The sequence below is a fragment of the Bolinopsis microptera genome, chromosome 12 (assembly GCF_026151205.1).
Source record: "Bolinopsis microptera isolate Bmic1 chromosome 12, MBARI_Bmic_1.0, whole genome shotgun sequence".
Taxonomy (NCBI): domain Eukaryota; kingdom Metazoa; phylum Ctenophora; class Tentaculata; order Lobata; family Bolinopsidae; genus Bolinopsis; species Bolinopsis microptera.
In genome coordinates, this window is record NC_087083.1 from 6437518 (window position 1) to 6725875 (window position 288358).

Below are 288358 nucleotides of genomic sequence, written 5' to 3' on the forward strand. Positions count from 1 at the left end.
TTATCGTGCTCAATTGTGTCAAATTGCTTTACTTAGATCAATAAATTATTTCCAAGTAATGATTTTTTGTTTCTGTCATCGCCATCTAGTATTTTATGACTGAATAGTTTACGGCATGAGATGTAGGATTGTTGAGTGTTGTTTTCTAAAACCAAAAATGTCGATCATAATCAGTTCATAGCATGAAGGTAATTATATACCTATTATAGATTATTTTTTCAAGTATTTTTCAAATATCGGTAATGTAGAAACAGGTCGATAGTTCTCAAGGCAAGTGAGTCTCCTTTTTATAAATTGTGTAATAGAGCCCTTTTAAAGCTTGTTTGGAACGACCCCATTGTCCAAGAACCAATTAAAGGAATCTAGAGATATGACCAGACAGATAATTTACTCTCTTTTTTAGACTTAAACAGAGATATCCACTTGCCTTCCATTTTCAAGGCTACCAAGGATTTTACTTCTTATCTCTTCCTCGTCACAGGGGTGAGAAAAAAAAGAGTTCACTATTCTTTCTCTGCCCTTGAGGTATTGTTTAAACTTCGTCATAATAAATTGGCCATCAGTTACGGACGAGATGGTCAGGAAGTTGAACTTTTGTATTAAGATTACGAGCAATAGACGAGAAGTAGAGTTAAAATCGTTAGCAATCTCACGCGTTTCAGTTACAATTCGACCATCAATTAGAATGATGCCTTTATATCTTTTTTAGATTTACCCCTAGTTCGTTTAATCAACTTCCCAGGTTTTTTTTTAATATTTTCCTTTAGCAAGTTTCAAATTTTTTTTCCTAGTGGGCTTTTTCGCAGATTTTATAGCTTGGTTTTAGGTAGAAAGATACGCCTTATACTTAAGAGATAGAAAGTTTCATCACCTAATGGGTTTGATTTTGGTACACGGAAGCCTTGAAACTAGAAGCTTCTGAAGTAAGAGATTTTGTCGGTATCAATATTGACTGCTGAACAAAGACAAGACATAAAATCAAAAGATAAAAGTGTTGTGGATAGATGGACCTCATGGACCGGCTGGGACGGTAAAGACAGTTATTATGTGCGGGAAGTTTAGAGATAAGCGTTATCTGATAAGAAGAACAAGATCGTGGTTATACATTTGCTGGGTGTGAGGTAATAATGCTACTAGTATGGAATCAAGAATGCACTGGGTTTCGCAGGGGTTACAGCTGTGAGACGATCACGGATTGATTATGAGACCCCCCATAAACACATAAGGTGGAGGTAAATGGAGGAAGTTTAATAAATGTAGTTGTAGAAGTGAGGAAACCAAAGTTGTTATCATCAAGATGGAACGACTGATAGGTTTACCTCAAAATTTAGGAATCTGTAGCAATCTCAACGGAAAGTAGTGCATTTATAGACGATATGCAGTTTTGGAACTATTTCATCACACTACGTTGTGATGCAAGAGTTTAATGTTACTTCTAAAATAAAGTTAGTCCGATGAAAGTCCACGTGTGGGTTAGCCTGTGACTATGATACAGGGTCACTGTATAAGATTTATCGCAGCTTTTGATCCGCGACTATTTAGGACACTGATACTGGTATTGTTGTCAGATGAGACAGCGAGTTTCTTTGTCTCAAAACTTGAGGAACACATTCGGAATATCCATCTGTTTTAGATGTGGTAGGGATTTGTTCTACTGGCAAAATGGCACTGCAAAAGTTTATCCCAATAACAGGAGTGTGGACATTTCATACATGGACCATTAACTACGATACATTTTATGGAAGAGACTAGGTTACGATTACTGTTCTATATTGTTTAAAAACGTTTTGATAAATGAATTTTAAGCTGTTATTGAAGACAAATGATATAGGCTTATTACTGATATAGGAAAACTACACTTCCGACGCTAATGTTATTTGTAAAGACTGCTGTAGACACAATGAGAATGAAGGTTACGCCACTGATAAAATAATAACGTGCAAGTGTCAAGATAGCCAATCAAGTGATTGGCCTGCTGTTTATTGCAGATGTTTATATTGGAGTGAAATGAGCTTCATGATCTGATGCTTCTTTATACGCAATATCACGAGCACGGGTTAAGTGGCTCTCTATTTGATAATTACACCGCCGTTATATTCGTTTGAAAGGATAGTTCCGATGATGCAGGTTAAACACATTAAACGTAACTGATTAGAGAAATTAGCGCATATAGCTCGCGTGATAAAACATTATTAAGATCAGTTTTATAGTAGATATGTTTAAAACGTACTTATAATGTTACTGGGGTTTTACCGATATTATATTGATGATATTGTATTGTTTAAAATGGACTGCAATAATAACTTTTCATATATAACCATAGTTGAGGTTCATACAATGTTCATGGAGTCTAGTAGAAGCGAATTACATACTGTTTCTACAAGACAGGGCTTGTAAAGCAATGTAGGAATAGAAATATTTGTAAGCAGTTTGTTTTAACATGCCTATTCTTGCTCTTCGTTGAGAATCAGAGCAAGCTAATATGCAGTGCAGTCAGGTTCGAACGGACTGACAAATTTAAATATGTCCATCATTTACTCAATAAATATTTTTAAAGTGCTGTTAATGCTTAGTAGTATTGTCTTGAATAAAATATATTGATCATGTATTATTATAGATCATGCGATTTTCAACTATTCTGAATAACATGCATCTTTAGTCCAATTTTGTAATAATTCATAAAATGTTTGAGATAATGGTTCATTAATTCTACATCTAACTGTTCTTTCTATCTGTATGTTTTCAACCCCACTCTCCTCCTACCTTCACTTCCTCCTACCTCCTCTCTCTTACCTCACTCTTCCCCCTCCTCACTCTCCTTCTACCTCACTCTCCTCCTACCTCATCTCTTCCTACTCACTCTCCTCCCACCTCAATCTCCTTTCTACCTCACTCTCTCCTACCTCACTCTGCTCTTACTCATCTCCTCTACCTCACTTCCTCCTACCTCACTCTTCTCTATCTCTTCTCTCCTACCTCACTCTCCTCCCTACCTCACTTCTTCTACTCCACTCTCCTCTACTTCACTCTTCCTCCTACCCACTTTCCTCTTACCTACTCTCTTCTACTCACTCTCCTCCTATCACTCTCCTCCTTCCTCACTCTCTTTACCTCACCTCTCCTTATCCTCACTCTCCTTCCTAACTACGATCTTCCTATTCACTTCCTCCTTCCTCAGGAGGTGCATGCATACCTCTGTGGTATACTTTCTATCCTTGAAAGGAACCACTCGTCTCTTTCATGAAGTAAGCAAGCCAATGACCAGGGATGGAAACAGCTGCTATCCAGCTTACCACGAAAGAAAGAAAGACCCACTGTTGTTTGTAGGACCTCCGTATATTGGTGTATCAGGGGGAGTGTTTGGTAATAGCCGCCATCAACATGGGTCCTACAAACCCCGCCATCTGGACCAAAAACTATTGATATCGAGCTCTTTAGAGCAGAGTTATCAGGATATAGTCGTAATTTAGGGTTACAAGCCGCGTACAAATACGTTCGAGGATGCAATCTCACAAAATGCAAAATACTCACACCACCCGTGGTCGAGTTACTGTATGACATTCGATGGCAATTATAATCTGACATCCCCATGGGAGATAACGGTTAGAATCTCTACACTCAACCAGGACTGATCTTATCTAGTTTTCTGATACAACACTGAGAATACATTAGTGAAACAGCGATCAAAATGAATAGTGCTGTGTTCAATGATGCGATGAATGAGGAGAGGTGATGCTCCCAGGACTTTATTCGGTTAGGAATGGTATAAACAATGAGGGTATTGTACAGATTAAAGCGTACCCAAAGTGTGGATACAGGGAAGGTAGTAGGTCGAGACGGATATCCCTGATTTTAGTGTGTAAGGTGCTGGTCTGATGCAGTTTGTTCAGCTTTGGAGTCGTTTGATTTTATCGAGTATTCCTTGTCATCGTCTGTCAAGGTACTGGTGGTATTTTGGGAGTTGTAACTGGCAGTAAATCTATTTTCATCTGAAAATGTAAACTTAACTGTTAATAAGGACTTGACAATTATCTTAAAATTAACCTGCATCAGTTTTCAGTATTTGTTTAACAAATACGGTTTAAGATTAGCACTAACCAAGACTTTTCAAGAGATTCTTGCACGAAAGAAGGTGAAGACACGAGCCCTAACATGTATAAGCGCTCATAAAGTAGAATAATATCGCCAGTGAAACTTTCGATTTCAGAGCAGCTAAATCTCCCTCCTGGTGCCGCTGCCAACTTTGCTATAACTCTTGAAAACCATTTAATTAGGTTAATTAGTTAATTAGGTTAATTAGAGTTCAATTAGATTAGATTAGAGTTAATTGGATAATTAGGGTTAAATTAGGTTAATTAGGTTATTTATTGTTAATGGTGTTAATTAGGTTAAGGTACAGTTGCAAGTAACTCATGTGAAAAAACGATCATAGGAGTGAATTGTAACTAATTATCATCAGCATACAAGTTTCTTTAAGTGTGTTTTCTAATTCTAAGTTAATAGTCAGGACTCAGAGGGATATGATGAAATCCATGGCTAGTTTTTATGCTTAAATCATATCCTTATTTGCAATAAATTATTAATCATGCAATATTGATTTCTCATGGTTCTACCGGTCGCAGGAATTATTGTTTTTGTTTTCATCGCCAACACTGAATTTTGGCATAGGTAGTTGAAGTTGAATGCAACTTAACCCCAGCTAAAAAAACCATTTTTCAACCTGCGATAGTAAATGGCTAAATTTCTCAAAAATTATGTAGTTTATAATGATATTCAAGTTCATGAATCAAGCTCGGGTCAATGGTCACCGGATAGGGGGGGAAGGAACCTACAAGTTAAATTAACTTGAAACGTAATTGAGTATCATATTATGTACACACCGCAAGATTACCTACTGAGATATTATGAGTACTAACGAAACATCGGCAATGGCAGGAAAGCATCGCCACAATAATCCCGGAAGCAAAGCCACAATCTTGTAAGTTCTAAAAAAAACCTGAAAGAAATTTATGGGATAAAACTCTTGATTTATTTTTGAAAGGAATTTTATATTTATAACAAAGGATGTTGAAGGTGAAATATTTCATGTTTTACATCTTATCTAATGATTACAGTAGTTTTACGAAGAATTCAAGCTCATATTTAGTGTTTCCCTTCGTGTACCCAAATGCGACATATTTTTAACAAATAAATGTGTCTACCAATACCGGTAAAACGTTTTTGCAATGTAAGCTGTGACGGCTTGAACAGCGTACCCATAGAAGTAGGGCCAATAACGAAGGCTTGCGTACTCTCCGACCAGCTAGAAACCGTTCCCTCATCGTCAGGATCAATAACGCTCTTCTTTACTAGACCTTTCATCATTGCGATCGAATACCAACTGTTGGACAGTTTACTTCATGTATTTACACAGTCCTACTCGAGACAAAGTATTTAAGCTGTGTTTTTAATCGGATATAGATAAAATTAATTTATCAAGATGTGGATACTGCGGCGGGGAGGCGATATAAATAATACGACTGCTAATTTCTTATCGGAGTTTATATGAACGGACATTCGTTGGTATTTAAAATGTCTGTATAGTGTTTTCCTTGCAATCATTTCGATATAATAGCACCAGATGAATGCTATATATGATAAGTACCGTCTCTCTTACTCTGCACCATTTCTGTATCTCGGCAAAACATGGTCTTAATCGTTTAGTCAATCTAAGTCTTGTTGATTTTGTGGTGCAGCTGGGAAACTGGGGAAGGTAAGAAGGAAAAGTTTACAAATGAACAATAACACCTCTAACAGGAACCAGGACTAACTTGATTTGAGATGAACCAACCATAATACCATAATGTTATTATTTAGTCAGGTACCTGAAAAAGTACCATTTTCACCTATCTGAATCGATAAATCATCAATTTAGAATTTGTTAATATATTACCACCAAAAATGATATTATGTTGGCTCTTTTTGGTTTGGCTGAGTGCACAAGTTATCAAATTGAACTTAAAAACGTGTTAGATTACAGATTACAATAAAAGGGGAGAGATAACAGATATAAACGGTTGTAACACGTTAGACATGAAATGAACTGTCTGAATGGCCCTTATTTCCGGTCTCGGACTTTCGATTCATAGTTATACTATACATAGTCACGATGATGTGGTACATATGGTTGTGACGATGCTTGTCGTCTAATTTGAAAAGTTTGCATATAAGTTTGTGAAACTGAATGTTCGCATTTTCGCTGAGTTCTTCAAAATTAAATTTCTTCCTTTGTTCTTAAATTAATACAATGCGGAGCATTCATTTTCGTGTATATATATATTTAGCGATCCCGATTTAACTTATAAGAACAAACTTGGATACGTTTCGGAATTACTTCATATGTTCAGGATGACTTAAATATTCTCAAAATTGTATGGGGGTGAAATTGTGTCTGCAGCTTTCTGTAATCTTGTATGCTCACTTACATTCAATTTTGTAATAAGTTTTGAATCTCTACTCAAAAGCTCGCATTTACTTTTCCTGTTAAACTTTCCATGACCGAAAATTTACAATTTTTACTGAATTTCACACCCGCTTAACCAATTGTAAGTCAATATTTTAGATGGCATTGACCGATTGAGTGCTGGAACGTTTGATTATCGGTCGAAAAAGCCCACAGCAGAATCGTAAGAAAACAAAAAGTTGAATTTTCAAATAGAAAGTCTGTCCATTTTCAAATTAAAAAGTTTGTCCATTTTCAATATGAAATTTTTCTTGAAACAAAATTTGACAGATTGATGAATTTTTGCCCACAAACAATTAGTCAGTTATATTGTTGATGGTATGAAACCAAATTGGGGTACTGGAAGTCAAAATCCCGAATAAAATTGTTAATATCATATATTCAAAATCTCTTGTCCCATTTTCAGTTTTTGAAGATGACATTTCCAGGACCGAAATTTACTGTTTTTTACTGACTTTCACCTTGCACAATTAGTAGTCAACTATAGATGGCATTGACACGATTGAGGTGCTGGAAGATGGATATGGTCGGAGGAAAGCCACAGCAGAAAGCTTAAGAAAACGAAAAGCTGTATTTTCAAACGTCGGTCCCATTTTCAAATATGAAATTTTCTTGGAAAACACAAATTTGACAGATTAGATGACATTTTTGCCCACGACAATTAGTCAGTTAATTGATGATGAAAATGGAAACAAATTGGGGTTACTGGAAGTCAATATCCCGAATAAAATTGTAAAATCATATATTCCAAATCTCTGTCCCTTTTCAGTTTTGACGATGAAATTTCCAGGACCGAAATTTTTCTGTTTTTTACTGCATTTCTCTCTGCAACCAATTAGGAAGTAAACTATAGATGGCCTAGACCACGATTGAAGTGCTGGAGATTGATATCGGTCGGAGAAGCCCACAGCAGAAAGCTTAAGAAACGAAAAGTGGTATTTTCAAAAAGTCTGTCCATTTTTCATATTTGAAATTGTCTGACCCTAATTGACAGATTAGATGGACATTTTTGGCCCACAAGACCTATTAGTCGGTTAATTGTGATGGTATGAAACCAATTGGGTACTGAAGTTCAAAATCCGAATAAAATTGTTAAGATCATATATTCCAAATCTCTGTCCATTTTCGTTTTTGAAGTTGAAAATTTCCAGGACCGAAATTTTACAGTTCTTACTGAATTTCCACTGCATCCAATTGTAAGTAAACTATAGATGACATATGACACGTTGAGGTGCTGGAAGATAGATATCGTCGGAGGAAGCCCACAGCAGGAGCTTAAGAAACGAAAAGTGTATTTTTCAAAAAGTCTGTCCCATTTCAAATATGAAATTGTTGAACACAAATTCTGACAGATTAGATGACATTTTTGCCCACAAACCAATTAGTCAGTTAAATGATGATTGATGGTATGAACCAAATTGGGGTATGGGAAGTCAAAATCCCGAATAAAATTGATAAAATCATATATTCCCAATCTCTGTCCCATTTTTTCAGTTTTGAAGATGAAATTTCTGGACGACATTTTTACAGTTTTTACTTGAATTTCTCACTGCAACCAATTTAAGTTTATTTTGTAGGACCACTATTAGATGGCATATGGACACGATTGAGGTGCTGGAAGATTGGAACGGTTCGAGGAAGCCCACAGCAGAACGCTTAAGAACGAAAAGCTGTATTTTCAAAAGTCTGTCCCATTATTCAAATATGAAATTTTCTGAACACAAATTTGACAGATTAGATGACATTTTTGCCCACAAACAAGTAGTCAGTTAATTGATGTTGGTATGAAACCAATTGGGGTACTGGAAGTCAAAATCCCGAATAAAATTGTAAAATCATATGTTCCAAAATCCTGTCCCATTTTCAGTTTTTGAAGAAGGATGAAATTCCCAGGACCGAATTTTTACAGTTTTACTGAATTTCTCACCTGCAACCATTAGTAAGTAAACTATAGATGGCTTATGAAACGATTGAGGTGCTGGAAGATTGATATGGTCGGAGAAGCCCACAGCCGAAAGCTTAAGAAACGAAAAAGCTGTATTTTCAACGTCTGTCCCATTTTTCAAATATGAAATTGTGCTGAACACAAATTTGGACAGATAGATGACATGTTTGCCCACAAAACACTTTAGTCAGTTAATTGATGATTGGAATGAAAACAAATTTGGGGTAACTGGAAGTAAAATCCCGAATAAAATTGTAAATCATATATTCAAATCTCTGTCCCACTTTCAGTTTTTGAAGATGAAATTTCCAGGACCGAAATTTTACAGTTTTTACTGAATTTCTCACCTGCAACCAATTAGTAAGTAAAATATAGATGGCATCTGACACGATTGAAGTGCTGGAAGATTGATGTTATGCGGTCGGAGTAAAGGCCACAGCAGAAGCTCGAAAAACGAAAAGCTGTATTTCAAAAGGTCTGTACCCAATTTCAAATATGAAATTGGTCTGAACACAATTTGACAGATTTGATGAACATTTTTGCCCACAAACCAATTATCGGTTAATTGTTGAGGTATGAACCAAATTTGGGTACTGGAAGTCAACATCCCGAATAAAATTGTAAAATCATATATTCCAAATTCTCTGTCCCATTTTCAGATTTTGAAGATGAAATTTCAGGACGAAATTCTAAAGTTCTTACTGAATTTCTCACCTGCAACCAATTAGTAAGTAAACTAAAGATGACTTATGACACGATAGAGGACTGGGAGATTGATTCGTCGGAGGAGAAGCCCACAGCAGAAGTTTAAGATAAACGAAAAGCTGTATTTTCCAAAGGTCTGTCCCCTTTTCTAAACTAAATTTTTCGACACACAAATTTGACAGATAAGATTGGAATTTTTTGCCCACAAAACCAATTAGTCAGTTAATTGAATGATGGTATGAAACAAAATTCGGGTAACTGGAAGTCAAAATCCGATAATATTGTTAAAATATATATTCCAAATCTCTGTACCCATTTTCAGTTTTTGGAAGATGAAATTTCCAGGACCAAATTTTACAGTTTTTACTGAATTTTCTCAACCGTAAACCAATTAGTAAGTCTACTATAGCTGGCATATGACACGATTGAGGGCTGGAAGATGATATCGGTCGGAGGAAGCCCCACATGCAGAAAGCTTAAGAAACGAAATGCTGTATTTTCAAAAGTCCTGTCCATTTTAACAGAGGCACATATTAGGTGCGGTAAAAAATCGAAAATTTCTGCGGTACCGCACCCGGACTATAAAGGTAAAATGTGCGGTAAGTTGCGGTAAATTTTACCATTATGCGGCAAATGTGCGAGCGTTTTTTCGAAATTTGTGCGGAATTTGGGGTTTTCTTATGCATTACATAAGAACTTTGGAATTTCTAAACGTATTAAAACCGCCGCGCTTTATCAAAAATAGGTCTGTTTAAGTTTTACTGAGGGTGTAGTTCTTTCTAAGACCATGATTGATCCTCATATTGAGATTTTTCAGTTATCTGAGAACAGTGACTTAGTTTAATCAGATGAATTGTGGTGAAGTTTACGGAATGATAACTGATAAACTATAATCAAAGTATGGGAACGAGAGGGTTTCATTACGGCCTGGGCACGGTTCCCGAAAGGGCCTGGTCACGGTCCCGAAATGGCCGGGTAACGGTACCGAAAGGGCCTGGGTCACGGTCCCAATAGGGCTGGGTAACGGTCCCCGAAAGGGCCTGGGTCACGGTCCCGAAAGGCCCTGGGTCACGGTCCCAAAGGGGCTGTGTCACGTGGTAACTGGGTCACGTGCCAGCATTGAGTTCAAAAGGGCCTGGGTCACGGTCCCGAAAGGGCTGGGTCAGGGTCCGATATGGGCCTGTGTCACGTGGTAACTGGGTCAGTGGCCTAGGTATGAGTTCCAAAAAGGGCTGGGGCACGGTCCCGAAAGGGGCCTGAATCACGGTCTAAAAGGGCTCGGGTCAGGGTCCCGGATGGGCCTGAGTCACGGTCCTAAAGGGGCCGGGTTCAGGGTCGGAAAGGGCTGAGTCCACGGTCCTAAAAGGGCCCGGATATAACTTATTTTGGTTTTTACACTCGAAAAATCTTACGCGAAACATTTCAAAATTATGCGAAATTCGCGGAAAATGCTAGATTATGCGGAAATATGCAGAAAATTACAAAATGTGCGGACATGTGCCGGAAAAACAATAAATTATGCAGGACCTGTGCGGGAAAACGGTAAATTGTGCGATCCGCACCCATGCACCTATTATGTGCTCTGGTTTCAAAAGAAATTTTCTGAACACAAATTTGACAGAATTAGATGAATTTTTGCCACAAAACCAATTAGTCAGTTATTTGATGTGGTATGAACAAATTGGGGTACTGAAGTCAAAATCCCGAAATAAAATTGTAAAATCATATATTCACAAATCTCTGTCCCACTTTCAGTTTTTGAAGAAGAACTTTCAGGACCGACATTTTACAGTTTTTACGAATTTTTCACTGCAACAATTAGTAAGTACATACTATAGATGGCATATGACCGATTGAGGATGCTGGAAGATTGATTATCGTTCGGAGGAAGCCCACAGCAGGAATAGAAAGCTTAAGAAAACGAAAAGGCTGTATTTTCAAAAAGTCTATGTCCCATTTTCAAATATGAAATTGTTGAACACAAATTTGACAGTTTAGATGACATTTTTGCCCACAAGCCAATTAGTCAGTTAATTGATGATGGTATGAAAACCCAATTTGGGTACTGGAAGTAAAAATCCCGAATAAAATTGTAAAATAATATATTCCAAATCGCTGTCCCATTTTCAGTTTTTGAAGATGAAATTTCCAGGCCCGAAATATTTACAGTTCTTACTGAATTTCTCACTGAAACAATAAGAAAGTAACTTTGGATGACATATGAACGAATGAGGTGGCTGGAAGATTGATATCGGTCGGAGGAGCCCACAGCAGAAAGCTTAAGAAAACGAAAGCTGTATTATCAAAAGTCTGTCCCATTTTCAAATATGAATTTTTGTACATACATTTGGAAAGTTAGATGACATTTTTGCCACAAACATTTAGTCCAGTTAATTGATGATGTATGAAACCAAATTGGGGTACAGGAAGTCAAAATCCTCGAATTAATAATGTAAAATCATTTATTCAAATCTCTGTTTTCCCATTTTCAGTTTATGAAAATGAAATTGCAGGACCGAAATTTTACAGTTTTTACTGAATTTCTCAACCGCAACCAATTAGTAAGTCAAACTATAGATGGCATTGACACGATTGAGTTGTCTGGAAGATTTGATCTCGGTCGGAGGAAGCCCCAGCGAAAGCTTAGGAAACGAAAAGCTGTATTTTCAAAAGTCTGTCCCATTTTCAAATAGAATTTTCTGACACAAATTGACTGATTAGATGGACATTATTGCCCACAAAACCAATTAGTCAGTTAATTGATGATGGTATGAAACCAAATTTGGGTACTGGAAGTCAAATCCGAATAAAATTGTATAATCATAGATTTTCCAAATCTCTGTCCCATTTTTCAGTTTTTGAAGATGAAATTTCCAGGACCGAAATTTTACAGTTCTTACTTTTTTTTTTTTTTTTTTTTTTTTTTTTTTTCTGAATTTTCACCTGCAACATTAGTCAAGTAAAACTATAGATGGAATATGACACGATTGAGGTGCTGGAAGTTGATATCGGTCGGGGACGCCCAGCAGAAAGCTTTAGAAAAACGGATAAGCTGTATTTTCAAAAGTCTGTCCATTTTCCAAATATGGAAATTTTCTGAACATAAATTTTGACAGATTAGATGACATTTTTGCCCCCCAACCAATTAGTCAGTTAACTGTTGAATGGTATGAACCAAATTGGGGTACCAGGAAGTCAAATCCGATTAAAATTGTAAAATCATTTATTCAAAATCTCTGTCCCATTTTCAGTTTTTGAGATGAAATTTCCAGGACCGAAATTTTACAGTTTTTTTGGAATTTCTCAACCGCAACATTTTAGTAAGTACTATAGATGGCATATGCCACGATTGAGGTGCTGGAGATGAATATCTGTCGGAGGAAGCCACAGCAGAACGCTTAAGAAACCGAAAAGCTGTTGTATTTTCAAAAGTCTGTCCCATTTTCAAATATGAAATTTGTCTGAACACAAATTTGACAGATTAGATGACATTTCTGCCCACAAACCAATAGTCCAGTTAAATGTTGATGGTATGAAACCAAAATTGGGGTACTGGGGGAAAGGTCAAAATCCCGAATAAATTGTAAAACATCATATATTCCAAATCTCTGTCCCATTTTCAGTTTTTGAAGATGAAATTTCCAGGACGAAATTTTACAGTTCTTACTGAATTTCTCACTGCAACCAATTAGTAAGTAACTATAGATTGAAGTATGACACGATTAGAAGGTGCTGAAGATTGATATCGGTTCGGAGGAAGCCCACTGCAGTAGGCTTAAGAAATCGGAAAAGGCTGTATTTTCAAAGTCAGTCCCATTTTCAAATATGGAAATTTTCTGAACACAAATTTGACAGATTAGATGACATTTTTGCCCACAACCATTAGTCAGTTAAGTGATGTGGTATGAAACCCAATTTTGGAATGGAAGTCTAAATTCCGAATAAATTGTAAAATCATATATTCCAAATCTCTGTCCCATTTTCAGTTTTTTGAAGATGAAATTTCAGGACCGAAATTTTTTACAGTTCTTACTGAATTTCTCACTGCAACCAATAAGAATGTAAAACTATAGATGACATATGACACATTGTGGTGCTGGAAGTTTGATATCGGTCGGAGAAGCCCCACAGCGAAAGCTTAAGAAATACGAAATGCTGTATTTCAAAAGTCTGTCCATTTTCAAATATGAATTTTCTGAACTGAAATTTGGACAGATTAGATGACATTTTTGCCCTCAAACCAATTTAGTCAGTTAATTGATGATGGTATGTGATACAAATTGGGGTACAGGAAGTCAACATCCGAATAAATGGTAAAATCATATATTCCAAATCTCTGTCCCAATTTTCCAGTTTTTGAAGATGAAATTTCCAGGACAGAAATTTTACAGTTTTTACTGAATTTCTCAACCGCACACCAATTAGTAAGTCAACTATAGATGGCATATGACCCGATTGAGGGTGCTGGAGGTTGATTATCGGTCGGACGGAAGCCACAGCAGAAAGCTTAAGAAAAACGAAAGGCTGTATTTTAAAAAGTCTGTCCCATTTTCAAATATGAAATTTTATGACACAAATTTGACAGATTAGATGACATTTTTTGCCCACAAACCAATTAGTCAGATAATTGATGATGGTATGAAACCACCTTTTGGTACTGGAAGTCAAAATCCCGAATAAAATTGTAAAAATCATATATCCAATCCTCTGTCCCAATTTCAGTTTTTGAAGATTGAAATTTCCAGGACCGACATTTTACAGTTCTTTACTGAAGTTCGCCCCTGCAAAACCAATTAGTAAGTAACTATAGATGACATATGACACGATTGAGGTGCTGGAAGATTGAATCGGACGGAGGAGCCCACGCAGAAAGCTTAAGAAAACGACAAGCTGTTATTTTTCAAAAGTCTGTCCCATTTTCTAATATGAAATTTTTTGAACAACCAACTTGACAGATTAGATGACATTTTTGCCAAAACAATTAGTGTTATTGGTGATGGTATGAAACCAAATTGGCGTACTGGAATTCAAAATCCCGAATACAATTGTAAAATCATATATTCAAATCTCTGTCCCATTTAGTTGTTGAAGATGAAATTTCCAGGACGAAATTACAGTTTATACTGAATTCTCAACTGCAACATTTAGTAAGTCAACTATAGATGGCATATGACACGATTGAGGTGCTGGGAAGAGATTGTATCGGTCGGAGGAAGCCACAGCAGAAAGCTATATGCAAAACGAAATGCTGTGTATTTTCATAAGCTCTGTTTCCATTTTCAAATATGAAATTTTCTGAACACAAATTTGACAGATTTAGATGACAATTTTTGCTCAACCAATTTAGTCAGTTAATTGATGATGGTTGAACCAATTGAGGGTACTGGAAGTCAAAATCCCGAATAAAATTGTTTAAAATCATATATTCCAAATCTCTGTTCCCATTTTCAGTTTTTGAAGATGAAATTTCCAAGGACGAAATTTTACCAGTTTTTACTGATTTCTCAAACCGCAAACATTAGTAAGTCAACTTTAGATGGCATATGACACGATTGAGGTGCTGGAGATTGATATCGGTCGGAGAGCCCACCAGCAGGAAGCTTAAGAAAACGAAAAGGCTGTATTTTCAAAAGTCTGTACATTTTCAATTGAAAATTTTCTGAACCAAATTTGACAGATAGATGACTATTTTTGCCCACAAACCAATTAGTCAGTTAATTGATGATGGTATGAAACCAAATGGGGTACTGGAAGTCAAAATCCCGAATAAAATTGTAAAATCTTATATTCCAAATCTCTGTCCCATTTTCAGTTTTTGAAGATGAAATTTCAGGGACCGAAATTTTACAGTTCTTATGAATTTCTCACCTGCAAACCAATTAGTAAGTAAACTATAGCTGACATTGACACGATTGAGGTGCTGGAAGATTGATATCGGTCGGAGGAAGCCCCAGCAGAAAGCTTAAGAAAACGGAAAAGCGTCTTTTTCAAAAGTCTGTCCCATTTTCAAATATGAATTTTCTGAACACAATTTGACAGATTTAGATGACATTTTGCCCACTAAACCAATAGTCAGTTAATTGATGATGGTATGAAAACCAATTTGGGTACTGGAGTCAAAATCCCGAATAAAATTGTAAATCATATATTCAAATCTCTGTCCATTTTCAGTTTTTGAAGATGAAATTTCCAGGACCGAAATTTTACAGTTCTTACTTGAATTTCTCACCTGCAACAATAGAAGTAAACATAGAGAAGACATCTGACACGATTGAGGTGCTGGAAGATTGTATCGGTCGGAGGAAGCCCACAGCAGAAAGTAAGAAAACGAAAAGCTGTTATTTTCAAAAGTCTGTCCCCATTTTTCATATATGATATTTTCTGGAACATAAATTTGACTGTAGATTAGATGACATTTTTGCCCACAAAACAATTAGTCAGTTTATATTGATGATGTATAAAACCAAATTGGGGTACAGGAAGTCAAAACTCCCGATAAATTGTAAAATCTTTAATTCCAAATCTCGTCCCATTTTCAGTTTTTGAGGATGATAATTCCAGGCCGAAATTTTACAGTTTTTACTGAATTTCTCAACCGCAACAATTAGGTAAGTAAACTATAGATGGCTATGACACGATTGGAGGTGCTGGAAGGTTGATATCGGGCGGAGGAAGCCACAGCAGAAAGCTTAGAAACCGAAAAGCAGTATTTCAAAAGTCTGTTCCCAATTTTCAAATATGAAATTTTTGAACACAAATTTGACGATTAGATGGACATTTTGCCACAAAACCAATTAGTCAGTTAATTGATGAGTGTATGAAACCAAATTTTGGTATGGAAAGTCAAAATCCGAATAAAATTGTTAAAATCATATAATCCTAATCTCTGTCCATTTTCAGTTTTTGAAGATGAAATTTCCAGGACCGAAATTTTACAGTTCTTACTGAAGTTTCTCCCTGCAACCAATTAGTAAGTAAAAAATCTGTTGACATATGAGACACGATGAGGTGCTGGAGTTGATATCGTTCGGAGGGAAGCCCACAGCAGAAGCTTAAGAAAACGAAAAAGCTGTTATTTTCAAAAGTCTTGTCCATTTTCAATTATGAAATTTTTGACACAAATTTGACAGATTCGATGACACTTTTTGCCACAACCAATTTAGTCAGTTAATTGATGATTGTTGAAACCAAATTGGGGTACTGGAAGTCCAAATCCCGAATAAAATGTAAAATCTATATTCCAAAATCTCTGTCCATTTTCAGTTTTTGAAGATGAAATTTACAGGACCGAATTTTACAGTTTTTACTGAATTTCCAAAACTGCAAACAATTAGTAAGTCAACTATCGATGGCATATGCACACGATTGAGGTGCTGGAAGATTGATATCGTTCGGAGGAAGCCCACAGCAGAAAGAAAGCTTAAGAAAACGAATGTGTATTTTCAACAGTCTGTCATTATTCAAATATTGAAATTTTTGAACACCAAATTGACAGATTAGATGACATTTTTTGCCCACAAACCAATTAGTCAGTTAATTGATGATGGTATGAACCAAATTGGGGTACTGGACGTCAAAATCCCGATAAATTGTAAATCATATATTCCAAATCTCAGTCCCATTTTCGTTTTTGAAGATGAAAATTTCCAGGACCGACATTTTACAGTTTTACTGAATTTTCTCAACCGCAACCAATTAGTAAGTCAAACTATAGAAGGCCTATGACACGATTGAGGTGCTGGAAGATTGATATCGGAAGGAGGGAGCCCACAGCAGAAAGCCTTAAGAAAAACGAAATGCTGTATTTTCAAAAGTCTGTCCATTTATCAAATATGAAAATTTTTCTTGACAACAAAATTGACAGAATTAGATGACATTTTTGCCCACAAACCAATTAGTCAGTTATTTGATGATGGTATGAAAACCAATTGGGGTACTGGAAAGTCAAAATCCTAAATAATATTGTAAAATCATATATTCCAAATCTCAGTCCCATTTTCGTTCTGAAGATGAATTTCCAGGACCGAAATTTTTACTGTTCTTACTGGAATTTTCTCACCTGCACCCAATTAGTAAGTAAATATAGATGTACATATGACACGATTGAGGTGCTGGAAGATTGCTCTCGGTCGAGGAAGCCACAGGTGGCAGCTTAAGGAATAACGATAGCTGTATTTTTCCAAAAGTCTGTTCCCATTTTAAATATGAATTTTCTGAACAAAATTTGACAGATTAGATGACCTTTTTGCCCACAAACAATTAGTCAGTTAATTGATGTGGTATGAAACCAAATTGGGTACTGGAAGTCAAAATCCCGAATAAAATTGTAAAATCATATATTCCAAAATCTCTTTCCCATTTCAGTTTTTGACGATGAAATTTCCAGGACCGAAATTTTACAGTTTTTACTGAATTTTCTCAACTGCAACCAATTTAGTAATGTAACTATAGAGGCATATGACACGATTGAGGTGCTGGAAGATTGATTCTGTCGGAGGAAGCCCACAGCAGAAGCTTAGAAAACGACAAGCTTGTATTTTCAAACAGGTCTGGCATATTCAAATATGAAATTTTTCTGAACACCAATTTGACAGATTAGATGACATTCTTTGCCCACAAAACCAAATAGTCAGTTAATTGATGATGGTATGAAAACCAAATTGGGGTACTGGAGTCAAAATCCCGAATAAATTTGTATAACATATCTTCCAAATCTCAGTCCCATTTTTCAGTTTTTGAAGATGTAATTTCCAGGACCGACCATTTACAGTTTTTATGAATTTTTCTCAACCGCAACCAATTAGTAAGTTCAACTAAATGGCATATGACTACGATGAGGTGCTGGAAGATTGATATCGGTCGGAGGAAGCCCACAGCAGAAAGTTAAGAAAAACGAAATGCTGTATTTTCCAAAGTCTGTCCCCATATTCAAATATGAATTTTCTGACACAAAATTTGGACAGATTCGATGACATTTTTGCCCACAAAACCCAATTAGTCAGTTAAATTGCTGATGGTATGGAAACAAATTGGGGTACTGGAAGTCAAACTCTAAATAAAATTGTATAAAATCATTTATTCCAAATCTCAGTCCCATTCGTCAGTTTTTGACGATGAAATTTCCAGGACCGGACATTTTACAGTTTTTACTGAAATTTCTCACCTGCAACCAATTAGGTAAGTAAACTATAGATGGCATTATGACTCGATTGTGGTGCTTTCGAGGTGCTGGAAGATTGATATCGGTCGGAGGAAAGCCCACAGCAGTAGCTTAATGAACGAAAAGCTGTATTTTCAAATCGTCTGTCCATTTTCAAATGAAATTTTCTGAACACAAATTTGACAGATTAGATGACATTTTTTGCCACAAACCAATTCGTCCGTTAATTTATGATGGTATGAAAAACAAATGGGGTACTGGAAGTCAAAATCCCGAATTAAAAAATTTGTATAAATCATTATATTCCAATCTCTTCCCATTTCAGTTTGTGAGATGAATTTCCAGGACCGAAATTAAATTTTACAGTTTTTACTGAATTTCTCACCCGACAACCAAAATATTAAGTCAACAATAGATTGGCATATGACACGATTGAGGTGCGGAAGTTTGATATCGGTCGAACGGAAGCCACTGCTGAAAGCTTAGAAACGAAAAGCTGTATTTTTCAAAAGTCTGTCCCATTTTCAAAATAGAAATTTTTTCTGAAACTCAATTTGACAGTTTGATGACATTTTTGCCTCAAACAATTGTCAGTTATTGGATGATGGTATGAAACCAAATTGGGGGTACTGGAAGTCAAAATCCTAATATAATTGTAAAATTCATAATTCCAAAATCTCTGGTCCCATTTTCAGTTTTGACGAAGGAAATTTCAGGACCGAAATTTTACAGTTTTTACTGAAATTTCTACACCCGCAACCAATTAGTAAGTCAACTATAGTTGGCATATTATGACCCCCGATTGAGGTGCTGGAAGTGTGATATCGGTCGAGAAGCACTGCAGAAAGCTTAAGGAAAACGAAAAGCTTGTATTTTCAAAAGGTCTGTACCATTTTCTAATATGAAATTTTCTGAACACAATATGGATGATTAGATGACATTTTTTGGCACAAAACCAATTAGTCAGTTAATTGATGATGGTATGAAACAAATTGGGGGTACTGGAAGTCAAATCCAGAATAAAATTGTAAAATAATATATTCCAAATCTCTGTCCCATTTTCAGTTTTTGAAGATGAAAATTTCCAGGACCGAAATTTTACAGTTTTTACTGAATTTCTCACCGCAACCACCTAGCTAAGTCAATATAGATTGGCATAAGACACGATTGAGGTGCTGGAAGTTTGATTCGGTCGAAGGGAAGCCCACAGCAGAAAGCTTAAGAAAACGAAAAGCTGTATTTTCAACGTCTGTCCCAATTTTCAATATGAAATTTACTGAAACTCAAAATTTGACTGTTTAGATGACATTTTTTGCCCACAACAAATTAGTCAGTAATTGTATGGTATGAAACCAAATTGGGGTACACTGAAGTCAACATCCTAAATAAAATTGTAAAATCAATATTCAAATCTCTGTCCCATTTTCAGTTTTTGATAGATGGAAATTTCCAGGGACCGAAATTTTACAGTTTTTACTGAATTTCTCACCGCAACCAATTAGTAAGTCAAACTATAGATGGCATAGTATGATCACGATTGAGGTGCTGGAAGTTTGATATCGGTTCGGATGAAGCCACAGCAGAAAAGAGCTTAAGAAAAACGAAAAGCTGTATTTTCAAAGTCTGTCCCATTTTAAATATGAAATTTCTGAACACAAATTTGGACAGATAGATGCATTTTTGGCAAAAACCAATTGTCAGTTCATTTATGGATGGTATGAACCAAATTGGGGTACTGGAAGTCAAAATCCCGATAAAATTGTAAAATCATTATATTTCCAAAACCTCTGTCCATTTTCAGTTTTTGAAGATGAAATTCCGGACGAAATTTTACCAGTTTTTACTGAAATTCTCACCGCCAACCAACTGTAAGTCAACTATAGATGGCATATGACACGATTGAGGTGCTGGAAGTTTGATATCGGTCGAAGAAGCCCACAGCTGAAGCTTAAGAAAAAAAAAAGCTGTATTTCAAAGTCTGTCCATTTCAAATATGACATTTTTCTGAACTCAAAATTTGACAGATTAGATGACCATTTTTGCCACAAACCAAATTAGTAAGTTAATTGAGGATGGTATGAAACCAAACTGGGGTACTGGGGGAGGGGAAGACAAAAATCCTAAATAAAATTGTAAACATATATTCCAAATCTCTGTCATTTGCATTTTTGAAGATGAATTTCCAGACCGAAATTTTACAGTTTTTACTGAATTTTCACCCGCAACCAATTAGTAAGTCAAACTATAGATGCATATTATGACACGATTGAGGTGCTGGAAGTTTGTATCGGTCGAGGAAGCCCACAGCAGAAAGTTAAGAAAACGAAAAGCTGAATTTTCCCAAGTCTGTTCCATTTTCAAATATGAAAATTTTACTGACCAAATTGACCAGATTAGATGACATTTTGGCCACAAAACCATAGTCAGTTATTTATGATGGTATGAACCAAATCTGGGGTACTGGAAGTCAAAAAATCTAAATAAAAATTGTAAAATCCTATATCAAATCTCTGTCCATTTTCAGTTTTTGAAGATGGAAATTTCCAGGACCGTCTGAGAGTACGCGCGCGCTACAGTTTTACACCGCGCTCAATTTACCAGATGATGTAGCATGTGACTCTCTGTTACTGAGGTGTAAGTCAATATAGTGCATATTATGACACGTCTTGCTCGGTGCACGGGAAGTCTCAGGTGTATGTGTCTGTGTGTGAGCGCTCCAGCCCCACTACCCTCCCGCCCGCGAATCGCATCGCTCAGACAACGTAAAATGTGTATTTCCATAAGTCTGTCCACCAACTTTTCCTATTCTACTATTCGAGACTCTTTTTTCTGCAACACAAATTGAAGATTAGATGACATTTTTGGCCACAAACAATTAGTCAGTTATGTTGATGGTATGAAACAAAAGTGGGGTACTGGAGTCAAAATCCGAAATTTTTTTTATTTTAAAAAAAAAAAAAAATAAATTGTAAATCATATATTCCCAAACCTCTTGTCCCTTTATCAGTTTTGAAGATGAAATTTCCAGGACCCGAAAATTTTACAGTTTTTACTGAATTTCTCACCGCAAACCAACTTAGTTAAGTCAACTATAGTTGGCATAGACACGATTGAGGTTGCTTGAAGGTTGATATCGGTCGAAGGAAGCCCACAGCAGAAAGCTTAGAAACAAAAAGCTGTATTTTCAAATTCTGTCCCATTTTCAAATATTGAAATTTTCTAACTAAATTGACAGATTGATGACATTTGCCACAACCAATTAGGTCAGTTAATTGATGATGGTATGAAACCAAATTGGGGTACGGAAGTCCAAAATCCTAAATAAAATTGTAAAATCTTATATTCAATCTCTGTCCATTTTCAGTTTTGAAAGATTGTGAAATTTCCAGGACCGAAATTTTACTGTTTTACTGAAGTTTCTCACCCGCAACCAATAGTATGTCAATTTTAGATGGCATTTTTAATTTTTAGTATGACACGATTGCGGTGCTGGAGTTTGATATCGGTCGGAGGAAGCACAAAGCAGAAAGAAAGCTAGAAAAACGAAAGCTGTATTTTCAAAAAGTCGTCCACTTTTTCATTATGAAATTTTCTGAAACAAATTTGACGATTAGATGACATTTTTGGCCACATCCAAATAGTCAGTGAATTGATGATGTATGAACCAAATTGGGGTACTGGAAGTTCAAATCCCGAATTAAATTGTAAAATTCATTTATTCCGAACCTTGTCCATTTTCAGTTTTTGAAGACTAAATTTCCAGGGGAAACCGAAATTTTACATTTTTGACTGAATTTTCTCACCCGCAACCAATTTGTAAGTCAACTATAGGATGGATATTTGACACGATTGAGGTGCAGGAAGTTTGATATCGGTCGGAAGAAGCCACAGCAGAAAGTTTAAGAAACGAAAGCTGTATTTTAAAGTCTTCTGTCCCTTTTTCAATATGAAATTTTCTGAACACAAATTTGACCGATTAGATGACCATTTTTGGCACAACCAATTAGTCAGTTAGATTGATGATGGTATGAAACCAAATTGGGGTACTGGAAGTCAATATCCCGAATAAAATTGTAAAATCAATATATTCCATATCTCTGTCCCATTTTCAGTTTTTGGAAGATGAAATTTCCAGGACCGAATTTTACAGTTTTTACTGAATTTCTTCACCCGCAACAACTAGTAATAAAATATAGTTGGCATATGACACGATTGAGGTGCTGGAAGTTTGATATCGGTCGAAGGAAGCCAAAGCAGAAAGTTAAGAAAACGAAAAGCTGTATTTGCAAAAGTCGTCCCATTTTCAAATATGAAATTTTCTGAAACTCAATTTGACAATTAGTGGAACATTTTTGCCACAAAACCAAATATTCAGTTAAATGATGTGGTATGAAACAAATTGGGGTTCTGGAAGTCAAAATCTAAATAAAATTGTAAAAATCATATTTCCAAATCTCTGTCCATTTTCAGTTTTTTCTGATGATGAAATTTCCAGGACGAAATTTTAAGTTTTTTACTGAATTCTCACCCGCAACCAATTGAGATAAGTCAACTATGATGGCATATTATGACACGATTGAGGTGCTGGAGTTGATATCGGTCGGAAAGAAGCCCACAGCAGAAAGCTTAAGAAAACGAAAAGCTGTATTTTCAAAAGGGTCTGTCCCATTTTCATATATTCGAAATTTTCTGAAAACAAATTTGACAGATTAGATGAATTTTGGCCACAAACCAAGTAGTCAGTTTTAATTTGTGATGGTATGAAACCAAATTGGGCGGTATGGAAGTCAAAATCCGAATAAAATTGTAAAATCATATATTCCAAACCTCTGTCCCATTTTCAGGTTTTTTGATGATGAAAATTTTCGGGACCGAAATTTTACAGTTTTTATGAATTTCCTCACCCGCAAACAACTAGTAAGTCAACCTATAGATGGCATTATGACCGATTGTAGGGGCTGGAAGTTGATATCAGTCGAAGGATGCCCACAGCAGAAAGAAAGCTTAAGAAAACAAATGCTGATTTTCAAAAGTTCTGTCCCATTTTCAAATATGAATTTTCTGAACTCAAATTTGGGGACAGATTAGAATGACATTTTGCCCACAAACCAATTAGTCAGTTAATTGATGATGGTATGGAAACCCAAATTGGGGTACTGGAAGTCAAAATACGAATAAATTGTTAAATAAAATCATATATTTCCTACCTCTGTTCCCATTTTCAGTTTTTGAAGATGGAATTTAGGACCGTAATTTTACAGTTTTTACTGAATTTCTCAACCCGGCAACCAATTAGTAAGTAACTATAGATTGGGCATAAGATGACACGATTGAGGTGCTGGAAGTTTGATATCGGTCGGAGAAGCCAACAGCAGAAAGCTTAAGAAAACGAAAAAGCTGTCTTTTCAAAATTTCTGTCCCATTTTCAAATATGAAAATTTTTGACACAAATTTGACAGATTAGATGACATTTTTGGCCAAAACCAATTAGTCGTTAATTGGAGATGGTATGAAAAACAAATTGGTGGTACTGGAAGTCAAAAATCCCGATAAAATTGTAAAATCATATATTCCAAATCTCTGTTCCATTTTCAGTTTTTGAGATGAATTTCCAGGACCGAAATTTTACAGTTTTACTGAATTTCTCACCCGACCCAACTAGTAAGTCACTATAGATGGCATATGACACGATTGAGTGCTGGATGTTTGATATCGGTCGAAGGATGCCCACAGCCAGAAGCTTAAGAAAACGAAAAGCTGTTGTATTTTCAAAAGTCTGTCCCATTTTCAAATATGAAATTTTCTGAACTTCAAATTTGGACCAGATTAGATGACCATTTTTGCCACAACCAAATTAAGTAATCAGTTAATTGATGATGTCTGAAAACCAAATTGGGGTACTGGAAGAATCCCGAATAAATTGTAAAATCATATATTCCAAATCTCTGTCCCATTTTCAGTTTTTAAAGATGAAATTTCAGGACCGAAATTTTACAGTTTTTACTGAATTTCTCACCTGCAACTAATTAGTAAGTCAACTATAGATGGCATATGACACGATTGAGGTGCTGGAAGATTGATATCGGTCGGAGGAAGCCCACAGCAGAAAGCTTAAGAAAACGAAAAGCTGTATTTTCAAAAGTCTGTCCCATTTTCAAATATGAAATTTTCTGAACACAAATTTGACAGATTAGATGACATTTTTGCCCACAAACCAATAAGTCAGTTAATTGATGATGGTATGAAACCAAATTGGGGTACTGGAAGTCAAAATCCCGAATAAAATTGTAAAATCATATATTCCAAATCTCTGTCCCATTTTCAGTTTTTGAAGTTGAAATTTGCCGCAATTACGTTGTAAGGTTGGCTGTTTTATTCCGTCGTATATACCAAAATCTTGTTAGTACCTTAGCAACAGTAGTCAACACATCTTTCGCAGAGGGGATTTTCCCTAAAGCTTTGAAAACGGCAAAAGTTACACCTATACACAAAGGGGGTTATAAACTTGATGTAGCGAATTATAGACTTATCTCACTCTTGGGCTTGTTATGTGTTATGAAAAACTTATGCTTCATAAACTTAACAACAGTGCATTATTAGGAATTTCTTCAAGTGCCTGCATTTTGAGATTAGCTCGGTCCTGCTGTTGATGGACTTCGGGTTTTTGATGATGATGAGCTTTTCTGTCAGGCACAAGTTGCACGTTTTCACAATTTTTTATCTCGTTAACAAAATTGATTGGGTAATCAATGGTTATCCAATCACTAATCATGTGACAGCTTGTTACAACACCGTAATTGGGCTCTCTCAACGATTCCCATAATGCGGGAAAATGTAATTTGAATGGCCAAACACAATCCAATACAATTTAGCTCCATCCAATTATTCAATTCCTCGAATGAGCGATAATAGCAAGTCATATCAGAAAAAAAAACTCAATCAGGAACTCATTGACTGAGCTATAAAGGCCTGACTTTTGGCCCCAATGGCGACAAAGAATGTTTAGGCTGGAAAATCTCAAGCTTGTTATGGCAGGCACAAATAAACAGGATTTAACTGTACTATGTGATTGGAGAAACCAGTAACATCGGACATCCATGTCCATTGTCCAGAGCACACGTGCTGTATATACTTGATATTTTGATAAATTTATATGAGGTCCTGTTTATACTAGCACTGTTCTTTTTTATACTAAAGATATATTATGAGGTTTAAGAATCATTAAAACCACAAATGATTTTGGTTTGAAATTATAAGGGGATTGAAATCAAAATACAATTGACCTATGTAGAACATGAAATAAATAGCACGTCTCGCTTACTATCTAGGCTAAATGTACTGATCGCACTACGCACACAATTCTTTTGTTTTCACTCAATCAAAAACGATGCAACAAGTTGGAAATAAACTTAACATTTTGAAATAAAAGAAGAGTTTAACGATGCCAAAGTCCGTCGTAAGCTGAGCGAAAAGAGAATAGTAATAAATAATTTAGGTATGGATTTGTGAGCATTAAACTAGCTAGAGCTATACGTCAATCATTTTAGGATCTAATAGATAATATTATAATCAATAGATTTGCTATGGAACTTAACGAATTATGCTTTTACGAATTAGCTAAAGTCGTTAAACAAAGAGTTTATCGTTTATTGAACAGCGCATTCAAAAACGTAGAAGTATATCAATGAAAAAATATGAAGTTGCACCAAATATAAAAAATTATAATAACTCGACGTTATCGAAAAACTTTAGAACATAGAAGATAGAAGATGAATATTGAAAATATGTCATTATATAGCATTTGAAAAACATGCAACAAATAAGTTAGTTTAAAGTTATTTCATGCCACAAAATCACACGACAGGATCATGTAACTTTGACTAATTATTAATTAAATTCCTAACATTAAGAATTTAGTCCCTACAGCTACAATTTTAACTTTCTCTTTACAATTTCGTTGTCCCGATCGATACTTAATGTTAAAGATTCGAATTAAAATTGAAGTATCATTTTAAAGATTTATCTGTTTGTTTGTGACTTTGTTAATCAAACCAAGTCACCACAATCATTTTTCAGTTGATTAGCAAGTTTAAAAGTTCCCTAGATAAAAAGATGTTCGTGGCCAGCACGATTCGCCTAAACTTAATGAAGTCCAGTCGCTGGATTTCCGGAACACGAAGGTTGTGCAGTCAAGTGGAGTGGAGTAGAGTGCTGAGCGTTGCAGTGATGAAATGATGACGTCACGTTTCACCGTCCGACACGGCCTCTTGAATCTCGCTGGGCACCAGGAGTAATTCACAACATTTCACCTTGTGCTCCGTGCTGTTGTCTATGGGGTTATGTCGCATCCTGAAATTAAAACACTCGTCAGAGAAGAGATAATTTTAATTGTGAGTTCTGTAAAACAAGGGGATATGGATCATAGAGATCAGTCGATAACCATACACTTAATTCATATCAACGAGTTCAATACGCTGTGAGTAACACGAAATGAAGGAACATCTTCAAACTACTACTAAATTTCTTGTTGTACACCCGTTTATGTGAAATGTTCAATTTGGTTTTGTCTCCTGTAGAAATCGGGTAAATGTCAAGTAGGTCAAACAATTAAAGTCACAGCTAAGTGGTTTGCAATAAAACTACTTTACTACTTTGAGTACATAAAATAATAAAATAACTGTAAGCATATAGATATCATACCAGTCAGTTTGAAGTCTGTACAATCTGTCCAAAGTAAGCTTATTTATTTGTGTTCGGCCGTCAGTAAAAAATGATCGGGTCAAGAATCAAGAATGTCACCTGATTTGAAAACAGTTGGACTTCTTTGACAGGCGTGTAGTCAAAAGTCGAAGTTCCGGCTAAATGAACTGCAGTAATTGTCACTGGCAGGCTTAAACAACAAGTCACCTGCCAACTGAACAGTTCACATGGTTCATAACCAGCGCGCGGGCTTTTTAAACGGCGCGCGCATTGATTTGCGCATGAAAAGACGTAACAGTATTACCGCGTATTCCAGCGAGTTGCTTAATCAAACCTACAGTTGCAGATCTGTAAGTTAGTCAGTAAAAGTTGGGAACGCTCCAAGAATATACCAATAATTCGGTCAATCTCAATTATCAATCAGTCGTACAAAAACCACAAAGGCAGTAAATAGGTAGCCTAACTAGTTCCTTCAAAGTTCTGTCGGTAAAATTATCATACAGCTCCAAGAAAAGCAATTCTAATCTGATTATAAAGTGACAAAACTTGACAAAAACAATAAGATTTAATCGCATTAATTTTGCCCTTAATTCTTAACCCTGTCACAGTCTTTTTTCTCGTTGATCTTATCGATAAGAGCTTCAATGATCCCGTCACTTTGATCGAGAGCAATCAGCTCGCAACATCTTATTCGATACTCCAATTTACCGTCAAGGAAGTCAAGTCTGTATCTGTAGGTTTGGTAATTGTTACTTTTGTAACAGTTATTGTACGTCAATTTCTGTACAGCGGGGTGAAGCGGAAAGTGCTTATCTCGACTTCTAGCACGTTCATTTTCTCTATAGCGAGACAGCGAATAAAAAGAAAAATATTGCAGGAATTCACTGTAATCATGTAATACGTTTTAACTTTAGGTATTCTACGGTAATTACATTTCTTTAGCTTTGAAAATATTTCACATAACTACAGCCACTAGCCGATGTTTGCAATTCAATACTAAATGAACTGTGTGCTACAAAACGCAATGATCTCGAGACACGGAAATGATTGTGATTTTAATTACAAATGCTCAAATGACTCCAAAAATACATAAACAAGGCCACTACTTCACTTTACTTAACTTAACTTTAATACACGTTTTTATAAAGCAATGAAAAAACCTGCATATTTCTGCTCCCCTTTTATTAGTATCCAGGTAAAATTTATCGAGTATAATATTTTGAATTTTGTGCCCCGGGATAGCTTAATCAGTCGTGTCTAAGTAGCCCCACTTAAACCGTTATTCAAAGATAGTCTGATAGTGATGTCTGATAAGAGTATGAATTACTGAATTGCATTTTAGAGACAATGGTTTAATCGGGAAGAATTATCTCTGATTTCAGTCGAGTCTAGGACTAATCCTGTTACAAAATACTAAATACTCTAAATTCTGTTCAAGTATTATCTGACACAATTCCAAGTAGTTTCCTTGTGAAATGTTCCCTGAATTGTAGCTAAATCTCGATAAATGTCATCTTATATTATAGCAGTGGAGTAAAAAAGGTCATCACAGCTACAGGGCTGCGTCATCGTTATTTAGAGGTTAAGAGGGGTCCGATAGGATTCTAATTACGAAGATTAAAACTCGCAGGTTGCACAGAAATCGCGAAATATCTTGTCCGCATGTCACACGATTCTTTATAGTCTGTAAGCCATGACTCGCGATTAATTAAAATATAAAATTGGCAGTGAATAGTGATGGAAGAAAACAATCAATTTAGCCTGATCATTAACGCAAAATCTGTGAAATTTTTGTGTCATCACAATAATTTTTATATTTGGCTTCAGTGGTGACTGGTGGCAGAAAACCTGCTAATATGAATCATCGTGAAAAGACTTGAAAAGTAGCAGTTCACACGGAGTTTTAAACAACAATTCGTGTTAAACATTTGTGCATGGTACTTAAAGTAGCTGTGAATAAAATGGATTTCCTTGAGCCGTGATTCTATGAAGCAGAGCTGAGAAATATTTAAAACCAGCAGTTCCGAAACGGCCGGACCCAGAACGCTGCGTTCATGCTAAAACATCTCGAGTTGATTACTCTAGTGGCAGTTTTAAAGTCTGGAATTTACGAACACCCGAGCTGGATGGCCAGGACATTAGTCGTGGTACATTTATATCGACACACACTTAACCTTCTCCCAGCTACCGGAATTTCTAACCTCCCGAAACTCCTGTAACTCGTGCTGCAGTGAGGCTACAGCTTCTAATCATTGGCACTGGTATGCTACTTGATTGCAACGCTGGAAATCCCGTATAGAAACATACCAGAATCAATATGATCAATCCCAGGAGTGCTATATATAGACGCAGAAATTATTAAGCAGTCAAGTGTCTAGTGTCTACGCTATAATATCGACATTATAATGCTGCAGTTGTCATTGCAATTCGTCCGGGTATGGTAAAATCATTTTAACAGATCCTGATAACCGAAGATGCGTCACTGATATCATCAGCAAACCATCACATACGCTATATTTCAATATCAGGTGTCCTTAGTCTTACTACGTGTCATACTTGTATCCTTGAGATTAGGTTTAAAATAATGCTTATTCAATAGAATAAGGCAACATAAATCACCACAGCGCGAGCGGTTACAGCGATGTTGAACATCTGACTCTACCACAGTGGAGGTGGTGGATCATGAGATTTGCATATTTGGTGCGTCACTGCTGGAACCTGCACTGATTGGTCAATCACTAAAATGTGTAAAATAAATTTGCCCAGGTATTGGATAGTACTTCATTCCACCTTCAGCTTACAAATTCTGGGAAATTTCTGTCCTCAAACATTCAGGTATTTTCCGAATATTTTGGGGACTAGAACACCGGCCCTACACAGCAATGTGGAGTATTTCGCCAAAAGAGAAGGCATGCGACACATCAGGCCCTACAAAACTTTTACAGATACCTTCCGACATCTATACATCAATATATCCAGCTATTGATCTCCATCAAAAGGGCCAATTGATATCGAATTGATCATTCAATATAAAGGGTGGTGACGAAGAGTTAGTACTTAATATGCTTAAATAGATGAGGACGATGAAAGTTGCACGTGCACACAGTTCAATACTCCAAATCACGTGACACTAGCTGCCAAAGCCACGTGACAGTGACCCAGGAACAGGAAGTGTGTATCTAAGCCGCGAGAGAAGATCAAAGAGTTGGATACACGTGAGGCGTGGAAGAATGGGGCCACGACGACTACTTTTAACTGCCCCAGAATGAAATGCACTTAAAGTGGGGGTCAACGGAAACGTCAAACCATGTTTCAGGTTTCAGTAAACTTCTGTATCGTCCTGTTTCAGCGTTGTAGCAACTTATCCGGGCCGAGCGAGACGACGCGAGGAGATGAGGTTGATAAATTTGTCACTCGATAACTTGTCGTAATCTGTTCCCATTATCAGTAATTTGTCCATATTACATAATTACAACTACTCAGTACTCCCTTTTCACACCACACCCTATTTTTCATCCAACTCTTAGAACTCCTATCTCCACCATACCATAGTTCAGTTTAAGTGGACCAATTAAAAATGAAGACCCTTAAAATATTAAGTCGATAAAAATCTAGCCCTAGATTTTAGATATTTAATGTGTTTAATAGCACGGACCATCTGATGCAAATTATTTCCAAATTACGGGCGATTATCTTAAGTGTTTGGATATTAACTTCAGGAAGGATAAATATTGGAAAGTAAATGTTTTATGCAAAGTGTCAGGTAGGCAAATAATGTGATCTTTATTTGTAGGTCTATCACATTCTTTATATCACTTTCTTTATATAGCACAATCAAGACACCAATATTGGTTAACGTATAAAAAGCAAAATCTTCTACCAATAGTTTGAAAAACTCGACCTCAACCCAACAGAGATAAAATCGATTCTTGATCAGTTAAGAATATCTAAATATTGATTTAAGTGTTTATAGATCAGTCGAGTTATTCAAACTTTGTTTAACAATAACACATTGCAACAAACGAGACGTGTAGGTCCACACAATAGTATACAGCGACACCGCGGTGAACTTACGTCACAAAAATTAATAAGTTATGAAACGAGATCTTTACAAATCCCTGTTTACCATAATATTTGTATATAAGTATTCTTTAACATCCTTTATATTTATAACGTGTACAGTTAAAAATAAAAATTCTTTCTCTTGCGACCCAAAAATCATGTTTCCTAAATTACTGTTTAATTCCGACATTATCCCTGAAAACCATTAACTTCAACAATTAAATTAAATATTGAAGGAGGAATTAAGATCGAATCTTAAACATAAACAAGGCCATCTCCAATATATACGAAAGATACATCATCAAGCAGGGGTGTACACACAACACCCCTTTACAAGTCAAACTCTCAAACAATCTATCTGGCCGAAAACATCTTCTAAATCTAAGCTTTTTGGCTCTAGAACAATCAAGAAATAACGTAAAAATAAAAATGCAAAAATGTAATGTAGCAAAGTTTATATATGAATAACCTAAGTAAAAATCATCAGACCCAAGTAGGCCAGCATGTCGAATAGCTGATTTCAAAATAAGATGGAACGTTTTGTACCGACTTCAGCTCTTTAAATCATCAAAAGTACTATAAATCTTAATCTTTTCCATCGCTATACGCTAACAATACCACATAATACCATGAAGATTACACGCTCACAGCGCATTGCACGTGCAAAAATACTTTTAATGATAAACAGATCGTGCCAATGATGGCATCTTTACAAAATATTTCATGTGGTATTGCTGGAGCCTTGATCGATCTATAATATATAGACCTTTTGAAATAGCATAGAATTTTACTTATTAAGTTATTTAGTTTATAATATATTATTATGAAGTTGTAAATTTAGGTTCCAAATTCTTAACATCTTTGCAAATTGCTGTGTTTTTTTTACAAAAGGAATGATTTTTTGAGGTTTTAATCTACTGCTAGTTTGACTCAAACAAGTTAAGAAAATCTTAGTTCATCATTAAATTCATTACAAATAAAATAATGAAATTAACCAAGGAACCGAGCTTAGCAGATTGCAAAGATGTCGATTATAGTACCAAACATATCATATTCTAATATAATATTATATTCAAGTTATCATATATTAACGATGAGGCAGAGCATGCGCTGCAATACCGTCCAAACTCAACTCATTAAATTAACTACATTAGTTAACCATTTGGTTATTTTCGGAGTTCACTTGACTATGATAGTGTAAAATAATCCATTTATAAGGGTCGTTGAAACGCTACACTTCAGCATTTTTGATATTGAATAACTTTACGAGCTCTGATAAATCCTCATAAAGCCGAGGAATTATTTTATTAATATATTAAAATTCAGTGCATTTCTAAATTTTTCAGTTCATTGAGGTCACATGTTCAGAAGTTAACATTTGTTTGTCATTAATTAGTGATAGCGTTTCAACGTCCGGGAAGAATGTGCAGAATTTTCTGGGAAATTGTTAGGAATTTCATAACAAGGGGCGAATCAAGCAAAATAAATTCAAAACACGTAAAAATAGGTGTCCAATGTAGGTAATAATTAATATGTGTCAGTTCCACAATGGAACGAATTACAAAACTTCAATTCATGCAAGGTCCGTAATCTGTTTGGCACTGTTTGAGGGACGATATTATAATTGCAGAACGAACGTATTACTAATATAGTTTTTGAACTGTTTCATTCTTGTTTGAACGATTCGTCGTTATGATGCCCATAGCGGCAAAGCAAACTTCGCTATTTTGTCCGAAACTAAATAAGTATTTATATACTCAGACTTAGTAACAACATGAAACGTGCATACTATGGCGAGGAAGTTGTGCGCGCACACGTGCGCTTTCCTCCCCTCTTAAAATCTTTTCATCAGACTAATAAATATATAATTCATCGCTGCTTGCAGCCATGAAAGGAGCGTCTTGGAGTTCATTACAATATGTACAGTGTCATCTGACTTTCGCTTTCGTGATGACGTCACGTGATAGTGATGACGTCACGTGGTTTGACGCAGCTGATGACGTCATGTGAGCTGTCATGTGAGGACTATCTCCCTTTCAAGGTTCACGTAAGTGAGCTTCAGATGTGGATGTTAGAATTAGCTCGCAGCAGTGCACTTTGTACTCAAGTAGGGCGGTATTTCCCACCTGCCTGCGGTGTCTGAGGAATACTTCCATTAAAACTGTGTGAAACACTTCTTGTTACAGTTACAGTTACAGTTACAGTTACAGTTACAGTTACAGTTACAGTTACAGTTACAGTTACAGTTACAGTTACAGTTACAGTTACAGTTACAGTTACAGTTACAGTTACAGTTACAGTTACAGTTTGAACTACAGTTACAGTTGACTAAGTTACAGTTACAGTTACAGTTACAGTTACAGTTACAGTTACAGTTACAGTTACAGTTACAGTTACAGTTACAGTTACAGTTACAGTTACAGTTGCAGTTACAGTTACAATAATTAGGGGTACAACAAGTATTGAATAATATTCAATACTTTTGTTGTACGTACCCCTAAATATATTCAATGAATATGGGATAGAACTGGACAAAAAAAGGCTTAACAACTTAATGATAACAACTTAACGATAACAACTTAATGATAACAATAACAATGACATTAATATTTAATTAAGCCTTTAATCACTCCCTAAGAGTGTTGGCATAACAATAACATTGTCAAAACGGTATAAACGTGCAGATAATATTATTACATTATGCAAATAACATTGCAGGGCAGCTTTATAGTTGATATTGAAATGTTGATAGTATGAGGTGTTTATTTTTGACATGATCATCATAGCAGCAGACATTACGGCACGTGAAATCAAATCTAATTTTGCAAAAATGAAAATTTGGGTGTTATTGACCACAGCTCTATCTGTTAAAGACCGGGTGCACTATTTCATCTTTTAAAATCTTTTAAAAGATTTTAAAAGATTTTTCGGGAAATAAATCTCTAATTTCAATGTTATGCACTTCGGCAGATCTGATGACAAAAGAGTAATTGTAAATTATGGAGGTAAATCCAAAACTAGGTCCACAAACGCCAGTCCGAAACATACATTACTGCAGGAGAGACCTGATTAAGTACTGAAGGAGGCGGGAAAAAATCGCACAATTACTGTGACATATGATTACTTGACCGGTAGGGTGTTTACTAGGGTGAAATTGCAATTCTATTCGATCAACCGGCAAACTTAGGTCCGTCAACCGGTCAGTATTTCGGAGGACAGTAAGTATTGCGGAGGAGGGACGTTGGAAGAAAATTCTTGATTGAACGGGGGACAAACAAGATACGATTTCGGACTTTGGTGCCGGGCAGTTGACACATGAATGAGGGTCATTACGTTTTACAGTCGGAGGAATGTTGGATTCAGACCTGAATTCTCATTCATGAAGACGGGAAATTTGATGCACGTTCGTGAGATTTTTTTTGCGGGAAAATAATGATGTCGGAACAATGGCTTATAGTTGAATTTACTGAGTTGCATAGCGTGGTGTTAATACTCTAACGTGATTGGCGGATGTAGGACAGTATTGGAGCTGTGATTTGTGGATGATAATCACGTGGGTGTCACGTGACCCGAGTGAGCGTGACGCAGGGCTCCTCACAACACGGGAGAAGAAACAACTACCAGTAATTACAGCTCTGTCACTAACATGCAGCCGCGCAGGCACTTCACCACCATGTCGCTCCTTCTTAGGAATTTAGTTCAAATTGCATATTCATCAAGTTCGTGAGTGTGGTGGTGAAAATACCGCATCCTTACCTCAACATTCTCTGAACCTCGTGCCAGTGGAATTATGCACCAGACTGGGATAGTCTAGAGCCAATGAGTGCTGCTGATTTTGATCACGTGACAATGAGAGCCAATGGGAGCCGCTGATTTTGATCACGTGACAATGAGAGCCAATGAGTGCTGCTGATTTTGATCACGTGACTTGATATTTTGCCGCGTGGGCTGAGAGCACTAAGGACCAATGGGGCACGTGGTGAAGTAGGAATTGAATGAGATTAATTTTGTTAATTAGATTATCATTCTGATGCAGTTGTTTCCAGCAGATTACAATGGTCACAATGCTCCACGACATGCTTCACAGCGCTGTTATTATTATTATATTATAATCAGGTATTAAAAAAACAATCTAATAACACAACATTGTCTAGACGGTCAGGTATTATTTGGATATTGGCTGACACAAGAAGAACAATATGAAAAAAGCTGCAGTACGCCACACGGCTCTGAAGGTTAGTGTGATCTCGTGGCGTCTCGAGAACGCATGGTATGCCGTGATATAAAATACGTCGGTCACCAGCCAAGATGGACATTTGAATACTGTGGTAAAATTTCGAAGTGACAGGCACTTTATGTACGAAAGATCTTGTGATTAATTTAGGGAGACTAAACACTATTCCCACTACCGAAACTTGGCCGAAAATTAAAGATCTGCAGCATATTTTTAGAAAAAAACGTACGAAGTTTCTTTACAGTCGTATTTTTAGCAGTTGTATTTTTAGAAATCGATTGAAATTTAAACTATAAGGTATTTAATTTAAACGGCATCGGTTTAGAGTTCCTTCAGTTCAAATAAATCACGAGGCTCGAATTTATAGAGTCAAACCAGAGTTTATAATGTATGAGTGGAGCGGACTGTTGTCTTTCTGGGGCCAGACTCACAATAGCCTGATCTCTGGTATGCAATATTGGGAATATTCATTACTCATTTTGTTTTATATCTGGGTGGGATCTTCATTCTTCAATGACAATGGAATGTAGGCTATGCCAATTAGCGAAAGTTTAGGGGCTGCATTTTTGAGCTCTTTTTTATCTTTAACCCACAGGCTGTAAGGTATGCTAGTTTTTGAAGCCCTTGCTTTTCCACAGAAATCCCTGCTACATAATTCGGAGAGGCTGTCGAGCTCTGGGCCCATGTTAAGGCTCTGGGCCCATGTTGAAGCTCTGGGCTTGAAAGGAGGCTGTATAAGTTCAGAACACAATAAGTTTTACGATCGACATTTAAACAATAAACGAATATATTTCAGTGCTAGGGCTGAAAGAGGTGAAGGTAAAACTGAAATTTACATGAAGTTACAGGTTTCTAAATGAATATCTGGTTATTAGCTCAGACTGAAACAATAAGGACAATGTTTACATCGATAACCATATAGGTTAATAGTAATACAGAATAAACAATGAGATACTTTAACTTAAAAGACATTTTAAGGGCATAAGTGTAATTCCTAGTGAGACAAAATAAAGACATTGACATTTAACATTTAAAGTAAACAGTTTACAGTTTCACACAGTTAAAACGGAAGATTCTTTTTTCAGACCCGCAAACAGAGTCTCAAAATTGAGGCTGAGTATGCCCTTGAGAGTAACGCGTGTGCCATCACGTGACGTCATCATTGCGTCATCACTATCAGCTTGGTCATGTGACTGCATCACACATAAGCTAGGTTATCAGTTTAACACATAAGTAACCCCTGAACCCAGAATATATCAAGAGAAGAAGGCTTTTAGAGGCAAAGAAATTTCATCTAAAAAGATAGAGGTCCCCAACATGAGACCGCTGCTCCTCTCATCCCAACCAATATCCAAATAATAGAGATACTATCAAGATAGTATCCAAGTTCCACAGACGAATAACTCAGAAGAACACACGTTAGTTTACAAGACGATCTTAAGATCATTTGAAATAGTTTATTTAAACATGCAGTTCATGCAGCAATATGACATCATAATTTACTTTAAATACCAGTATTTACAACTTAACAGGTTACAGCATATCTTAACGCCACACATTTATTATTTTTACATAATATCTTAACCAATGTAAGTATCGTTTATTCTCGCGGGAAGTAATCTAAACTTACTCTTACCAGTCAGACGTTTATTGTTTAGCGTTTGGGAAGTAATGGGTCTTGGGACCTAGATCCGTAATCGAGTAAAGACTAAGAAGAGGGTTTACGCTCATTATAAAATAGTCAAGTCACGGGTTAAGCGTTCATTGTAAGGAATATCTCCAACTGGGCGAAACTACACCGACTAACAGATGACAGATGCCCTAAGTATTCTTGTGGGAGGATTGGAATTCCTGGAATGCCGACCCTTACTAATTGCAGCAAGCTTGCCAGTGTTATCCTTCCGGCAAGCTTCACACGGATACTGAACTGTTGGTGAACTGTAGACTGTTCACGATCGTATGTTGTCCTGAACTTTGATTGGTCAATTGCAGGTCAGGTGTTTAGTCTCTGTATTCTCATTGGTCAGCTTGAATTTGTCTAGCCATAGGTCGTGTAAAACAGTGTTTGTATTAGTAAAATACAGTGTAAACAATGTTGTGTGTAAAATAGCCGCTGTATGGTTTAAAATAGCCGCTGTATGGTTTAATACCGTCAAGTTGGATTGGGGGGGGGGGGGGGGGGGGCGGTGATAAATCCAATTTACCACACCAGGGATATGCTTAGTTTCCTCCGGAAAGTTTGACACCTTACAAAAATAGTACCCATCCTCAGAAAAAATGAAGAATAGCCAAGGGTTATCTTCAGATCGCTCAAGTCACTGTTCGTCTACAACTATTTGGCAACAATGTATCTGATTTTTTGTTAACTCAATTATCTTTACTATCGCAAGTATACCGGGGGGGGGGGGGGGGGGGAGGGGGGGTGACCCCATCACTGCAACGATATGTCAAACAATGTTCTCTTAACTTGGCCAGCCAATTGTCTTATTTCACAGACTGTCAAACTCATTCCGTGTCTGTAAATACACACAACAAGTAGGTTCTGTCAAACAAATACCATCAGTTCTACATTGAGAATGAGCTGTTGTAACAAAAGTTCATTCGCCACGAAAAACACCGAAAAATCACACAGACAACTCGACGGACAAATTCAGTTTTACACCAGACCAACGAATTGACGGACCTAGAATGGTCTGGGCTCGGACTAATACGAGAGTTGCCCCCTAAGCTACTAGACCACAAATATCGTACAAAGTCTACAAGTTTAGACAGACTAAAGTGCTTCACGTACGATGGTACACGCCCTGTACTCTACAAATTGCCCACAATACTGTTAGACACGTGTGATGGATTGGAGAAGTCACGCACTTTTACGGTTATCGATGTCTGTTTGGTGCTTGAAACTGATGTTCAATTTGGGCACGTCTAGTTTTATAAACAGTAGTGGTTGAAAGTACGGTTAGATCTCTATTGTCTAAGTGCTGAATATCATGCAAATCAGTGTTATAATGCTTCGCGAAGATCGGATCAAAGGTGGGGCGGCGGTATTATCACAAAACATACAATCTACACGTGCAAAATGAGTGAAACAATATAGCACGTGCAAAGCAGCTGGAATTTAGGGAAAGTACTTACTTCCAGCCGACAGTTGACATGGCATGAGAAGGACACATAATTTCCACTGTTTCTAGTTCGTCTCTCTGCTTTATCCATCCTGAAAAATAAAGTTTTATCGTTTGATGAAGTGATTGATTGATTAAATTTTAATAAATTTACTAAGAGAGCTATAGGAAGATATTGAAAAAGGTCTCTATAGTAGGAGTTATCATACGGGTTCTTCTATTTTCACTTTCTTCTAGATCCTGATTTCTAAGGATTCTTTTAATTGAGTTTGACTATCGTAGAGTTGGAAAGGTGCGACAAATTAAACGGTATTCCAGAATCCCTAAAATCTCGACAGAACCCACTAGGGTTTAACCTCGCATATTATTACAGACCAAAATGTGTCAGCCTAATTAATCGACATTCCACTAATTAATTGATAATGATCCAAGTACGTGCGGACATGTTTTGTTTGCATAACCTTGTGGACAAATAGCAGCGTTATGTAAGGCTGTTTCCCTTTTAAGCACAGGTCACCTGTTTTAATACTTAGGATAACAACAACTCGAGGATGGTCTTTATTGATTTCATGTTACTAATGACAAAATGTTATTAATGACACCATTTAACAGACAAAATTGTTTTATATTGAATCAGGAGACCAACGTAAACCTATCTACCAGTCGCACTGAAATTATATGATAACAGTCGGAAGCTTTTAAAGTACCTAGCAGTTTCACTCCTCCATTTAACTTACATACCAGCTGAACAGATACCTAAATTATAATTCGTAAACTCTATAAAATCTCTAAATAAGCGGGACGCTCACCTTTTGTTGGGTACCAGTTGCAGTTAAGGTGTTGGATGAGCATGCCAGAGTAGCCGGGCTCGCCTTTCTCTCCGTTAGCGCCCTTAACACCGGGGGATCCAGGTGGTCCTGGATTTCCATCGTTACCTGTTAATCCCTGTGATAACGCGGGTTAGTTTCTGAGTTACCTTATGTTACTACCTTATGTTACTATATTATATAAACTATAAAGCGTATATATACGCTTTATTATATATGAGTATATATATATATAATATATATATACTTTGGGTGAAATAAGTGGGGTGGGGGGACTTTGGGTGGAATAAGTGGGATGGGGGGGGGGGTGACTTTGGCTGGAATAGGTGGGGTGGGGGAACTTTGGGTGAAATAAGTGGGGAGGGGACTTTGGCTGGAAATAGTGGGGTGGGTGGGGGGACTTCTTGGGGTCACCAGGTATGGCTATAATTTCACTTAAATCATCTATAATCCAACAAATTCGATCAGATGGCTGGTATATTCGTTGACCTGTTATTAAATATTGATTATATTGATACTTATATTGATACTTCTGACTGATCTGCTACTTTTATCTGCTTTGAAAGGGAGGGGGAACGGTCGGGTGAGGTCTTGATCAGAACAGATATCAAAATACACATATTGGGGGTTCGCCACTTGGTTTTAGGCGGGATGAAAATTACCACTAATTACATCGGTAATTAAGAAGTAGCATGTCAGTGGTCATGAAGTAACAGCGTTAACATTCTTAGCTGATTTTTATTGCACTCGTACTGGTCAGTGACTCAATAATTCCTCCTTTTGATGCCACCACTTGATGGATTTAGCGGATCAAGAGCATTGATCTGGCCTCATATTGATGACTCTTCCTTACAGGATATTTTAATTCTTATCGATATTGTATTATCGTTTAGTGAAGGTACTTAGTGCAACAGATCAATAGATAGACATTATATTAGGGGCCCGCTTCTCTCTACAACAGGCAGGATATCCTTTGTCATTAGAATACCAAGGGGATTTCACTGAGGACCTGTGGTAAGAAGTTGATCGAAAAGACGTGATTTGCTTGAGTTTGGTTAGACTTAGTTACTTACCAATGGTCCAATAGGTCCAGTGGGTCCTTCTAATCCAGGCATTCCTTCCCTACCAGGAGGTCCTTGGAATCCTGAAAAGTAGCAAAATCGTTCAATAATCTAATGATCTTGCAAAGATTAGACGCCTTGACTTAACATCCACTCACTTGATGGACAACATTAAAAATCAGTTAAATAAAAAAGTAAAATAATTACCTCTGGGACCCCTGTCCCCTTTAGGGCCTCTCAAAAGGTTTGGCTCGCCAGTAGGTGAAGGAGTGGAACTTGGGAAGTCTGTGGTTGACCACACGTCCGGAGCTTGGCCCGAGTCTCCCTTAATCTTAACAGCACTGTACTCGATCCCACGACTCTCTAGAGCCTGAACATTGATAAATTATTATTTAGATGATTAGTTAAATAAATAATTCATAAATGGACATTCTTTTGCTCATGATTCTGATTGTGAAGAATACAGATATGATATGATTGCCTAAGGCAAGTGATACTGCGAAATATTGATAGGTATTACACAGGCCCTGAATGTCGCAGTATAATCTATGGGTTGTATTCCCTTGATTACACAGGCCCTGAATGTCGCAGTATAATCTATGGGCTGTATTCCCTTGATTGCACTTGATTGTAATTTTTTTAAATATGCAATGATTTGTCGGGTTTTTGCAAAACTTCCTTTTTTGGAAAACTTCCTTTCTTATATCTCTTAGATAATCAATAATTCTGTCCGATGGGGATATCTTTGAAGTGTTCTATTCAACTCAACAGGAAAACTAGTTGACAAAAGTGCAAAACTCTTGAAAATAATGGAGACACATTGACGCACTGTCATGACTATTAACTTCTATATTTGGAATGAAATAAACACCGTGTTATTTGATAATGCAGAATTGCAAACAGCCTCACTCTCATTCACTTGGTCAAGTTTTTAACTTATATAAGGTGCGATATTGGGTTTTCTCTTCTCTACCGACAAAGATGTATTAACCCATTAGGGACGACGAGTTTTAAAGTTTGCTGATTTTGATGCCGTTTAACACACTAGGTCACTTTACAGCAAAAATGAGATATCCAAAAAAGCTAATCTGTATCTCGTTTACTTTATAAGATACAGCTATGGTCGCATACGACCCTCTCGTCCGGGTCGCAAACGACCCATCACGGTTTTTCGGCTTTAACTTCTGAAACAAAAACGTTAGGATAGAATAAAAACTGTAGCATAAGTTAAAAACAAATGATCAATACTGTGTGACTCTAACTTTTTAGAAATAAAGAATTTGGGTCATTAACGACCCACTCGGCTCACTTGCTTATTACTGCATATGTCCATGTAACTTCTTGAATTCAGCCTAAAACATGACATCATAAGTGCAAACTTGCCTCTCAGCAAGTGATAATCATCATAAACTGCGAAAAATCGGTTAAATTGGTCATTAGCGACCCACTAGGATCACAAAATTGATTAATTAAATATAATGTTGTGAAACTTTTACAAATATTAGTATAAAAACATGTTATATCTTGGTCATTACTCCTGTACGTTGATTTAACTTCTTAAATCGATCAACTGGGTCAATAACGACCCACTCGGAAGTTGAACCACGACATTAATTATCAGTATCATGCCGTTCCACCATCAAGAAAGACACTCGTAGGTCTTAATTCCACGCAAACCACGGGTGGATGACCACTAGCCCTCATGAGATCTGGAGTCTCAAGGTGATCTGCAGATCACGTCACCCAATCACTGACGAATAATGAGCAGAATTGGATTGATAGGTAGGTGAGTTTATTAGCTGTTAGTACACGACCGTAATGTCGTGAGATAACAAACAACGTGCCTATCTTTTCCCGATTCCTAAAAAGTCCAAGAAGAACTATACAACTGCTGGATTCAGATTTCTGATGGCTGCATCTACTCATTTCGCAGCCTCCTTTCTTTACTTCTTAGGGGCCGTTCACATATTACGTAATCACTTATTGGACAATTTTTACCCCCCGGCCCACCCCACTACATAGCTATTATGTCAAAATTACACTAGCGTAATCATTTGGAAATCCCTCTCAGCCGATTACGTAATACTTGGTTTCGTTTTGAAAGCTGCCTCGTTGTTGCGGGGTTGTAACCCAAAACGGAGTAGTTGTCTGAGAGATTGCAGGTTGCAGCACCGCCAGCCAGATGGGGGGGGGGGGGGTGCTTTTTCCTTGTCCTTCTTCACAGAGCTGGTGATGTAGCCATCTGAATGCAGCAGTTGTTTAGTTATTCTCGTACTTTCTAGGAATGTCAAACAGATTGGCATGTTGGATTAGAATATGCAATTTGACCGCTCTTCTTTCAGTGTTTACCCAAGGTTACAGAAATATCTCGTATACTTCGTTCACGGTATTTTTCTTGAGTGACATGATCTGATCACCGTGGGAGCCTGGGTCTCAAGCGGTTGTAGCAGGTCGTTTACCAAGATTCGAAATTGACAAAAAAAGTAACAGAATCTAATAAGCAACAACAACAGTATGGCCATTACCTAGCAAGTTAGGAACGAGGGCTGATCTCCTTTTCTTTTGCGACACGGCCACGGTCTTTTCGGTGCAGATTTCCACAAGCCCACGCACCATAGTCAGGACGCAACTCCAGCATATGCAGTCGTGTTATTCTCGCAGCTTTTTGATGAGTGATGACTGCCCTTCAGTTGGCCCTGGATCTCAGGAGGGCTAGTTGTCAGCCACCGTGATTTGTGTGGAATTAAGACCTACGAGTGTCTTTCTTGATGGTGGAACAGCATGATAATTAATGACGTGGTTCAACTTCCGAGTGTGTCGTTATTGACCCAGTTGATCGATTTAAGAAGTTAAATCAACGTACAGGAGTAATGACCAAGATATAGCATGTTTTTATACTAATATTTGTAAAAGTTTCACAACATTGTATTTAATTTATCAATTTTGTGGTCCTAGTGGGTCGCTAATGACCCATTTAACCGTTTTTTTGCAGTTTATGATGATTATCACTTGCTGAGAGGCGAGTTTGCACTTATGATGTCATGTTTTAGGCTGAATTCAAGAAGTTACATGGACATATGCAGTAATAAGCAAGTGAGCCGAGTGGGTCGTTAATGACCCAAATTCTTTATTTCTAAAAAGTTAGAGTCACACAGTATTGATCATTTGTTTTTAACTTATGCTACAGTTTTTATTCTATCCTAACGTTTTTGTTTCAGAAGTTAAAGCCGAAAAACCGTGATGGGTCGTTTGCGACCCGGACGATAGGGTCGTATGCGACCGCAGTTAGTAAACAGCGTCTAGCTCTGTTTGTGAACATTTGATTATCACGGGCTTTTCATTTGTCTCAAGGAAATCGTTGCCCGCAACTATTTTGTTCTCAAAAAAATAAGCCTACATAAAGTTTAAATGTCCCAATCAAGGCAAGAAGTTAAGTGAAATATTTTCCAATTATGACGACTAATTAGTCTAATTATTTAATTGTTAGTGATTAATTGGGTCTCGACTGGAAAGTCAACTATGTAGCCCAATCAATTTTGAGCATATGTGCGAGAGATTCATGGCGTTTAGTATTTTGGTTTGTCCTCTATAGCCTCTAGAAAAGGTGAGTCGTAAACGACCCTATCGTCCCTAATGGGTTAAACATAACGCATTACGAGGGTCAGACTTTAAGGAATTTCCGCATGCTTGGGATGCTCGGTAACTTAAACATTAACGTTTTATTATATTCAATTTATTGAGGGCAAACTTTGTGAATTATTTATAATCTGCTATATAGTTACATTACGGTATAAATAGATCGCGGCCTCATGTCGGTATGCATCTGAAACCAGTGAGTACCATTAAGGTTTACAACTTGCGTAGTGGGAGCCGAGAGATTAGATTAGGTAAATCCAGAGCTCGGGATCTTTAGCTTGTTCCACGGTATTTTACTGGGAATTCGATTGTGATCCGATTATAATCAGAACGAAACTGAATATAATTTCAAATTTTTGAAATTTTTGTGGTGCTAATTGAGATGATATCAATTTACGATTTACGATAGTTAAGGTCGATTCCTGGACAATATCCATTGTCCTCAGCTCTCAAGCAATAGAGTTTAAACAGCTCTTGTGCCTACCAAATGGCGGGAACAGTCCGTTTAAACCGCCATGACATGTGACAGAATGGTGTTGCCATATATAGTATACACTATACAGTATACAGTTATTTATATTCTGTGAGTAACAACCTGAACTCAATTATCCCTCGCCACATGATCTCATTAACAAGTAGTAGCCACTAAAGTCACTAGTGACCTGAGAGGTTTATTTCACGTCTACTTCCTTCTTCAAATCAAATATCCGGTCACTTAGTGAGTTAGTGACATTAGGCATTGATAGCTTATAAGTTTTGCTGAGAACTTGGTGATACCAGTAACTGTGGGGGAACTTTTTTTACCGGGATAGAAATATTACAAATACTAGCAGGAACCCGTGTTTCTCTAAAGTGGTGTCAAGAGACATTAAGACATAACACAATGTTATTTATTTAATTTGTGATTTTTACACCACCTGGGGGTCCATTTTTCGGGACCTAAATTATTTATTCCTTGGCTTATTTTTTATTTTTTTATACTAACCAAAAGGCCATAAAAGCATTCGACCCAGCCAAAAATGTTTCAAAAGTATATCTCTCACAGTTTCCAACTTTTGTTAAAGTTGAAGTCGTAGTGTCAATAAAATGATAACAGATATATATATATACAGACTACAGAGTCGATATATTTTAATGTTGCCATGGGGTGGCTAGTCCCCATACATTGCATCGTGGTCCAGTAGTTTTATTTAAATTAATACCGGTCTAGAACAAACCCAACTGTGTTCTTTGCTGAATATATTTTCTGGGATTCATCATTCGTTGTTTCACTTGGGTGAGTGCGAGGAAAACGGAAATCTAAACTCAATTTTGTACAATGTACGTGCGGTAGAACTAGCAATTATTTTCGACTAGTATATTCTAGAAGAACCTGCCTGAACTTGCATTTAATACGTTTATTAATTAAAATATTGGACATTAATAAACGAATTTTGTGGTTAAAGGAAATTTACCAAACGGATAATTATTGTCACTGGGAAAACTTAGTAATTCAAGTACAAGTCATCGTGCTACTCTCCACCCGGAAATCGAAATGAAAGTATCCTCAAAAATATATGAGCTTTGTTTACCAACCCGATTTTACCGAATTTCCGCAAATTATTTTATCGGGAGAGCTTTAAGAAAGACCACAGACATCGGTGACAAGTTATTATAATCCCCTAAAATCGATTTACAGGTATTAATCCAACCCACAACCCACGCAATGGTAGTCCAGTAAATTTTTCCAACTGAGTCCGGTAAATTTTTCCCAATTGAGTCCGGGGCCGAATTTAGTGCCTTTAGAGCATATTGTATTGGGAACCTTTCCTGAGGTAAGCGAAATGCGCTGATAATCGAGTTTAAGATTGTAGAATAGGAATCCGAAACTGGTAATTCAGGTCCCATATGCAATAGAAAATGACAAAGGTAGGAATAGCGTTGAGCTCATCTACTGCTGTTATGATATTGATAGGCTGTTAATTATTATGCGAAAGTTCCATTCCAAGATTTTAACTTCCTCAAACACTGAGATAAGAAGCCAATAATAGCATACGAATATGAAGATTAGTTCGAAATTGGGTGATTTAATTCATTTCAAAATTCTCACTACTTTAAATCCTTTGCCAAAGTTACCATGAAAAAAGAACGTTGCTAAGCGTCCGAATTTACCAACTGTTAAATTACTGTTTTAACTTTCCGTCTGTTAACAGATTAGAGAACTTAGAAAATTACAGGATATTTTGGTCTAATTCAACAGTTAAAAAGACCCCCATTGGTGAATTTGGCGACGGCACGATTTCCCGAAATCTTTAATGCGCGTTACATAAAGCATTTTCTTAAAATAAAGGCTCGACAATTGAACAACTCAGTAGTTAACAAGATATCTGCCACAAGTCCCCTCATCTGGTACAAAACTTTCTGGCTTCAATATTAGATTAATTTGGAATATATTGGGGCACTGAGGGCAAAACTTAATGGTCCACGCCCACATCGTGCGGTCAATACGGTATATTACTTGAGGGATAATCTAATTAAACCTATTTAAGGTATTGTAAGTGTACCTTAGTTGTTAGGTAAACAATTAATATGTAAAGCATGCTAAGGACTGGACAGCCAATAAAATGTTCTCCGTATGTCCGCTAGAAAGTAGAAGTGGTTCACGAGAAATTTGTCTACGTCCAAAATTTGTTCAAAATTTGCCTAAAATTTGTCTAGCAACAGCACCTACCTGTATAATATAGCTATACAGTTCTCCGTATTTTGGCAAATGATTTCGTAAATTTAATCATTCGGGTAATTATTAGTGCATTGAGAATAGTGTCGGTCTTGCCGGTCAGCGAGACTGTAGGATTAGGATTAGGATGACAAGCTATAGGTTTGGCAGGGATTCAAGTTGATTAGAGGAGTAACGACTGGATAGTTTCATCACTCGGAATGACTGATAATCACGCCCCGAAGCCATTATAGTCAAGCTCGCGGAAGATGGAGTTCTTATTCAATACTTTTTTATAACTGTAGGGTGTAGTATGTGACAGCCGTAAGACAAACTCTCTTAATTGGGATCCTCTGTATTTTCGACAATATCTATCTCTAAGTGATCATTCCAGTAGTCTCGAAGTCTGGAGGAGGCATTCCAGAGGCGGCAATTGGAATTAAAGAACAACACTATGTTCGGTCATAGAGACGGAATTTGCCTTTCCTTTCATTCTTCTTTCAGACGTCATATCATTGCCAAAGTGAGCTTATTTTGTACTGCAACATACTGATAAAGTAAACCGGGACTAAAGATAAACTCCAAGCCGATGAGAGGATAAGTACATCAGCTTCACAGAATAAAGCAAAATTAAATAAAACAATTCACAGTCGTCTATCAAGAGATACTTTGTATCTGATACTTGATTTGATATCCATTAGACTGAGGACGTCTGTGGTCAGAGTGATGGATATCCCTACTGTAGGGGTACTGGGTAGTGGCGTTTATGGGTACAGCCAATTAAGGAATCTCATTATCACAAATGAACGAGGTACATAATATGATCCCCTTTTGAGCTTGTTTTACAAGATGTAGCCTCTCTCAGTGCTACACGCACAATGGCACACGTGGCGGACATGCTTGAGTTAAAATCTCTCACGCTCACCTCCAACCAGTATCTCGTACTGCTACACAAATAACCAACCTCCATATTAATTCTCTTGTGGTTGAGGAATCCAGTGTGACATCCAGGGCCGGTCTGATCTTCTTGCACGCGAATTGCCGTGAAGTGACTCCGGAAGGAAAATATATCTTATTTTGACGCCCTTATTCCAGGACAATTTGGCAGCATTCGTTTGCTTGAGAGGTGACATAAACATCTAAAGATACAAAATACATGTTCCAAAGATACTAAATGACAGAAATTTTATATTCTTATAATTGCAGGTCTTAAAACTTCCCACTTTTGATCTTATACTTTTTTCTTCTGAGGAGGTCATTAACTCGAGATCAGCAGGAAGACTCAGAGTTCCTGTCTTTTTAAAAGCTGGCTTTTTTTTTAACGCAATCGTTGTGAACAAGACGTAATAAATTCTTGTTTTAAAAGGAAAAATAATATTTTCACGTTAAAAAAAACCATAACTTAATTATAATCATGAAAAAGCACAACTTATGATCGGATGTAGGATCTTTCACGTTGGTTCACTGATACTAACGCGACATTTTTTCGATGAAATTTAATAGAAACTTTGGCTTCGAATGAGAAGAATTCTTTATAAGTGAGTAGGTACAAGGTACGAACCTGAAACCATCCTTTTAAATTTGTAGATGGACTGTCTGATTATTTCAGCAAAATGAGGGTCTACTTGACAGTCGGCTGTTTAATATGGACACTGTTGTCTAATTAAAGTACCATTAACGGTGGCTGGTTCTGTCAAGCAAGGCTTTACAGACCTATTAAATTTAAAACAACAGCGTGACAGCTAATTAGTGACAGCTAATAATTGCACACTATTAACTGTCATGTGCTCTAAATGACAGATAAATTGAGCTTGTGACAGATGGGCGGTGATTATGGATTTTAGACTGCAGTCAGGGGTAGAAAATTTATGCAGAATATGGTGGGGAAAATAAATAAATGATGTTCGTTAAAAGCTCATGATACTTTCTCATGGTGCAAATTAAAACATTTCACTAGAACGGAGGAAAAGCTGCACACACGGCGTTACACACACGATGATGACACATCCTGTCGTCTGATTGGTTGTTTAAATCACGTGACCAAGCTAGCAGCTCGCTGATTGGTCAAGAGGAGGAGATATGTAGTATCCGGGGACTGGGTATACGGAGTGTAATTTGTAAACAAGCACGATTGAGTGGTCGTGGGAAGTAAACTACTTACTCCTTCAGAAACCAATTTGATAAGATCCTGATGAGGGACCGTGTAAGATATGGGATTTGTGTAGGATCTGTGCAACTAAGATATGGGATTTGTGTAGGATCTGTGCAACTAAGATATGGGATTTGTGTAGGATCTGTGCAACTAAGATCTTCAGATACCGTGTAAGATATGGAATTTGTGTAGGATCTGTGCAACTAAGATCTTCAGATAAGTTAGGTAATGCTCCTGAAGGATACAAACTGCTCCTGGTATGTGCTCCTAAAAACATATCTCCAGGCAAGTTGATATGCTGATATTATGCGTCCAAATGCCTAAAAATATCAGTACGTTTTGTATGCTATTGTCTGGGTATCCCAAACTGATTAGCACCATTTGTGAAAGATCTGAGTACACATCGGACACATTCTACATGCAATAATAACGATCTCTCCATTATGAAGAATTATGTTCACACATAACAAGAATGATAAGTGATCAGTAATACATTATATCCCTCGGTATCTACACCTTTTGGCCGAATGATCCATCTAAAAGTTAGTCGAAGGGTCGACTACTGCAAACAGCATCGCCGCCTCCGAACTATCCTCTCTCTCCAAACTAAACCCTCTCAGCTGCAAGAACTCTTTGTTCCGGTACATGAAATTCAGATATCCGATCATTCCCGCAGGTCATTGCTCATTTTCCATTTTTACATGCTACCAAAGTGTGTGATGTATCATAGGTAATGTAATCTGGTTATTGCATTATCAGTCCCTGCATCCGCGTGTCACAGTTGTCACAAATTATGTGACTGTCCCCTTGTGTCACACTACAAATTTGTAACTCCACGTATCTTACAAATTCAACCGATAGGACCAATATTTCTGCAGCATAACTGGACTCAGTTTCAAATTCCGTTTATAATTCAAACTTTTCATGCTTCATGAAGGCCTAAAAACGCAAAACGGCAGCAAAAGTTCTCATTGCACCGATCGGTAGAGCAAGTGACATAAAAGTATTTATGTTGTTGAAAAACATGGGGCTACAAGGAAGGCAGGGTGAGGCTGCTTATTGTAGCCCAGAATACGGCCCGCCTTTCCGAGTACGTATCAACACTTCAGGTTTAGGGCATGTCATGAGTCCTCGTACTAAGTATCTGTTCTATACTTGATTCAAAAATATTGGTGATAACTTGTTGTCATTCTGTTTAATAGGACGATATATTCAATAAATTAGCGATGTCACATTCATGACATTTTTCATGTTTCTGATCATGATACTTACATCTGTCATCATTTTTATGTTGATAAAATTCGAATTTGTACTGAAATAGACCTGATTACTTGAATAAAGATCAAGGAATTTCCGGATATGTATCCAAAACTGCCAATCAGTAACATTTACCGAGTATTGACTAATGCTCGGCTTAACGGAAAATCATTCCAAGCGGATAATGGCCTCGCCAGAATAGTGCAGGTTTTAGAGCTCGAGGTGGGTTGACCAAAGTCATAAGGTTTCGATAATCGAGATATTTAAAAAGGGGAAGAGTTATTAATTTTACGAAGTTTTTCTAGAAAGGAAAAAACTTCGTAAAAACTGCAAAAAATATTGCAGGTGTAATTTTTAATCAACCCATCAAGACTAAGGGTAATTCTATTGTATTTCCGTTTTTTCATCGCGATTCACCCATGAGAATTTTCCAACTTGATAAATTATTATATATTTTATGAATTTATGGACTGAAATTTGGAGCAATGACTTTTTCTCTTATCATAAACTGTGACAAGGACCCAGAAAATATTTTAATGAACGTTAAAAAATCACATGCCATCAGGAACCCTCACATTCAGGATTTCAAGAAGATACGGAGAAGTTAAGGAGAAAACTGGCGAAGAATCCTGCTGGGTGTAGACAACGAGTCTGTGATTACGTCACAAACCCACGAGTCACACAGGCTACAAACTAACAAACCCATGATTCTTAAAAGGAAACCCATTTCAACCATGACGACATTTCTGCTTGTTGTCGGGTATGAATTATTGTGCAAACTTGTTAACTCTTCTCAGTTCACCAGAGTGTAAACTCTTCTCAGTTCACCAGAGTGTAAACTCTTCTCAGTTCACCAGAGTGTAAACTCTTCCCAGTTCACCAGAGTGTAAAGTATTTTGAGTTATCTTGGATGCATTAGAAAAGGATGGATCTTCATTCTCCTTGCACTGTTAACTGTGCCCTCATTTTAACACTTGTAAAATACCGAAAAACACCAGGTCATATAGTGTTACAAACCCTGCTAAGTACAACTATATCAATATGGAATATGGAAATGTCTTTCCCTCTAATTCTGGAAGCCTTGATTAAGAGCTCCCAAATAGTTCCGACTTTTCTTAAGTCGCCGTACGGGATTAGCCTATCAAGCAGCTGATCAAACTGATCATCATCGATAAATAAAGGGTCGCAGTGGGCGAATGATATGTGGAAGTTTCCACCTCAATTAAAGTGGCCCAGCTGTGTTTTACTAATAAATATAATTTATAAATCCGGTGTTACTGGGGAGGACTAATACTCCAGTAGCAGGGAGGTGTTGAGTGTGCACTTCGATGTACAGAGTTTTTTGCTATTGAATCGGGTTAAATAGGTCATTGGTAACTCAAATCACCGAGGGGGGAATTTTGTGTCGCTAGCCCCAACCCTGTGGAGCCACGCCCATATTTCATATCAGGTGCGTATATGGGAAATATGTATCTCAGCTTCTGAAGGTCTTAGAGACTCAAATTTGAGTTTAAAATGACCGCAATGCACATGTTTATATTAGTACTATGAAGGTCATGAAAGCCCAAAATGCTTATTTTTGGAAAAAATTCAGAAAAACCGATTTTCACTTGAGCGTGAGTAAAAAAATCTACTCTAGAAATTTAGTGAAAATCGAGTAAGCAGTTCAGTGTCTACAAGATTTCTAAACACAGGGTCCTCTGTTAGGTCATTCTGAATTAGAATTGATAAAGTAAGCAAATTCTATAAGTAGTTTCAACCCTGTGGAGCCACGCCCATATTTCATATCAGGTGCGTATATGGGAAATATGTATCTCAGCTTCTGAAGGTCTTAGAGACTCAAACTTGAGTTTAAAATGACCGCAATGACCATGTTTATATTAGTACTATGAAGGTCATGAAAGCCCAAAATGCTTATTTTTGGAAAAAATTCAGAAAAACTGATTTTCACAAGCAAAAAATCTACTCTAGAAGTTAAGTGAAATCGAGTGTAAAGTTCAGTGTCTACAACGTTTCTAAACATAGGATCCTTTGTAAGATCATTCTGAATCAGAATTGATTAGGTATGCAAATTCTATTAGTAGTTTTAACCCTAGGGTGCAAAACTCCTAAATTACCCCCAGGCGCAAATATATGACTTTTCTATCTCGGCTTCTGAACGTTGTAGGGGCCTCTCTTTGAGCTCAAACTAACTACAATGGCCACATTTATATACCGACTATAAAGCACAAAGCAACTTAGGGTCTATACAGCTTAGTTTTTAGAAATTCATTAAAAACTTTTTTAACCTCCATGCATCATCCCTAGTCTCTACCCAGCTACCACCAGTGCGTTATGATTTTAGATCTTTCTAGCAACCTCTGATATGAATGCTACCTCTTCCTCTATCCAGCTACTATACCACCAATTCCAGCTGTTTTCACCTACTTCGGCTACTATCTCTTTAGCTACCACCAAGGTTCCTCCAACTTCTGCTATTTCTAGCAATCTTAGCTTAGGTTAGTGGACTACTTCTTGCCCTATCTAGCAACCATCAGAAAAATGTCCTCTTCCTTAATGAGCTGGAAATTGTTGGATGCAGCGGAGGTAGCACTCATATCAGAGGTTATAAGATCTAAAATTATAACGTATGGTGGTAGCTGGGTAGAGTTGACCTGGAGTTAGCAGAAGGCAGCTAGAAGTAGATTCTGCTACATGAGGTTGGATTCAAGTTGATTAGCCATAAAAGCCGAGCAGTACTGGAGAGAGCCCCAGAGAGGGAGCTGAAGGCAGCCTTCTGAAACTGAGTATTTTCGCAGTTATACCAAAATTAAAGTTAGGTGGTATGTGCTGCTCCATAAATGTTATCCTAATGTGTTTATGTTGAACGTTTTACTGTGCTGCAAATATCTTTTTAGCCCGAGATATCATTATTAAGTACATGTTTGATCATATTACTATTTTATGATGCATGAAGGTTAAAACAGTTTTTAATGAATTTCTATAAACTAAGCTATATAGACCCTATGTTGCTTTATAGTCGGTATATAAATGTGGCCATTGTAGTTAGTTTGAGCTCAAAGAGAGGCCCCTACAACGTTCAGAAGCCGAGATAGAAAAGTCATATATTTGCGCCTGGGGGTAATTTAGGAGTTTTGCACCCTAGGGTTAAAACTACTAATAGAATTTGCATACCTTATCAATTCTGATTCAGAATGATCTTACAAAGGATCCTATGTTTAGAAACGTTGTAGACACTGAACTTTACACTCGATTTCACTTAACTTCTAGAGTAGATTTTTTGCTTGTGAAAATCAGTTTTTCTGAATTTTTTCCAAAAATAAGCATTTTGGGCTTTCATGACCTTCATAGTACTAATATAAACATGTGTATTACGGTCATTTTAAACTCAAATTTGAGTCTCTGAGACCTTCAGAAGCTGAGATACATATTTCCCATATACGCACCTGATATGAAATATGGGCGTGGCTCCACAGGGTTGAAACTACTTATAGAATTTGCTTACTTTATCAATTCTAATTCAGAATGACCTAACAGAGGACCCTGTGTTTAGAAATCTTGTAGACACTGAACTGCTTACTCGATTTTCACTAAATTTCTAGAGTAGATTTGTTTACTCACGCTCAAGTGAAAATCGGTTTTTCTGAATTTTTTCCAAAAATAAGCATTTTGGGCTTTCATGACCTTCATAGTACTAATATAAACATGGTCATTGCGGTCATTTTAAACTCAAGTTTGAGTCTCTAAGACCTTCAGAAGCTGAGATACATATTTCCCATATACGCACCTGATATGAAATATGGGCGTGGCTCCACAGGGTTGAAACTACTTATAGAATTTGCTTACTTTATCAATTCTAATTCAGAATGACCTAACAGAGGACCCTGTGTTTAGAAATCTTGTAGACACTGAACTGCTTACTCGATTTTCACTAAATTTCTAGAGTAGATTTTTTTACTCACGCTCAAGTGAAAATCGGTTTTTCTGAATTTTTTCCAAAAATAAGCATTTTGGGCTTTCATGACCTTCATAGTACTAATATAAACATGTGCATTGCGGTCATTTTAAACTCAAATTTGAGTCTCTAAGACCTTCAGAAGCTGAGATACATATTTCCCATATACGCACCTGATATGAAATATGGGCGTGGCTCCACAGGGTTGGGGCTAGCGACACAAAATTCCCCCCTCGGTGATTTGAGTTACCAATGACCTATTTAACCCGATTCAATAGCAAAAAACTCTGTACATCGAAGTGCACACTCAACACCTCCCTGCTACTGGAGTATAATAACCACATCACATTTCAATATAATCTCGGAAGTCGCCAAGCGCTTTAGTTGCGCTGTTATACTTGTAATTTAATAGAAATGTAATTGAATAAGAATGTAATTGAATAAAAAGAACGTCGAATTCTGTATTAATATACATGATGAATATTCGACATTTAATACTTGTTCTGGTGCACACGATGCAATGATCGAATGTTAGCTGTAAATTCAATACAATTAACGGACCTGACTGAAACCCAGACAAGTTAATCCAGTTCCAGGATTAAGTGCACTATCTCCCCACTTTCTACTATTGTCTCGGTATATTCTTATTACCACTAATACCATTATTACTTCTTGTTAAAGAAGCTTCCGTCGTGTCCTGTATAGTACCAGTAACAGTGCCAGTACATGATTGTGTACATCATTAATATTAACGGTCCTAGAGGCTACAACTCGGCGCCTTACATACAGTAATAATTGGGAAACTAGTCACATAATTCATTATGAGTTTTCATAATGGAAAACTTGTCCCATGATTTAAACGATTTCTCGTTATTTTCTGGGAAATTTGTTACAAAATTCAACATAAGTTCTCAAAATTGTCTAGGTGGCTTTACGGCTGGTAGAGATGAGAGGTGGCAAGCTTTCCTAGACTTCCTGGGACATCGCCCGTTGTTATATTGGAATTTGGCGACGTGAATCTTATCTGAAGGCCGCAAAATTGCTTCTATTGACTACATATATTATTGACTACCCTCCCTGGTATGTTTAATGCAGATATCAAACACGTACCTGAGAGGTACGGGGGAGGAGGGGTGTATTTCACGGTGAGTAGTTGCGTAAAGTGCAGGATTTGTAACTTTAATTTCATTACGTCGAGTTACCCTTATTAAAAGCTAATCATTATGTCCGATCAGCATTATAATTGAATAATTGCTTAGATGATCCGTCAAAAATAAACCCCGGATCGAAAACTGCGGTTATTACGATTCTTATCAGGAATTTCGACTTTTGTCTTAGATAAACACTGTACCAGGAGTATGAGCCTAATTTTCTACTTATACAGGACATCTATCACACTATTTGATATATCTATAGGTGTAGTAAATTCTTTTATTACGGCATTATGAACGAAATGTTTGTTTAATTTGAATTCCGCGATGGCCAAGCGGTCGAAACAGGAAATCTAAATGCAATGATAAGTAAATAATACGTAGCCTTTATCGGGTTATTTGCAGTAAATGCAATGACAAGTATCCACTATAGTGTTACTTTCATTTAGGTTGATGTAAATACTTTATTTGATACTTTATTTATTGATACCTCTGAAATTACGTGACGTTTTAATAGGATAAGTTGATAGTCCGAGAACTATCAAAAACTTTGATTTATTGTGAATACCCACTTAAAAACACATAATTTTACTTAACCGTAAGTGCTCACTTTTAATGATAAATAGACCTTATTGGTCCAGTAGATTTGAATTATTTTCAGACAGTCCAATACAATACAAGTGCAATTACAGTACAGACTAAAGTATACACTATACAACAAGTAGGGAGAGAAGGAGGTGCTGCAAGTAATTGTTATTTCCCATACAGTTAATTGGCTAATTAGCTTTATTAATTGGTATTAAGTACCTCATTTCCGCAGGGTATGGGAAGACTTTGTAGAGTAAGTTTGGGAGGTACACTTCAGGGATTATTGTAGACTAATAAATAGTCTAGAGATTATTTTAAAATATTTAATTGATATAGGTTGGTTTAATAGTTATAAACAATTATTTGCGATTTAAGAAATTAAAGGCTACAATAATTTACTGGTTACTGTTATTGTGTGAGTTAGGGCACCCCCAGTTAGAGTGCGAAGTCATGGTGTTTCTACTAACCAGAAATGTTAAAACTAAATTCGTTATGAGATGGCTAGAAAAAGATATTTTGATGCAGTTTTATTCCGAAAATGAAACATAATTGCAACAACATCTCTGCAGTTAGAGTTGTGCAGATCGAGTATTGTGTGTCAGAATGCAAAGTGAATCAATGCAATTTGTAAAGTGAATTGTAGTAGGTATCGCCCGTATCGGTAAAGGAAATAAAAGATGTGGGTTTTAAAATTTAATGTAGGTTAACTTTAATGGATAATGAATTCTTAAGAGTCTGTGATAACTCGTGTGTGTGACACCAAGCAGTTTAAAAAATCAAACCATTTAACTTAATGTGAAATTATAATACTAAACCAAGTAGACAGAGAAAAACTAACGAACAAAATAAAAATAGGATGAATTAAAACTAAATACCTGTATGAAGGGCTCAACACGTCCTTGTAACTCCTCTACTTGGAAAGATAAATTGTTGAACTTCTCACACGTCAAACAATCTGAAAATGGGACAGATTAAACACAAGTAAGGACACAATTAATTTTCAGATATAAGATCATAGATTGCAAAATTTTATGGATTCTTTGATCACAAGGCGCCCAGCGAAGTGCCGCAAAGAGGTCAATATTTGGGCCTTGCGGGAACAAAGAGACTATTTCATTAATTATTGTATCAACAATTAAAGGCGACACAAACGCTACAAGGACAATATTTAACTTAATTTGAAAAACGAACCAATAATTGGCATATCAATTAACATATGACATCGTGTGCCAGATTTTTTAGGTTACACATCACGAAACACAACACGATACAGAAACATTGAAGGGGTTACAGGGTTTTAGTTTATAGAAACAGTATGGAAATATCTTGAAACAGTCAGTGAGTGTTTTCAACAGATCTGCAATAAAAACAGAGGGTTACCGTCCTGTTGCAGACACACCAACCCTTGTTAAATGAGTTTTAAACAAATCCACAAAAGTCCAGTATCTGACCTGCCTGAGCGCTGACTCTACCGGGCTGGAACACAAACAACCACACACAAAGAGCGACCCCGCAGAGAACCAAGGTAGAGAGAAGAACGCTCAGAAATACTTTTGTACCCTTGTTAGCGAAACATGCTAACATAGCAGTCAGATGGAGGAGGGATGGTTAGAGAGTTTCTTATGGACAGAGCGATAGAGGAGGAGAGAGGAGTCCTTTTACATTTCTAGAGGTGGAATGTTACAGTTTTCTAGTTGGTTACAGTATTCTAGTTGGTCGCGTTATTGTTATTTTCCGTTTAAAATTGCTGGAATATTGATTATGTGTATACCCACACCACATCAATTAATAATATACATGTAAATAATGGTATTTCTGATAATATTATGGTATCAATATTTATAGAGATCCATTTTCATGAGTTATTCTCAAAAACTGAAAATCGTAGGCAAATGTGTTTCAGCTTTTGCAGAAAATTGCAAATCTAACAGCGCCCAAAATAGCTCATGGTTACAAGAAAGCGGAGTAACAAATACGATTAACTTTTTAACATCTGGTCAACACTCAACAACGAGAGGCAAACAAAAAGACCAGCTAGAAAATAATTTGAGTTAAACCAATTTGCCCAGGCCGAGCCCAAAAGAAAGTAGGCATTGGTGGGCATCCAGACCATTGAAATAATAGAACCAGCCACCTGCTAGCTGATGGGCGCGGAACCGTAAAATTCTGTCGAACCTAATTATTTTGACGTCCTTAATTTAAATTGGCGAGACTTCATACCGAAACAGTAACTGAAATGGAAAGGGCGCCGCCAAACCATCGGATCACTCCCAAAACAAACTACATCATTTGTCACGTGACACAGAACAATCAGCACCAGGTTCATCACTGAGTAGACAATTCCTCTGAAACACTGCTCTGAAATCATACGATGCTGGAGGGGAGGCACCTTAAAATGTGCGTCATCTCCCACCAGAAGGCAAGCCCATATTTTGTTTAAATATTCCGAAAAACCATGTGATTATCAAGAACAGGCGAATATCTCATTTCATGTAAGCGACAGTTTTGGTTTGGACGTGATGTTTTCAAAATATCGAGATATTTAGAATTATTAATGACCTAATGCTAGTTTTGTTCCCAAATTCAACAATATAACTTGTGATGAATGGTTAGACATAATGAAAGAGTGCCAGAATAAAATTATGTGTATATACAGTCACAAGACGCTGAATGTTAAAATCACAAGACGCTGAATGTTAAAATCACAAGGCCCTGAATCAGTAACACTGCCACTACAATATATTCTTCAGTACATTTACAGTAATGGGACACAGCAGTTTTAAGACTGATAAGTGTATTTTTGTTTGATAAGTAGTGCTAGTCACTGCTTATCAGCTTTACTAACGAATGTTCATAATTACTTACATGCTACGAATTTTGACTTATCAAATTTTGCCTGCAAATTTTTACTTTGAGTTAATAAATTATGATGATTATATATGAATTTTACTTGATAGAGTGCTTATCTTAAAGTTAAATGTTTTTACAGGCTCTAATGATGTAGTTTTACGAAAATTTCAAGCCTTACGTTGTGTGTTTCCCTTCGTGTCCAAAAGCATTACATTCTTCAGTAACGACTAATAAAGTGAGGGGAATTTAAACATAAGCACGCTCAGGCATTAGAGGAATGATGTTATTTTTAAACGGAACCAAAAAGTGAATAAATTTCGGGACTAGCTAATCCTAGACCAACTTAAAACCGGCCCAATTAATTACATAGTACGCCAGCTCCGGATCTTTCAACACACAGTTATAAGATTTTACAATCCAAATACCAACAAAAGTTCTCAAACTTTTCGTTTTGTGCGGACATAAACTGGTCGGGGGATTGAAGGTTCACTTTGTAACATCCAGACAGGAAATGAGACGAACTCGGTGTACAATTGATGATAGTTATTTAAATAAAAACCAGGTATCAGTAAGCATAAGCCAGTATCAGCCTTAAACGAAAAGAAACGGCCCTCCAACGCAGAAAGAATCAGTTTTTACCGCCTCGGACAGGGGACATACAAAAAATTGCAAACAAATAGCTACCGTCCAATCTCAATAAGATGCGGTTTAAGTAAAATCACTCAAGTCCTTCAAAGATGTCTGTTCTTTTTAGCCCTGAAATCAGCTAACTTTAAATAAATTCTATTATGTTTCTATCCCGCCCGTCCACAGGTCCATGATCTAAAAGTTTAAAACTATCATTAGTCTGAAAAAGAAATTACAGACGCAACCAGCAAAATCCACAATATTCCAAACTCCGCTAGCTATACCCTCACAACAATATTACCAAGCCTGCTGTCTTCCAATAAAGTGGAGACTAGACTCGGCCACTAAAGAACCAAGGAAGCGTAACTAAGATCGGTTAACTGGATGATACTACGAGTCTGTTTAAACACAGACAGCTAGTGTTACAGTGTACTGATATATAGTAGCTAAAGTTGGGGTTGGAGCTAATGTTTCCTGGAGAAGGTTAACGAGTGAGAGAAGTAGTCCTGATAGTTACGTATTAGTGACGTATTGGTGACGTATTGGAGGAGGGTGGTTGGTAACAGGTCGTCTCTAGGGGCCAGGTGTCGGGCGCTACCAATACTTACTAAATTAATTTGTTATTAGTAGAACTGGAAGTAGAAATGTCAATATCGAGTTCCATGAACGCAGATAAACCTGCAATCTTGCAATCTTAACATAAGCGTCAACAACCAATACTAGCCTTTAGAATGAAAACAGAAATTAAACCCGGTACCTACTGCCTATGACGATTGCTCATTTACCAACCAACTTATCACTCGTGAACCTTCCATTATTTTCAATGACGTCATTAACGGATGTGATGATGATGTAACTTCAAACCATTTGTCCACTTCTGATGACAGCATTAAAAAATCCTGTTAACAACCCCCAAATTACATGTAAAAGTGTGACATGTACTGTCTGTTAGCGCTACTTGTGACAATAAGTGATTAAACTTCACACTTTCGTGGTAATGATAGAAGGATCAGAGGATCAAAGGGGTTTCGTTATCGAAACGGACTAATCTTACACAGACTCGTGCATTCCGGGTGGCACTGTCAGGTAAATAGCTAAATTTAATTTAAATTATGATCTAAACAACCATGTGTTCTATTTTTGTAAAAGTTCGTACGTCATTAAATTGTTTGAAATTAGGACGATCTGCAACGATAATCCCTTAATCGCTTGCAGATAAGAGCTGTCGATGTTAACAGAAGATTAACCGCTCAAATAAGTATAACGTCTCATAAAAATGATAATATACTACTAGTATTACTAGGATACTACGAGAATAAGCACAGGTCCAACGAGAGAAAGAGACATATTAGTAGTAGTAGTAGCGACATATTAGCTGCTCTTAATCAACAGTTATTAAATCAGAATTAAGATTATTAATAGATAACATCCCATTCACGTATGTGGGCCTGTCGGAGGAATCGCATCTTCGGAATCCGACGTGTGACCCTGCAATTAACAAGAATTTTGTTATTTGCGAGGGAGCAAATCATCCTGAAATGGATGAGATAATGTCAGATGAAGGCTCGCTATTAGTATTACTGGGACACGGTTTAAAGCCCTGGTCTTAAATTATTTCTTCAGAGCTCTATCACAGGACACAGTACCACATGACATTATCACGTGACATGATCCTCAACTATTTGTCAAGGAGTGACAAAGTATAAATTCTACTCATGACGAATAGTATCAGCCGCACTATAAACAGCATCATTTACGACTCACATTCTGTGTTCAAGTGTTGTTATCAGGGGTTACTATAGTGACTATAAATAGTTTGTAGGTGCAGGAGGACACACCATTACACCATATAACATTTTACCGGGGAGGTGAAGTCTGTTTGGTTGTACATTAATTTACTATCAAAAGTGGATATGGCAGTAGAATCCGGTACCGTAACTTATTTCATCAGCTTATTATAATAATTGAGATCATTTAACGATTGATATGCACCAGCTAAGTGTTTTGATTTATTATTCCTGGCCAAACTAATATAAGGTGTGAAAATAAACGTAATCTACAAACCATCCTACCCGGACCTCAAATAATAACCGTTGGGATCAGTTGGCTGAATTCCACAACACCACAATGACAAACTCCGTTCAGGGTAAGATCACACGATAACCGTCCTATCTGTTCAGCACCCGATAATGCAGGAATTCCCTTGATTATGTGGAGCAGAAAACCCTCCACGAGACATGTTATCAGGCCATGAAGGGGTGACGTAATATACAGAATTGGGGCACATTGCGACGTCGAGTTGTTGAATCGTGGATTGTTCCCTTTTGCAACTCAATAAATTGAAATAGGATTTAAAGCCTAATCGAGGCTCAATATAGTTAAGGATCTAGTAAACGCTTTAGTTTGAAAATAGATTTAACCTAGATTTTGTTAACTTCCCTAACTGTTCACAATAAATCAAATCTTAGGATTACAGCGCGAAAAATTAGTGAACCACATGACCACCACTATGGTTGAGGTAATTGTTTGAGGAATTCCACAATCGAATTCCGATCACAATGGAATGGCAGTTAACAAAAGAAAGTTCGAGAACTCGGGACAAGTGGATGGTAAAGATGATAGCTGGAAAAACTCAACTTCTCGGGCAATATCAATACTTCAGTCAATTAACAGTTGATGAGTAGGAGGTTAATTACTAATTATCTCAATTAACGTCGAAAATAATGCTCCAGAATGAGATCACTTTGAACCCCAGAGGACAGCTTCATAGAGATCCAACAATTTAGAGCCGCACTATATGGCACTATAGCACGTGATTGAACCTAAAGTACAAAAAGCTATTGTTGTGGTGAATTACACACGGTGATTAACAAGTTAACGGTCTGAGCGCGCAATTAACGGTCTTTTTAACCAGGTTAACCGTTAAATACAACCTGTCATCCGGTTAAAATTATACACAACCTGATTAACCGTTTTACTCTTCCAGATCAATCCAGATCTAGGATGAGCAAACAGCGGGGAGACGGGAAGACGTGAAGGACACTGGAACCACTATTTACAGGACGCTTGCCTTATTGATAGTCACGTAACATTAGCCAGTAACTAACGAGGATTATTTTGGAAAATACCGTCCACTTTTGTTTATCCAATTATCACAGTCTAGTGTTCAGGTATGGTGGGATGTTGCAACAAATTGACGGGTTTTCTCTGTGAGTGTACGTGTATTATACGGGTTTTGTAAGAGAGACTCAGGAGCTGTAAGCTCAGTGAAGCAGTGAATAAAATATTCCGGCCTCCTGTTAGGCTCACATTGGAGCAAAGTATTTCTGATTATTTTGTAAAAACATGACGTCACAAGTTGCTGTAGAAGCTTTTTTTCAGCTGACGTAGGGCCAAATGGAGGTGCAAAGTGAGCATACCACAAACAATCAAACAGTGACGTTGTCAAACCAATCAGTCTAATCATAATAATCCCAGTCCCCAAACCCAGACGCATCTCAGTAATTTGTAACACATAGCAACCGCTAAAAAGTAACGTAAAATACAAATCAGGCGGAGGGGAAATAAATTGGAAGCCGTTGGAGGTCCTCAAAGAAAGTGATTAACTAGCAATAAACAGGTCTAATAGAAGAATAATGTCACTTACAAATATGAGTTTAAGTGTTTATATCTTTATATGAGGCTTAATCTTTGAGCAGATTACAATATCGTGCAAATATAGAGTGTTAGCCAAGTGCAATAATATTAACAGATTAATTTTAACACACAATCAAAATGTTGTTAAAGACATTTTACACTAGCCTGCGTGTAGACAACCTCTATCTTGTTATCGTACAGTACAAAGTTATAACGGCTCTTAGACCTTAAATTAATATTCTGATAGTTATTATCATTTAATGTACAGCAGTTTGGGTTTATAAACAGAGAAACTACAAAAGTAGTGACGTGAGAGTCTTTATCATTACACGTGAGAGTCTTTAGCAATATGAAAATATGTGCCAAAATAAAACATTGTTGATGTAAAAGGAGTAATGTTTATAAAGGAGTAATGTTTCATCAAAGGTTTCGAGCTGCAAAATAATGTCACCAGAGAAAGGTTGATCTCAAATTAAAATCGAATGTTCACAATTTGAAACGGAGCCTATAATTAAATATACTGTGCAAATACCAGAATCTCTTCACAACACCTGTGCTGAATTGTAAGGTAAGAAACCAAAGTCAAGTGTGATAGACAGTATCCGATACCAGTGGCAGTCGGGAAACCGTTTAATTAACTTAGGCAGATTTTAAGAAAGATTCTATCAAAATTAAGGACCATTCCAATGAACAAGGAAACTGGCGTACTAGTGCGTAAGCCGGTGAAGTCTTAAGGAAACCCTCAAAAGTTAAGGTGCTGCCTACTTGAAACCCTCAAAAGTTAAGGTGCTGCCCGTGTAAAGATGAACAATGAACATTGTTTCTCAGAATCCTTTTTATATAACACCGTGTGGCAGTTGGCAATCAGCCAGACTACCTGTGATGAAGAAACAAAAGTTCATCGTAAGGCACTCTATTTAATTTTAAAAACTGTACAATTGAATTTTCTTGGCACCATAACAGACAGAAACGGTTTGAGCTAGAAACACAGCCGTTTGAACGTGTAAGTGGTTATAATATTTTTGGAACTTATAGAGCTGTACCAATAACCACATGGTTGCCGTGACAACTATAGCGCATGATATGAGCCAGGCATAGTGCAGAAGAGTTAACATGTAAAAGTGAATATAATTAGTCAGCTGTAAAAACGTTAAAATTTGTCATGTGCATGTGACAAAATCCTAAAATTGTCAACATAGTACTTAAATATTCATTATTCAGCCATTATGTAAAAATATTAGCTATAGAGGAATAAGTGCTAAAGTAAAAGTTTCTGTATTGCAATATTTAATATTGGATGAAATCCATTGAAACTTTTTCGATTAAAAACTTTCAAAAAGAAGTATCTTGGGCTGTATCATAATTTCACACGCGACGCAGGCAACCTCAGATGTGGTACAATTTCATTTTCATGAATAATATTATACATAATTATTTTACATTCGATTCCAGTACAAACATAAACCACGTCGAGCCGAAATTGAAATTACAACAAAAAATAAACTACCGCAAACTTACAAATTCCAGGTAAATTTGAAGGCATTTTGTGACCTTAAAAGATTTCTCAACTGCGTCTGAACTACAAAGAAGAATTAACTCTCTAAGGGCTGGAACGTCTAGGAATGTCTAGCCGAGGAAAGGTGAAAATATCAGAATCCTTGAAACTACCCATACGACAGACGTACCAGGAGCTAGCTAAAAAGCTGATGAGAAGACTCGTTACATGTCTTTTTCACCTTCATGTAGACTGTAGAGCACACAGCTGACACTCTGACACCCGTGTACTGCTTCACGGGTGGTTAGATTATTATTTGGTATCAGGTATCTCACAGGTATCAAATATGTGTTCAAGTTAAAATAATTTGCTGATTCAAATTAATATATTACACGAAATGTCGGCGTTAACCACTAGAGCCAGTCACAATCGGCCAGCTATCAGCTAGCTAAGCGACTAAATCGGCTAAAATATTGACTATCGAAATCGCGCATTTGCCGGAAAACTGAGTTACCATTGTACCCTAGATTTGGCAAATCTCTGTTAAATATGAGTTTCAAACAAGTAAAGTTGTCGCACAATTATGTATATGCAAATGTATGCAAAAACAATTTAGTATTTTTTGATTGTGCATGATATAGTAAAATATCAAATCATGTAGCGATATTGTTGAATTTTTTAAATTTAGTCCACCTTAAAGAGTTCGTCTGACTTCTGCAGTCAGTCAAACTCATTGGCTCACTCGCAGCTCTACAATGGCATCATCACGGTTGTGACTTGTGAGCAGTTACAAGTGTTGCAATATGTTCAGAGACCGATTACTGAGCACGTGTCAGAACAGCTTGAGAATGACAAGCTGTGCGAATACTAGAATATTCTTGCGTTTTTAATGAGGTCTTGAACGAAACTACGAAATAAAAACAGTTTGTATACCCCGCCCATATCTAAAGTACCCCGCCACTCGATATATCCCATTAAAATTAACCCCGTAAAATTGAATTTTTCGTTCCATAGAAAAATTTTCCTCTCAAGATTATGTAAATCGGAGCTGATAACTATTCTTACATGCCCCAAGCTGTGCCATTTACCATCTACCGTGCAAAATTAATGGACTTAACCCTCAACCTATTTGAGCACGGAGCATGTTCCTAGACGGGGATTGTTCTAGATAATTGTGTTTTGCCGACAAGATCAGGTCTGATGAGAGACTTGAGTGAAAATGTAGCTAATTCAGTGTGTGTTGTAATGCTTCGAGGAGTTTATATTGCACGCCAGCAGTCGGTGTTACCGGGGTTAATCTAATAGCGTTATTATTGGAATATTAGAGATAAATTCAAACAGGAGTATTGTAAAATGTTCAAGTGCCAGTGGTTTATTTATTTGATCTATCTAATGTCACACATACAAGAGATTGAAGAATGGTATTGTTCATTTCATTGATTTCTTGAGTAGAGATGAAAGATTACCACTCAGCAATCTTCAATTTCACAGAAAGCTTGCTGCCATTGAGCGTTGAAAATTTTGATCTGTGCAATCTAATCGAATAAAAATTGAATGAAAAAATCAAATTGAACGTTGTAAAAATTTTAAACATCGACAAAGTATCGATTTAATAATTAGAATTAAAAAGATGTTGATGCTTAGGTAGCCTTTTTAAATTGAAATAATGTTTGAATAGTAACAATGATTAGTAACCATGATTACAACTTTCCATGTAGTCAATCTGAGTAGACTTTTTTACTTGCCGATAGTTTAAATATAGTCACGTTTGAAGTTTGATGCTCAAATTTGGTCAAATTTAGTCATGCATGATACACATTGACATCATTAGTAACGAGATCAAACGAAAGATATACTTGTTTTGCACGAGATGATATCATCTGTGGTAACTGGTAGACAATGAGGCTAATTTCAACGAAAATAAAAGCTAAAGATGAACTGTAAGTTGAAACAACAAAATAACAAGTACTCCAAGATCATTTTTATGCTGACTACAAAATACATAGCACATGTACGAAATCTCGACCGTTAAACTCGTACCCCTCACTCATCTGATAAACGGAAGAACAAAGTGTATTTCTAACTTAGGCAATAGACAGAAAATATGTTCTGTTATGAACACATAATGATAATATGTACCCCGAATCAAATCTTAGCTCTAAGAGAGGGAAGTATACTGATAAAAGTTTGCAACGAAATTAACTTAAAATGATGTCATTTACTCACGTGACTACCGTTCTGAGTTCTGAGTGAGTGGTTTGTGCCAGCTGGATTGTCATTGGTTTAATGCACTAAACTCTGATAACAAGACGGTCGTACGATGTTTTTGAAGATAGCACGCAAACACACCCAGTATCGATTTCAAAACTCCCGGACTTTAGCCAAACAGTGATAATAACGGATGAAATAAGTCAATCACGCCACCACATATGGGTCACGTGTTGAATTTGAAGGCTCGTCTGTTTTCTTGGAAAGAGAGGTATGGCCACGCGAGCTAATTGCCTATACTGACAGCTCAATATTCCACATTCTGGTTGATTACTGACTTTGAGTCAGTTACAAATACCGACACCGCGTTTCCACGTGACAAAGTAAAATTGCACGCTTCGATCAGGGGACTTATCTTAGCAAGGGTATTGATAAGACATGATAACGCTAAATGGCGATTCCAACATCTTTCATCATTAGTATTACACCATGTTTTCTTCATCAGCCGGAATAACATGAACTAAGTTAAAACATAGGCCCGATGTGAGATACATGACACTAAAACCAGCTATCAAATTTCACAAACACACGTGTTTTCAAGCATGATTAGAGGCAAGTATTTATAAATTCGATTTAAAAGTTGACAAGGCTGCGGTGCTGATAAGAGATAAGATTTGCTGGCCTTGTCAAAAATACACATGACACTTCGAGTTCATCAGACCGAAGCAAGGTTGATGATAATTTAACCGTTTTAACGACTTTTTAACGATTTTTTAACGACTTTTAACGACTTTTTAACGACTTTTTAACCGACATCAGGTGAAAAGCCAACGCCTATGTTTAACTTAAACATGTTAACACTTTTAAAACTTGAGACCTGCAGTAACATGACCAATGCCACATTTGATTGATATGCGATGTGTCACTAATCATGTGTCACTAATTATGTGTCACTAATCATGTGTCACTAATCATGTGTCGCTAATCAGAGAGTCGATTTAATCTTGACACCAAAATGACCATTTAATCAGCAACCATTAAGTTGCACAAAGTCCACCGCAACTGAGATATCATGATACAGCACACTAAAAATGCAACAGCTCTCCATCGACATTTTGATATTAAACACGCACGTGCAATATTCTAGATTACAAACCGACATCACAAGAGGCTCAGTGAGCTAAGATTATAATTTGATCACGTGATGGCCTGATGGGCTGCTCTGTCTCTAGAGCTCTAGAGAGTAGAGGAGGTTTGTATAATGAGGGACATGTTTCATTGCCCCCCCCCCCCCCCCCCCCCTCCTCCTCATTTATACCCAGCTCTAAACATGAAACAGGTCTTATGTCGAGGAAATAGTTTGGAGCATGATAAGTTGATAAGTTGATAAGTTGTACTCTCGACTCGATACTGCCTTACTATCGTGATGAGGGAATGTGTGAAGTATTCAGAAAACTGCTTTGAAGTCTTTTGTGCAGTGACACTGATCATGTGCCGTTAGTATCATGTCTGAGATAAGAATAGAAGGATCTAGAAAGATATAGTGCTAAAAATAATCAAATACCTACAAAATTAAACACCATTAATAACGATCAGATCAATAAACGTTACTTAGACACCTCGGGTGGTGTGTGTTATAAACGGCCAGCTATACGGTACGAGAACCATAATGTGTACCAAGCACTCAGTGTATAGATGTACACTGCGAGTAATGTCGGAGGAGTATCAAAGAAGCTGCCTGTAACGATTATTGATTAATAGGGTTCAATCAAGCGAGACACTCTCACTATGCTCCACTGAGCTCCATGATCACGTGCTCAAGACTTGATTAGCAGCAAATTACGGGGGTTTAAGCTAAGTAGATCAACATGCACTGATAGTATCAGTCTAAGCTCTGATACTATTCATAATGGAGAGTAACACCATTGTTCGGGTAGTTGTGACGAGGAATGGTTTAGATTTTAGAAAATTTAAGGCGAAAACTACCGATTACTTCTCACAATGAGCCTGTTAACGAGACAACCTGCTAACCTGCTAACCTGCTAACCTGCTAACCTGCTAACCTGCTAACCTGCTAACCTGCTAACCTGCTAACCTGCTAACCTGCTAACCTGCTGACCTGCTAACCTGCTAACCTGCTAACTTGCTGACTTGCTAACCTGCTAACTTGCTAACCTGCTAACCTGCTAACCTGCTGACTTGCTAACCTGATAACTTGCTAACCTGCTAACCTGCTAACCTGCTAACCTGCTAACCTGCTAACCTGCTAACGATAGCGAGGAGATACTGGAAAGGGGACTGGAAGGGAGAAGTGAGATTTTTCCACACTTTAAGGCAAGAAATTTCGAAAAAAGTAAAAGCAAGTAAACTAAACCTCACATAGTGTACAGTATAGCACCCTCCACAAACTGCTGTCTGTCAGGTTACTATCCAAAGAAGGTTTGGTATTCATAGCTTATCACAGGCTACAAACAAGAACCGAAGCACGAGAAATCGAGTTCCGTGAAAATATCAAGAGGTGGGGGATAACTTTACTTCCTAGATTATATAACCTCTTTCAAGTATTTAGACCCAATGTGATTTGAGATGATAGCCCGCATTTACAGCCTATAATCTTATAGATTTACCAAGACCAATTAACGTGGCGCCTCTCGATTGATATGTCTGTTTTTGTGTACGTAAAGAATGAGAGAGCAAGCTCCGATCGGTAACCGTAAAAATCGCAAAAAATATGAACTACTTCACGTATCACAAAAGCAAGTAGAAAGTCTCACGGCTCTTGTCAATGTATCCAATTGTCAATGTATCCAAATTCTAACACGCGGGTAGGTTTGCTAGAATTTTCCACTTTAAGCACGTGAGAACTCGATAATTCGAATATAATTTATACGCCGTCTATAGTCCTCTACTTCTACTTTACAAACTACATTTTCATATTCCTATTTCTTTCATGATTTACAGCTATTACATAATATGCGCTTAGTTTATGCGCAGACTTAACGGTTCAATTCTCTTGTTCAACAACTAAAGGGACCGAGGAGGATCTGGGATAATGACACATTATGCCATTCTTTAGATTTATCAGATAACCAATAACCACTATCTCTATAACCAATAACCACTATCGCTATAACCAATATAACCACTATCTCTATAACATATTATAACCACTATCTCCATAACAAACAACCACTATCTCTATAACCAATAACCACTATCTCTATAACCAATAACCACTATCTCCATAACCAATAACCACTATCTTACTATATATAAAGCGAGACGATATATATATATATATATCTGTGCCATTTTACTGACACCACGGCATCGACTTTAACGCAACTTTCTGCAAAAACCGTAAAAGATATACAACTGAAACTTTTTTGGCTGGGTCAAATGCTTTAATATCCTCCAAATCAGCATGAAAAAATTAAAAATTGGCCGAGGAATAATGATTTTAGAGCCGAAAATTTGGACCCCCAAGTGGTGTCAAAAACGCCAATTAAATAGGTAATAATTATTTCAGTATCTTGAGTCTTGACACCGTTTAGGGTTATATTTCACGGGTTCCTGCTAGTCTCCATAACCAATAACCACTATCTACATTCTCCATAACCAATAACTACTATCTCTCTAACTTATAATCTATAACCAGTAACCAAGGTTGTATTACCTTGCAATATTATAATTAACCTCCCTGAAAATTGGTCTCGTTGTCGCGACAAAAGCTATTAATCACCAGACACCAATTCAAGTAGGGCGAAATGCCGATAATTAATTTCGTCACTAGAAATTCGGTGCTTCAGTGGCATTTGTAACGAGTGAAAAAGATGTTGTGGGAATTGTTTTGCATTCCATACAATTTAAGAAAAGATGAACGAGTAATGTGAAAATTGTTCGCACGATTAACACCCCACGTTTTTAGCATTTTATACAATTTTTAAATTTTTTCCCTGAGAACATTAAAAAATTTGTCCATTGTATCTTTTCAGCGGATATTTCAGGTATACGGCAAGCAAGGCGCGCCCCTGGTAAATTATGTGCACTTTATGTACAAGCAAGGCGCGCCCCTGGTAAATTATGTGCACTTTATGTACAAGTACGACCAACGCCTCTTATAGTTATGCTACAGAGACAAAACATTATAAAAAGCCTTCATGCGATCTGAATAATAATCCCGCATAAAATGCTTATCACAATATGTACGTGGATACTGTCCAACTTGGCTCCTGAATACTTGACTCCTGAAGTCTTGAATTTTTTGCCGTTGCTAAATGTTCATCCTTAATGAACGAAGCAATAAAGCCGGAAAAACAGTTCCATACCCCAACTATATTATATAAACAGAGATTTGGAGAGAAAACACGATAATTGGTTATATCAATATACGATGACAGATTAATCATATCGTTTGAGAAAGCAGTTTAGAATAAACTAGAAAAAAGTCCTTGGTTTATGAAAGAATGTTTTCCGTTTATACAGCGTTACAGGCGATAACTTCATAGAATTCTAGTAGCTATCTGCTATATTTAAAAATTTGAAAAACAAGATATTTTGACGATAAAGAGCTTTGATAACGCCGGTTCAGGCACAAATACTACTCCTACTACAACTACTGCACGAGTGTAAGACATTAATGCAGATTATTTCTAAGATCGATGACAGCGTAAAACGGTCCAATTACCCAAAGCACATTGACAACAGGTGTGTTAAACGAAAGGTACTGCCGATGGCAGGAAAACAACAATTGTACACTTAAATTGTTAAGTATTATCACCATGTATCTTTTATTGAAGTTCAATTTGAACAGTCTTCACTCCCATAGTTAATCAACATTACCAAGTATATCCTAATTCACGGTCTACACTGTGACGGATTAGGTTCTGAAAATTTCAGATATAAGTCTCGGAGCCATTTCCGCAGACTCTTGTCGGAAACTGTCTGTAGATCGTGTACATACCTATGTGTTTATTCTCCAAAAAAAATTGAAAAAACTTCATCAAACCCTCGTGACGATTCAGTATGCAGTAAAATATTTTGTTTTTTGGCTCCAGTCCAAAGCAGAATGATCAGGTCAGGGCAAAAAGCTACTTAAATCAAAGACCTGCATCATCGCAACCAAAAGCAGTTTACAGCGCCAATCCCCAAAAAATTATACCCTATTCGGTATAACCAAGTTTACGAAGGAGTATTTGCACATGATTCATGGTTATCAGGTTCATTAGCTCAAACAATCAGGTTAAACAAGATTTATCGTGTTAAAGGGTTTTAGAGGCAAGCAATTTTAGGGTATTTTGAAAAATGCCTAATCAAACAAAAAATCTTCTAGATAAATCGATAAATCGAGGGGTGTGTACCCAGTACTAATGTACAGAATGTATAGAAATATTATATATATACTACATTAAGTGCTAACTCTTGGCATCCAGCCAAGAAGTATAAAGAGAGACTACGAAATATCTCTTTTTAGTACAGTTCACAGACCTTACCTTCTCCATGCTAGAGGTAAAAACACGTGATTATAAAAGGCACACGTGACATATTCACGTGCAAAACGATGAAACAAAAAGTGGGCTCTCTTTCTCGGCAATTCACAGTACAGCTCAAGCCCCTGTATTTATACATTTACGGGTTTAATAATATATCTGAATACAGTCTCTCTTCCGCATAAGGAGGAATCTAAAACGGACGTTCTGATTGGTGGGAAAAATCACGTGTTCGAGCGAGATGATCCCTGATTGGCTGAACTAAAGCACATGGTGACATTTTAACCTTTTGAATGGTTGTTTAGGTTACCAAACGAACGTGTTTTCTTTTTGACAGGCACCGTTTACTATGTGCACTGATATATATGGTGTACATGCACTGTACTTGAAGTACCCAACAATATGCCTGGTTACATATTTATTATTTATAATACATATTTTGTTGAGTACGTCAGGGCTCCCGGACGATAATCCGATTAGCGGAATGACAGGTACTATAAACCGTCTAAACTTTGACAAAGGGGAATGTAGAGACAAACAATGCGACTACAGATGAAAAACACCTTTCAGAATATTAATACTATTTGTACTTAGAGTGAGGACAATAGTAATATTATGTGTACTTAGAGTGAGGACAATTTATAGTAATATTATGTGTACTTAGAGTGAGAACAATAATTATATTATGTGTACTTAGAGTGAGGACAATAGTAATATTATGTGTACTTAGAGTGAGTTCAAGAAGTTAGTCAGAAACAAGATAAACTGGCGTGTAAGTCTACAGAATACCAACTAAAATAGTTCACAGTTCAGCACCCTAATACCACCCCTAATTCGCTCAATAAGATGGAGTATTTTATGGGTAAACTAGACCTGCATAAGCCAGGGGAACGGCCCATAGCAGGGTAACCAGGATGGCCCAGCACCCAAAAACCTGATTAACTAGCACGGATAGGTGTACGAATGTGTTTGTCTACTTGGGAGGGTTAAAAAGTTGATTATTTTGCACACTGGATTTTCAATTTAATTAATTCCTCCTAACATTATCCAGTTCTTCTTCTAAGTTGCTTTCTTTTAGCAATTTCTGTTCATATAATATGACAATGAAATTTGTGACATTTCTTGGTCGTCAAGACGCATCTACGCATGTTTATTTTCAAAAGTAACGTTCATGTTGTCTCTTCCTGATAAGCCGCTGGTCAGGGGATATACTCCTCCAAATATGAACTCTCTGCTGTGTTGGCGCAACGAGCGAGACTTTACTTCGCTATGGGGTGGTCACTGGTCAGAAGAATATGTGATGGCCCAATTAAGTCTTGATGAAACTCAACATAGGTAGCTATGTCACATGAGTCAAAATCAAATAAAGCGATCTGACTACTATAATTTGCTTCATTCAATGTTCCAAATTCTTCGATTATCGACGTTAACATAACATTACATCATTTTGTCCCATTATGCTGCCTATATAGGCTTTTTCCGATTGAATTCTAATATACAAGCGAATTTATCGTTTTTAAAAAGGCATCTGATTAATAGCTGACGTATAAGTTTCTAGCTTTAACTTGAAAACCACAGATCATTATAGTGATTATAGGAAATTAGCAATATTACAAATTTACCAATTCATCCAATAGGTATAATAATTTTACTCGACCACTGGAATCTTTGAAATTTTATCTACTTGAATTCCGCATTCCAAAGTAGGGCTGTATCGAAAAGCTAATTGAATACAAGCCACAACTGCATTATAAATCCAACATCATGGACACTTGCTTGCTGTTTTTCAACAGCTATTACTGGATGGCGATGAAATTTCAATTAGTTTCCCCAAGGCCCAAACAGTTGAAAAAAAAGCAAATACTAGTTCTAAAAGTTAGGCAGGAATTCAGATAATTATGCTAGCGAAGTACTTTCGAAATTTTTACAAAGAAAAACTTGACTGGACGAATTGAAGACCAAGCAAAAAAGTGCAATACAATGGAATTTGAGCTGTTACTATGTTACTGAATAAAGGATAAAACGATACCTACCTTTTGACACTATAACATGATTTAAATTGGGCGAGTAATATAATGAGCGTTATGAAATGTGAGCTGGTATTATTGCAATATTAGATTACAATCAATATCAGACTACCATGAAAGGTTTCAATGAGCAGTTTGACAGATTGTACAATTTTAGCGGTACGATGGAAAAACTGTTTGATGTCAGAGACAAATTCAGTTGCAATTTGTATGTTTGACATGTCGAACTGTCGATAGACGATTATATAGTCCCCCAATCAGTCGATTGTATCCAACATTGTTTGCACAGCAATACTCAATTCATCTTAATTCTCAATATTGTCGTTATCTTCAAATTGCTATACTTACAGTGATTTCATTTCCTGTATTTGGATTTCGGTGCAATATAATAATCCAGACAAAGCATTTAATTTTGCTTAAGCTATTTACGTACCCATTGATGCTTGTTAACTTTGCTGGTTTCACTTATTTAAGTAATCTGGTTCTAGTCTACTTTTAATTGTAAACAATTATATTTTTACTCACCCTATCTACCCGTAGTAGCCACAAACACTAACAAAGAGACTGTTCACTGTAACGTATAGGCAGTATAATGGGCAGTATAAGGTTAAGTCACCCAGCTGAAGAATTACCAACAGATGCATTATATTTGCATGCATAGTTGCAACCTTGGATTCCTTGGGCTTGGATTCCTTGGACCTGGATTCTTCGGCTACTTAAACTTAAACATGGCATGAAATAAGGCTGTGGCTAGAATCCCACCCCCATTAATGACCAACTTGATAATACAACTAGTCACATTATCCAACCATTTACTCCGCAGAACATATATTTTCTGTTAATAAAGACAGAATCTCATTACCTTCAGCAATTCATTACTTATCTAAGACTGTTAAGTATGCATAAATACGTGATATTATACAGTGCAACACTTATTGATGCCTGTTCGGCACCCTAAACAAGTGTTCCGTAGCCATGTAACAAGTGTTCCGTAGCCATGTAACAAGTGTTCCGTAGCCATGTAACAAGTGTTCCGTAGCCATGTAACAATTGTTCCGTAGCCATGTAACAATTGTTCCGTAGCCATGTAACAAGTGTTCCGTAGCCATGTAACAAGTGTTCCGTAGCCATGTAAGTTGTAACAAGTGTTCCGTAGCCATGTAACAAGTGTTCCGTAGCCAGGCCATGTGCCACCCCGTCTGGCGATGATATCTCTACAACGTGTTGACGGTTATAACGACATTAGGACCATGGTACGTTGTTGAAATATGGTATCATTCAAATAGACACAATGTAACATATAGTAGTATCTATTGGGGCACCATATCCAGGAGATGTTTAAGTAATATCAGCTTAGAGCTTGTCATCGACATGTCAGGAGACGAAAATGTTAAATTCGTGACTCGTGCACTAAGTAAAGATTGAGAGTGAAAAGATTCTTGTTGGATTTTAGATAATATTATCTTGCCAGATGTTCGGGAAACGGCGGGGAAAAGTTAAGGGGGGGGGGGGGGGGTTCACCCTGATTTTTTTGTGAAACTTAGTTTCGAGATAGCAGTTGACCAACAAACTAGGACCGGTGACCGAAATTTTGAGGGGGTCCCGGACCCCAACCGCCAAACGGTGCCTGCGGGGCAGCCACGCCCATATTTGATCCAAATTAGGCCCAATTTAGCCAAATACCCTGAACATGCCCAAAACCCAGATTTTAGGTGCTCTACTTGTAGCTAGTGGTCCCCTGAACTCGTATATGAATTTTCATCAAGATTGGACAAAAAATGACTGAGTTATGAGCCAAAAACCATATGACCATATTTGGGCATACGCACAAAATTTGATCGATTTTGGCCCATAAATTGGTCAAATATCAATATTTTTGAATGAAACCAACTTTATATGGAAGATAAGCCTATACTACAGATTCTCTATGATTATCAACTCAATATCTACCTAACTGTGGATTCTGTGTTCAAATAGTTGCAAAAAATGAACAAAATCGCCCATATCTCAGTTCGCGATATTTGCAAAACTGACTTTGCTCAAAACAATAGAACTCAATAGGGTTTCAATATTTTTTCATGAAATTTTCAGAATCGACGTAGAATCGCCTCATGACCTTAAGTTTTGTATTAGAATTTTGAGTTAGGCCTTTAAAAGTCAGTTTTGCAAATATCGCGAACTGAGATATGGGCGATTTTGTTCATTTTTTGCAACTATTTGAACACAGAATCCACAGTTAGGTAGATATTGAGCTGATAATCATAGAGAATCTGTAGTATAGGCTTATCTTCCATATAAAGTTGGTTTCATTCAAAAATATTGATATTTGACCAATTTATGGGCCAAAATCGATCAAATTTGGTGCGTATGCCCAAATATGGTCATATGGTTTTTGGCTCATAACTCAGTCATTTTTTGTCCAATCTTGATGAAAATTCATATACGAGTTCAGGGGACCACTAGCTACAAGTAGAGCACCTCAAATCTGGGTTTTGGGCATGTTCAGGGTATTTGGCTAAATTGGGCCTAATTTGGATCAAATATGGGCGTGGCTGCCCCGCAGGCACCGTTTGGCGGTTGGGGTCCGGGACCCCCTCAAAATTTCAGTCACCGGTCCTAGTTTGTTGGTCAACTGCTATCTCGAAACCAAGTTTCACAAAAAATTCAGGGTGAACCCCCAGCCTTAAGAAAAGACTTTTCGTAATCATAATAATATGTCAAAGAACACAATATGATAATATAACACAACAGAACACAAGCTGAAAATCATATCAAGCAGATCAGTAAAGTTCCGTTCGTGTAAAAGAAGAGACACAGCACGACTACTTGGTATGTAGAGTGTACACAGGGACACACTGTGTAGTCAAGGTCACGTGGTCGCTTAACCACTCAAGTTATGTGTGTCAAAGTGTTGGTCTGCGCCTGACAATTGGTGACTTAAATCCTGTTTAGTCTTCCAACATTAGGGTGATCCAATATTATGCTCCATATAACTTGTATAGCAGTATACTGGACGAATGAATAGTTGAATGCTGGAGTCACAAAAACGAATGAACTTGATAGGACTTTCACATTTTACATTACAGCTAGGGCTTGACAACACTTCCGGTATTTCGCACCTGATATCTGATTAATAGATATCATACCAATGATCATAACGCAGCGAAACTGGACGGAATCACAACATTGAAGGATAAAACATGGGGATAAAAAAGATCCATGAGCAATCAAATATTAACAAAACTCAGGAACTATTAATTTGTAGACGAAACAAGAAACCGTCTATTAGCCGGGATATGGAGGGGAGCAGAAAAGCAATTACGGTAGTCCACCGCTTGTATAAACAGGCTTCGAGAATTGCTAATCCCTTCATCGTTTGTCATGATAATATCAATATTCTAACATATTAGGGAATATTCGTGTACACTCTAAACACATTCAGACAACTTCATAGTTCATGTTTGAAGATCATTGATATGAACATAATATTCCTACCGGATATTTGGCTAGAATGTTTTGGGTTTCAGGTTCAAAGTATTGCTGATGCCTGATATTCTTCTGAAAGCTGGATTCTGATTCATTTCATACGGCTTCAACGAATGATAGAAGAACGAAGTCCGAATAGTTAGTCGGAGAATTTATTCACCTTAGTTCTGATTAAATGGACATAATCTGTGATCTGAAGGTCTGATTAAAGTTTCACCGAGCACCTTTTTGTACAGCCATGTGAATCTTTGAATTAAATTATTTTAAATCGTATCCGAATTCTAGGAAGCTGTTCATATCAATATCATGGGGAAATTCCATAATCCATCGTACCTACGCAAGGCTGCATCGCAAAAATTCGGGTGCTTGATTTGAATCAATTGGTAAGTGGTACGACATTCCATATCATCTCCGCCCGCAATTTGAAGTGATGCTCAAAATACGTTTTTACTTTATTTGTCCGCGTTAGTGACTTAAGCGATTAGTCTTTGAGTACGAAAGTTGGAGAAATAAAAGAAAAACACCGCACTAAAGTTAATAAAGGTAATGTGAAAAATGTGACAAATGGAAACGGTCAGCCAAGTTTTTCGTTTAAAAAGGGCCATTGCACAGAAAAGCAACGAGTAGCCATTACAAAGACGGAAAACTCATACGAAGAGTTGCAAACGGTCCATGTCAAGCACGAACGGAGTTTTTGATGTAAAACAAAATTGCTTCCTATCTGCTTCAAAATGTCTTTGCACTTGGTTAAATTATGTAGCCAATTTATCAGATTAGTTGCGGTTAGGAACATTGAAGGACCGAAACTTATTACTCCAAGATGTCTGGAAGATCAGTTGCGGAATCCTAAGATCAGCCATGTGACTGTTTGATGATCTAAATACAGAAAATTTGTTATCGATTAAATTGTCAGCAACGACCATTCGATTCCTTGATTCTTTTTATTTTTCAGTACTGTAATGCGGTTGTCGGCTTATTAGTGATGAAATAAAATGTTAAAACGATTTCGAAACATTGTTTTTTTGCCGATTAGAAGCAAAATCTTGACAATGTAACAACACAGAAAAACGATGGTCCATCGTTAAGAACCACCGATTTTTAACTACTGCTGCTGGAGTGTAAAACTATAATCGTAAAATGATTATATGCTTGATCTAAAAATGTAAAAGCCAAGCTGGCGTCAACGATCGGAGAAGCAAACTTGTTGCTAGGCAAAAATTAAATCAAATAACCTTTAGAGATGAACTTCTATTCAATATTATAAGACTAATCATTAACAAAGATAGAAATATTAAAATATCATCGCATCTACGACAAATGTAATAAAGAATTAATTTTATTCGGATTATAAAAAGGTATAGGAGTTTTCACACGGGTCTCCCGGAGCAACGAAAGAACTTGAAACAATTTCAAACGAGCTTAGTTTAATCTTGGTTTAATAATGGGAGAGCGTTTCAACCTTCCGAGACGACAATCCTGTAACTTTCTCATTAGTTTAACGATAAAACTAAAAAATACAGAAATTTAGCCCGTTTAGCATCGCAATCATAGAAAAACCGGGAATGAGTCCGGGGTCATCAAACCGTAAATGTTTAGTAGACAAACATCACTGCATAGTAAACTGTTTTAAACAGAACAAAAAGCTCTTAACAAATCGACAGACAGGCTGGAATCCAGGAGTAATGGGCAGTTGATGAGAAGAGTGGGATAGCAGCTCTGAGAAGCTATTAGTTGAACCCTGCCAGTTATAAGAATCGGTGAATGTCACGTGACGGATGATAGATATCGAGAAGTCATAGTCCAGTATTTATATTCTCATGGGTAAAACTGGCGACTGGAAACGATACCAGTGATCTTGGGCATTTATGTTCATTGCCGCCGCATTAAGGAATTATCCAATTTTCGACGGACGTAGGACACATCATAATTCAAAAACATTTATCCCCGTTTGAACTAACAATAACTGTGTAATGAACTAGTAATTTGACAGCAATTTCCGAGATGGATTACGATGGAGTAATAATAATGGTGCACCATTAACACCGGGATAATTATTTTACTTCTGTTAGTATAGTTTTATTCTTATCCGTTTGTAGCAGAAGTTTCTGATCAAATGCTTAATTGACAATTTACTGATAAATTGTTTGTTCTGCAGATCTTGATCCTTCCAGACTCCAGTTATTATCAACTTCAGGATAAGGACTAGTAAATTCCCTGGAATTACCGAGAAAGGACCAGTAAATTCCCTGGAATTACCGAGAAATGCACAATTAACTTCTCATGAGATACCCAGGAATGAACATGCAACCGCAGACAATCACAGAACGGCTTAAAACGCTCCACATCTGTTAGTGTTAAGCAATGTATATTGCAATTGTTTGTTCAACGTTCAGTAGAATAATAGTGTAGAGCTTGTTGTTACAAGCTTACAAGATCAGATTCTGCCGTGTTCCAACAAGTTCATTTAGTGACCACCACCGGGCCACTTTATGTAGAAGTTAGTCACAAGCAAGTGGTCGGAAAGTAACACATTTTACACGGTTAACTAGCTGATAAAGTTCCCACGGGCACACTGTAATTCCCAGGAAAATATGCAAACATTCCCGCCTAAATAACAAGAACTTCTTAAAGTCAGCCCTCTTTATACTCTTTTAGTCAGGACTCTTTGAACACATTTTCTACCCACATTTTCTAATAAACCAAAAGTTCTAAACCGATTTTCTATACAGATTTCCTTACCAGATATTAGGTTGCCGTAAGTGTGGCTCCTATCATCATACACTGTCTCTAATTGCTAGTCTGATGATAGGTAGCCTCATCACCGCCACCAAACTCTTTACTCAACCTTCTCAGTTTCAAAAGGTCGTCATACCTACCACACGGTCACAACCTTTCAACACATATTTCAACACATATTTCTCCTAGATCATATCAGCTAGGTTGTCCTATGTTTTATTACTATTATTATTTACATACTTTTATTAAGTTATTAGTAGGTAGAGGCTACCTACTAACTGGCTTACACTACCTACTATATATTTACAGAGGGTCTGGATAATACTTCTTTATAAACATTTCCAATGAAAAATTGTGTTAGTTTAGATGAATAACACAGCGTGATTAATTGAACTGACAATAGTAACAAAAATACAGTTCCCAAGTCTATTGCTACTACTCGTATACTATATATATATTATAGTAGTACTATATAAATATAGTATATAATATAGCTGTATTGATAGTATGAAAACAACTTTGCACAATGACAATTCGGTTATTGATACTCCCACACTGACAAAGAATGACACAAATTGAAGAGGACAAATCATTAAAATCGTGAAAAAAGTTACTGGTTCAAAAACAGGATTGTAAGATTTACAGTCTTAAACCAAATAATCTTGATGAATGGCCACGACTAAGATCGGTGAATGCGTTAGGAGCCGATTAGCCGACACAAACAAAATTCAAAGGAAGGACACTCCATAAACTGTAAAGGGGTTCTGGAATGAACAGGGATTATAATTTAATCTAAATTTTTCTTCAGGGCCACTTTAATCATTTGCAAGAGATTTGGTTAGTATTGGAAGCCTTATCTTACATGTTATCAGTGTGAAGCGGTGCGGAACTTAATTATGGTTGAGGGGTAAATCTGCGAGGTAATTAGACCCGACATGCAGATGAGGTGTTTTTCTGGAAAGGTGAGAGGAGGGAATCACGCATGGAGATAAGAAAGTATGTACGCGTGCCGATGTGTCACAGAACAGCACAGGAAACCTTTAAACCTTATTAAATATAAACATTCATTACGACATATTATTATGGTTCAATTGGGTGTTTAAAAATCAGGTGAGAGACTCTTTTGCTAGAATTACTAACTGCAAAAACCTTTGATGATATCACTTCATGAATAGTAATTGACATGGTGAATTTACCGGTTTTAATTCTCCGTACGTGATTATAGTTTTCTCTGATGATAAGAAGGTCGGACATTTTTACATTGTTAGCATACACGGCGTGTTCAAATGTAAGTAAATTGAGTCATCTTTAGTCAAATAAGACAACACGAAATGTTGAATTTGGTAATTCGTTTAGTCGCCATAAATGAATGCTTTGGCGAAACGATCTGTGGGCACATATAAAATGCGATATATCGATTGTCGACCAAGGAAAAAATGCAGGTAAAAACCGGACAGTGAAAATATTCAGTTTGCTCGTTGACACCTGTAGTATCCTGCTTATCGATGAAATTTTCCAAGACAAATTGAAGCTAACGGTCAAACGTTCCGGACTGGCAAATGAAACTTGATGATTAGTGCTTGTGTTCATTAACTATTATGAATAAAACAAAAATGGCCTGATTGACTTATCTAAATCATTTGATCGCTCAATTACTCCTCAAAATTTAACCGCTCTTGGAACAAGATGAAAATCAACATTCGATTTGTCTTCCTGATCTCTCTCTACCTTGCTTCAAGATTAATTACAGGTTACAATCCGTGATTAGAATCATTGATCTAAAATAATCACCATAAATCACAACCAATTAGCGCTAATCACATAACCAATTAGCGCTAATCACAAGAATCCCAACGCCTTCTTACCTAATAAGATATTAGTAATTAAACTTTAAGTAAAAATATCTTAGAGAGCCAACACTTCAGAGGGGCGATAAGCTAAATATATTTAAAGCTAGCTGCTTGATAGATTTGCGTTGAACCCACCTTTCACCCAAAGCATTATAGATACTCGCGCCCCATTAAATATAGACGTCAGCGCCCTCCTTTTTTGTCGGCCACGGAGCGGACCATGCTTGGCAAGAAGTCTCGCTAATAGTTCATTTTAATGCCCCATTACGACTCTAATTAGAGGACGAGTGGGGTAAGTGGGGACTATTATCGTAGGGCTCGTCTCCCTGCAACACCACCAGCCGCGATTGAGTGGTTTTGGTCACGTGATCGTGTTCTTGGCTTGTGATTGGTCTGATATTTTGTTTTTGTTGTGGTGGAGAGGAACCGTCAAAATCCGGGTGGAATGGTTTTAATAATTCAAATATCGAGCATCAGGTATGAATAACCGAGAATTTTAACGTACATAAGTGAATGCTGCAGACGTATGGCATACAAATTGGTGGGTATAATTTCATATTATTTCACCAGTCTCAGTCATTTTAACTCTACAGAGCTACAGCACCTGCAGGAATTTATAGTTACAACTTTATTAGGACGAGTGCAAACGGTATAATAGACACAATTTCAAATTACTTTCTGAATCCCACTAAGTCCCACAAAAGGGAGCAAAATGGAGTTTAATTATACAGTCTATAAAATGTAAAGTCTATGCAAAATCTTCAACGACAATTCATGACAATTCAGTATAGTGGCTGGTCACATCACAGTCTACCCTAATGGTTTCATGACAAATGTATATGTTCTTATTTGCAGATGCCACTGAAAAGTTCTTCCGCCTGATAATTGTCATACTGTGACACCGTGTCACATACTTCTTAGAAATTCAAAAAGTTTGTGGTCCAGGGTGCGGTGTGTAACTTAAATAGTTTTATTTAAATTTAAGATAATTCTCACAGTTTTCTCAGCCTACAGTAATTAAAACTTAAGTAATGCTGTCTTTGTGCAGTGATTTCAGCTTGTGTAGATATTTAAAAAATAATTAAAGGAGAAAAAGTATCGTTTAGTACGTCAGCAAAACCTGCTTCCCTTTTCTTATGATCATTAAAATACAAAAACATTTTACCGGAAAAAATAACATGAAAGTTTATTTAAAATCATTTAACGAACATCAATCTTCATATTTATAACATGTATGTGCTAGAGAAGCATTCAAAACAGAAACTTCTCAAAAATTATGATCGTTTATACAAGTACAACATGTAGAGAGGGCTTCAAATAAGATAACAGTTACTATAGTTACTACAGTTACTATAGTTACTACAGTTACTATAGTTACTATAGTTACTATAGTTACTATAGTTACTATAGTTACTATAGTTACTATAGGTACTATAGTTACTATATGTACTTTAGTTCAGACTTCAGTACGTTTCAACATTTCATAAAAAATCGATTTTACTACAGATGAGTAGAACTTCGTGATAACATACCATTTACATTCCCGATACATATTTTCAATAATTCCATTATATAATATGCCAAAAACTGAACTTTTTATCATTCCACGTGGATTGGTGAAGCATTCCTACGATATCCTATAATCCCAGAGCGTCTAGCACACGTTGAAATGACTTCAACACATTGGAATGTTACAGTGTCTCACGTCTGCGAAGTTACATGTTCTAAGGAATTTGACGCAGTAAACCCGAGGTTAGAAAAGTGTTGAAATTACAGACAGAATGTCGACACTCGTACAGGTATTTTACGTGGGCTAACTATAAGTATATGACTATACTACTATCTGTATTATAGTATGTGACTACTATGCTATCTGTACGTCAATATTATGTTAATATGCAAGCCATTGAATAACTGATTTACGTTTAAACTATTATTTAGAGACTTGGTGATTATATATCAATGAGGGAGGAATGTGTTTATCTCAAATACTAAATTATTAGCAACGTGGGGTTTAACCGCAAATATGGGTTGGAAATATGTGAAAGGTAATTGTAATGGGCCAGTTGGTAAGCTAGCTAGGCACACTTGGGGCATTTTTCTTTAATGTTAACTTAAAGTTCGTGATGTGTCTACTTATTAATTTGATACAATATGTGGGATAATATTTAACACGATTTGAAATGTCAAGTGAGAATTAACCGACAAAATGGCTGCTTCAAAGTGGTATGCGGTGGCAAGAATATGACTGATTCACTGAGGTAAACCAGTAAAACAGGTATTAGCGTTACGGCTGGGTATTCTTTAGTTAGACGACATTATCTTCTGCCCACTTTTTGAGGGTGTGAAGCTCGACATTGATTTTCGCCATTTTTGAGGAAGAGAAGCTATTACAACGACAGGCAGATTCTTAATAAGATCAGACCACCGTAAAATTAGGCATAGAAAAACTGGTGTGGTTAACAAATTATCCTTTTGTGAAAAGCAAAGATTATGAAAACTGCCTCCATTTATTAGGCACAAGAGAGGCAGCACATGTAACACTATGTTTGCCATCATGTAACAGAACCCCGGCTAGCAGCCGTCTGTTCAACAAACAGTGATACGGCCCGGTCCCAAGGGAGATGAATCCTGGTGTTTTTGAGGCAGCGGCACGACGTGGATAGGCTTCTCTCGGCAAATCTTATAAACTAGGTCAAGTGCAGCTGTCGGGCTTCTTTTTCTGGATTGTAGAACGAATAACGGTGATCAGGTAGACATTTTTGTGGGCAGATTGAATTTGAGGAATTTGGGGTAAATTATTGCTTGACGTAGTAGGTGTGATAAGAATAGATTAGATATGTACGGCATTTCCCTTTGACTCGATCAACAAGATAAACAAGATTACTGACATGATGAGCCCTTCATTTTTTCTGACCCAGAATTTTCAGACTCGTACCGTAACGTTACTTTTTTATTCTGCCTTTTTTTTAAAGCAGATCGCCAATAACAAAAGAACGATAATACCATCATTTCTGCATTTAGATTTCGTGGAGACACCCTATCAACTACCATTATCTTCACCTGTAAACTCATCAGACGAACCTGACGGATCACCTGACGGATCACCTGACGGATCACCTGACGGATCACCTGACCGCAGATAAAGTGGCAAACTGCCACAACCACTCGGCCATCTGTCAGAACATCCCCTCTGCTCTAATCAAGTCATCATCACATTTATCCCTGCACACACCTGACGTTATGACACAATATTAAAAGGGACGATAATAGCGCAATATTTTCTGTGATGCAATGAGTCCGCGAGAAGGAGCAATGAAGGAGAAGGAGAAGGAGCAATGAAGGGAGCAAGGTAGCGAGATCCAGTCTCAAGACTCAGGATCGCCGGAATATGGTTGCTTTTTATCGGGACCTATTGGGAGATGCTGGAGGAGAGTCGCCAATACGGTGGGGTGGTGATAAAGTTACATATGATTTCAAGCTGTGGTTATATTATCCTAGTAATACTGGCTCTTCTGGGACTAACTTGCTGGCTTTAATAATATATATTTATAAAGATTATATTTATATTTGTATTAATACAAGAATTAAAGGCCTAACTAATATATATAGATCCGAATATTAAATTACAATCAAACGCAATAACTGATATTAAAGTTCGTGATCATAAGACGTAAGTAATATAAAAAAGAAAAAGTCTAGACTTTCACAACTGATTATAATATAGACACAATTCTGTGTTCGTGAGTCGAAAGATTAATTAGAATCTAAATGGAATCAAGATAACGGTTACAGATAAGAACAATATACAGTGGCTTGGGGGCAATTGTACACTAATTATAGAGCCAGGAATAATATCCAGTAATCAGATCAATCTACTTTAAAACCTAATTAACATTTGGCTGCCTGCCAACTGTGCAGTACGCCTAATGCATATACTCTAGATAATTAAGTCCAACGACAATAACTATCTGTAACAGCGTACAAAGCTTTTGGTACATGACTATATGGTGCGGGGTGCCCAAAGAGAAAGGTGCCCCTAACTTGGCGACTACCCAACACTCACGGTACGATCAATGGTTCGGGCAAGCACGAAGTTAAAGAACAGGGGCGAATATTGAATCACTAGCCCATCACTAGCAATATCTAAATATCTAGCTATATCTAGCTATATTAAATCACTAGCTATATCTCTATATCTAAATGATAATAGTGGGAGGGCCAGGGATTAAGTTTGAAGATGGAGACTAGCAATCAGTGGTGGTTGAAGACATGGCCTGCAAACATACAGAAGTATTTTTTAAAACCTTTTGAAGGAAAAGATAAGAGGGAAAATCAGGATCATGGACAGAGAAAATAGCAAATCTAATTTTCATTTGGGTGCAGTAGTCGGTATGTCCAGTAGTTCACCGACCACTGTGAAATCAGAGTACAAAACCCAACAAACAGAGAACGAAGCAGACAGTAAAATGAGTAGCACCGAGCCGTGATAAAATTAGATGCACCCAAATAATCAGAGGAGAAATCAACAAATTAATGTACTGTAGTAGTGATAATACGATTACATTGTTGAGGAGTAATGGTTTCCTATTCGACTCTGCTTCATCATAGCTCACCTTAGCTTTTGTAAGATGATATATCGAACAGCGTTGTTCACAACAGCTATGGACGGTCATGTTGGGCAATATATTACAACAATAAAATGTGTCCACTGCAGCGATCGATAACATTCGTAAATTACATTTGTGAACATTGGCAAATGTACATGTTATTAATATTTATGTTACGCTCTACAGAACATGGTGAAATCTTCAAAATGAACCACTATTTGGACGAGGAAGCGAAAAACCTTTAATTTAGTTAGCAGACTTTCAGTCGGTACACGCTGTCACGTGGTTAAGTTCTATAGGCCACGGGTTTAGAGGTCACGTGCCTACAGAAGGTGCCTCCCCAGACATAGCTAGTTAGAGCAATGACTTTCTATCACCAAAGTGACGTTAGCAAAATATTCAAATTTCGGGCGTTCTAGGAACCGAAGAATGTTCTATTTGGCTACAATGTGACCTGGTACCGGCTAACTATACAAATTATTTTAAACTCTGATCAAATTTTCTAATTGCGAAGAAAAATGCTATAATATGTGCTTGTTTTTTGGAAAATGTCATAATCAAGCATTTCCGTCTGCTCGGGGTTCACAAAAGACTTTTAAAAACCATAATTCCCTGATTCAAATAACCCGCACAATTTGTAAATAAATAATCATTCTTCTTTGTAGTGGCACACGTCCTATAACGCGTATAACACCCTCCCCCCCCCCCCCCCCCCCCCCTCCAGCTCCCCCATGTATAAGTATAGTATATATAGTATAATTAAAGTTATCAAACAATATTATATATTTGTCATATTTTTATGGTTTTTAGACAAATTGGTCGGCTTCGACTCGGCAAAAAATCTCGAACAATCATATTATTCGGATAGCTCAAAGCGATCAAATTAAAATACCCTCGGTTCTCAACAAAAAATGAACCTCAGGTTACAGGACACAAAAAAGTTAGGAGGAAGTTTGGTTGTAATGCCCTTGAAACTATTTTCTAATACCTTCGCATGACCGGTTTGAGTAGGAGTGACTTTTACAGTTGGGACCACTTCTAATAAATACTCATGTCCATCAAAATATCCATTATTTAGAGCTCTTTGTACAATTACCTTCAGTTACCAGGTCCATTATCTGTTTTCAAATTAAATTAATATTGTCCCCCAAAAAAATTCGTTCCCATCGATTCTAGCGCTAAATTAAACCTTAATTAGCGCTAAACTTTACAATAGGCTAATGGTCCGATTAAATTTGTGAAGTTGTGCGGCCCTGCAAACAAACATATGGCCATATCATGCTCTCATATCATGCTCTCATATGAGATCTGTCGATTAACCAGCGGTCGGGGCTAACGAGTGCAAACAATTGTCACCGGAATATCCCGTAATGGAAAGAACGCGGGTTTAAGGAGACAAAACGCTAGGGTGAGTCTGGGAGGCAATCATTAGCTGCCAGTCCAGGCGTGGAGTGGGATGAGGTGATCTAGACTGGCAGACAGGCTGTTAGATCGGGTTGGAATGAGGCTGACAGATCACCTGGCTGCGCATGGACCCCAATAAAAGGAGGAGAGAGTGGGCGGTAGCCCCGTAGCCTGCAGGAGAAGGAGGGGGAGGAGAAGGAGGAGAAGGAGGAGGGACAGTTAATAACAAGTCCAACGGTAAGTTGGATCATACCGCAAGGTAGTGGTGCAACCTAGTGCAGACGGCATTGGTAACATTTACTAAACAGGATATCCGTAATCCTGGATCCTTTATATTTTCACTTTTAGCATCAAAACCACAGGCTTAGAAGGTCTGGTTGATATAATATACGATTTTCTACAGGTTTACATTTAACAATTTACATTCAATTAAAAACACATTTATGACAGGTCTGAAAATTTATCCAACCACGTTTCAAATGACACGCACAGAAACAGACAGACACACAAACGGTCAATCGCACAGAAACAGACATACATTTAAAACAGACAGACAGACAAACAGACAAACAGAATGAGAAACAGACAAACAGACAGACAATCGCACAGACAGACAGACAATCAAAACCACTTACTTATACAAGTGTGACCATCGTCAGACAGGTCCATGCCTGTAGGGCAGCTGCAATAGTAGGAGCCTTGAGTGTTGTGGCAATCGTGCGAACACATCCCTTGTAAACACTCGTTCACGTCTGAAAAAGGGAGACGTTTTAGAATCTTATATAAATATCTGTCATAAACACTTCTTACAAGCATTTCTTCTTAAGATGTAATCTATAAAAATCACGTTAAACGTAACATAATTGCCGATTCGATTAAAACTCTGCACTTGTCTTAGCTGTCACAAAGTAAATGTCACGGTGACAGGTTCCTGATTGCTTCAGATTTACTGGTTAACAATCATAACCGGGTTATGTAATTTGAGTACATTGGAAGAGGGAAAAAAGAGGACAAAAAGTTAAAACGAAGAAAAGACGGATTCGCAGTATTATAAATTAAATTATCTGACGATTTGGCGTCCAAACGCGATTCGGCATAACGTTGTGATTAAAAAAGTTAGAGTATCAAGAGCATCAAATACAAGATCATCAAAGGTATGGGGTAAAACGCGCCCAAAAACTGTACGAGGTGAGTTAAAAACGCATGACTGGATGAATAAATACTCCAAGCGGTGCCGTCATGAGTCAAATAAGTTTGTCAAGCAGTTCGTGTTGTTTAAACTTTAAATTTAGCATTTGAAGCAGCGACATCTTGCAATGCACCCTAATTTAGTACCCTCCTTTCCAGGTCCCTCCAATGCACCCAGATCAGATTAATCGAACATAAAGTGATTTATGTGGTTGCTGGTTTTAAAGGAGAAACCTTTAACTTGGTGTTGTGAAGGTTTGGCTGGAAACAAGGCTCACATTAAAAAGGAACAAAAACACGTACATAAAACGACAAAACACACATAAAACGACAAAACACACACATAAAACGACAAAACACACACAAAACGACAAAACTTTACAAACCATCCTGAGAGGTTATCACCTCACAAAATTGCAATTTTATCGTAACCAAATAAAAAAACTGTCATTCTGAAATCAAAAATTCATGCAACAAACTCGTTAAGACTAACCGTAATTTATATAACTATTAAAATTCTGATAAATAGGTTGGAAGGCATCGTGATTTTCAAGCGTCTTGCCTCTGCCTCGTCGTCCGGCCCTTCCTCCCAGAGGATATCCTTGAACACAACAAAAAAGCGACGACAAAAACAGGAAGGAAGACGTCAGTTGAACTAGGGAACCAGTTATGTGGAACAGTGATGACGTCACACGAAGAAGTGATGACGTCACTTGGTCTAGAGCGTCGTCACGTATAGATATACTCATATGGTCTTTGATATCATAACCTAAAATTTCTAACTGGGGAAATATTCGGAGTGAGACGGAGTACAACACCGAAAAGCAGACGTTGAAAATTGTTACTCAATCCAAATCGTCGTCGAAGATTAATGTTTAGATTGGTGGACTGAAGTAAACTATTTAGATTTGTCATGAGTGAGATAATACGAACGGAATGGCAGGAAGCAAGGGCTAATAGTAACTCCTGGAGCTGAGTCTTAGTTACAATCGTAACTCTCACCTCGGTCAACTCTTTTAAAAACGGCCTCACTAGGTATGCTGTCATGAAGTACGGCGCCAAGAACTCAGGATTGAAATTGATGGATTATAGTCGGATTGAAGTTGATGGATTATAGTCGTAAAAATTAGCGTGATATTCACTGATACTTTAAACATGACATGTCTCTAAGAGTAAGCTCTGTGAAAGTAAAAACTAATTAATAACGTCCACTAGGGTCGTCCGGCTGCCATAAAATGTAGCACAAAAATAAATAACAATAAATTCGGAGCTGACAAAGACAAAGTACAAACTGTAGGACTGTAGACAGGGCCAGGGGAGGTCAAAAGTTGTGGTTAGCATGCAGAACACACCCTACTAGCCCGCAAAAGAAGCTGATCGCGGCACCACAGACAGCCTTCTGCAGGTGTGTCAAATGGATATCCTTGTGACTTGTGCAGTTGTGCCCTAATATATACGTAACAAATAAGGAGATAGGAGAACCAAGTGTTGCGATATGAGAGAATCTCCCAGCGGTCAAGGACAGGTCAGGTTTTAACGACAGGAGAAGAATAAAAGAAAGTCACATTGGCGCATATTTCCTTCCCCTGACAGGAGGCGTCATTCTTTACAATAATAAACACTCTATAATCCACCTCTCCTATGGGCTTCAGGATATATTTTACAGTAATTTTATAATTTTCTAGCCGAATTATCTTCTAGGAGGGGGTGAAAATTTGGGGAATACTTGGTCAAAAAACGATTTGCCCTATTGTAGGGCGGGTTTTTTGACAAATTTTAACAATCAGAAAGAAAAGTGAACAAATCGTGTATCGTCCCTTTATATAGCAACTAAATATCCCTTTTTATGCATTCTTTGAATCAGATGATCATTCGCAAAATCGACACGGAAGCACTGATTTTATGCCGTTTGCCGTGAATAAAAGTTTAAGCTGTCATATTAGATCTTTATAACTTTATCTAGAAATGTCCTAACAGCGGAGTTTTACTGGTAGAGTAAATGTGGGGACTGGGAAGCTGGGAGAGAGCCAATGAAACGAGGGTCCTGCGCAGTTCGATCCAATCAGAACCGAGTAGATAATAAGTAGCCCTTGTGGCGTTACTTAAGCACTGCTTTTCCTACTGTGTTCGAAAAGTCGTATCATTAGAGGGGCGTTTAAAAGACAGATCCTCAGACTTGCAATTTTCCAGGTAAGCGTTTGGTCGAGCACGTTTTTACATTTTTTACTAACTAAACTTTTGAAACTGATACCAATCATTTGACCAAGGTTTTAAACCATGATATAGATGGAATGCTATTTTAGGGGCAATTTTCTAACACATCGCCAAAGAACACCGAATAACCCACGTATACAACGGAAAATTTACTGACTGTCCTCGCTGCAAAATGTTTCGTGAACTTAATATAGTTTAACACAACAAAAAAACCGGAAAGAGAAGTGTTTACTACCATTGAACAAAACGTGATCTGGGTTTTACAGTTGTAAAACAAATCAAGACCGCCAAGTTCCGGCGACCATTCACAGTCCAGGCTTAATTACACGTGCAAAAATGCAACCAATGAGAAACGAAAGATGCCGAGGTATATTATATCGACCGAATAAGAGATGAGGATGTTAGGCCGTATCGAGATAAATAGGAAAGATCTTCATTGTAATTCTTGCTTGGATTCCTTGAACGGACTCAAATTATTGATAAATTAATTTATACTTGAAATATTGTTGTAATGATACAGGTTTTTATAACATGAAGTTTACGGCTGAAATCATGTACACAGCAACATATACTCGACAGTTAATGACAAAACTGCATGTTATTTTAGAAATCGACGAAAGTCGCGTGGAAAGTTCCCGAAACGGCATAATGTAAGCTAAATGATCCCGTTACGCCGAATTAGGAGGTGAACTAATTTTAACATCATTGAAAGATGTGTTCTCGGCGTTTAACCCCCCCTCACAAAGGTGATTACTCCGGTCAATAATTTTCCTGTTGTAAAGTCACTTTTCGGCGTCTACCAATTGGATGTAAATAGCATAATGGGGTCAACAATTTTCATAATATCACTTCATCTAGTCTACACTGTCTAGTGCGGAATTTGTACACCTCTAATTATGAAGAAACGTGATGATTGCAAAGTTTTGACTTGAGGAAACTATAAAAAGAACTGATGAGCTAAAAAGATCACTTGATGCGAAACGATTTCAATATTCAATAGGGATGATATCCGCGTTGCGATACGAAAATATCTTGACAGGAAAATATATTGACAGGAACATATATAACAAAACTGAGATCATAAAGCTTTGAAGGACACGGCAGAATTGACCACGCCACTAGGTAAAAACAAATAATTTCAAGATCCGGTCTGCAAAAATAAATCTTTGATATCAGATATGAATTATGAAAGACTTGCCCAAGAGTTACGATTGAAGCAACGTGCTTACCACCTCATTCTATAGAGCTAACTTAATATTCATCCTGTATTTTATACTTCACGGCTACGCAAGCTCACACAAAACTCCCGCACGAGGAATTAGGCGCCGATAAACACATTTTTAAGTACGAAACAATTACCATAACCTAATTTATAACAAAAAGTAGGCTGCCGTTTGCCAAGGAATTGGCGTGAACTTCTCGACTGAGCACCTCAACTTAACGCACCATTAAAAATCAACAATAGATTAAGTTAATAACTTAAATCCTTGTCCTCAAGAGGAACGAAATGAAACTCAGATACGTAAGCATGGCAATATAGTCCGCTTATATCTCGTTAACTAGACCGGACAGCGCCCTTTGATCTTGACTTTTTTGCGATACCAGTCCCGGTACAAAACGGATTAATTAAACTAAATAAATAAACGAAAACAAACAACATATGCCAACGATCACCAATGATAAACTCATGTCATCATCAAAACAAAAACGTAATTATATGCTACTGACATGCCGGCTGGTGTATGGTGAGTCCGTTACATGGCCGAAAAGAATGCTCCCCGGCCTCCTCCTCCCGCCATTAACTTTAACGACATTAATGGATGGTTCACCTGAGCTTCACTTAATTGCGTTACCGGAACAATAGGTGCTCATTGTTTCGGGGAGGTCATTAAAACGCGTCACAGTAAACAGTAACGTCGGCAACAACATTAGCATCTCCCAAGACCAGGGGGATACCTTGACCACACAATAGCATATTAAAGATCAGGGTATATAATAGCATTAATTCCCGATTATATCGCTTGGTATAAGCGGAGTATTTTGATCGCGACACAAGGGCACGACCGGGACCGCTTGAGCTAGACGCAACGGGTCGTCACTAGTGTAGGCAAACATCCGCGGTCGCTTAATTGGACCGGGGCAACACTCAACGAAAACTTAAATTGCGACGGAATATTTGTTTGGATTAGTGGGAACGGCGTTTGTCGGTATTTAAACAGCACTGAAATAGTACTCAAAGAAAACTAAAGATGTTAGCGTTAAGAAGTTATCGATTTTGAGCACATAGTTTTATCGGGGTGTGTGATTCAGGGATCGTTAGCTCGGACAGACATGTGAGCGAGACGGGTTGTTGTTTTGACACGTGACCCTATTTCTGACCAATCACAACACACCGTTATCAGTCACCCTAGACAGTCCGTGTTGTCATCATTTTGTTCCTGGTGTTAGTCGGAACTTACGAAATGTCTAACATCACGTGCCCGTCAAAAACGAGGCCCTACAGTAAAAAAACTCAACGAAAAGTTAATCAAATCCGTCTAATTTGTGATAGGACCGGGCAGGCATAATTACACCACGCCTACGCATGACGACCTACTGATAAGGGTTCATGATAGAGAGGGAGGGAGATCTGCCGAACACAAAACAGCGAACGGAGTGATAACGATAAACGCACCAAACTGAATTATCACAAAATAGTGATCATATTTAAAACATAGAAACGAAATATATGCTATTCCAGAATTTCTAAATTTAGTCTTACAAAATAACATAATGACACGGATTCCCTATAATTATGCTGCTGTGTTATTGTTACCTTCGTCACAGAGTGTTCCCATCCAGCCTTGCTTGCACAAACATTCCGTGGGAGACAAGCAGGTAGCCGTCAATCTTGAGCACGGACAATTCGCTGAAATAATATGTTGGGTTACTATGGAAACCACAAAGCGTCACCATAAAAACTATTGGGTATCTCCATGGAAAACACCACGGAACCCACCATGTGGCCATGATAAGGTAGGTTGAGGTTAGTGGCTGTTTATGGTGTCTATCACGGGAACGATATCCATACATCATGTCATATCGTGATGTATCGCCTAGCGCATTGGGCAACAAAGAGACCGAATGCAGTGTCCCAGACCGTCCTTGACAGCCCACCTCACCCTTCACCTAAACTAAGATTTTTACCATTTAATCAGGATTATTTTCGTGGCGGGCACGTGCTATCCAAGCACTATATGCGTGCTATCAGTACATTCTTAGTCTGGAATGTTTCGGCCAGGGTATTACTATTGATTTAAAGCAGTCTAGAACCCATTTTCCTTCATTGGTCCTTACAGTTGAAACAAATTAGCAGGGGGTTGGAATAAATCACGGTCAATTTGTCCTGAGGTCGAGGTAGGATACTGCCGTGTATTTTGCGGCCAAACTTTCCCACATCTGTAACAAGTCAGAGTCTAATGCTTGGATCATGACTATAGTCAGCTTATCTGATGATGGTATGTGATCAGGAAAAAGGAGGCAGATGGCAGCAGACTGTTTTAACATTTCTCATTTTAACATTTCTCATTTCAAGCTAGATTGCGGAATTCGATCTGTTCAACGAATGCATAATCTGATACCGTCAACTAACTTTGGCATGATTCCACCAGGGCATATCCAATCGATTGACGTTTTTGCTCCATAGATCCATAAATACAAATTACAATGCCCTTAGAAATGCGATCAATCTTGTTTTCAGTATAGCATTCCTTTTCTTCCACATTCTGCAAAATCATCGCACCTGTTACCACTCCATCTAAATATATTAGCGACCCTACAATTTCACCCAGTCAATGCGATCAAATTATGTTTGAATATATGATAATGGCCCAATATAACCTCGTTATCAACATTATAGTAACACCAGGGCACTCTAGTAAGTTGAGATTGTGTGATTGGGGCAGGGTTATTGAAGAGCGTCAAGTCGGCACTTAGACTAATTAACACTGCCTCGCCCTACTTAGCACTGCCTCTTCTAGTACGTGTAGCTAGCTAACTAACGATATTATCTGTTTTTTGTGACGTCATCAAAACTCGGTTGTCAGTAAAAATCTTAAATAAGATCTGGTGAAGAACACCGGTTATGTGCTTTTGGGGCCATTTTCTAGAATATGTGCCGGTTTTTTCATGAAAAAAGGGCACTTTACAATTGTCCGACTTTTAGCGACCGGAATAAAACTCTCATTAGTCAAATCTCTCCTTGGACAAATCTCTTCAAGAACGCCAAACCAATTTCACTTACCGGACAAAATTGAATAACTTGACTCCGTGTTCCAAATCAGGTCAAAAATTCATCATGGAATGGATTAATCGTTGAAACCAACCAAGAGCTAAATTGATTTTTTAAATCTATCTCAGCTTACCATTGTTCCCCCAATTCATGATTTGATTACCTTGGCCGACTAATTTAAAAAAATGGACGAGTAGATAAATATAATAACATATCAGTCATTGGTTAAAATACTTATTCGACATTCCTGAGTATTTCCACACTGTTTCTTTATTCTTCTAGAGTTTCGACGTTGTTGATTTCATACTCTCTCGAATTTTCTGTACACCAATGACAGATTCGAGCAATAAACTCACCCAAAATAACGCGACGTCATAGCGAGAGGTGATTTTAACATAGTTTTCCTGGTATAGTAATTGGTTGCAACCGTTCTTTAACCAAAATAGAAATGACACAAATTAAGCTAGCAAGTATTATTACATCAAATACTAATCGAGTCCAAATGTTACCTAGTGGCCTAACCAATAAACGATTGATTGCTTCTTAAATCCGCTACTTTCACAGGCGGGAAAACGTCATTTTCACGGACTAGTGGGTGGCACAAAGGTTGCAATTTTGTATCTTCTAATCTCATCATCATTCATCAGATCGAATTTATAGAACTTGTCAAATATGTCCGGCACCTGTCCAGTGTCCCGGAGACGTCATTACGAAGAACAGAGCTGGAACTCCGCCAGAACAATGCTGGAACCCCGCCAGAACAATGTATCCTTACTCACATCGATCAAATTGTTGCTTGATAACAGCAGGTTATAACCCTAATGACAGACTATACCAATTGAACGACCAGCCCTATTTCAACAAGCAATCAATCATCTTTGATTGCGTGTTGTGATGCTCGCGGTATATTCTCGTCTCATATTGACCCACAAAGAGAAATGCCGGGTGTTGACGAGCTGAGGATAGATTTGAACACAAATTTCAAATCAAGATCACGAACATCCGGTTCGTGGGCATTAAGCTTAAAATAAGTTATATTTAAGTATCTTGTGGGTTCAAATAAATGACATCGAGCCATGCGACTATGCGAGGTTGGCCTAAATAAACTTCCATCCTTCTTCCAACCTTTCAAAGGGGCTCAAATCAATTAAAGCGGTTTTAAATTATCACTCTACGATCCCTAAGCATGGGAAATGTTTGTTTTACTCCTAGTGATAACAGGGCGTTCTAAGCAAAGTGCAATCTATCAATAACCAGATGATACCCATGATAAGTCGTGATCTAAGCTCGATCGAGTAATTTCCGGATTTTTTTTCATCCTCCAGCTCCCCTAATTAGTTTTATTCGACCTTTATTCGTCCGAATTTTTCCATGGAAAAATAAACAACATTAATACCATTGCGTAACAATCACCACGGACCAAAATTTAACGAAGTAATGCATTATGCAGGAGGCATTAATATTGGTTTTGAGAATGTACTGACTTCTGCCTCATATTTCAAAAGCAAACTGGCATTATTCCAGACGTTCAGTCCTGCCACTCGGGACCTGGCACTACCACTTGCGGAGGGACTACTCTTATAATTTTCAGGTCCCCATAATGGGTCCGGGACTCTATGGCGTAAGACTCTACGGCGGCGCCGTAAAAACAGGACTCTACGGCGCGAAAAATTTTCATGATCTGGAATCTCTCCGTGGATCAAGAGCTCTGAGATTAACCCTAATTTATTCCGTATTTTTAAATCGGTACTTTCTCCTTTTTGCGCGGAAATGCAAGAATAAAATCAGATTGTTACGTTCTTAAAAGAAAATTTAGGAAATATTGTCCAAGCAAAATTGGTTGTCGGATAACTTGAAAGTTTAATCTAAACCAATTGTCTGAATCAATAGTCTAGTAAACGTCCACAAAAATAATTTCGGTTATTCTCTTCAGAAAACAAATTTTGTGCCGGAGTTTGTGTTGAAATACAAAAGTAGAATCATATTGTTTATTTCTGAAATTGAGAAATATGTGGGACATTGACCAACGTACTTACTTAACTTTACGTTGTTTAGCTGCAAGGCAGCAGAGTCATCTATGAAAACCACCCTTTTTCTTTTACTTCGGACAACCATGGCCGGCACCAGCACTTACATGAACCCGAAGGATTGATAACTAAGGCCAGCGACGGTTAAGGTATTATACCACACTTTCTTCGCCCGTGGTTCCGCTGTATTGATCATGTACAGCTCCTCATTTAACCCTTACACACGATTTCTCGAGCATTCGGCTGAGTAGACCGGGGGGCTACATAGGTTCATCGGAACCCTTAGCAGAACGGCAACGCCGCTCACCCCATGGCTAGTGTCACAGGCGAGGATCGAACCCGCAACCTCGTGATTGAGCAGCATATCACGAGTAAGGCAGGTCGACTAACGAACTGCGCCACTAAGCCACAATTTTGTGCCGGAGTTTGTGTTGATATACAAAAGAAGAATCATATTGTTTATTTCTGAAATTAAGAAATAATATGTGGTACCGTATATTGACCAACGTACATATTATTTTAGGTTGAATTAAAACTTGAAAGTATAAACTGTAATCTAGGTATGCTAGAGGTATTAGGTAAATGATATTATTGTAATATTTCATGACCGTCAGACAAAAACGATCGTCTGAATAATATTTAAGTATACATCTATATTACATTTTAAACTTGACGAAATCCCCCGGCAACGTGGGAAAAAACCGACCAAAAACCGACCCTCTGGCGTGGCCAATTTCAGCTCGCAAATGGAGTTGAAACCTTGCCATTTTTAGCAAGGTTGTAAAAAAAGGATAGGAGTAGGATGTAGCATTCTTAGGATTTTGATTAAAGCTTTAAATTTTCTATAATTAACTTCGAAAGTGAGGTAAAATAAACGTTAGAATAACTAGCAGGAACCCGTCTAACCCTAATAATATAAAGTGGTGTCAAACCTCAAGAGACTAAAATAATTATAACCTATTTAATTCGCGTTTTTGACACCACAACGGCGTCGTTGCTTAGCAACATCAAGAGATTGCACGTGCGCGAGCAAGAACAGATTAGCAATGCGCGTTGTCATGCCTTATAATTATGATACGTAATGACTCTAGCTCAAATTTAGGCTCACGCTATGAATATTCATACCTTTGGTTGTGATCGATATTTTTGATGCGGTAAAAAGTATCGTTTAGGGAATCCAAATACTATAACAAGGTTGTCGTCGTTGCCAGATAAAAGCCATACTTTCTACAGTATAACAGAGCTAGACGATGAAAAGAAATTAAAACATTACTGATTTTTTAAATTTCCTCGAACAAAGCTTTTGACTAGCGGGTTTATATTATGTTATATTCTAAACGTCAAAATATCCAGGAAAATAATTGCAGCTTTTTGAAGCGGGATTTACGGCCATAGGCATAGCTCAGCTCATTGTTCTCTAAACACGAAATAATATGTTTCTCCTTTTCATTATGTTTTTTATTATTTTTTTGTTCAAGTGTTTAAAATATCCCGAAATCTTTCGTTATTGTCATGTCAGTTAACTAAAGTATGTTTTTAAAGTTTCTGATCTTTTCTAACTTCAACATAATATATTTTTCTTTCTATACTACGACATTTATTTTCAGTGGTTACTTTACTTACTTTACTTTACGTTGTTTAGCTGCAAGGCAGCAAGGTCATCTATGAAAACCACCCTTTTTCTTTTACTTCGGACAACCATGGCCGGCACCAGCACTTACAGGAAACCGAAAGATTGATAACTAAGGCCAGCGACGGTTAAGGTATTATACCACACTTTCTTCGCCCGTGGTTCCGCTGTATTGATCATGTACAGCTCCTCATTTAACCCTTACACACGATTTCTCGAGCATTCGGCTGAGTAGACCGGGGGGCTACATAGGTTCATCGGAACCCTTAGCAGAACGGCAACGCCGCTCACCCCATGGCTAGTGTCACAGGCGAGGATCGAACCCGCAACCTCGTGATTGAGCAGCATATCACGAGTAAGGCAGGTCGACTAACGAACTGCGCCACTAGCCACTAATATTAATATTAACTAATAGTTGCAGGGAGGGTTTACTCCAGTAGCAGGGAGGGTTTACTCCCCCATCATTTACAAAACTTCTACCGTATTTGATAAGCAAATAACTACGTGTCTATTATGGCTTTTGCCACATCGGTAAAACTTTACTCCCGTGCTACAAAGTTTTTAAACTTCGTATTAAAATTACCGTATAATGCTGATACTTGACTTACTTTCTTTTTGCTTGCGATTGGAGCGCGCCTCAACAATAGATGCAGACTCAAGTTCACACGGATAGATCACAATATTTGAGACCGTGTTAAATGATAAGAGTATGAGAATGATACTCCCACATAGTAATCCTGCGCTGTAATATAGCATGTACAGGATTATAGTCTAGGATTATGATAAATACCTACATAAATACCTGTCGCAAAATGACAGTGCTACAAATTCACAGCAGATTTGGTTTTAAACATTCAAAAGAGCATGTGCAGAAGCTTAAAATATTTTGACATGATACGATCGGTATTATTTATACGTCAGCAAGTTTGAATCTAATCAAAGTACAGCAATCAAACATACACTTTGCCGTATTTAATGTGGATTCTCACCTGTAGGGCAACCGAGTGTCCCATCTACTGGGTTCCATCCGTCACAGCAGTGATAAATTGTGATCTCTTTAGGTCTCCTTATCTTCTTTTTTATCGTCTTATACCGTTTCCTGTCAGTTTAGGTGGGTTTAGATGAAAGTTTTAAATTTCATGTGGCGAAAGTTTTGGTTTGTAACTCTGCATTCTTGTATCCAAACTTTCTTGTTCTACGACAAAGAAACTGAGCAGTTACCTATCTACTTGTATTTCAAATTTCCGTAAATACTGTAACTGAGAGCCTGACTCCGTGACTTTTAAAAATAAAATAATGTTGCACATTTGACTAATCGTTTTAAACCCAAAATATGACAGTCAAACCTTAACTGCATTCAACCCAAAAATGTGACCACAACCATCATAGTCATCAAATACCGTCACTTTCGGGGGGAATGTGGTCGATATAAAATGATTATTAATCATAAAGTAAAGTAACATAATATTATCAACGATGAATTATAGAGAACGTACACATTATCAAAGCAATCATCTCGCCCAGGAACTGGACATTTGACGGGAACCCTTTCATTGTACGATATTGTTCTGTCCCTGAACACAGTCTCCAGAGGACCCAGCTTCGTCAGGAAACAAACATTATCCCTGAGTAATGTCACAAATATTAGTGAACCCTTATTATCCTTCTTGTTTATCTAAAATTTATATCAAGGATTTCCATTTGTAGGTACTTTGCTATGGAAGCTGCACAAAATACTACAGGGGGCCGGGGGGGGGGGAGGGGGGGGCGAAAGTCGGTGTACGAACGTTGGGTCTTATAACATAGCCACGTTTTATAGTTGAGACCTGTAACTTTGCAGATGGTATACTGTAACTACTCATCCGAGGATTCCGTCGCAAAAATTTGATTGTTAGCGAAACAGATTTAAAATGACAAACTTAATGCATTACATCCAACTCGATCCAATAATTAAAATTTCTAAAACCGATAAATAACTGAAATAAATGTTCATTCGGGAAATTGAACATAGTTATTATTTTATTTGATATATTCCTCTAATGAGTGATAATAAGAATCCATAGTCATACCAGTCACTGAAGCTGAGTGACTGAGAAACAAGCCCCAACCTATGTGTACTGACTCCCCCCCCCCCCCCCCCCCCCCCCAGTCCCCCTGTACATACCATAAACTGACAAGTTTGTTTAAACTGACAATACTCAGTGTAAGTATCAACGTATTTAAAATAAGATCCTTAGATTTGGTAAGATTTGTGACTGACAAATTTGGATGACAGAGCTTTGCAGTAGACATGCGAACAATAATCAATAATATTTTAAAGTTAATAATAAATAATTACCCTCCAGCATGTTCATCTGACAGCTCTATTATATCTTGTGATGGTTCTTGTCTTGAGCCATCGGATCTGTGCAGTAGGGACAGACACCACGGTATGATTAGTGTTGATAGCAGCATAGCCTGACAGTTTTGAGTATTGTCAGAAACAAAATAGATATTATTGTGATTAGTAGGAAAGTACGAATTGAAAATTTAAAATACTTTTAGTTGTAGAGGATATAGAAATTAAAATGTAGCTACACCATAGAAATGTAACTCCCTACCTAACTTTCTGTCCTCAGCGTCTTGTCTATCGATTGTTCAGCCAAATTTCAGTCATCTATGAGTCACATAACTTAGTTTAAATCATAAATAAATCAAGTTTAAGAAATTCGTAAAGTTTAAATTTAGAGGGAGTAGGCATGGTGATGTGCTTCATCACCATTTTCGTCACTATGCGGATTTTTGGAATTAAAATAACGAAAAACTTTGCCATTTGCATTTTTTCACACACCATGACAAAAACCCAAAATCTGTGAAATAGATAGCAATAGTTGATGACGTCTAGCCAGAGCCCCCAGTTGTATAATCGCACTAATCATCAATATAATGGCAGTTTAGTCCAACGAAATTAGGTACTTTACCATAGCCCACCCATGAAAAATTGTACAAGTTGTTTCTGAATGAGTAACTACTGGCCGAAAATGCATCTTATTAGTATTAGAATTATAAATAAAATAAGAATAAAATGTACACAGCAATACAATAAAGACCGGATCAAGACCGGATCTGCTAATTCTAAACTTTCCCGATCCATAATCAGTCAAACCACTAGTTACTTTAAAAGCTTCTATGACGTCCCCATGTATTCGCTGGTCTGCCAGCGTTGTCAAATTAAGTCTACGGCTGTTAGGAAGAGTACCCACAGCATAAATCGGACAGGTAAACTGCCGCTGGATGCTCTCAAGCTCCAAAACAGTCCCCCAACTTCCATGAACCGCAGGTGGATTCCACAATTGGACACAATACTCAAGATGAGGTCTTAATAAAGCTTTATAAATAGCAATCATAACAACTTTTTCTCCAATAACTAAATTCCTTACAATCCAACAAATCATATGATTTGCCTTAGAGATACATGCTTTGATCATATCTGTTCATTCCAAAGCAGGGAGCTATGGGTAATAACCCCAAAAATCTTTTTCCTGTACAGATACTTCAAGTTCTACACCATTTACCTTAGAATTAAGATGCACTACTTTGCATTTGGCAGGATTAAATTTTAAAAGCCAAATACTTTCCAAAACTTAGATAATTCTTCAATATCTTCAGCAACACTATCTTGGTTAGCTGCATTATCAATCAATTTAAGATCATTAGCAAATAATTTAATCTTATTTCAACAAGGTCAGGCAAATCATTAACATACAGAATGAATAGGAGAGGGTCTAGAACCGACCCCTGAGGAAGTAAAACAAAGTATTTTTTTAAAAAAGGGAAACAAAGTATTTTATTTATTAGCAGTGCAATCAATTCATATGACATAATTATAAGAATATAATAGTATGTCACACCTATTTAACTGTTACGTTCGAGTAGTCGTGCCATGGCTAAATCTAACTAGGACCAGTGGTGTCGATTAACATTTAATAGGTGAGTCTAAGTGACACAAATGGAAAATTTTAAGAAAAGACGGATCAAAACACAGATCCAAGGACAAGGAGACCCCACTGCAGGACCATACACACCAGATAAAACATGTTTAACCTCAGACCATTGTCCTTCTACACAAACCCTCATGGTCCTGTCTGTCAGAAAATTTGTAATAAAATCTAAAACTTTTCCTTTGACACCAAAGCCTTCCAATTTAGACAAAAGTCTAAAGTGGGGACTGCGTCGTAAGACTTACTAAAATCAAGTATAAAAGATCAACCGGGGCACCTGCATCTAAAATGTCAAGAATATCATCAAATGTCTCTAAACGATTAAATAAACACGGTTTACCCTTAACAAATCCATGCTGATGCTTCGAAATTCGATGTTCTAGAAAATCTAATACATGTGCTCACACCAATTTTTCATACACTTTGCACAAAATGAAAGTTAATGAAACTGGTTTATAATTTAAGGGGTCGGATTTAATACCCTTTTTAAACAATGCTACAACAGATGCAGATTTCCACACTACAGGTAAAAAGATCCGGTATCTGAACACCTTTGAAATAATTCAGTTATTGCTTCAACAAAATTGTTGTCATAAGCTAGCGATTTCGACAACTTTGGATGAACACCATCCAGACCAGAACTCTTGAAATGTTAAGCTTTAAAGTTGCCTCTTTATATCAGAACTGCTGACTTCCATACCATCATTATCAGCAATACTCTCATTATCAGGGCCTAAATTCTCAGTTTTAGGGAGAGGGCCAGGGGGTTCGCGCACAAAAACAGAGCTAAAGGCATTTGCAAGTACCTCAGCAGACTCAGTCGAGCTATCTGTACATGTATCATCTCCTCTATCTAAAGAAACCACACTTGATTTAACTTAATACTTTCTTTAAAAAGTTAGCTGAGAAAATGTCTAGAAAATCAGGTCAAAGATATTGTGAGGCGATGACTTTTGTCAGGAAAATAGTAAGATTTAACCTATTGAGAACAACAGTCATTGCTCTTAAAGGAGAAAGAGGGTTGAAAAGTATTAGTGCAGTAAAAATAGCAGACTTAGATATAAATTTAGAGCCAGTACATTGAATTGGCTACTTTTATAATTTAAAGGGTTTTTATAAAATGTATTCAGATTTTTATTTTAAAGTCAGCAATTCAATGATTCTACTACATAATACTATAAAAGTATAAAATGTTTCAAACAGTATACCAGATTAAGACCGGATGCCAGATTAAGACCGGACCTGCTACAAAATCCGTCAAACTGCTTATTATATATATCTTTGAAAGCTTTGAAAGCTTCAGTAAGATATCACGTATTCACCATTACTGGTGACGTTTAGCCTGTCATTCCGCCGACACTAATCTTTATGTTTTAGAACATTATAACCTGGGATCATCATGTAAATTCGCCACTCAGCCAGTGTTGTCAAATTAAGGATTTCTAGTCGACGGCTGTATGAAAGAATACCAAGCTCATCAATCAGGAAAGTAAACTGCCTCTATACTACAGTCTAGATGCTCTCCAACTAGCTTTAAGATGATCGCAAGCGCAAGGGCTCTGGATATAGCAAGCATATACTGCCACGAAAAAGGAGTCAAGCACGCGGCTTAGGACGCACGTAAGCAAATACAAAATAATGACATTATTTGTGCCGTCTACGTCCAACACGATGCGAATGAAAAGTTTTTCTGTTTTGTTTGTGACTTAAAGCAATATATACTGCTAGCGCCATATCGCTCCGCATTTCAATAAAACGCATATATCAGTAATTAAATATTACGATGATTAATTTGAACAATTCACACAATAATTTTAAATCGGCACTAATTACTAATATCCGGTCATTATCGAATAATATATAATAAAATATTTTTTAAATTTTACAAAGGACGGCAACAAATTATTATAAAATAAAACCAGTTAGAAATACACAAGATATTACCCCCCAGATTACAAATGTAAAATGTTATGTGAACCAAAACACTTTACAAAATGCATATTGTACAACCATGCATCTTTGCGTACTGCATTCACATAGCCATGTTTATACTCGTACTGCGTGACGCGCTTGTTTCACAAGTTCGGCGGTCGCGCGCTACTGCATACTGAAAGCGAGAGGGCTCTGGTTAGAGCAACGTACTGCATGACGCGAATGTTTGACGCACTTTGTTGCTACTGCAAGCGCGAAGGCTTTGCAGGTTAAATGTTAAACTTAGAGCAACCAAAAATACGGTCATCAGATCATGCAATGGAAAATTTGCAATGTTTAATATTTTTGACCTAATAGCAATTAAATAAATTAAAATATAAAATCAAACATAAAATTAAAAATCAAGAACACATGAAATAATTTTAATCATTAATAACCTATCCGTAGGTAGTGCGCCATCGACAGTGAGCCGCGCGTGCCGACTGTAGGATGGTTTTTTAGCGCTAATTTCGGCCAGCACAATTTTCTTCAAACAAATAGATATTAAGTATCCTTCCAGACCTCCGATTGCAACAAAAATTGGTAAGCTTACTCATAGACTTACAAGGAAAGTGTCCGAAAAGTTTAAAGCATATCCAATATCTAACCATCAGACATTATGTTACAGCTAAAAGCAACGTATTTTGCCCCATTTTGATCACTATATCAACTCCGATATCCACCAAATTTTTCGGACAGTTGTGAAAGCCCTATTGGAAGGTTGTCGCCAATTTTCAGAATGATCTCATTCAAGGAACTGAAGATATATCCAAATAATACGACAAAAATCAACGAATTTGGTCAAATTTGGTCAAATTACGCGACTTTTACAGCTAATTTTGCTCCAAAAGCCGCGCACCATCAAATATGGCACCTAGGCGAAACTCACTGATCTTTCCAAAAAGGTATGACAAATTTGGTATTGTGAAAATTCTCACAGTCTCTAGAAAACAATGGTACAAAAATTTTTAAAATCCGAGCAAGTTTATTTTTATGGTGCACCCCCTACTATCCGTAAGTTTTTAGACCTTGAATATTAACTGTTACAGTTACAGCAAACTTGTCCATTGCTAACGGACTAGCCCGCAGCCTGGCGCGCGTGCTACTTCGTAGCTTTTGCCTATAAGGGTACTTCGAAGAAATTTAGGCGAGTAACATGTGTAGGTTTATAACTTACCAAGACGCGCGCCGAGTTGGACTCGTCGACGGTCTTGGATATTTAGAACCAAGTAATTCACAAAGTTTTTATTTACGTTTTATTAAAAGAAGTATAGAACTGTATTCAGTATGCCTCTTTTACTCTTAACACTACCACAGTTAACCTGTTACCATTTTATTTTTAAATGGTTCTATACTTCTCCAAATTTTGTACTTTTGTATAATTGTACATAATTCTGATGAAATGTCAATGTGGGTATTAATGTAATTTTTGTAATAATTTAATGGTTACTAATTTCATGATACTAAAATTTCAATGTTTTAACCCACCATACCATCATACTATACTTTATACTCATTAACTTATTATCTGTAAACTATATGTTTTGATTTTTAGTCCTTAGAAGGGCATAATTTTTGACTGATTTGAATGTCCTACCCAGCTGATCGAAGCATCTCTAAATTATTTACTATTGCTGTGTAAATTTGATTACAATTCGAACTCTAAACTGATGCACATGGTCCGCCTATGGTCCGGTCTAACGGGCGCAACTCATGTTTACTTAATCGTTTTGAGATTTTGAGACGATTGTATTTTGTATCTTAAAACTCAATCATTTATTTGTTTACTTACTTAGACGCTCAGACTTAATAATTATGTTTAATTCAAATTTGATTCAATGAGACTCCAGCACGAGTATATATATGAATCTCACGTTTGGTGTCCACAGTCTTTCCTCGGTACCCTCGTAGAGCAATCAGAGTTGTTCTCAACATTGCAAATCTTATCCTGGTTCTTACATGTCTTACTACATCACAGTACCTCTCCTTCCTTTTTCTTGCAATGAGGTCTGCTACTCTGTTGACAAACTGCTTTCACTCTTTAGACATTCCTCCAGATGTGAGGAATACAGCCGGGGTGAAAGTAGCCTTCTCCATATTCAACACTCTCTCCAAGTACTCGTCCTTCTTTTCCTTCTCGTTCTCTTCGTCTAATATTGTCTAATTATGTCTCTTTACTATTCTTCTCAATATTGTATTCTAGAATAAGGATATGATTGATAAGTGTGAGGGATGTGGGGAAAATGCAACCTTACAGTGCCCAACCTGTAAAAAACTTGGATTGCCAGCTAGTCACTTTTGCAATCAGGTAACGTTGACCTAACAAGGAATGATTTAAAACTATAGTATTTTTCCACAAGCTTCTTTCGTTTAAACCAATTTAAATGGCAATAGATTTTGCTCACTAACTCGCTGATTAATTAATTGTTCTGTTTTCAGGCTTGTTTTAAAACTAGTTGGGGTAATCACAAATTAAAACACAAACAACAGAAGGCAGTTTTAGAAACTATAACTAATGGTGAGATTTTTTTTCATGATTTTACAATATTACAGAGGGGGCCAAAAGTCAGTGCACACAGGTTGGGTCTTATACCACCGCTGTGTTTCATATTTGAGACTTGTAACTTTGCAGATGGTATACTGTTACTATTCATTCGAGGATTCCGTCGCCAAAATTTGAAATATCGATTTTTGGGGCAATGATCTGCAAAGATGGGACAAACTTATGTAAAGGTTATCAAGAAATTTTAGCAAAATTAATTGGGTTATCAATGATTACCCTATCACTAATCATGTGATATCTTGCTAAGACACCGTAATTAAGCTCTCTGCGATTCCCATAATGCGGATCTAGTATCAACCCAATCACCTGATCACAAGTAATGAGTAAACTCGTTATGCTTCATATCTTGGTCACCTGAAAAGCTAGAACTCCCATTTTTTCAGGGCAAATGTAATTTGAATGGCCAAACACATTGATCCAATACATTTTAGCTCAATCCAATTATTCAAAGATATCAAATAAATGCGAAAATGAACCTTCATTCGAAAAAAATGAACATGAATATTCTTTGATTCGATATATTCTTCAAGTGAGTGGTAATAGCAAGTCATACCAGAAAATATTTACTCAATCAGGCACTCACTGACTGAGCTATTAAGGCCACTGTATGTGCACTGACTTTTGCCTCCCCCCTCATGTACATCTTTAACTTTAAGAATTGAAAGGAACACTTATGAGCTAATTTGATCTACTTTACCTTTAAAAATTTAGGGGATTCTGAGTTAACCAATCCATGGTTCATTTCAATTTATATTACAGGAGGTGCACTGTATCCAGGCTATTCCTACACTGGACCCCTCAGACCTCACATAAAAGCCCCCCGCAGAACTGACCTGCCCAAGAATATCGGTACTTTCCTAATTACCTACTAAACCTTAATTTTAGAAATCCTTAAAGATCTAACAGCTGAGTGGCTCAGATGGTAAATCTCCCTGGCATTTCTGGAGGTTCAATACTCCGCTAAGCCACCAGCCATGGGGTAAGCGTCGTCGACGCTCAGCCAAAGATAATTGGCTGGAATGTCCCTAAGTAAAATAAGTTTCACATTATATAAGTGTTGAAATATTTTATGAATATTCTATCATCATTTTTATTGAATTTCCATTTATAATCTGAAATCTAACTGTGAACCTTCCTTGTAAAGAAAAACCAGATTATTCGGAGGATGGTAAGCCGGTATCAGAAATAGAGAGTAGAGGAATAGGTCAGATCAGAGTGCTGAACGCAGAGGAGATTGCTGGAATGCGACTTGCTGGAAAAGTATGTTACCTTTGTAGATTGGTTGTTGTGATGGAGAAGTTTCCGTTGTAATTCTCTTCATGAAACTGTCAATATAATATAGTATAGTACTATGTTTACAGTACACTACGAGTGGGTACTCTAGTAAGATTCTTGATCTTTTGGCTCGTTTAACCCACAATCACGGTTTCTGAGTCTACCAAGGAGACAAATTTTAAGCCACAAAAATACAGTTAAAACCCGCAAGGCTGCATGGCGCTACGTGACCAAAGCTTTGAAAAAAAATTAACATGTAGCTCTATTAAAATTAACATCCCGGGGGACCCAAATTGGGACTTTTTTGCAAGAGTGGTAGCTGTCGGACGTTGGTTCGATTGGACCTATCATACTTGTAAATATTGCAAAGTGTACACTACAATTTGACTTCATATTGACTATTAAATATTTCAGCTGGGGAGAGAAGTGCTGGACGTTGCTGCTAAGATGGTTCGTGTTGGGGTCACATGTCAAGAAATCGACGATGCTGTAAGTTTGACTATTATATTGAGAGTTATTGAGTTATAAATTTTACTTTTAAGAGTATATTTAAAACTGAAATCTGAATACACTTCACTTATACTTACAATTTCACTTATTACATTGTTTAATTCACTTGACAATTAGAATCGTAATAGATTACGCATCTTGAGAATACCCAGGTATTTGAAGCATGCGTGGAAAGAGAATGTTACCCCTCGCCACTGAACTACAGAGGATTTCCTAAATCTTGTTGTACGTACGTATTAATGCTTTTAATTATAGTGCCCAATAATTAACAAACCAAATACATATTATTAATAATTATTATACATTTATCAATGCCTCTCTCTTTTTCGAATTTCAGCATGCTTTAGAATTAGATTGTTTTTAAAGCAATAGTACCTGTCACAGATATAGTTAATAAATAATATTACTATACAAGTTTAACATAGCTGTGCATGACTAAAAATCAATTACTTGGCAAAATTTAGTATTGTAATTCACGAAATACGTAATGAGATGATTTAAATTACTTTATGGACATGTTCATTTGAAGTTGAGGATATATTGGTAAACACAATAGCGCTTTCGACATTGGTAACAAAATTTGGGTGGGCAACTATTAACCTCTACTTATTTTTAGGTCCGTAAATGAGGTGATTTGTCATGGTATACCTGATACAAGACCTTTAGAAGATGGGGACATTCTCAACATTGATATCACTGTTTATAAAGTAAGTAACATTCTCAATAATGATAACACTGTTTGTAAGGTTAGTTACATCCGGGCCTACGATTCAGTTCTGACTGTTGAAAATTTCAATTCTGTGTTAACCTAGAATATCATGACTGATATCATGATACTGATATCATGACTGACATCATGACTGGTTTCATGACTGGTATCATGACTGGTATTTCAGTGATTATAAGCTGATGTTTTTACAGAATGGTTTTCATGGTGACTTAAACGAAACATTCCTGGTTGGAAATGTGGATGAGGCTGGAAGGAAACTTGTTGAGGCGAGCTACGAGAGTCTTAGTAGAGCTATTGAACAAGGTAACTAACTTCTCAGTAAAGCTATTGAACAAGGTAACTAACTTCTCAGTAGAGCAATTGAACAAGGTAACTAAATTCTCAGTAGAACTATTGAACAAGGTAACTAACTTCTCAGTAGAACTATTGAACAAGGTAACTAACTTCTCAGTAGAACTATTGAACAAGGTAACTAACTTCTCAGTAGAACTATTGAACAAGGTAACTAACTTCTCAGTAGAGCTATTGAACAAGGTAACTAACTTCTCAGTAGAACTATTGAACAAGGTAACTAATTTCTCAGTAGAGCTATTGAACAAGGTAACTAATTTCTCAGTAGAGCTATTGAACAAGGTAACTAATTTCTCAGTAGAACTATTGAACAAGGTAACTAACTTCTCAGTAGAGCTATTGAACAAGGTAACTAACTTCTCAGTAGAGCTATTGAACAAGGTAACTAACTTCTCAGTAGAACTATTGAACAAGGTAACTAATTTCTCAGTAGAACTATTAAACAAGGTAACTAATTATTCGAGTGAGCATTTCTCCAAAAATGGCTGACCGCTAAAAGCTCGAAATTGCTAAAACTCGAAATTTGTAAGACAAATTTTCGTGGCTTAGGTATAAATATGCCGCAGTACCTTTCTTAAAATATTCTAATTAGATGTCAAAGTTTTCTATGTTGCTAACTATTATATATGTTTCAGTTAAACCAGGCGCAAAGTACAGGGATATAGGAGGGGTTATACAGAAGTATATCAACAGTTGTGGCTTTAGTGTGGTCAGGAGTTACTGTGGTCATGGTATCAACCAGCTTTTCCATACTGCTCCCAGTGTTCCCCATTACGCTAGTTAGTAACTTAGTGAACAATTAGTAACTAGAACTTAGTTACCAGTTAGTAAGAACGCTAGTTAATCTTACTCCAATTGTTTCGTATTTTATAATTTGACCAAAACCCATAATAGGGTAGAGTGGACCGCTGCCAGTGTCTCTCTTTCCCAAACAAAAGGAAATGATATTAGGTTGAAAGACCGTCCGTAAATGCAAAATGATACCGAGAATGAAATCGGTCGCTCGCTTTTCCCATTCATTTACAGCTTACGAATTGTAATAAGTTTCGATTAATTACATCAATCAGATGCTGTACAAATGTCTCTGGGTTGCTTTCGGGTCGATACCTAATATTTCGGGATAAGGGTGGTAGTTAGTGTCCAATTAAATTATTATCAATTATCAAACATGTCAATCTTACAAATGTCAACAATCCTAAAATAATTTAGAACCTAAACGTGATCCTTTGTAAGATTATATGTCCCAAAAGTCAAATTGACTTGTACTCAAGTATAAAGTCGAACAATTTACTCCAATAACCACGGTTACTAGCAAGTTCTCTCAAATGAAGAATATCATCATACGACTCCAGCAAGATGAAACGCTTCCAGAGGTCAACCTTCAGGTGGTGTAGGAGGTTACGTCTGTGAGCCCCGAGTCTACCAACTTCACTACACATCTCGACAGCAAAGCACAGCGCAGCTTGAGCTGGTGATCTTTCATCGCTCCTCAGTATGTGTCCTAGCATCTTCCACCTAGATAACTCAGCACGCTCAGACATAGGGGTAGAGTTACTCTGTTTGTATAGGGTATCTTTGGACATCATACTGCGTGGCCAGCTGACATTCATGATCTTTCTGAGGTGGTTACGGTGACATGCATCTAGTTTGTCCCAGTACGATTTAGGCATTCCCCAGCAACTAGAGTTATACATGAGGATAGATACTACTTGGGCCTCATAGACCTTAAATTAGCTGATGTTTATTGATTCGTTATTGCCGAATGCAGCTGCCTTCGGGTAGTTCCCCCTAATATACATAATATTACAATAATTGTTAATCATTAATCAATGGGAAAAGCGAGCAACCGATTTCATTCTCGGTATCATTTTGCATTTACTGATCGTCTTTCAAACTAATATAAATATTATCATTTCCTTTTGTTTGGGAAAGAGAGACACTGGCAGCGGTCCAGTGTCCACTCTACCCAATTAAGGGTTTTGGTCAAATATCATCTCTTTTTGATTAATTTCAGGGTCCTTGACAAAGTCGAAATGTTAAACTGATAACTTCATTAATAAGGAGGAATTTTCAACGATTTCGAAATTTAACCTTTGAAAATATTTCCTTGTGTTTAGGTAAGCAAATCTGTCGATCACTGACTGAATATACCACTTTATACTCATTCAAGTTAACATTTAATTCATATATAATGCTAACGTGGGAAAGCAGAATCTAATCGAAATCAAGAATGAGCAAACTTCTCACCTTTCGCACGTGCAAACTTTGAGCAGACGTTCGCGTTACGTGCGCATACAATGTTGAATCGCCGTGATTTTTATTATGTGTGTACTTCTTATATATTTTAATAAGCATGCAAAGTTTCAAACGATTTTAAAAATGACTTAAACCACAACGGGACTCCAAAGGTGATAAAAATCGTTAAAATAGCAATTTTCAGTGATTTTATAGCAATTTTATATCAATAATCAATTTGGGCGTGTTCCCACGTGTGCAACTTTTAAATTTTCAACTTTAAAACTAGCCTCATGAGTAATGCACAATATAGACCTATAGTAAGCAGAACTGAGCTCAACAATTCAAGAGATGGCTCAACACCAGAGAATACTAAATCGCAAAATTGACGTTTTTATAAAATGATTATTTAAAAAAGCACTAACTTCAATGGCAAATATCTTTATGAAGGAGCAAGCTAGGGACTATTTTCGGTAAATTTTCAGAATGCTTGAACAATTATCTTACTTCAACAAGGCCTCAAATTTTGAATAAAATTACTCCTTAATAGTACAGACAGATCCGTCTGAAAAAATCGATCTGCTGACACACGAAGCTTTCAGAGGATTTTTGACGTTTTTGAGTTCCATTAGGTGCCCTTTATGGCTGACCAACTTTTCCAAACTTTTCCACGTGTCTTAAGGCCACTTTTTGCCACTTTACCACTTTTTACCACCTTTCTTGTTTGTCGAATATCTTTAGTTGTGAACATCGTAAAAGGTTGCGAATCAATCGAGTGTGTTCATATTATCAGGAAGAAAAACTTTTGTTGAAACAATTTTTACGTCAGATAATAAGTTAATTGGATAATTATCGATTAACTAATTAGCAAAATTCTAAAAAATTTTATTGGCTAAAAATGATCGGAATAGCTTAAAACACGGAGAAAAGTAGTTTTTAGAAAAAAATTTGAAAATTGTTCACTTACATTTTTTTTCGAGACTTGGAAACATTTCGAAAATTCAAAATATTTTTTTCCGCCAAAAGTGATCAAATTGCATGAAAAGCGGAGAAAAATGATTTTCAAAAAAAACTTAGTCAATTTTTCGTTTCAAGAATACTTAAATCACCAATATTTGTAGTTGGAGTTCAGTAAATCTCGGCAGATTTTAGTAATAATCAGGAATTACTAACTCTAAGTGGAAAGGTCTGAAACTGAAAAACGTTAAGTTTAACCATACGATCGCGATATAAGAGTTTCATAACTAATTACAATACAGCCTTATCGATTTTCACAGAAACTGCACCAATGGCACAGTCGAGATCGAAACGATAGCCTGCTGTACTGTCATTTCATTGATTTCAATGATGAATCAGTGGGGTTAAGATAATCACATTTGTAATAAATAAGACATCTCTGTACCGTCAATAATTGTGCTAATCTAAACCGGCTTACCTGTATTACCAGACCTCTTCTTTTCCTCAACAATCAAACCAAGTTGTTCATATCGCATTTGGTGGGCGATGTAAGTAGTAATACATATCGAGCTATATTCAATCACAATACGACACAGTACGTGTATATTATATTATGGCCCTTAATGAGGTATATGAAACGTTCTATACCGTGCACTTCTCGTTTCTCCCGTGAGAGGCCCGATATGGAGAGGTTTTACAGTTTATCACGAAAACGTCTACTTGGTCTCATGGCTCTTTGACAGCTCAAAGAAGGCAAGAAAAGACCAGAAAGCTTAGAATGTCAACTCGCAAGAGCGGGCTACCGGACAACTGAACCCAATTTAGACATTTAACCCTAACTCTAACCCTAACCCTAACCCTAACCAATTAAGCTGATTGGTTAGTGGGAACTAGGTTCAATTGGGTTCAGTTATTAGTCTTCGATCTGTCCTACATTAATCCCGAGCTGATCATCATGGGCCCCGAATATCCTGCGGGAAGAACCTGTATTTTTACTTCACGACGTCCGGATTTCAAATCAACATCCTCAATAACATTAACAATCCTTCCTGATCAGGATCTGTCTCTATTAGCAATTTCCAAAATATCCTGACTCTCGTGGAACATTTCACTGAATTAATTATTACCGGTTCTTTACTACCCCTTGCCCGACACTGTACTCGTATCTAAATCTTACCCTTTCCCGTATGTTACCCTTGTTGATTTTACTTTTAGCCGACCCTGACATATGAGGGTGATTTGAGGTATCCCGCAAATGAAGCGGTATACAGTACAATACAAAACAGTCACAGTAGATGTTGGAAGGTGTATTTACACTTGCTTCCTGGACCTGGCTGTTCCTCAGTTTCCCTGATCTGTTCTTGCCCTTCTTCGAACTGTAAATGAGCCACAGTGGCGTAACGAAAGGCCCTGCTGACCCCGCTGTGCAGGGGGGCGCCGTCTTAGGGGGGCGCCAGATCGTCGTTTGAATGTGGGACAATTTCGAAAACTTAACTAAAGTACTAGCAAAACTGCGCGTTTTGCTCTAGATACACACTTTTTTAGAGATTTTACCGGCGTATTCTCTAAAATCACCTAATTTGTTCAATTTTAGGGAGGGGCACCAAAAGGGGAGGGGGCGCCAACAGGGGGGCGCTTTTTTCGGCAGGGGGGCGCCAACAGGCAACGTTACGCCACTGATGAGCCATGAGACCAAGTAGACATTTTCGTGATAAACTGTAAAACCTCTCTATACCGAGTTTCTCACGGTATAAAGCGTTTCATAAACCTCATTCAGAGCCATATAATATACACGTACTGTGTCGTATTGTGATTGAATATAGCTCGATATGTATTACTACTTACATCGCCCACCAAATGCGATATGAACAACTTGGTTTGATTGTTGAGGAAAAGAAGAGGTCTGGTAATACAGGTAAGCCGGTTTAGATTAGCACAATTATTGACGGTACAGAGATGTCTTATTTATTACAAATGTGATTATCTTAACCCCACTGATTCATCATTGAAATCAATGAAATGACAGTACAGCAGGCTATCGTTTCGATCTCGACTGTGCCATTGGTGCAGTTTCTGTGAAAATCGATAAGGCTGTATTGTAATTAGTTATGAAACTCTTATATCGCGATCGTATGGTTAAACTTAACGTTTTTCAGTTTCAGACCTTTCCACTTAGAGTTAGTAATTCCTGATTATTACTAAAATCTGCCGAGATTTACTGAACTCCAACTACAAATATTGGTGATTTAAGTATTCTTGAAACGAAAAATTGACTAAGTTTTTTTTGAAAATCATTTTTCTCCGCTTTTCATGCAATTTGATCACTTTTGGCGGAAAAAAATATTTTGAATTTTCGAAATGTTTCCAAGTCTCGAAAAAAAATGTAAGTGAACAATTTTCAAATTTTTTTCTAAAAACTACTTTTCTCCGTGTTTTAAGCTATTCCGATCATTTTTAGCCAATAAAATTTTTTAGAATTTTGCTAATTAGTTAATCGATAATTATCCAATTAACTTATTATCTGACGTAAAAATTGTTTCAACAAAAGTTTTTCTTCCTGATAATATGAACACACTCGATTGATTCGCAACCTTTTACGATGTTCACAACTAAAGATATTCGACAAACAAGAAAGGTGGTAAAAAGTGGTAAAGTGGCAAAAAGTGGCCTTAAGACACGTGGAAAAGTTTGGAAAAGTTGGTCAGCCATAAAGGGCACCTAATGGGACTCAAAAACGTCAAAAATCCTCCGAAAGCTTCGTGTGTCAGCAGATCGATTTTTTCAGACGGATCTGTCTGTACTATAATGGTGTAAAATCGATTTGAAAAAATGTTACTTAGTCAAAAATATAGTTTTAAAAACGGTTAACTTGTTGACGTCATTAAGTGGTGATAATGACGTCATTTTTTAAAATATAATTTGAACTTAAGCGTAAACAATTATCTTTAAGACCTGTGGTCGGAAATGGCTGTATCTTTTATACTTTTGAAGCTACGGACACTTAAATTCAGGCTACAATTGAAGAATTGACTACATTTGACTGGCAAAGCGTCTATCCCTGAATATATGCATATGTATATATCACGACAATCTGTGGTAAAATAGGGCCAGGGGTTCTGGAAAACCCACTTCACGATGCTCCTGAAACTTGATACTTTTTTTTGCTGTCGATTTAGTGAACGTCTAGACGCCCTGTAAAATTTCAGATCTCTCTAACTCAATTTTTTTCCCTGCTCTTGCCGAAGGCAAAAAGATCGTAGGGAATAAGTAATCGGGTTTGGATATATGAGGTGGCCCGACGGTCCTACGATGATGACAAAAGTCTGCTCCTTCGCAATATAGACCACTCTCCTATAATTATGTGTATAAAAGGAGTCTATTTTGCGCGCGCGACGCCTGTTATGTGTTAATTAATTACAGGCATAGCAACCAGTTTTTGGTGCTTGACGACTGTTACACAGGTTTCCATCGGGTTACAATTCACTCTTATTCATTAATATAGCATATTAGTCATCAGAGCGGATCAATCATCAATGTAAGTGTTATTTTGGTGAAACAAGCTTAATAAATTACCGAGTGATAAAATTCAGCAAGTCGAAACAAATTAAATTATGATATCAGCTGATAAACTCGTTGCTGATTACTTAACAGTTGATCGACACTTAATGGTAAAAAGCGAAAACATAGTTGACAAAAGATGTTACTTTACATTTACATTCAAGGAGCAACTAAGATCAAGATTGCGGTATGCTTTTAAAGAATCCTATATAAAATCAAAGGCTCGATAGTCGATAGTTGATGGTGCTGTAGATGTAAGCATAAAACAGAATAGTTGATTACAGTCAATAAAGTTGGCATACGATGCAATAATATGACGTGACATGATACGCATCGTTAACACGAAACAAAACCGCGCAAAAATGAAATGATCTACAACCAAACCACATACAGATCGACGGCGACACTTCAGATGCGCGCAGAATTTTACAAGTTCTGCACGCCTAATATAATATAAACGATTATCACGTGCGCCAAACACCACTCTGGGATACAATAAAGTAGAACAATTACATTGTAGGCAGTAGGGAAATTTGATCGTGCGTGGTGTTACCGCGGCGAAATTCTTGTTTGTTTAATTTCGCGTACATTTTTGTGTGCATCCTTCAAAGACCGTATGAACTATGATCTGAATCGGTTGGAAATTTGGTTTGGTTTCTTGTGATAAACTAACCCGACTATTTTATCTCAGAGAACAAAGCTATAGGTATAATGAAGCCTGGCCACTGTTTTACTATAGAACCCATGATTAACGAAGGAGTGTGGAGGGATAACCTCTGGCCTGATGATTGGACCGCCGTCACCGCTGTGAGTACTCCTGATTACTGATACTCCTGAGTATATCTGATGTGTATTTTAGAGTTGTCAATTTTAGTAGAATTATAATCAAATTTACACAGCAATACAATAATAATAATTATTATTATGTAATAAACATTTATTGTGGTGTAGGATTGTTTGAATTTCTATTTGCTAGGTCATATAATATGTACTTTGTGATTGTTTCTCCCGTTTTTCTTCCCTTGCGTTGCAAGCCCTGTCTCTTGTAAAAACAACCACTTTTGTAGATACACATAGTCTCTACGCCTTTATCCTTTGGTCCCTAGGGTCAGCTGACTCCGGGCCAGAGGAAAATTACCGATTGCCAAGGTTTGATGCCTAGGCGATCGAGACCCGATATAATAATAATTTCTTCTTGAACCACAGGACGGAAAGAGGTCGTCACAGTTTGAACACACGCTCTTAGTCACAGAAACCGGAGTAGACATCCTCACTGCTAGAAAAGAAGGACAGCCACACTTCATGGACAGCTTGTAATACATCCTCTTTGTTTGAAAAGCGTGGACATAATTAGCAGCTTTTGTTTAGTCGCCTCCTTTAGTTAAATTATAATCAAGTTTTTTGTCAGTTTATCGGACGTTATTTGACCGGACATTGCGTGAACGGACATAATTTTGAACGGAGATTAAAATGAACGCTCGAAGGCATTTATTTAATGTCTTTGATTTAGCTACCTTTATTTAATGTCCGTTCAAATACAGTCCGATAAGGTATATAATGATGAGTTGCGATGTACTAAAAATCCTTACATGATGGGCCTGGGTTAAAAATAGGGCAATTGACAAAAGACATGAGATTGAGAAATTAACTGATTCCAATTCTGTTTGAACTATGATTCTTAGGTAATGATCGATTAATAGTTCGATAACTTAAGTTCACAGCTAATACTCTGGTAAAGGAGATGCTAGGTATTAGGTGTATAAATAACCCTATAAATCGTTCCAATTTGATAGTTGTCTGAATATCAAATATTACTGTACTCTGTTCTGTTGAACATTTTTAGGGCGTTTTTTACGTTGTTTTAAATGACTTTCTTACCTAATTTTGTTCCAAAACTGTGAAGTGTGCTTTAGATTTTTGTAACTTTTGATTAAGTGGTCACGAATTATAAGCTGCATTTCATTTCGGTTCATCAAATTATAATCCATTTAATTTGAACCGTACTGTCATGTTAAAGAATTTTGATATTTGCATCAACAAATAAAATAGAATTTTCAGTCTCCTCAGTCTCAATACACCACTCAGCATTCATGACCCTACGAATACAGAAGTGAGTCCTGAAATAAAAACGATGTGATTGTACGGTATAACATGGTCTATCAGGTCTACGAGAGGAAAAGAGCTAGAGATGGACCCAGCACTCACAATGAGGTATGTGGAACCTCTAATTACCTCTAATTACCTCTAATTATCTCATTGTAATTACCCAGCACTCACAATGAGGTAACCTCTAATTACCGGCCCAAGGAAACTACACTTTATAAAGTTCCTCCCCCCCCCCCCCCCCCCCCCCAAATTGAATGCTGTTCAACAGATCCCATGGGTTGTGGGCTCTAACAGAGTACTTTCAATGACAAAAGTAGGTTTTGGGATTTCCTGGGATTGCCTGATAATCCCTTATATTTTGTACCGACTGCACGTCTTCTTTCTCAGGGAACTGACGTGCCACCTCCTCCTCCACCTAAGAAGCCGAGCATGTGTGCAGTGAAATCTAAACATCATCTCATACCCAGAGCTACTATCGATATTTTCCTTCACGGGTAAGTCCATTCCTAACATTCTTTTGCTTACATAATCAGAATTCATGACGTTTTTAAATCTAGATTATCGGATACAATCTTGAAACGGTATATTTGGGGTTGGAGTGACAACAAATCAACGGCCATTGGAAAACATTCGCGTATTCCAATCCCATATATACCGTTTCAATTTATAGTACGCAAAAGATGTAAAGATTATGTGGACCGTCAATTGTAGCAGTTCGTACTTATTAAACTTGTAAATCCAGAAATAAACACACAGTTATCTGAGTCCATAAATGAGGGAGATCGGATAAAATACACTTGGAAATTAATGTAATAATTTTGTAGTTAACCTAGTTATTAAAATTTGTACACTTAATTTGATTAAGGAGTAATTGTGGTAAACTTTTGTAGTTAAGTTCATATTTCATCATATTGTTCATACTTTGTTACGTTTGAATATTCTTAAATAACTGATCTCTTCAGCTCTACTTTTGTTTCTTTTATAATTTGAAAAAAATAATTTGAAACAAAAAATTTGTAATCGTTATTTCATGGTATTATTGCTAGTTATTTTTGAATTTTATAGATTTTCTGTAATAAAATCATTTCACGTTATTATATTGTTTGTTGAATTTTGTAATTGTATAGATTTTTGTAAATTATTTCACGGTATTGATAGTAATTTTAAAATTGTAAATTGCAGCTATGTAAGAACTAAGAAATTATTGTAACGTCTCGTCCATGACGAAGGCTTGTGCCGAAACGTCGACAACTATTTGTTTTAAACACTGAGTGGAGACTCTCACTTCATCCCCAACAATCAAATTATATGATCGACCCACTCGTAAGAGAGAAAAAGATTACGATTTTCTTTAGCATTTACGCATTCATGTAATTGTGACGAAAAGTCTCGGAGTTTTTATGGTTATGACTCGAGTTACTTTTTGTCGATAAAACTGCTATGTATCAGTTTGTATTTGTTGATTTGCATTGTACCCTCATGCACATATATCCATTTACGGAATAACCATTATATAGAGTACTATAAACAGCAACTATAAAAAAGCATAAAAGCAACTATTATAATATATTTATTATTATAATTATCATGACGGTTAATTAATTCATTATTTTCCTTAAAACAAAATTTATTATGTAACCTACCAATGGTGCCCGTTTATCATTGATTTATTCTAATTCATCCGAACTCTGTGCAGTTGGAAGGTCAAATTGGACGATGGACAATATGCAAAAACCTGGATCACAGACCAAAGTTCTTTCGATAAAATCACCCCTGCATACGTTCCTGAGCGGTTCGACATTCTCGGAGAGAAATTAGACAAAGCTTTCCTTGATATCACAGGAACATTAAATCCGGCACAGCTAACATCCTATTTCAATGATATAACAATAGGTAAAACGGAAAACTTATTTTTTTTAGACTCGGGGCGGGGCATGGTGGATGGTGATGAATTAAGTTTGTTTTAAGTTTTTGCACTTGGTTTAGCAGGAGGCAGTCAATTACTTGAATCGCAATAACTTGTCAAAAATTGTCAAGTCTACAATATATTACCTGAATAGTATGTTATTGACCATGATTACGTTATTATAATTTGTTGACTTGTCCCTAAAGGTCGAGATGCCTGGGATTATAACAGCACTGTTGTTGAAGATTACAACTTTCCCTCGGAATCAAGTTTAGAGTTGCCACCTCTCTTTTATCCGGTAAGGAGTTTTTACTTAACGGAAAAGCTTGAAACATATATACTGGCCTACTGAAATGATCAGCAACCACGAGCTATATAAGCGCTGTGAAACGAAGAAATTGTCTTCCAAACGTAGTTCGTTTAAGTTCATTACTTTTCCTTAATTTTAGACCAGAGAAAGTTTATTATTATCAGGAGTGTATCCTTTTTTCTTTAAAAAGTTTCGCTCGTATGAACCATATATTATTTTCAAGCAGTCCTAACTTTTATCATGATAGTTTCTTGGATGACTAGATTAAACACTGCTGAGTAGAAGTTTATCTTAATAGTGGTGTTCTTAAACTTCAATTTATTATTTCAAACTCTAAATAATCCCTTCAGGACGAGGCCGGTATCCCTCCTCCTCCTCCTCCACCGCCTCCCCTCTCAGTCGCCATCACTAAGATGGAGTCTATCGGGGATCAGCTAGAGAATTCTCAGTATTCCCCAACACACACTGTCCAGTACGATCAGGAAGATACGGATATTGACAATGCGGATACGAGATATTCTCCCTCACGTCCTACTCGCGATAAGGCATATTCCCCAACATGCCATACTCCATATTATCAAGATTCTGGTCTCAGGTGGGTAGGAGATTTTTGTGAAATAAACTAAACTTAATATAAATTTCTAATCAATTTTATGGTTAGGACCTGCCAAAATATTTGTATTGAAACCAAACGGGTATAATTCAAACTTAACTTTCCTCAATAACATACCTAGCAGCCATAATATCAAGCTCGATGGCAACATGTTCGAAAGCATTATCACCAATATAATACCAAACCAACCAACCAGAGTTTCGCACAACAACAGCCCCTCCTCGTCGGACTACTTGAGTGCAGATGATGATTTCCCCCCTCCAGCCCCCTCACCACCCTCCATCCCCAACACACCGTCTGATGATGATGAGGACACTGATCGCTCTCCGCCACTAGATACCACACTCAGACCAACTCTGCGTGAACCATCAGATAGCTTGCTCAGTACAAGTTCCAGATTTCAGAGAACTCCGGATAAGAGGCAGTCTAGCAGAACACCAACTGGTCTACAATGTACCCCCTCTAAAAGAAGTAGTTGCAGAGTGGATGTGGGAGACGATTATTTGCCTCTGCCCATGGACTTAGAAGGTAATATTACAGTCAGCTGTAATGTTTCTTGTTTTGATGCACTACAATCTACATGTATCACTATCATTGAATTTTGAAGATCCACTAACCCCAAACTTAACTTTCTGAATGGTCTGAACTTTGAAGTATTTGGACGGTAAAATATTTATAAATTCAGATGATCTGCCTTCAAAGACGTGTCCTGAAATAGATGGCGAAGAGTTTGACGAACTTCAGGTAATAATTATTTAATCACTTAATCACGCGTTGTATCAGTATCATGTCCAAAGGCTGAGAAATATGTAATGTAACGTCGCGTGATGGAAATATTTTAAACGGGCATATCTTGTCCAAACCCAGGATGCACTACATGAATAATTCGTTGTAACTTTGTTTGAAAAGCATTAATACATGGTGTACCGTAGAAAGTGTGACTATTTTGAACAAAAATAAAACTTTTTATGAAAGAGCAGTCGCTCAAAACTAAATGTTAAACATTTATCATTCAAAGGCGGAAGTAGAGGTTGGAGATGGAGATGTTCTGGAGCAGGTAGTGGAAAAGGAGGGACGAGAAGCAGAATTAGAGTTGGGACATGATGACATGATCGGGAATTATGTTGAAGATATTGATTCTCCGGATGAGGTTTGTTATTAATATTTTAAATTATAATTGGCAATGTTTCGTACTGTGGAACTAAATCCTTTATGACAAAACCGTTATTGTAAACTGCGAAAAGTAACGTTCATTCGAAAACAATAAACATCGTTATTATTTGATTTGATATATTCCTCAAATTAGCGAACGTATGATAATGCAGAGTCACAAATTTTCTGTCGCAACCTGTAAAGTTTATCTTTTTAGCTGGAAGAAGAAGACCCACTTGACGCAGACCGAGACCCCTCGCTCCCTCCCTCCCAATTATCCCTCTTCCATGAGATCATCACGGACTCTGGCGACGTTAAAAGAGTTCTTTATTTCCGGAAATCAAAGTTTCGTATGTCCGGAACAGCATTGCATCATCTCAGTAAAATGAGCAGTAAGATGGACTATAAAGATGCCTGTAAAAATACTGGGCTTCCGGAGGTGTTCAATAAGACTGCCCGACCCTTCTATCAAGGTACATTTATTTATTTTATTAACTGAAAATGTCGATAAAATGGGTAACAAATAGTTTTGGAACTAACAGGGGTTTTGTACCGATTTTGCCACGTCCAAAATAATTTGTTTCATCCCCACCAGTTTTAGTATCATTAAAAGGGCTCTGGGTATTCTGTCGTTCTTTGACCCATTTTCTCAAACTAAACTCTTTTCTAAACAGGCAGAACACTGTCTAACAGAATTGAGAAACCTAAAAATAAGTTGCCACTGATGAGTGCTCCCAGAGGACAGTTCACTGTGCCTCTTGTCAACCTGACAAGGAGTTTTAAGGTTAGTAATAGGATTTAGATAATTAATTGTTTGTTATTTTGCAAATGATGAACAATGAACATGTTATCTAGGATCAGGTAACCAACTCGTACTCACTACTGGTTCTGGTAATTACTGGTTCTGGTAATTACTGGTTCTGGTAACTACTGGTTCTATTTCTGGTAATTACTGGTTCTGGTAACTACTGGGTCTAGTAACCCCTACTTATTTTCCAGGTCCAACAAGATCCCTCAATTGCCCCCAATATGAGACGCTTTGGAGTTCCCCTCCGACAGATACGTGGACCTTTGTTAGGCTTACAACACCAGAGATCAGACAATGTATCCCGCATTACAACCAACTTGCGCTCACACAAAACCAATTTCACGCGCTCCGAGCAGCTGATATCAGAGTATTGTGCTTGTTGGGTGCAGCGCCCTTTCCATGACACGCGCTGCGCTACCATGCATGATAATTTCGTGGAAACTATTTTAAAGAGACACGGCGTCCAATATGGTGTGGTGAAGGAGTGTATTAAGGAGTATTCCGCAAGGATCGGGGAGAGTGTTAACGATCCTGTTAGGAGTTTTAATATGTTTAAATCTATCATTAAAAGTAAAACGTAACTTTTTATTTTTATTGTGTTATATTTTATCATATTGTTTATTTCAAAACATTAAACGTACAGATGCACATTGTTTATTAATCACCGCTCAGATCTAAGTTATGAAAGGTTATGATATTCCCTAATTTTATCATAACATGTTTGGTGCATGAATTCTTATTTAAATTTCATAACTTTTGTTTCGGATTTGCCAAGTGGGATCAGGAAAGACCCCACTTTTATGTTGATTGTTGTGTTGGCTTATGTTGATTGTTGTATATTGTTCTTATATCGACGCTGAACTCGGATCTGTTATAAGATCTCCTTTTCTAACTCTAGTCTACAAATGTTGAAACTTCATCACAGCACAGTAAATGAAGATTTAGTACGTACGTTTTGGTACGTTTTGGTGAGTTTGGCAGGGCGTGCTCAGGACAACTGCATCGAGTGCGTCCTCCTCCAGCTCAGCATTGAGTTATCGTTTGTCGGAGTGTAGCCCGGAACCGGTGGTGTGTCTGGGTACTGTTCCATAAATCTGCCTAGACCAGCTTTGAAACTGTCTAGCAATGTGATACTCCGGAGCTCCGATGGGAGCACGTTGAAGAGCTGAGCTGCTCTAACTCTAAAGCTGTTGTCGTAATCTGTTCTTACCGACAACTGTGCGTTTTTGTTCATGGCTGGGATCTCTGCCTTAATACCATCCCTTTGATGTGACTTGAACTCGAAACCCGTATCGTTTAGAGCACGTCATTAAGAATTTTCCATACATGAATAATAGAATAACGCTCTCTCCGCCTCTGAAGGGACATCAACTTAAGCTTCTTCAGCCTGTCCCAGTACTGGAGAACACGGCAGCCAGATATCTTTCTAGTAAAGGATGTAACCTTTTTGTGAATAGTATGTATGTTGCACTGAAAGTTCAGGGGCAGAATTCACTTTATTTACTAACTTTAGAATGAACTACACTTAGTGAGAGCGTTATCTACTGTAGAATGTTTTTTAAATGCCCTAAACATTTTATTTCCACCTAGCTTTTGATGATATTCCTAATATTCGCCCATAATGTCTGAACCGATATAATAGAATTGCATAATTTTGATATTTTCATACTAACGTTTGTCCATAAATTGAGAACTGTTATAGAAGTGCATTATCTTGATATTTCCATACTAAGTCTCGCTTGAATGAAATGTACATCTTCGTTGGGTATATATTTTAATGTCCAAGCGTGTAATAAATGTTAGAATTTATTTATAAATAAATTCTATAAAATATAGTCTAAAAATGAGTATGTTTATTTAATATCGAGCAAGTAAAAAGCAAACTTTCCTCTTAGCCGTTATGACTGCAGCAACAGAAAATGATGTCCCCAACACCCTAAAGACTGAAGCCGAGACCCCGGTGAAGACTGAAGCCGACACAGAGAGCAAAAATGCTGGAGAAGTAAAGAAGGAAGAGCTGGAACCTATCACTACGGACAATGTAGTGGTCGAATCACGTATGTTTTAGAAGGCCCACGATAGGATAGCACTCTCAGTTTTTTAGTCGTTTTATATTCACATCCTGGTTATGGAAAGCTTCAAATCAAACAATCTGAAATTTACCTTAACTTCGTTCGGACTTATTTTTCAGACTAAACTGAAGTATAAAGGATTACCTCTTCAATGAGCAAAACTACACCAATGGGCTATAGAATTGATATTCACCCAATAGATTGTGCAGTCGTTCTAACTTTCTAAGCGACCTTTTTCATTTAGTCTCTAAACATTGTAAGTGTTTTGACTTTGAAACATGCCGCAGATGTTGCAGCAAAAGTAGTCAAACAGCTGGAGTATTATTTTGGAGACAGGAATCTACCGCAAGACAGATTCATGTTAAGAGAAGTTACTCTTGATAACGGCTGGATACCTCTCGACACTATGCTCAACTTCAAGAGGTAAAATCTTTTTTAAATCATTTCAAACTGTTATACTCTAAAATTACTCTAAAATCACGTGCCAAAAAATGACTTACCAAATTTTCTTGCCTCATTTTCCGTTATCATTAGGAAAATCACTTCGATATTTTGTTTGATAAATTGTTCAATTAGGCTGTTTGGTAGTTAGAGCTTAGAATTAAAATTAGTTAATTTAAGTATTTAATTTTGATATGCCAATTCCTTTATAATTGTGCTATCACAAGTTTAGTGCACAGTTGTTTTGCTTCAAGTTCCGTTTAATAAAGGAGAGAGAATATTATGTAATATTTTAGTCGTAAAAATAGTAGGCCTTGAACTTAGAAGTTAAGTTTCTAAATTTTCAACAACTCTCCTGTAGGCTGGCTAGTATTTGTTCTGATAAGCCCAAAATAGCTAAAGCTATTGAAGATAGTGGCAGTGAGTTGCTTGTTATCAACGAAGACAAGAATAAAGTCAGACGGAACCCGGACAAACCTCTTCCTAAAAACACAGGTAGTCTCAGTTTTGTTGGTTTCTACTTTCAGTTTTGTTTATTTTAAAGTTAAATCATCTAATGATATATTTGTTGATGATTCTCTGGTCCCTACTCCTAGGGTCAGCTGACTCCGGGCCATATGAAAATTACCGGCTGCCAAGGTATGATGCAGTCCTCTTATTGAGACCCGTTCTCTTATTGAGACCCGATCTCCCTTTTTACTGACACATAAACTGTCAGATGAGTTGAAACTAGCCAACAACCTGAAGACAGTCTACGTGAAAGGACTGCCACTCGATCTAACCATCGACAAGGCAGAAGAGTTGTTCTCGCAGTTCGGAAAAATGAGCTATGTTAAACTGAGGAAGAACGCTGATTCTGAGTTCAAGGGGTAAACAATTATATTTCATTTCATTTCAAGTATTTTACCATTAAAAGTATAATAATTTATACTTGGCAGGCTGCAGCTCATAAACCTCATTGTTAACTAAGAATTCAACTAAAATGTCGACTAAAATCAATTCTTTTCAGTTCGGTGTTTATAGAATTTGTGGAGCAGGCTGATGCTGATAAAATGGTTGCCACTAAAGAACTGAAGTTCACCCCAGAATCTGATAACCTGCTTATTATGAGTAGAAACGACTACTTTAAATCTAAAAACCAGGTCACAATTTGTTTTTCATCAGCTAAAATAATACATAATTATGATAAATCAATCTCACATCTGTATGATAAAAATGTTTATATTTAAATTCCAGTTTTTTTCGAAGTTTACGATTGGGATTATAGCAAATGGATAGTTAATTGAAGTGGAACTATCGATTAGCATTACGATCGCTGTATGATAATAAAATATGTCAATGTTGACGTTGTCTATAAAACATTCGACCTCATTAACGGTCATTTATCTCATTAACGGTCAATTATCTCATTAACAGTCAATTATCTCATTAACAGTCAATTATCTCATTAACGATCAATTATCTCATTAACTTACGAATCAAATAGAACGTGAAGCAAGAGAAGAACGTAAAACGAGAGGCCCAGATGGGAGGAACTGAAGTGAAACATGAAGTACCAGAACATGTTGAATACGAGGTAAACTAATTTACCACTCAATAAGATCCCCTTAGAATATTTAAATAAAATCACTTAATTGAAGGACCGATGCACAGTTTGATACATGATTATATATTACTATTACTTGAAACTATGTGACTATTATGGTACTCTTACAGAACCATCAGACTGGGTTAATTACTGTGTAATCAAAGTGTTTTATCATGAAAATGTGTACAGTACACAATGTGCTATGTACATTACATACAATGTAGGGAATGTACAATGATATTTTGTAACATATACACTGTCCATTAGCATTCAGACAGTAATTGCTGTTTGGCGCTAAATAATTATTTGTCGTTTATCTGTTATGAATAATATTATGCAATGATATTGAACAATGGTCAATGTTTTAACTCATAACTGTATGATGTATATTGTATATTGTATATTGTATATTGTATATTGTATATTGTATATTGTTAATAGTCTGGAGTTATTCATGGACCTGCAAATCTTCAGATACTCCTTTAATTTTGCACAGACCTTTCTTACAGTGGCGTAACGTTGCCCGTTGGCGCCCCCCTGCCGAAAAAAGCGCCCCCCTGTTGGCGCCCCCTCCCCTTTTGGTGCCCCTCCCTAAAATTGAACAAATTAGGTGATTTTAAAGAATACGCCGGTAAAATCTCTAAAAAAGTGTGTATCCAGAGCAAAACGCGCAGTTTTGTTAGAGTACTTTAGTTAAGTTTTCGAAATTGTCCCACATTCAAACGACGATTTGGCGCCCCCCTAAGACGGCGCCCCCCTGCACAGCGGGGTCAGCAGGGCCTTTCGTTATGCCACTGCTTTCTTATGGCATGAATGAACGATTTCGGTATTGACTCAATGATGCAACTGCCCCTTTGTTTTTGAAAGTTTTAGATACTTCGTAATGAGCTTAAACGAAGCCGCATTTATACATGTTTATTTAGGAGTTATTGATCAACATATGAGTCTCTAGTAGCTTGGTATGAGCTTTGAGGAGCCGGAGCCTGGTATGCCTAAATAAACATGTTAGAGTGCCCAAGTAAGGTGCCATATACGTAATTCAATGACCAAAATTCATGGCATAAAATGGAGAATTACTCAAAGGTTTTTCCATTTTCTCCATAGAATAAGTCTCCATTTTATACCGTTGCCCCCCCCCCCCCCCCCCCCCCCCCCCCCAAATAAAACATTCACTGAAATAATTACTGACAAGTTGAAATGTTTCGCAGAAAGGTAAGATATTAAAGATCAGCGAATTAGAAGGCATAGAAACCAGCAGAGAAGACATGAAGACCTTGTTTGAAGGACACGGTGTATCGTGGGTCACGTTTAATAAGGGAGATCCTGAAGCTTATATCAGGTTAATATTTAAAAGTTCTCAATTCTTGACTTTTAACAATTTGTACGTTGAGCAAATAGCTGTTGTTAGGTAATATTGACAGAGCAAAAGAATTGTTTCACAAAGTTTTTGTTTTTTACTGGAACAACCAATTAGACTAACAAATTATTGAACAGGTTTGAAGGTAGTGCACAAGAGGCTCTCGAGAAAGTGAGAGTGGACGAAAAGTTTATCCTATCAGGAAAAGAATCTAGCCCCGTGGTAAGTCTGTGTTCCATCGTCATCGGTGTGAAATAAATTCGCATGGGCTACTGTATCAGTAAACTTTGCTTGAATGGTAACTAGAAAATTACCTGATCAGCCGCCAGAGGTCAGATTAGGTCATATATTAGGACGCAATGAAACTACCGGACCACGATGTATGGGGACTTGCCACCCCATCAGTGGCGTAACGTTGCCTGTTGGCGCCCCCCTGCCGAAAAGGCGCCCCCCTGTTGGCGCCCCCTCCCCTTTTGGTGCCCCTCCCTAAAATTGAACAAATTAGGTGATTTTAGAGGATACGCAGATAAAATCTCTAAAAAAGTGTGTATCTAGAGCAAAACGCGCAGTTTTGCTAGTACTTTAGTTAAGTTTTCGAAATTGTCCCACATTCAAACGACGATTTGGCGCCCCCCTAAGACGGCGCCCCCCTGCACAGCAGGGTCAGCAGGGCCCTTCGTTACGCCACTGCACCCCATGGCAACATTAAAATATATTGACTCTGTTACATTGTTTCCTCATATTATTTATTATATAATAGTAGTGTTGAAAGTATTAAAACTTATCTGTCGACTGTCGAAGTCTTTTAAGAACACGAAGTCTGTCCAATAACACGCGCAGTAAAATTTGTCCCGATTCGCCTGGCGCGCGCGCAAATATTGAACCTTTTTCAAAGTAAAGCACACAATTTTCTTATCACGTGATAAATTTGTGTGATCTAACAAAACTATTTACTCCGCGCATTAAGGTTTTGACATCATCCTCAATCCTGTGAAGTAAAATTTTATTTCCTTGTCCATCATAAAAGCTCTTAATCATTGATGGTTGTGACCATCTTTCGACGGTCAGCCACAACATTTCGAACTATCGAACCTCCTGCCTTCAATTTCTAATTTGTCCAATACATTTGGGGACTGCAACTTTGACCACCGACGATTTTCTTAAACCGATGATATTCTGACCTTTTTCCTTACCATTCTAGAAAGAATCTGTCCCATCTCTAACTCTCCCCTGGACAGGTCCTTGACGGCACTGAAGAAGAGGAGTACTGGAAGAAATCGGCATACGAAAAAGCAGAGTTCTTCAACAAGAAGAACAGGAAGAGGAAGTTTGACGGAGCCCGAGGAGGGAGAGGCAGAGGTCGTGGTGGACGCGGCAAGAGGTACCGCCGTGATTAGAACTCTCATGGTTTATGTTAGACGAGAAATAGTACGCACTGTAACGCAGTTTGTGTTAATACAAATTTCTGCCTGCAAAAAGCAACATCAAAATGTCTTATGTCTTACATGTTTGTCGAATGTCCCAGTTTTCGCTGCAGATTACGGACATTGCGTGACGCAGAGGTTTTAATTTATTTAGGTCCGTTTTATCAGTTTTATACTTTAACCGTGATGGTGATAACCGTGATGATGATAATTTCAACACGTTCTCATAATTTATTCAATTTTACTTTTATTTGATCGTATGCGTTTAATTGATCTCTACATAAAAAGTGATAATAGCTTTTTATACATATTATCTGAGCGAAATTTGCGTAGTATATCATAAATATAAGTTAAATCGGGGCGCTACACCCCTATCTGTTCAAAATGTTTACCTTAAAATACTGCTTATAGTAACCATTAGTAATTAAAGTAATTAGTAACCATTTCATTAACTTAGTCACACATGTAAAGAACAAGTACAAAGGGGGAGATGTCTGAGCACTATGGTATGTACTATCGTATATGGTTACCAGTGTTACCATGGTTACTTGGTATATGCAAATTATTTTGCCATTCATTTCTAATTTTTTTATGGTCACTTAAAGTTTTTAAGTATTGGTCGTTTAAATTTACTATTTATTGGTTCATCTCTAAAAAATGAAGGTTAACTTTCGCATTTATTTGAAAGTTTGGATAGTCGGATCGAGCCAAATGTTATTGAATTGTGTTTGGAAATTTAAATTACTATACGTTTGTCCTGAAAAATGAGAGTTACAGTTTCTCATGGCCCATAGGTCATACAAAATTATGGTGACCTAAATTTTGGTAGTCCGAAAATATGGTGTTTTAATAACCCTAACCACCGAATTTCGTACCTTTTAAATTTGTCTCGTCAGGTATACTATTTTTAACATTATTTATTTACATACTATTTATTTCAGATTTTCTCTTCAAATTCCTGATTATTGGAAGTGCAGGAGTTGGGAAGTCTTGTATTCTCCATCATTTCATTGAGAACAAATGTGAGTATTATGTATGTGAGTTTTTCTCATCGCCAACAACAATTATTAGAAAGTTTATATGCAGCCATGTTGCAATGCAATGTGTGGTATGTATTGAAGTTATTCTACATTGGAATCTAGTACGTATAATGTGCACGTGTTATAAATTCCTATTGTGCACGTGTTAATTCCTATTGTGCACGTGTTAATTCCTATTTCCCCTCAGTTAAATCAGACAGCAGCCACACAATTGGCGTGGAGTTCGGCAGTAAAATAGTCCAAGTACGTGGTAAACGGGCTAAACTTCAGATCTGGGACACGGCCGGTCAAGAAAGATTCAGATCAGTCACCAGGAGTTATTACAGAGGTCTGTTTAGGGACAATTATTCTAATTATTAATTAACACTGGTTAATTAATTGATTATTGTAAGTATTGAGAAATTAAGAAATGAAAAATAATTAATTAAGTTGAACGAATTTTAAAAGTATTTTATCTTGGACACTAATATTTGTTCAAAATCTTGATAAAAAGTATAAAATATTTCTTAGCCACTAGAATATAATTACAATAATATTGATTAATAAATTAATATAATTACACCACTAATCTCTACCAGGTGCTGCAGGAGCTTTATTAGTATACGACATTACCTCACGTGACTCTTTCAACGCACTAACAGACTGGTTAACTGATGCACGCACCCTCGCTAGCCCCAACATTGTCATTATCCTGGTTGGGAACAAGAAGGATTTGGAGGACAGGGAGGTCACTTTCTTGGAAGCCAGCACCTTCGCTCAGGAAAATGGTATGTGTTAGGAATCGTTAGGAAGTTAGGAAATTACTCACGTACACACACACATCCACACACCCACAGATTTATTGGGATTATTAGTATAGAGCGAAAATTTTATCCCTGAAAGCTTCCGGGGAAAAAACGGAAGTTTCTGTTTCGGGATAATGTGAAGCTTCGGTTTTTGGAACTTGAAGGGGTCGTTCACGTATTACGTAATCAGCTGAGGGGAGGGGGGTGGTTCCAAATGATTCAGATTACGCTACTGTAATTTTGACACAAAAGCTATGTGTAAAACTGATTGCGGAGGGGGGGGGGGGTAAAAATTATCGAGAAAGTGATTACGTAATATGTGAACGATCCCCTATGATGTGTCTCTGTCAGTCTAACTAATTCATTACCCATCAGATCTTATATTTCTGGAGGGCAGCGCTCTTACCGGCGACAATATTGAGGATACCTTCCTGCAGTGTGCCAGCTCCATTCTTTCCAAAATAGAAACCTGTGAGTTTTTTCTGAACATTCCTCAACAGTCAACATACCTCTTGAGGGTTGGCCACTTTTTGGTGTGCAGCATATGATATTTTACTGTCATTAAAAAACAAGCAATTTTATCATGTTAATAACCCTCTGAGAGATCGCACGAGGAGTGCTACTGAAGATAGATGGTTCTAGTGAACTTGATACCACATAAATGCTTGATTCCCTCAATTTATTCATCAAGTTGATCGGTTAAGGGGGCCGGGGGGGGTCTTTATGAAATTTCTCTCGAAATTGATTTTATAGTTGTTTCTGATAGAGGGGAGTGATATCTATCTGCTGCTTTTGGTCGCATGGAAAAAAATTGTTCCTAGCCGAAGTTATTGCCGGTCAAAGGTCAGCGCTCATGTGTAATTGTATTGCGTGAGCGATTTTCAATCGCGCGCCCTGAAAATCGAGTCTAAAAATCTATCTTCTCCTACATTTTTTGAGCAATCACCTTGAAACTTTCAGGATATGTTCTAAGGACCATTTAGAAACTTCTGGTCGATCAGAATTTTGAGATAAGCCTTTTAAAATTTTTTATTTAATTTTGAAAATCCCGGACCTGGAAAAATCGTCAAAAAACGAGGTCCACGATTTTCTAAATCGAATAAAATTTTTCTAAGGCCAATCTCAAAATTCTGATCGACCAGAAGTTTCTAAATGGTCCTTAGAACATATCCTGAAAGTTTCAAGGTGATTGCTCAAAAAATGTAGGAGAAGATAGATTTTTAGACTCGATTTTCAGGGTGCGCAATTGAAAATCGCTCGCGCAATACAATTACACATGAGCGCTGACCTTTGACCGGCAATAACTTCGGCTAGGAACAATATTTTTCCATAGGATCAAAAGCAGCAGATATTTATCACTCCCCTCTATCAGAAACAACTATAAAATCAATTTCGAGAGAAATTTCATAAAGACCCCCCCCCCCCCCCCCCCTGCCCCCTTAATATGTATTGGTTAATATCATATATTGGGCTATATTGCAATTGGTTAAATCATATATTGGTTAATATCATATATTGATCAATATCATATATTGATCAATATGTATTGGTTAATATCATATATTGGTTAATATGTATTGGTTAAGCAACCAACCTGGTTAAAATTGCGGCACTATGATCAGGCAGTTTCGATCTCACTAGCTGTTGGCGGTTCGAGCACATGAATTACCCGAATTAGGTGGTTAAGTTTTAAAAGGGTGAAGAAGTTGTTTTAACATTGCTGATCTGGCGTGGAAATTCTTTTCGGGTTTTACAAAAAGTTATTTTTTTCTTCTGATATTTATCCAGTTTTCAACTCTTCTCAATATTATATCCCGACTCGGACGAATATGAGATTAACTTTCCCTGTAGCTGTTCCTAGACTTTACAATCTTCTAAATTTAGAGAAGTTGAACATGCAGTAGAAGTGGACCGCGAAAACTCCTTTTCAAACTTTTTGCTTTCCATACTGCTACTACCTTCGATAAACATCATCATAAGTAGGTCCAAAACGGTTTATTTTTAATTAACAACCTCACAGCTGAGCTGGATCCAGACAAAATGGGCAGTGGTATCCAATACGGTACGGAGAGTGCTTCAACTCGGACTGGCTTGCAACGAAACAACAACTCCTCCACAAGAACGGAGTCAAATTGTCCCTGCTCTTGAGATTCGTACCAGCTTCCTGAATTTAGCCTTCCATAGCTGCCACGAAAGCATCTCCTTGATTCCATATCTTGAACGGGCACTGAAACAAGAAAGTCACTGCATGATCAGTTTCATTGCAAACATAAGTAATCATTACTTAATTTTAAATAGACAAAATCTGTTTTCGTGGCTGAACTGAATTCGCGTAACTTTCTTTTATTTCTTTGATTACACGTTGATAATAACACCATGCTTTAATGAGAAAATTTTGAATTGAGATATTATTATTTCTGTTTTTGAATGTTTATGTAGTACATAGTATGAGTTGTTAAATAATATTTACAGAAAATTAAAATACATTTGGAGGTGATTCATTATTTAAAATTGTTAAAAGTCTTGTATGTTTCGTACCAATCAGACAAATGAACACTTCAACTCTGTTTCTTACTATTTCGTTATGAACCAACCTAAACATAAATTACCAGAGTTGTATTTTTCAACCCCCAGTTTAACTGTTGAACATATATGTTCTGCAAAGTCCAAAATTTTCGATCTGTTTGAAAATTTTTGATATCATTTTAAGTTCAGATCGAACGATCAAATTTATTTAATATATTCTAACGGTACCATTGAATAAAATTGCCCTTGCACCTTGCTCAGTCGAGTATAATATGACGCTCCCACTAAATCGCTCGCCCAAATTTTTGAAAATTCTCGTGTCTGTGACCTGTGTGAAAAGGCCCTGAGGCCGAGGGTATGAAAGTAATCTTTTCTAGGTGTATTTTAGGATGCGAATTAGTCAAAGCCATAATATATAATTTCCATCTATCTGATAAGGCTTTTATAACGTTCACTTCGACATATTTGAAACTGTGTAATATGCTAAGCATGAAATTGGTAGAATTGAAATGAATCTAAGAATTTTGAACAGTTTTAAAATACGTACAATTTAAGTGTTCTGAGTTAAATACAACTTTGACTCTTCATAAGATCATATTTTTGTAGTATGAATATTGCTGTGTTTTGTTCCGTTAAAATTTTGAGTTTCTTGGTGAAACTGTGTGATCTGATTGAATAAATGTTTGAATCGATTCTATAATCTGTAATATTATTCTTGAAGAAATTCGCCGTCCCGCTAATTGAGTTGTTTTATTTTACATTAGGATTTGTGGCTTGTAGCTTGTAGCTAGTGAAGTCATTCCCGATTTCATTTTTAAATCCCGGGATTCGGGAATCCCGAACATTGAAAGTTTGTTAAAACAAATGGTGCCAATCCTGGAGTTCGACTACGAGTTTCATAAAAGTGTACTTGAAGCAGTATAGACACAGGAGGGGCTAAGTGCAAAGAAACTCTGCTAACTGCTGCTCACTGTGTCAATTGCAGTTTTGATTAGAATCGTTGAAGATTAGTTCAAAACTTTCAGTTTATCCAATATCCATTCAAATTGAAGATAACAAATGAAAATGTTGTAGCGCGATGCGTTACTGGGCTGCGCACTCAATTCACAATTGTGCTTCTCGCTAGATCTGAGATCGGCGAGATGGCGCGCAACTTGCAACTGCCACTGGGACTCGCCGAGTTGTGATAAATTGACATTGTCAATTATTGTCATACGTTGTATATGTGACCCGCCGCGCACGAAGTGCGCGGCTCCCCCTGTATAGTGAAACGACCGTGGGGGTATCGTGAAACGACCGTGGGGATCGCAACGTGATACAAGTCAATTAAATGAAAATGCACATCTTTTGTCAAAAGAAGATTAAAGATAAAATAAAAACAAAAAAGCGAATTGAAGAATCATTCTGAGAGTGACTTTGAACCTCAAGAACTTAATTTACATCGTCACCTGAATTCGCATTAGACTCAGACATCTAGCTAAAGCTTTGTTTGCAAAAAAAGGTAATAAAGTCGGATAACTGGGCCGCGCTCAGCCTGTCATTCTGCTACCTGGGGACCCCAGGTTAACGGGTGATACTCGTAAAATATCTGTTCCATATATTGGGACCGTCGACGAGTCCAACTCAGCGCGCGTCCTGGTAGGTTGTAAACCTACAAACCCCAGGCTATTATGTTCATAAACATAATATAATAAAGATTTGGCGGAATGACAGGCTGAGCACCGCTTAGTAAGTCATTCAGCCGCGCCGAATTTCGGATGATGATTAATCTGCACTCTACACTCGACTGTCACGTGACTTTTTCAATTTGTTCTCTAGCTGGTTCTGAACGACTTTTCGAAACCCTAACCCTCTAATCTGATCCCAACCCTAACCCTAACCCAATCCTTAACAAAAACATTTGCTGAAACCCTAACCCTAACGAGAAATTAGACTAACTTCCTTATACGGTCATATCACGTGATCGAGACAGTTTTTCGCCAATATCTCGTCAGGGGAGCATTTTAACCTTATGTCAAGGTAGGGGGGGTGATTCGGAATCAGCGTCCGAAAATACATCGATTGAAGTTGGTTAAAATAGTCGGGGGCCCTTTTAGAACAATATATCTCGAAGATCGACTGTAGAGTGATTTAGCACGCTCGCCGAATTTCTATTTATGAACATGATACTGATAGCCTGAGCACTGAGGTCCCCAGGTAAAAGTCAAAATGATTAATTGACGTGTTATGTAAACGATCAAAACAACTCGCACGCAGCAAAGCAAGCACACTCCACATGCACAGATCTAAATTTAAAGACAAAGTGGTTGAATCTGGCTGCTAGATGCGCGCGCAAATTTTACAACAGTTTAATCAACAATACGTACGTACAACGTAACATACAATAGAAGCACGTTTGGCGATTAGTGTTACTGTTAGGGGTTGACCATTGTTAATGATCTGGCCCGGCGCGCGCTACTTCGTAGCATTTGCCATCGGGCCACATTTCGAGAAGAAAGCGGCGCACGCTACTTCGAAGAAATTTAGACGAGTAACATCCGTCAATGTTAGGGGTCGTTCACATATTACGTTATCATTTTTGGAACATTTTTACCCCCGGCCCTCCGTAATCATACAAGTTCAACATAGCTATTGTGTCAAAATTACACTATAGCGTAATAATTCGAAAACCCCTCCCCCGGCCCTCAGCTGATTACGTAATATGTGAACGACCCCTTATATCATGATCAATAATTATTACCCAGCGTGAGCATTTACAATTTATGATTGAGCATCAACGCAACAAGTTAATCTTTGGAGGACTTTGCCGCTTCGACGCGCCGCTCAAACTAGCATTCTTGCTTTGCATCGAGAAACGATCTCGATGGGTTGACATCGTCAATCAAGCTAATCTTTACCTGAGGACCCCAGGCTATTATGTTCATTAACATTTAATTAATTAAAGATTTGGCGGAATGACAGGCTGAGCGCGGCCCAGTAAGCTAATCTAAGCGCTAAATTTTTGAAAATTACATTGCATAAAATTTCCCAAAATTCGGGCGCGCGAATAATAAAAACAAAAAATCCCGGTCGGGAATTCTAGATCAAAAATAATTGGGAAATCCCTTGATCAGGAATTGCGCCGTTTTCTTCTCGAAATATTCAATATTGCCGAGGCAAGTGCTACAAAGTAGCGCGCACTGAGCTACTCAGTCTAGGTTATGTTCACATAGCCATGTGTATGTGTCATGTCTACGCGTACTGCGTGACCATGACGCGCTACTGCAAGCGAGAGGGCTCTGGTTAGAGCAGTTAGGCCATTAACAATGGACAAAGTTGTAACGCGGTGCTTACTGGGCGGCGCTCAGCCTGTCATTCCGCCGAATCTTTATTTATGTTTATGAACATAAAAGCCTGGGGTCCCCAGGTAACGCGGTGCACGACTGGGTTGTAGCGCGATGCACTACTGGGTCGCGCCGCGCATCAAATAATTCTTCTTCGGTAGATCGGCGAGATGCACCACTGTGCCTCACCGAGCTGCAAAGGATTAACATCGTGAATCAAGCAGTTAGCACGTCCGATTGTTAATGTTTAAATCCGTTTCTATAAAATGTAGTAATATAGTGTTTACCTGAGGACCCCAGGCTATAATTATGTTCATTAACATAAAGATTTGGCGGAATGACAGGCTGAGCGCGGCCCAGTAAGCTAATCTAAGCGCTAAATTTTTGAAAATTACATTGCATAAAATTTCCCAAAATTCGGGCGCGCGAATAATAAAAACAAAAAATCCCGGTCGGGAATTCTAAATCAAAAATAATTGGGAAATCCCTTGATCAGGAATTGCGCCGTTTTCTTCTCGAAATATTCAATATTGCCGAGGCAAGTGCTACAAAGTAGCGCGCACTGTGCTACTCAGTCTAGGTTATGTTCACATAGCCATGTGTATGTGTCATGTCTACGCGTACTGCGTGACCATGACGCGCTACTGCAAGCGAGAGGGCTCTGGTTAGAGCAGTTAGGCCATTAACAATGGACAAAGTTGTAACGCGGTGCTTACTGGGCGGCGCTCAGCCTGTCATTCCGCCGAATCTTTATTTATGTTTATGAACATAAAAGCCTGGGGTCCCCAGGTAACGCGGTGCACGACTGGGTTGTAGCGCGATGCACTACTGGGTCGCGCCGCGCATCAAATAATTCTTCTTCGGTAGATCGGCGAGATGCACCACTGTGCCTCACCGAGCTGCAAAGGATTAACATCGTGAATCAAGCAGTTAGCACGTCCGATTGTTAATGTTTAAATCCGTTTCTATAAAATGTAGTAATATAGTGTTTACCTGAGGACCCCAGGCTATAATTATGTTCATTAACATAAAGATTTGGCGGAATGACAGGCTGAGCGCGGCCCAGTAATAATAGTGTGAGCACAATTTGCACTTATATCTGTTAATTTGTTTATAATTGTTAGTGGACTAGCCCTTGCTCTATCCAGAGCCCTTGTTACCTGGGGACCTCAGGCTATTATGTTCGTACACATAATAGAGATTCGGCGGAATGACAGGCTGAGCGCTGCCCAGTAAGTCTATCACAGTGCTGACAAGCATGACCGCCGATGCATTATACTTCCTACTGACGGATGTTACTCGTCTAAATTTCTTCGAAGTAGCGCGCGCCGCTTTCTTCACGAAAAGTTGGCCGACGCTTGTACATTGTATGTTGTAGCGCGATAAAAGAGGTATGCAACGTGTAGCAACTAACCTCCTAACCCTTATTTATTGAGCGAGCCAAATAACGTGAGCTCATTTTTATCAATTCTAAGTAACTTCTACTTCAATAAATGGTATGGTAAAGGTTGAATAATTGAACAAACCGACGGCTACTTAGTACATTTTACAACTACTATAATAGTAATACAAGCTAATGAGGAGTGTTGGAGTGAGGAATCAACTAGACAAAGACAAATGCTTGTTCTAGATAATTGATACACATGAACATTTAAACAACGGGGTCATTTTTCTTGGCAAGCTCCCCGATGTTAGAGTTAGACCAATGCCCTGCTGTCCTCTGCCAGTACTAGTAGTCATTGTAACCCTATCACTCGTTGGTCATACGTCATTATTATACAGCTTCTATATTTACGCAGGGCCACATAGAACGTGAATTTCATGGGCTATAAACATTATTAGCAAGCAAGGTAATAAACATTATACTTATAAACAGCAAATCGAGAGCTCGCTCAGGGATAGTTCTTATAAGCACTTACACAATGCAGTCTTATAACAACTGCAACAAGAAATAGTCAGTGTAATAAGTGCCAGACCTTTTTTACTCCGATTATGGATTATGATAAATTGTTGATACATGTTTCGGCGCGCGAAAAGTGGCATGCAACGTATGTCAAACTGTCAAATAAATTGTAAATGTTGTACTAAAAGTTGTCTCTAAGTGTGAACAATATAAATTCACCTTGAAGCACGGTTAGGTCAAGCTGCACGTGCACATGTGTAGAGTGAACAATTTAAAAATGACTGTATGTTTTAGTTTAACAAAAATATCGCTTATTTAAAAATAATGTTAAGATCGTAATCAGCTTGGCCAGACACAAATTTTGGTGCCAAAATTACAATAGTTGCAAGTTTGAAGTTGGATTCAAATTTTTCAAAATAATCGAACAACATTAGTACAAAATGTTTTGTCCTGTTAGTGTTCAGCTGATAACGACCCGAAAAAAGTGCGAGGCAACCATTCGCCATACATTTTTTGATGAATATTAATAATAATTGTGCTTCACGGTGGAATTATTTTATTCACATTTTTTGACAAATTTTAGTACAAAATTTATTGAAGTCGGAGAGAAAACATTCTGTGCCAACTCTTGGCGCTTATTATTTTTCGATATATTTTTAATATCTTAGGGTAAGAAATTTTGTAGACTTAGGGTCCAGTTATGGTTAGATTTGGTTATAAAGTCATGTTAAATACATGGACCATGGTATTGGGAAAAGTCGGTGAGATGCATTTGAGTTATAAAATTAAAAGGTTTGTGCCTGCAACCAAAATTTCTTCAACATTTAACTCGATGTTGGCGTTTCAACCTATGACCAAACATGCAGGTTACTAATTTTCATAAAGACTTCAGGATAAGCTAATTTGGACTTGCGCTTCCAAAACAGAAGGCAGTAAAACCTAAATAACGGGCATTTTATATCTGTTGTGATTCGAAATAATGTGACTCATCAATTCCATGCTTAAAATGAATCTTAGCTTAGAAAAATATTAATCCTATTCGAAGTAAGAAATGGCAAACCTAAATGTTTTCCAATCATATCCTTTCAAAATTCATTGATAATTTATTGATTGGAACCCATTTTTTATATTGATATTTAACGGATTATCTTTGATGTAGGTAGTATTGACATTTTTGTTTAGAATGACACGATATCTTTGGTAGAAATATAATAAAATTAGCTAAAAATCATTGTTAGATGGGACTACCCACAATAAAGGGGTATAAATCTAAATTTTGTTTAGTTTTACTCCCCTATACTAGTTATCAACGACAAGTGTTGATAATTCAACCATCAATTATCAATCATCGCGTTTATATTATAAATGATCGGCGTTTCAAAACCTAAGTAACCGCAACGGTTACCATAGTAACCGTAACGGTTCATATGTGACTCTACTACGTGTATTTAATCAAACCAATCTTTAAAAAGTGAAGCTTTACTTTAACCCCGGAGAGAACGACTAGTTTAGTAACGGTTACCATGGCAACAGTAACCAGATGAAATAGCGGTTGCCACGGAAATGATTACTCGGTGAAGTAACTAGAGTCTGAGAGTTCCCCAATAATAAAACAATAAAATAACTCCTCACAAAGCAGTAGAGTTGTGGCTCGGTGGGTGGAGCTTGTCGGGCCCGCTCTCCACGTCAGGTTTGCCGTTAATGGAGAGCTGACTGCCCTGCTGAGATTCCAGTCCCCCACCCACCATCTGATGTGGCTCTTTCATCTCCTCGTACGCCCGACTGAACTTGCTCACGATGATCGTCATGGGGAGGGCCATGAACACCATCGACAAGAAAACAACAACTGACCCAACTAACTTGCCAGGCACAGACGTGGGGTATAAATCGCCGTAACCTACCGTTGACATAGTAACCACCGCCCACCAGCACGCCTTGAGAATTGAGTTAAACTCACTGTCCGGCTGATCTTCCTCTATGTAATACATGATACTACCAAAAGTCACCACTCCCATTGCCCACATGACGACCAGAAGTAGTAACTCTCGGCAAGATTGCTTCAAAACTTGCAGGATTAGTATTAACTGCTTCGAATGTCGAATAACTTTTAAGATACGTAATACTCGAAATAATCGCAAAACCCGCAAGGCAGTGATTCCGGAACTGTCTTTCAATGGAATTTCGATGTAAAATGGGAGAATCGCAGCAAAGTCAAGCCAATTCAGAGTTCGTTTAAAAAAATTCTGTTTGCTGGGAGCGACAATAAGTCGTAATAGGAGGTCGATGGTGAAAAATATTATGCAAACCGCGTCCAAGTAAAAGAATATTTGTTCCACTTCTTTCGACTCGTTAATGGTTTGCTCGACCTTTGGGTCCGTTTCGGCGATGAACAGTGTCATGGAGATGACAATGAAAACCACGTCTAAGACCATCCAGAGCTTGGCTAAGATGCCCGAATCAGGGTGGTCTAAGATGTAGTGGAGTTTGAGAAAGTATTTGTTGTAAGGGTAGTTGTCTATGAGACTTTCCTTGTCCGCCTCCTTAACCTCTCCTGTCGGATTAGAAGGGATCTCGAAATATTGCAGCTCCTCTTGGAATACAGGCATCTCGAGGCCCGGAGGCAGGTACAGGTACCCTCCCGACTGGTAATAATACAAGATAGCGTCAAATGCTATCCTATTCCGGTCGAAGAAATACTCTTTAATATCCTCGTTGTAAAAGTGCGAGATACGCTCGGAACCTAACAGAGTGTTGGGGAACTGCTGGAGAGTATCCTTGTAGGTTATGTAACGAGTCCCACTAACATTGATCCTGATGAGGGTGTCAGTCTGGTTTTCTTCTCGTATCTCAATAGGAGTACCCGCCAGGTGCCCACTGAGCACATTGTCTGAGCTCCGTAGAGAAGCAGCTGCTATCGCCGATACTCCCGCCATCGCATTGGGACCTGAAATATGCACCACGTTAGTTTTGCTATAGAAACAGACATCGTTATAGTCCACTGTATTGTAGTGCTAGACATATTGATATAGTGTTACAACCGATCATACCGCAACATACCATAATTCCCTGTCTTGCACAAGCAATACCCCTCGCCCCTACACACAGACAGACAGACAAACAGACAGACAGACAGACAGACAGACAGACAGACAGACAGACAGACAGACAGACAGACAGACAGACAGACAGACCGACCGACCGACCGACAGACAGACAGACAGACAGACAGACACCAGACAGACAGACAGACAGACAGACAGACAGACAGACAGACAGACAGACAGACAGACAGACAGAGCATCGTTGTTAAGTACGTCAAACAAGTGATTTTTTTATCACAAGTAATTAAATTCCTAGATACGATAAATTTAGGGACATTTTTCGTTAGACTTCACGATTAGAAATTGGGTCAGGTAGAATGATTAAGTTATTAAGTAATGAAGTACTTAATTCTGATTATCTATAAATTTCTAATTTTGTCCAAACTATCCAATAAACCATTCATTCGTTTATGTAAAACTCTATGAATACAGCTTAATATTACAGTACAATAGTTTCATTTAGCGATAACACAGCTTTTTAAAGATTTGTGCTTAGGCATATCAATATTGCCCTGAAAAAAGGAAATAGAGTCCTGGGGTACATCCTTTTCCATATGTTACTATTTATAACCAACTTGACAATTCTATAACCCAATTAGAAGAGAATGGCTAACGAATCCTGTAATTTCCGTGTTTTTATACGCTGTGTTGGGAGGAAACGGTATTAAAATTACCATGTTACTGGCACAATTCACGTGATGCCTATATAAGATAATTCACCAAATTGTTCCCAGATCCTTTGTTTACTGTTCCAATTGACTATCGAAATAATCTTACTACAAATCTCGATAGTAAGAGATCTATGAATACGATCCGACAAAAGAAAACTTAGAAAACTATATAAATTAGTCGTCATAAGCAGACATTAAGATAACTCTCAATTAAGTAAAAATTTTCAATTTTAACGATTTATTCTAGTTTATAATAAGTGATATTGTTTAGTAAATGTTACCTAATTGATTTTACTAATTCAGTAGCCTTCTCTCAGCAGGAAGCAGGAGCAGTTGCCTAAATTTAAAAACAGAATTTGAGGCAGTATTTTAGTATTTTGACAAAGTTTGACGTGAAAAACAAGAAAGAAAAGTTAACGATAAAATAAAGAAAAACCGCAAGTTTGCCGATGCAAAAGCTCAGTGTCTTACTACAAATGTAACGGGTTTATAGCTTCAGACAAATGCATCTCGCCGCTCTGATGAATGGCTATTATTAAAGTATTAAATAGTTATATGCAACAACTCGCTATTACATGATAATGAATATTTAGCTGAATCGACAAACAAACAGCAATTTAGCAAGCATACATACAGGAAGGAGTGATTATTAACATTGTACTCATAAACTGCAGAGGGATTGTATTTTGCTTCAAACGGACTATCTGTAGGGCCGACATTCGACAATTGTACAGTTTCTATACTGGTTTAATTTATTAATGTACTGGACTAAGCAGTTGTGGTGAAGACATTACAGTGTGACGTGTGTTCATGCAATGATAATAGCCACAAGACAAATAGCTGATAAATCTTTGTATGCGAAATAACGACTACATGGATTTCACTCAGTCTGGAAACACTTCCCTCGCATTGATACATACCCTGCTAATATTGACAGTGCCCAGTACATACCCTGCTAATATTGACAGTGCCCAGTACATACCCTGCTAATATTGACAGTGCCCAGTACATACCCTGCTAATATTGACAGTGCCCAGTACATACCCTGCTAATATTGACAGTGCCCAGTACATGCGTAACAGTCAGAGAAACGTGTAGCCGGGATAACAAGACACGAACAAGTACAGGTTTGTAGTCTGCAGTATAACTGACAGTTAGGAAGTGTCGTGTGTCAGAACGTAGGGTCGGAATACCGCAAATAGTACAGTAGTACAGTAATAGTACAGTAGTACAGTAATAGTACAGTAGTACAGTAATAGTACAGTAGTACAGTAATAGTACAGTAGTACAGTAATAGTACAGTAGTACAGTAATAGTACAGTAGTACAGTAATAGTACAGTAGTACAGTAATAGTACAGTAGTACAGTAATAGTACTGTAGTACAGTAATACTAATAGTACAGTAGTACAGTAATAGTGCAGTAGTACAGTTATAGTGCTGTAAACAGTGGCGCGCTAATTTATGTTTTGTGCGGTACAAATAGTACAGTAGTACAGTAATAGTACAGTAGTACAGTAATAGTGCAGTAGTACAGTAATAGTGCAGTAGTACAGTAATAGTACAGTAGTACAGTAATAGTACAGTAGTACAGTAATAGTACAGTAGTACAGTAATAGTGCAGTAGTACAGTAAAAGTGCTGTAGTACAGTAATAGTGCAGTAGTACAGTAATAGTGCTGTAGTACAGTAATAGTGCTGTAGTAAAGTAATAGTGCAGTAGTACAGTAATAGTGCAGTAGTACAGTAATAGTACAGTAGTACAGTAATAGTACAGTAGTACAGTAATAGTACTGTAGTACAGTAATAGTACAGTAGTACAGTAATAGTGCTGTAGTACAGTAATAGTGCAGTAGTACAGTAATAGTGCAGTAGTACAGTAATAGTACAGTAGTACAGTAATAGTACAGTAGTACAGTAATAGTACAGTAGTACAGTAATAGTACAGTAGTACAGTAATAGTGCAGTAGTACAGTAATAGTGCAGTAGTACAGTAATAGTACAGTAGTACAGTAATAGTACAGTAGTACAGTAATAGTACAGTAGTACAGTAATAGTGCAGTAGTACAGTAAAAGTGCTGCAGTACAGTAATAGTGCAGTAGTACAGTAATAGTGCTGTAGTACAGTAATAGTGCTGTAGTAAAGTAATAGTGCAGTAGTACAGTAATAGTGCAGTAGTACAGTAATAGTACAGTAGTACAGTAATAGTACAGTAGTACAGTAGTACAGTAGTACAGTAATAGTACAGTAGTACAGTAATAGTACAGTAGTACAGTAATAGTATTGTAGTACAGTAATAGTACTGTAGTACAGTAATAGTACTGTAGTACAGTAATAGTACTGTAGTACAGTAATAGTACTGTAGTACAGTAATAGTACTGTAGTACAGTAATAGTACTGTAGTACAGTAATAGTACTGTAGTACAGTAATAGTACAGTAATAGTACAGTAGTACAGTAATAGTTCAGTAGTACAGTATTACAGTAATAGTACAGTAGTACAGTAATAGTACAGTAGTACAGTAATAGTACTGTAGTACAGTAATAGTGCAGTAGTACAGTAATAGTACAGTAGTACAGTAATAGTACAGTAGTACAGTAATTATAGTACAGTAATAGTACAGTAGTACAGTAATAGTTCAGTAGTACAGTAGTACAGTAATAGTACAGTAGTACAGTAATAGTACAGTAGTACAGTAATAGTACAGTAGTACAGTAATAGTACAGTAGTACAGTAATAGTACAGTAGTACAGTAATAGTACAGTAGTACAGTAATAGTGCTGTAGTACAGTAATAGTGCAGTAGTACAGTAATAGTACAGTAGTACAGTAATAGTACAGTAGTACAGTTATAGTGCTGTAAACAGTGGCGCGCTAATTTATGTTTTGTGCGGTACAAATAGTACAGTAGTACAGTAATAGTGCTGTAAACAGTGGCGCGCTAATTTATGTTTTGTTCAGTACACTGTCGTAACACTCACTTAGAGTTGGTAAATCAGCTGTTCTATTCTTAAATATTCTAATGGATTATATTGATTAATAGACTGTATCTATAATTTGACAAATATAATGATTTAAGCCAATTTAAAAACTATATAATATATAATAATATATAATATATATATAATATATAATAATAATAAAACATCAAATTGCTCTACTCAAAGGAATGTAGACCTCGTCTCCAGTATGACAGAATGTATAATCTTACAACTGTGAAGTAGTACAGTATAAACTATTTTATTACTGTTAATTGTGGATATGCAGGTATTCGTAGATAAAAGTGTGTGAAAGCACACGAAAAATTAATTTGATACCAGTTATATATATATATTCAGTCTAAAGGATATGTTTTAAAACTTTAATTATGACCGTACTTTTCAATCGCAATGAATTCAATTTGACCACAACAATACGTGGTTCGTGAAAGAAGCTACAAATAAATAGTTACAAAAATTATATATATGGTATTTTTATTTTCAATGGTTAAGACACAATGAATGTACCAAAATTAATCATTGCTACTGATAATACCAAGGCGACAGCATCGGGAATGTTATCGAAATTGTTTTTTACAAGCTCTTTAATAAAATTACATCAGATTAAATTTATCTAGAATTCACCAACCATTCTGTGTACATAGATTGTTTATATTTCCTATGGGAAATATGCTTTTTAAAATGTGGTGGCATTGATTAGGAGAATCTAATTATGTAATTATGAAATTATGCAATTATGTAATTATGTAATTATGTAATTACGTAATTATGTATAACACTTTGAAATGAAATGATACCAACTTTAAAGTAAATTCTACCTCGCCCAGCCGAAGTGCACATGTATAACTAGTAGCTGAGAGTAATGTAAGTATGTACAGAGGGTTGCTTTTCAAAGCAGATCAGAACGAAACGGAGCGGAAAGAAGGAAACGGAGCGGAAAGAAGGAAACGGAGCGGAAAGAAGGAAACGGAAAGAAGGAAACGGAGCGGAAAGAAGGACTTTGCTGACGTCAGCAAGGTCGAGTGATGAGGGAGGGTATTTGGGAATGTGACAACCTCGCCCAGGCCCCCATGATTTATCAAGAAAATCTATTATAATATTTAGATGCGGAGGTGGGAGACGTTACTTCCTATCAAGTTTTGAATATTCAATATTAATGTTTAGCCAGAGTACCAAGGTATGAAGCTAGGGTAGCATATTATATAAGATACTAATACTATTATTATACCTGATATCAGCTGCAGACAGTTCAGATCATTCCTTGTAATTTACTTCTTAAATAATCTCTAGATTACTTTATGTTTTGCAATCTACAAAAAAAGTGAATGAAAAATGTTATATTTTGTGGAAAGTAGAGTAAATGGCATCACATCTAAGCGTGTCGTGATCAAAGAAAAAACGCAGTGAGAAATAATGAGGTTTAACAGAGCAGTCTTTAGGACCAATATGCTGTACACTTAGAGGTCGGGTAGTGTGTTATTAATTTGCTCACTCTCCTACTCCTACAGCAGTGTGTTATACTCCGCATAACACCTTACATTCTGCTCTCATTAATCAAAATGTTTAGTTCATTTGATCATTGCGAAAAGCAGGCTATAAAAGCAGGCAAGGAGTATAAGAATTTTCAGCTGATAGACACAGCTAGTCCTTAATGAGCAAAAAATGCTAATTGGTAGTACTACTGCACTTCATTATTACTTTTGAAACGTTTAAAGGTTGGTTTAAAGTTCACTGGAGTGCATAGAATGAGTGGAGCAGCACGGTATCTTACTAATAATACAAATTACCGTATATTCCTTTTAGATTACGACATGTTCTGAATTATCTTTCAGTTTGTATTTCAATTTGGTGCTGCGTGGAATTGTGATCTCAAATTCCATTAAATTGGATATCAATGATATACTATAATAAAACTATATTTAATTATCTGTTTTGAAAGGTCCAGGCAGTTGCCTAAGAAATAGGTTTTTTTCTATATAACTTTTGTACATAAACCAATTAAAGTTCAATTTGTATTTAAACCTAATTTAGTGCACTAAATGATCCCGTTTTCTGATGACGTCGAAAATAATTTACATTACTGTAGTAAATACTACAGTAATCACCTTACTGCAATGTTTCAGTCTCAAGCATAAGTTATATACGATTCTCCCATCATGCCAAAAATACAGCGGCAAGGTAATATACAACTAGCAACGAGAATAGTGAGATGTATTACCTTATGAGACAATACAAGAAAATATTTACTAAGTAGAAATAAATAATAATAAAAATATTTAAGTAGAAATGTCGTTCAGTGGTGTTATTTCATGCCAGCTATCAGCCCAAGTTCTTGCTGCACAGCTTGTTAAATAAGAGTAAGACATTGAAGCTGGAATATTCAACGCACCCCAAACCTTACACGAATAAGCTTTAACAAACCCGATTACATTGTAAATATCGATATAAAGTATACCGAGAGAATAAACCGAAATACGCAATGAACTGAAACTCTTCATCTCTGAAAGTTTCACCTCGACAGTCGACTGTAACGGTAAGTACAAGTTAGATTAGTCGAGTGGTAAAACATGGTGAGATGGAATTTGCAGAGATGGAATTTGCAGAGTACAAAGAGTGTTATTGGGCTGCAACATCGAGTATATATTATAAGGCTGAACAATATACACATACAATGTTGTGCACAGCTTGTACATGGCAATGTAGCTAGTACAGGGCAATGTATTATAAGCGAATGCTCTGTGCTCTTACCCTCGGGACCCGGAGAGGAGATCATGTAGCCCTGGTTCTCCTTCTCTTTAGCCCTCTTGATCCGAGCCACATGTATAGCGGCCACGGCAGCCATGTCTTCTAGTTGCAAACACCACCTCCCCACTTAGTGGTGCTTTAAGGGCCCTTTAGTCTCTACAATAAGGGAGCTCCTTGTCTCCCTGGCTGATGGACCTGATACAAGAGCGACCTATTTAGCTGGGCAGTGAGCGGGCCGGCCCCTCATTCTAAATCTGCTGAACAGAGGCTACTGTGTTATCCTACACTTTCAAAATAAATACACCACTACAGAACTGAAATATCAAGAAACGGACTAAATTGCAGTATCAAGGTCCTTGATCTTCTGGTCATCGTTACTATGGTTACGCACAAGGAAGATAAGCCTTTTAAGGTGTTTCGCAGAGATATGAATTAGCGAATTAGTGAGTTACTGATGCGACACTCAAAGGTAACGTGTCAAACGTAATTAGATCACGTTTTTGTCGTCTGTTCAAGATAAGAGTTGTAAATAGGAATGGAAACACTTCCTAAGTGCCGGCATTAACGATGACCAGTAGTCCAACATTGATGGCTTTAGTACAGTAAAGATTTTTAATAACAGTATCGGATAGCCGAGGAAGGGAAAGTGCCAAGAAGCGGTCTTAACACCGAAGGGTAAGCGGCAATGGATAAAAAGGTGTGCCGTGTCTCATGTGCAGGGTGTGAGATTATCTCGTCCCATTACGTGTGTGGGCCCGTGCAAGAAAGCGGGGTGTACTGACTAGGATACAAGATACAAGGGCAGGTCTCTCCCACAAGTTGGGATGGCCTGAGGTGCTTATCTCCTTTTCAGTAACACTAAGCCACTCTGTGCCGAGGCACTATACTAGCTGTAGGGGGGGTCGGCCGGTTGGTGTAGCTCGGGAGGGACCTGAACTTGTATCTTGTACTGACTAGGAGATATCAACAAAACTGCGGGCAACCAAGAGTAAACTGTTATGTGACTCAAGAGAGTGCAGAGTATAAAGACTACAACTACAAAAGGTACTATATATGCTGTGTAATCGTAAGATAAGAGCACAACTACAAAAGATGTAAGCAGTGTGTTGACCAGATAAGAGCACAAAGGTGAGCTTGTGTACCTCTAGTGTACAGTGTGTTGACCAGATAAGAGCACAAAGGTGAGCTTGTGTACCTCTAGTGTACAGTGTGTTGACCAGATAAGAGCACAAAGGTGAGCTTGTGTACCTCTAGTGTCAGTGGCGTAACGTTACTTTGTGCCGCCCCCCTGCTAATTGAAATTTGCCGCCCCTATCCGGAGCCGGCTCGCTTCGCTCGCCGAGATTTGTCCGTCGCGTGAAGTTACAGTGTAGTGTGTATTGTGTAATCAGTAATGTTTACCAACACGACGTCTAAGAAAACAAAGAAAATTAAATTTTGACCAAGACGCGCGCGTGTTAAACCCACGAAATATTAAAATCGAGCCGCGCATAGGCAGCAAAAATATACCATTATATCGACCTCTATTAATTTTGTGCGCGTTCGCGTTGGATAAAATTTATTCACGTGGTCTGCTGCTTGTCTTGTGATTGGAGGAAATTGCATGTCAGTCGATGATATCAATGCGAGACACCGATACACGACGCACGTGTAGTTATCAGAATGCTAATCGTTTGTTATCTTGGTTTTACCGTATGGCGTGTGCCCTAGAATGTACTTTACTACGTCTTGCGTCTACCGTCTGGCGAGTGGCGTCTACGTTGTTGATTGTTGATTGTTGATAATTGATTGTTGATTGTAATTGTGTAAACTGTAGACTTGTTGTCACTTGTGACTTCTGAAATCTGAGTTCTGACTGCTCACTGCTGACTGCTGAGTGCAGAAACTAAGCCGTTATCTGATAAGTTCCATGCCTATGAGCTATCAGTTGACAGTAAACAGTTATCATTTATCGTTATCTGCTATCACTTAAAAGTTATCAATCTTAATCTTGAATCTTAAGTTTTAATTTAAGTAAATTGTTGATCAATTCTATATTAAGTATTTCAACAGCTCATTTAGATCTCTTATTATTAACGGTATAGTAAAGTGTAAACGGTTTTTAATCTTAATTCTAATAGATCAATAATCAATTCAATTGACTCCATTGTTAACCTGCAGTGTGCAGATTGCCACGACTAACTGCTATGACTAGTTTTTAGTAATGAATTGCAATATTGTGAACTCGACCGTCGACGTTCAATTTTGTTGATTGATCATTGATCATTGATCGGAATTGCCTAAGGTCAGCGGTGCTTTCGCCTTTCAGCTTTGCGCTGGCCGGTTCACGAGTCACAGTATTAATGATGTTTTTGTATGACGTTTGTTGATAAGTTAGGTCTTAGCCCTTAGGATTTAATCCCTTAGGGCTGATTTGCATTTTGCATAGAATCTTACTGTCGCATGGATATTGTCAGAGTCCGCCGTCCGGTCAAATGGGAAACTGGAAGGACTGCAAGCGCTACCGTATTCTTGGTCACGTACCCACTTGGGCCACCCGACTTTCGTCTTTCAACGTGAACTTCGTAAGTTAATATTAGTTATAACGTTTATTCCTGTACTGATGTGCAATATCCTACCCAGTACCCCTACTGAAGCATGTGTTAAAGTTAGCTTTAATGTAGTTGACTCATCACTTGACATAGATTTTTAAAGCATGTTGCATGACTGTTGTCCACCAATTTAATCTACATGTGTCATATGCGTACATTTTTGTTATAGTCTGTGATTTTCCGCGATAGCCAACATTCAGTCACTCATCACTCATGTGATATGTCCATTGTCCTACCGCCCGAGAGCCACTTTTTTTAGGTTTGAAAATTAGCAATACTATTATTATTATTATTAACATGATAATAAGCTGCAGGCTGCTCACTACTCATCATCATGTATACAATATATCTAATTCGACAATCAATCGCATTGCAATTTGTAATTGACGACGACCGACCTCTTGATTGATTATTTTTTCACAACAGTTAACATGAAGCGAACTAAAGAATCTGGGGCAGCGTACAGAAACAAGAAGAAGAAGAAGGAGGAGTTTATGAAGTCCTATCCCAAGATAACAAGCTTCACCGCAACTGCAGGACCAGCGTTCCCTACTGCCGCAGAAGCCCGAGTAGCAGCACAAGACGTGTATTGGCGGGAGGAGAGCCGTCCCGATCCAGTCGAGGAACCAGATGAAGAGTTGGAGTTTCCCCTATTTGAATCGGACGACGAAACAGGTAAGAAAATTACTGGAGGAACCCCAAAATAATAGGTCTTTACTAATTTACTGAAATAGTGACATGATTCTCTAAAACTCCTGTTAGTGCAAGAAAGTACATATAATTGACTTGTTATCATAACTCATAACTAATTACTAACAAATAGTAGTACGGATTACGGAGTATGATACGATAATCAGTCTATTATCTCGTCGTGAATGGTGTGATCTTAGATATTACATCATAGATTGACTGCCACATCCTTAAATTTCTTTTCACAGAAACATCTTCATTTTTGGCTTGCTTTTTACAGTTGATCATGAAATCTGCGCCAGGTGAAGGAAGCAACGAAGTCGATGCTGTAGTGGAAGCTGCAGCTGCTCTATCACTGGAGGTGAACTGGCCGAGCGACAAGGAGCTGTTCAAAGACAGACAATGTCTCAGCATCGCTGACAAGCGGGCGATACTGCAACACGGACCTTGTCAACCCTCAACGTTGTCGAACTACTATGTTAGTAAGCAACAGAATGGACTCGAACTGCGAAGAAAATGGCTCTGCTATTCACCACTAGGCAAATATGCCTACTGCGAGACATGCTGGCTGTTCGGGGATAAAGCCAAATCACCGTGGGCAGACAAGATTCTTCCCAGTAAGAAGTATGGCATCTCCAAGAAGATGAAGACACATGAGACGTCCGAGAGCCACGCAGAGGCGCATAAAAATCGACTGCACTTCATCAAAAGCCCAGTCGATCTTCAAGAGCTGAAGATCATCGAGGAGAACGAAAAAAAGTGGACTCTGGTCGTCGAGCGGGTTATTGCCATCATAATAGCTGCTGCCTCTATGAACATTGGATTACGTGGACACAGAGAGGTTGTGGGGGATGGAGTTTGTGAGGGATCCAACTTCCTAGAGTTGGTCAAACTGCTTGCCCAGTTTGACGGTCTCCTGAAGCAAGTGATCGCCACGCCCAAGGGGAAGACTAAATATCTGAGCCCTGCGATCCAAAACGAGCTGATCTCCCTTATCGCCGAGGAAATGCGGATCTCCTTGGTATCGGATATCCTAAAGAGCCCCTACTTTTCGATTATCCTTGATTCGACAGTTGATCTGGGAAAGGTTCGTTCCATCTTTTGGTCAAATACATTTTGATTTCAAATTTGTTTATGTAATATGATTATGTCTGTACAGTGGACAATGGTAAAGAAAAATACCGTTACACCTTCCCTTTTCACTATGTTGTACATTTATTTCTTCCATCGGATGTGTATTAGAATCTAGAAGCTATTTTATTGACATATTTCCCTCACAGGTAGACCAATTAAGTTTGGTGGTGCGCTGGGTTTCCGTTCGAGACTCTCAAGTACAGGTGCATGAGACCTTTCTCGGATTCATCGCAATGTCATCTGGAAAAGCAGAGGCTATTGCTAATCTCGCTATTGAAGAACTCCAGAAGCTGGGAATCACGCTGGACAAACTTAGAGGACAGGGATTTGACGGAGCCAGTGTTATGTCGGGAGTTTATGGGGGAGTACAGACGATACTGAAGAACAGAACCACGAACCCTGTTCCCTTTGTGCACTGTTCGACCCACAATCTGTGTTTGGTGATAAAAGATGTTGTGGCTGCTACCAACCACACCAGTGATTTCTTCGACTGTCTGGGCCAGGTTTTTACGTTTGTTGGATCGAGCTCATTACGCTGGGAGGAGCTGAAGATGAACTCTCCGGGCTTAGACCTAAAAAAACTTTGCCCAACGAGGTGGTCGTCTCGTCATGAAAGCGTTCGGGCCATCAAGAATCGGCAGCCAGATATCATCAGACTTCTGACGAAGCTATCACTCACCAACTGCCGAACATCTGCGGGACTTTTGAGTAGAGTTAGAACTTTCGAGTTCACCATTACTCTGGTGTTTTGGGAGAAGCTGCTCTCCAAGGCACAGACTATTACTAACATGCTCCAGGCTAAAAACCTGGACATTGGAGTTGTGCCAGCTGCTCTCAGCAGCTTTACAAGATTTCTCCGAAATCTAGAGGGAAATTGGGATACTCTCATCGTAGAAGCTCAGCAGCAAGCCATCTATGCTGGGGCCGAGCAGTCATTCCAGCTCACCATGGCCCGGAACCTCTACAGATATTCTGGTCAACTTCGTGGCCAGAACTTACCAGAACCATCGAAGAAGGATTTGTTCAAGGTACAGATATTTCTTCCCACACTGAAGACATGTCGGGAACAAATCCTTCTTCGATTTGAGGGACACAACTCGATAGTGAGCAAATTCGCGTGTTTGCAGCCCAAACACATACTGACGAAGAGTTGCACGGACCTCCGAACTGCTGCGAATGAGTTGGTAAAGATCTACCACAAGGACTTGCAGCCATCATTGGCAGACGAGTTAATTGACCTGAAGGAAGATTACGGGAGTGAGCTAAGGACCGAAGATGTGACAAGTCCTCTCCAGTTGGTCAACTTTATCTTCGAGAGAGACCTTCCGCTGTTGTGTCCGCAGTTGGTAGCAGCCTTGATGCTTTTCATAGCTATACCAGTCACTGTTGCATCGGCGGAACGGTCCTTCTCGAAGTTAAAGTTGATAAAAACTTATCTAAGGTCGACTATGTCACAATCTAGACTTAAGGATTTAGCTCTCATCTCAATTGAGAACAGTGAGGTTGACAAACTTGATCGCTCGAAGCTGGTACAGAAATTTGCCAGTGCAAAAGCAGGGCGCATCAAGCGTTTCCACTGAACATTTATTTATTTTTTTGTATTTTGTAAATTGTTGTAATTGGGTTGACTTGATCTGTGATCATGATGTTTATTTTACTTAACATAATTTATAAGTGTATCTTGAAACGGTTGTTTCTATTTGTCCTACTACGATAACTAACATGGCCAGAGCCCAGGAGCCGGATTTAAAATTATTGAAAAGTCACAAACTGCAAACCTCGAAGGTTAGAGTTCACACAATTACCGTCGTATAAACTTTAGTCACACCGCGCATCATTAGAAATTGGCCTCCGCGCTAAAGTATTAACAATGAAAGTGTAGTATCGTTATCACTTTTTGCGCAACTTTCAGCGCGTGGTTAAGTTGCGCTATAAATTCGTGTAGAATTTTGGAGTAGTAGACACGTTCAACTAATTTCTTTACTTTTTTACTTCGGTATGAAGAGTCACGGGTCATCACCGGCTACAGGGGGCGGCAAAATTGTGTAATGGGGCGGAAAAATGCCGCCCCCCTAAGGTGCCGCCCCCCTGCTAGCAGGGTTAGCAGGGGCGGTCGTTACGCCACTGTCTAGTGTACAGTGTGTTGACCAGATAAGAGCACAAAGGTGAGCTTGTGTACCTCTAGTGTACAGTGTGTTGACCAGATAAGAGCACAAAGGTGAGCTTGTGTACCTCTAGTGTACAGTGTGTTGACCAGATAAGAGCACAAAGGTGAGCTTGTGTACCTCTAGTGTACAGTGTGTTGACCAGATAAGAGCACAAAGGTGAGCTTGTGTACCTCTAGTGTACAGTGTGTTGACCAGATAAGAGCACAAAGGTGAGCTTGTGTACCTCTAGTGTACAGTGTGTTGACCAGATAAGAGCACAAAGGTGAGCTTGTGTACCTCTAGTGTACAGTGTGTTGACCAGATAAGAGCACAAAGGTGAGCTTGTGTACCTCTAGTGTACAGTGTGTTGACCAGATAAGAGCACAAAGGTGAGCTTGTGTACCTCTAGTGTACAAGCGAGGGTATTAGGAGTGGGTATTAGGAGTGTTTCGTGAGCTAAGTGGCATAGGGAGCGTGTGTATTGTACTGCTGCACTACGTTACTTACTAACCCCACATCCTACCAACAGAGACCACTTAGCGTACTTAGTACTCACGTGACATAACATTGGGCACGTGTCCAGAACACGTGGGCAGAACTCGTGGGCTGGTCCTGCACAGAGGGGCCGGGGACTCTGTCACTATAATCTACTGATCACTACCATTATTCTAGTACACCGGAAATAATCTAGGACCTGTTTTACAAGTGCAACTAACTAACATCCCCTTCAACGCAGAGAACACGGCAACGCAACTGTAACCGAAACATAAACTGTGGCTAGGCTATTTTATAATCCAGCTGCAGAATAGTCATTGGGAGTGTTACCTGGCAACAAGTCTACACTGGATAGGAATTAGCCGCCCTCTACACTGCAATACACATCTGTAATAGGCAGGAATATATCAATATTAATGCTCCTATCTACCTCCGCAAAGTTATTTCGGTGATTAACATTGCTTCTGTCTGGCTCATGTTCACTCCGACGTCTGGAGGTACTTAATTATACCGCACTGAAGATCTTAATGTCCGAATATTAATCTTTCAGATCGACATGGACTCCAAACTGAGACTATCACAAAAACGCAACGTATCTAAGTGACCTGTATTAGTAAGGATTTAATTATTGTAGTATAGTACTTAAAACAGACTGATCCTTATCCCGCCCGACACACAACCGTTCTTTGTACAACCTTATTACGACCTTATAATAGCATATATAACCAAGAAACTTTCATTTTGATTCGAGAGGCAAATCAATACACATGTTTAAGTTTTTGAGCACTTGAATTTATTCTTCTTATGAAGTTGAGAGAACCTTTCACAATTCGAATAAATATATAATAAGTTTATGAATTAGGAGCAAACTGTCTATACATAGAAGATAATAAGGCATATTACTGATTTATTTCTTTTAACGCCAAGCCCAAATTAAATAATAACAGGGACAGGGATGGCGGGATGCCAAGAAGTATTTTATGTAATCTTAGTTATTGCATTATGTTGTTCAATATTTTGTATTTACGTAAAATTGAATAGTAACTTTGTAATAACATTATTAACGTTACAATAACGTCATTCAATCATTTGGTGAAATATTGACGCTATAGATATTATTACATAGATATAATTATATTTGTAACAACGCAGTGTAGGCGGGATCACCAGATTTCCAAAACATTTAGATTTAATGATCGATCACACACAGGGGTGCCCCTTTTCACACACAAGTCAATACTCTAGTAGCACAAGTCAAGAGAGCTGGTAAAGAAACCCAACATGTCCGATAAACACAGAGCAGAAATATCCAAAGAAAAGCTGCCACCTTTCACCACAGAACGAAAACGTTTTCACATTGTAGGAAAAGAGCGAGCGAGGCATGACAATTAAATTATAGGCTATGTCCAATGCATAGAGACATAAATGAGGAGCAAATGCAAGACATAGTTTAATTGCTTCATTACCAATACATCATATTCACACACCACACAGCACGTACCACAATATTTCGTTACTCAGTTAAAAACATAAGAGATCATGTTTGTTGAAGACTCGCTAAAAAGAAAGGAGGGGTCGATACCGCGACCTTAAGGCACCCCATGGTCGGCACATGGTCACGTGGTATAGTGAGGAATATTACTGGCGGTGGTTTAATGCTGTTAACCTATTATAACAGTTTGCCATTTATTCCATTTTATATTTCATACGTTGTGCCTGCCCTACAAAGCACGGCCACGTGCGGTTTTGTCTAAAACAAGCTTAGAAATAATCTGAAAGTGTGATCACAGCCAGTTCACAAACAGAAACTAAAGTACTTCTGAAAATTACAAAATTGGCAGAAAAATTGAACTAACTGGGTCAAATGTACGAAAAAAGAAAAAAACAATAGTTTCAACAGATACGATGAAACTGTCTTGCATAAATTTTCTTTACTCGTTCAACTTATTGTATATTACCATGATGAGAACGTGCGGAGTTAGCAAATATAAATGTACAGAGACGACTAAGTCAGAAGGACAGTTGGTATTATTTCAGCTAGGACAAGAAATTTAATTAGTGCAACCAAACAACGTGTGTCATTGTCTGAACAGGGTAAACTGGCTGAAGACAGGCAGGCCCAGACATGGTAGTGTTTATAAAGGAGCAGCAACTCGTACTGTGTGGCTAATATCTAGCCACTAGAACTACGCTCCGAACTTTAGCGTCAGTATTTTCAGACTGTGAAAATAACACTAAAGCAGCGACAAAATATTCTGTAGTTGCAGTGCTGTTTGTGTCTACTACGCAAGGTCTGATGTACAACACTGGTGTGTCTTATGTAGTCACTTTTATTAGTCTAGTTGTTGTTGAGACACCGAGACGCCACTTACGTTAAAATAATCATAGGACGATAAACATCTCTTACATATGCAATAGTGAACAGAATCGTGTGACATTCTATCTTTGCTCGGCTTTCTAGTCTATTTTACAATTCTATAAATATAATTCATGAAGTGACACCCTTATGATATCTACATAAAACAGTGCAGTATATGCAGCTACTATATAACAGGTCAATTGATAGAAAAACAGCGACCCCTCTTCAAATGCCACAGAAACCCCTCTTCAAATTCCACAGAAACCCCTCTTCAAATGCCACAGAAACCCCTCTTCAAATGCCACAGAAACCCTTCTTCAAATGCCACAAAACCCCTCTTCAAATGCCACAAAACCCTCCTCAAAAGATAATAGAAGGTTTCAGACTTCAGAGTGATATTCGCAGAGACCACTAAATAGTAAAAAAAGTGGCTGCGGTGCAAGACTGGAAAATTAGAGAACTATTAGAGTACTAGGGAATATTAGAGGATTAGGGAAAAGGATTGCTGGACGCTTATTCACTTTCACAATAAGACAAACGACACGTCAACAAGACAATTGTGAGCAGCGGAACACACAAACGCTGTACACGGCGAGCAATGGACGACAATAATATTATGATGCTATGTAAACTTTACGTTAATTAATTTCACTGGATTGCAATGAGAAACAAAGCTGGAAAATAGCTTTCATTGTGCTTCTGTAAATTTATCATAATAATCCTATTCCTTTGCTAAAGTTATAAACGGCAACTACACTTAAGGTTCTAATTTTCACTGTAAACTGGTAAAATGATTTAGCGTAGGAGACCACGTCACAACTCATGGGAAATGTCATTAAAGTTTTGTAGTTGACTGAGATTGTCCGTATTGAGCCTTGTCTAGGATGCATTACTCGTAACACGACTAAGAGGACAAGGTAACAGTAATGTAATAACGACAACGTGTTCCTTAGTGTACCTGTACAGGTGGACTTCACATGCGTTATTCATTATTATATTCGCTATTACACACACTGTTCTATAGATAATTTCTCTCTCTCTCTCTCTCTCTCTCTCTCTCTCTCTGTAGATAATGCTATAAAGTATCTCCATTAGTCTCATACATAAATCAGGAGGTTTACTTTTATATTAGTGCAGATTTTCTATAGCAGGATATCACTACGTTATAGTTTAAATATTATATGATATATTAAATAATATATCATATAATATGTTATGAGGCAGTAAAACTAGCGGGTTGCGATGAAGAACAGTATGTTACTAGGTTTAATATGTAACGGTAGATTCGATTAACGGCAGGTAAGTATAAAGAGGAAGTTTTGGCAGGAAATTATTTATGGTGATAACGTTAGTGGGATATCCTGTCTACCGAGCACAGGTAAACATTGTAATAACTTGTTAGATATTGCTTATATCTACATTACTCCTACTTAGCGCGGTAGTTAACCGCTGAACCGAGACAATAGGTAGGTAGGTTCATTCCCACACTTTACCGCACTTTACCGCAAAGTGGCGGTATTATCCCAAACCCACTGCACAGCCCGACCTGCTATTGGTTATCAGTCAGTAGACACGGGCTGGGTTGGTTTACAGCAGCTACCGGTTCAGTGCGTTCAGTCTTCAGATCGTAGCAGACTATTTATTAGAGCTAGTAGTATCTATGAGCGGAAAAGGTCGGCTGTAATTAACAATTAGCATATATGTGTGTGTTCACTAGATACCTTACTTTACATTGCAATTAACTATTCAAACTATTAGCTTGCTGATTTACCAAAACAATTCTTTAGCGATAACCAGGTGTAGCTAGTCCACACCCTGGCTCCATGATATGAACAATTTATTTCAATGCTCGAATACATAATTTACTTGATAACGGCAAAATTTGTTTTTTGCTAACAGAAACTAACAGAACATGAACGAAATATTATTGACATATTGAATGAACAACTAAATTGGACACACAGTGAAAATGACAGTTTTTGAGTGAAACAAAAAACAGGAGGGCCTTCAGTAGCGGTCACAATTTTACTTAATTCAAAACATTTCTATAATTAAACCCCTCAAGAAATAAGCAAATATAAGGTATATAAATGCAGTATAAATGCAGTATAAATGCAGTATAGTAATGCAGTATAGTAATGCAGTATATGAGAAAATGAAGGGAGGCTTTGTATAAGCGACGGAGATACAAAGTGAGACTACACTAACGGACCGGCCTAACAAGCACTAACAAAACGAGCAGATATTCGTCGTTAAACACTGTTAACTTGACACTGCACGCCTGCTGACCAGTGTTAATACCGCACTCTTCCTGGACACTGAGCATTTACAGCTCAACATCTCGCTCGAGGATATTTCTATACAAGACCAGTAATGCCTAGGAACAGGTGTTAAACGAAAAGTTCAGGTTATTAAATCATGTTTCAACCCGTCACGAGGTAGCAGGCCACCAACGCTGTGACCCCTCGCTGCCTGTTTGACTCCATTAGCAACACAGTCTAATATGAGACATCATATCACAATGCAGTGACAAGCTATTCTTCCAGAAAAATGTACACGTGACCTTTATACCACAGAAGGGGCAGCTTTTGTGGGTGCTGTAAGATGCAGCCACTGCATTGGGAATCTTAATAGAAATCAAGAAAGTAAACTTTTAACTCAGTTCATTTTCTTATCGATATTTTTTCATTTGTTAACACAAAATGAAAAATGCGCGCTGGTATATTTCTGCGGAATCACAATTCGAATATATCGCCTGCATGAACAGGCCCTATCGAATCTTATCAACTGATGGGTGATATCATTACCAATACCATGCACATGACGGTTAGCTTCTGTTTAAAGTATTTAAGTAGAAAACCTTATTTCTAACATTTGTCAGTGTCTTAGCAGACCAATCCCCCTTCTCAGCTTCTTTCATGGTACACTTAACTACTACTACTACTACTTCTACTACTTCTACTACTTCTACTACTGCTACTATTACTACTATTACTACTATTACTACTACTGCTACTGCTGCTGCTGCTGCTGCTGCTACTACTACTACTACTACTACTACTACTGCTACTACTACTACTACTACTACTACTACTACTACTACTACTACTACTACTACTACTACTACTACTACTACTACTACTACTACTACTACTACTACTACTACTACTACTACTACTACTACTACTACTACTACTACTACTACTACTACTACTACTACTGTACTAGTCCAGTTAAAAGGTGCACCTTGTCCACCGCGACACCAAATCCTCCATAGACAAATTGCACCTCTTAGCTCAATACAAATAAAAGAACTACATGGCGATAAAAGGAAATGTCTGACATGTCAGGACCCGAACAGCAGTGTCTCATAAACACAAGACAAATGCAGAAACTCTGCGGGCTTCACATCGTCACCAAAATCCCGAACACAGAATAACTAAAATATATTTGATTTCTTCAGGTCAATAAATGGAGTTAGTCAATAAATATAGTGAAGACAATTAAATGGAGCTGCAAGACCGGGAAGAGCAGAACGTGCACTGCATGGACTGTTATAGGAATCAATCCTACTTAATAAATACAATGATGTTAATCATAGTGATTAAAATTATTTAAAATTACTTAATACTTAATAAATATAATGATGATAATCGTTATGATTAACATCATTTAAATCTACTTAATACTTGATAAATGTAATGATGGTAATCATTAACATCATTAATGAATATTTAATAGTAACCAGATTAGTTTCGAATTGCCACACCTTTATAGACAGACTGAAATTCAATCGTGAAATATTATAATTATCATGCATTTGTATGATAATTAAAAACATCCGATCTAAATTTTATTTGTCAATATTATTCACTGCTCATTGTCGTGTGTTTGTCTTTTCCTTATTCTATTGATCTGTTTGAGACTATCAGACTAATTAATTAATTATATTCATTAATGTATCATACTCATTAATTAATCATACTCATTAATTGCTATACAGTGTACCTGCCTAATCACATTATATTCTTATTAATTGCGGTACCTGACTAATCACATTAAATACTCATTAATTGCGGTACCTGACTAATCACATTAAATACTCATTAATTGCGGTACCTGACTAATCACATTATATACTCATTAATTGCGGTACCTAACTAATCACATTATATACTCATTAATTGCGGTACCTGACTATTCACATTATATACTCATTAATTGCGGTACCTGACTAATCACATTATATACTTATCAATTGCGGTACCTGACTAATCACATTATATACTCATTAATTGCGGTACCTGAATAATCAAATTATATACTCATTAATTGCGGTACCTGACTAATCACATTATATACTCATTAATTGCAATACCTGACTAATCACATTCTATACTCATTAATTGCGGTACCTGACTAATTACATTATATACTCATTAATTGCGATACCTGACTAATCACATTATATACTCATTAATTGCGGTACCTGACTATTCACATTATATACTCATTAATTGCGGTACCTGACTAATTACATTATATAGCTCATTAATTGCGGTACCTGACTTATCACATTATATACTCATTAATTGCGGTACCCGACTAATCAAATTCTATACTCATTAATTGCGGTACCTGACTAATCACATTCTATACTCATTAATTGCGGTACCTGACTAATCACATTATATACTCATTAATTGCAGTACCTGACTAATCACATTATATACTCATTAATTGCGGTACCTGACTATTCACATTATATACTCATTAATTGCGGTACCTGACTAATCACATTATATACACATTAATTGCGGTACCTGACTTATCACATTATGTACTCATTAATTGCGGTAGACTAATCAAATTCTATCTGCTTGTTTCTTATACATACAACACTCAAAAACTGATACTAAGCTGGCAACCACTATGTATCACATTTTACTGTTCCTTTCGTTACTGCTGTGAAAGATGTTGGTGGACTGAAGGCTGCAACCAATATTTACGAGGGGTTGTACTGTTCTTGTATATTTATTAAACCTGGATTTGAGAAGTGCTTCTCGACACTCTTAGAAGAGTGAAGGTGATTGGATTGGAAGTAGGCCGCCACCTCGATCGTGTCCCGTTACACTCAGGTAACGCGATTAGGTTTCTTGCCGTCAAACTGTTGAACCACAATTTGTTGGCGATCTGGCAGAGAACTGACGTATGGCAGATTGGTGATAGTTGCTAGACCAGTACCAACTGGTTGCTGGTCACCGAAAGATGGGCTATCAGCCGGGCAGACAGTTCAAACGCAGAAATATAGGGGGAAGCAGGACAACTCAACCATTTAAAAATGCCTCATTGCTTCGAGCTTGTCATTGTACTATGTGCTTACTGTTTACCGGGAGCCCAGGTGATGAAATACCGCTCAACAGTACGGACCTTCACTTAAATGAACTACAAACTCCGCAAAGTTATCATTACAGAATACCTTGCAAGAAAGACTTGAGAGCAACCCCCCGGACTGTCACCAATCAACACCAATAGATTCTCATAAAGCTGGTCGTCCAAAGTAAAAACTAAAACTACCCTTTACTACATCTTATACCCAATATCTTTCGATTTGATAGTTCTATATCACTTGCTTCATAAAGTCTCAACAATAAAATCCGAATAAGTTTTAAGCATTTCTAACCCTGTATTAGATTGAAGTTGTTGTTATATACTTGAGTTCCAAAAAAAAAAAGCAGCAACCAAAATAACCCGAGTCTATAGATCCACAGAATGGAACGCTATATAAAGAGAAATTGCAGGTAAATGTAACTTAAGGAACAGACAGTAATTGTATGGTTACAATTAAAGGATTAGCTAATCTTCAGAAATAATGCAGTGTAGGAAGCAGGTAACCAGTGACACACGCGCGGGATAGCAAGAGAGAGGATACAAGATATACAGTAAAATAGCCTTGATATAGGGCTGTAATACACGCAGGTAAAGAAAGTGCCGACAGCATTTCGTTTTAATTAGCCTGTACTAATCTGTAATTACGGAAAATAACTTTTAGTGTATAGTATAGTCCAGCTAATTCGGGCTGCTTGCTATTTGCCAGTTATAATACAGGGTGCATGGAATCATTGATCGTTAGTCGCTCTATTTAGATATAAGGCAGGCATTACAACCACTGTAATTTAGTATAATTGTGCCGGTAGATTGAGCACCACGTTGTACCGATAATTAGCCCACTAATCCTTCCAGCCAATTATTTCCATTTAAAAATACTATTTTTAAGATTATATTCGGGATGCTTAGATTCATTCCCATGGTGATATTAGGTTGTGTTTAACCTATAAAATACCAAAGAAAATGGTAGCTATCAGTAGCATGGAGTTACTAGCTGTGTGAAGGTTGACTGTGTAGATAATATCTACACGTGATGACAGAGCAAGTAAATAATATGATACCCTCTGTAGCTTCTGACGAGGACAGAATTAAGTACTTCGTCAAAAACATTGCAGATTTTAACACCGAAGTATTTTATTTAAGTTAGTAGTAGTATTGAATTTACCAGGGATATGCACGCATAGTTAGGTTTTAAGTCTAACTATGGTATGAAATAATGATTTAGATCTGCGTAAGCACGGGACACAAGTGAAATATGCGCCCGCAGACTTGGAGAGCCTGGAGTTTACATACACCACACCCTCATACTTCGAACAAGTTAAACACGTGACAGTAGTTTGAAGGTCACGTGGAAAATCAAGCGAAGGTATACAATTGAGTGAACAAGACCACGTGACTTAAATAATCCGTGCATATTGGAGCTCTCCGTTTAATGCGGATTACTTTTATTTTGCGGAGCATTAAAATAGAATTTACAGAACCTTCCGGAAACTATTTTTAGTTTTATTTATAGGAGGCATCTTGCATATACTGTTTTAATCGTTCCTCTAAAAATAAAGTGTACATAGTACTTAAAACAACCCCGTAATTTCACTTTTAGTACAGCCTTGTTCATTTTTTATCAATCTTACTTTAACTTACTAACCATGCTACTAATCTAACAATCAACATGGGCTTTTACCAGTTCACTCGCCAGCGCGCTGTCACGTGATTTGGGTTTTTACCGTTTTGTATAAATGTAACCGAAAGAAACAGTCTAACCGAAACTATAACCCTAAACAATCGGATGTGCGTTTTATTAGCCTGTCACGTGACCAAACGGTCTCACTAGGAAGCACCTTTCTGAAACACACGCGGCGCTTGGTCGTCACCGGTCACGTGCATTTTCACTTTTCCAGTTTTGGCCCTGTAACTTCCACAATATCAGTAATTTTTTATTATTTTTTATTCTTGTAGAGACGAACAGTTATTACGTCTGCAACTGCTCTTTTTACTAATGTCCCAGTCGCACCCGGGTGGGAAGTGAGTCTCTCGCTGTTTTCAAGCTGTATACAAAATAGTCCCATAAATTAATTTCTGTGAGTGTGAAGCAACAATTACACTAAACTACTCCTTGCTACTCTAGTAAATGTAAACAAACACTTAAAGGCATTGTTGTGTCCAACAGAATGCCCTAAAATGCGGTATGGGTAATTTTGTAAACATGAATTTGATGTAAAAGCATGCACATGCATAAAAATTAACGAAATTCAGTGAGTTTTAGAACGGTTACTCTGTGATAGCAAGTATCGGAGCAGCTCATATTAGTGGAGGTTATTACGTGGCCTTATACCCGATCAAATGTGTATCCACGCTAGACAGCTACCCAATCATGCAATTCGTTCTTAAAACTGAAAATTGGAAATTATCGTATGTGCAATGCAAAACAAAAGTTATTTACATCTGTTGTCGCTCTGCTCCGAGTCACATTGTTGTTCGTACACCGAGTGGCGTCGCTGAACCGTGTTGTAGACCGAGTTGTACATTTCATATCAGAAGGGGTGCGCGCGCCCTCCAGCACGTGCAACTAAACGCAAACAATTAATTAATGGATCAATAGAGAGTTAATGGTAATTGGAGAAAGTAACAGTACGCTGCAAAGCGGAGAGATCGTGCAATACAAAGCGTAGTGCAAGGAGAGGAACTGTGTAACTATTAGCATAATGACATATGAAGTAAGTGGGAAGTGTGCCGTCATCTGGGCAAATGGGAGCGCACAATCAGGAACACGCCGCTTCCTCCATTAATGGCCAATCTACTTATCCGTTACAACGCAATCAACAATCAGGAACTACTGACCATAACCCTTCAATCAACAATCAGGAACTACTGACCATAACCCTTCAATCAACAATCAGGAACTACTGAGTACTGACCATAACCCTTCAGTCAAAAATCAAGAACTACTGACCATAACCCTTCAGTCAACAATCAGGAACTACTGACCATAACCCTTCAATCAACAATCAGGAACTACTGAGTACTGACCATAACCCTTCAGTCAAAAATCAAGAACTACTGACCATAACCCTTCAGTCAACAATCAGGAACTACTGACCAAAACCCTTCAGTCAACAATCAGGACTACTGACCATAACCCTTAAGTCAGCAATTAAGAACTACTGACCATAACCCTTCAGTCAGCAATCAGGAACTACTGACCAAAACCCTTCAGTCAACAATCAGGAATTACTGAGTACTGACCATAACCCTTCAGTCAAAAATCAAGAACTACTGACCAAAACCCTTCAGTCAACAATCAGGAACTACCGACCAAAACCCTTCAGTCAACAATCAGGAACTACTGAGTACTGACCATAACCCTTCAGTCAAAAATCAAGAACTACTGACCAAAACCCTTCAGTCAATAATCAAGAACTACTGACCAAAACCCTTCAGTCAACAATCAGGAACTACTGACCAAAACCCTTCAGTCAACAATCAGGAACTTCTGGCCATAACCCTTCAGTCAGCAATCAGAAACTACTGACCAAAACCCTTCAGTCAACAATCAGGAACTACTGACCATAACCCTTCAGTCAACAATCAGGAACTACTGACCAAAACCCTTCAATCAACAATCAGGACTACTGACCATAACCCTTCAGTCAGCAATCAAGAACTACTGACCATAACCCTTCAGTCAACAATCAGGAACTACTGACCATAACCTTTCTGCCAGAGAGCAAACCAGATAGAAAATAGAGAACTACAACTCTACAAGTTAAAGCTAGGACAATCGAAATCTCGACTTCAATGTTTGGTGACAGCATCATGGGTATTTGGTAATTTTGACAAACTAAAGTCATGATTTTACAAGGGTTGCTTGCGGAGATGTGATGTATCAGCCAACATTTAACGGAAACGTAAGAACCGGACAACTGATAAAATATTTTTACCCTACACTCAGTGTAGGTCCATACAGTGATGAATAAAAAGTTGAATAACGACCAAAATGGAGCATACAGGCTATTTTTGAAAGATAAAAAGGGCTGAATAGGTGTAATAGTAATGGCATGGAGGTGGTGAAGTTATATTGCTACTGAGAAGTTAAAATGGTTCAACTTGAGTATAATATCGACGGTATAGAGTGCTGCTAGTAAGCTACTAGAGCTTTCTTCTCATAATCGAAATCAATAATATTTTCTACGTGATGGAAATTTGCCATAAACGTGATTTTTAAATTTGTTGTAAATCAAGTGTTTTACTCTAATCATGATTCTTGTAAAATAACTCGCAACAGAATTATTCATTCAACGTGTTAATGGCATGATTTAAGCAGTGTGAATGGTTACGTCCTAATCGCAAAAACTACCATCAAATACATCGAGTCCCATTAGAAAATAAAAGAACGGGGAGGAAAGGAGAAAACAACAGGTCGAGGACGGTCCGGCAAAAATGAACTCGATTGTTCCGCTTAACAGTATCACTGCTCAACTGGGACACCAAATTAGTGAACTGGATTGTTACGGGATATGGCATAGTCTCGTCTTTACGAGGAATCTGATATGTTAAATGGATAAGTGAATAATGGTAGAGCAAGGTTACTGTAAATAGTGTAAGAGAATGTACACTGCGCACCTAGACTGCAAGCAACTTCTGCAGAACACAGCTCTCTCGACTAAAAATAGGAAGATGTAAAAAGAAGAATGTGAATATGAGATTGATGTTCCGAGAGAGAGAGAGAGAGAGAGAGAGAGAGAGAGAGAGAGAGAGAGAGAGAGAGAGAGAGAGAGAGAGAGAGAGAGAGAGAGAGGGAGGGATTGGTGTTCCGTGTATACTAGCGACCTTGTAGCTTGTACCAGTTTATTTCATTACCAGCAGAAGTGATGATAGTTGCAGGCCCCCCATAACACAGCACTGGATAGTTGTCTACTTGAACTTTAATGAAATCACTTCACATTAGTTTGACTAATGTGGTGGTAGTTATCGGAGCATATAACTGTAGTCGCTACTAAAACGCGGTATTTTATAAACGCCAAAAACTAAAAGTGATATCGTTGAACTTTCCATGCTCCAGGATATTCCTTTCTTTTCATGAGTCTTCGGAAAATGCCACAATTGAAGTTTAATTACTAAATAGTTGTTCACTAAATGCTTATCAAAATTCAAGACTGCATCTAAAACTAGGAAAGAAATTGCTTTTATGTTGAGACTTAGCGTCAGTTTCAGTCCCAATATTACTAACAGTTCTCAAAATATACCTTCTTATATATGCATAACATATTATGTATGATGTTTATCATACATAATATATTATGTATGCAAAAGCAGAGGTTTCCTACATCGTCACAATTCTAACAAACACAAATATTAGCTCGGTTTTTGTTCAACAACGGCAGAGTTCTTCATACATATCACGTGAGAGAACATGCGTCTAAAAATATTTAACAAATTAATTAATTTTTGTTATACTTTGCAGTATCTAATAAACATTGTGTGTTAGTTAGTCAACTAAACATTACTACAGTTAATGTTAACCGCAGGTTTGGAACGTAACACACCGCGAATCCCTTGAATAATGTGAATAACAAGTTTTTACATGAACGTCAAAGTAATCAAGCGAAAGAACTAAAAGAAGTTGCGGAAAGACAAACATAGACAGCGGCTTGTGACAGAGTGTGCGTTTAGCAAGTCTACAGTTGGGAACACTACAGTTCCCTGAAAACCAGCAGCACATAACACGCCGACATTGACACTGTACCAGCTGCTGTAGCACTGTATTGTAGCACTGTACCTGCTAAACTCGAGAGACTCGCGAAATCGCTAGGGTCGGGCGCCAGAACTTGGCTGCCGCGCACGCCCGCACGTCGCTGCTTCGGGGCGTTCCGATTGGCAGCCGCCTGCGGGCCCAGAAACACTCGAAACATGCTGCACTGACTGCAATGAAGTGGCAGTCTCCTAACCTATAAGTTAGAGGGAATGAGCAGAGAACGTCGGCTCTATGTGACGGCACATTTATAAATACCAGCTGGGCAATTAAAGCAACCAATAACCGGGAAACAACGGACTACTGAAGAGTAATAGGGAGATCAGCGGAGTGACTTGTTTTCACGGAGTGTCTACCAGAGTACAACCCACTATGCTGTATCTCCCGGGCTCTCAGCCAATGGGAGCTATCATGTCCACCAACCAGCCAATCACAGGACAGAGGACGGAGATACTAGCCAATCATAGGACAGAGAACGGAGCTACTAGCCAATCACAGGATAGAGAACGGACGCGTACTGGCAAGGCTTTGATGGAAGGAGCAGAAAATGGCGTGCGGTAAAGGAAAATAGCGAGCTGTAATTATTACTGTCTTTTCATTATGCAGAGTAGTGGAGGGCTAGAAACTAGGCAGTGGCGACATTTCTCAGTTGACAGTTCACTCGTCACTTCTAAAACCTCACAAACTTTCAACAGCTTAAGTTTTTAATATTTGAAATGTATACTGAATGAACATGTGAGGGTTTGTACGGAAAGCACAGGCTTGTCGCGTTGTGTATAGTTCTGATAACGTATGAGTTGCTACTAATTCACTGGACGTCTTTCCTGCAACAACCACCGAACCAGCTTAAAAAGTCGGCCGATCAAGTAAAGATGTAGTGTAACTCCTGTGTAATTGATATTGTGTAATTGATATTGATATTGTTGCATGCTAAAGCCCAAGTGGTCATCGGTTGTCCTAAATACTTATTAAATAATGATTACCGTTCTAATGCCATCCAGGCACCACACCTCTCGTGAATGGTAATACTAATTAGGGCGGCACTGCCAACGTCATTCTATCAAGGAACCTTTTAAACCAGATCAAGATTCGTTCACCAAGATGTAACCATGGTAATGGCCATAATCCACGTAAACATCCAAGATAAGGAGGATATAGTTTCTGTTAGGCTTGTATAAGCACAGGCCGATGTGACGACTGGACAGATTAGAGATAACGTCAACATGTAATCATCTGGAAATGCTTCTTCTCTGATGCTTTATCATTCCTAATCGGTTTGGAATTGCGTCAATTGTAATAACTTAAAAAGGCCTGTTCTCTTAGTCTGAACAAATCATATGATTAGACAGTACTTACTATGAGTTGTACTTACTCGAACAGTACTTACTATGAGTTGTTATACTTACTTCAGTTGCCAAAATTAAAGTTGCTATTTAGAGCCTAATACCTCGGTGTTGTCTTCATGAGTTTTCCGGGGCTTTTAACCAGGGGAGGGGGGGGGGGGGGGGGGTCACGACTCATGACCCCCCCCCCTCTAACCATGAGGACTGTGGGATATTCGGGATTTCTGATATGTCCACAATAACGTGATACCTTACAAATTTCAATACCTTTCAGTAAGTAACCATGGTAACCATGTTCAGTATGTACTGATATGAATGTCCTTGCTGTATGGGAGTGTTAAACAAGGAACTGAAACCGAGGGGTTCCGTTCAGGCCTTTCACAATTTGTTTCTGTCTGGTTCTAATATACCGTTACAATAATGACTTTAATATATATATATAATATATATAGTAAGATTTCAGTAAGTCTTCTCGGAATGCAGAACTCGTATAATTTTATCATCCATTTACCATTATCATTTACCATTGTCATTTACAATTATCGTCGCCAAAAGTTTAAAAACCAGGGTGCTCCCAAACAGAGACAGGAAAATGGAAATTAATTATAACATACGTAACGTGTTTATAAAATTAGTAACTTTAAAATGCCTGATTGTGAAATATGTTTTAAAAGGTATTAGGTATTACATAGTTACATAATTATTATTATATTACAATAATTTAAAAAGGAAACCGCAAATCTTCTTAGATTTGACGCTCTTTTGTCTGATTATAATGCTTTCTGGAATACAAAGAATACTGGCTGTGCAGCTTGGGGATTGATCTTACACGAATCCCTAAGCATTTTAGGGGCGAAATTGACAATTTAGAGTCATTCTTTCACTTTTTGGCCTAAATACGCTAACGTTTTTCTGCAATAACTCAAGGGCATATTATGAAAAGGGCGTGGTCAGAAGGGCTACTCTCGCAGTCTGGAGACCTTCGAGAGTCCCCAAATATTTTTAAGCCCTCGACTTTAAAATGCAGGACCAGACTGTAATACTGAGGTTTTACTTATTCGGGTGGTGTTGATTGTAGTGGTGATCAAAGTATTGGCAATATTGCAGAATATTGCAAATATTCCACCAATATGCTGCCCTCCAGCACGTGTGACAACCTCTCAACACGTCAGAGTTGGAACTGATAGTGGAACCAGCAGTCTCTCTAACTCCCAGTACCATGCACTAAGTTTCACACCCTGTCAACCCACAGTCTGTTTACAGAGGTTAAAAGGCATGTGTGATTAGTTGCTGCCTGGTAAATCTCATCTCTCTGCTTAAAAAGATCTGGTAGGACATTATTTAGCGCACCTTATAGGTCAACTCCTAAAGAATGATGTTTTGCTTCTTGTTCAGAGTAACCCCCTCCCTCCTCCTCCTAATTGAGTACTACTGCTACTAGAGAGAGAGAGGTAGCTTGATTCAGATTATTGTTATAATAATAGTTAATTGATTAATTAATAATTAGAGTTATTAGTTTAAACTAATAAAAGATCTTATATAATATAATATAACGAGTTCAGCTACTTGACCTTGCTGGGGCGAGTGAAAAGGTTGAAGTCACCTAATTGAGGAGGCATGGATTAAAAACCTAAGATATAAATTGTATGTAACTCGATATTAATATTAATATCGTAACTATGGCAACGACAGTGACGTTCCCTTCCAGATCCTCTTTATAAATAGGTTGTTTTGCGTGAAAAGCTCAATCATAAGCCACATACGATTCTTTGCAGATGAGATCAAATGAAATATCCTAAACAGCTTAAACGGAAATCTGTGTTTAGTAATGATAAAGCTTGTGAAGAATTAGCGTTTATCAGAAAGTATTTTGTTTTATGTCCGGTGGACAAAGCAACTAAGAACGTCGCTATTATTTGTAAACATTATTATTTAAGTGATATTATACAAGAGTGTCAATCTAATGAGGGTATTGATGATGTTAGTGGGGAGCATGAAGTTCGTGATATTAACAGAGATATTTTCAAGTTCATAGAAGACGTTGGGATAAAAGTAGATTCTAATATTGATATTTTACCTCACATGTTTTCGAGTCCTAAATTTCATAAGCCAATTTTAAAGTTTAGGTATGTTATTTCTTATGCTAATTGTAGTATTAAGCCCTTGGCAGTAAAGATTTCTTTAGCCTTAAAGGCTGTTTATTCAGAGATCTGCAGATATACTAACATGTTGTTTAAAGTAACAGGAGTTAATAGGAATTGGGTCATTTTGAATAATAAGCCGATTTTAGAAGCTTTAGATAAAATTAATGATAATAGCTTAGCGAGAAACATCCAAACTTTTGATTTTTCTACTTTATACACGAATTTAGCCCATAAAGATATCAAGGATGCTCTCAAGTTTACTGTTAAATTAGCCTTTAGGAATAGTAAAAAGAAGTTTATAGCTGTTTACGATAAAGGGTCTGCTTGGGTTAATAGCTTTAGAGATGGGACTGTGGCTTTTGATGAAGTTAAGTTGATTAAATGTGTTGAGTTTCTACTGGATAATTGTTATTTTAAAGTAGGAGAGATCTTATATCGACAACATATCGGTGTACCTATTGGAATCAACCCTGGTCCATATATTGCTAACTTAACACTTTGGTATTTTGAGAACAGTTTCCTAGACAGTACGTATAAAAGTAGATACTATATTGTAAAGAAGTTAAATAATACATTTAGACTTATAGATGATATTACTACCCTTAACTCTGATGGTTACTTAGAGGAATATTTTAAGTTAATATATCCAGACTCTCTTACTCTTAATAAGGAAAATGAAGTAGATAGTGCCGCCAATGTATTAGATCTTGATATTTCGATAAATAGAGAGGGGAAGTTTTCTTGTAGAGTTTATGATAAAAGGGATAAGTTTGGTTTTAAAGTGGTCAAGTTTCAACCCTTGATGAGTAATCAAGCTAGTAGTGTATTATATGGCACGTACTGTTCACAGGTTGTGAGATATTCTAGGATCTGTAATAATCTTGTTGCTTTTTCTGATAGGGTTTTAAAGTTTACTGATGATTTAATTGAGTTGGGTTTTAGACGGGATCGTCTTAGTAAAATATACTTATCAGTGGTAAAGAGGCATGGGCTAAAGAATAAGTTTGGTATTGGGTGTGGAAATATATTAATGACATAGCTTGACCTATGGCATCCTTTTCTTATGTTGCGAGATATTTGTCGCACGTGTTGAATTTAGTTTTATAATAACTTTGCGGCGGCGCAAATCGGAGTCTTAGAATTACGCGGGAAATTACGCGGGAGTAATTGTAGTTTGTGGCAGTTCGTTTTATGACGTGTCGATTACGTTTACTTAGTACCGTTTTATTACATTTTTTACTTTATCTACCTATCACTATACAGTATACATATTTAATCTTAAATTATCATTTTAGTGGAACTATGTAAAAGGGGATCGTTGCTAGCGTTAAAACTGTTTTAACCCTGCCATAGTCAGTTGAAAGTCTGATAGCATATGTTCCGTTTGATTTGACCAAACTAATGCCTTTCATTGCTTTATATCATAGGTAGGTAACATATTTTCAACTACTGCCTATTTCCACTGGCATCGCAAATAATTACATTATGGATTACCGAGCTCCAGGCGAGGAACTACAGTTTATTCATTTAGTATACCAGCCAGTGTACGAGTTTCAATACGAGTAAAATCTGTGCTCAGATTGGTTACACAACAAATAGGATAGTTCTCCTGAATTGTGAGGAGAAGAGTGATATCTAGACGCAACCTAAGTAAGTTACCTGTGGAACTATTATTAGGTCCTAATAATAATTCCACAGGTAACTTCTAAAGTTTTTATCTCGCCATTTCCTACCAATCACTCTAAAAAGGATAAAAAGAGCTAAAAGTGTCAGCAGAGTGTCAGTAACAAACTCCAACCCAGAACCAACTACCAAATAACTAAATTATATACAGTTCTGTACTATTAAAATTAAAGACTATTTGCTGCTCTGTACACTTCCGAACAATTAACCTGAAGACAGCACGGCTAGTGTTATATATTATCTATAAAGAATAACATCTACTGGTAGAGGGAGTGTCTGCAGTTAATCTGCTCAGTTTAGTGTAGTGGACAACCATTAGCACAGAGATACCGTAGAAACGCCGCATCAAGTAAAACCACTAATTCAAATTGTATCGAAATAATTCATTGTATCAAACTAATTCATTGTATCAGGGTCATTCCTTAAATTTCTTCTTTTTTTAAATTATTCTAATTTTCACCCAAATTATTTCAATTGTATCAACAGTATACTACTATAACTGTATACTACAACAGTATAGTGTATAACTATCTATATAACCTCGGTATATAGTGGTTCTACTACTTTATACATAGCTATTCAGGTTCTATACAGAGCAGCTCCCAATCTCTTTTAGTATTAATAATAATAACAATGCTTTATTTGTATACCGTATCGTGAACATATAGACACGAACAAAACAAAACACACCACTGTAACCATATTAAGTAGCTACTAGACAAGCAATTCTGTGCAATTAAATGTGATTCTGCACAAAATCTTGTTTATAAACGTTTTTATTTGTTGTAAATAATCGCGTAAATTTTGTATACATCCTTGACCATTTGTCCTTCGAGAAGATTCTTTTTTGTACATTTTCAAATGATTATTTCCGTGTTAATTTTATCTTCCCAAAAAAGCTAGAAGTGGAAATAGTCTGAAAGTGGCCAAAGTGTATCGCTATGGTAACCCGTATGGCGTGTACTCAAGCTGCTGAAACGAGCTGTCAGTATGTTGCCATGGTTACAGTACGTTGCCAGGGTTACAGTACCGGCTGTTGATAGGCACTGCGTGTATTCACTGTACATTCCTTCTAACGCATTTTTTGCGAAAATCACAGCCGAATTTATACGCAATCAGAAATCCTACACATAACAGCCTGGCCTCAGTTCACAAAATATATATCTGACAATTCAAATCTAACAGTGTTGCTACAATAAAACTAACAGTGTTGCTACAATAAAACTAACAGTGTTGCTACAATAAAACTAACAGTGTTGCTACAATAAAACTAACAGTGTTGCTACAATAAAACTAACAGTGTTGCTACAATAAAACTAACAGTGTTGCTACAACAAAACTAACAGTGTTGCTACGATAACACGTATAAAATGTCTTACCGATAGCATCGTATAGTTCATTGTGCAGAGAGGGGTCTTTGCCCCACTGAAAGGGGCTGGTAGGGCGGGGCGAGGAGGGAGATTTGCGGGGGAGACGAGGCGAAGGCGAGGCCTTGTGGGAGAGGTGGGGGGTGAGGCTCCCTGCTGAGTCGTCTCCCCGGTTCCGCTTGTTAGCGACCACATGGTACGGAATACCATACGATCCGTTCATGTCATCTTGTTAGGTGGAGGGTGCTATTGCTAGCTTCACCGTACTGCTACACGAGACAAAGGTTAAGTCCAGTAATATACTGTACAAATTAATCAAACTGAATCAAGTTATCATAATGGAACACTAATACTGTAGTAGCACTTAAAACAAGATAGCACCTAATTAGTTACAGAGCAATTGCGATAAGGAGGACCCACTCGAAGGGAAAGAGGATGCTACATGTCATGTTACGACTTAGCGTTTTTCCGGTTATCACCTAGTCATTCCTTAAGTGCAATTCCAAAGAAAACGGTAATGTGCAAAATTAAGAAATCTTTTAGTTATAAGGCGCAGTTTTGAGCGCCTCATATCAGGCAGCCTTAAATCCTAATCAATGGATTATCGCATAGTTGGCATTTTTCATGATAAAACAAGCGGACTCCTTTGTCAGATAAAAGCAGTATCAGACCAGGCAGTGAGTGTTACTATGGCAACACAAGATAGTGTTACTATGGTAATAAAAGGCGGGGAGCTCCACTCAGTCGAACCTTAAAGCTAAGATAAACAATTTTTGTTGCCACTGTTATGTACCAACGTGCAAACTGTCTTTTAAAGATTTGGATAAGTACTTTTTCAACTGTGAAGTGATCATCGCGGTGAAATGAAAGGCTTAACTTTATGGCATAATATACCCAAATGGATCTGTGACTTCCGAAACACTGATCCCATAGTTTATGAAGCTAATTGAACTTGGAAATAACTGTACAGTGAAGCGAATTGACCGAAACGGTGAAAACCAAAATGAAAATAGCCACATTTACTGGTAAACAGAAAAAAATGAATAAAATTAATATTGAACGAAATACAGGCGACTGCTCGTGTAACATATAATACTGTGTAATAGTATTACACTGTAAATGACTGTAATACACAACTTTTAATACTGGAAAAATGGCAAGCACTGATTTGATTTGATACTGTGAGAAGATTCGACATTACTTTTACACTGCATCTATTGCGGTTAGCTATTAAAGTTTACTCAACAACTTATGAATGAAACGCAGAAAAGATTGTACTTAAGAACAAATTTTGTTTGCTTAATTTTTCAATGAACAAGAAATTCCATAAAATTAGAACAATAAATGTTTAATAAATTTTTGTTTCGTGATAACATATCATGCATAGCAAATAATTTCAGTAAAGACAGAACGTACGAAAAAACTCTTAAATCGATTTTTGAAAAATCTTATATTTTTATTCTGCGTCAATTTTCAAAAGTAATTTTTAAAGATCTGTCAAAATCAACCTTTCGCCGATATTTTTTAACTTTCAAAAAAGAGCACTGGGTGAAATATTTTCAACACAATTAATAATTATGGAAAAAATCTTCGACTTCTCGAAAGCTGAAAATTATCCCTAGATCTAGATAGACAGACCTTATGTTATTGGGCGGTATAATTACTGTGGATATTAAGTTTTGGGATAAATGATTTGTAATGTGGAACATTAGAAGATGCACGTGGTAACCAGTAGTAACCAGTAGTAACCAGTAGTAACCAGTAGTAACCAGGGTGATGAATATGCATAATGTTGTAGTATGCAGTAACCAGAGCAGCAGAAGCTGGTAAAAGAGTTGCAGTAACGGTAAAAGCAGCGTGAAGTAAGTGGTAGAGCAACGGAACACATCTGACATATCGCACGAAGTTGGTGACAGTTCGTTTAGAAAGACTGATAATATTAACAAGATACTGTTGCACGACCAGGGTCGTTCCAGTTAAAACAACACATGACCCGACAACCCGGCACTCCTGACAACTCGGCACTCCTGACGTGCACAACAAACTGACAAACCGTCAACAGATCGTATTTTCGTAAAACGCATTACACATTGGACGGTAGCGAGGAATGGGTTTATATATATGAGATGCACGTTACAATTTGCTTCTTAGCGCTGAATCCTTACAAATTTCTGCACACGTTACGAGTTATATGAATTGTATTAAATTATACCTGAAATGGCTATTTATTATTCTTAATACTTGATTGTGCAATGATTCTTTAAGCAGTCAACAACAACTGTTCAATGCAAAGGAAGCAAGGAACTTTAAGATAATTAATGGGGATTGAGACCTCTTCGTGAACCTCTTCATGAACCGGTAACCCGCTCACTCGCTCAGTGGCGCTGTATGGAACAATCCTCGATATAAACCAATCCCACATTACAACGATGTGAAGTGTGATTCAAAGGAGAACATGTCATAATATTGTGGTCTTACATTGCGGGCCGGGGCATATACAAATTATGTGATACAAAAACGTGATTATCAGGATCCAATAGAGCAAGTTATCCTCTAACTCGCTCACACCAACTCTTATCAATTACCAGGATCCAATGTCAATAAAACTACAGAAATACTCTCTCTTACTCTCTATCTCTCTACAGAAATACAATGTGTACCACGTCGCCTCGTCAGGCGTTTATTACACTCACTACTTGTCAAGTCACAGCTAAACAATTACAAGAATTACATACATTTAACACATCAATAATGCAACTCCGGGCGAGCACTGAACGAGATGGCCAAATAACTGCAGTCAGCGGTGAAGGAGATTCTTTACCTGCCCAGTAAGAAACAATTACTTGAAATAGTTGGTTGAAAGAAACGATTTTTCTGTGATAAAACACTTATTTTTCTAATTTTCACTCCGATCCAAATTAGGCTATGATTCAATAGCATTTTAAAACCGCGAATTGGCCTTAAAACATCTGTGGGAGAGACTAACACCGCAAACTAAAGACCGGAAAGTTTTGTTCTGTATAAGGGGTCGTTCACATATTACGCAATCATCTGAGGGGGGGGGTTTCCGAATGATTAAGCTAGTGTAATTTTGACACAATAGCTATGTGTAAAACTGATTACGGAGGGGGGGAGGGGGGGGGGGTAAAAATGTTCCAAAAAATGATTACGTAATATGTGAACGACCCCTAAAGAGAATGCCTATGTTCTACTTTTGACGTTTTCATCATGATCAGCTTATTCAAATATCTAAGTGCTAATATAATAAAAACAGGAGACATTAAAAAGATAATAAATACAGCTGGAAAGCTGACATCTAGTAAGAGAAATTAGTATCAACAACGAAACTTTGGAGCAAAGCACGAGAGAGAACAAGTTACTAAAATTAGGAGCTTTAAATTTAAACATTCCTATATTCTGTAGGTATTGACCTTCACAGAAGTGAGATATTTATAGTGTAAGTGAGCGAGTAAGCGGAACTAAAGAAACCTGCCAAAAGAGTTGGGGTTATGATTGAATGAAAGCCCCTCGTGAGGGGATTGTCTCTAATGGACTAATTTATTAACTACATCATAATCCGTTTAAAATAAAACCCCAGTGGGCACTCCTGAGCGATAACTCCTTGTTATCGCTCCGAACAACAAGGGAACCAGGAAAAGAGCTTATAGTTCTAATCACTCTGAACAACAACGGAACCAGAAAAGGAGCTTAAAGTTCTAATCACTCTGAACAACAACGGAACCAGAAAAGGAGCTTATAGTTCTAATCACTCTGAACAACAAGGGAACCAGAAAAAGAGCTTATAGTTCTAATCACTCTGAACAACAACGGAACCAGAAAAGGAGCTTATAGTTCTACACACTCTGAACAACAACGGAACCAGAAAAGGAGCTTAAAGTTCTAATCACTCTGAACAACAAGGGAACCAGAAAAGGAGCTTATAGTTCTAATCACTCTGAACAACAACGGAACCAGAAAAGGAGCTAATAGTTCTAATCACTCTGAACAACAAGGGAACCAGAAAAGGAGCTTATAGTTCTAATCACTCTGAACAACAAGGGAACCAGAAAAGGAGCTTATAGTTCTACACACTCTGAACAACAACGGAACCGGAAAAGGAGCTTATAGTTCTACACACTCTGAACAACAACGGAACCAGAAAAGGAGCTTATAGTTCTAATCACTCTGAACAACAACGGAACCAGAAAAGGAGCTTATAGTTCTAATCACTCTGAACAACAAGGGAACCAGAAAAGGAGCTTATAGTTCTACACACTCTGAACAACAAGGGAACCAGAAAAGGAGCTTATAGTTCTAATCACTCTGAACAACAAGGGAACCAGAAAAGGAGCTTATAGTTCTAATCACTCTGAACAACAAGGGAACCAGAAAAGGAGCTTATAGTTCTAATCACTCTGAACAACAAGGGAACCAGAAAAGGAGCTTATAGTTCTACACACTCTGAACAACAAGGGAACCAGAAAAAGAGCTTATAGTTCTAATCACTCTGAACAACAACGGAACCAGAAAAGGAGCTTATAGTTCTACACACTCTGAACAACAAGGGAACCAGAAAAGGAGCTTATAGTTCTAATCACTCTGAACAACAACGGAACCAGAAAAGGAGCTTATAGTTCTAATCACTCTGAACAACAAGGGAACCAGAAAATGAGCTTATAGTTCTAATCACTCTGTACAACAAGGGAACCAGAAAAGGAGCTTATAGTTCTAATCACTCTGAACAACAAGGGAACCAGAAAAGGAGCTTATAGTTCTAATCACTCTGAACAACAACGGAACCAGAAAAGGAGCTTATAGTTCTACACACTCTGAACAACAAGGGAACCAGAAAAGGAGCTTAAATAGTTCTACACACTCTGAACAACAAGGGAACCAGAAAAGGAGCTTATAGTTCTAATCACTCTGAACAACAAGGGAACCAGAAAAGGAGCTTAAAGTTCTAATCACTCTGAACAACAAGGGAACCAGAAAAGGAGCTTATAGTTCTACACACTCTGAACAACAAGGGAACCAGAAAAGGAGCTTATAGTTCTAATCACTCTGAACAACAAGGGAACCAGAAAAGGAGCTTATAGTTATAATCACTCTGAACAACAACGGAACCAGAAAAGGAGCTTATAGTTCTAATCACTCTGAACAACAAGGGAACCAGAAAAGGAGCTTATAGTTCTACACACTCTGAACAACAAGGGAACCAGAAAAGGAGCTTATAGTTCTAATCACTCTGAACAACAAGGGAACCAGAAAAGGAGCTTATAGTTCTAATCACTCTGAACAACAAGGGAACCAGAAAAGGAGCTTATAGTTCTAATCACTCTGAACAACAAGGGAACCAGAAAAGGAGCTTATAGTTTTACACAATCTGAACAACAAGGGAACCAGAAAAGGAGCTTATAGTTCTAATCACTCTGAACAACAAGGGAACCAGAAAAGGAGCTTATAGTTCTACACACTCTGAACAACAACGGAACCAGAAAAGGAGCTTATAGTTCTAATCACTCTGAACAACAACGGAACCAGAAAAGGAGCTTAAAGTTCTACACACTCTGAACAACAAGGGAACCAGAAAAGGAGCTTATAGTTCTACACACTCTGAACAACAACGGAACCAGAAAAGGAGCTTATATTTCTACTCACTCTGAACAACAAGGGAGCGAGTAAGCGGAACTAAAGAAACCTGCCAAAAGAGTTGGGGTTATGATTGAATGAAAGCCCCTCGTGAGGGGATTGTCTCTAATGGACTAATTTATTAACTACATCATAATCCGTTTAAAATAAAACCCCAGTGGGCACTCCTGAGCGATAACTCCTTGTTATCGCTTTGAACAACAAGGGAACCAGGAAAAGAGCTTATAGTTCTAATCACTCTGAACAACAAGGGAACCAGAAAAGGAGCTTATAGTTCTAATCACTCTGAACAACAAGGGAACCAGAAAAGGAGCTTATAGTTTTACACACTCTGAACAACAAGGGAACCAGAAAAGGAGCTTATAGTTCTAATCACTCTGAACAACAACGGAACCAGAAAAGGAGCTTATAGTTCTAAACAGTCTGAACAACAAGGGAACCAGAAAAGGAGCTTATAGTTCTAATCATGAGACGAACAAAGCGAGACTGTACGAGTAACAGTTGACGGGGAAGGAAGTGGAATAGCGCGATATTGAACAAGACCTGCACCGGTATTAACTGTAACCGCGTTACCAGCATGACTGTTACTAGGCTTATTAGGAAGATCATTGGAACTGACTTCTGCTGCTCACAACTAAAAGAGTGCACTAGCTATTATTACTGCTACCAGCATTCAGCAGTTACTGTTCAGTGTTCACTACCAGCATGATATTCGTAAACAAGATTATATCAGTCTCCGGGCCCAATGACCACACACACTAGACGCGGTTTTTGCCAAGCACCGAGCTCAACAGTATCATCACTCCCGCTCTGGATTAGAGAACTCAGTGCCGCGTCTGTGCTGAGTATATTCCTGCACGTTATCAAATACAAATAAACAGTATCCGACTTTTAAACTAATAACTAGGATAGGAATAAAAACTAATAAAATTGTGATCTTTAACAAATTGGGCAAATACATTACACACTCGCCCCAAAGCGTCACTTCAGGGGTAAAAGGGGAGACTAATTATGCAGTATGCTGTTATATAAAATATGTGTGTTTCCTTCAGAGAAACAGTCTTATTTGCTTTTCTGTTTCTTTCAAAGAGACAATCTTATTTGCTTTTCTGTCGAATATTCTCAGAAAGGCCAAAAACTGTCACCCATTTGGTTTGTTAACTTTTCAGGGATATTGGTGCGTGTTTTTCTGCCACAAGATAAAGCAGTAGCGAGATTGGAGCTAATGTGAAGTTTCTTGACAATAATACCATGAAGGAATGTGACCTGATACTCCGCATTACTATCAGTGATAGTTATGCGGAGTTCCTGATTTCATTTCTAATTTACTTCCAGAGTTAGGGAAATACCGTGTAAGAGCTAAACCTATGAACATTCCTGTATGTTATCAAATTATAGTGGGTAAAATAGAATAAAAGCTAATGAAATTATAAGTAAGTTTTAAGATGACGCCTTGCAACATGTTTGACGATAGCCTGTAAATTGATTGTTTGATCTCAAAATTTAAACAAATCATCTCGCTTGATTGATTCAAAGGGAGACAAACATTCCTCTGAAATTGTAAATACAATAGTTTACATTGGTGCTATTTGGGGCAGTAGGAATAAACACTCAATGAACACAAGTTATGGAAAGAAGCACCGCGGAGAATAAGTCATCAGAAAATGAGGGAAATATGGAGAAGGATGTACACCACCCACTTCAAACGAGTATGGAGGGACAGGTTCGTTGGATCAGTCCCAAAACTTCGTAAAGAGAGCACAAGAACAGCGACAGTTCCTTACCGGACACTGTGAACTAATTTAAAACGTTTACCGGGATAAGCATGACAGGGCTTCAATGCCCTATCCTATAGAGGTTATCTTGACCACATCCCCCCACGAAGAAGAGGAATCCAACAAGGGATCTTCCCATCGTGGATGGTATCAGGGAAATGGTGGTTGACAGTTGTGTGATTTGGGCAATATCAGCTTACTGTCTTTTCCTTAAAGTCCTTAAAGTCCTTTCCTGCGGACTTTGCGGTGTAAAATATGTCTGGATTTTAAAAGTTGGAGGAAGTGTGGTTTGGTTGCAATGAAACCTTGCGATTTTCAAATTGTTACAGCTTCCCTACTATACTGTCTCTATACAGTTTCCCTACTGTTCTGTAACTAATGTATCAATTTAACTATGGTAACTATGGTAACTATGGTAACTATGGTAACTATGGTAACTATGGTAACTATGGTAACTATGGTAACTATGGTAACTATGGTAAGTATGGTAACTATGGTAACTACTAACTATGGTAATTATGGTGGCTCATCCCCATAATTACATTAACAACTCTACATTCAAATTTTTGGAAAGTTTGTAAATGTTGTCAAACTGACATCATCAAATTAACATACATTAAAATTAGGAAACAAAACATAAAAAACTGCACTGTATTTTTAAACGGACGTACGTTGGCAAACAGTGACATAATACTCGGAATGCAATTAAAAGATGACAAGATAAGCTTCTAATAAATAATAATGCTATTCGAAAGTTGTGTCTTCATGTCCAGAATTATTGAGTAAAAATTAATAAGGAAAAGGAAAATAAAGCAACATAATATCAACACTACAAGGAGATAAATTAACTTCTAAATGCGATGCTATTCCGCAGAACCTGACAAGCATACTTTAGCTCAGTATTAGTGAATAGCAATGAGATTATTAATAAAGGAGCTTATGCATGGTTTTGTAGATTATTTCTAATTGTTCGGACTGTTAAAAGGGGCCGGGGGGGGGGGGGGGGGTTGGGGGGGGGATCCTGCAGACTGTTTAATTCATATTCCGTTACAGCGCCAGCCCCTCGTATGGAACTATTTTCTCAAAAAAAGTGTAACTGTGTTATGAGTAATATTTATGTAACTGTGTAATGTGTAACATTCATGTAACAGTGTAACAGTGTAACTGTATAGCAGTGTAATAGTTGAACAAAACAAAACACGGAAAGAAAGGTTTTTAAAGAGCTGTCCGCCCGCACGCGAATATAGTGTAAAATATTGACACACTAAAGTACGTAGTGGGTACATCTGCTGAACACATGAACACACTAACGCTACATCATTCCGCTGAAGACAAAGAGCGCCAAAAAGTGCTGTGGGGTACGTGCAGCAGTGTCGATACGTGCAGCATTGCAGGTACGTGCAGCAGTGTTGGTACGTGCAGCATTGCAGGTACGTGCAGCAGTGTCGGTACGTGCAGCAGTGCAGGTACATGCAGCATTGCAGGTACGTGCAGCAATGTCGGTACGTGCAGCAGTGCAGGTACGTACAGCAGTGCAGGTACGTGCAGCAGTGCAGGTACGTGCAGCAGTGCAGGTACACACATCAGTGCCGGTACGTGCAGCAGTGCAGGTACGTGCAGCAGTACAGGTACGTGCAGCAGTGCAGGTACGTGCAGCATTGCAGGTACGTGCAGCATTGCAGGTACGTGCAGCATTGCAAGTACGTGCAACAGTGCCATACGCACATTAGTGCCGGTACGTGCAGTAGTGCGGGTACGTGCATCATTGCAGGTACGTGCAGCAGTGTCGATACGCACATCAGTGCCGGTACACACATCAGTGCCGGTACGTGCAGCAGTACAGGTACTTGCAGCAGTGCAGGTACGTGCAGCATTGCAAGTACGTGCAACAGTGACGGTACACACATCAGTGCCGGTACGTGCAGCAGTGCAGGTACGTGCAGCAGTGCAGGTACGTGCAGCAGTGCAGGTACGTGCAGCAGTGTAGGTACGTGCAGCAGTGCAGGTACGTGCAGCAGTGCAGGTACGTGCAGTAGTGCAGGTACGTGCAGGTACGTGCAGCAGTGTAGGTACGTGCAGCAGTGCAGGTACGTGCAGCAGTGCAGGTACGTGCAGCAGTGTAGGTACGCACATCAGTGCCGGTACGTGCAGTAGTGCGGCTACGTGCAGCAGTGCTGGTTCGTGCAGCAGTACTGGTACGTGCAGCAGTGCTGGTTCGTGCAGCAGTATCGGTATAGCTTAAAACTACCTTCATAGAAATGCTCAAGTTCTTTGTTGAGGGTGCTAAAGAACTTTAGAACTAATTTTTTCATGACGGAAGTCTAGAAAATGATAATATTAATGAAGGAGCAAATTACTTTAGCCAATTATCATTTTGATATTTCAGCAGCAGAGACTGTACGTGCAGCAGTGCCGGGGTATTTGGCTGTAATTGCTGGTTACATGAGAATTTTGATTTACCTCAGTCTTACACACTAACTAGTCTGTTAAATTAGGTGGTGAGTGAACCAGACAATAGTTAGTTGTTAAACACAGTCACTAACAATGATAGTATTGATGAAGGAGTATATTTAGCTGCTGAACGAGGAAATGTGCAGGGTTCATGGCTCAGAGAAAATACAAACCAGCGAGCTTCATTACTATTCAGGACATGGCGCAGTGTGATTAGTGCCAGTCTACCCCAGACTTATTGTTAAAACATTGCCAGCTTCATTACATTGTGCTTTTAAAGTGGATTGTCTGCGATAAGGGCACTGTTAAACTGTTAAAAACGTAGCGGAACGTCGCTAAAAACGTCACAATGAAATTCCAGGCTGGAAACACAAATATTGACGAAGGAGTATAGTATAAGATCACCAGATTTGGGAGGTAATGCTTAGCGTCACCATGGTTACCGTCACCATAGTGACGTTAAGCACTGTTAAGTGTGACGACAAATAAAATAAATCCATTAAATAAACCCAGTTAGATAAATTGATAAACTTCTTCAACATCTAAATTGAAGGTAGGATGTCTGAACTTGTGAAATTCAATAGCTTTAGTGTAATTAATGTCATTATCTCCTAATTAAATTAATCAACAATAAAGGTTTTAATTGAGCCGGAAAATAGGAGACCGGTCATGAACCATAGTAACCGTCACCATAGTGATGTTAAGTATCTCTTAGTGTATCTAACTAGTATCTAGTTTCTTTAATTGAACAATGTTAAAGGTATTTATATATCTCTTAGTGTATCTAACTAGTATTAGTTTCTTTAATTGAACAATGTTAAAGGTATTTATATATCTCTTATTCTATCTAACTTGTATCTAGTTTCTTTAATTGAACAATGTTAAAGGTATTTATATATCTCTTATTTTATCTAACTAGTATCTAGTTTCTTTAATTGAACAATGTTTAAAGGTATTTATATATCTCTTAGTGTATCTAACTAGTATCTAGTTTCTTTAATTGAACAATGTTAAAGGTATTTATATATCTCTTACTGTATCTAACTTGTATCTAGTTTCTCTTATTGAACAATGTTAAAGGTGTTTATATATCTCTTATTGTATCTAACTAGTATCTAGTTTCTCTAATTGAACAATGTTAAAGGTATTTATATATCTCTTACTGTATCTAACTAGTATCTAGTTTCTTTAATTGAACAATGTTAAAGGTATTTATATATCTCTTACTGTATCTAACTTGTATCTAGTTTCTCTAATTGAACAATGTTAAAGGTATTTATATATCTCTTAGTGTATCTAACTAGTATCTAGTTTCTTTAATTGAACAATGTTAAAGGTATTTATATATCTCTTACTGTATCTAACTTGTATCTAGTTTCTTTAATTGAACAATGTTAAAGGTATTTATATATCTCTTATTGTATCTAACTAGTATCTAGTTTCTTTAATTGAACAATGTTAAAGGTATTTATATATCTCTTAGTGTATCTAACTAGTATCTAGTTTCTCTTAATTGAACAATGTTAAAGGTATTTATATATCTCTTACTGTATCTAACTAGTATCTAGTTTCTTTAATTGAACAATGTTAAAGGTATTTATATATCTCTTACTGTATCTAACTAGTATCTAGTTTCTTTAATTGAACAATGTTAAAGGTATTTATATATCTCTTATTGTATCTAACTAGTATCTAGTTTCTCTTATTGAACAATGTTAAAGGTATTTATATATCTCTTAGTGTATCTAACTAGTATCTAGTTTCTTTAATTGAACAATGTTAAAGGTATTTATATATCTCTTAGTGTATCTAACTAGTATCTAGTTTCTTTAATTGAACAATGTTAAAGGTATTTATATATCTCTTAGTGTATCTAACTTGTATATAGTTTCTCTAATTGAACAATTTTAAAGGTATTTATATATCTCTTAGTGTATCTAACTAGTATCTAGTTTCTTTAATTGAACAATTTTAAAGGTATTTATATATCTCTTAGTGTATCTAACTAGTATCTAGTTTCTTTAATTGAACAATGTTAAAGGTATTTATATATCTCTTATTGTATCTAACTAGTATATAGTTTCTCTAATTGAACAATGTTAAAGGTATTTATATATCTCTTATTGTATCTAACTAGTATCTAGTTTCTTTAATTGAACAATGTTAAAGGTATTTATATATCTCTTATTGTATCTAACTAGTATATAGTTTCTCTAATTGAACAATGTTAAAGGTATTTATATATCTCTTATTGTATCTAACTAGTATCTAGTTTCTTTAATTGAACAATGTTAAAGGTATTTATATATCTCTTATTGTATCTAACTAGTATATAGTTTCTCTAATTGAACAATGTTAAAGGTATTTATATATCTCTTATTGTATCTAACTAGTATCTAGTTTCTTTAATTGAACAATGTTAAAGGTATTTATATATCTCTTAGTGTATCTAACTAGTATCTAGTTTCTTTAATTGCTATTTAACATAATGCATTGTTCTGAGTTACTACTTATCAAAAACTAAGATAAACGCCAGGACATACTGCTGCGACTTCGTGAAGCTGTACAGGAACAAAACAGCACGGAGTTGTGAATAGTAATCAGGTTGGGTAAACGAGGCAACAAACAGTGACTGCCTACCTGCCTACCCGCCTGCAGTGACTGCACGTTATTGATTAGTAAAAATACAGACTAGCGGCAATATATAGCTTACATAAACAAGGTTAGCACACCGAATACTAATATAGCCTAAGAATATTAAAACTATTGACTGCCAGCCTTTTGTGTGTAATGATATTAACTGCAGTCTCACTGAACATGCCAAAAACTAACACCTTCTAATTTCGTTCAGTCTACAATAGTACAATTGTGGTCGCCAGGAAAAAAAGCGCATTTTAAAATGATCAGAAACCCTATACTATCAAGTTTCACATATACTGATATGTGTGCGATATTATTTTATATGGTAGTGTTACCATAGTAACGGTAACTTGTAAGGTGTGTACAGTATGCTTGTAAACTTATAAATAACTTGCTGGTTAATCCTTAAATTCAAAAGTTTGAATAATGATGAGGTTCTTAGTAGCTTTCTTGATATTTTTACTTTAATACAACTTTACTCTACTTCTTATCAACACGAACATACTTGTATCTGGAAACTTGGGCAATGTTTAAAAATGTCAAATTAGACACAGACTAGGTGACTCTGGCTATTTCACGTTTATTCATATTAATAATACATGTATCAAAAAATGTTGGTCTTATCTTCAAGGGAGACTTGAAAGTGAGAGAGTAAAAGTCAGCACGTTTAAAAAATATCAATCAAAAAGCTCGATTTTCCAATAGAAGTTGTGATCTGTCATTAAAAGAAACTAGTCGCACAACTATACACTTATGACGTGTTCAGTGTACACGAATACAGCGTGGTATTTGGAAAATATTGCCATCTATACAGCAAAACTATGTATAGTTGGAACAATGGACGCTATAAGTATTGTGTAATGATAACATTGATGAAGGAGCATGACAGTGTTGTATACAAACGGAGCTACTCTACTTGATTAATATATAATTAAACTGCACTGTCAGCATAGGCTGCATATACATTGTATTGGGTATTGTCAGAGTGGTTGTTCTGCGTGCCAGACACAATATGCACAACACAAGAAAAGATTTGATTCCATATATACCAAGCTATAATAGTGAATACATATATAATATATAATGTGCACTGAATAGAAGAAAACATCTTCTTTACCATGCCTCCCTAGGCAGTACAAATCATTGCAGCTTAAAATCTAGCAACAATTTGTCGAATCAGGGTTGCCCTGCGCTGAAGGTTTACTGTAAACCTCTCCTTTTGCAATTCATTTGTAGTCTACTCTCTCATTCTGAAGGCTGACTCGTTCGCTGCCAGACATTTCTGCCCGACTTATGAGCGTATTTTGCTTTCGTCAACACTACTCACCAAGCTACCCTGCCCATGTAGGTTGCAGGGTTGAGTAATGTTTAAATTCACGTTAACTACGGGCAATATAGTGACCAAATAGTGACAATATAGTGACCAAATAGTGACAATATAGTGACAATATAGTGACCAAATAGTGACCAAATAGTTGGATAGCATAGGCTAGTGTAAACCACTCAAACCTTAACGAGTACAGAGTTCTGAAATCAGAATATTGGCTGGGGTGACACAACAACAACAAGCGAGCTTAGCAATCACAGGGTGACACTATCACTTGAACAGAGAATAAATTAACTCTGGATAAATTGCAGATAATGCTTTTTTGTTTTCCTTTGACTATATCAAAAATAAATCGAGAAATTTCCAAATGTCCACAAGACGATATTGGGGGTGAAGAAAACAATAGAAATAGAAAGATGTAAACATAAAATACAAGACAGGTCTGACACCCACGTGACGTCCCAATATGGTAATCCGTGTCATGGCAACCAGGCATCATCTTAAACAACAGATTGTTTTTAAAAACACGACATTTTACTCGTGTTTTGAAGACAAAATAATTTCTAATTTTTCAAATTCTTTGGAATTTTTCAATACAAATGTCACCTAATAATTGGCTATTATATTGCATTGTAAGAAAAATACTCATGCATTAAGATATATCAGTAAGTCACGCAACTACGATACAATGCAAGCGTAGTAGTATTTTAATAGTATTTTAGCTAACATAATTATTCACACTGAATTGCTTTCACAAAGTCTTCGGCAAGGCTATCAAGTAGGTAATTAAAACTTAAATGCGACAATCAGGTTGATTTAAACGACTTAAAAAAGGAACAATATCGAAAGCCTGAACTGGTGCTCTATTATTGTACGAATAATAATAAACAACACACAACCAGTACAACGAACGAGGCTTCTAAAATTAAGCATAATTTATACCTCTTAGATGCACATGAACACTGCCAGCTATGCTGGAGTAGAGTTTATTAGAGTGGATTCTCAGCCAACAAAGAACAAAAGAACAAGGTATATACAAGCAAAATAAACATAACGTGAGGTAAAGTAGAGCGTAAGGTAAAGTGATTAAATAAGAGCGACGTGTGGCAGATATTACGTAAAATAATGTAAAGCAGTTAAATTTAGAACAACGTGAGATTAGTATTGCGGGACGAATGTTAGGTGAAACAAGATGAGCGCGACTACTAAACTAATTCTACCTGGTCAGTGTGTCAGTGTGTTGTCTCATGGTGAGGGTGTAGGGGTGGGGTGTAAGGGGGGGGGGGGGGGTGTAGGGGTGTGGTGTGGGGGTTACACATAACTAAACGTCCCCGTTAAATTATATTTTAACGAGATCTAGATAACTTTGCAAAGCAGGAACGCGCACTCCTCTCTGTGATTGGTACAAGTACCTCAAAGGATTTTTATAAAGCAGTATGAACAAACGTAACGGGTATATTATAGTGTGCTGTACAAAGAACGCGGAATACTGAAAATATCCCAGACTTGAACAGTTCAGGCAGATGATATGTATAGCTACAAACTGTGTTTCGTTTAAAATTCCAAGTTGTGATGATACAATGAATTAGACAGTGTCAAAGTAACACAACTGTTTTACATTTCCCGAACACACACGAACAGGACATGTCCGGCTCCTGAGCACGGAGAATGTAACACGGCCGGGCTAATAGTAGAGCGGATATAAAGGAGTGTTACATGTAGAGGAGAGAAAGTACAGAAAAAGAAGTGTTGCAGAGGAGAAAATTACTGCCTAACAAGAACTGACAGTCAGCAGCTGCAGACAGAACAACACCCCAACCTAAATAATTTTACACATCAAGCTTATTGTAATAATTACGCAGTAATAAGTAGTAGTAAGCTCAGGATTCTGTGCTAATTAGTCGATTATCGCTCCATGAAATATCACTGTCCTAATTAATACTCTTCACAGAACACCGGGGTCGATTATTGGTGGGCAGTTTAGCGCCTGATAACTTGATAAGGCCAAATCATTAATGCTATTAATAAATGCGGCATATTAACCTTAGCAAGGCTTCTCTCACTGTTTACTGCGGGAGATTAACCTTATAGTTGTAAGTAGTCCATTAAATTTAATTAGGCTTATTCATCCTCCCATATCGGGACAGATTAGTCAAGCATTATTTCTGTCACGCACATTGCACGCTATTTTAGTGGTCTCTCTTATGAAACGCAAGGTTTTGTTTAGTTACCTGCAATCAGGATAATTGTAATTCATTGTTAAAATTTTAGCAGTTAATTTAAGTTAAACTTAATTAAATTATCAGTTTAATTTCCGTGATACATTTTAGTCATACAATCTCTTTATCTGTAACGTTGGTAGTACCAAAATGTAACCCCATATTAACTCCATGGTAACTTCGTGGTAAGCCACTAGCTACCACTACTTACCACATGGTAGTTACTTTATAAGAACTAGTTACCACTAAATACCACATAGTTATCATTAATTACCATTGGTTACCATTAGTAACCACTTGTTACTATTAGTAACCATTAGTAACCAGTTGTTACTATTAGTAACCAGTTGTTACCATTAGTAACCACTAGTAACCATTAGTAACCACTTGTTACTCACCGTGGTGATCACTAGAAGAGGACCTCCTCTTCACAGCTGCCTCCTTGATACGTTTCCTGTCAGCTTTATTTAGTCGTGCATTGCTGCTCTCCCCTGGCTGGAGCACCAGCACGTTATTCCGGAGCGACAGTGTACTTTGAGTTCCGCGCAGAATGCGGCCAGACATATCACATGACAACACTGTTACTATGACAACACATGACAACACTGTTACTATTAACTAAACACAACTCTAACATAAACACTAAGCTGTAAGTATGCAGTATAACACTGTGCAAGCCCACCTGACGCAGCTACACCGCATATTGCTCTTATATGTGAGACTAGCACTCTCGAATACAAGTTACCATAGTTACCATAGTTGCTCTCATATGTGAGACTAGCACTCTCGATTACAAGTTACCATAGTTACCATAGTTGCTCTTGTATGTGAGACTGGCACTCCCGACTACAAGTTAACATAGTTACCATAGTTGCTCTTGTATGTGAGACTAGCACTCCCGACTACAAGTTACCATAGTTACCATAGTTCCTCTTATATGTGAGACTAGCACTCCCGACTACAAGTTACCATAGTTACCATAGTTACTCTTGTATGTGAGACTAGCACGCCCGACTACAAGTTACCATAGTTACCATAGTTGCTCTTGTATGTGAGACTAGCACTCCCGACTACAAGTTACCATAGTTACCATAGTTACTCTTGTATGTGAGACTAGCACGCCCGACTACAAGTTACCATAGTTACCATAGTTGCTCTTGTATGTGAGACTAGCACTTCCAACTACAAGTTAACATAGTTACCATAGTTGCTCTTGTATGTGAGACTAGCACTCCCGACTACAAGTTACCATAGTTACCATAGTTGCTCTTATATGTGAGACTAGCACGCCCGACTACAAGTTACCATAGTTACCATAGTTGCTCTTGTATGTGAGACTAGCACGCCCGACTACAAGTTACCATAGTTACCATAGTTGCTCTTGTATGTGAGACTAGCACTGTACTCCCGATTACAAGTTACCATGTATTTACAGGTAGCCACTTCCAAAGTTCCAATAACGATCGGATCATTTACCACAAACCATGATGAGAATGGCTTAAAAAAGGTTGTTGGATGGGCCCCAGTGCTGCAGTGAAATGAAAATACCGCAGATATGAATGGGATCAGTACTATCATCCCTTTCTTGCTGCCATCTCAACAAATTATTACACAAATAACAAATTATGAATTATTCAACTTTAATAAGAACTGGGTTTGTTTCTATCTCAACTGATGAGAAAGGAGAGTAAGAACTTTATAAACTCACTAGTAGATAAATCATTTCTGGCTTTTATACTTTTCAGTAATTTCCGCTCGTTGGTTTTCCATAGTGCGGAAGAGTGGACGCGTATATCAGCGGCTACGTGGGGCTGCATTCCTGGTCTGGACTACACTTCTAGATGTTTACTAGAACCTGTCTAGAAACTAAATCTGTCAAACAAGAGCTGGTAAAAACAATTACGAAACTAAAACACACGTACTAATGAACGAAGAGTAGGTACTGGTCTGGCACTGCGTCAGAAGGAAGAGTAATGCGGCAGAAAGAAACGCTCCACGGAGTTGCCAGTTCAAGTTCTAGTTAATAGTAAGTTGAGACTTTAATGGGACATTGTTTGTTGTTTTAGTATGTCTTAAGCTAATTACAACACTACAAATCTATTACCTTCATTGAGAATTTGAGGACGTTACACAAGGAATTGATTTAATGCGAATTTTGTCTCATATACACTACACTTTTCATTCGTACTTTTAGTTTACATAACATCATGTGAAAAAGAGAAATATACCTCAAGATTAAGGAACAGTGACAACTGTAAGTGTAATGAACGAGCTAATATTTAAGCACTGTAATGTACGAACTATTAAACAATAAGTTCAGTGAGTAAAGTATTCTCATTCCGCGGTTTTGCAGAGGTATCAGACAATTTGTCATTACAGTCTTTCCTATCTTGACCACAAATTTAATCCCATTAATTTTTGATATGAAAACAAGATTCTACTCACTATTTACTTCAACACAGCTTGCCCTGCGATTATTCGCTTCAACGCAGCTTGCCCTGCGATTACCGTTCCAGAGATGATAACTCCCCATGATTTCTTCAATTGGACAAAAACAATAGCAGAAGTTAAAACAGCCAGGTACGAGAAATTAGCGGCACAGTAAAGAAATAAAGAAGTAGAAAACAAGATGAGAGAGTGCAGTTACCACTAGTTACCACCAGGAGAAGGGGAGTTGGTAGTGGTCTAATTCGATCAGGGATCGTCAGTTGGAACTGTGAAATTAAATTATACCTGTTGATGGCCAATTGGGGTCCTGGGACAAGCAGACAGCTGACACCTCACAGCAGCTTTACAATTCCCACGCCTCTCCATTTTGGTGGGATTGTAATTTAGTCTAATGTAATTACTGATGTTGGAGAGTTGCAGGAGGGGTGCCAGTGCAGTAAACACAGGTATAATATGTATACAGTACTTTTACAGTACGTTAAGTGGTGGGGATTACATAATGTCCTTCTCATATTCTGGACATATTTCAAAATGTACAAACTTCGGTGTTTTTTATTACTCTTCGTCCAAGTTAAGGACAAAATTATTGAAAAGAGCTGGTTATACAAATATCATACTTACAGACTGACAGGTAGACATGCGAGTAGACAGACTAAGAGCTTAAGAGACAGGCTACCAGACAGATAACAAGATGGGAACTAGAAAACGGCACCAAGAGAGGTGGCCTCAATTCTTTATATTTTATAAAAACTCTTGTAGGGGCGGGATTTTAATATTGGAAGCAATGTTAATACAATAAAGTAAGTTGTACTAAACTAATGAGTTTCAAGTACACCGGGGGAGAAGTTCGGTGTTCACCCCATTACTCATTAGCTAGCCCTGATCTAGCCCCTTCTGTGTAGACATGACACACCGGGACACGTCGGGACACATCGGGACACGTACTTTACAATATCTCGTGTAATCGTGTCTAGTAGCTTAGTAGACTCAGTGGAGAAGTACAGGTTGAGAACTGTACTCCTCAACACTCATCTTCTCCTCCGATCACAGCTTTTAGCAACTTGGGCAGCTATAACAGCTGCTTTGTCCCCATCCCACGTATTTACACAAACAATTATTCAACTTTTGATGATGATGCGCCGCAGTACTTTTGAATTCTCGCTCCACAATAACAAAAGAATCAGGGCTAATATAGTGGTAAATTGATTATTACAGGAAATGACAGTTGATCCTGCAACCAGTTGTTACCAATTAGGATGTAAGTGTGAGGGGCAGTAAGTATTCAATACTAACAATAGCAGTCCCGACTCCCGACACTTGTAACATTACATGACAAGTGTAAATATTATCAAGTTCACTGTATAAACACCCCATCCATTATATAGGACGCTAGAGCGGCCGCTCACCAAACATTTCAGCTTGATCTCAACTTCTAAATTTTGCTGCAAGGTAAATATACATTGCATAACAAAACTCAGCTTATACATCTAACGACACAGAGTTTACAGTCGGTTGAAATATTTATCTTGACAAACATAATTATGTTTGAAAATAGCTGACCATGCGTAATGAGTAACACATCAATCTTATTTGTTATTGGCGAATGATATGTAGACATTGTTAACATATCTATACTATTACTATAGGATTTCTTAGAACAGTTTAACAAATTTTGCAACGAAATCAACCAGAAAACCCACACAAACATAAACTTATTTAGCAATGGACAAATCATTCAGACATATAATATAATGATTTGTCGCACGTGCAGTTACGATATACGCGCACAAGCACGTGCAGTTACGATATACGCTCACAATCACGTTCACACTAACACGCCTATTTAGGGATGCACACACGACTCAGTATCTCACCAGTAGTCGGAGTTAAAGATTCATCCTCACTCTCCTCTGTAATGTAACCTGACCTTCTGCTGTGACGCGACAATACTCTGTCCGCTAGATAGGAGGTCTTTATTTTAATACTTTATTTTAATACTTTATTTTAATACTTTAATTTAATACTTTAATTTAATACTTTATATTTATATATGAGGTTACCACTCTTTATTTTAATACTTTATTTTAATACTTTAATTTAATACCTTAATTTAATATTTTACTTTAATACTTTATATCACTTATAATAAGACAACATAACACTTTATATTTAATTAATTAATCAACTTATCTTAACTAATAGAAATCGGGTACAAACGCGTCAGCCACGCGTCAGCCACGCGTCAGCCACGCGTCAGCCACATATGCGCCAAATTAAAAATGTTTGGGACTTATCAATAATTTCAAAGAATCTTTACCAGTGGTTATGATATACAAATTCTTTGAAAATTACTGATATGTGGTTAATGGTTATTAACCACCGAAAGAACAAGACCGCTAATAATTGTTTTCCTTTCGAATTTTTTAATTAAAAAACTTGGTTAAAAAAAGAAGCGTTTCACAATGTTTTAATATAGCAACGATAAGAAAGGCGAACATCACTGAACGATACACATACAACTACAAGAACGTTTTACAACAAAATCATTAACTATATTGCAAACGTAGAATAAAAGATGTACACATAAGCTTAAACGAATAATGTTTAAGTGATTACTTTCGTACTAAGTAACAAAATATAAAAATAGCCTCTTTAAAGTCCTCCTCTTTAAAGTCCTCTACAAAGTACAGCAAAATTAGAGGTTGTAACACGTGGACAGGTGTAACACGTGGGCAGGTGAACAAAGTCACGCAGTTAATTTACTGAATTTACTGATTTTACTGAGCAGTGCAGGCAGACACAGAGCAGTATCTAACTAGACCATAACATTTTATGATATCAGACCACAAGAATAAAAACGAATTTAAAACATCTTCTTTAAACAAATTATATACAGGAAAACCCAGATTTACCGCAGAGTTTGGGGGGAAAGGTAACATCCCCGGTAAATTGGGTTTCGGGGTAAACCGGGGTTTATTTGTTTACAAAATGCATGTTAAGCCCTATTTGGGGAAAGAAAATGGTTGCAGTAAATCGGGGCGCTGTAAATCGGGGTTTAACTGTATCAAGAAAAAAAAAACTAGAGTTTTTGAACTTTGGAGGCCTCTCCTGCCCAATTTGTACGAATTCTTTCTCAACTCATCGACACTTCCTCAATTGGTAGCAATATTTTACACCTTTAAAAGGGCACATTTTTTATTTTAAATTACGCAGCGAGAAGCCACGATAATTCTTGTTTTAAACAAGCTTTCTGAGAACCCGCATAAGTCAGAACGTCAGTAATTTTAATATTTAATATTTATTCAAAGATCTTCGCGGTAATTTGTTTTTTATACAGATATTATGTTTAGATATTCAGAATTGTAAATGTAAAATTAATTAATTAATTAAGTAAATTATCAATTGATATTAATTTGCAACCTAAAGTTTTGATTTAAAACATTTAGCATATATTCGTTTTAATCGAATCCATAATTTCGTTCCTGACCCATCATGATTGCTTTATTTGCAGTAAAACTAATTTTCTAACCAAAAATGACAGATTCGAACAGTAAATTACAACGTGTACCGCGTCTTCTGTGGAATAATTACTTTATCGGATATTATTTAGTCGGAAAAAATATTGGAAAGATAAAATGTTTAGTTGGGCGAAAATTGTTAAAGATCGGCCGTTGTTTTTTCTTCAATATTGTTGATACAAGAGCAAACATGAAAAAATTACGATCGATCTCGCTTTAAAGCCGATCTCGCTTTAAAGCCGAACACGCTTTATAGCCGATGATGCTTTACATTAGCCGATCATGCTTTGAAGCCGATCATGCTTTGAAGCCGATCATGCTTTGAAGCCGATCACGCTTTAAAGCCGATCACGCTTTATAGCCGATCATGCTTTAAAGCCGATCATGCTTTAAAGCCGATCACGCTTCGAAGCCGAACACACTTTATAGCCGATCACGCTTTATAGCGGATCACGCTTTATAACGGATCATGCTTTAAAGCCGATCTCTCTTTAAAGCCGATCACACTTTATAGCCGATCACACTTTATAGCCGATCACGCTATAAAGCCGATCACGCTTTAAAGCCGATCACGCTTTAAAGGTAGTTAATATCTCATTCCCAATTTTCACTATGTTGATAGCTCACAGTACGGCCCGAGATTCTGTTACTGACTGCCCAAGCTACTAATCAAGTACTCCTAAAACATGGTATTGATATATATAATACAGCTGACACTACTACTACTCTACTAATAATACTACTAGTACTACTGATCAACAATCTGACTACTAGCGGTCAGTAACAGCAAAACACTTGCTCCTTCACAAACACAACCACTGCTGGAAATAAGGGCTCCAGGGAGAGAGGAAGCACCGTTTTTGCTTTTCGATAATTACGTTACTCTCCTAATTATTATATTACTTCTACAAATTAATAATTAATTAATGACTAATTCTTATGTGGTTCAGAACTCACGTTAATTAAAATAGGCCAGTAATTTACAGGTTTCTTCTTCTAACTCAGTAACTCGGTGGTGCAGAGGAAATATACTGTATTCTAACACAAAGGAAATACTGAATTACAAATATAATGTAATATGCTTAAAGTTAGATCAGTGAAATATCCTGCTGTAAATTAGTAATTACCTCATCCATTTGAGTATTATGTGCTCATAATTTGTTTGTAAATAAGCTGGAAGCTGATTGGAGGAAGTGGTATCACCTTCTAATATGCTCGCTAAAAATGCATTGGTATAAGAGGGATAATATTCAATTAATGACTAATTAATTAGTCGAGTGGGGCCAGCATGGCGTAACAAAGGGCAACTGTCGAGTGGGACGCATTATTACCCCTCTAAATATCTGAGTGTAGTGACCCCCTCTAAATATCTGAGTGTAGTGACCCCCTCTAAATATCTGAGTGTAGTGACCCCCCCCTCTAAATATCTGAGTGTAGTGACCCCCCCCCCCTCTGAACTAATCTTTTAGAGGCAGCAGGGAAGAGCATGCATGTTCACAGTCCCCCCCCCACTGTTCACAGTATATTGGCTCCAAGACAAAACAAGTGAGTACTAATACTCGGAACTAAGTCCCTTTAATAACAACTAATTACAGCTTTAAAACCGAACAAGGATACTGCGTTTTTAGAAGCGAAACTTCGAGAAGTAATAAAGTAAGCTCAAAAAGCGTTTATCCTTTACCATTTATCATTTAACAATTATATTTTAGCATTTATCATATTACCATTTAATTATACACATTTCTACCGTCCTATCTATCCCCAATGAGGATTAATGGATTATGACGCATACAAAACCAGGCAAAAACCGACTTTTCTTATTATCATGACTCATAATTGACGGCAGCAATATGACCTTAAGAAGAATGTCCTCTTTTTGGGGGAATGTTAGAAATCCTACATCAAAAGAGCCTACTTCATTATTTACAATTAACATTATCGTAATTTTATAACACTAATTGTTTTGACGGGATCCCATTCGTTTTCTTAAACAGAAAGTTAAAATTCAACTCAGTTAGGTACCGTGTTAAAATGTCACTTTGTGACCGGTAGACATTTAATAGCTTACTTTGAAAAAATACAATAATATAGTTGTAGTGCACTTAATACGGAACGTTCACTAAAAATTGTCTGTACATGCGCTCACAACAAAATGACTGGAACGTGCGTTCAATACGTCAAAATTCACCGTTAACTACAACTAAGCGGTAGACATTTAATAGCTTACTTTGAAAAAATACATCCCATATCAGACACAGTAGTAACAGCAGTTCAGAAAGTTAAAGATATTAAATAACACAAAGTGTACTAACTGGATACAGAAGAATGTCTTCTTTGCCAGTTATTGTTGTCCAATTCAGCGAGTGAAGGTCGGGATATTGTTGAGACACGCCGGTTCCGAGCAGCTGAGTATACCGCTGCATTCATTTCACCTTGTTACTATGGTAACCTGCGCTCACGTGCGCTACAGCAATATCTCACGCATTCTTGGGTTTAAGACATCGTCAAACTGCGCCTAAAACATTTTCCGTGTTAACCGATAATGCGTCGAAATTTGAAACGGAATGCATTAATTTAAATCTGTGATGTAATTGTATGTGAACAAAACGGGTTGTACAAATCAACACGCAATATCTTGAAATCAAAAATAGAAAACAAGGATACAAATGGACGCAAATGTAATCCAATTTAATCTATGAAAAACGCGCCAATTAATGAGCTACTATTTAACGACCTGAAATGGAAAATATTTACAATTTAGATGTGATTAGTATTTAAGTATTTAGTGATTGGATTACACTAAGAAGCAACTGTTGGAGACGAGTTATAACATTAGAATATTGTGCTGCTAAGCAATCTTTAGTCTGACTACTGTATTAAGTATAACACAGCCCCGTTACTGGCTCATCAGATAAAATATCATGCTAGTGATAACTGCGTATTATTTGAGCAAAAAGCAATATCAGGTTGTATACTAAAGAAATATGGCCGCCCCACCGCATACTGAGCGAGATTAATTAATCAGCCTTGATAAAGCTCATTTGTTAATATGCATCAATAATCTAATAACTTAATAAGACTGATCATTGCGGTGATGGGAAGTCTTTGTCTCAGAGGAAGAGGTGAAGGGAGCGGAGGAGGGGGGGGAGGAGGAGGAGGATGAGGAGGAGAAAGAGGGAAGGAGGATGAGGAGGAGGGGGGAGGGGGAGGAGGAGGAGAAAGAGGGGAGGAGGATGAGGAGGAGGGGGGAGGGGGAGGAGGAGGTGGAGAAAGAGGGAGAGGAGGAGGGGAAAGAGGGGAGACAGAGGAGGAGGATGAGAAAGAGGAGGAGAAAGAGGGGAGGGGGAGGATGAGAAAGAGGAGGAGAAAGAGGGGGATGAGGAGGAGAAAGAGGAGGAGAAAGAGGGGAATGAGGAGAAAGAGGAGGAGGGGGAGGAGGAGGAGGAGGGAAGGAGAAGAATGAGGAGAATGAGGAGGATAAAGAGGGGGAAAGATTGATGAGGAGAAAAGGAGGAGGAGAAAGATGGGAAGGAGGAGGAGAGGGGAGGAGGATAAATGGGGGAGGAGGAGGAGAAAGAGGGAGAGGAGGAGGAGTAGAAAAAGGGGAGACAGAGGAGGAGGATGAGAAAGAGAAGGAGAAAGAGAGGAGGGGGAGGATGAGAAAGAGGAGGAGAAAGAGGAGGAGGAGAAGGGGGAGAAGGAGGGGAAAAGAATGATGAGGAGAAAAGAGAGGAGGAGGAGAAAGAGGAGGAGGAGGAGGAGAAAGAGGGGAGGATGAGGGGGAGGAGGAGGTGGAGAAAAAGGGGGAAAAGAAGGAGGAGGAGAATGAGGAGGATAAAGAGGGGAGGAGGAGGAGAAGAGGGGGAGAAGGAGGAGGAGAATGAGGAGGAGGAGGAGGAAGAAATGGAGGAGGAGAAAGAGGGGAAGGAGGAGAAAGAGGGGGAAAAGAATGATGAGAAGAAAGGGGAGGAGGAGGAGAAGGAGGAGAAGGAGGAGGAAAAGAATGATGAGGAGAAAAGGGAGGAGGAGGAGAAAGAGGGGGAGGAGGAGGGGGAGGAGGAGGAAGAGGAGAAAGAGGGGGAGGATGAGGGGGAGGAGAAGGAGGAGGAGAAAAAGGGGGAAATGAAGGAGGAGGAGAATGAGGAGGATAAAGAGGGGGAGGAGGAGGAGGAGAAGAGGGGGAGAAGGAGGAGGAGAATGAGGAGGAGGAGGAGGAAGAGAAGGAGGAGGAGAAAGAAGGGAAGGAGGAGAAAGAGGGGGAGGAGGAGAAAGAGGGGGAGGACTGAAGCGGGTTTGAGCTATGGTTGGGATCGGGATCAGGTTCACAGTTATTATATTGACACAGAGCTACGATAATGGTTTCTGAGACAGGTTGAGAGAAAAACAAAAGTAAAAGAAAGGGTGAAAAAAACACGTCGTACGCGATGAAGATGGTCTATTGGCCTGATCAAAAGAAAATTAGAGACGTTCGTACTGTGTGTACCAGTTACCACGACTAAGTGGGTGCGGTAATCGCGGGGCATGATGTAAACTAAACACTAGTTCTCACTGGTATCAGCTTATAAACATTATACAAATATAACGATATTTCTGGACACATGTGAACAATGTTCACAGGAGGAGTGAGCTGCCAGTGACAAGCTCAGTGTTGATCACTATTGCTTGGTGTTGATCACAATCTTCGCAATCTCACTATCTGTAGTCTAGACATGTGTTCTTAAACACACTCGGAAACGTTGCGGAAATGTTTATTGGACGGGCACTCATGGGCAGGTTTATGATGTGATTAGACAATCATCGTTTTTCCTCCACCTTCAATATCAGAACAATGCTAAGACTAAGAGCAATATTAAGAGCAATACTAAGAGAAATAGTAAGAGCAATATTAAGAGCAATATTAAGAGCAATACCAAGAGAAATACTAAGAGCAATACTAAGAGCAATAGTAAGAGCAATATTAATAGCGATATTAAGAGCAATATTAAGAGCAATATTAAGAGCAATACCAAGAGAAATGTTAAGAGCAATACTAAGAGCAATATTAAGAGCATTATTAATAGCAATATTAAGAGCAATACCATGATACCGTGATCTTGACTAACACAACAATGGCTGCCTCCCCACCGTTACTATGGTTACTGTGGTTACTATGGTAACCTACCTGCCCACTCTGTAGAATATTAATCATTCTTTTCACCAGTCTAACTTCTAAGTGAGTCATCTCAGCCAGAAGCTACAAATTCTCTACACAATTGTTTTCTTTAACGCAAGAAGAATCTCACTACAAGCTCGGATTATGGATATCTACACAATTGTTTTCTTTAACGCAAGAAGAATCTCACTACAAGCTCGGATTATGGATATCTACACAATTGTTTTCTTTAACGCAAGAAGAATCTCACTACAAGCTCGGATTATGGATATCTACACAATTGTTTTCTTTAACGCAAGAAGAATCTCACTACAAGCTCGGATTATGGATATCTACACAATTGTTTTCTTTAACGCAAGAAGAATCTCACTACAAGCTCGGATTATGGATATCTACACAATTGTTTTCTTTAACGCAAGAAGAATCTCACTACAAGCTCGGATTATGGATATCTACACAATTGTTTTCTTTAACGCAAGAAGAATCTCACTACAAGCTCGGATTATGGATATCTACACAATTGTTTTCTTTAACGCAAGAAGAATCTCACTACAAGCTCGGATTATGGATATCTACACAATTGTTTTCTTTAACGCAAGAAGAATCTCACTACAAGCTCGGATTATGGATATCTACACAATTGTTTTCTTTAACGCAAGAAGAATCTCACTACAAGCTCGGATTATGGATATCTACACAATTGTTTTCTTTAACGCAAGAAGAATCTCACTACAAGCTCGGATTATGGATATCTACACAATTGTTTTCTTTAACGCAAGAAGAATCTCACTACAAGCTCGGATTATGGATATCTACACAATTGTTTTCTTTAACGCAAGAAGAATCTCACTACAAGCTCGGATTATGGATATCTACACAATTGTTTTCTTTAACGCAAGAAGAATCTCACTACAAGCTCGGATTATGGATATCTACACAATTGTTTTCTTTAACGCAAGAAGAATCTCACTACAAGCTCGGATTATGGATATCTACACAATTGTTTTCTTTAACGCAAGAAGAATCTCACTACAAGCTCGGATTATGGATATCTACACAATTGTTTTCTTTAACGCAAGAAGAATCTCACTACAAGCTCGGATTATGGATATCTACACAATTGTTTTCTTTAACGCAAGAAGAATCTCACTACAAGCTCGGATTATGGATAACCATGCGTCACCACTGCAAATGACCTCTTCAGGAAGAATAAATGAAGAGAAAACGGAAAATATAAGAATAATATCACATATACAATTATAATGTGGAAGTCATGATTTTCTTTCTGAGCCGACGACGAGAAAGAAGAAAACAATCAGTGAACCGAACGTGGGATACTAAGATGGAATAATTGGGATTCCAGGGTTGATTAGACGAGGTCTCATGATTAATTATTATAAAGTTAAATTACTGTGTTACACGGTGCAGTGCATTCGGCGGTCACACAAGCATAAAGCAGACAACGGTGGAGGGAGTAACGGTGGCGGGAGTAACGGTGGCACAATACCGGCAATATCACCATTGTTGCATTATAACGGTTATTGCAAATTAAGGATCGTGTGTGAACAATGCTAGTAATATAAAGTATGTGGAAGTATGGTATTACGGGTGGGAGTGGCTCAGTCTGCATAATTATATACAGCATATATAATATATATTATATACAGCATATATTATATACAGGAAACAGCAAAGAGGGTTAATTAGACCTGCTGGAATACAGATTACACTGTGTTATTATCTTTACAGTCCGGAGTACAACATAAAGTACACAGGACCTATTATACTGGCTAACTGCGGGCACTAAAATAGCACCCCTTAATTTGAAGAGACTAGAAACCCGCAGTATAATTAATACATTTACAGACTAGAAACTGGTGTTACTAACAAACTGGAAACATTAAAGAGGGGGCAGCTCAACTAATCCAGAATCCTCTTCTCCACGGTAAAGTTCTAGAACTTTATTCGAAAATATGTACCGGTACGTAAGGGCTGGGGAGGTCGGTAGAACTCCCAGAACACGCCTGATAAACAGACAATTCAGAGGCTCATTTGCCAACACTTCCCTCCTATTTACCCGACTGACTAACCTACCCACGTACTAACTAACGCGCCCACGTGCTATCACAGTCCTTTGTGAGAGTATAAATATACTTTTATAAAGTACCCGCCCTTATGAAAATATTTTAATTAGGGAGTTGAAATTTTGTAGATGTAGTAGTTCCGATAGTGAGTAAACACTTAAAACTTATAAACCGGTTAGCGAGGAAAATATCCGTTTTCAGTTGACTAACGAGTTTGATCAGCTCATTTAGCTATTTAGGAAGAACGATTTCTTTTGACTCCAACGAGCACAGAGTCGTTAGTTTTCATCCACTAATCACCTGTAAGTCGTTACTGTTGTAAGAGGCATACTTAATGGCAGGAAATATTCAGGAACAGTTCACAGTGTGTGTAGTAGTAATACCTACCTCTACGTCATGTCACAGTGTGTGCTCTAATACCTACCACTACATAGCAGTCTAATCCTATTCCACAGCAGGTAGCCAATCGTCTGGTTAATAATACATTATGTTCGTGATTCATTGGTGTTCGGAACAATTTACGGAATATGTAGTAGTTGTACAGCAATACTAAGATAATGGGACAACTGCGGACCCTCTACCGGCCAAACCTTGTAAAAAAAGCCGCAGTCAAGGTTCGGTGAACACTGAACGGTAGTAAGAAGATGACGATCAGACCTCGTTAAATTTACGGAACCATTTAGAAAACCATGCTGCATTACAATAGTCTACTGGAGAGTAAGTCGGACGAACACTATGTGACGTAGTAGAAACAACAGAACAGGACACAACTGATGCCTGATGAGCTACCTCCGTGAACAACAGAACACGACTCCCGCAATGATACGAATGAAGTGAAGCATTTTTATCCCGCTTATATCAACAATTCAAATGAAAATAAAGATTGCCGTTGTCAAAGCGGCTGCATATGAATATGCTCCAAAAACTAGATATTAAATTAATGAATATGATAGTAAAGAAAAGGAAAATCAAAGTAATTTAAATTAAAAGCTATATAATATATATGACCCTGGTCATTAGGAAAGTTCGCACGAGATGGACCACGTTTTTCCCAATTTAGCTTTAGAAGATTGTCACAGGAAGAACTTTTAGGGGTGTTTCTAATGACCAGGGTCATAGCACAGGGTAATACTTATGGATGTATGTATCTCGTTAAACGATATCACTCATCATAAATTGTTCACTAATCACTATAATATCTAGTGCCCTTACAACAAATTGTACCACTTCTGATATATCAGAAGTATATACTATATATACCTTATCGGACATAATTTGACCGGACATTGTGTGAACGGGCGTAATTTTAAATGGGCATTAAAATGAACGCTCGAAGGCATTCAAAATGAACGCTAGGGCTTCCAGCGTCCAATTAATATCCGTTCAAATAGATTGGTGCGTTTTATGGCGTGGAAACAGTCTCAGTTCTTTGGCTTTCAATGGACAGCTACAGTATATGCATTATCAAATGAAATTTTAACTAGTCTAATTTTTTCGTCTGATTTCCTTCCAACCCGGACAGCTTCAACTGAAACATCTCGCCAACTTCATCTCACAGATTCTCCTCACCAGTCTCCTTCAAACCAAATATTAGTTCAACAGTACAAAATAGAACTGACTCCTGCAAAGCTACCTTAATGAAGAACAGTACAAAACAGAACTGACTCCTGCAAAGCTACCTTAATGAAGAACAGCACAAAAAAGAACTGACTCCTGCAAAGCTACCTTAATGAAGAACAGCACAAAAGTCAAAACAGAACTGACTCCTGCAAAGCTACCTTAATGAAAAACAGTACAAAACAGAACTGACTCCTGCAAAGCTACCTTAATGAAGAACAGTACAAGAGTACAAGACAGAACTCACTAAATTCTAACGATGGTCTCGGTACTTAACTTTAAGAGCATCCGAAATATGAAACCTTGAAGCTAAGTAATATTTAGTAGTCTATAGACGCCTCATTGTTAACTAATTGTAATACTATGTCAAAGAAGGACTTAATAATGACCGACCTTTGAATACTAACTAAAAGGTGAGGAGAAACTTAACTAAGAGGTGAGCTGGAGCCTCAGCCCATGCACCTAAATAGAGGAGACCGGACCGTGCAATGGATGGGAGTGAATAGAAAATATTCACTTTATACTATAATATAGATATGTACTATATATAATATATATGCACGGTATCTACTGAATATCATGGTATATATATACAGCAAGCTCTGGGAGCCAAGCAAGTCTAATTGCATTGCACAAATTAGAAAATACTCCGTCTCCCACAATGGCAAGACGTTGGTATTTTATTCAATGCTTCTACGCCATATTAAAATACCAGATTTTACAAGCAATCACGGAGGTTAACGAGGTTCTGATTTCCTTCAAACTTTCTGAAAAATGCTTATAAAAAAAATCGTTAAAATCCATTAAGAACTTCAAAAAGAATCAGGGGGTCCTTTCCGAAATAAAGTTTAAGTGGTATGGTGACTATGGTCGACTTAAGTAGAATTCGTAAAAGTGTTTCTAAAAGTGAAAAACACCGCACTTAAGTACGTACTTAGGTAAAATTCACGACTTAAGAAAAAAGACTTAAGTGCGAAATATGACTTAAGTTTTCGCACTAAAGTCTCATTTCGAAAATATTTGTTGCTTAACTTTTCACTTAAGTACCATTTTTGACTTAAGTACCGTTTCGGAAAGGACCCCCAGGACATAAGTGATGTTGGTCAATTAAAAGGACCATAAAAAGTCGCAATGTGAAATGGATACAGTAAAAAGTTGAACCCTCATTCAGGCTCTTTCTCTCTCTCTGTCCCCCCTCCCCTCACGGCTCACTTCTTCAAACATTATGGCTTATAGCAAATACTTTTCACTAACTCTGACTAAAGAACTAGAGCAATTAAATTGGACTCAGTTTAGTTTAAAATGTTTGAAATTTAGCCGAGTGGCACTCAACGAAAGCAAAAATGTCTTAAAGCTCAAATCCAGCATACAACGAAAGAAACGAAAGACCATCCATTTAATTCCCACGACATACAGTGAACCTGTGCTTAAGTGGATAACTCTTTTAAATGCTATTTCAATATCTGCCGTTTTTAAATTGCTTAATTCCATTTTTAACGATTTTTCAAGTGACATTCACATGTAAAACTAATATTCACATGTAAAAATAGAAGTAGTTCTTAGAAAGTCTAGTAGTCGGAAGCTGCTGCAGTAATGATAATCTCTCTAAGTCTAGTGAGGTAATGGTACGCTTAGCTGTGATTACCTCATTTTAGAGTCTCGACCTGTCTGCTTGATTGCGATTATCTTGCTACCACCAACACTAATCTATATATATATAAACTAATGTTATAATAATGCCCCATTATTGCAATTACTACAATTTTAAGAAGCTCGTGTGCAAGGCTCTACAAGCAAGTTTATATACTATAACTTAGAACACAGAGCAGGTACACAGAGCATACCAATTGAACAGGTACACAGAGCATACCACTTGAAGAGGTACACAGAGCATACCACTTGAACAGGTACACAGAGCATACCACTTGAACAGGTACACAGAGCATACCACTTGAACAGGTACACAGAGCATACCACTTGAACAGGTACACAGAGCATACCACTTAAACAGGTACACAGAGCATACCACTTGAACAGGTACACAGAGCACATCACTTGAACAGGTACACAGAGCATACCACTTGAACAGGTACACAGAGCATACCACTTGAACAGGTACACGGAGCATACCGTTCGATCACATACATACAATATTATATAAAGCATACAGCTTGATCTTATTAACTTAAAAAAGTAGTATTGGGCGTTGCTAGGTGACATAGGTAGGTGCTGCCATGCTGTTTTATAATTCCTAACACTACCCAAGTGTTCTTAACGCGAGAAATTGGATATTTGAACATAACCTATTTCATAAATGTGCATCTTACTAAATCTCCTTATATGGGTATCACGTGATATCACTAACTCTCCTTATATGTCCTTACCAATTTTTTCAGCATGAATACGAAGTTGTTACTTTGAAACGTCGTTCATCCTAACAGTGCAGTATCATTTTTCGTAAAAAATCAGAATAATCAGAAATTATTTGGAACTCCCAAAACTGTCTATCTCCTTATATGGGTATCACGTGGGACGAGCAGTCCAAGCTTACCTCACAGTGAGGTCATCAGGCTGCAATGGATAACAACACGTTCTCTCTCAATCTGACTGTGACAATAAAGCAATTGTAGTAAATATGCATGGTAAAAGGGGAGGTAGTTTTAAAGAGTGCAGTGTAGAGGCGTGCACTGTTTAAGACATTCTCGGAGACTCAGACCGAACCTAGCCACAAAGTCAAGCCGAATTATCGAACTGAACAAAAAGTATTGTCAGGGAAGAGACATATGGTTACATTGTGGCAACATATTCCCTTGCCAGATAATTCCAGTCGACAAGCCTCGCAGACTTATTTAATATTTCCTCCAAATTTCTGCGGACAGTCTTCCCTTCAAAAATGTGCAGGGAACATAGCTCTTATTTTAGAAAACTTAGTGTATGTCTGAAAGGTCACACAACTATCAAGCTGTGAGTAGTTTGTCACATACGGCTGCTGTGATGCCGCCCTGAAGTCAGTCTCATCGAATGGTCTTCAGGTCTTCTGTTCACAATTTCTCTGATTAGGCTCGAGTAAGGACAATTTTACTGAATAATTCTGATACTTCAAACGCATATTGAAATAGTGAACTAAACGATCGATAACGATAATATTAACACATACATGTTAGATAATATGAACCTGTAGCGTTAAAAATAATGGAAAATGATGGAAAATGTTTAGCTCTGAATTTGAATTTGTTGCGTAGTACATAATTTCGGTACTATTGTAGTGTTGTAGGTTGCAACGTGACTTTATTATCCTGAGAAATCTTGTCCTTAGTCGAAGTTGGGTGGGAATCATCAAAAATTGTGAACAAAAGATAAATAATAAATAATTAATTTCGTTTGAAAGGAACAATGCATCCCAGGAGCAAACCTTAAAGATGCCCTCCGCAAGTTAGTGTATGGAATCAATCACGCAAAACTGATTGTAATTTTATTTTAGAGGCTGTCTCACCCTGTCTCCACTCTATCAATACAATGTCAGGTGAATGTAAGACAGATTGATAAGGTGGCAGCATTGTTCCAACTGTAATATCATTAGCACGTTAGCACTACAGGCTTTACATGATGTGTGTATCTTGTGTACTGTGTACTCAATCTACTGAGTGTACTTCAGTTCTTGTGTATTGTGCACTCAATCTAGTAAGTGTATTTCAGCCCTTTTGTTTAATGAACACTCGTAGTATCACGCTCTGAATATATGTCGAAAAATAAAATCCCGAAAAAATAAAATCCCGGAAAATTTCAACAGGTTTGACTCTGAAACCGGTTAAATTAAGCGTCTTAATCTTACCTCAGCTAGAATAACACTTGCTTAGCATTTATGGGAAATCGAGTGTTTACTTTAACACATCTGCATTTAACTTGAAATATTACGTTTGTTCTCGTTTTCGAAAATAAAAGCATCAGGCATGGGCAACTGATCGGAGAAAATGTAGAAAATGTATGCATCATAAATCAAGCATAATAAATCAGCAGTCTCATAACAAATGACAAAATAATGAAATAACTGATAGTAGAGCATGTTGCTAGCTGCTGTCCAAATTTAAATCTATTGAACGTTAATCTATGTGCCATTGCGACTGTATCTCTTGATAATGACACTGCATTCACGTCATATACAATGAATAATTCCTGACCAAATATTTGATTCACGCTTCTGCAGATTCACGTCACAGTGGTCATTTTTATTGCTATTCATTAAGTTATTCATTATTCATGTATTAACATATTATGCTACTCCAATAGCTTATTCTATGCCCGATTGTTCGTAACATACTAGATTATCATAAGTATGAGAATATTTCCATCTTATGAGTAGTTTTTTAATAGAAATCAGATAAGATAGCAACTGTAACTATAGCAACTGTAACTATAGCAACTGTAACTATAGCAACTGTAACTATAGCAACTGTAACTATAGCAACTGTAACTATAGCAACTGTAACTATAGCAACTGTAACTATAGCAACTGTAACTATAGCAACTGTAACTATAGCAACTGTAACTATAGCAACTGTAACTATAGCAACTGTAACTATAGCAACTGTAACTATAGCAACTGTAACTATCTTAACTATAGCAACTGTAACTATAGCAACTGTAACTATAGCAACTGTAACTATAGCAACTGTAACTATAGCAACTGTAACTATAGCAACTGTAACTATAGCAACTGTAACTATATTAACTATAGCAACTATAACTATAGCAACTGTAATTGTAGCAACTGTAACTATCTTAACTATAGCAACTGTAACTGTAGCAACTGTAACTATAGCAACTGTAACTATAGCAACTGTAACTATAGCAACTGTAACTATAGCAACTGTAACTATAGCAACTGTAACTATAGCAACTGTAACTATAGCAACTGTAACTATAGCAACTGTAACTATAGCAACTGTAACTATAGCAACTGTAACTATAGCAAATGTAACTATAGCAACTGTAACTATAGCAACTGTAACTATAGCAACTGTAACTATAGCAACTGTAACTATAGCAACTGTAACTATATTAACTATAGCAACTATAACTATAGCAACTGTAATTGTAGCAACTGTAACTATCTTAACTATAGCACCTGTAACTATAGCAACTGTAATAGTAGCAACTGTAACTATAGCAACTGTAATTGTAGCAACTGTAACTATCTTAACTATAGCACCTGTAACTATAGCAACTGTAATAGTAGCAACTGTAACTATAGTAACTGTAACTATAGCAACTGTAATTGTAGCAACTGTAACTATAGGTGACCCCAAACCTCATTATATTCGCATCGTTAATTGAAACAGTCTGAATTTTCTAGAAATTGGGTTTACTTTTCACGTATTTAAAAATAAATGTTTTAAAAGTTGAATCGATTAAATTTCAATTTTTCGGTCGCAAAAACTCAAAACACGAAAGAAAATAGAGTTTTAATAAGGCCGCTTGTTTGTGTCACTTTGTAACTGAGTTTAAAGATCTGTCGTCTACTGTAATGACTAATTGTCCAGTTAGGAGACGACTAAGAGCTTATTGAAGAACTGCTTGCGGAGGAGCTGCTTGCGGAGGAGCTGCTTCACTTGAAAACCTCTCTCTCGGAACTTGTCCGGCAGGAAGTATAGTAGTGTAAGTAGTAATGCTGTAATGCCAGATAAGGAGGAGAGAACTGTGCAGCAATAATTATAGACCAGACCACGTACAAAAATAAATCACCTAGAAAACTACTCCGACGGGCAAGGTCTAGCAGAAACTAACTTAGCTGATCAAAGTATAATTATGTAATTAATTATTAATTATAATTATAAAAGGCCTTAGTTATCGATCCTTCGGGTTCCTGTAAGTGCTGCTGCCGGCCATGGTTGTCCGAAGTAAAAGAAAAAGGGTGGTTTTCATAGATGACCCTGCTGCCTTGCAGCTAAACAACGTAAAGCAGAGTAAAGTAAAGTAAGATAGGGATACAAGAACATTCTAACAGCGATATAATTACATAAGTAAGATCATAGGGATACAAGAAAATTCTAACAGCGATATAATTATAAAAAGCAATGACTTAATAATAATCTATGAAACAGCAACCACAACGAAATACATAAAAGCATGAAATAGTGTCGTTATCAAATTACATCATATTAGTACAGTATGACCTGTACTATTACTACCTTGCGGCCATTCCATCATAGAAGTAGTTACTCCCTTAAGTTTCATGAGGAGTTCTAATTAGACAGTTTCAGAGCATTTAATATGAGAGAATAAGGCAGCATCAGGTAGTAAGCATTTAATAGGGCAGCATCAGGTAGTAAGTATTTGATAAGGCAGCATCAGGTAGTAAGCATTTAATAGGGCAGCATCGGGAAGTAAGCATTTAATAGGGCAGCATCGGGAAGTAAGCATTTAATAAGGCAGCATCAGGTAGTGAGCATTTAATAGGGCAGCATCAGGTAGTAAGTATTTAATAAGGCAGCATCAGGTAGTAAGCATTTAATAAGGCAGCATCAGGTAGTAAGCATTTAATAGGGCAGCATCAGGTAGTGAGTATTTAATAAGGCAGCATCAGGTAGTGAGCATCTAATTAAGATCTAACACGCAGTGAAAAGTGCTCGACAGCTTAACAACTGCTTTATAATCCTGGTGATAAGACTTTTAATAGGGCAGCATCAGGTAGTAAGCATTTAATAAGGCAGCATCAGGTAGTAAGCATTTAATAGGGCAGCATCGGGTAGTAAGCATTTAATAGGGCAGCATCGGGAAGTAAGTATTTAATAAGGCAGCATCAGGTAGTAAGCATTTAATAGGGCAGCATAAGGTAGTAAGTATTTAATAAGGCAGCATCAGGTAGTAAGCATTTAATAAGGCAGCATCAGGTAGTGAGTATTTAATAAGGCAGCATCAGGTAGTAAGCATTTAATAGGGCAGCATCAGGTAGTAAGCATTTAATAGGGCAGCATCACGTAGTAAGCATTTAATAAGGCAGCATCAGGTAGTAAGCATTTAATAGGGCAGCATCGGGTAGTAAGCATTTAATAGGGCAGCATCAGGTAGTAAGCATTTAATAGGGCAGCATCAGGTAGTAAGCATTTAATAAGGCAGCATCAGGTAGTGAGTATTTAATAAGGCAGCATCAGGTAGTAAGCATTTAATAAGGCAGCTAAGGTAGTAAGCATTTAATAAGGCAGCATCAGGTAGTAAGCATTTAATAGGGCAGCATCGGGTAGTAAGCATTTAATAGGGCAGCATCGGGTAGTAAGCATTTCATAAGGCAGCATCAGGTAGTAAGCATTTAATAGGGCAGCATCAGGTAGTAAGCATTTAATAGGGCAGCATCACGTAGTAAGCATTTAATAAGGCAGCATCAGGTAGTAAGCATTTAATAGGGCAGCATCGGGTAGTAAGCATTTAATAGGGCAGCATCGGGTAGTAAGCATTTAATAAGGCAGCATCAGGTAGTAAGCATTTAATAAGGCAGCATCACGTAGTAAGCATTTAATAAGGCAGCATCAGGTAGTAAGCATTTAATAGGGCAGCATCAGGTAGTAAGCATTTAATAAGGCAGCATCAGGTAGTAAGCATTTAATAGGGCAGCATCGGGTAGTAAGCATTTAATAGGGCAGCATCGGGTAGTAAGCATTTAATAAGGCAGCATCAGGTAGTAAGCATTTAATAAGGCAGCATCACGTAGTAAGCATTTAATAAGGCAGCATCAGGTAGTAAGCATTTAATAGGGCAGCATCAGGTAGTAAGCATTTAATAAGGCAGCATCAGGTAGTGAGTATTTAATAAGGCAGCATCAGGTAGTAAGCATTTAATAGGGCAGCATCAGGTAGTAAGCATTTAATAGGGCAGCATCGGGTAGTAAGCATTTAATAGGGCAGCATCGGGTAGTAAGCATTTAATAAGGCAGCATCAGGTAGTAAGCATTTAATAAGGCAGCATCAGGTAGTAAGCATTTAATAAGGCAGCATCAGGTAGTAAGCATTTAATAGGGCAGCATCAGGTAGTAAGCATTTAATAAGGCAGCATCACGTAGTAAGCATTTAATAAGGCAGCATCAGGTAGTAAGCATTTAATAGGGCAGCATCGGGTAGTAAGCATTTAATAGGGCAGCATCGGGTAGTAAGCATTTAATAAGGCAGCATCAGGTAGTAAGCATTTAATAAGGCAGCATCACGTAGTAAGCATTTAATAAGGCAGCATCAGGTAGTAAGCATTTAATAGGGCAGCATCAGGTAGTAAGCATTTAATAAGGCAGCATCAGGTAGTAAGCATTTAATAGGGCAGCATCGGGTAGTAAGCATTTAATAGGGCAGCATCAGGTAGTAAGCATTTAATAAGGCAGCATCAGGTAGTAAGCATTTAATAAGGCAGCATCAGGTAGTAAGCATTTAATAGGGCAGCATCGGGTAGTAAGCATTTAATAGGGCAGCATCAGGTAGTAAGCATTTAATAAGGCAGCATCAGGTAGTAAGCATTTAATAAGGCAGCATCACGTAGTAAGCATTTAATAAGGCAGCATCAGGTAGTAAGCATTTAATAGGGCAGCATCAGGTAGTAAGCATTTAATAAGGCAGCATCAGGTAGTGAGTATTTAATAAGGCAGCATCAGGTAGTAAGCATTTAATAGGGCAGCATCAGGTAGTAAGCATTTAATAGGGCAGCATCGGGTAGTAAGCATTTAATAGGGCAGCATCGGGTAGTAAGCATTTAATAAGGCAGCATCAGGTAGTAAGCATTTAATAAGGCAGCATCACGTAGTAAGCATTTAATAAGGCAGCATCAGGTAGTAAGCATTTAATAGGGCAGCATCACGTAGTAAGCATTTAATAAGGCAGCATCAGGTAGTAAGCATTTAATAGGGCAGCATCAGGTAGTAAGCATTTAATAGGGCAGCATCAGGTAGTAAGCATTTAATAAGGCAGCATCACGTAGTAAGCATTTAATAAGGCAGCATCAGGTAGTAAGCATTTAATAGGGCAGCATCGGGTAGTAAGCATTTAATAGGGCAGCATCGGGTAGTAAGCATTTAATAAGGCAGCATCAGGTAGTAAGCATTTAATAAGGCAGCATCACGTAGTAAGCATTTAATAAGGCAGCATCAGGTAGTAAGCATTTAATAGGGCAGCATCAGGTAGTAAGCATTTAATAAGGCAGCATCAGGTAGTAAGCATTTAATAGGGCAGCATCGGGTAGTAAGCATTTAATAGGGCAGCATCAGGTAGTAAGCATTTAATAAGGCAGCATCAGGTAGTAAGCATTTAATAAGGCAGCATCAGGTAGTAAGCATTTAATAGGGCAGCATCGGGTAGTAAGCATTTAATAGGGCAGCATCAGGTAGTAAGCATTTAATAAGGCAGCATCAGGTAGTAAGCATTTAATAAGGCAGCATCACGTAGTAAGCATTTAATAAGGCAGCATCAGGTAGTAAGCATTTAATAGGGCAGCATCAGGTAGTAAGCATTTAATAAGGCAGCATCAGGTAGTGAGTATTTAATAAGGCAGCATCAGGTAGTAAGCATTTAATAGGGCAGCATCAGGTAGTAAGCATTTAATAGGGCAGCATCGGGTAGTAAGCATTTAATAGGGCAGCATCGGGTAGTAAGCATTTAATAAGGCAGCATCAGGTAGTAAGCATTTAATAAGGCAGCATCACGTAGTAAGCATTTAATAAGGCAGCATCAGGTAGTAAGCATTTAATAGGGCAGCATCAGGTAGTAAGCATTTAATAAGGCAGCATCAGGTAGTGAGTATTTTATAAGGCAGCATCGGGTAGTAAGCATTTAATAGGGCAGCATCACGTAGTAAGCATTTAATAAGGCAGCATCAGGTAGTAAGCATTTAATAGGGCAGCATCAGGTAGTAAGCATTTAATAGGGCAGCATCACGTAGTAAGCATTTAATAAGGCAGCATCAGGTAGTAAGCATTTAATAGGGCAGCATCGGGTAGTAAGCATTTAATAGGGCAGCATCGGGTAGTAAGCATTTAATAAGGCAGCATCAGGTAGTAAGCATTTAATAAGGCAGCATCACGTAGTAAGCATTTAATAAGGCAGCATCAGGTAGTAAGCATTTAATAGGGCAGCATCAGGTAGTAAGCATTTAATAAGGCAGCATCAGGTAGTAAGCATTTAATAGGGCAGCATCGGGTAGTAAGCATTTAATAGGGCAGCATCAGGTAGTAAGTATTTAATAAGGCAGCATCAGGGAGTAAGCATTTAATAGGGCAGCATCGGGTAGTAAGCATTTAATAGGGCAGCATCAGGTAGTAAGCATTTAATAGGGCAGCATCAGGAAGTAAGCATTTAATAAGGCAGCATCAGGTAGTGAGCATCTAATTAAGATCTAACACGCAGTGAAAAGTGCTCGACAGCTTAACAACTGCTTTATAATCCTGGTGATAAGACTTGCTATTAAGCTATAAAATTATAGCTGTCATATCTAAACAGCAGATAAGTAAGATAATTATAAGTCTGTAGACAATCAGACAGCATTTACATTGGATTTGGGGCACTGGAGCTGTCATCTTCTCCATCTAACTAATTTAATAGTGACAGGTATAAGTGTGTAAATAGAAGGTTTAAAGAGTTCTCATATTTTGAAGGAGAAGTTTTACAATTTCTAAAGTTTGTTATCTCTATCTCATCGATATTAAACACATCTAGGGACGGTTTTATTTATTATTACTTTTTCTTAAAACAAATACTGTACAAATGTTAAGAACACCTATAACTTGTATAATTGGATATGGCTACAGACTGACAATACTAGTTGCAATTTAGAACTTTATAGCTAACTAGAAAGCCCTTGGTCACATGGAGGAAGCTAATAGTATTCTTTGGTAGTCAGTTTTTATAGCATCAGCAATTAATATCCATCACAACCGAAGATACAGCCAATTAAAATATAGCTCGCACTGAACACCACGTAATAACAACTTAACAAAAAAAACGATCAAAATGCCCCTCTCAAATCCTTGCACGTGCACGTGCGCGTTTCAACACCGTTACCATCATGGTTACTATGCAACTTCCTATTTTTCACCTAATTTGCACGTGGGTGGTCGACTGGTCGTGCAGACATAATTCTTTGAATTATAATATAGCTACTATTAATAACATGAACGTTACCATTTGGCGCTCCCTAAAATTAGTTGGCGCCCCTACAAAAACAAGGTTAATGTTTTTTTGGGAAAAAGACCTAGAATACGGAAAAAATCGCCCCCCCCCCCCCCTCTGATGGCAAGAAAACAACTGCGTTAATATTTAGCAACTTCGCTAGACTAAGCACTAAGCAGGATAACAACTCCGTTAGCAAGGAGCCTAATTCCGGCTATTTATGGATTTCTCCTAACTTATCTTGCCTTAACAGCTAGAATATCTCGCTAAGAAGTAGAGACAGAGTGATGATTTTACCACGTGTGGCGATGTCATTGCGCAGATGCAGGATGATCCCAGTGCAGAATTGCTCAGAATAACCGGGTAAAAGTCGGGGAAGTCTGGAAATGATTTGTAGCCAGACAATAATGGCGACTGTGACGCGGCGGATTAAACTACCCGATGCATTCCAACAGTACAGCTTCTGTTGGATCGCAAAAATAAGTGGAAAAGGTTAAAATGCAAGAATAATTACGTGTCTATCGTGTAAACAGTGGATATAAAGCTTAGACTAGGTTTCTTAACGTTTCTCAGATGAGCACGCATACATAATATCATAATTACCAACAATAAAGGCTGCAATTATTATATATGTACACAAGCAAACACTGAAGGAGCCACGAAATAGCTTAATTAATGGATTAATGAACCTTGGAACTTTAGGTTACACAGGTCCGCTAGTTTCCAAGTTGCGCGATATTTATTATAGTGAAATACATGCAGATAAGCGTATTGCAGGTCTAATGTCTCTAAATAAGATAGTATAGCGCTGCCAGGTGAGAGCTGTTATATGAGGCACAATGATTGTGCTATATTAATATATAATTATATTACTACTAATTATAGTAGGCGGTTAATGATATGTCCTGAAAACTTCCGTACAATTATCAGCGTTCACGACATTTCGGGATATATTATATGATGTCCTGAGGACACAATACCTAGTAACTACTAGTACAAAAAATTATCTAACTATTATAATACTAATTGACCCTGATCATTAGAAACACCCCTAAAAGTTTAAAACTTCTGTTATTTCATTTCTGATTTAGTTACGCATTTGATTTTTGGTATACGTATAGAAAATCAATACGGCTTTAAAATGAGATGTCCGGCGACCTCCTAGCTCACTCACGAGACTCAGTAGGAGTGATTGAACTGCGAGAGGCAATTGAGGCTAACGAATTAGCCTCATCACTTTCAAAAAAGAACTTTCTCATGTTACGTCCATAATATCCAAGTTGTAAGTATAATCCATAGTGATTATACTTGAGGCTAACCACCTTTTGAGAATTGAGAGGGTGAAATGAGGCTAACAAGTATAATTTTGTGTATATTTTCGGATAGTTTAAAGGACGTTATTGTTCAAACATAATTCAAAAATTAGAAATGACCTGTAAGCCTCACTTTACCCTCCATTAAAAGGAAAAAATGGGTCGGCTGGGCCGGCCTTTGACCTAGAGCATCCATCTCATGTATTTTAGGTCAGAGGATACTTTTGATAGACGTTATTATTCTATTAAATAGGTCACAACTAAAGAGCAAATAGGTCACAACTAAATGATGACATGGTCCGGTAACTGATTTTGAATCCTGTTTCAAGCGTCAATCACGTGACAAGTATTGACCAATCCCTAACCGCACGCGTACTGTCCCGAGCGCTTATCTTTTGTTTACTTTTGTTATCGCTGAGTCTGCTACTCCCATTGTTAGAAGCACCTATTGTATTTATCAGCAATGAGATAAGACACAAGTTAAACTGAGTGTGTAGAAATAATAAAATATCATACAAATAGTGCCCCTGAGGGTACCAGTAGGGCACAGGAGGGGTGAGCTATTTAGCAAGATGTTGCTATATAAGCGGCAAGAATTCATATCAGTGTCTAACTGACAGTAAAAGGAATGAGTCAAATGAACAGGTTCATGGTAGAGTTCTGCACTGAAATTTGAACACATATTATGAAGCATCATTGCACATGACTTAAAAAGTTTCGACGAGCAGGAATTGTGGATCAAGAATTGAGGCACAACAATTAATTATTTGGTTGATCTTGGGTCTTTATTAAGACATCAGACTATTAAAATCGAAAGTTAATGTAATGAAACAATCAATAAAAAGGCAATAAATGAAAAGGCAATGAGCAATCAATAAAAAGGCAAACTTTAATTACGACGCGGTGGAGAAAGTACAATACTTGCCACCCAAATGATATGTGAAGTGAAATTTTCACAGCCAATACCACGATCGGATTTTTGCACAGCTACAATAATCAATTATGTTAAAGTTGTGCATAATATTGGTGCGTGCACAATATTTGTACGTGACAGAGCTGCTGTTGTCATGGAAACAACATCCGTTTAAAAGCTAGCAGCTTCCAGTGTCTTTGAAGAGGAAGTCTTTATTTTGTCTCCAAAGACTAATAATTCGAACTGTACGGCTCCTTTTTCTTCTTACCTTAACGGTTCTAATTCGCACAGTTCCAACTGTACATGGTTGTAATTACGCATGCATTTTATTCATCAGTAATGTCCGTTATGTCAATTACACCCCAAGTTTTAGGAAAGCACCGTGTAAATTGACCATATTAGTCCTCACTAATCGATCCCTAATCGATCCCTAATTGATGCTCTAAGTGTAATCCTTTATCTTTGTCTCTAATGTGATCTGAAAGTCACAAACAATTGCAGCTAAAAGTTAATTGGGGGGGGGGGGGGGGGGGGCCAACCATATTTAAGTATATTAAAATGTAGGATATTTCCCGATTCTGACCCGGGGATATACTTTAATATACTTTAATATACCTACAATATACTTTAATATATCCCTATCTCCTTGGAGGCCTACATCAAAAATTGTTGCCCAAAATAAGCTTGAAATGCAATTCTTAATCGATTCCAAAAAGTTCTTGAAAAAATATTGAAAACTGATGGAGTTATTTCAATTTTAATGAAGTCATTTTGGCTAGTATTCCCAACCGAAATATTATGTGCAATTTTCCCAATTTTGTTCATGGAGGTTTCAACAAACACTGAGTTATATCTTTCACATAGAGTTAGTCTCATTAAAAAGATTGAAATTTTATCGAATTTGGGCAAAAACGAATTTGGGCAAAAGCGTATGCCCAAATATGGGCACATTTTTTAAGCTCATAGCTCAGCCAATTTTTGACCAATCTGGATGGAAGTTCATGTACTAGTCCTAAAACAGGCTTATCTTGCGAATCTGAGTGAAAAATATAGTTCATCATGTAAATCTTAACGAAGAATATAAATCTTCTAATTGTAGGTATATTAAAGTATATTAAAATGTAGGATTTTTTCCGATTTTGACCTGGGGATATACTTTAATATACTTTAATATGGTTGCCCCCCCCCCCCCCCCCCCCCCCCCCCCGTTAATTGCTCCTTTACTTAACTTATACCATTTGAAATTTGAATCACCTGAAATTACATGGTTGTGATAATCGTGGAAAGTTGAAGTTATCGTCATAGTCACTTATTATGACTTTATGCAAACTTTATCAGTAGAAGAGTTTACCGCGAAACTAATATCAATCCTTTTTGAACCTCTATCGTTTTTAAATGTGATGCGAAAAGACATTTATTTGTTTAATTTGACAAGAACGTGCAGGGGCAGTATCCAAGTAGCCTGTTGGGGAATACCTGTCAGTGACAGGTATTCCCTAACTGGTCCCGTGCCCTGAACCTGCTTTGAACACCTGCTATTAGACACTGGGAAAGCTATAGAAAATATGGATGATTTCATCTACTTAGGCTCCTGGATTGAGAGCACAGTTGTTAAGGAGTCGGGATATAAGGGTTAGAAAAGGAAAAAGCATGGGGTGCCCAACATACATAGACTGAAGGATATCTGGAAATCCAAACTCTCAAAGAGCCTTAAGATTAGATTGTTCATAGCGGCTTGTGAGTCAGTACTGCTCTACGGATCAGAAACCTGGACACTGACAAAGGCTCAAGAGAAAAGTTTGGACGGGACATACACAAAGATGCTGCGTATGGTGCTGGGTATCTCATGGAAGAACAAGGTCAGCACAATAACTTCGTATGGTAGCCTACCAACTCCAAGGCTGTCAAACAAGTTGCGAAGCAGGAGATTAAAAAAGGCGGGACACTGAATCAAACATCCTGAGCTACTTGCCAGTGATTTAGTCTTATGGGAACCTATGCATGGTAGAGCACAGCAAGGTCAACCAAGACAAAGCTATTTGTCTATGTTACTGGAGGAAGTTGGGACAAACTCTAAAGAGGAACTGTGAACCCTGATGCGGGACAGGGATATATGGAGGGGTACTATCTGGCTTAGATCGGCTCAGTTCCGACATAGTAGTAGTAGTAGTATTAGACACTAAGGACTCTGCACGTAACTTATTCGGACCCGAAATCCAAACATAAGGACCCGGCATGTTACTCGATTACCCGGAATCAAATTTTCAATTGTTATAAAATTTTCCGGTTGCATATAACAATGAATCAATAAGTGCATCAAAATAAATTGAATCTAGGCTCAAAACAAAATTGCACTTGACTATCAAAACATAATATCGAACATACCTAACTTATCACAGAGATAGCGGGATAAGATAAAAGGGTCCTGACTCCTGCAAGCAAATATTGATAAACATCAAAGGGTAAAACTCACAGCCGTTGACAACAAGTTTCCTTTAACGAAAAACAGTGTCCACCAGTTACTATTGAACGTCAAAGGCTGATAATGTCCGACTATACGGTGGGTTCTACGCTGAGCCAACTGTTTACAGCTTTACATCGCCAACTTCTTGGCAATTCCAGCTATACAGTTTTAGTACTAGTAGTACGCCATGCTTCTCCCTTCAAAACCCTAACTCTATTTATAAATTCTAACCCTTACCATAATAATTACCCAAGCCAATTCTAACTCAACCCTAACCCAGCATATATTGTGTAATGTTAGTAGTACAAATATATAATAATTATATATAATATTAATAATTATAGTAGTAGTTTACAAGTGTTATGTAGGCCGGGGTAAATTTCAAGAACGTTCCTCGGTAATTTCTAAAGAGGCAAAATGAACATGACCTTTTTAGGACGACCAGTTTCAGACCAATCTGAAAGTATGATAGTTAAATAGGACTAGACGACTGAGAAACTTAAACATCAAAAGTTACGGACAATTCCAGCATTTTTAACACACGTTTTCTGGATGGGAAGTGACTGCTACTACTTTACTACTGCTGCACTTTTAGAGCGAGAAATATCTGGACGAGTTCAACGGTCGTTACTGTCTGACACGTTCAGAATAGTCGTATTTACTAGGCAACACCCGCGAACCAGCATTAATCAAACCTGGGAAACTAATTGAGATCAAACCTGGGAAACTAATTCATGTTGTCGAAAAACTTAAGCGTGTTGTTTAACTTAAGCATGTTTTCTGCAAAGTAGTTCAAGCAACTGAATCATACGTTAGATAAAAATAGAATCAGATTTGATGAAATATGTTTCTATTTCTAAATGGAGGCGAACAAATAGTTACGAGGTGGTGAGGAGGGGGGTTTAGGGGTGGCTTATTAAAAAGCACATCAGCTTTAAAGACTTTGCCACGATATATTGTTTAGTTATCTGAAAATAACGAAAAAGATATTCGAGAGCCAGAACATAACACTGACAACCCAACGACCCTCAAAATATTTACCCCACGTTTTACAGCTAACGATTCCAAGAAGAGTGTGTTTGGAGAGTGGTACACGACGTGAATATAACTGATAACAGAAAACGGCCTCTGACGCGCTGCGCTACATACGCTAGGGCACTTTCTATTGGTCAGTCTGTTGTCACGTGACTTGCTGCGCGCTCTCTGATTGGTCAGTCTGTTGTCACGTGACCTGCTGTCCGCTCTCTGATTGGTCAGTCTGTTATCACGTGACCTGCTGCGAGCTCTCTGATTGGTCAGTCTGTTATCACGTGACCTGCTGCGAGCTCTCTGATTGGTCAGTCTGTTATCACGTGACCTGCTGCGAGCTTTCTGATTTGCTCCCTAGTCCCTTAGGATGTTATCTTGATTTAACCCGCGATACAATCTTGATTTACACAGCGTGTGGGTTGCTGAACGCACCATGTAAGGAGTGTCCAGCAAAATAATGACTTGGGCAAATTTCATTATGAGCTACACTCTAACATCTAACAATAGCAGCATTTCATAATTCTCAACCATATACATTTGCAACGCTATTTAGAGACTCCTCCCGCTCCCACCACTGTCACTGTCTCGAGTCTCGATCAAAAAGTTGTCATACCCTGGAAAATAAGTTCGTAGTGGAATACTTTTGCGAAAATATTTGAACGGACTTTGACTTGGACGGACAGACTTTAATTGAACGGACATTGAAATGAACGCTAGGGCTTCCAGCGTCCGATTAACGTCCGTTCAAATACAGTCCGGTAAGGTAGCTAGTTGTACCCATCAAATATATCTTCGTGGACCAAAAAATACTTTGTTCTTTACAACCTGTAATTTATAAACGAAGTACGAGCAAAATATGACGGAGTTGTAAGAATTCGAGTTTAGTTTAAACGTTAGTGCAGTAAAATAAAAAAGTTTTAAGACTTTCAACACTACTATATAACAAATAATTTGAGGACAACATGACACTCCAAAACTTTGAACATAACACGAGGAAATATGGACAGAACTGAACAAGAACAAAAACCACACTCAAAGACTGAGGAATCAGGAGGACTCTGTATCTCAGGAACCAACTATTTAGCTATCATCGCTACGAATTTTCCGACTTTAAGTTTAAAGCTGACTTAAGAAACCAGGGAATTTTACCTTCCTAACATTGAACACTAAATCGTTGATTGTATTTATACATCACTTTCAAAACATTCCAGTACATTGTGCAGAAAGTTGAAGATTACAAATTTGGAAGCATGTAGGGATTTAGAATGTTAGGAAGGTAAAATATACTAAAAATACTCTAGCACAATAATTGTAACTGCAGTTTTACAGAACTCTAAATGCTTAATGCACACACTTGCTTGTGATTACAATAACTAATGCTCCTGTAAATACTTTAATTAATTGTTTGTTCCGTTATTCTTTTTCCTTTCTCTTTTCCTTGTCATCCCCTTTAGTTTTAAGATTCTTGCTATAAATGGCTACAGCTAACACTATTAATGCTAAGTACCAAACAACAAGTGGGAGGTGGATCGTTGGTATACCGTTAAATCGATTTAACACCGCAATTCCAGTCGCAAGCCTGGGACCACTACTAGCATTGTCACAACATCTACAAAGCTGCCATATAGCCTGACTGACAATTTTCTCGACTGACTGACAATGTTTCTTCTTTTCCCCATTTAGAATACAAAGATTAGTACATTTTAGCTTATGATTAATATTATATTTTTACCTATAGTTTACCTAGATTGCAGGTATACCACCCGTATTTAAACTCAGACCTGAGTTAAGCCATTTAATTCCAATACGAGATTGGGGACGGGTTCTCTAAAAAAAACAAACAAACAAAATAAAATTAACTGCGATAAATCATTTAACAGTCACTGCATTCTTTTTAACATTGCACTGCCACACTTAATAAAGCTTATATACAGAAATATCTTCACAATTCCCTGCGCAGCTAGCAGCTTTACGTGCTAACAAATAAAATTTGGCTTTATACTGCCTTTGATATAAAGATTATTATCAGTTTGTAATTCAAAATAAACAGGAGTGGAGAAAAGATAAAATTGGTTAATATAATATAAATATATAGATCATTGATTCTTAACTCTTAAGTGTAGACTTATTTTGATTCTAAATTTAATGTGAACAATCAATTATAATATTCATTGATATTGTTGAATGAAAGATTATCACCGATAATCATATATTCAACTTGCCTACCTGCCTACCTGCCTAGGTCGATCCAGATGAAGTCTGGAACGAGTTTCGTGACAGCGCTTCTCTCCATTATCTCTATCACTCATGAGCCAAAGTAACTTATCAGGATCGTAACTTATCAGGAGCGTAACTTATCAGGATCCAATATATTCAACAATATCATAATATAATTGTCATATGGAATATTCTGTTGAGGCTCAATCTCGGGTTAATTACTATAATTAACTTTACAAGTCTTTGGGGCGGTTCCTGGGACTATGGACAACACTCCTTCACAGAAATGCTTGTGGCAAATTAGTTATCCCTAGTTACCACCCAATTACCCCTAGTAACCACCAGTTACCACCAGTTACCACTAGTTACCACTAGTTACCACTAGTTACCACTAGTTACCACTAGTTACCACCAGTTACCACTAGTTACCACTAGTTACCACTAGTTACCACCAGTTACCACTAGTTACAGAAAATATGTATAATACCCTAACGAATAAAAACAGAAAGGGACTATCCTGGGATCCTCAATTAATACGTTTATTATCAGACTGACTTTTCTTCTTCAGAGTTAGATGGGTGTTAGTCAGAGGCTCTCGAGTTCAGATCACGAGACCACTGTACGATACCAGGGCCCTGTTTCTAGAGAACTAATTCAGGTCCTGAAGTTACTTGGGATTCGCTGTCATTATCACGAACAGCCCCTAACATTCTCCAATTCCATGACCACTTTCTGAAATGGAGTAAAGTTCTGGGAAATGTTAGTGGTGCTAATTGAGGGAATATTAAACACAGTACAGTAGTAGTAGCAGTACCATATTCTGTAGTAAATACGATTTAATACGGTGGTAATAAGGCGTGAGTTCTCCACTTCTGTTGGTCATACTTCTCCAACATATCACATTTAATTCATCAGTGTGTGTGGAACAATACCCCCAGATGATATACCCCTGCAGATGAGGCTGGGAGCTTTAGACTTTATTAAGCGATACGATCTATCACAGTCAACATCTAAAAATAAATGTTATGGATTTGTTAAGCTGATGTAGTTTACTTCCTCGCACATGTTTCATTTATAAGACTTAGCATAGCGACTTATACGATGTTTAATTGTCGACCACTCTATTTTAAATACTTGGTTTGGCGAGTCGAACAATTTGATTGCAGCGAGAACAGCTCAGCTAAGTGATCTTTACGGTCTGCTTGTTGTATGTATGGTCAAATTGAAAGCAAAAGAGCATTTTATCATGCTCGCTCCCAGATAAGCCAGCTTATCCATTGTACCTATCGGTTTAATTGCAGGCGCTGGCGAAACTCCTGCACACTGCTTACATTATTTGGACTCTTACATTACTTGGACCAGTTCCAGAACTTGTCTCGATGGTTACATTTGTCCGATAAATTTTGTCTTAGCAATTGCACTGTTTGATATGAGTCATATATTCCCTGCGCATGCCGGTTCGTTGTACCTGGCAAAAGTCCCGCACACATTGCAGAGGAGTATTATCCATTGTACCTGGCAAAAGTCCCGCACACATTGCAGAGGAGTATTATCCATTGTACCTGGCAAAAGTCCCGCACACATTGCAGAGGAGTATTATCCATTGTACCTGGCAAAAGTCCCGCACACATTGCAGAGGAGTATTATCCATTGTACCTGGCAAAAGTCCCGCACACATTGCAGAGGAGTATTATCCATTGTACCTGGCAAAAGTCCCGCACACATTGCAGAGGAGTATTATCCATTGTACCTGGCAAAAGTCCCGCACACATTGCAGAGGAGTATTATCCATTGTACCTGGCAAAAGTCCCGCACACATTGCAGCGTATATAGCTTAATTTAGAGTTTCTTCAGATACAATACCACAGTTGACAGCATGTTTACTAATCTTATTCTCTTAACTACTCAATAGTACAAGTCACCACACTCCTGATACATTCCTGCCCCATATAATTGATAAACATACAAATTTGTTGTTTTCTTGATAATCAACGCGTTAGTTAAGCGTTGACTCGTAACATTTTGGATTTCCTATATTAATATACCACGGACCACTTGGAAGTGGAACAGTCGATACCAGATACTACTATTAGATTACTGTGCTGATGTCAGTTTCTTTTGTAGAATTCATGAAACAAAAACAATGTAGTCCCAAAAAAACAAATTTAATTAATGTACAACAAATTTAGAAATATAATAAATGTTCCTTTTTTTAATCAATTCGTAGTGTTAATTCATCCAAGAGTCAACCTACTAGAAAAAAGCATGCAGCTTATGTAATATGCAGCTTATAAAGAATCGTCCAGTCATTATTGTGAAATATCTACAGTGTCATATAACTCAGCATTATAGTCTTGTTTATTCTTTTATTGTGGTCAGCAAACCCGTTGCTATTGCTAACTCCCCTTACACCAAGGATTAAAACAAAGACCATTATGTCATTAAAAAACTGTGGGCATTATCTCGGTTATATCGTCGCCACGAACTTGTGAGAGCTGGATTTTGGGTTTTCCTTTTACAATTTAAACATTTGTGCTACGTAAAACGCAGTGAATTCTTGAAATGTGCGTTTTGATTTTATTCCAACTCGTTTCTAACTTTGCTCATATCAATTACCTTTGCACTGCTCGCACAGCATATCAACCAGTGACTGCTGCTCGCAGAGCAGAAAATTGGTTGAAATTTGAGATAGGACATGAACACAGTTAGTCGGACTGTAAGCACTGTTTTATTGTGCCTACATGGCTTTTGATATTATAATTGATAAAACCTACAACCAAGGATTGCTTTCAATTTCCGGCAATTTCCAGCATCCTCGAATTTCCTCTTCTTATTACCCTTTGCTTTAGTTACGTTGATTACAGTTTACTATTACTCTGGTCACTGTTGCTGCGGTAACTGCTGATAAAGTTACTGTAACCATGGTAACGGTTGCTCTGGTAACTGTTAGTGCGGGCACCTGCAGTAACTGGTACCAGTTCCCAGATTAACAAACTTTGTGTGATAAATTATAAAGGTAGTCAGGTACAAGTTGGTATACCTAAAAGGTAGTTAAACTGGTTTCGTTACTGTACTACAGTTCGATTTAATGCAACTGCGAGCAAATTACAAATTAGTCTGACTTTATTGGAGCTCAATAGTATTACTAATTCTGCTCTGTTCCCCCTGTAAATTGTTAATTAAGTGGCCAGTCCACGCGTTTACAGTTTGCACCTTAATACTACTACTAGTTAGCTACTAGCAGTGTCTACTGTAACACTTTTTAGGGGTTAAGTACCGTGCTTTTGATACGAATTAATGAAACTGCTTAGTGATACATGTATCTAGTAATAGTTGTGATTTTGCCAGCCAGGTGTTGGAGATCTCAAAGCCGTATTACGGAGTTAGCATACTCTCAATTTGAGATATTGATTATACCGCAGGATCAAAACAAACATATGTGGCCACCAGCTTTGAGCGTTCTCATTTCTTTTGTGGAATATATATATTTTAATACTTTCAACACTACTATATAACAAATAATTTGAGAATTGATGTAAATAAATGATGCAAAGACTTACGAAGATCTAATATAATCACAACCGCTTTCTTTTATTGTGTAGAAGTCCAGCCAATGAAATATATATATTATATAATAGTGTCAATTGAGAGAAAGAAAGAAGGAGAGAAAGAGAGAGTAAATTACAGTTGAAAGCCCAAGCTGCCGTAGAATTATATAGTTATAAACACCTGAACTCGCCATGATACAGCCGACTTATATCGATCTATTAAATTACCTGCAGCATGGTTTCTCTGAGCACTCCAGCTTTTTACTAATGGCCAGCTGCAGGAACACAAGTAAAAATCCGGAATAGTGTTCGTATCATATAATTTACTTTTTATAACGCGTTGCCAGTTCTGCTTGTAAGAAGAAATAAGCTTCTAGTTTCAGGAAAAGCGCGTGAATTGTCGAATTTGATTGTCGAAGCGTTGTGCAGATATTAGAATTTATTATTATTATTTAGACGTTTAATAATTTAATACGATATGACTTATGGGTGAGCTGAACTGTCGTCAGGCTGATAAACAGTTAGTCTAGTATTATGCACTTTGATAGACGACTCAGTTCATCAAATAAATGTTAATTTGCCCCAGAACACTTTAACACAGATATAATGTCCAATATATATTTTGTATGTTTAATATAACTGTGACCCATCAACTCCATGGTCATTATGCCTTAAAATATTATTCGGTTGCACAAACTTGATATCGATTTCTTGCTTGTTCAGATAGTGAAATGTTTATAGTCAGACAGAGTTCCGGTTCATAACCTTTTATGGACGGCATTAGACTGAACAACATATTCTCCACTGCCTCTCACAAAACTGCCTATACTACTACTCTCACAATACTGCCTATACTACTTCTCTCACAATACTGCCTATACTACTACTCTCACAAAACTGCCTATACTACTTCTCTCACAATACTGCCTATACTACTACTCTCACAATACTGCCTATACTACTACTCTCACAATACTGCCTATACTACTACTAATACTACTCTCACAATACTGCCTATACTACTACTCTCACAATAGTTCGGGTAAAGCACAATTTAGGTAGCTCATTCTGACTACTGAGTATCCCGCAACTAACACGTGTTTTGCAATGTTCCGTGAGTCCAGCCTCACATACAGTTGTTATTGCCTGGTTTCTAGTTATTAGTAGAGAGTACTGGTGTTCCAGTAGTAGTACTGGTGTTCAAGTAGCTTGGTTACCGTTAATATTGGTAACCAGCAACCCCACTGTATTACAACATGATATTGTGACATAAAAGAGCAGCATATAATTAATATACACATTGAAATTGGTGTTTTGGTCCATCCAATTACGGTTACTTTTAGAAGTTTGAAAACTTCTTCTACCTGTAAGATTGAATGTTCGATAACTGATAACTCGAAACTGTTTGAAGTGAGAAAAGTGGTTTTTAGTTACTAGTTAGTTACTAGTAGTTTGAAGTGAGAATGATTGCTTTATAAATATTACTACGGATCAGGACGATTAAACTTGCTCAGCTGTAAAATATATAATATCTCCATTCTCTAATATCTAAACGATGTATTTACAATATTTACCCAGTAACCATTAACCAATAACCAATGAACAATATTCTCCGAAAAAATATCGATATGGAATTTGAATTTAACTTTGAGGGCGCTATTAAGTATCGGTTACTGGTAAAACCATTTATAATTGTTGATTTTGTAAATGTGTTCCCGTAACTATTTAATGATGTCTCAAAGGGGGAATGTCTACAAGTCGCATCTTCTGACAATCAATATCTAACTGAGTTTATCTTTTTTCTCAATTTGCAGCGACTAGCCATAGGACATTGTCATCTCATATTACTATTAGGTGTTAGTGTTATAATCCTTATCAGCTAGTTCGGCTAGTTATTGACAATAACAGTCTTATAGTCTGACTAGGTAATAATAATGATATCAGTTAGTTTGCTTAGTAATCTAACTAGCTAATAGTAATAATATCAGTAAGTTTGCTTAGTAATCTAACTAGCTAATGGTAATAATATCAGTACGTTTGCTTAGTAATCTAACTAACTAATAGTAATAATATCAGTAAGTTTGCTTAGTAATCTAACTAGCTAATGGTAATAATATCAGTAAGTTTGCTTAGTAATCTAACTAGCTAATAGTAATAATATCAGTAAGTTTGCTTAGTAATCTAACTAGCTAATAGTAATAATATCAGTAAGTTTGCTTAGTAATCTAACTAACTAATAGTAATAATATCAGTAAGTTTGCTTAGTAATCTAACTAACTAATAGTAATAATATCAGTAAGTTTGCTTAGTAATCTAACTAGCTAATAGTAATAATATCAGTAAGTTTGCTTAGTAATCTAACTAGCTTATAGTAATAATATCAGTAAGTTTGCTTAGTAATCTAACTAACTAATAGAAATAATATCAGTAAGTTTGCTTAGTAATCTAACTAACTAATAGTAATAATATAAGTAAGTTTGCTTAGTAATCTAACTAGCTAATAGTAATAATATCAGTAAGTTTGCTTAGTAATCTAACTAACTAATAGTAATAATATCAGTAAGTTTGCTTAGTAATCTAACTAACTAATAGTAATAATATCAGTAAGTTTGCTTAGTAATCTAACTAACTAATAGTAATAATATCAGTAAGTTTGCTTAGTAATCTAACTAGCTAATAGTAATGATATCAGTAAGTTTGCTTAGTAATCTAACTAACTAATAATAATAATATTAGTAAGTTTGCTTAGTAGGTAATGTAATTAGCTAATAGTAATAATATCAGTTAGTTTGCTTAGTAATCTAACTAGCTAATAGTAATAATATCAGTAAGTTTGCTTAGTAATCTAACTAGCTAATAGTAATAATATCAGTAAGTTTGATTAGTAATCTAACTAGCTAATAGTAATAATATCAGTAAGTTTGCTTAGTAATCTAACTAACTAATAGTAATAATATCAGTAAGTTTGCTTAGTAATCTAACTAACTAATAGTAATAATATCAGTAAGTTTGCTTAGTAATCTAACTAGCTAATAGTAATGATATCAGTAAGTTTGCTTAGTAATCTAACTAACTAATAATAATAATATTAGTAAGTTTGCTTAGTAGGTAATGTAATTAGCTAATAGTAATAATATCAGTTAGTTTGCTTAGTAATCTAACTAGCTAATAGTAATAATATCAGTAAGTTTGCTTAGTAATCTAACTAGCTAATAGTAGTAATATCAGTAAGTTTTCTTAATATTACTAATTTTAGTTCGGTATGCCGGGAGACTACAATAGTCACGTTGTCATGGTACCAGCTACCCTAAACACTGCTTCCTTGTGGGACGTTACCTTAGCAACTACCCTATTGCTCTGCAGCATTATCGGTGTCCCTGGCAACATTCTAGCCCTCAAATATTTCCTCTCAAAAGGAAGCAGGGATCTGGCCACCATGCTCTACATAGCTATCACCCTGGTGGATATTGTTACCTGTCTCAGTCACTTCCCTATCACAGTCTCCCTTCTCAACTCTAGAAATCCTGTGCTATTTGACAGTATTATTGTTTGTGCAGGTTAGTACCTGGTAAAGTTGCTACCTTTACAGGTTATTACAAGTATATTCAATGGGTTAGTTTTGTTAGACATAGTATCTGCAGTTAAGAAGTTATAATACCTGAAAGAGAACGCCCACCCCCCCCCCACCTAATATCCACACTCCCCCTCCCCTCCTACCTAATATCCACACTCTCCCCAGGTTGGACACTTCTGTTCAAGTTCCTGCAGAGAATCTCCATCTTCCTGGTGATGTTGTTGAGTGTGTCCCGGTCTATAGCAATAGCTATACCCTTCATGAAACTACACAGGATAGCAGCAATATCCGCTCTCATCATCTACTCTATTCTTTTGGTTGTTATTGATATAGTTCATCAGGATCTCTCCAGCTTCAGGTATTTCTACCCAGTTCTAAAAACAATATCATTCACTGGATTTATGCTTCAGCGTAAATTTTATTTTATTGTTCTCGCCGCGGCTTATTTTTGCTGTTGTTATCGTTACCCAGATTCTTTACTACTTTACTATAATACCAGTATTTAACTTAATATGTTCTCCTCACAAGTCCTTCTTACAGGTACGTCTCACTAGGCCCCTTCTGCACCGACTCCCCACTGCACGGTAAGAAAGCAAACTACAGCACCTGGGTGACCACAGTGAAGACGTTAACAACTCTGGAGCTGGGTCTCCCCAGTATTATCACCTTCTTCAGTTTCCTAGTGTGTGCGGTGAAACTGGCAAAGCACTGTCCCGACTTTATCCAGAAGAGGAGGAACAGGAGAGCCAGTGTAACTGTGGCCGTCTTTACTGGACTCTTCCTTTTTTGTAACCTACCCTTCTTCACTCTCATGGTTATTATACTTTTAGTCTTGTCAGAGATACGTTCTCAGAGAAAGTTCTCCAAAATAATCGTTTTTAAACAGAAATTGTTCCGCCGCTAAACGCACCTCGGCAAACTTATCACGTGTGGGAAGTGTTTAATAATTGCCTGATACGGACAGACTGAAGGAGGTTCGCAGGCGTCTAGTAAAATAGTTTATAGGTTTAAAGTGACAACTACAAATATATAGTGGTTGAGTTAGGCGCCAATCATGATGGAAGTGTTTAGCTGTGGTTAAGATTCCTTCCCATCCAATCACCAAGCTATCTTCTATTATATAACTGTATCATAACCATCTCAAGTTATATACCATAGTTATGATATAGCTGGTAACTGAGTAACTCAGGTTGTTTATCGAAATATAAACACTGGTACCAATCTCATGAGTTACCTGTCACAGAGTTAGTAATATCTGTTATTATATCTCATACTCTTTATCAGGTGCTGAACATACTGACGCGAGCACTAAACTACAAGTACCCAGAACCATTCTTCAAAGGAGCGTTTATGTCACAGTACTCCTGGCTCATTGCCAAGATAGTACTGACAGTGATGAACGCAGCTCTGAATCCAGTAGTTTACTACCACCGCATCACAGAGTATAGAGTGTGGCTGCTCAACCAGGGACTCAGCTCTCAGACTCCTTCCAGCAGTATGGAGAGGGAGAGGAGCGAAAATAACCGCTGTAATCCTGTGTCAGAGGGGAACCAGCTCACCAACACCACTCAGATAGAACTAGTCATGCTGCTCCCAGTACTAGATAAACTCGGTTTCACTGATAAGACTCAAACTACAGCCGAGGTGACTTTGTGAACAGTGCTGACTTGAGTTTCCATGGTGAACAGTGATGACTTGTGTTACCATGGTAACAGTGCTGATTTGTGTTACCATGGTAACAGTGCTGATTTGTGATACCATGGTAACAGTGCTGACTTGAGTTTCCATGGTAACAGTGCTGACTTGAGTTACCATGGTAATAGTGCTGATTTGTGATACCATGGTAACAGTGCTGACTTGAGTTTCCATGGTAACAGTGCTGACTTGAGTTACCATGGTAACAGTGCTGATTTGTGATACCATGGTAACAGTGCTGACTTGAGTTTCCATGGTAACAGTGCTGACTTGAGTTTCCATGGTAACAGAGCTGACTTGAGTTTCCATGGTAACAGTCCTGACTTGAGTTACCATGGTAACAGTCCTGACTTGAGTTACCATGGTAACAGTGCTGATTCATTTTGTCTCCAACCAGAGAATTGTGGAATATACCGGCACTGTTATTATGATAAAAGCACTAATACCATGCAGCACACGTCATGGTATACAAAAGACAGTGCCGAGTGAACACGTGAACACGTGATACCGAGTGAACACGTGATACCGAGTGAACACGTGATACCGAGTGAACACGAGTGAACATGTGATACCGATTGAACACGTGATACCGAGTGAACACGTGATCACTGCGTGATGTCAGATGTTTCAGAAGTTTCAGACATTCTCGTGACTCCTAAGATACAAATCAAATATTTGCTATTTCTAGAACTTGATACCTCTCATTGACGTCAAATGGAAAATATATGTTTCGTAGCAAGTTCTTGGTTTGTGGCAACTTACCAGTGAGGCTGGTGCGTAACACGTGACTTGTAGAAATCAGGAGATCTGTACAGAGTGACACAAAAGTCCAGCTTTCGGCTACGTGACTTTGAACAAAAATTATTTGATCACGTAAGAAGTAAAGAAGGTGTTTTCTGGAATCATTATTCTATTTTTACTCTTGCATCATTCTGCAAACCCCGATAAATCGTGAACAAATATCCATTCACCTTTTAGCTTCTCATATTCGAACTAATTTTGTGATGCTTATCTTGAATTTAAACCTGAAATATTTTTCCGAACATAGTGTGCCTTCCCGGGTCTGATAAAGTTTTTTAATCTTATAATTGTTCATTTAATTTGGAATTATTATGATATAGTGTGGATAAAAATTGAAATCTGATAGTAGTTGTAAAGTTATAACAACAAAAACAAGTTGATATTTTAGCTAAATCAGATAAATGAATAATGTAATGAATAAAGAGACGAGGTTTTAAATATTTTCAGAAGTTCACACTATTTGCTAAGTTTTCCATGTTTCAAAGGAATGTGATTTTTATAAAGGACTTATATCTGCGATAATTTTAACACTAACAGCTGCTGAAGATAATTCACACTTCAAATTTTTCATTCACTTAGGTATATTTTCAAAAGTGAAAGTGAAATTTTGTTTTTGGGAACATAGTGTTCACTTTAGTGTTGTAATAAGATCCACAAATAGAATTTCGTCCCGTAAATTACATTACCTTACATTACGCTGTGGAGAGCTAGGGAGTATCTCTGTTAATATACACTTTGTTGCTCGGTGTTTTGAATGAATTAGTAAAGTTCCTTTCAGAGGTTAGAGTTCATTATATGATATCATGACTTAAAGTGCTCAACATCAGTTTTACATTCTTTACCGATTCATTTCATTTTTCTGTATTTTGCGATTAAAAATTTTGTGTTAAATAATAGAATTAATATGATTAATAGTGTCCGAAAATCTTAATGCCGTTAAGGTATTACAGACAGAGATAATTGCTGTATTTGTGCAATGGTATAGTATACTGCTATTATTATTACTACTACTACTACTACTACTACTACTACTACTACTACTACTACTACTACTGCTACTACTACTACTACTACTACTACTACTACTACTACTACTACTACTACTACTACTACTACTACTACTACTACTGCTACTACTACTACTACTACTACTACTACTACTATTACTACTACTACTACCATATTCGTAGGTTATTGTGCTATATACTATAATTATAAAGCTCTCATCTAATTTAGATTGTGTTTAATTATTACATTAAATGATTATTTGTATGAATTATTTCTTTCGTTTTGTTGACACGCTAGAGTCATAAATTCTAAATCAGTTAGGAAAGTAATCGTCAGAAGGACCTGAGATAATGCCAAGTGACAGGTGAGACAAAATAATTTTAGAAATATAACAAATTCAATATAATTATATAATAAGTTTAACCAGTTTAACCAGTGGCGGATGCAGGCACCATGACAGCCACTAGTTGAGCCGTTACTGTGGTTCTCAGCCATGCGTATACATCCTCTTCTTAATATTCTTATTAAGCAGGTGTATCTCTTAATTTACACGTGCAAGGGAATTAGGTAAAATATACACCTGCTTTTCAAAATGCTTTATACAGAAGGAGTGATAAGTGTCAAGTTTAATTCCTATAAAAGTTTTTATTCACGATACCTGGTATAAAATAAGAATCGGCATGCCAATCTAATCTTGCCTCGGACCATGCTCTGTCATTTTCATTGCACCACCATCTGTTAAGTCCCTCATCTAGTCAGAATTACACAACGAAAATAATAAAAAAGGCGTAATAAAGTAATAAATACAAATGGCCTAATAAGGTGTAAATATAAAAATATAGTGTATGTATCGATTAGAATTAAAATTAGAATAATGGAACAGTTTCTCGTTGTGAGTGCTTTTCTTTATATACGTAATGCTAAGGCATGGTGTAATGTGGCATGTGCAATGTTACGCCACTGGTTTATATACTGATTATACTGATTATAAAGATGAGAAATCAATATTAAAAATATAACAATGATGTATTTTTACCAAACAAATTCAATGATGTGTTTGTTCTTTATTTGCACGTGTATATTAATTATCTGGGCCTGATGACGGTAAGGGTGGCATTTGGGCTAGTTTCTAAGGTATAATCGAGTTCTAGACGATTTCTGCAAACAATCAGGTGAGTGAATAGTTGCACCTTAATACCATATTAGATTGCTTTAGTGTGGTGACTGTATCAGTTACTGACGGATCCAGGTACAGTACCTGGTTCCATCAATACTCCACACTTCGTTCTGTAGAAACTGCGCTGTAAGTGTAGTGGAAATAGAGGACTCTTTCCGAGAACTAGTGCACACTCTAGACAGTAGTAACCATGTTAACATCACCTAGCAACGTTCCCTGGAATCAGTTACAGCAGAGTGTCATAACCTGCAGACAGACTTGTAATAGTTTGCTCAATAGTTTCAGTTACTGTGGTCGGCAAAACACAAACCCTTGTGTACATTTTGTACGGAAAAATCGATTCTAAGTGTATTGAAAAGTTGAAATGAATTTGTAAGGATATCTCTAACCCTGGTGTGGGTAGCAATCCATATATTGCTATATTTGGCACTGATCCTACTTGGCACTATTCCTACTTGGCACCTATAATGGTGGTATGTTCCTTAAAGTGCCTGATCATCGGAGCGATCACTAGCAAGTATTGCAATATTTGTTCCTGTATCGGGAACCTGATTTGGAGAGCTGCCAAGACGTGATCCTGCAATCAAGGTGTTTCAATCTGACGCCACAGCTCATTTAACCTTCTATTGTTAGAGTAAAAACATTGAGTCAGTAATACTACACCTATTATTGAGCTGGCTACTATAAATCAAAACAGACTGATCTGGGCCAGGTAATAATGTTAACTTATTTCTGAATAAATCAACCCTTCAGGTGATAATATGGGACGTTTTATTACAAGGTTTGGATTAAGTTGTGTGAATTGCGATTGGTTGGTTTATTTTGATGCAGCTTTCTGATTGGTTGGTTTATGTCACGTGTCTAGAATACAGCTCTCTGATTGGTTAAGAGTAAGGTTTAATAAGTCTACACTCTCGCCCCAGATCCACAGTTTTATAGACTAAAACAAGATAATCTAATTGAGTAGCTGTGAGCTAAATAACAACAAGAAGTTGTATTAATAACTATGACTACACATCCCTTACCACTAGGAGATTGATTACAATAATAAGTTGTAAGTTCTTAAGTTGCAGGCACTTTCTTGACAACTGTCGTTCTTACCTTGCTGGGCTTTGTTTTAAGATTATCATACGATTTTCTTAAAACAAAATATTCATCAACTTCGACATTTTACCATGCCAATTGCCAGATAACAATCCCTCTTATGCTTCATTTACTATTTAGTAAGCATAGAGCTTACAAACTGAATACAAAGTATGATTTAAGTTGTATGTAGGAAAGACAGTAAACAGCAGGCAGTAGTATAGATAATAAGTAAAGAGAGGTAGTGGAAGAGGCACAGTCGCTACCTCCACTATTTACTATCCTACCTAACAGTATGACTCAGTGACTGTTGGCCTCTACCCAGCACTAATGTGTAGAAATTACATTAACTCTACATAACGTCCCCTGTGAAGTGCCGTGTGTTGCTCTTTAATGACTCTTAACTAGTGATTCTATTTAATGTTTAATACTTAATCACGGGATCTTAGTTCTAGGAACCACGAACAACTAATGCTCTACTTAGTACTTAGTATTGTACAATAGATCAAGGAATACTAGGTTATATTAAAGACCTGGATCCTCCGTCAGTTCGTGTTATTTTATAATTTTGTAAACGCTTTATTGTAATAATATAGTGAGTGTAAACTGTAAAGTGTATAAGAGTATAAGTCAAAATATCAGAATCCCTTAAACCTCGTCTTCAGTTTATGATCTTATTTCATCCGTTTATCAGGTTAAGTTCAAAGAAGCAACTCTGCAAAATGTAATTAACAGCGTACGTCACTAGCTTCGTCACTCATTAATTGCACTGTAAGTCTCTCGATACCTAATTCCCGTTTTCCATTTCGCTTTCGTCAGTCTCCAGATTGTCAATGAGTTCTCTGTTTTTCATTTAGATAATCCTAGGTTGTTCTCTGTTTTTCATCCAGATAATCGTAGGTTGTTTCTCGACCACCACAAAGCTTCCAAATATATAAGTATTTATACACCTTGTAACTGTAAGCTGTGCCTTCTTCTCACCCAAGAAAATTATTGCATTCTAATAATTTGTGTTGAATATTTATAATTCAACATAAATTAATATTGCATTTATTTATTGGTTTTGTAAGTAGGCGTTTAAGCAGATGTTTATAACTATTTCCGGGAAATATATGCACTAAAGTCTAAAACTCGTCGACACTGAAAGCTGATAATTTACAGATATTTCCCGCAAGGGAAGGGAGGTTATTATCAGCAGAGCCTCCCCGTTACCTTGATGAGCTGCTCGCACTACATCTAAACCGATAATGCCGTGCAATGTCTGAATATTTTCTCATGAGAATTCTTGTCACGTGACTGGAAAGCGTGGGAGAGGTGCGCGCACCATGCTGCACACTTTGGCACGCTCCCAAATTTGAATATTTCCAAACTAGTCAGTCGCTATAAGTCAGTTGCTAGATTCCTTGTTGAACAGACCATTTTTGTGATTGTGACTGTCGAGTTTTATTCATGAACATCCGACCACTGAGTGAAGATCAATTGCAGCTACTGGCAGCTGATTCGGAGGGTCAAAGAATCAAAATAACTGGTCTAAAAACAGAGACAAAGCCTGGGCATTGTGCCACAATGAAGTGGCCTCCTTGGACGACATTCCTAGTGAATTCAACGACGTTCCTTTAGACAGAATCACCTTTGTTCTATTGAAGCTCATAACTGAAATAACTGACATCAAGGGGCAACCTTACGAAGCTAAAACTTTCCATGCCCTTTTACTTGCTCTCTGTCGAGTGAGTGTATTGAAATTAAATGATAGCGCGTAGCACTCAAAAGCCAAGGTATTATTAGATTATACTTCTAAATACACTATATATTTTTAAATACACGACATATACTTCTAAATACACTATATATACTTCTAAACAGCTATTAGCGATTAAGTAATGTCTAAATTAAATTCTATTTCCAGCAAACACTATGAGTTTATTGATGAGTTTACTGCAACCCTCAGGGCCTCGGTAATAATGAAATAACACCACTACGCTGACTGATATGCAGAACGGGCTTTTAAGGTTGTCGTCTGAAATCTTTGTTTAATTTGTGTTATTTGCTTTGTGAAATCTAAAGCCGTTATCTTTGACTCGCTTTCAATTAACCTCTTTAAACTTCAGCGCGACATTCACGTACAAATAATTATCAGATAATTTAATATATTATTTTATAGCGAGAGGTAACACACTACTTGACCAGCAGAGCATTATTCCACCTCACTTCTGTAACACGATAATATTGAAACCTATTTTAGGACTACTACCCTAATTCGTTAGTTCCAGACTTGAAGTATACATCTACACCAACACAACTGTAGCATTGTCTCTGCAAATAAATCTTTAGGAATCTTTAGCAACTCGGCACTTTCCAGTGGTTATCACCATCAGCCCAATAACACGGAATATTGTTTTATTTACGTAGCTAGTAAAATACTAGAATCTACGATGAAAATGTCATTAAGAGTTTGCTGGTCGGGCTCTTATCTTAATAAGATTACAATGTAAGGGAAGTCACGTGACTGCTCATTATAAAACCTCACGACTCATCACGAGACAGTCTGACTTGGCGCATCTTGACAACCAGTGACCTGTTTTTATGACAACGAAGTGCATCACAGCCAGCTTAACGGAAATGAGAGGTCGATTTACTCTAAAAATAACTGAGAGGATAATTTGATTGGAGCACGGAATAAGCATGACAAACTGAATTGATATAATGTTTCCTGAGGTCACTGACCAAACGGAAAAAGGAAACATCTAGGCCAGACAATGATTATTTAGCAGAGTCATTGCTAGTGTTAGTATACAACTGTCATTGTAGTACAACTGTTACAGATAGTGTTACAGAATAACTATTCAGTCTATTCAGTCTAACTTACTAATTGTGCTTGATGAGGTCCCCCTATCATTGATCAAATGTAATTACCCTCCATGAGCAGTTGGATCACTATTGTATCAGGATGCGATATTGCTTGTACGAATCAACTCTATAGTTTATTAATACTTTTCAAACAAAGTTACAACGAATTCTTCATGTATAGTACACGTTTCAACACCAACTCCATGATTATCAACAATACGTAATATTTTCTGAACACGTCAAGTGGGTACTGGTGAATTATAAAACTACCAGAAGGTGCTCCTTCCCGAATTAATAAATTATGTGCGCCTCCGCAAAACTTTGATGGATTTATTTGAATACGTGCAGGATTCGTTTTATTTTTGTCTTATCTTTCAAACGTGTATAGTGTATACAGGTGGTACATTTTTGTTGTTGTAAGCTATAAAGTAAGAAATAAAATTTCGAATTTATTAACACCAATGCTTTTGCTTTTTACTATCCGGGCTTTATTAATTTCGAAATAAGATAACAGTAAGTATACTTCTAGTTGTACCAATACAAGCAATCGTTAATTAAATTACCAGAAATTTGCTTGATATAAAAGGGCTTCAAGCAAAGCCGCTTTTTTAAAAACAGATTGAAAACACTTCCTCAAATTGTGAAAAATATTGCGCTGTTATCTATTTGTAAATTAAGGTTTCCCAGCGAATTTGTTAAAACACGACTGCTTATAGAAGTCTTGCTTGCGGTCTGGTACAGTTCCAGTATATAATTCAAGTCAAGTGACTGGCCAGTGCTACATGATACTGCTTTCATAATTAGTTAATACAGCTTACAATCTTACTTATAATTTTCCAATAATTCATGTGCGTGACCAGGCTCAGAATGTTTAGCACTGTTGTTAGGTGATGTTGCTAGGTGATGTTTCTAGGTGATGTTGCTAGGTGATGTTTCTAGGTGATGTTGCTAGGTGATGTTGTTAGGTGATGTTGCTAGGTGATGTTGTTAGGTGATGTTGTTAGGTGATGTTTCTGGGTGATGTTGCTAGGTGATGTTGTTAGGTGATGTTGCTAGGTGATGTTTTTGGGTGATGTTGTTAGGTGATGTTGTTAGGTGATGTTGCTAGGTGATGTTGCTAGGTGATGTTGTTAGGTGATGTTGTTAGGTGATGTTTCTGGGTGATGTTTCTGGGTGATGTTGCTAGGTGATGTTGTTAGGTGATGTTGTTAGGTGATGTTGCTAGGTGATGTTGTTAGGTGATGTTGTTAGGTGATGTTGGCTGTTACTTTAGGTTATAGATATTATATTAAGTTGCTGATATACAAAATCATACGTAGTGTTTGGAATGATTATTTTAAAACCTAACATATTAATGTTATGACTGTATGTGTCGCTTCTCCGTTGTGTAGCTAATTTATGTACGATGGTTGCCATGTGTTGCTAAGGGTTCAGTGTATTTGTTGCCATGGTGATGACACACTGCAGTCAGCTACAAATGTAAAATATGTGTTGTGACGCACGCCACAACCCCCTTCTTTTACTCTGTTGTTTCCAGCGCAGCAATGTACTTGCAGTCATAGAAACAGTCATAGTTACACTCACAACGTAGTCATAGTTTATTATTAGTGATAGTGTAGTCAGAGTAGCAGTGAATCAATAGCAATAGTGTAGTCATAAAAATAGTGTAGCCAAAATGACGTCATTTATTTAAGTTATTATTGAAGTAAATCTGAACAACATTCGAAGTAAAACATGTGATCTCTCTTGTATTGTAAGTAAAACACTTCTCCTGTACTGAATGCATAACACATTTCATTACTGATGTAATGTTGCACTACTTTATGTTGCACTACTTTATGTTGCACTACATGTCAAACAACTCCGACGTGATCTGTACTCTTGACTGCATTTATTAATGTATAAGCTACGAGACCGCTTGTATCACTCGTTTTACTGATATTTGCTTTGTTGTGATTAAGGTTATAGCTTACTGCTTAAATATTTTCGGGCACTCGGTCGCTACACCTCTCGAAACTTTAACCATTCTTCAAGAAGGTTTATTTCATTGGTTAGCTATATTAGAACACGTTAGAGAAGAGTGAGAAAAAGAGTTAGAAATAAAGCAAGTTTTTAGGGTGAAGTTTGAAATCGACCGGAATTATAAACTAAACAATTGTTCAGCTGAAGACGATTTACACATGTATTTTGAAAGCTCCTGCTAAAACAAACTTATCGTATCACTTATATGTTTTAAAAAATCCCCCTCCAAATTGTTAATGAAATCACTTGGAGTGAAGTATTGCAAAATTCAAAACCATCCACGATTTCAACTTATTAATTGTCCAAATTTAATGCTTTTGAACGTCCATGTTTAGACATTATGTCCGTAACTGATAAGTTCTTCATCGTCTAAATAAACATTTTTATTTTAACCCTAGCGAGTGTGTCTGTCTGGGTTTTAAAATACCAGTCTTTAGTAACAATGCCAGAAATTATTCATAGGATTGAGGAACATAATTAATTTCAGTTCTTATTAAATTAGAACTTGACGAATGACACCGCTCCTAAAATAGCGATGTTTAAAGATGTATGAAAATAGCAAAATGACCGCATCAAAACAAATCACGCCTTTCTGAAGAGAGTGCCTAAAACTAAACAGTCCATTCCCACATCAATAAAGAGTTTTATCTGAAGTTGCTTAGTTTAACTGTTCCCACACCAATAAGGCAACTGTTGTTCTCTAGCGAGCTGTTATCAGGTAGTGCTTTAGTTTCACTTAGAGGAAGTAATTTGAGGAGTAGAACTGGTACTTGCTATTTTAGATCACGCGATGTCACACACTGTTACACATTATTTTAACAGTTTCCGTGTGTGACGGTTAATAGCCGGATATGAGCATTGTCCCACTGTGTTAATCTAGTGACCTTGTGAGAGCACGCTAGTTAGCGGATCACTCGTTACTGTGATCTAAAGTTAGAATTCCCCTGGATCATATGACAAACTAGAAGGTTCACAGTCATTCGGAGGTCACTAGGTCACTTGGAGGCGTACCTACAGTGACGCTAGGAGCCTACTTCAGTGTTACCATCTTAACTAGGTAGTATTCAGTATTGAGTATAATTCATTTCTCTGCGAACTCTATTTCTGAGGGTGACGTTACTTGTAGGCAGCTTCTTTTATTGCTTCCCATACACTAAAGTGAAAGTGAAGCAGTATAATATGTTTATTTTGCTATAATATAGTCACAACAGTATTTTTAATACCATCATTATAGTAGTAGTGTAATATTGGGACCCAAGCTACACTTACATGTCTTCAATCTTTCATGAATATGTTGCTGCAATGTAACCATGGCATGTAGTCATGGTAACAACTTGCAATCCTAGCATGTTTTATTGACAGTCGTATGCTGCTTTAGTGGTAAAAGGCACTTCACACTTCGTTTTATGTTGATTGACAGCAAGTTTTCTTAAATCATTTACAATTCAAGAACAGTTTCATCTCCTCTCCTGTTGTGCACTTGTTGTTTCGCTACCTCGTTTCATCATAGCAGATGGTAAAAAGTATATCGTTACGTTATAAACTACAGTAGTTAATTTAACTACTTCTCTTAGTACAGTACCATCTGATAGCTTGATAGTGGATTGTAACTTTATAAATAGTACCACGTACTGGCAGATTGAAAGCAGCGTATCACTACCACCAGTACTCAGTAGATTGTATCGTAATGTTATAAGGTGCCGATGTCGCGATGTTGAACAATGACTATATGGCGGGACTAGAAAGACACGCAAGAGAGAAATACTCGAATAAAGATGGGAAGCCCATGCCACCCCCACTGTCACAGACCAGGTAGTTACAACTTCCTCGCGTGCTAATCGTGCAAATGCGCGTTATCACGTGCAATTGCGCGTTACCACGCGTATTTGCATTTACAGGGGTCTTTATGTGACCGACTTTTTGCAGTGATAAACGAGCAGAGCGGAAAGAGGCTCAGAGAAAGATGGAAGAATATTCTCGGAGTTTGCGGGACAGTGATAATCAGGGTAACAGAACTAACATTTCCCGGCCTGGAACTTCTGGGTGAGGCCCAAAATTATCATTAAGTCATGGTAACGGCAACCATGGGGCCGATAATTACAGTCAAAATCATTACTGTATGTGAATAATTCGATAATTCTCTTCCTGGGCTTAAGAGCATTTAAAACATTTTGGCGATTGGCCAAACGACCATTTTCCATTTCTACTCAGATATTTTATGAGAATAAACACCAAGATGTTTTTAAAATTCAACTTCTCCTGTTATAATCCATTTACTTGTTGAAGTAAACTATTTCTTAGATTATTTGTGTACGTAACATTTAACAATTGCATTTTGACTTCATGTTTAAGAATTTTTGCCCGAACATATATTCTTCATCTCTAAATAAAGTATTTTAATTTAAACCTACGAGTTCCTGTTTCAGATACCAGCTTTAGTAACAATGGCAGTTCATACACTAAATTAAAGGGAACTAATTACAGATAAAAGAACGGAAGACACCAGCGAAATAGGGTTTTAAAGATGTAGGAAAGCAAAATGCGACGCAAAAATGGTTGTGGAGGAGAGTGGCTAATACAGTCCATTTCCACATCAAAAAAGTTCTATTCTAAAGTTGCAGTTAACTGTTCCACTGCGATAGGCAACTTTTTATAACAGTCTTTTATAATAGTTTTAGTTGTCACTTGTTAGTTTTGAGAGTAGCACTCGTACTTGAAATATTTAGATCTCGGTGTACCACATGTTGACACATGATTTTACTATCCGGTGTGTAGGTTACATAGTCGATAACTATGTCACTGTTCTATCTTATACGGGGCTTGGAGAAGGACTAGTTCATCTCAACATGTGATTAAAGTTAATTCCCTCAGCAAGATACTAGAAGGTTCACTCATCAGTCCTAGTATTCGGGCGTATAGGGCTAGTGCTATAGTTTCTGTCTGGAGATTCGATTGAGGTATAATTCATTCTCTGAATTATTTGAGGGTGAGTTATTGATGGCACTTCTTTAAATTGTTATAACAAAGGTGAAAGTGAAGATATAAAGAGAAAGTAACCAACAGTATTTTATCCATCATTATAGTGGGAGTGAAAAGGGACCCAGCTACCTTTCGGGTCCAATTCAAATCATAAATTGGAAAAATGGTAATGTAGAATGGCGTAGTCATGGACATCATCTAGCAGTTTTGGTGACAGTCTTTATGTTTTGCTTAATGTAAAAGCATTAAAGTTTTACATTTCAAAGAATATTACAAAAAGAAAGTTTAATTTTTATTGCATTTTCAACAGTCAATAATGAAAAAAATATAATTCTTATTGTAAAAAGTAGTTAATTTATCACCTTTCTTTTACAGTAATCTGATATCTTGAAAGTGGAAATTGGGCTAAAATAGACAAATAGATAAAAAGCGTACATATCACAATCGTGATGACGTAGTTTTCCATGGTTTAACAATGACTACTGATAGAAAGAGAGCAAAATAAAATACTCGAAAAAGATGGGAAGATCATTGCTAAACATTCACAACCAGTAGTTACAATTCCCGCTCTAATCGTGCAATGCCGTTATCAAAGTTGAATTGGCGTTACCACGCGATTGATTACGGGTAGTGACCACTTTTTCAGGATAACGAAACGGAAAGTGCTCAGAGTGGAAGATATTCACAGAGTGTTCACAGTGAATAGGGTACACGAATTGTCCGGTGGACCGGTGAGGTCCAAATTAGTTGTCACGGTAGGTCAACATGTGTGCCAGAATACACAAAATCATTATGATATGCTGAACGAAGTACAGATAATTCTTCACTCGAGAAGAGATTCGTAAAATTATTGGTGATTGGCAAGTATGAGATACTATTTCAAACTGAGATAATGAGATAAACACCAGTGTGTAAAAAAATATTCCAAATTCTACCTGTTTTATTACTATTGAATAAAGCTTTCAATTGTTACTCAGCTTTAACATCAGCTAGGGATTTAAGTTGTCAGAAATATATTCAAAACATATTACAGAACTTGAAGTATTTTCCCAACTTTAAATAAGAAGCATTTGACAGTTACAGTTATCATGGGCCGCATTTAGGCTTCCTAAGGGGACACCAACGAAAGGGGAAAACGGAAGACGAGGAGTCGCGGACGGCCAATATTGGGTGGAAGTATAACCCCATTTGAGACAACACTTTATTTACAAAAAAGAAGATCAAGAACTGCGCCAATTAAAAATTTATAAAGCATGTCTTTTCTAACAAGTTTCTGTTATTTTAAATGGACTGATGAAATGTTTTCATCAGCAAGTTATCCAGGTGAAATGATTCAATATTTAATAGTGTTTTTGTATTTATACTTTAGGTACAAGAAAGTTCATCAAATGTATATTTGGTACGACGTTAAGTGATTTGTTTAGATTTAGATTTGCTAGTTTCTGTCGGGAATTGAATGGGGAAAGAATATTCTTTATTGACTTCGATAATGATGGATTAAATTAATTATAAAAGGAAAAAGGATATGAGACAAAAATAAATATAAAAATTGCGTGTTTGAGCAGAAGAGGGGAAAAAACAGAACTCACCCTTTGTGTCCAATCAAACAGACAATTAAGAATATGTGAAGCATCGAGCGACAAGCTATGGTCTTCATTTATTTAGTTACTTGTTGATGTAAAACTTTAATATGTGAATCCTTCAAAGAAATTGAACAAAAGTGGAATTTTTTCGATGTAAACATTCGAAACAGTTGGGAAAACAATATAAAAAATTTTAAAATTTATATACGTTTTTACAAAATTTCCATACGGATTAATAACAAAAGATAAACTACGTTAATTTTATTTCAGAACAAGAGATACTAATGGGTTTAATAAATAAAAAGCTGAAAGGAAAAATCACGTATTTGTTATCACATACATGATTTATTCACATGTGTATATTTACAAACTGTCGGACAAAGATGGGGTAGAGTAACAGTCACCAACTAGTGACGTATATTAGTAGTGTCCAGTAGTGAAGTTTCACTTGACACTTAGAAAATGTCTAGATAGTACAGATTTCCACCAAAGTCTAATTATGGTGAATATGTAGATGGATACTACTATGAGATAAGTATACATGATCTGTGCGCGACGATGATCCATAATTTGTACTGTGAGCTTTGCATAAAGGGGTTCTCGTTCAAGGATGTGAGCGTACGGTGTCAATAGGCATCTACAGTAGTACCTGAATTTAAGTGTTCAGGTCATTATATATATTGGGCGTTTTAGCCTGTGTGTACGCACCATAACAATACAAACCTGCTCCATTCCGGCAACTTTGAGTATGTCTACAGGTGCTTTATTTTGCAGGAGGTTTGTGGGGAAATAACAGATGCCGCCGATAAAAAAGGGTGTTTGACCAATTCTGATATTAAAGAGATTATATTTTTACAGCAATTTTACGGGAGAATTTCAAATATGTGGACTTTGACAGGAAGGGATATGTCAAAATTGCCAATTTGTTTCGAATATGTTACATTCATGAAAAAATATATAATTACTTCAAAAATGTTTACAATTAAATAAAAAATGTAGTATTTGGACTTACAGAGAAAGTTGAAGTGTTTGAGTATGCTTAAGGACAACAAACTATCATTTGGATCGGAAGTAATTGTTGGAAAAGTACTCCTTCCCGTTATTCTGTACCCATTTGTTTTCTATGCGAAACCCTACCCAAAATACTAATGAACTTTACCCGATAATGTTCCAATTTGGAGTTTTGACAATATATTTTCAATCTATATCACACATAATTATCCAACAAGTTTCAAGCCATTGCGGTTTTAAATGTATAGTTATTATAGGTAGGAAATATCACTATGGTACACAAATCTGATTGCCAATTATTTAACCCAATTCCGTACACCCAACTCTGTGACTGTACATATCGTAGTGCACACTCAACTACACCCTCATACTGTGTACTGGAGTAAATACATTAACAGATTGAAATCGAGTCACTTTATCTTGTACACAATGAAAGAGACTCTGCGGAGAAACGAGGGGCGTTCATGGTGCCACTGCCATGATAGTAACCTGTACTCCGTTTTATAGATCTATATTATAGCGTACACTTAGCTGTATATTGACCACATTTGATATAATCACATACAACTAAGAACTCAGATACCGAGTACCTATCTAGGGATTTGGCTGCAGGACTGGAATCGGTCAGATATCAATCAATCTTCCTTTTTTTCAGACCGGAACCGAGTGGCAAACAGGAGAATTAAAATCTTATTAAAATATTGGTGATTTAAGTATTCTTGAAACGAAAAATTCACTAAGTTTTTGAAAAGCATTTTCCTCCGCGTTTCATGCTATTTGACCACTTTTGGCGAAAATAATCTTTTGAATTTTCGAAGTCTCAAAAAAATGTAATATAAGTGAAAAATCTTCAAAGTTTTTCTAAAAACTACTTTTTTCCGTGTTTTGAGCTATTCCGATCATTTTGAGCCAATAACAAATTTTAAAATTTTGCTAATTAGCTAATTGATAATTATCCAATTAACTGATCGTCTGACGTAAAAATTGTCTTTACAAAAGTTTTTCCTCCTGATAACAGTTTTTCCTCCTGATAAGATGAACACCCTCGATTAATTTGCAAGCTTTTAGTTTTACGATGTTCAAAACTAAAAATATTCGACAAACAAGAAAGGTGGTAAAAAGTGGTAAAAGATTCAATATTAAAATGAAAAATGATTTGACATCGGTTTTATTTTCAAATCAATTTTAAAACGATGGCGGGTCTGAGCCACCATACTAGTCCCATACCTTATAAACCCTGCTAGTAACTTAGAAAACACACTCTTTTAAAAATATGTAAAATCCGGATTGGAGTATTATTATATGAGTCGCATTGTTGGAATTTTTTGGATAAAGTGAACATGATAGCCTGAGGTCCCCAGGTAAAGAAAACACACTCTTTTAAAAATAGTATGTAATTTGGATTTCAGTCGATAAAATTGATCCAGAATAGTGACAGTTTTGATTGAGCAATAAACAATTAGCATTATCAACTATCAAGACTTCCTAGTTCCATGACAACAGTATATTAATATAATTATAAAAACCTTTGTCATTTCCAAAAATGCTGCCTGATTACAGCAAACTTGCGCGCATTTTTTCTCGCCATGGCTTCTCCGAAAATAGCTACTCTATTAGTGAGTATTACTATATGTACCCTTATATTAACTTAATGGAATATTTGTATCGTTATAATAAATTTTACAATTTTACAATGTGTTTTTGTATTCATTACTGTGACATGAAATAATCCAATACTCAATTTTTGTTGTTTTTGAAATAAAACAATGTATCATTTTCATTAAATCAATAATAGAGTTTTCATGTGATGAAAGAACATACTGTTGATTAGTGAATTCCTTTTAATCATGACTACAGAGGCCCCGAGAAGAAAGTGAAAGGTTCGAGGAATAAAAACCTGGTATGCCTACTTGAACTAAGTTTATTTCTCTGACACCAGAAGAAACTAGTCGACTATAGTTACTAAGAATCATATAGATTGTAAAACATAAACGTCTTAATGAGTTAATATTTTCCTAAAGTATAATATTTTCCTAAAGTTAAACTTAAATAATAAAACATGCTATTTAGTTATTCTGATTGAAAATTCAAGCACTATTACCGGACCAGAAGTTATTGTTGTTGTAAGATGACAGTAGCTTTCTGGCATGGGCAGAGCTGTTTATCACGTACATCATATCGTAAGTTACAATTTGTATTACAATTTGTAACGAATCTCTTGAAAAGTTAGATCTTGTTCAGCTTTTTTGTTGAAAAGGTGTGTAAAAACAAAAATGGAGAACTGAACTTCGATACATCTCCTAATCCTATTTGCTATTCCAGCGTGAAATTGATTTCCAATTTAGGGAGTTAAAAGGCGGCTTGCACCCGAGTGAAATTCTGTCTGTTTAATTTCCTGAAAATAATGCAGTTAAATAAGCTGTACTTATTAATTATAAGTAATTATATTAATAATAAGTAATTATATTAATGATAAGTAATTATATTAATAATAAGTAATTGTATTAATAATAAGTAATTATATTCCAAAATAGCATTTGAGATGTGCAAGTGACGGGTTTTCAAGACTGAAATATTAAAAAGTATGTAACCTATTGACACTGCGTCTGAGAAGGGAGTCAGTGGGTCTCGACTTGGGCACAGTGGGTGGGTTGAAAACCTGAGGTGAATTCTTAATTGACCAATTAACCTCGACCGATTAACCTCACTCAGAGAAATTTTATTACAATAAACTTTCAGCCTTCATTTATGGCTAAAAGAACTGTGTTATTTCTTTATTTGATTGATTGATTCACTCTTGTACATGCTCACTTTGAATCAATACAACCCGTACTTTACTCTTATTATTGCTAATTATTATTAATTATTACTTATTATTACTTATTATTACTTATTATTACTTATTATTACTTATTATTACTTATTATTACTAATCTTACGTAAAACCTACCCCATATTTGGGACCGAGAGGTTTCTTCACTTTAACTGCGTACCCGTCTACAGGGTGGGTGGGGTACTTGCTGAACGTTCCCGCTTTACAGTTTCCCATCTGAACGGAAAACACTCATCATCTTCTCAGCAAGTGAGTTTAATTAATTAATTAAAACATTCATTTTAATCTAATTGTTATATATTCGTTTGTTCAACATCTTAATGATTGAGGGATGAGTTATGAGTAACTTAATAAGTATGATGAGTAACTTAATAAGCATGATGAGTAAGTTAACAACTATATTTACTAGTTTGCTTGGGGAAGTTGGTTTGAAAGCTAGTGGAGGTGGACCAGCTCTGACTTTAGGGGCTCTAGCTGCGGGCAAACCTGAAACAAGACAGATTAACTGTGAGAAATAGGTGACTGGGGCTACATACTTGAAGCATGAACCTTCCAGAGAAATAGTATTAACAACGCAATATATAATTATAATCGTGAAGGTTTTCAAACTAACTTTTGTCAGCTTTGTAAGGATTTTCTTTGAATAGAGGCTTCGGATGCATGTTCAGTTTGAAGGCTCCGCCCACCATTCTCTTTTGACTTTCCTTCCTCTCTTGCTGAAAAGACATAGTTCCAATAAAAGATAAGTTAAATGTATTGTCCATTTATCTTATCAATTGGGGAGGTTGAACAACAATTAAGCTAATGTAATCAGTAACTATAGAATATAATATTATCTTGTCGCTAAATGTTTTTTGTATCCCAATTGTAATCAACATACCTATTGGGTGAGAAAATGTTAGTCACTTATGGTTTTTTTTTTGACATGCTAGTATGTAGTTGCGTATGTATTGGGGTAACGATTTCTTCCGAACCTCCACGTTGGTTTGGTATTGGCACTAATAGTGTTGTTACTCACCTTGAAATCTAAGGTGACCTTTCCAACTCAAAGTTTAGGTAACCCCAGAAGTCCAACATACCATTAGTAGAAGGATCCAGTTTTAAAATATCTTTTTAAGATAATAAGTAATACAAGATTATTCACTAAACTGGTAAGATTACTTAGTGTAGCAGTATACCTAGTCCCCCTAAGGGTAGCAATTAAATACTAGGAAATTGCCCGCTTTCAGCTTCACGGTCCATCGATAGTCAACAATTAGTGGTGATTAGCAATTCGCTTGATCTTTGAACTACAAGGCCCACAGTGATTAAAAAAGAGTAAATCTCATTCTAGGGTCCAGTACCACAAATTTTAAGGTTCTTCAAAATTAAGATTCAGATGCTAATGCGTAAGGGGTGCCACCGCTAGGAACTTGGCTCGTGTAAGGAAGGGAAAGGGTTTTCAACTCTGACTCGGTGCTCTGATACTAATCCTGCCTCTTTACTGCGCAGTAACCTTTCTTTTATAGTGGGAACGGGTTAGTAATGCACTCTTTATTCAAAAGGTGTTGACCTATTTCAATAGTAGAATAGCCCCGTTTTGAATGACATCTTAGGTTAACTATTTAAAAATTTTTCTTAATTCTCCATTAGTATTCGGCTCTGCAGAGATGCTTTATGAACAACCTGCCCCATTAACTCGAAACCTTAGACTGTAAGATAACCTCGAACTTACTGCTTTAAGAATACTGACCTCGATTCTGAGAACGGTAAAAGCTAACCCGAATACCGGAATAAAGAATACAATGAATGCTCTAGGGTAGAGAAGGAAACCACATTTAAGCTTTACTCGATTTTTGGGTATCATGCTTTTACTGGCACTGACGTTAATGGTTCATTGCAGAGTATTCTTCTTCAATGTTAATTAGCTGAAAGTACGCTACTTAGAACAGTTATATAACCAGGTAATGTATCAGAACCCTAAGTGGCATAAACTACTAGGTTCTAACATAAATACTATATATCCTTTCAGATTCCCACGTGTTGTTTAGCCCTTAAGAGCCACAAATTTTTAACTGGCCAGCTCGTCAGCAACCATACCAACTCAACTCGCTAGCTTTGTTTACTCACTAATAACACTTGTGTTATGATCATGAAGTATTTTACGTAAAGAGAACTATTTCACCCCAAAATAAAAGAATTCCTTCCAATGTCCATATAAGAAGTAAAAAAGGTGGACACCATGAAAAGGAAAAAATAAAAGTTATTCTCTCCATAACGGTACACAGGGAAATTAAGATACTTCAAATGTAACTTCACTCACTACATATAGTTACCTAACATTGGACTAATATCTGAACACAAACAACTTTAGGCCATAAATTCAGTCAAGTAAAAAGTAACTAATTCGATACAAGACTGTACATACTGCACATAGCAGAATTCTCACAAACTTTTGAACAATGCAATCCAGATGAGACAATCTAAAATGAAAGTTTTTAAAAGCTGCTAAAATTGAGGAAAATCATCAATAAGTTGCTAGCTCGACTCCTTTAACAAATTCATGTCAACACTCAATAGGTTTTGGCCAGAAGAATAATTTGGATGCATTGTTTTATACACAAATCATAAACAAAATCATACATCTACGACTCCACAAGAAATATCACAGATAGTGAAAATATAGGGAAGGACATGCTAGCCTCGCTGTGCAAAGTTCAAAGAAATACACATTGCAGTGGTATTGTCACAAGCATTACTAGAAACAGTTGAGACGTCAGAGGTTTGTTGCGTTAGATGTTAGTTAATTCGTATGTTTTTGTATTTGTGGGAGTCGTGGTGTGTGGCTAGCAGGTGTAAACTTGGTGGGAGGGTGGGAGGGTTTGTCAGTAGTGTGGCGTCGTTTGGATGAACTGTAGTGAGGAGTGGTGGTGATGTATGGTGTATGAGATGTTAAGTGATTGGTGTAATGTTTCTATGTGGATTTGTGTAGTTAGTTTGGGTGTGTGTGTATGTGGTTACTGTTGTGATCCTTTTAGGAGGGTTGAATGTAAATGTTTGTGGGGGTGTTTGGTGCGCGTGTTTTTGTTGTGTGTGTTGGTCGTGAGTGTTTGTGTTGTTAGTTTGGTAATGTGAAATTGTTTGATCTTTAGATTGCATGTGTGGCTGTGAGTGAGTTAACAAAATGTAAACAAGGATTAAAAAGATCTCGTAAGTAAGTAAACTAGGGTTCCCAAAAAAAAAAATAAGATGCTATAAATATGTTAACAAGTTCGAACCAGTAAGTAAAATAGAACCACAAATAGTAATAACAATCGATTACTTTAACGCAAAGTAATTTGTTTAAGTGTAGCTGTTCATTAGCCGCATGTACCATATAAATATTGCCGCCAACCCCATGAAGGAAACTTGGTCTTGTCAGAGGGAAGGAAGGGTTTTGGAACGATGTTCTTCTTGGTGCTCTGTATTCTATCCTGCCTTCTTCTCTTTACTGCGTCGGTGTAAGCTTCTTTCTTATGGTAATAGTGTAGTTAGTTAATATGGTGTTAGTGAGTACATCTCTTTTATTCAAAATGCGGTGTTGACTATTTAAATAGTGGAGTAAGTCCACTTGTTTTAATTATTACATGGTGTTAACTATTTAAAAAACATTTGTCTCAACTCTCCATTAGTATTACCTTCTGTACCTGTTAATATGAACTAACCTCGAATACTAACCTCGAATACTCTAATGAACTGGTTAGAGAAGTACTAACCTCGAATAATCTGATGAACTGGTTAGAGAAGTACTAACCTCGAATACTCTAATGAACTGGTTAGAGAAATACTAACCTCAGATACTCTAATGAACTGGTTAGAGAAGTTCTAACCTCGAATACTCTTCTGAACTGGTTAGAGAAGTACTAACCTCGAATACTCTAATGAACTGGTTAGAGAAGTAACCATCAGTTAGAGCTGTTCTCTGTTTTGTGGAGGTGGTCATCATCTGCTTTCCTTTACTGGCACTGTCGTTATATGGTCCTGTGCAGAGGTATTGTAACTATTATTAATAAGTAGGATTATTAAAGCTTGTTATGCATTAGAAACTTAGAAACAGAGTGTAGTGGAATAACACAGGGTATTGCTATAATATGTTCATTATATGCAAGCCTCTTGATTTATAGTAACTCATTAAGATGTATTGCTATAGTAACTCACTAAAATGTGTTGCTATAGTAACTCATTAATATGTGTTGCTATAGTAACTCACTAAAATGTGTTGCTATAGTAACTCACTAAAATGTGTTGCTATAGTAACTCACTAAAATATGTTGCTATAGTAACTCACTAAAATATGTTGCTATAGTAACTCACTAGAGTTGGGGGCAGTGTAGGGTTCCCCGATAGTTGTGTACCCCATCTCGCTGAAGAGCCCCAACTTGTTGTAGTTAGGCTGGGACATGCCTCGTCCAGCAACCATCACCTAACTCAACACTGTACTGCTTTAGTAACTTATAAAAACTCACCTAATGCAACACTAGTGGATATATATTTATACAGTACTTTTTCGTAAAGAGAAGCTGGACTTGGGTCACCCACAACAATATAGCATGTAAATGTCTTGCCAACCTTTGGTGTGGGATGCCGGTGAAATCTATAGTAAAATGAAGGAGGTAAACCCATAGAAAAGGAGCTAAAGAAAAAAAAAGGCTTTAGGTCACTCCGGTATGATCCAGTTCCTCGTGAAAGGTAAGATACTGTCAAATGTAACTTGCACCCCTCCTCGCATCTTACCTAGTATAATTGTTAAACCTCAAAACTATCTCGGAACCAAATGATCTGAAGCACTAAACAAATCGTATATAGTGCCCAGGTAACATTTAATTCAAGTAAAAAGTAAATACATACGTCATACATAGCAATAGTACATACGTCATACATAGCAGTAGTATTCTTGCAAAATTTTGAACCAAATGCAATCTACAGAATGCAGAGCTAAATCATTCATTCAAAGTGAACGTTTAAATTTAGCTGCAAAACTTACTAATTGAAAATCAACAAGCAAGTCATGCTTTGTGCTCGACTCCTTTACCACAAAATGTCATGTCAACACTCATAGGTCTCTTGGCTTCCGATGAATGAAAATTTAAGGACTGCGATTGTTTTATACACAAATTAGACAACTGAAAAACATGCATATCCATCTGAACGACTCAGCAGCGTATAAAAATACACAAATATGAAGAAATAGTAAAGATTTGCTAGCCTCGTAGTTGCAAGAGTGTTTCATAAGCAAATACACATTGCAGTAGGTATTGGTCACAAGCATTAATCTTAGCAAATCAATGTGTGAGCGTCTATGCGTGTGTGTGTGTGGGAGTGAGTGTGAGAGGGTGTGTGAGTGTGAGAGGGTGTGTGAGTGTTTGTGATGTGTGTGTGTGTGTGTGTGTGTGTGTGTGTGTGTGTGTGTGTGTGTGTGTGTGTGTGTGTGTGTGTGTGTGTGTGTGTGTGTGTGTGTGTGTGTGTGTGTGTGTGTGTGTGTGTGTGTGTGTGTGTGTGTGTGTGTGTGTGTGTGTGTGTGTGTGTGTGTGTGTGTGTGTGTGTGTGTGTGTGTGTGTGTGTGTGTGTGTGTGTGTGTGTGTGTGTGTGTGTGTGTGTGTGTGTGTGTGTGTGTGTGTGTGTGTGTGTGTGTGTGTGTGTGTGTGTGTGTGTGTGTGTGTGTGTGTGTGTGTGTGTGTGTGTGTGTGTGTGTGTGTGTGTGTGTGTGTAAATGTGATGTGTGTGTGAGTGTGATGTGTGTGTGTGTGAGTGAGAGGATTGAAGCCCAAAAATGTAAACAGGAAAAATAGCTGCTAACATTTTTGTGAGAAGATAAACCTGAGGTCAAAATAAAAACAATATTGATGTTTTAAATATTTTAACATGTTCGACCAGTAAGTAAAATATGAACACACAACAGGTAACGTAACAATCGATTACTTTAACTTTGCAAGTATATTTTGGTTTAATGTGTCAGCTTGCATATCATAAAATAGCGAAAACGCCAGTAAGCAATAAGTACTCAAATATCAAATATTAGCCAGCACAAATGCAGCAATCATGTATGATACGTTGTGCATTACTGTAGCTAGTAGCAACACAATAATTTTTTGTAATAAGATCCAGTACTGCAGCTCACAACTTAATATCCATGGCAACGCTATGAACATTGAACAAGTAATTCGTCACATACCCTGATCAGTATTCTGAATGAAGTTCCTTCTTCGAGTAAAGCACGTTATGGAATTAGTAAGGAAGATTCAGATGGAAAATTGTCCACCAAATATATCTGCCTCTGCCTCTGCCTCTGCCTCTGCCTCTGCCTCTGCCTCTGCCTCTGCCTCTGCCTCTGCCTCTGCCTCTGCCTCTGCCTCTGCCTCTGCCTCTGCCTCTGCCTCTGCCTCTGCCTCTGCCTCTGCCTCTGCCTCTGCCTCTGCCTCTGCCTCTGCCTCTGCCTCTGCCTCTGCCTCTGCCTCTGCCTCTGCCTCTGCCTCTGCCTCTGCCTCTGCCTCTGCCTCTGCCTCTGCCTCTGCCTCTGCCTCTGCCTCTGCCTCTGCCTCTGCCTCTGCCTCTGCCTCTGCCTCTGCCTCTGCCTCTGCCTCTGCCTCTGCCTCTGCCTCTGCCTCTGCCTCTGCCTCTGCCTCTGCCTCTGCCTCTGCCTCTGCCTCTGCCTCTGCCTCTGCCTCTGCCTCTGCCTCTGCCTCTGCCTCTGCCTCTGCCTCTGCCTCTGCCTCTGCCTCTGCCTCTGCCTCTGCCTCTGCCTCTGCCTCTGCCTCTGCCTCTGCCTCTGCCTCTGCCTCTGCCTCTGCCTCTGCCTCTGCCTCTGCCTCTGCCTCTGCCTCTGCCTCTGCCTCTGCCTCTGCCTCTGCCTCTGCCTCTGCCTCTGCCTCTGCCTCTGCCTCTGCCTCTGCCTCTGCCTCTGCCTCTGCCTCTGCCTCTGCCTCTGCCTCTGCCTCTGCCTCTGCCTCTGCCTCTGCCTCTGCCTCTGCCTCTGCCTCTGCCTCTGCCTCTGCCTCTGCCTCTGCCTCTGCCTCTGCCTCTGCCTCTGCCTCTGCATCTGCCTCTGCCTCTGCCTCTGCCTCATCAGGGAGTATGAACCTACACATATTAATTATATGAAGCAATATTTAATTGAATGAACCAATTTGACCCCGATTCTTTGAACCACATGTTTTACCGGTATGGTTTTCTGGTCCCATTGTAAGTGTACATACAAATCTGCTGTGTTATCTGATAATCATCATGAGGTGCTAAAAAGATAAGAGCCGTTTTTGAACCATGAGAAATATTAGGCCATTTCTACTAGTTCCTCCTGCCCTGCCTTGCCGAGTTTATTAATTGCTTTAGTGAGATCGTATATTAATATAAATCAATTATCGTGAAGGATATCAGTTTTTACAAATATATTCACAGAATTAACATCTATCGTTTTTAATTGCTATTGTTTCATAAAGTTTACTGCCCATACGTTTTAACTTAATTAACAATATAGAGATCTAAAAAACCTCTTCCCCACAATCACGATGTCCTATGATCCGGAACGGAACCAAACTATCGCCATGGCAACCCCTCGCTATCACCATGTCACCACTGAGCATGACAAGTCCCCCTTCTCTATCACCATGTCACCCCTTACTAGGTCAAGTCATCCCTCAGTGCGTTTGAAACATGCCTGACCGCTAGTCTCCCTTATTTTATTTAGTTTCACAAATTGATTTCTTCTTTCACCCCCAAATCTGACCCCCAAATCTGATCAGACCTTGTTTCAGCGCATCTCCTCCAGAGCTCCTTTATAAATACAACCACTGTTCCAATTCATGGTCCCTGCATTAACTTGATTAGTTCCGAATATTTGATATCGAATCAGAAGTGCTGTGGACTGTTTTCTTACTTCACTGGAAGTGGAGTTTCACGTCTGCACTAAATGCAACATCTTCTTTTGTTCAATTCGTTTCTTATGTGCTTATTTTCCCAAAGTTCACTATCAAATTTTTATTGATGCTATGATTTTAACTCTGTAAGGTAAAAATTCGATATGAGGGATTCATAATCCCTGTTTTGAAAGAAGGTACTGTTCCAGGTATTATGATATCAGACTGACGTATCGGAACTGTGTTCTATAGACAAAGCTAAATTTTCCTGACATGACCAGAGGTTCTATTATCAGTTTAGGAATAGCAAATCCAGTGTTCCGTCCAAAGTGAGTAAATAAAGACATCGCTTCTCAGCTCATACTAAAATGATTCCAAAAATTATTTTTCTTTATCTTTATATATTTTTTTCTCTTTAAACAATTCTCCTTTGAAAAAAAAATGTAGGCCGTTTGCGTCGATCATGGGTCTAGGAAAGTTTTTTGTTTCAAATAAGAATATGGCAATTCGGTAATCTGTCGATGGCCACGTAACCCACGGTTAAGTATATTGTCATTGACGTAGTGGATGGTTGAGCGGGTTTCAAGCACTCTCAAATCCCAAAATATTGTTTGATTGCGCCGTAAAAATAAATAACTGTTTTATTAAATAAATAATTGTTTTATTAACCGTGCGTTTCGTTCAACAGTGTGCCTTAACCGTGTGCCTTAACCGTGCCTTATCATTCACAGGGGGGATACCGATAAGTAACCATTGTGCGTTAACCGTGCGTTAACTGTGCGTTAACCGTGCGTTAAGTGTCCGTCAAGTGTGCCTTAACCGTGCGTTAAGTGACCATGGCCATCGACAGATTACCGAATTGTCGCAACGCGGACGGATATAACAGTGCAGTAACAGAATGCTTGAAACTAATTGTTTTTTCGTTTCAGCACAGATGAAGAAGGTGTTTTCGACAATGACGGTTTCGTGGACCAGTAAGTGACATTTTAATCGCCCTAAATACGTTGCTATCTACCAAAATTACTATTCCAATAATTAAACGATATTTGCATAGTATTTGTAGAAATATGCACTCATCAACAGTTTTTATTCAGTGAGAAGGTAGAAATAGGTGTCCCATCGGTTCAAGAGAAATCAGAAGCAGACACTGCTTCAACAGCTCCGACTGAGTTGAAAGCTAGTCTCAACCTGGGACACGCCGTGTCATTGGCAGTTGGCCAAACTATCGGTTCAGGTAAGGTTGTAGTCTATATAACTATAATTGCATCGGAGATTATTTTATGTTTATTGATATAGAGTAGAACTAGATATATTGTGTTAATAACCTAATATATAATAATGATAATAAATAATCTTCAGGAATATTCGTATCGCCGAATGATGTGGTGAAACAAGTCGGATCAATTGGAATGTCACTCACTATCTGGCTCATCTCAGGTTAGTTTTCAGTAAATCTTAAAATCAAACAAATTCTTTGTTGAAATCATCAACGAGAGATTCAATACAATACGTAAATACTTTGTTTTCGAAGATCGATTTTTTCACTGATTTTCAGATAAAATGAATAGCACCATCCTAGCGTTTTAGCACGATTTTTGGAAAATTTTATCAAACAATTTTAATTTTAAACAATTTTTTCAGGGACACTGTCTATGTGCGGTGCTTTAACGTTCTGTGAGTTGGGGACCATGTTCAAAAGGAGCGGGGGAGAGTACCAATACATCAAGGCTGCGTGAGTCATAACATCTATTAAAGTATTAATGTTCACTGTTTGCGTCTATTAACTTATTAATGTTAACTGTTCAGTAGTAAGAAATAGAAACAATGCTACGCACTTCGTCTCTCAGTTGTAGCCCAGATTAGTATAATAAGTACGACATACTCCAGCAGATGTCTCTGTTAACAGTGACAACACATGGTAACTGGATTACATATTGAATCCGATAAATCCTTGTTAGTAATATTCACATATTCATGGGTTTTATTCAATAATCAATTAGGAAGCCCGACATTGGTTATAAGGGTTTGTCTGAATGATTTGTTATCATCATAATATATTTGAGTGGTTTCTGTCTTTATGTTACTGTTCGCACAACTAATGTCATTAAAAGCCCTCTTCCATTCAAATCGCAATTACAAAAACCCTTCTTCATCTCATTTAAAAAGTTATAAACATATATCATTTTCACTTTACAGGGCTCTGATGTCCTCTAAACTCATTCCAAACAATAAATTAATACATATAATATAACAACCTGGAAAGTTAATTACCAGAAACAACTAAATGAAACAACTAAATGAAACTTACGTAGATATTCTCAGGTACGGCAAACTCGCATCATTTCTCTATTTGTGGGTGTGTGGGGTCATCAGAAACGGTTAGAAGTGAAATATTATAAACTTTACTAGTTACTACTACGATTTATATGTATTAGTTACTACTAACATTTATATTTACTAGTTACTACTAACATTTATATTTACTAGTTACTACTAACATTTATATTTACTAGTTACTACTAACATTTATATTTACTAGTTACAACTAACATTTATATTTACTAGTTACTACTAATATATAACATTATTTATCATAAAATAAAACGGTGTTCACTAGAAATAATGCAAAGAGGTACAAAGTACTAAAGTATCAAAGAAAGTAAGTATTGTACTCAAATAAGAAGACGTCATCGCAAGTCCTGAAGTTGAAATCATTAACTCAATCTCTCCAATTAAAGTGTAAGTAGTATTTGACCAAAACCCATAATCATGGGTAGAGTGGACCGCTGCCATGAGTGTCTCTCTTTCCTAAATAAAAGGAAATGATATTAATTTGAATAACCGTCCGCAAATGAAAAATGATACCGAAAATGAAATCAGTCGCTCGCTTTTTTGGTGGTAGTTAGTGTCCAATTAGCTGATGTTTATTGAATCTTTATTGCAGAGTACAGCTGCTTTCGGGTAGTTCTTCTTAATCTATTACAATTGTAAATGAATGGACGGTTTGCGGACGGTTATTTTAAATTAATATCATTTCCTTTTGTTTGGGAAAGAGAGACACTGCAGCAGCAGTCTTTTCTACCCAATTATGGGTTTTGGTCAAATATCATCTCTTTTTGATTATAATGTCAGGGTACTTTACAAAGTCGAAATGTAAATTCATAACTTCATTAATAAGGAGGTAATTTCAACGATTTCGAAATTTAACCTTTGAAAACATTTCCTTGTGTTTAGGTAAGCATATCTGTTGATCACTGACTGAATATGCCACTTTATACTCATTCAATTGTTTGAACTTAAAATATGCCTGCTGAACTACTTTTGGTGAGTCTTAATGCCTGAAAAACAGTAAAGGGGGTATATATAGGGGGTAAATAGTATAGTGAGTATAATGGCGACGGTCGTGCTTGCCAGCACTGTGATAATTATAATAGTAAATAACCCTCAGGTATGGGCTGTGCTGCCATCTCGCTCAAATTTGCTCACTAACCCTCAGGTATGGGCTGTGCTACTATCTCGCTCACATTTGCTCACTAACCCTCAGGTATGGGCTGTGCTACTATCTCCCTCACAGTTGCTCACTAACCCTCAGGTATGGGCTGTGCTGCTATCTCGCTCACATTTGCTCATTACTTCATGGATCTGTTCATGGACGAGGACGATCCCGGCTTCGTAATCGCTAAGAAATCTGCAGCTACTGCAGCTATATGTAAGAGTACATTGAAAAAAATATATATAAATATATAACCTAAAAAGAACATCATATAGCAGTATAGCCATTATATGATCATTACATGGCCACTAAGCAAGTTATCACTTAACAAATAACCGCTTGCAGATTACCGATATTGATTTAGAATATTAGATTTAGAACTAATATATTAGTTCGGTTAATTTAGAATTGTAATAATGATATCATAATAAATCCCAATCAATACACAATTACAATAAGATAAATAGTTTAATACACATTTCTAGCTGTTAAATGAAATTACAGGTTTTAATTAAAGTTCATGCTCTCCTGATAGGTTTCAGGGAACAGATAGAGGCCGTGTAGAGGCCGTGTAGAGGCCGTATAGAGGCCGTATAAAGGCCATGTAATATATCTTTTAAGTGGCCGTATAGTGGCCGTATAAAGGCCGTTGAGAGGCCTTATAGTGGCCATATAAAGGCCGTATCAAGGCCAAACCTAATCGCCTAATTTCCCACATTTCCAGTGATAATAATAGCTGTGAACGTTTGGAGCACTAAGATCGGTTTGTGGATGCAGAACATATTTACAGTTCTCAAGCTGGGAGCTCTGTCTGTTCTTATCATTATGGGCATTTACTTCATTTGTGCTGGTAAGTGTATGTAGCTGATTTACAAATGTATAATATGAACATTATTACATTATTACATGTGTTAATCGTCTTTTTTACATGCTTTAAGAACCACGCTCCAGTATTTGAGGTGTGTTTCATAGCGTTAATAGTCCCCATTCATCGAAGTGCGCTAGTGTCACTGCCTTCTAATATACCCAAATGATGATTATTAACCTAGGTAAAACGCAAAACATTAATAAGAACTGGTTTGAAGGAACTACAATCGATTTCCCAAAATGGACGAACGCTTTCTTCGCCTCACTTTGGGCCTACAGCGGCTGGTGAGTATTATTCCGGTATCTGCACAAGTAATTGAAAACGAGGAGGGACATCGTGTCATTTAAATGCTGTTTCATAACTTTCTAAATGAAACGAAGATGAATGACTTAATGAGACAACCACTAAATTTATCATTTAGGATTATTGAGTTTCTACATTGCTAAGATATCTCCTCTTTAAATTCTCCACTCTCGCAGGAATTGTATAAACATGATGTCTGGTGAGATAAAGAACTCTACTAAAACAGTCCCCCGAGCTCTAGTCATAACAAACGTGATAATGATCAGCATCTACCTAGTAGCTAATATTGCTTACCACACTATTCTGCCAATAAAGGTTCTCAGGAATGAACGAGCTATAGCTGTGGTAATTTTCTGGCATATTGACAATATTCTCACCTTATTTTAAAGTTTTAAGTCGTGTAGTTTTATTGAGTCTCATTTGATGATTCTTTCAAGATTATTTCTCATCGTTTTTCTGAATACATTCTGATGAAATAGTTCGCAAGCTCACGAGCTGATTCCTCAGAGAGTGGGGAGAGAAGTGGGGGGTGAAGGAACCTGGGGAGAGTGGGGGAAGTGTTCTTCGGAGTCAGCGTTGCTATATCAACCTTCGGAGCCCTGTCTTCTTCTCTCATGGGCAGTTCCAGGTACAGTAAACTACTTCTACTCTATACTAGTTGGTAATGTTCCTGGTGGATATTTTATTTGGATAATTTAGATCATGACTTTTTGGAAGATATGACAATTGACAAATCACAACTAATTAATATTACAACTTGTCAGATTACCGTTTATTGCTGCACAAGAAGACATGTTCCCTAAGTTCGTGGCTCTGATACAAGTGAAGAATGGAACTCCCATAGTCGGTCTCTTCACCATGGTAACGAGTTATTAATTTTTTCATTTAAAAATAAAATGTAGTAAAAACAACCTAAGCTTTCCTCATTTACTAAATCAAAAAGGTGCTGATCTAGTCGTTCTCAAATTGAAACTGGAAAACTTTGTCAGGGAACCTTGGCAACATTCTGGGTTTGGCCGATTGATATTGGAGGCTTAATCAAGTAAGAAACCTGAAAATCATCCCCCCCTTATTATGTAAAAACTCATTTCTAGAATAATTGCGAACTGCTATGACTAACAAGAATTTACCACCCTTTGCTTTATTAAAGTGGTGGATGGAAACGATAACGTCAATATGATATCGCTATTGATTTCGATAGTTACGTCTTGAGAGGATACGTAGTCAGTATAATTACCAGTTTTCCTTTACGCATCAATACTTTTTGTAAGCAAATTAACGCTCATATAAATCCTGATATAAACATGTTCAGGTACGTCGGCTTCCTGTCCTGGGCATGGTGGGGAATGTGCTTCTTTGCAGTTCCTCTCCTCCGCTACACTATGCCTGGCCACCCAAGAACCTTCAGGGTATACAATAGTGATAATTAATATAGTCGGTTCTTAAAATATAACGAAGAATTCTCACAAATAATATTTAAAATATTTGTAGATATTAGCTAACATTGTTTGATAGTTGGGGACAAAGTGAGAGTCTCCACTCAGTGTTTCAAAACAAATAGTTGTCAATGTTTCGTCACACAGCCTTTGTCATGGACGAGACGTTATGATAACTTCTTACATAACTCAATAAATTTAATAGATTTGTAGTGTTGTTTGTAATAAGTTTTAAAACATTTATTGAGCTATGTGTATGAAGTTATTGTAACGTCTCGTCCATGACAAAGGCTTGTGCTGAAACGTCAACAACTGTTTGTTTTGGAACACTGAGCGGAGACTCTCAATTTGTCCCCAACTATCAAACTATATGATCGACCCACTCATTAGAGCGAGGAAAGATTACTATAGATAGCGAATATTCTTTACAAATAACAACTAATATGTTTACAAATAATAACTGAGAATTCTCACAAATAACAACTATTAACTTTTACAAATAATAACTAAGAATTCTCACAAATAACAACTATTTTTCTAACACGCCAGGTGTTTCTACCCGTGACTGGGTTTGCTATCATGGCTTCACTTTATCTTACTATCGGACAGTTCGTCGCTAGTCCAGTACCATGTCTAGGCTGGCTAGGTAAATAAAGTTCCTTCCTTTCTAACATAGTACCTTGTTAAGATGGTAATGTAAATATAAAATTTCTATGATCCTGTGTTAAATCGAAATAATCGAACCGTTCATCTATCCATGTGTTTTAAAATTCGCGAAGCCATTTTACACGATTTCACGGTTTGGACCATGAGGTGAGCCTTTCTGGTGGGCCATTATATCAAATAACAATGTTATTCTTAGCTGTGGTAGCTGCCGGAGTACCGATATACTACGGGTTCGTGGACCCTGATAACACCTGCAGAACATGGATGGGTAAGTAATATGTTACTAGTACTAAATAATAAGTTACGAGTAAGTAATAATTGTTACTCGATTCTTATGTATAAAACTTATCATTACAGTATTGTATATCTTTCAGCATGGTTGTTGTCAAAGCTATCTAAACTTCTCAAAGCGGAACTGTGAACATTTGCCAATAACTCCTGGAATATCAAGAAAGAAAATAATCAGTCTGCATAATTACTGCATGTTTGAGAGATTACGTAACCGTGCTAGCTTAAATAAGCTATATTGGTTAGTGAACAAACTTGATCGAGTTTTATGGACTTATAAACTAACGATTGCATGGAAAATATAAAGATTAAAGAATTAGTGTGTTGAACTGAAATGTCATACAACGTTATATTGCTTACCTGCCATTTTATGCTTTGTATGAAGTTTTATAATATATTATTTTATATCAAATTAATAGCCTCTATTCTCCTTATCATGCTGGATGTCTCCCAATTCATGGTTGGACTTACATAAGAAATTTCGGCAGAAATGAGAATATAGTGATTAAAATTTTTTCGGAAGGATAATCAATATCCATCAAATGCCCGTACGTTGTTTTTTAACCCATATGTGCTGTCTGTACAAATGTTATTCAACAGTCATTTGCAGATATTTTAACCTAATTTACTGATAAAATTAAGAAACGATGATTGGGTTATAATTGCACGATTTGAAGAAAAGCGTGGCAAGTGAAAAATGTGCAGCTTTCCATACATTGATTGGGTTAATAACTATGAGGAGAAATACGTATCGTACCGGGGGTTAAATACGTACGTAATTTAAAAAATTAATATCTTTTTTAAATGACTCATAAAATTCAACCGTATTTTGATAATTCATCAGCCCTCTACTTTAAAAAAAATTGAAACCATGATTGGGTTATTATTGAATGATTCAAGTGTACATTACTGAAGTACCCTAAGTTATTAATTGGATGTGGAGCTGCTGTAATTGCCAACCCCATTCCTCAATTCTTTCCTGCAAATTGAGGTGCCCAATCCCTTCACTCCCCATCAGAGTGTTGACATTTCTTATTAAGCTTAGAGTTGCCTGCGCCGCCTAGCGACTCTTTGTTCACAAATGTGACTGAGAAGTATAATCAGTTGGGGATTTGTAGTACCTACCTACTCATCATTTTGCGGCCTCTACGTATCGTCACCTCGCACAACTTACAATAGGTGCTGTGAAAAAAGCTTTCCAGACATTTGCATTGGGTTAACGAGGTGGCGTACGTCACCTCGAGATCAGATAGCAATATTACAATGAGTTGCCCGAGCTGTGTCCCAGTTGATTGTGTCTGAGTATGGTACGTGACTATGACGTCACCTGAGCTGCTGCTCCTTTTAGGACCAGGTGAGAGCGCATACTTGTGAATGTAAATGTAAGTATGGTTTACAGTTTACAGTTTACACTGTAATAACCCCTTATAATAAAGCCCAGGTTTATATGATGATCGAGAGCTCGGGCTATATGTTTCTGCCTTCTATGTGCCGCTAATAACAGTAGAACAGTAGTATATAACACAATCTGTACATTACTAGTTTACTCATAAAGTGTAGCAATGCTACTAACTCGGTGTTATTAGAGACCTTATGTTATATAGCAATACCAAAGCAACCTGCAACAAAGCTAGATCAAGTTTCACCTCAGTGTACAACAAAGCTGTATATATCTGTGTATTAATTTCTCATGTGCAAGCGCTAAACACTAATTTGAACGTATTTTATTTTAAAACGATGTTTCTGGTAGTGCTTCGTAACTTTTAATGACATCGAATGTAATTTACTGGAACCAGACAGCATACACAAATCATTTAGAACTTGTGGATACTGAATCAGTTACTCTCGATATCTTTTTGTCACATTTTGTTTCATATTTCCCGTTTATTCGACCAGTTTCTCAGTTCAGCTTGCTTGTGCCTATCTTACATATAAGTGCGGTCATATTTTGCAAATATAGTGATTAGTGCACTAATGACTTATCACACTATCGCATGCATGTAGTGATAAGTCATTATATGTGCACTATATTAGTGCACTAATCACTATTATTCGTTACACTATAAAAATGAATGAAGCGGTGAAAATCTAAGAGGGTGAGAGGTTCTTTAATTATAGCTAATGATTAAATGAGACCCACTAAAGGTACTAAATTAACCGGACTGCTAGCGAGGAATCGAGAGTGGGAATAAAATAAATGCGGAATAAATTCGTATCTGCCTAAAATCATGCTTTTAAGTACTAGAAATTTAGCTTTTAGGTACTGGAAATTAAGCTTTAAGGTACTGGAAATTAAGCTTTAAGGTACTCTCAGGTTTGATTATTTAACATCGTAGTACGGTATATAACAATACGGTATATAACAATACATTACCCGATTGTTGAGTTTAATACAAACGATAACTTACAATCACCTATAGCATTATCCCCATAGTCAGAGTGTTCAATATTACAACATTAGATTGCAACACTGTGTGTATGAGTGTGAGTGCCTGTAAACGGGAACTTTCATATTTAATCGCGACTAGTAAAGTGACTAAATTTCAATCTGTTGAATGATTGCGATCCAGCTTGCAAAGATTCACCCTATATTTTATTTAATCAACTATCGGTAGTATTAAAAGTCGCTGCATTATCAACTTGTCATTCGAGGAGGGTTGTTTTTAATGTATTTTCCCGATTTTTATAGAAACACATTCTTACCGATGTTTTTGATGTTATGTCATGAAAAACTTTTGACCCTAGCCTATCTTAGTAGTGTCTATTTAAATCTCACTTCAACTAAAGGCATGAACATGACGTGACGAGAAGGAACCCTTAAAAGGAATAATGAATGTCACTGGTCTTTCGATTCTTTTATCGAATAATAATGGTATTTTGCACTCATTTCTATTTTGCAGCATATGTGCTCCAAAGTAAATCTTCTTTAGTATGTCTCTACAGAGTATTACGTTGAGCTGCTATTATATGTGTTATGTAATGATACTGTAATAGTTAGCTTGTTGAATGTTAAGGAACTAATAGCTTATCTAGTTTTACTTAATTAAGGGTGCAATTGAGCGACCAATAAGTTAATTAGTTAATTGATTGAGCGACTAATTGGTTAATTGATTGAGCGAATAATAACCGCATATTACCTAATCTTATTACAGTTTTTTGTCAAGTCATTCAGATTCTGCCAATTTTACTCGCTCTGGCCTTATTTCCATTTTTATATTTTTATATCTGAGTTCTGACCAGTTCTTACAGCTATGATTCTGAAAAGTTTCTAAGCGACTGATAAGGTACAACAAAATAACAAAAGCTGCATACTAGCCAGGAGTAGCACTTCTGCCGTGGTAACCTAGGTAACCTAGGAGCCCCTAGGACTTCATAGGGCATGACTCCTAAAGGGAGAAGGGTGTAACTAATACGTACCTGCCAGAATATCGTGATGAGTCTGATATTTTAAATTTAGCGATCAGCTTGAACTGCATGATCTTTGCTTTGGAATTCTTGTACATATGTTCTAGACATTTTAGGAATTTTCCATCTATGCCAAGGGTTGAGAGCTTGTATAGAAGAGCTTCACGACTGATGGAGTCGAAAGCTTTGCGAAAGTCCACAAAACAAGAATACATTTTTTTGTCCTTTGTTATTCACGTATTTGTCTACACAAGTGGAAAGGGTGAACAGATGATCCACAGCTCTAGCGTTCTTGAAGAAGCCAAGCTGGTTTACTGTGTCCGAGCAATGTTCCTTCCTGAATTTTAGCAATCGATCCAATAAGATAGTCGAAAACAGTTTACCAAGGTTGCTCCCGATCGCAATGGCCCTGTAATCATCATGAGGGTCGTAAATACATCCTATCTTATGGAGTGGGCTCACGATCGTAGTGTTCCATGGATAGACACCAAGGTCCAAGCAACCATTAAAGGGCTTAACTAACACTGAGAGAGCGCAGTGGTTCTGGACGGCGGACTTCAGCTGCTCATTGAGTAAACAATCTAGTCCAACCGCCTTACCGTTTTCACTGCTTGTACAACCTCTTATGATGATATATAATATCATCGTTTAGTACTATGCTCATTATTCGTTCATTTGCCTGAGTCACTGATCTATTCTGTGGAAAGTTTGTATCCTTGATCCTTCTTTTTGTAGAGATCCAGAAGGAATTGGTAGAACTTCACCATGTCGAATATGTCGAGCTTGGAGTTGGAGGGTTTTTCGTTAAACTTCTTTCTTTAAGTTTTTTAAGTTCTTCTAGTACAGACAGATCCGTCTGAAAAAATCGATCTATACCGAGACAAAAAGCTTAGTGTAAAATTAGGTTGGCACCAGAACAGTCCTCCCGAGGCGTACCGGTGGTCTACACTGCCTGCTCACAAAGGTACGGTAGCGAAGTGGCGTACACGGGTAATTAAAATGTACAAGGGTACGATAGAGAAGTGTCGTACACAGTACTTAAGAAATACACGGGTACGATCTTGAAGTATCGTACGCGGTACTTAAAGAAATATACGGGTACGATGTCGAAGTCTCGTACACGAATACCTGCAAATCTCTAGCTCTCAAGCTCTGCAACCTTAACTCTTACAGGCTTCTGAGTGCCGTACAACTTTAAATGATCGAATGACTTGATCGAGTCCTAAGTTAGGTGAGAACAAAGGAAACAGGGTATTCGAATAATAAGTCTCGAAAGGTTATGAATTACTACTTGATCAATATACCAAGACTAGCGACTCGAAAGCCACGCTACACTGTTCTCGGAAGCGGTAACTTTTACAACCTTACCGTTAAACAATCTTCCCAGAACTGCCGCTAACGGGGCAAGCAAAACCTACCAGCACTGGGTCACGTGACATCACATGGCGAACCACGTGACACCGCGCGGCCCAGTCTGTCCAATAACCTAACTTAACTAGCTAACCTGACTAACACGTGCCTTCCTCCGCAAAACCATCCATAATCTATTCCACTAATCTAATCTAATCTTATACTAATCCTAACGGTTATTTAACACTAATACTAGAATATTCCAAAAGATCTAAAAACTAACAAGCCTAAGACCTGCTGCAACCAGCTACCATATTACACTATATCCCCCGGGAAAATTTAATCGATTTCGTCAATATCTCCAGGAGGTATTGACAAATTCGACCAAATCCCCCCTACCTACTAAAATCCTAAAATACTAAAACCTACACCACTAAAAAAATATAAAAAATGCACGTATAAACCCTCACGTGACTAACACTAACCCTAAAAATCCCACGTGCTAACCTCACGTGTCCAACTCCATACACAAACTGAAAAAAAATGTACACTACACGTGTAAAACTTCATCTGATATAATAATAAATCCACGTGTTTCACGTCATACAAAAATAAACTTTCAAATATACAGGGTGGGCCAAAAGTCAGTGTGCAAACGTTGGGTCTTATACCTCCGCCGTGTTTTATATTTGAGAGCTGTTGCTTTGCAGATGGCATACTGTACTTACTGGTTCGAGGATTCCGTCGTCAAAATTTGAAAATTCGAATATTTTAGACCACGCCCATTCAATATTAAAACACCTATATTGTTTTCTCTGAACATGTTGAACGCCTAATTTTTTCAGAGACGGTAGATTATCAAATGTTGCATATGATCTGAAAACATGAGGCAAAACGGATTAGAAATGACGAAGTTATCAAGCATTTTGTGTATCTCGTTAACAAAATTGACTGGGTGATTATGTGACACCGTGACACGACACCTTAATTGGGCACCCTTAACAATTCCCATAATGTTTAACGGGGTAGTTAACGGGGTCACCTAATCACGTGATTAGGTAAACCAATCACCTGATCACACGTAATGAATAAACTCGTTATGCTTCATATCTCGGTCATCTGAGAAGCTACAGTTCTAATTCTTTCAGGACAAACGTAATTCGAATGGCCAAACACAATTCAATAACATTTAGCTTGATCCGACTATCCAAACTATCAAATAAATGTGAAAATGAACCTCCATTTGAAAAAAATGAACGCGAATATTTTTCGAGTTGACAAATTCCTCGAACCAGTGGTGGTACTAAGTCATACCAGAAGGAAGTATTTCAATTGGGCACTCAGTGACTGAGCTATTAAGGCCAACGTTTGCACACTGACTTTTGGCCCACCCTGTATATACACACTTGCTACCCTCTAGTCTCTCCTAAATTGTCCTAACTGTCCTTTCCAAATTGTCCCTCCTGCTGTCTCTGCTCCTGTCTCTGATGTTAATCTGACTGATGTAGAATGTAGATGTAGTATCTGTATCGTCTCCTGCATTCTCCACTTGGAGTTGGTGATCGATGCCTGAAAATACTCCTCTACTCGGCACACCCAGTCACGAACCCTCTACTCCATCTAATGTTCGTACGCTTAGCTGCTTAGGTACGAACATACTCTCTACTAAAATGCTCAGTACGCTTAGGTACGAACATACTCTCTACTAAGAAATTCTGTACGCTTTAGGTGCAAACTAACGTAACTAAAATGCTCAGTACGCTTTAGGTACGAACATACTCTAACTAAGAAATTATGTACGCGTAGGTACAAACTAACTTAACTAAAATGCTCAGTACGCTTAGGTACGAACATACTCTAACTAAGAAATTCTGTACGCGTAGGTACAAACTAACTTAACTAAAATGCTCAGTACGCTTAGGTACGAACCTGCTAGTCACCTCAAACTGTCATATACATAGATATGAAGTCAATCATCTAGATTAAGACCTTATCGGCGCAAGATAAAAAGTCAACTAAAGGCAAATCTAGGCATCAGGAGCGATGCTCTACCGGAACTAAGGTGACCCACACTCTACACTCTACTCTTCTCCACGGTTCAACAACTAACTCCACCTCTAGCAAACTCTCCACTCTCCAGGGTAGCAAGCCCTTCAAAATAAAAAACACATCACTCAACAATATCAACTGATATTAAGGACACCAGGCATACCCTAAGCACGGCGGGAGATAAGAAATGCAACGATGACCACCTTCCACAGGTTCCATGACAAATCGTCGTATCTGCCCGAGCAACAGGTAGTTAACTGGCATCCCTTGACCAGCAATCCTCTAAAAACCAAGTAAACTGTCCTTTACCCCCTTCAATACAGCATTAATTCTTGACACCGGTCTATAGTAATCCGGCCTCTTTAACTGAGCTCTATTTCTTAGAGAACGTCCTCCACTGGCTACAGGCGTACTCTGTTCATCAGGTGAGTAAGCTAGTGTATTGTTGCTCTCCCCCAGCTCGACAGGACTTAAACTATCCTCTATCCCGGATGTAGGTTCCTCAACCCCTCTGCTCCACCTGGGTGTGTAGAAAGATCCAAAACTTGATCCCGTCTCCTGGATCGGTGATGAAATGTGAATCGGAGTGTTAACCCTATCTGGTTTCTGAGGGTCATGTTGGATTGAAATGTCCTGACTTTCCGTTCTGAAAGGAAGTGTATATTCCGGAGATAGAGGTACGTCAGGAATATCAATATTCTGACTAGACAAGGTACTCTCTCGAACCACAGAACTCCCTCTCTCCACACGCTCAGGCATCCACTCCTCATCACTACTGCTATCACTATCCCCACTGTCCCTTCTCACTGGGTCTTTTCTCATCTCATTCTTCCAGCCATGTTCTCCATCACCGATTACTATCTCGCTCCCACTACTACACGCTCTGCTGTTCTCTCCCATACCGCACATGACGTTATCTGCGTCACTCATCACACCAAAACTATTCTCAGAGGATTCACTAACGGAAGAAGCGTTGTGATTACGTGTAACATTACTAGAGGATTCACTAACGGAAGAAGCGTTGTGATCACGTGTAACATTACTGGAGGATTCACTAACGGAAGAAGCGTTGTGGCTCGGAATGGTATTAACACCCACAGACCTGGTAAACTCCTCTCCTCCCGATCTCTCATCTAGACTGACATCTGTCTGGCACGATGCTTCCGCAAAACTCCTTCTGAATGGAACTCTGCTTCGTTTGTCCTCCTCAGCATTAGACATTGTCGCCTTTATCATGTTCAGCCCGTGACTCTCCAACAACTCATTCTGAGTCCATCTTTCACCACAGAACTTTTCTGCCTGACCCCTGTTCTCCTGAGCTTGTCTATCAATCGCAGTCCCTCTAACACCGATATCGTGACCTCTGATCCTCTGCTATGCACGCCGTGTATAAATTTCTTACCGCTTACAGGTTTCAATAGTGCGACGATTTTGTTCTTGCGGATCGTTATTGGCTCATCAGTAGAGTTAAAACACTTTATCGGGACCAATCTTTTATCAGAGTGCACAACTGCATGAGCGAATGAAATGCCCGTGTCCCCAATACCTTGCTTGTACTGTGGCTTAATCACACCTTTAAAATTCACTCCTTTCGCCTGTAATTTTCCCCTGATGTACTGCACCGTGTTAGGAGGAATGATCGTGACCTTGCTACATCTCACTTTTATCTGCTGCTTGACATTCTCCGGCTTCTCCGTGAATGGTACACTATCTCCATTAGTCAGCACCAGTCTGCACTTGCTGTAGTCCAGAGTTACCCTATTTGACCTCAAGAAATTATCTCCAATCAGGAATTCTGTGTCTAACAGATCAGTTACCACGAAGGTGTGTACAAATCTATTGCCAGCAACTACCACCTGTAGCTCTAACTCTCCCCTGATTTGTATCGTGTCTTGAGAAAATGACTTCAATGTCATGTCACACGGTCGGATCCCGCTCTCTAGACCCAGTTCTCTCACAAAACCCGTGGACACAATACTCACAGCCGACCCGCTGTCAACAAAAAGGTAGGCTTCCACTCCTCTGCAACTCCCAGCCACCAAGATGTGCTCCCAGTTTACTGCATTTACTTCTGTAGTAAAGTAGGATTAGGGTCAATTTAGTAGGGTCTAGGGTTAAGTTAGGTTTTTAGTACAGTTTATATTATAGTTTAATAGTTAGTTCTTATAGTCCATAATTAGAGTAAAGTAATTTCGTAGGTTTTATATTGCAGCATCTTTTAGAATCCTTTTAGTGCTAGGTTACATTCATTTACATTTCTTATCTTTAAATTTTAGTTTTACGTGTAAGTAAGAGCACGCGGAAGTTGTACTCATGCGTGACTTATATTCACGCGTGAGTACAGCCTTTTTAAGGGCCTACTTGTTCAGTGCGGGCGTCTAGTCTGTGTCACGTCCCCCTTTTGGAGAGTTTTTAATATTGTTACAAAGTACTATACGTCTATTTACCGAATTATCCAAAGACTTTTTTCTATTCTTTTTAGACATTTTTAGTGAGACACACTTCTCACCTTTATAAGTTTACTGTTGAAGTTTAGTAAGGCACACTCCTTACTGTTGTATCAGACACACTTCTGATACAACCAAATTGTAGAGACACACTTCTCTCCTTTATTGTTACGTATTTATTGTTGAAGTTTAGTAAGGCACACTCCTTACTGTTGTATCAGACACGCTTCTGATACAACCAAATTGTAGAGACACACTTCTCTCCTTTAGTGTTACGTATTTATTGTTGAAGTTTAGTAAGGCACACTCCTTACTGTTGTATCAGACACACTTCTGATACAACCAAATTGTAGAGACACACTTCTCTCCTTTTCTGTTTTTGATATTGGGACATACTTCCCGATCGTTTGATACTAGTGAGTGTAGATTGACATAAGTTAGGAACGCCCACTCGCCACGTAGACCACCTATAGTATAATACCTCGTTTACAACATCTACATAACTCTGGTAAGCGGTACAGACCCCACTGTCGCTCAAAAACCAATTATTTTTAAGTAGGCCCTAAACCCCAAAAACCGCGGCATTTTCTGAAGATAAAGTTGGATTATTTAGGAGTGTTAACCATGGTGGTATCTCAACAATTCATTGTCCAATAACCATATTTTTCAAATAAAAACATATTTTGACAGACACCAGAATGTTACAAATTATCCCAGCTTTCTGTAGAATGAGACCCATGGTAGACTTATCTTCGCGAAAACAAATAATTATCCGATAACCATTTTATTATCAGTTCCACTGAACAAACACGGTTTTAACTGAGACTCCTGACCTGCTCATGCCCACTGTAGCCGCTCATATTGATAATTATATTTCATATTTTCATGTTTAATGAGAAGGAGAGCTTCAGTAGAGCGCAATTACCCTGTCTGTAACATGTGGGACAGTGCCCTAAATCACATTTTGCAGGAGACCTCAGTTGTCATGAACCAATTTAGGTTTAGTACGACATGTCTTAAATATGGGAGGTTTGTGGAGATTGGAGGGTTTGGAGAGTTCCGCGTTTTATGGTTTTATGGTTCCTAACTTCCTGTCCACCTAAGAATGATTGCAATGTCACCCCAACAAGATCCCAAGTATCATGGACTGTTACAACCCCAGAAACACCACTCACTGGTTGTAACGGAGCCCGTATCCCTATAAGGATAAAACCCTATCTCTGCAGAGCAGCAGCCGACATGATCCCAAACATATTGTGTCATATCTACACGTATAGAATTAAGTAAGAGTCCGTACAAGCTATATCTGCAGAGGGAAGTGTGCAGGAATGTGCAGGAAGTGTGCAGGATATATGCAAAATGCAGCAATGTTGCAACATTTGCAGGATTGTGAACTAGAAGTCCCGGATGAGAGGGCACCTCAGCGAGTCACGTTGCAGGGCCGTCTCAAAGTACAAACTACCGAGGTGATCATACTATCGTGGTGATATCTTGGAAATGTGTTGTTGATGAGTTCATACGATGATATTAGTCCTGGTTGTTTGAGCGGTTCTGCTGGTTGCCTTGGTAGGTAGTCTGATTAGAGTTGTAAACCTGTGGTTGGAGATAGGACAGTTGTTCAGAGTAAGAGTATTGGTTCGAATTCAAAGAGGGTCTATTGTAAGTCGGCAGCTGGCTGTTGAACCTCAGAGTGGTCATGTTATAAAGCTGCTGCTGTTGCTGCTGACTGTTGCTACTCTCAGCTGTGCTGGTATTCGGCCTGGCAGCGTTTTGAGTTAGAGTGTTGTTCTGTGTAACTTGAATACCGGCATTCTGCTGCAGCCCAACTGTTTGCATAACTTGAGTTGGCTGAATTTGCAGGGTATTGTTCGAAGAAAGATTCAGGCTGGCTTGGTTGCCAATGACTATGGGCTGAGAGTTCTGGGTTGGCTGCTGATTGGTAATCTGTTGTGGCTGAGTACTAGAGGCAGTTTGTATATTAGTTGTAGAGTTTGCTGATGAAGTGGCTGGGTTTGCCAGCTGGAAGTAATACTGAACTTGATCCGCATTTGGAGTCCGTATTTCAGTCTCCTGGACGGTTTCCTGTCGTTTTTGGGGTTTTAGTTCATCCCGAGGGACGATATCAATCAGGAAATCAAACTGGTCATACTTTGCCACTGCCATAGCTATGTCGTTTCTCTGTAAAGTTCGCCTCTTGTTGTCCTCGGTGTGTATCCAGGCTCGCAGAGATAACTCGTTGATAAATATCTCGGCTGCTTTAGCAAATAGCACTGGTGCTTCTGCACTTATCATTTTAACTTCTTCGTCCATCTTCATTATCTTCTTTATTCTAGCCAGAGGCAATTCCTGTGTCTTGAAATCTTGAACAGTATTTATCTCCTCATTGACAGTATTCCAAAAGCTGGCCAACTTCTGCTGAGCATCAGTAGATCCAGTAGAGCTGTAAAGTCCTGTATCCATGTTGACACAAAGTGCTTACTTTTACAGTAGGTATCAAGTATTGTTCATACCATTTTTGCTCAGTTCAGTTTTTCAAGATTATCCCACATTCAAACGACGATTTTCCTCCCCCCTCTGTGGTTCCTAACCTTCTTTCTTCACTACGCATACGGGAACTTAAATTATTTGTTATATAGTAGTGTTGAAAGTATTAAAACTGGAGTAGTTGAGCCACTGACAACTGAATCTAACTGGAATTCTCCCATTTTCCTCGTAGCCAAGTCTTCTCCTGGAACATATCGTGTGGTCGCAGATCTTCGGGGAGTAAACAAACAGTGCCTAGCGGACAAGTATGATCTTCCTAACATCAATCATGTACTAGATAAAATAGGTGGTGACTGTATATTCTCTACGTTTGATATGGCTGCGAGTTTCCATCAGATTCCATACGATGAAGCTTCAAAACCTATCACTGCATTTAGTTATAAGGGACGTAGATATAATTTTGCTAGAATGATTATGGGTCACTGTAGTTCTAGTTCTATCTTTACTCGTATGGTCTACAGATTGTTAGAACACTCACCTAGTATCGAACACCTTCTTTATTTTTTAGATGATTTACTTTTGGGTTCTAAGGATGTGCATTCTCACATTGAAAGACTGGAAAGGATGTTGAAGCAGCTGATGAGTGCGAATCTGAAGCTCACCCCCAACAAAACGGAATTGATGCGAACAGAGGTGAGATATGTCGGTATTACCCTGAGTACTGAAGGAATACGGATAAATGATGATCGAATAGAGGCAATCAAGAAAATAGAGCCTCCAAGAACGGTGAAAGAGACCCAAAAAGTGTTAGGATTCTTTGGATACAACAGAAAATTCGTTAGACGTTATGCAGAGCTCAGTGAACCTCTATACGCACTGCTGCAGAAAGGAAGAAAATTTGTCTGGACATCAGAATGCCAGAAAAGTTTCGAAGACCTGAAAATTGCAATCAGCAGCTCGCCTACCCTCTGCTTCCCTGAAGTACACGATCCTCATGATTCTTACGAAGTTACAGTGGATGCTTCAATACATGGTCTGGCTGCAACTTTAACCCAGATGATTGATGGACAAAGGAGAACGGTGGGGTACTTCAGCAAGGCAGTTCCTCGACACAAGAGAGAATGGGGTCAAACAAAGCTTGAATTCGAGTCGTTGTGTGCAAGTTTGAAACACTGGGCTGTCTATCTTAGAGGAGCTAAGACATTTAAAGTGATCACTGACTGCAAGAGTCTCCTCCACCTGGACACTATATTCAAAGCTAACCCCACGGTGATACGACGATTACAGGAGCTAGCAGCCTTCAACTTCACTATGCATCACATTGAAGGAGTGCGGAACGTCTCAGATTTCCTTTCTCGTTATGGAATGAAACCATCAACTGTTGAGATTTCTACACAGACTGAAGAAGCCGAGATGTTTAGAGTAAAGAGTATTACACCAATCTGTGTAGATACGAACAGCGTGAAAGAAAATACTTCGTCACCACTCTGTGACGGAAGTAAAACTCAGTCCGAAAAGAAGAGGGAAAATATCTTACCACCCGTCTGTGATGATAGTACGACTATCAGTGAGGTGGAGATACCCAGTGATCTGCAGCTACTATTTGAAGGAGAATACGAGTCTGTAGTGGATTTCAAGATTCAAAAAGTTAAGGAGGTTGAATGCTATTGTGCATTGCAAGAAATGCCAGTAAATGAAAAGAGGTTGAGCGAAGAGGAAATTAAAGAATTTCAAGTATCTGCTGTTACTGAGGATGTTGATGTCGAGCCTAAAAGAAAAAAGATATGTGATGAACAGGATAAAGATCAGATTCTCAAAGTGGTCAAAGACTGGATAATTGCTGGAGAAAAGCCCAAGATCCAGACTAATAGGACTCCAGCTATGTTAGTTTCATTGTGGAAACAATTTAATCTGCTGAAGATCTCTGAGGATGGTTTACTTATGAGAGCATGGGTGAATGTGAGACATCCAGATCAGAAACGGGACCTGATCGTTGTACCGGAGAATCTCGTCGAAGGGATTATGAAGCTACATCACTCGACCCTTACAAGTTGCCACCCTGGAGCAGAAATATCGGTTGACCTCTGTCGCCGAAACTTTTATTGGCCCAAGATGGTTGAGGATTTCAAAGAATACATTGCAGCTTGCGAGAAGTGCGGAGCCATAAAGCAACCACAGAGGTACCTAAAAGCCCCTCTACGACACATGTTATTCCACTCCTTCAACGATTGCATCATTGTGGACCACATAGTGCCAGAGTCTGAGGGAAGAACTCCACGAGGATATCGGTATATCCTGACTATAACTGATGCATGGAGCAACTATGTTGTGGCAATTCCTGTAAAAACACAGACTGCAAAGGAAAACATTGAACAGATTGTTCGACGTTGGACGTTGATTCATGGAATACCAAAAGAGATCATCGTCGATAATCATCCAGGCTACTCGGCTGATTATTTCAAAGCAGTATGGCAGTACTTTGAATGTAAGGTAACTCACGGCACAAGTTACAAAGCACGGAGCACCGGAAAAGCAGAGAGATCTAATAAAAGGATAAACCAGGCGTTGAGAGCTGCTATTCCAGAGGGAAAAGAAAGATGCTGGGACATTTATCTGGGCTACTGTGTCATGGCGCTTAACTCGCTGAAAAACAGACACACTGGATACTCAAGCAACAGATTAGTCTTTGGAAGGGAAACAAACACCCCGATAACTTTACTTGTGGATAATGACTTAAAGACGGAGATCCCATCAAAGAAAAGTAAAGGAGCTTACGAGATGTATACCTTGATGAAGAGAACACTTAGAAAAGTTCGGGAAAATGCGGACACGGACTTTCTGTACTCTAAACATCAGCATGACAGAAATATCCTGGGACCATACTTTAAAGCAGGTGATCTGTGTTATGTCCTGATAAACTGTCCTCAACACAAGTACTCAATAAGATGGAGAGGTCCGCTATTGGTAAAGAAAGTGATAAATGACCATCTTTATGTTGTGCAGATAACACCTGAAACGGATAAAGTGACAAATATCAGTAAAATGAAACATTTTGCGAGGAATAAGCACAATAAGACCAAATATCCTCTAGCTGTCACCCACTCTGGCGCACAGACTGCTCTCCCTGTCACCCAATCTGGTGCACAGACTGCTTCTTCAGACACCCATACAGGTGAACTGAACAACGATGACAGTGACGAAGACGAACAGTTTGCTACAATACATCATCCTCAGCGTAGAAAAAGACAGTCTTTACATCCCAACAAGACACTTGATCCTGTGATAGCTGCTCCTGATATGAGTAGTACCCCAGTTCAACCACCACCTGCTCGGACAACTACACGAGAGATTGAAATATTACCAGCTTCGCCAATATCGATAAGGACCACTCCTCCAACGGAATTGAATGAAGAAGAAACTGATCGACGAAGTGGATCTTTAGAAGAACAGGAGAGTAGAAACTCAACGGGTGCCTTTGTGTCTTTCGAAACTAGTGATGAAGGCACAGTTCAGCTGGATGCTGAAGAACAAAGCCATCAAGAGATACCGGAACCAGAACCACGATATGGGTTCAGGAACAGAGAAAGTTTGCGACCTCCGGACTATTACAGTGATAACCAATCATCTACGATTAGACGGGTGATTAACAATCTGGCTGGAATATTTCAGTAATGCCAGATAATCGGGCACAGTTTCAAGACTGGGATTGGAGTGCAAGTGCTACCCAGGCCCAACCGAGCACACTAGTTGACCGATCGATTATAGTTGGTATAGTTTCTAGCCACACTGCTAGACTACATCAGTATGAGTCAGAATGTATGTCAGTATATTTGTCTGTGTAAACCATTTACAGAAGTACCTGGCGTTTCAAGATGGGAAAGAAATGTAATGATGTTTATTCAACGACGGAGTAAAAGATGGAGAAAGATTTATGATGATAAAGAAAAGATGGATACACAATGATGGACGATGAACTATTTTTGTTGATTTTGAGTAAATATAAAGAGGACAGTTTATATCTAATTGTAATAGATGATCATTTTATATCCTGCCTCTGAGAAGGACTATTGTATGTGAATGTATATGATTTGAAGTTCAGTTATAGCTCTTTTAAAAAACGTACTATGTGTACCGTTTTTTAAACGCGGTTTTGACAATATTATGAAAGTTTAAGATAACTTACTTGTAATATTTGGGCGATGATTCTATTTTAGTCGCAAATATTTGAAAATAATGTTGAATGTAAGATACTTGCAGAAATTTTAGTATTGCTCGTGGGTCTTGAACTGTTTTATGGTAATTTTAGTCGTACAATTTTAAATTAATTAGAAAGAGATTTTATTGGGAAATTTGTTTTTTTTTAAGATTTTAATTTTTGATGTTGTGTTTTTCCCTTGAGACGAACAGTCCGTTTTCTTGTTGGGGTGTTATTATTTAAATTTGGGAAATTAGGGTCAATTTATTTGGGTTTGGGTTTAAATTTTAGGTTTTTAGTACGGTTTTTTTTTGTTTAATTTTTTAGTTTTTTTTTGCCCAAAATTAAAATTTTAAAGAAAATTTCGGGGGTTTTTTTATTGCAGCTTCTTTTTGTACCCTTTTAGTGCAAAAGGTTTCATTTTTTTTTTTTTATCTTTAAAATTTTATTTTTCCGTGTAAAGAAAGAGCACGCGGAAGTTGTACTCATGCGGGGACTTTTTTACGCTTTGGTACCCCTTTTTAAAGGGCCCCTTTACGGGGTTCAGTGCGGGGGTTGGGCTGTTTTACGCCCCCCTTTTGGGGGTTTTTTTTAATTTTTGGTTACAAATTCCCCTTTTGGGCTTTTTTACCGAATTACCCAAAAGACTTTTTTCTATTCTTTTTGGCATTTTTAGGGGGGAACATTTTCTAAACCTTTATTTTTTTTAATTTGTGAAGTTTGGGAAAAGGCACACCCCTTACTGTTGTATCGACACACTTCTGATACAACCAAATTGTGGGAAAACACACTTCTCCCCTTTTGGGTTACGTATTTTTTTTTGGGATTTTTTTGAAAGGCCCCATTTCCTTCTTTTGGTATCAGACACGTTCTTTTAAAAAAAAATTGTGGAGCCCACACTTTTCCCCTTTTTGGGGGTTACGTTTTATTGTTGAAGTTTAGTAAGGCAAATCCTTTTGTTGTTAAGCCCACACTTCTGATACCCCCCAAATTTTAGAGAACACTTCTTTTCCTTTTTTTTTTTGTTTGGGGGGACATACTTCCGTTAGTTTGAAAATGGGTGGTTTTAAAATTGACATAATTTTGGAAAACCGGCCCACCCCCACGTAGCACCCTATAGTTTTTTTACTCGTTTTACAAACTTCCTTTGCCCCCTTTGTTTTTTAATTTGCGATGAGGGGGAAATTTGGGTTTTGCCCAAGTCCCCGGGCCCTTTTAAAATTGGTTTTTTTTTTTCCCTTTTCCATACTGTTTGGTCTCTGTGGGTCTGTATGCCTCCTCGTTCTCCGATTCCCCTCTTTTTGGGGCGTTGCAGAATCTTTTTTAAATTTTTGTCCCAACCGTGCTTTTAAAAACAAAAATTTTCAACGGCTGCGACTTCCCTTTTCTCGATTCTACAAAAACCTTTTACCCTTTGGCTCAACCGGATCACTTTTCTCCAAAAAAACCTTGGCAACATGTTTTTTCCTTTTACAAGCTGGCACACTTTTTTGCCCCCCAACACGGTCAGCCGGGTGACCCCCCCCACAATTATGCGGGCCTTTCCTTCCTTTTCTTTTCACCTTGCCGGGCCAAAACCGAAAGTGGGTGCCCGGGGAATTCTAGTTGTAGTCATGGAATCACTGTCCAAAATCTCCCTTTTACTGCTTTGGTTATGTGTTTTCCCCCTTCCGGAAAGCTAACCGGATCACGTTTTCCCAAAATTCCGGGGGTTCCGTTTTCCCCTAAAGGGAGTTGCCCTTTAAAAAGCGGGGTTTCTTCACCCCCCCGGGTTCAACACAGTGTTACCTGCATCTCTCTTCCACAGCCCCTCGGGAAAAATTCTTCTCTGCAATTTTCCTGTTTTCTCCTAGCGTCGGCTTTTGGGCTCTCTAACGCTTCCTGCTCATTTTTTTTAAAAACCGTTGGTCCCTCTTTGATTTGCTTTCCGTGGGGGTTTTAGTTTCCCCGGTTTCCCCGATCTTTTTTTCAGGGGGGAAATCTTCCCTCTCAAAAAATTTTGGAATTGGTTCTTGACTTTCTTAAATTTTTTAAAAATCTCCCTTTTGGGGGGCCAAGTCTAAATTTTGAGTTTTTTCCCTTTACCCCGCAAAAGGGGGAAACCCATGCTCGAATCTCTGCAGAAAAATTGTCCCCGATGTCATATTTTTCCTGTCCCTCGGCCCCCTTACTTTTTTCATGTTTTCTCTCCCTTATCTCTTCTGTTTGGGTTTGGGCGATTTTTTCGCTTCTCAGTTGTCCTCCCCTTTTTTTCTTGAAATTAAGTGGGTCTTTCTCTCCTTTTTCTTCTTGTTCCCTCATAAATTCTCTCTCGTAATTTTTCCTGCTTTTTTTTCTCCCCGATATTTTCTCTCCCCAAAACCTCTATCCCCTGCCCCAAAAAATCCTCTCTTTTTCTCGCTAAAATCAAAAACCAACCCCCTTTTGGGCTCTCTTTTATCTCCGCCCCTCTTTTTCAATTTGTGTCCCATGATTCTTTTTTCCAATTTCCCCCCAAAATCGTTTCCACAACCCGGTTATTCCTCCCTTCTCCCTTTTTCCTTTTTCCCCTGCCCCTTGTTTGTGTGTCCGGGACTTTGTTCCATTTTCCTGGGGTTCTCCTGATATTTGTAAAAGGGGGGTTTGGGCCCAAAAAAGCCCTCCCGGGCTCCGGTGGTTTTACAGGGTGGCTCACGGGTGGGGGTTAGCAAAGTAGGGGAAACGCGCAAGGGACCCCCGTTTTTTATTTTAACCCCCCAAATTTTCCCCCGGACAAACCCCCCAAAATTTACCAAATTAATTAACCCCTTGGGGTCAATTGGGGAAATTTAGGGGGGGGGTCGACTTTTAAAACCCCGAAAGGGGGCCCCCCAGGGAAATTCACGGCGGATTTGGGGGGTTTAGGGGGGTCCTGGGTCGGGGGGTTGGGGGGGGGGGGGCCTGGGGGGGGGGTTGGGGGGGTTTGGGGGTTGGGGGTGGGGTTTTGGGTCAGGGTCGGGTCGGGGTTTCAGGGTCATTTTTCATTTTTTTCCTTTCATTTCTTTCATTTCAATTTCATTTCATTTATTAAACATTTTTTTTTTCGGGGGCCCCCAAGGGGCAGGGTTTCAAATCAGGGCCCGGGTCGGGTCGGGGTTGGGGCAGGCCCAAGGGTCGGGGTTAAAGGGGTCGGGGTTTCAGGGTAGGGTCAGGGCCCAAAGGGTCAGGGTGGGTTTTAAGGGTCGGGGCCCAGGGTCAGGGTCGGGGTCGGGGTAAAGGGTATCAAATTTAAATTATATTGTCGGGGGGTAAATTGTCGGGGGGGTCAATTGTGGGGGGGTAAATTGTCGGGGGGTCAATTGTGGGGGGTTTAAATTTTGTCAGGGGGTCAATTTTCAGGGGGGGTTTCAAAATTGTCGCCCCCCGGGGAAGGGGCCGTACACGGTAATTAAAAATGTACAAGGGTCGTTGGGAAAAAGTGTGTCCCAAAATTTTCCTTAAGAAATAAAAGGGGTTACGATCTTGAAGTACCCTACCCCCGGTTTTTTAAATTTTTAAAAAGAAATATAGGGGTTTTACGATTTGGGATTCGTACACGAATACCTGCAAATTTTCTAGCTCTCCCCAAACTCTGAAACCCTTTAAATCTTACAGGCTTTTGAGAGCCGTACAACTTTAAATGATCGAATGACTTGATCGAGTCCCAAGTTAGGTGAGAAAAAGGAAAACGGTTTTTCGAAAAAATTTAAATCTCGAAAGGTTATGAATTCCTACTTGTTTAATATTTCCGACTAGCGACTCGAAAGGCCCCGCTACACTGTTTTTCGGAAGCGGTAATTTTACAAACCTT

At 37.6% G+C, this 288358-nt stretch overlaps 11 protein-coding genes across 18 annotated transcripts; 7 read left to right on the plus strand and 4 right to left on the minus strand.

The window, feature by feature from the left end:
- Positions 1 to 25546: 25546 nt before the first annotated feature.
- On the minus strand, positions 25547 to 102172 carry LOC134824640 (collagen and calcium-binding EGF domain-containing protein 1-like). 3 transcript variants are annotated; one of them, XM_063836601.1, is made up of 12 exons: positions 102100 to 102172; positions 101838 to 101956; positions 100996 to 101124; positions 100489 to 100598; positions 94388 to 94480; positions 88806 to 88922; positions 56628 to 56707; positions 40526 to 40688; positions 40331 to 40401; positions 39240 to 39375; positions 38444 to 38522; positions 25547 to 26661 (listed from the first exon to the last, which is right to left on the minus strand). In XM_063836601.1, the coding sequence occupies exons 2-12, from the start codon at positions 101951 to 101953 to the stop codon at positions 26553 to 26555; spliced, it is 1203 nt and encodes a 400-aa protein (XP_063692671.1). In that variant the 5' UTR covers positions 101954 to 101956; positions 102100 to 102172; the 3' UTR covers positions 25547 to 26552. The 3 variants fall into 3 exon arrangements, with proteins under 3 accessions (XP_063692671.1, XP_063692674.1, XP_063692672.1); XM_063836602.1 differs by lacking the exon at positions 25547 to 26661 and adding an exon at positions 32978 to 33213; XM_063836604.1 differs by lacking the exons at positions 94388 to 94480; positions 100489 to 100598; positions 100996 to 101124; positions 101838 to 101956; positions 102100 to 102172 and adding an exon at positions 89852 to 90180.
- A 5480-nt stretch (positions 102173 to 107652) lies between these two features.
- On the plus strand, positions 107653 to 119531 carry LOC134824592 (methionine aminopeptidase 1-like). Its single transcript, XM_063836497.1, has 11 exons — positions 107653 to 107758; positions 107890 to 107968; positions 108773 to 108862; positions 109158 to 109273; positions 109703 to 109777; positions 109951 to 110027; positions 110415 to 110505; positions 110720 to 110831; positions 111515 to 111658; positions 118321 to 118436; positions 118836 to 119531. Exons 1-11 carry the CDS (start codon positions 107663 to 107665, stop codon positions 118944 to 118946), a joined length of 1107 nt encoding a protein of 368 aa, XP_063692567.1. The 5' UTR covers positions 107653 to 107662; the 3' UTR covers positions 118947 to 119531.
- Positions 118570 to 131662, plus strand: LOC134824591 (lupus La protein homolog A-like). Its single transcript, XM_063836496.1, has 10 exons — positions 118570 to 118574; positions 126420 to 126581; positions 126884 to 127019; positions 127399 to 127532; positions 127756 to 127906; positions 128047 to 128179; positions 128524 to 128613; positions 129834 to 129964; positions 130120 to 130204; positions 131221 to 131662. Exons 2-10 carry the CDS (start codon positions 126425 to 126427, stop codon positions 131377 to 131379), a joined length of 1176 nt encoding a protein of 391 aa, XP_063692566.1. The 5' UTR covers positions 118570 to 118574; positions 126420 to 126424; the 3' UTR covers positions 131380 to 131662.
- LOC134824590 (uncharacterized) lies at positions 119901 to 125414 on the plus strand. The gene is made up of 11 exons (XM_063836495.1): positions 119901 to 119912; positions 120123 to 120229; positions 121432 to 121628; positions 121848 to 121939; positions 122302 to 122546; positions 122761 to 123092; positions 123250 to 123308; positions 123583 to 123714; positions 123934 to 124189; positions 124391 to 124500; positions 124716 to 125414. The coding sequence occupies exons 2-11, from the start codon at positions 120165 to 120167 to the stop codon at positions 125103 to 125105; spliced, it is 1878 nt and encodes a 625-aa protein (XP_063692565.1). The 5' UTR covers positions 119901 to 119912; positions 120123 to 120164; the 3' UTR covers positions 125106 to 125414.
- A 167-nt stretch (positions 131663 to 131829) lies between the features above and the next one.
- LOC134824594 (ras-related protein Rab-4B-like) lies at positions 131830 to 136497 on the plus strand. Its single transcript, XM_063836498.1, has 6 exons — positions 131830 to 131912; positions 132348 to 132428; positions 132634 to 132774; positions 133025 to 133213; positions 133607 to 133702; positions 135252 to 136497. The coding sequence occupies exons 1-6, from the start codon at positions 131897 to 131899 to the stop codon at positions 135377 to 135379; spliced, it is 651 nt and encodes a 216-aa protein (XP_063692568.1). The 5' UTR covers positions 131830 to 131896; the 3' UTR covers positions 135380 to 136497.
- A 5682-nt stretch (positions 136498 to 142179) lies between these two features.
- On the minus strand, positions 142180 to 202134 carry LOC134824143 (potassium voltage-gated channel subfamily A member 10-like). 6 transcript variants are annotated; one of them, XM_063835877.1, is made up of 3 exons: positions 201926 to 202134; positions 197970 to 198053; positions 142180 to 143927 (listed from the first exon to the last, which is right to left on the minus strand). In XM_063835877.1, exons 1-3 carry the CDS (start codon positions 202038 to 202040, stop codon positions 142612 to 142614), a joined length of 1515 nt encoding a protein of 504 aa, XP_063691947.1. In that variant the 5' UTR covers positions 202041 to 202134; the 3' UTR covers positions 142180 to 142611. The 6 variants fall into 6 exon arrangements, with proteins under 6 accessions (XP_063691947.1, XP_063691951.1, XP_063691948.1 ...); XM_063835881.1 differs by lacking the exons at positions 197970 to 198053; positions 201926 to 202134 and adding exons at positions 145037 to 145092; positions 150500 to 150516; XM_063835878.1 differs by lacking the exon at positions 197970 to 198053.
- Positions 202135 to 234347: 32213 nt separating this feature from the next.
- On the plus strand, positions 234348 to 238429 carry LOC134823851 (mas-related G-protein coupled receptor member A7-like). Its single transcript, XM_063835448.1, has 4 exons — positions 234348 to 234642; positions 234825 to 235017; positions 235200 to 235473; positions 235944 to 238429. Exons 1-4 carry the CDS (start codon positions 234348 to 234350, stop codon positions 236313 to 236315), a joined length of 1134 nt encoding a protein of 377 aa, XP_063691518.1. The 3' UTR covers positions 236316 to 238429.
- Positions 238430 to 252641: 14212 nt separating this feature from the next.
- Positions 252642 to 258146, minus strand: LOC134823853 (cilia-and flagella-associated protein 96-like). Its single transcript, XM_063835449.1, has 8 exons — positions 258031 to 258146; positions 257585 to 257697; positions 257072 to 257189; positions 254312 to 254410; positions 254105 to 254184; positions 253816 to 253914; positions 253457 to 253524; positions 252642 to 253260 (listed from the first exon to the last, which is right to left on the minus strand). Exons 1-8 carry the CDS (start codon positions 258134 to 258136, stop codon positions 253215 to 253217), a joined length of 729 nt encoding a protein of 242 aa, XP_063691519.1. The 5' UTR covers positions 258137 to 258146; the 3' UTR covers positions 252642 to 253214.
- A 3633-nt stretch (positions 258147 to 261779) lies between these two features.
- Positions 261780 to 266617, plus strand: LOC134823854 (b(0,+)-type amino acid transporter 1-like). Its single transcript, XM_063835450.1, has 10 exons — positions 261780 to 261895; positions 262496 to 262540; positions 262661 to 262800; positions 262926 to 263003; positions 263208 to 263298; positions 263889 to 263944; positions 265159 to 265275; positions 265784 to 265909; positions 266109 to 266211; positions 266407 to 266617. Exons 1-10 carry the CDS (start codon positions 261840 to 261842, stop codon positions 266615 to 266617), a joined length of 1023 nt encoding a protein of 340 aa, XP_063691520.1. The 5' UTR covers positions 261780 to 261839.
- A 160-nt stretch (positions 266618 to 266777) lies between these two features.
- Positions 266778 to 269032, plus strand: LOC134824582 (large neutral amino acids transporter small subunit 1-like). Its single transcript, XM_063836488.1, has 7 exons — positions 266778 to 266858; positions 266995 to 267091; positions 267220 to 267272; positions 267543 to 267639; positions 268216 to 268312; positions 268529 to 268600; positions 268707 to 269032. Exons 1-7 carry the CDS (start codon positions 266845 to 266847, stop codon positions 268751 to 268753), a joined length of 477 nt encoding a protein of 158 aa, XP_063692558.1. The 5' UTR covers positions 266778 to 266844; the 3' UTR covers positions 268754 to 269032.
- Positions 269033 to 278369: 9337 nt separating this feature from the next.
- LOC134824085 (nuclear transcription factor Y subunit gamma-like) lies at positions 278370 to 280398 on the minus strand. Its single transcript, XM_063835792.1, has one exon. The coding sequence runs from the start codon at positions 280329 to 280331 to the stop codon at positions 279399 to 279401; it is 933 nt and encodes a 310-aa protein (XP_063691862.1). The 5' UTR covers positions 280332 to 280398; the 3' UTR covers positions 278370 to 279398.
- Positions 280399 to 288358: the final 7960 nt, after the last annotated feature.

What these genes read in the sequence shown, in the direction of transcription:
- LOC134824640 (XM_063836601.1), bottom strand. Translation starts at nt 101,953, where the DNA reads ATGCTGCTATCAACACTAATCATACCGTGGTGTCTGTCCCTACTGCAC. An exon ending in GATGATTGCTTTGATAATGT is followed by an intron (nt 100,599 to 100,995) that starts GTACGTTCTCTA and finishes CTAAACTGACAG; the next exon opens with GAAACGGTATAAGACGATAA. An exon ending in CAACTGGTACCCAACAAAAG is followed by an intron (nt 38,523 to 39,239) that starts GTGAGCGTCCCG and finishes TTTATTTTTCAG; the next exon opens with GATGGATAAAGCAGAGAGAC.
- LOC134824592 (XM_063836497.1), top strand. Translation starts at nt 107,663, where the DNA reads ATGATTGATAAGTGTGAGGGATGTGGGGAAAATGCAACCTTACAGTGC. An exon ending in TTTCCTAAATCTTGTTGTAC is followed by an intron (nt 110,028 to 110,414) that starts GTACGTATTAAT and finishes ACTTATTTTTAG; the next exon opens with GTCCGTAAATGAGGTGATTT. An exon ending in TAGTAGAGCTATTGAACAAG is followed by an intron (nt 110,832 to 111,514) that starts GTAACTAACTTC and finishes TATATGTTTCAG; the next exon opens with TTAAACCAGGCGCAAAGTAC.
- LOC134824590 (XM_063836495.1), top strand. Translation starts at nt 120,165, where the DNA reads ATGTGTGCAGTGAAATCTAAACATCATCTCATACCCAGAGCTACTATC. An exon ending in ATCGATATTTTCCTTCACGG is followed by an intron (nt 120,230 to 121,431) that starts GTAAGTCCATTC and finishes AACTCTGTGCAG; the next exon opens with TTGGAAGGTCAAATTGGACG. An exon ending in ATATTGATTCTCCGGATGAG is followed by an intron (nt 123,715 to 123,933) that starts GTTTGTTATTAA and finishes TTATCTTTTTAG; the next exon opens with CTGGAAGAAGAAGACCCACT.
- LOC134824591 (XM_063836496.1), top strand. Translation starts at nt 126,425, where the DNA reads ATGACTGCAGCAACAGAAAATGATGTCCCCAACACCCTAAAGACTGAA. An exon ending in ACTATGCTCAACTTCAAGAG is followed by an intron (nt 127,020 to 127,398) that starts GTAAAATCTTTT and finishes ACTCTCCTGTAG; the next exon opens with GCTGGCTAGTATTTGTTCTG. An exon ending in GCTGATTCTGAGTTCAAGGG is followed by an intron (nt 127,907 to 128,046) that starts GTAAACAATTAT and finishes AATTCTTTTCAG; the next exon opens with TTCGGTGTTTATAGAATTTG.
- LOC134824594 (XM_063836498.1), top strand. An exon ending in TCATTTCATTGAGAACAAAT is followed by an intron (nt 132,429 to 132,633) that starts GTGAGTATTATG and finishes ATTTCCCCTCAG; the next exon opens with TTAAATCAGACAGCAGCCAC. An exon ending in CACCTTCGCTCAGGAAAATG is followed by an intron (nt 133,214 to 133,606) that starts GTATGTGTTAGG and finishes ATTACCCATCAG; the next exon opens with ATCTTATATTTCTGGAGGGC.
- LOC134824143 (XM_063835876.1), bottom strand. Translation starts at nt 177,809, where the DNA reads ATGAACGGATCGTATGGTATTCCGTACCATGTGGTCGCTAACAAGCGG. An exon ending in TGAACTATACGATGCTATCG is followed by an intron (nt 143,928 to 177,598) that starts GTAAGACATTTT and finishes TGCATATTTCAG; the next exon opens with GTCCCAATGCGATGGCGGGA.
- LOC134823851 (XM_063835448.1), top strand. Translation starts at nt 234,348, where the DNA reads ATGCCGGGAGACTACAATAGTCACGTTGTCATGGTACCAGCTACCCTA. An exon ending in CAGTATTATTGTTTGTGCAG is followed by an intron (nt 234,643 to 234,824) that starts GTTAGTACCTGG and finishes CACTCTCCCCAG; the next exon opens with GTTGGACACTTCTGTTCAAG. An exon ending in CAGGATCTCTCCAGCTTCAG is followed by an intron (nt 235,018 to 235,199) that starts GTATTTCTACCC and finishes TCCTTCTTACAG; the next exon opens with GTACGTCTCACTAGGCCCCT.
- LOC134823853 (XM_063835449.1), bottom strand. Translation starts at nt 258,136, where the DNA reads ATGGTTGCTGGACGAGGCATGTCCCAGCCTAACTACAACAAGTTGGGG. An exon ending in GACCAAGTTTCCTTCATGGG is followed by an intron (nt 254,411 to 257,071) that starts GTTGGCGGCAAT and finishes CTTTTCAGCAAG; the next exon opens with AGAGGAAGGAAAGTCAAAAG. An exon ending in CTCAGACGCAGTGTCAATAG is followed by an intron (nt 253,261 to 253,456) that starts GTTACATACTTT and finishes CATTATTTTCAG; the next exon opens with GAAATTAAACAGACAGAATT.
- LOC134823854 (XM_063835450.1), top strand. Translation starts at nt 261,840, where the DNA reads ATGACCAGAGGTTCTATTATCAGTTTAGGAATAGCAAATCCAGTGTTC. An exon ending in AATGACGGTTTCGTGGACCA is followed by an intron (nt 262,541 to 262,660) that starts GTAAGTGACATT and finishes GTTTTTATTCAG; the next exon opens with TGAGAAGGTAGAAATAGGTG. An exon ending in CTTTGGGCCTACAGCGGCTG is followed by an intron (nt 266,212 to 266,406) that starts GTGAGTATTATT and finishes CCACTCTCGCAG; the next exon opens with GAATTGTATAAACATGATGT.
- LOC134824582 (XM_063836488.1), top strand. An exon ending in GATATTGGAGGCTTAATCAA is followed by an intron (nt 267,273 to 267,542) that starts GTAAGAAACCTG and finishes AAACATGTTCAG; the next exon opens with GTACGTCGGCTTCCTGTCCT. An exon ending in GCCACCCAAGAACCTTCAGG is followed by an intron (nt 267,640 to 268,215) that starts GTATACAATAGT and finishes CTAACACGCCAG; the next exon opens with GTGTTTCTACCCGTGACTGG.
- LOC134824085 (XM_063835792.1), bottom strand. Translation starts at nt 280,331, where the DNA reads ATGGATACAGGACTTTACAGCTCTACTGGATCTACTGATGCTCAGCAG.